Genomic DNA, 229,534 nt, shown 5'->3' with positions numbered 1-229,534 from the left:
CTGGTCACCAAGATGCTATCTAAGAGACTGGAGTCATGTCTTCCCCTGTTGGTCAACCCAGATCAGACTGGCTTCATAATTAATAGACTGTCCTCCAATAATCTCAGAAGGTTCTTTGATATAATTCACCTTGCTAACAAAAACAAAATACCTAGTGTCGCAGTCTCCCTCGACGCTGAAAAGGCCTTTGATAGGGTTGAATGGCCATACCTCTTTCGCGTCTTGGAAAAGTTTGGTTTAGGTACCGTTTTTGTAAATTTGATAAAATCACTCTACAAATCTCCTAAAGCTAGGATTGCTACCAATGGGATTACTTCCTCCTCTTTCCCTCTCTATAGGGGGAACAGACAAGGTTGCCCAATTAGCCCCCACCTCTTTGCCCTCGCCATCGAACCGTTGGCTGAGGCTATTAGATCGTGCCCTGACATACATGGCTTTGAGGTGGGCCCCCATACCCATAAACTATCACTCTTTGCGGACGACCTTATCTTATTTCTAACAACCCCAGAACACTCCCTCTCTCACTTGCAGATCCTACTACAGTGTTATAGCTCTTTCTCTGGATATAAGGTTAACTTCGATAAAAGCGAAATCTTACCGCTGTCTGTCTTTGACCATCATACCATCAAGCACAAGTTTCCTTTTCGATGGTCGCCTCTGGGCTTCACATATTTGGGCATAATGGTGGATGGTAACCTGAACAACCTCTATAAACTCAATCTGGCCGGCTTGTTGCAGAAGGTGGAGGGTGACCTGTGTAGGTGGATGGACTTGCCTCTCACCCTACTGGGTAGAATCAATGTGATTAAAATGAATATCCTGCCCAGATTTCTATATTTGTTTCAATCTCTCCCTATCCCTGTGCCCGCAGCATTCTTTTCCTCTCTTGACAAGCTGACCAGACGGTTTATCTGGCATGGCAAAACCCCGAGGGTTAGCCTGGACAAACTGACCCTGGATTATGGTCAAGGGGGCTTAAACCTCCCCAATTTTAGAATGTACTACTGGGCTGCTCAGTCTAGGTTTCTGGCTCAGAGGTTTGACAATGGTCCCTCCCCTCATGGTTGAACATTGAAAAGCTTGAGATGAATGATGACACGGGGGCAGAATTGTTTTACAAATGGGACAGAAAATCTATAAAAACCATCACAGACAACCCTTTAATCATACATTCTGTCCTGGCATGGTGTAAACTGCATGAGCTGTTCGGACGAGGGGGATTTCTCTCCCCTAAAACCCCTTTATGGAACAATAGATTGATCCCTATGTTTTTCCAGAATAGCAACTTTAGACCATGGTCTGATAAGGGGATCACTCTTCTGGAACACTGTTATGAGGAGGGAGTTCTTATGTCTTTTGAACAGCTGAAACAGAAATACCACTTGTCTAACAGGGACTTCTTTAGCTACCTACAACTACGAGACTTTATTAGGGTGACTCTCAAGGGACAATGGAACCTACCTAAGATGTCACCTATTGAACAATTCTGCCATGCAGACCAACCACTACTCAAGACCATTTCCCGTGTTTACGATGCTCTAATGTCAGTACTAACACTGCCTGAGCTACATAAACCCCGACTTAGATGGGAAAAAGATCTGGGTATTGATCTTGATGAGGGCCTTTGGAGTGACCTATGCAGGGATGGTGTTACATCCACATTGAACTCCAGATACAGATTGATCCAGTTTAATTTCCTCCATCAGCTCTATATCACCCCATCTAGACTGCACAAGTTCAATCCTGATATCTCCTCCCTATGTTTTAGATGTGGCTCAGATGAAGGAACATTCCTCCATTCCACTTGGCAGTGTTCAAAACTACATGGTTTCTGGCAGGGGGTATGCGATACCATATCCTCAATCCACGGGGTTGCATTCCCTTTAGACCCCGAGGTCTGCCTACTGGGTAACTATACTAACACCAATCTTAGGCAAAGTCATACTATAAAGCTAACAGAAATATTGCTAGCGATTGCCAAGAAATGTATTGCCTTGAAATGGAAATCGGATTCCCCCCTACCAGTGGCAATGTGGCTATCGGAAGTTAATAGTTGTATCCCACTGGAGAAAATCACTTACTGCTTGAGGAATAAGTTAAAGACATTTTACAGAATTTGGCAACCTTTTATTGACTATATGGAGAATCTCCCCCCACACCACATTGATTGAATCTCTATATAATTCTTATATAATGTTTCACACGTAATGTATAATATGTAGCTTACAGCAGGTGACCATATGAATCAATGTCTCATTATTATTATTAATATTTATTTTATTATGATTTATGTATCATGTATGTTTTTTATGTATTATGTATGCCCGTATATATAATTTTTATTTTTTATTACGCTCGTCTGTTACCGTCACTTTGTCCTTTGTTGTCTAACATATTTTCACTTTTGTTTTGAATGTTCTTAATTGGAAAATGCAAAAATAAAATATTCAAAAAAAAAAAAAAGCATAGACACAAAGATATCATTGTGATAAGGAACATTACCTATCCAAACAATGTGACACTATATAGGCTATCAGAGAATCATTACAGGATGTCAAACTAAGCTAGTTTTAGTGCACAGATCCAAAATATATTATATAAAATTCCAGAATGTTTTGTCAGTTTCTTGGAGCAACATTAAGCCTACTCCTGGACTAAAAAGCATGCTCAGTAGAAAATTGAAAGTGCTTTTCAGTCGAGTGCTAGACTTAGTCTGTGTCCGGAACATAGGCCCTTAGTTATGGAATATCAATAGCATTATATTTTTATGACCAATACATTTTTCAATATTGTTGAATTCTGTTTGGATTCCATGATTCTGTCCGCATCACAGAGTTTATAGGGCCCTAAAGTAGATTACAACTTGAGAAGTGAAGTTATTTTGCCATCTGCTGGTCTATACAGATGAGAGCAGCAGTGCATGGTTGTGTTCAAATTAGACAAGTCCAGGTGGTCCCCGTTTCAGTCCATATTCTTCCATTTCCTGCCTAAAGATCTAGATGTAATGTTAAAAAGCGACAAAAATTACATCTCACCACAGTCATCCTCATCCCTCGCGTCAGCACAGTCAGGCGAGTGGTCACATCTCCAGGAGTGAGGCATACACTGGCCGTCCCCACAACTGAACTCAGAGCTGGAGCAGGTGTGAGGGGCAGGGGGCTGGCCGGAGGGACATGGGTCAGCGCCCTCGTCCTGCCCGTCAGGGCAATCGGGCCGTCCGTCACACAACTTGGCCCTGGCAACGCAGCTCCCTGTCCTCTCACAGAGGAAGAAGTCGGCTGTACAGTTCTGACAGGAGGCTTCGTCACTGCCGTCACCACAGTCGTCAGTGCCATCACAGCGGAAGCGGAGGGATACACATCGGCTACTGCCGCAGGCAAACTCATCCTTCTTACATTGGCGTAAACCTGGGAAAGATGAGAGCCCATAGAGAGGAATTAGTGATCATGTACTTTGAATAATGGGGTATAATTCCTAAGCTTTTAAATGCAAAGTTTGCACCTATTATTACCTATTATTGTAGTAAACTAGGATAGAATTAACCTTAATGTCCTAAAGGGGGAAATTATCTAAGAAAAAGACTGTACATTACACACTCAACAACATAATGCATACATTGTACGTTACCCCGTGCCATACATATTCTACACGTCTTGTACAACCACATACATATTGCACACTGCCCTTACACATTCGGTCATTGGTGTACTAACACAGCTCAGCTTTACTTAATGCTGTTTCGGTCTTTTTATTTTGTAAACCTGGATTTGCTGGTTACTGTTATGCTTTAATCCCTCTGGAATTTAAAGGGGCAATCTGCAGTTGCTTCATCCATTGTTGGACTTCTGAATTAAAGAAATGTACCCATTGGTTATTGAAGAATATAACTTCAATTCCTCCTGAGCTTTGTTCAACTGTCGTACCACAAAATATAAGCTAGTTTCACTCCAATGTTTGTAAACAAAATAAATGTAAACAAACCATATATAACCGTCAAAACATGGTTAAAACAATATATTTTTAAATCACGGATGGCCAGTCCTTGCATCCATAGAATTTGAAAGTGGTTACATTTCTCCAGCCCTATCCCTCAACTTTTTACAGAAACGGGTGGGGAGTTAACTTTGTTATTGTTTCAACTGCTGATTGCCGCTTTAAGCAAAGTTTGCATTTGTGCAAAGGCTTAGTGGATGTGGCCCATTGTGTTTAAGATTATGAGAGGCTGTGAGGAAATCGGATGGATAAAGAAATGTGCACTTCACACACTGACGTTCAGAGCAATTTGTTCCATGTGTTACTTGAGCCCAACCCACATGGCAGGTGTCATCTTTCCCATAGCTCTTACCACAGGTGTCTTCAAACTCGTCAGAGCCGTCACGGCAGTCCGTGGTGCCGTCACAGAGAGCACTCTGGGCAACGCAGCCTCCATCTTTACACAGAAACCCTGGGCAGGTCTGCTCCCCTGAAACACAGCCAAAATGAAATGATCTTTTCACAAATGACAAAATTGTTATATGCAATTAATCCCTTATATCAATACATTTTATGTACATGTGATCTGGATCATATTCATAGCGCACTGTAGCAAAAACAGCATTTCTTATTGGACAAGTTCAAGCAGTCTCTCCCGGGTTGACAGTGTTCTTATATTTGGTGTCTAGTGAACACAACCCAGAGTACACAATGATAATACGGGTGTACATACCTACAGTATGCTCAAACAGATCCAATTTCACAACTGATATGGCCAACTATGGAAATCAGCAAACTCAAAGACTTTGGACTCTGACATCCCTGCTACTGGATACTCTCAAGTTAGTACAGGTACATCCCTCTGCAAAGGGGAATTCAGCCTCTCTATGATCCACTGGACTTTGACCAGGGAAAACCCCCTCCACTGTCACTCACTACAGCGGAGTTCATCACTGCCATCCTCACAGTCTCTGTCTCTGTCACACACCCAGAGGCTGGGAATGCACCTCCCGTTCCTGCACTTGAACTGGGACTGTTCACAGGTCGGCAGGGTGTTCCCTATAATGCCTACAAATGGAGAAATGCATTTGGAATTTTCTTATAAGCTACCCAAGCCCATTCATAGATGATACCTTAATCAATAATCGCTAAAGGTAGTTATCTTCTTTCTGGAGACTTTTGTTAAGAGCCCCGACACTTGCTCTAAATGTTACCATGCATCGCTTGCAATACGGTTTTGGAAACATAAGGGACGGATCTTTAATATCTGCAATAAATAATTCTCAAAAAACAAAAATGTTCAATTACTACACACCTTTATAGGGTTAGGATTAGTGTTCCCACACAGCCATATTACAGTGCTTGTTTACGGTAAACAGAAGCGACCACCTGTGCTAATTAGCGTGCTCCGAACCCCTATATTTAAGCATAGCTGGGGAGGAAGTGTAGTTCGCAGACTGGAGGCACACACTGCATTATGGATCTGTGCAAATCTGCTACATTACGTATAGCTTTTTTCTTTGAAATATTATTCCTCGCTGACATGAAAGATACGGGCCATGTTTTGAAAACAGTTTCGTATGCGATGATTATTGACGTTTCTAAACGTTAAAACATAGTGTCTTAAAAAAACGTCTTCAGGATTGGTGGGTCCCCTGCGGGACGGTTGAGCTAACATAGGCTAATGTGATTAGCAGGAGATTGTAAGTAACAAGAACATTTCCCAGGACATAGACATATCTGATATTGGCAAAAAGCTTAAATTCTTGTTAATCTAACCACACTGTCCAATTTACAGTAGCTATTACAGTGAAAGAATACCATACTTCTGTATGAGGAGAGTGCTCAGTTTTGAACATGAAAAGTTATTAATAAACAAATTAGGCACATTTGGGCAGTCTTGATACAACATTTTGAACAGAAATGCAATGGTTAATTGGATCAGATCTAAATTGCACCTGGGCTGGAATAATACATTATGGACTTTCTCTTGTATTTCAAAGATGATGGTACAAAAAAATACAAAAAAAACTGTAGTTTTTTTTCTTTCTATTATCTTTTACCAGATCTAATGTGTTATATTATCCTACATTCCTTTCACATTTCCACAAACGTCAGAATGTTTCCTTTCAAATGGTACCAAGAAAATGCTTATCCTTGCTTCAGGGCCTGAGCTACAGGCAGTTAGATTTGGCTATGTCATTTTAGACGAAAATTGAAAAAAAGGGGCCGATCCTTAAGCGTTTGTAGTTCACACGGAGCCAGCCTTGAGCGAAGCTAACGCTGAAAACCCTGCAAAGAGAAGGTTTTTCGAGAGATTTAGCTATACCCACTCTACAGCAAGAGAGATGTGAAAAGTGTCTACAGAAACGTTGAATGAATTACTTCGATTTGGGGAAGTTCCAAAGGTGCTGTAGCAAGTCAATAAACATTTGAAAGCAAGTATTTTCATAACATGCGCTATCAAGTGCAGATATGTAAGAAATGTGGACTACACGTCATAAAACAGCTGCGAATCAGGCGATGGAAATATTGTGCATCTCTTTACACAAGCCGAGGAAACGTTACACGCGCCCCCAACGCAAAATGACAAATACCAATAAAACACGTGTAAATATGTAACTGGCAAGTTTATCTTACCCCAAATATGATGTAAGGTTAGCAACTGAGTAAGAAGAAGACTTCTACTTAGATATCCCATGCTCTGTCCTTCGTTGTCTGCAGTCAGAGGCGCATGGGAATGACGTAATGTTGCGTTAGCTAATAAAACGAGCAGCGTTAAAAACGGTTGTGTTGCGATGTGTTCGAAATCTGAACTGACCACGTCTGTGAAGCTAAAGCCCTTTCTTGGTGCTGAGTCGCATGCAGTAACGTAAATAGCTTGCCACTGCCATGCATTGCCGAAAGTAGCCAGCCTAGATATAGTGGTCAGTGAAGGAGCTAGGACCTGCTTCAGGGGGAATAACGCAGTTTATGAAACTGTACTTGACATAAATCTGTGATTTTTCTCCCCAAATTATTTTTTGTTCTCCCACGTTATGTTCTCAGTTTCATTTTTCCTGGTTTTAAAATAGTTGTTAATAGAGAAACAACGAAATTTGAGGTTCTGAGTCCATGTCAATGCTTAAATCACATCAGAAGAAAAACATGTTTAGGTCTGGAAGAAAACGAACACATTTTGACTTGAGTATTATTCCCCTTTAATTGCGCATTTGCCACTTTAAATGCGCATCTAGTGAGTGAGGATGGTGCAGGTTATGTGCTGATCACTCAATCCGTTAGAATACGGCGTTACGAGCGTTTATTTCTGAGAGCGCTCCGTAAACCACGCCCCAGTGAGCAGAGTTGGGCATGTTGCACTGGGTGGGACACGTTTATTATGAAGACAAAGCCTCTCAATTTACCTTGAGGCCACCGTGGTTCTTTGTAGGCTAGTTATGCTCATATGTTTGAGGCTTGTGTATTGCAATTAATTTCGTCTTTGACTTAATAAGTAAAAATAAATAAATAATTGTCAGCAGGTTAACAACGAGTCCCAGGCAGTTGGCAATAGAACATACCAGAAGGGTGCATTTTTTACTAGGCTACCTAAATTATTGGGATCATGGTTACAACCCGTGTTTGGAATACATTGAGTTCGTTGACAAAACAGACCTGTCGTTCCTGTTTTGAGCCCCACCTGTTAAGCAACAAAAAAATATATGTATATACAGTACCAGTCAAACGTTTGGACACACCTACTCATTCTAGGGTTTTTCTTTATTTTTACTATTTTCTACATTGTAGAATAATAGTGAAGACATCAAAACTATGAAATAACACCTATGGAATCATGTAGTAACCAAAAAAGTGTTCAACAAATCAAAATATATTTAAGATTCTTCAAAGTAGCCACCCTTTGCCTTGATGACAGCTTTGCACACTCTTGGCATTCTCTCAACCAGCTTCACCTGGAATGCTTTTCCAACAGTCTTGAAGGAGTTCCCACATATTTTTCTGCATCACATGGTGCTCTTTACCTGATTTGTTAGGATTTTCGGTAACATTTAATTTAAAGGGGTCCTTATTACAGTGTAATTAAACTAACAAGTAGTTAGATGTAATAACTCAGTTACACTGTAATAACATGTAACTGGTGGTAATTGCAGTCTTATTAGAGGTGTAACAAATGGGCGTTAACCTCCTTGGGGTATGGATACCCTGAAAACAAGGTTCAGCGAGTAGACATAGCATATTTCAAATAAAATTTTATTTGTCACATTTCACCTTACAGTGAAATGCTTATTTACAAGTCCTTAACGAACAATGCTTGAAGAAGTTAAGAAAATAACAAAAAATAAGTGTTAAGTAAATAATAGCTAAGTAAATTTAAAAAAATAAAAGTAACAAATAATTAAACAGCAGCAGTAAAATAATAAGCGAGGCTATATACAGGGGGTACCGGTAAAGAGTCTATGTTCAGGGGCACCGGTTAGTTGAAGTAATTTAGGTCATATGTACATGTAGGTAGACTTAAAGTGACTATGCATAGATTATCAACAGAGAGTAGCAGCAGCGAGGGGTCCACTACGGCCTATTTATTGCCTTACCTCCCTAATCTTACTTCATATGCACACACTGTATATAGACTTTTCTATTGTGTTATTGACTGTACGTTTGTTTATTCCATGTGTAACTCTGTGTTGTTGTTTGTGTCGCACTGCTTTGCTTTATCTTGGCCAGGTCGCAGTTGTAAATAAGAACTTGTTCTCAACTGGCTTACCTGGTTAAATAAAGGTTAAATAAAAAAATAAATGATAGTTTGTTGGTGATGTGGACACCAAGGAACTTGAAGCTCTCCAACCTGTTCCACTACAGCCCCGTCGATGAGAATGGAGGCATGCTCGTGTAACCGATGTGAAATGGCTAGTTAGTTAGCGGTGGTGCGCGCTAATAGCGGATCAATCGGGTGACGTCACTCGCTCTGAGACCTGAAGTAGTTGTTCCCCTTACTCTATAAAATCAGTGGATTTTGTGGCGCGATGGGTAACGATGCTTCGAGGGTGACTCTTGTCAGTGTGCAGATGGTCCCTGGTTCAAGCCCAGGTTGGGGCGAGGAGAAGGACGGAAGCTACGGAAGCTTACACTCGGTCCTCCTTTTCCTATAGTCCACAATCATCTATTTTGTCTTGATCACGTTGAAGGAGAGGTTGTTGTCCTGGCACCACACGACCAGGTCTCTGACCTCCTCCCTATAGACTAGCTCATCATTTGCCAGCTTTAGGTAGCTAGCTAGCTAGTTAAGGTTAGACAAATAGCTAGCTAGCTAACTATTCCCCAAAAATTAATATTGCATGGAAAGCCTATTATGTAGATGGTAACTAGCTAGGTAGCTAGCCTAGTTGGTAGGCCCAACAAAAACACCAGCTAACGTTTGCTAGCTAGCTGCAGTTAGCTAGCTAACCAACACTAGGCTAGCTAACTACCTATGCTAAATCATCCAGCAGAATTCATGATTCCAAAAAAGAAAAACAATTGTATGTAAATCGTACTTTCTCTATCCTATGCTGACGTCTTTGACCTACAACACTTTGTTTCTTTCAAGGCAGTCTTTTATGGATTTTGCACGTCATCGTTATTTTGAGCATATTGTGTAGATGGGGAGATCTTGACATGATGCCTTAATTCCTTGGATAAATAAATAATTGCACCAAAGCATCCCATCTAAAAGTGAGAATGTTCCTCAACAGTGAAAGCCTTGCAAGGTTACATGATGGAAGAGTTTGTCTTATGACCATTTTAAGTGCATTTATCAACCATTATTCAACCAAGCTTAATAGGCTTACAATTTCAAAAGCACGAATGACTCTCATAATTTTGACCATAACTGCTTATTAATGTGTATAAACATGTTTCATTGATGGTTAAAGTAATTGACCCATTGTCAAATGCATTGTTAAATGATTGAACAATTTAAAGTATTTTTTTATGTGAATTGTGCCATTAGGCCTGGGCATCAGACTCCAGATATTTATTGCAGATGTGTCAATGAGGTGGTCGGTTTTCAATTGGCTAACACCTATTACGGGGTTTGTGCAGGCTGAAATATCGTGTGTTGTGATGCTGACACTAACTTGTAACAAGCATGGTAACACGTATTGGTTATTTGACTCAGAAAAGTAAGAAATATGCCTACAGTATCACAGCGAGGTCAAACAGGTGTGTGTGTGTTAGTCAGATTATCCAGTGTCCACAGCAACACTGTTGATTATTCTCTACCCCCAGTGAATGTGGTGTACTATGGTTAAGGCTTTCGCATGCTTCGGTTCGGATGGCGCCTGGTCGAACTCGGCTACGCGAACTGAACGAGTGTGCTTGCATACGACATTAAATGACATTGGCTTGAAAAAACAGAAATACTTTTACTCAAATTGGGTACTTTTTCCAACACTGGGATTGGTGGATACATGTAATTATTGTAATCTTATTTTGAATATTCGATCAGGGTTGTTGACGTCAACAGCTGTATTCAATGGAGAGAGATGCTATGCTACTAGCCTAAGGGTATGAATATGCATAGCCATCTCGGGACAACTCCGATACAAAAACTGTTTTCTCAAAGTTGCCGGGATGTCATGTGTCCTAATTATATCAGTACACTAGTGACAACTTAAGCATTACGAAACTTCTATTAAATCAAATAAACATCACATAGCAAATAAGTCATTTATTATTTTGTTGACCAAATTCGACACTCTCTCATTGACCTCCATACAAAAACGCCTTGCTTGGTGCGCGAAATAACAACAAAAAAACGCCACCTTCTGGGGGGAGACAGATATTCCAGCCGCGTTGGGCATCTTTTCTCTGTCTAAAGGGTCCGCATACTTCCAGCCTAAACAGTTTGACAGAGTTTGTCCATACATTTTATATTATGACATTATGTGGCGTTTTTTGTTCGTTTAAGACTCCGGTGAGGGGTTTTCCGGCTGGTCGGGCACACATTATGTTTTTGTGAGGCAAGCCGAAATTCGGAACCGAAGTCTATGCCCCTTCGTTGGTGATTGGTCGGTCAACAGTAGGGATTCTTCAAGGAAGTATTGGAACATCATATTTAGTATGTTTTTTGTTGTTGCCGTCCTTCAATGGAACACTAGAGGCTTAATAGCTAACAGGCAGGAGTTGAAGAAGTTTGTATATGACATGGATGTAGTGCCAGGTGTAGTGTGTGTCTAAGAGACATGGCTCAAACCTCAACTGGACTTGATTGCAGGTTTCAATTCTGTACGGTGTGATAGAATGGAGGGTTCGGGTGGGGATTGTGCTACGTTCGTTAAAGGGGGAATGGCGAACAGAGTATTGGAGATACAGGAATTGGAATGTGTGGGAATAGAAATATGTAGGAACAGGGGTAACATTGTATTAGTTCATTTCTATAACCCCTGCAAATCTTGATAGGATGTGTAGGGGTAAGAAGGTAATATGGTGTGGTGATTTTAATGCCCATAATGAAATCTGGGGAGGTACTGGGCCCTGACAATAAAATATGTGACGAGTGTTGTGTATTTTGACATTGAGAAAGCTTAACTATATCATATGGAGGGAAGGGTTGTTGATCAAGTTGAGTGCATTGGGCATTGGGGGATGTCTGTATATCTGGATCATGGACTTCTTGTTAGATCGAATAATAAGGGTGAGGTCAGAATTATCAAAGCAGTTTGAAGTGGACAATGCTACTCCTCAGGGAAGTGTGGTTAGTCCGTATTGTTCACCCTGATGATATGCAGTATTTAAGGAGGTGGGACAGGGAGTGTGTGTGGCCTTGTATGACGATGATGAGGCTGTATGGAAGAGAGGTGGGAATATGAAATGTGTGATGAAGATGCAAGAAGCTCTGGGAGTTGTGGAAGATTGGTCTCTAACATGGGGGTTTAGGATGTCTGTCCTGCTTCATGGTGTTTTCTAGGAGGAAGGTTAAAGATGTTAGGCTTCAAATACTGTCAGGATATAGGTAGTGAGTTTAAATATTTAGTGAGTTCATGAGTTGAAATATTATTATTTTGTATTTATTTTGTATTTTTATTAACCTTTATTTAAGTCAGTTAAGAACAAAAAAAGGTATGTGGTTTGATGAGAGGCTTATGTGGAAGAGACATGTTGAGTATATTGAAATTAAGTGTAGGAAGGTGCTGACCCTCATGAGGGCAGTGGCAAGATGTGATTGGGGGTCGGATAGACAAACGTTGTATACTGTATGTACCAGGCATTGATCAGGACATTTTTGGATTATGGGAGCTTTATATGTAGATCGGCAGCCAAAACTGCACTACAGTGCCTGAAGTGAATACAGTCAAGGGCCCTGAGATTGTGTGTGGGTGCCTTCAGGATGACACCTGTTGAGGCATTGCAGGTGGATAGAGTGGAACTGCCACTGAGGACAAGGCGGGACAAACTTGCAATAGCGTACTGGGCGAGGTTAAAAGGGAGTTCAGAAGGACCTCCTGTGGTCACGGCAACTGGGGGAGGCTGGGAGCGAGGAGGGGGTAAGCAAAGGGCGTATGGGTGGACAATCAAGCAGAAGGTGGTTGAATGCCACGTCGTGGATGACAGGGAGACATGAAACAGGTCTGTGTGATGAGTATTTAATGGAGGAAATGGTGGAGCATGTGTTGATATTTTGTGAACTGTATGGCGTAGATAGGGAGAGATTGTGTGAAAGGGTTAGAGAGGCTGGACGGGGTTGGGGTTTGGGTGGTGTAGTGGGGGAGGAAAAGGGAGGGAAGTGGTGTCTAGGGCTCTATTTCATATTCTTAGAGGAACAGGACTAATGAAGATAATTTATTGTAGTTAGGCCATGACTGGCCTCACACTCCAGTAAAGTAGGTAGAAGTGTATGCACCTTAAAAGTTGCGATCCACCAACCCAATCCGAGAGATGTCTAATTTTTATGCAATTTTTTTTATTGAGAAATGACAGATTTCTTGAGTTCTTACAATTAACAAAAATATAAATGCAACATGTAAACTGTTGGTCCCATGTTTCATGAGATTAAATAAAAGATCCCAGAAATGTTCCATATGCACAAAAAGCTTATTTCTGTCAAATGTTGTGCACACATTTGTTTACATCCCTGTTAGTGAGCATTTCTACTTTACCAAGATAATCCATCCACCTGACAGGTGTGGCATATCAAGAAACGTTGTTTTAGAGAATTTGGCAGTACGTTAAACCAGCCTCACAACCGTAGGCCAAGCGTAACCACGCCAGCCCGGGAACTCCACATCTGGCTTCTTCACCTGCGGGATCATCTGAGACCAGCCTCCCGGACAGCTGATGAAACTGAGGAGTATTTGTCTGTAATAAAGCCCTTTTGTGGGAAAATCCTCATTCTGATTGGCTGGGCCTGGCTCTCCAGTGGGTGGGTCTATGCCTTCTCAGGCCCACCCATGGCTGTGCCCCTTTGCAGTCATGTGAAATCCATAGATAAGGGCCTAACGAATTTCTTTAAATTGACTGATTTCCTTATATGAACCATAACTCAGTAAAAAAAAATGTTTTGTCTTCCCTGTTACGCACAGCGTTGAGATTGCCTGCAATGACAACAAGCTCAGTCCGATGATGCTGTGACACACTGCCCCAGACCATGACGGACCCTCCACCTCCAAATCGATCCCGCTCCAGAGTACAGGCCTCTGTGCAATGCTCATTCCTTCGACGATAAACGTGAATCCGACCATCACCCCTGGTGAGACAAAACCGTGACTCGTCAGTGAAGAGCACTTTTTGCCAGTCCTGTCTGGTCCAGCGACAGTGGGTTTGTGCCCATAGGCAACGTTGTTGCCGGTGATGTCTGGTGTGGACCTGCCTTACAACAGGCCTACAAGCACTCAGTCCAGCCTCTCTCAGCCTATTGCGGACAGTCTGAGCACTGATAGAGGGATTGTGAGTTCCTGGTGTAACTCAGGCAGTTGTTGTTGCCATCCTGTACCTGTCCCGCAGGTGTGATGTTCGGATGTACCGATCCTGTGCAGGTGTTGTTACACGTGGTCTGCCACTGCGAGGACGATCAGCTGTCCGTCCTGTCTCCCTGTAGCGCTTTCTTAAGCGTCTCACAGTACGGACATTGCAATTTATTGCCCTGGCCACATCTGCAGTCCTCATGCCTCCTTGCAGTGCGGCTTGGTTGATGAACTACTTTGGGGATATTAATCAGGTACCCAAAACTATGATTGACTGGCAAACAAAATATGCTAATAACATGAATAATTGGTAACCACAAAACATTTCTTCAAATATTAGATAATTTATTAACACTTAGATATTTTACAAGTTTTGGACAATAGGGAGAGCAACATTGTGCTCTGCTGTCAGGCCTAAAGTAAGTCAGGAGAAAAATGATTTGTTGATGTTGTTCAGAGGTATGGCTGATCTGTAGACAGCGTTAGCTCCCTGGGAACATTACCAGGTGTGACAGGACGCTTTGCTGGCACCTCCAGAGCTTGGCTGTAAGAAAATGAAAGCATAAGTTAATAACTATGTTGGTACATTATTTAGAAGATGGTAAAATAAATATCTTGCAGCCCTCACAAAACAAATACACGCCAAACCAGTTAAAAAAAATATATATATACAAATGCGTTAATTAGAAGCAACGCAATTAATTACAATTTTAAAAGCATTTATGAAAATTATATAAATCAGAGTTAAACAGCTGGACTGATCCTACAGCCCTCTTGGACTCAAACACCCTGAAGCAATTATCAGCAGACAACATTTTTTAAATAATAACAACACCCAAAAATAAATACCAAGACACTTAAAACATTCGCGTGGAGAAAGCACCAGGAATGGAAGGCTTTCCCATAGAATTCTATTTAACATTTTGGGACAAGGTAATGCCCCCATTTACACAAATGACAACAAATGTCACTCAATGCTTCCTAATTCCATGTATCAAAACAGTTATTTAAAAACCTGGAAAATCTGGAGTCCCCTGCTGATTACAGTCCAATATGTTGAATAAATTGGGACAAAATAATAGCTCATAAGCAATAGAATGGCAAAATTCTTACCAGACTTGATACATACAGTTTAATATATTTTTTAAGACACAAACAAATCCAAGAATGTTTCAGTTGAGTTAATAGAATACGCTAAAAACAAATATCAATAATGGCTGTTGATGCCGAAAAGATTTGACCGTCTTGAATGGACTTTTCTATTCAAAACTTTGGAAGCTTTCAACTTCCCAGCTGAAATAATATTTTTTTAATAAAAAATGATTATTTAAAAACGTCCTAAAGCAAAAATATACAAATACATCATCTGATGAAATTGCAAAAAAAATAAAAATTAAAAATAAATCTGAATACTATAATATAAAATGTATGTGGAAAACCCCTGAAATAATGGCAATAGGAAAAATAATGAATAAGTCATGATCTACAGCAATCCTTTAAGTGGACCACAAAATACTTAGGATGCTTAATAAGGGACAGCAAACAAATATATAAAGGATAACTTTATCCCATTAGGGAACAATATGAAAACAGATCTAATTAAATGGAACAATCTTACAGGTAGAATAAACCTCTTCAGAAATGGCATGGCTCCTAAAGTTATTATATTAATTCTCAGTAATACCAATTACCCCCACCAAATACATCCTTTAAAAATGTATACTCTGTCATAAGACATATGGGCAAATAAAACTCTGAATAAAAAGGAAAGTGTAACATCTTCCTAAGTCAGAGGGTGGTTTTAATCTTCCAGACTTGGAATTGTATCAACTCACTACCCAAGAAGTTTACTTGCTACATATAGTTAGTTAAATGTTGTAAAGAATAATGGGTACACATTTAAGATGTGCATGCTCATCCACAGAATCTTTTAACAAATCTATTTAAGGATAAAGCTAAGAGCATTAACTATAACATACAGAAGAAAATGAAATGTATTCTACAAGAACCAATATCACTCCTTAAAAATACAAACTTATGGAACAATCCTTGGATAGGATTTCAGAATTAATTTCATAAATTTGTCTACATGGAAAACTAAAGGCATAGAAACCGTAAATGTGGTAATAGGAAATACATTTCTATTACAGAATTAAAAAGCAATTTAGGGACTGACCAATGTAGATACAGTATTTTCAAATACATGCAACTTAAAAGTTCCATAACACATTTTTTTTTATTTGAAATCTTTTGGACATCAGAGTAATTTTGACTCAAATAGGGTTTCCTCAGAAAAGGATATTCATATGATAGGTAAGATGTACAAAACCATCCAGAGAGCCTATCCAACTGACAATCTCTTAAGAAAAAAATAGAAACTACTGGAATCAAGACTTAAAAATAACTGATTGACCCAAATGGAGGGATGGCAGAGTCATGTCCTAAGTGTAAAATGAACAATGACTCAATCTAGGGCTTTGGAGAGTGCTATAAAGTCCAAAAATTATGGGCGGGGTTAGAATGTTTGCTGTCAGAAGTATTACAATGTAAATGTACTTTTAATCCGTCTCTCTACTCCGCATATTTAAAGACATGACATATGAGGGTGCAGTGAGATACCTGATGGGATGGATGATACTTTTCTCGTCAATCATGTTAAAATCGTATACTTAACTGGAAATCAACCAATCCTCTGTCGTTAACGCAATGGGAAAGGTCAGATGCTTTATTATCTAAATGTCAAATCTGCGTTGGCGACGGAGAGAAACAAAATGGTGCAGTTTGACGCCATGTGGTGGAGAGTGATAGGAGCGCTGAAGATGTGGGTGTGGGCAGGTGGGTCTGGGCGTTTGTATGTATAAGTATTGTAAAAAAAAATTAAAACAAGTAAGAAAAGATGGTAAAATACAGTACAGAGTAAATTCTTTAGCTAAATCAAATGTACACCGATATTCTATTACACTATCAAAAATATTCACTATACTCCAAATATACACAGAGTGTACAAAACTATAGAACACCTGCTCTTTCCATGACAGACTGACCAGGTGAATCCAGATGACAGCTATGATCCCTTATTGAGGTCACGTGTTAAATCCACTTCAATCAATGTAGATGAAGGGGAGAAGACCGGTTAAAGAAGGATTTTTAAGCATAGAGACAATTCAGACATGGATTGTGTATGTGTGCCATTCAGAGGGTGAATGGTCAAGACAAGATTTTAGTGCCTTTCAACGGGGTATGGTAGTAGGTGGCACACGCACCATTTTGAGTCAAGAACTGCAACGCTGCTGGGTTTGTTCACGCTCAAGTTTCCCGTGTGCTAAAGGATATAGTAATGTTATTTCTGATTTCAGGTTTCTGGCAGGACCAGGCCTTAAATTTGGCAGAAGCAATCGGCACGGGTAGGGCTTGGGAAAAAAAAAAAATCATGCCCGTGCAGGGCTCTACACAAACTAAAACCGAAGTCAATATCAGCATGTGAAGTAGGCAGCTAGGTGTAAAATCCCTCAAACTGCACTATCAATTTCGGAGTTACACCAAGTTGAAGTTGGTAGAGATCGCATTTCTAGCTCAAAACTTTGAGTCAGTGTGGTTGCTATGGCAATGAGCCTGCGAGTCTGCTAGCAAGGCGACGAGAGGCGTTTGAAGGATCTGACTGTGTACTTTTAGAACATTTGGACAAAAATATGTACTTTGTCACGAATATATAGACGGATGTATGCCCATACCTTCTATTGGCTGATTTGATGATTTGGAGTGCAAGTCATTGGTTTAAAAGCGTTATGAAATGTGATAGGGTATAACACAATAGCTATGACGCGTTCCTACACGATGACCTGATTTCAGACGGACCACTTAAAAAAAGTCACCATGATTTAACTTCTATTTTACTCACAGATGGAACATAGGCTTTCACCAAATTGATGATTTCTATTTCTGGGGGTGGATTATCCCTTTAACAACTTGGACATGCTCACATTTCCAGATTTCCTTGTCCCAAATCTTTCATTCCGTCCATCCTCAACCCCAGGATGTAGGTGCTCACATTACAAGACGATTCCCTAGTTGATCCTGCCCTGCGTTTCTCTGTTGTCATAGGGGGAAGAAATGCTGACAATCAAACAGCGAGCTGCTTAATTAGTGTGCACATTATTTATGTGCAGAAACATCAAAAAAAGAGACGGACGGGCAGAATATGGACCTGCAAATTTGTTGGGCAGATGTGGACAATATTAACTTTCTATTCTACAGAGGGAATTGGAGGTAATATAAAACTTTGAATATTGAAAAGGCAACTGGGTTCTCTCCACTGCTCCACTAATGTGTCTACCATCACCTCGGTCCACATGGTGCTTGTTGTTGTTGCTGCTTTCCGCTTCGCCAATATTGTTTTGGTCTCACATGCTGAGTGCTCAATGACTATTGGCAGTAGTCCTTGCCCAATCGCGTCGTAGCACTGCTCATACTACAACATGCACAATCAAAATTTCACAAAATTATCAAGACATGCGACTTGATAACAGCCATCATCAGTGCGTCCTTGACCCGCTCAAACTACATAAGTCCCAATGTACTGATCCTAGCCCAAGTTCATAGGATTTCACCCCAAAAATATGTTTGTGACAGCAAAAACTTGGCGAATTCGTGGCAAAATCGTATTGTGTATGCCCGGCATTACTCAACATTTTAGCGTAACATTTTTTTGAGAAAAGTTTATTTTGTTGACACAACTAGAATGGCCAACTCTTGAAGTTTCAAGGAGTTGGTCTCATCTGCCTCCCCACTTGCTTGTGGGAACAATAGAGGAAAGGCCCCTTGTCATACCTGGACCACCTATTGAGATGTGCCTTTTGTTAAGTAAATCAAATGAAAAAGAGACTGGAGTGTGTCTAAGAACATGAACTGGCAGGAAGGTGTTGTTTTCAGGAAGGTGTACCCATGGCAATAGGAGGGACAGAAGGCAGACTAAGGGCAAGGGCAGCCACCTGAGGACAAACAGTAAAGCAGTCATATACACTCTCAACCTCCACCTAGAGGATGGAATCCCAAAACTTAACGCAGTGCCATAGCCTTTGTCCCACTCAGCCTTTAAGCCATAGACTGTCAGACTTTATGTCCCACTCACCCAGCAGCGAGGGCCTTCTGACTGGACATCACGACGGTGGCTGGTGCAGACTCTCTACGCCCATCTCTGCCATTATAGTAATTGAAGGCAAACTTGTGACTGGGACCAACTGGAAGTTTGGGGGGTGGTTGGGTCCTGCACAAAAGATTGAAACTAAGATTGTGTGGCATTTACAAAGTGTAGGCCTAATCCTTCTATATATAGAGTACAAACAGTACAGTGCAAACACCATCCGTACTTGTCATGCAAAACCTGCAGAAAACGTCCTGCCTAAATGGATTCTTAGTTAGCAAACATGAATGACTTGCCACTTACCTCTTTGCAATCTCACCGTAACGCAACTGGAGCTTTGCTTGCAGATCATGCTGTGTACATTTGATCAGGTGAATTAAAAGTAACAACTTGCTTTTCAAAGAGTCTTATATTGCTAACATGCAATGTTCGTTAGCCAAGCTAGATAACGTTAGCTGTTTCCTTAGCAAGTTCGACAGGCTTTAATAAACTCTTCAAACGTGTAACGTTAGGGACCTAGAAATAAGTTAGGTAACGTTACATTAATAACAAATTGCACCAAATACACAATGTGAAGATATATGGCTTACCCCGGATAAAAGATTTCTGAGCCTTTGGATAATTTTTGTAGCAGTCGCCATTGTTGTTGTCAAGGGCAGAATACTTATTTTCCTTTTCACGACAGGCAGTCCATGTTAGATTACTGACACCTACCGTTCTGGAGTGATACATCAAGTACCGGTTTGTGAAATCGGGACACTCTTTTCATGCCACAGATACAGATATTACCGGAAGTAATTTTCGTAGCAGGCTAGGGGAGCATTTCCGCTAACAATAAACCTCAGTCTCCTAACCTGCTAAGAAAAAGTAACTTCCGGTCGTAGCTGTGTGAAGTGGCATGAAAAGAGTGTTTCTCATGTGAAATCAGAATGTGCTACCATAGAGCTATACTGCTAACAAGTTACATACACATTGTATTATCTCTGTGTGCTACCGGTTACCTATTAAACAATATGTCATCTTATTAGATTAATTTGCATTAAAAGTTGGCTTGATAATGTCTGACAGGATGGTTATTGCTTGAAATACTATTCAAACACAAGCTCACCTTTATAGCTTGATCATGTTTGACAGAAAAATATACGCTGAAACGTAAAACTTTTTTTTTTTTTTTTTAAAGTCATCTGGACCTCTTCTGCTTAGTACAGTGTCACATGTTATGTAAATATATGTTTATTTTTTACATGAAAATCAATACATGAATATACAAGGCATAGACAGTTAGTGCAGACTTGAACGACGTTGGCATGAAGATTGAGAAGGTAGTTAGAGAGGGAGGGGAACTAAAACTCAACACAGTAAATGAGTGCAAATAAATGTGAGGTCTGCTTTTTTTTTGTATCATAGAAAACTAAATGCTGCAGACCTTGACTTAGAAATGTTGCAAATGCAGATTAGTATCGTATATAATAATGACATTTATGGAAAAATAACAATCTTATATTAACAATACAAATGAATAACGTATGCCATGATATAAATACATATATTTATGTAGACAGCGGCAGTATTCCAGTGGAGCTTTTTCAACGCTTATGTCCAGTAATGTTTGTTTTTCCATCTTGGTGGCCCATCACTCCGCAGCAGGCCATGTCTTTTGAGGACAAGTGGGGCTTCGAGACTTGTTTGTCCCCTGAAAGAAATATACCAAATGTTTTCAGAGTGATAGTAGTAAAAACAGGGCAAAAACTAAAATATACAGTAAAAATACATAGAGCTATAAAGAATATGCTCTAGGGGTCACTACTGCTACACATGCCAAGACAAGATCTTTCAACTAGGCCAACATACCACACCCAAACACTGGAGTGTAGCCGAGGTGCTAATATTACACACTTGAAATTGCGCATGATACGGATATGTTGTGAGTGTGACCTATACTGGATTCAAGGCCGAACTGGCTGTTTGTCATATAAAAACCAGGCAGGTCCCTCGGCCTCAAAACCAGCGTCTGGGGAACTCACAGCTGCCTGGGCTTTGGTGTAGTTCATGTGGGCGTAGAGCAGCACAGCTGTGTCATTGTGAGAGGCCTCCAGGGCGATGGAAAGAGCATTACTGCCGTCCTAGAGAGGGAGAAAGACAAAAGGGACAGCAGGCGTTTGCTATAAACCCTCTGAGGTGGGACACAGATAAGATTCCCGCCCATTCACAGCCTCATCACAGTTTAGAAAGAATAAGAAGCTACAATATAGAACTGTTTCTTTACTGTATACAGTCAAGGTGAGGCGTGGGCTATCTTACACTGCAAGGGCCGGTGTGGGTACAGGCTTTTCTTCCAGGCAGCCAAGCAACACACTAACTAATCGTAGTTTATCAACATTTTGATTGATTTAAAAATCGGGTAGATTAATTGGTTTTGTTCTGGGTTGGCTGAAATCAAACCCTGCACCCACAGTGGCCCTTAAGGTTGCCCACCCCTGGTCTAGGTATTCAAACCAGCAAAGGGTTAACCCACATCTCTGTCTGCCTCAGAGTCCTGAAGAATTAGCTGTATCCAATTGTCACAAGGCTGAAAAAAACATGTTCCTAAATACTTTCCCAGCCCCTCTCAGTCTAGCTGTATCTTACTGAAACTCAATCCATGTGCTGCATGCCTAACTAATTTTGCCCCAGATGTGCTCTCTTAGATATATCAGTCTGGACTGGAGGTTCAAACTAGTCTGAGAAAAATCCACTGTAAAAAGTCATACTGTAGAAAAACACTGGTGTACAGATTATAAAAAGATTGTCTTATTGCCAATTTTAAAATTAGCATTCATTAAAAAAAAGAAACAAACAAGGATTTATAAAATAAATGTAATATGTTTTTGTATTCACTTCTTGGCTGTGTCGCAATAATCTAGTGGCTTCCTCCCCTGCATCTGCAGCACTGATGTTAAGACAGGACATATAAAACAATATGGCAAAAGCCTATCAGTACTTGCTTTGACCTGCCCCGGGCACAGCCAGAAGAGGACTGGCCCCCCCTCATAGCCTGGTTCCTCTCTAGGTTTCTTCCTAGGTTCTGGCCTTTCTAGGGAGTTTTTCCTAGCCACCGTGCTTCTACACCTGCATTGCATGATGTTTGGGGTTTTAGGCTGGGTTTCTGTACAGCACTTTGAGATATCAACTGATGTAAGAAGGGCTTTATAAATACATTTGATTAGTTCTTTCAGTTCAGCGTGAAATGGAAAAGAGGTAGAAGATGAGGAAAGTGGACAGAAAGAGGAAGCCAGGTAAGCATGTAAAGACACACCGAGTGTACAGGGCAAACAGCCAGCCAAAGGAACTCACATTGTCCACGATGGAGATGTCACAGCCCGGCTGATCCAGGAGCAACGAGACAATCTCGGCGCGGCCGTGCTCACTGGCGCACATGAGCGCCGTGGAGCCCTCGTCATCCTTCACGTTCACTTCAGCCCCGCAGTCCAGTAGCGCCCGCACCATCTCCTGCCGTCCATGGCTAACGGCTAACATCAGCGCTGTCTGGCCAGCCTAAACACAACGTAGCCCAGTTAGCATAGTGTTAGCGAGCACACACAAGCAGCATTGACTGAGGGGGATAGACTGGATTTGAAGTGATTTGACAAGGACTTACCTGGCTGGCCTTGGCGTTGACGTTGCCCTGACTGAAGAGCTTCCTGACCACCACCATGTCATCCTCCTCCTTCACAGATGAGAGGGCCGCCAGCATGATAGCAGTGTAGCCTGCCTTGTTCTGCTTATCTACACAACACATGCCTGCACAGAGCACACCCACCCCATGGTGAAACCCCGGGGCATGGAAACTTCCTGACGATAAATAAATGGCATAACTAATGTGATTTTATGCCTGTAGTTAAACTATGAATACCAAACTTCTGAAGATTCATTATGATCATCAGAATCTCTTCACTAAGGTCATAAGCCCTGACCCTAACACAACTTTCCAGAGATAAGTGAACACTCCTCACGCCAACTAACCTGTGTCCAGCAGTAGCCCAACCACTGTGAAATTGGAGTGGGAGACGCTGTAGTGCAAGGCCGTGTTACCATTGCCATCGGTCATGTTGATGACGTGGGCCAGCAGGGCAGAGGAGACCTCAGTGAAGGCCATCAGGTAGTCTGAGACACGGGGCGGCTGGGCCATCTTTGCACTAGAGATGCGGAACCATTCCAGCTGCACAGTATGAGTGCTGGAGAGCTACAGTACAAGACAAGGGGCATGGAGGGAGGATGTGGGATAAGATCACTGATGGAATACAGCTACATAAAGGTTATCATACTAATATGATTATAAACACTTGGAACACCAGGAAGACATTTTATAACCATGCAGAGGTCTTGGTGATGTATTAAATGTTTATAATCGTTTTTAGTGTGGCATGAATTAGACTAAGGAGACTATGTCCGTGAAACCACTTCTTCAAGTTCTGGAACTTCAAAATACACTTGAGGGATTATGTGTGGATTGGAAAAAACAAACATGGTATTTGTTTCCAAAAATCAGGTATGAGCTAATTTTGAAAAGGAAATTCAAGATTTCCAGGATATAATAAAACAGAGGAATTAAAGAGGCATGCTGAAACATACCACTTCTTTACTCTTCAGTGTTTTGACATCATCATTCAGGTGGTTCTTCAGAATGAGAGAAGCCTCATGCATTTTTGCACTCAGCTCAAATCTAGGACAAGGGATTACTGCAATTAGACATGGAAGTTATCTATGGTAGTGACCGACTGGGATCTAACACTTGTGAGATGTAAGATGAGGCTCCTATATAACGTACTCAACTCATTTTTGTAAACATCTTGGCTATAATTCCATGTCAATAATATACACATGCATAGCTTCACAGATGATAATGTTGCAAAATAACTTTGGCTGTGGTAATTGAACGGTTTGATATGCTAATTAAGACCTGATTTGCTACCATTACACCCTTAGTATTTATGCTAACTTTAGCAAATTCAGGGCACCTAAAGGCTACAAACCAAAATAGAAGATTCAAATTTGACTACCAACAGACTTCTTTCAAGGAAAGCAAACTTTCAACAAATTCTGAAAACGTGTTATCTGCCAACAATGACAGTTCTATGAGCTGTAGTTGTAATCAAGCATACTTCTCTTTTACTGCATCTGGACTGTCCTCAGTGGCTCCAGTCCCTGCTGCTAAGGCCATATCATCACTATCGGTGTCATCCATATTAATGTTCCTCTCTTCATCGGAGGTCTCCTCCAGAGCTGCCTCTCCATCACTACTGTCCGAGCAATCATCCACTTCACTGCCGCCCGAGGAACTCCCCTCTTCCTCCTCTTCACTAGATGTCGACTCATACCTGAACAGAAGTACATGTCTAGCTAGTTAACATTGGTCATCCTTTTCTTCTAATATGCCCTGTGTATTATCAGTGTGATGGTAATATGTGCAGATTCTTGCTCATTCAATGATGACAAAGCACCGCTTACCCCCCGTTGAGAATGCCAACAAACTGCAAGCTCTTCTTGCCGCTGCAACGTGATTCACCGGAACTACTCCCATCCTTCTTCTTCATGATGGACTTCAGCATACCTGTGGCCACAACGGACTCTGTGAGTGACCCAACCAATATGCTACTACATTGAATTCAACAGTGCCTTTGGAAAGTATTCAGACCCCTTGACTTTTTCCACATTTTGTTAGGTTACAGCCTTATTCTAAAATATATAAAATTATAATTTACCCTCATCAATCTACACATAATAGCCCATAATGACAAAGCAAAAACAGTTTTTTTGCTCATTTATAAAAAAATGTAAACAGAAATTATACATTTACACAAGTATTCAGAGCCTTTACTCAGTACCCTTGGCAGCAATTACAGCCTCGAGTCTTCTTGGGTATTTTGCTACAAGCTTGGCACATCTATTTGGGGAGTTTCTCCCATTCTTCTCTGCAGATCCTCTCAAGCTCCGTCAGGTTGGATGGGGAGCGTTGCTGCACAGCTATTTTCAGGTCTCTCCAGAGATGTTCAATCGGGTTCAAGTCCGGGCTCTGGCTGGGCCACTCAAGGATATTCAGAGACTTGTCCCGTGTCATTTCGTATCTCATAGCAAAGGGTCTTAATACTTATGTAACATTTCAAAAAACCTGTTTTCACCTTGTCATTATGGGGTATTGTGTGTAGATTGCTGAGGATTTGTATTAATTTAAACACATTTTAGAATAAGGCTGTAACGCAACAAAATGTGGAAAAAGTCAAGGGGTCTAAAAACTTTCCGAAGGCACTGTATATTACTTTTACACCTGCTTTATTAGTGTAGGGGAATCATTCATCTTCAATAGGAAGAACTATTGTATAAGAATAAATACACTTGGCACTCACTTTCAACCATTGTTGGAGTTGTGGGTGTCCTGGGCGCCGTTTCCTCCTCTTCCTCTCCCTTTCCTTCAGCTAAACTGACCGTCTCCTCGCCAGGGGTGACCTTGTACTCCTCAATGGTCATCCGTCTCTTCTTCAGCGCAGTGACTGGAGCTTTCTGCTCTATAGTCTGATCCTCGTACAGATTTTCCCATTGACTTCCAGTGCTGACCAGTGCTACTGGGGTTGGTTCCTCTTCTGCAGGGCTCTCCACAGAGTCAGTCTGAGTGCTCTGGTCGTAATGTCCAGCTCTCAAATCCTCACCTACACAAGCGTCAACCACCTCAGGACAACAGGAGACTGCGACATGCTGTGAAGCTGGCGTGGATGTTGTAGAGGCTTCGGTCCCCACTTGGGCATGGGCTGAGTCTGGTTTGGCAAGGACCGCCTTCTCGGACGTTGCTTTGGATTTCCTCTCATCCTCCTGGGCTTTGAGCACCGCCAGGTCCTCGTCAGCCTGGCCGAGTCGCCCCTCCAGAGCCAAGATGGACTCCTGCTGGAACTTGATGGTGTCCTGTAGGGTGTCAATCTCCCTCTGGGCCTCACTGCTCAGCCCCAGCTGGGATTCCATCACCCAAACCGAGGCCTCCTCTGTCTCCACTCCAGCCTGCACCCACTCCTCGCGGAAGACCGGTGCCTCCGTGGCCACACCTTTCTCGCAGACGTCCACCTGAGGCGTGCCCTCCGAGGCATCCTTGGCACCTTGGCTGTAGTAGAAGACCCCGGCATCCAGCAACATGTCGTCCCCAACGGCCACAGACCTCTTCTCCACAACCTTCTCCAGAACCTTCTCAGAACGTGCTCCATCTTTCCCTGTCTTGCCTTCAAACTTCTCAGTCAGCTTTCTGAGGTCTCCTATTTTGCTTGGACTCTCGGGACTTCTGGGACTCTTGGGGGAAAAAGGAGGACGTTCCTGACTCTGTGTGCCTGCATCCACCGTTGTGGTGTTAGTACTGCTCACTGCTGTTGTAGCCTGTTGTTGGGCCGCCAAGGTCTTCTTCTCCTGCAGTGCCAGTAGGAGCATGTCTTTCTCAGCCCGTAGGTTGGCCACCTCCCTCTCCAGCACTGGGACGCCCTTCACTCTCTCCTCCATCTCCTTCAGTTGCCTCAGGGCAGTGGCCATCTGCTCTCTCACAGTCTGCAACTGGTTGGGAGGCAGAGTAGCCATTCCGGTGCTAGAGGCCGGGGTGCTCCTACCGGATGAGTGGGGACTGGGTCTGGTCAGGCTACTCTGAGATAGGCTGGGGGCGGCAGACAAGAGGTGCAAGGGCTGGTCATCTACTGTGGCTGCTGCACTAGCTGGGGTAACATGAGTAGTCACAGCCCTGGGGTTTTGCTTTGGTGGGTCAGAGAGCTGGAAACAGGTGCCATTTTGGTGCTGGTGGCTCTGCTCCTGCTGCAGTCGCAGGCTGGTCTCCAGGAGGGTCCTCTCTACCCTGGGGTTACGTAGCGGAGGTGGTGGTGGCACTTTGGCGCCAGCAGAGAGGGGGAGGCTAAGGACAGACAGCGGGGACAGGGGTTGCCCTTCACTGGGAGCGGAGCCGATGCGATTCCGTGGTGGTGGAGGGGGCACACGACCATCTTCGCTGGCGGGTGAGGAGAGGGACTCTGTTGAGGTCCAGCCGCTGGCTCTTCCCCCCACATTCGGGCTCCGCTGCGAGACTTTGACCCCCCGGGATGACCTGCGGGAGTTGACGGGTGCCCGGCGGACGTGGTGGCCGCTTTCTATCTCCTCCACATACTTGAGGAAGTCCAGGTCCAGCTGGAAGCCATACGGAGTTTGGACCGAATAAGAGCCCTGTTGATCCGCCTCTTCCTGACTGGAGAATAGAAACGGTGCGCCCAGATCTGCAGTCCACAGGAAACCATTACAACAACAGTTATCAAATCTCAAGTCCCAGACATTATCCATTGTTACCACATAATGACTTGATAAATACCAGCTGGAACTGAAATGCTTACCAGGCAACTTGGGGTTGACCTGCACAGACTGAGTCATGGTTGTGGACTGAGACCTTTCAGCAGAAGCCCCCAGAGAGTCTACTCACAACCTGATAAGAGAAGGGAAACACTGACTCAGATACCTGTGCACTGCATGTGTTTTACTGCGGCTACTGTACGCATGTATGCATTTTTCATGTGTTAGCCAGAGGTAAAGAGAGCATGACATTTGGTTAAGAAGTAAGGAGGCTTGTAGCCTAAAATTACATTATTCAGGACGTCGTAGCTTGACACTCTTCGCTTGATGGCGAAATTAACTGTAGCAAATCTTTCTCATTGAAGACAAAACCTTATAAACTACCCATAAAGCTCTTACTGTAAGGACACCTGAAGACCTTTATACGAGAGACTCTATTTAGCAATGTTCTTGAATCCACCCCTTGTTGAAGGGCAATTCCCTACATTGGTCTGGGGTGGGTTTTTCAAAGCCGTCACGGCTAAAGTAATATGTTAATTCTCACACGAGCCCAGAGTCACACCTCATTTTTTTACGAATGATGCTAATTCACATCCACAAGACAAACATCGATGTTATAACTGGTACTCTCTCATGGCTGTGCAGCTGGGTTGTGGAGAGAAATAATGTTGCGCTTTAGCTACGAATGCTTTGAGAAACCCACTCCCCAATGCTCCATTAGAGAGAAAGAGGCACTGTAGGTAACAAGGGGTTAATCCCAGGGTTTGTTTTTTTTCTTTGTCGGAGGTGTTGAAGTCAAGAAGGGGATTAACCATGACATCACCTATACCTCCAAGCAGTATGTCTGAAAGCCCTACACACGTTACAGATAAAAGCGAAGTTAAGTGGCCCAAAAACAAAAGCAACAGGAAACGATGAACAGAAGCCAATACAGACAAGCCAGATATTACATTAGGATCAGAAACCCAAACTATTGCTCGCAATCACAGAATTTGCCAACGGTTAAATTAACACGTTGTTCAAACAGGTTTTCTTAGTAATAAACTTTCATTACGTCAGCTGTCATGTTTTAAAACTGTTGTAATGTTGCTAGTGTAGTATTTCTGATCGACAAATGTGTTGTATTGAAGTTAAGTTACCTCGGGCATACAGTCTGTGGAAGAATCATAAAGGTGTCTTGACGCTGGGCCAGGGAGTTCACTTTGGGTTGGTCTTCCTGGCTGTCAATCCAGTTCTGGGTCACCGTTCCTTAGCTCCACTGACAGGGAGAGGGGATGGATAGACGTCAGGGTCAGAGCAGAAACACACACGCACGCAGAGGCACACACACATACACGTACAGAGTTCACAGTTGTGGGGACACATTTCCATACACTGCTCGACTAAGAAAGAGAGATCGACAAAGGGTCAGAGCACCACCCACCCACCCACACACCTGTTTCCATATAGCCTTAAGCACATTCCACCACACAATTCCCTCTCACATCCTGCTAGCATGGACCAGGCTGGGACATGTTCAGATACTTGAGGGCTACAAGGTAGTTGTAATTACGTAGGATAAATTTAAAAAAACATCTCCAAAAACAAGGATTTTCTGACATCACTCATTGCCATTCAAAGAGAAGCTATGCACAAAATGTTGATACTGTGACAGCAAAGCCCAGCGTAGTCTACATTATTATTCCACAAAGTAAGGCGTCGGATTAAAATGATTGCGGCGGATAGTCCCTCCAGCCCTCCGCCTCACCAAAGCAAGCTTATCACAAGAGAATGGCATCCACAGACGATGTCTCACGCTAATGGCCAGCAAGTGGAGATTGGTCTGAGGGACTCTGGTTCATTTTCAGCCAGTCGGACATGTCTGCTGTCACTGCTTCATTCCCCCAGCCAGAGGAGAGACCCTGTCCCTCCTACACAGGGTTCTAGGGCCATAGAGCAAAGAGATTTTCCTGACCAGGCACAACTCTGGGCTCTACTTATAGTCTATAACTTGACTACTGGTCTGGAAATAGTCCTAGGCCTAGCCATAGCTAGGGCTGGGCGCTATGGCCCAAAAAAAGCATATCACAGTATTTATAAAATTTATGACGGTATTTTATGTTTTTTTTAATAATAAAAGTTCTACATTTGCTTTATGATTGGTGCGTGATCCTAGGGTGGCATCACACACATCCTAAGTGATTTCATGGGTCTCTCTCCATTCTGTTTTATACTGTTCAATTAGACTTTTCTACATTTATGCATTTCCTGCACTCGTTTGAGATCATTTCCACACTGCCACGTAGGGCTGCACGATATGGGCAAAAAAATGTAGGCCTTACTTAACCAAATGTTGCAATTGTGATTTGACTTGCGATTTAGATCAAAACACTTGGATGAACTGCTGGAATCATAGAAATAGAATGATTATTCTAATTCTATAGTTATTAGATAATAGTGGGCAATTTGAATACAGTATTTTTTGACATGACAATGACTCGTGTCAAAATGAAAATGCCAGGGAGAAGTTATTGTGATAGGGTTGGAACCAAAGGGTTGGAACCAAAGGGTTGGAACCAAAGGGTTGGAACCAAAGGGTTGGAACCAAAGGGTTGGAACCAAAGGGTTGGTCTGTGTTTCCTTGGGGACCCTATAATCATTGGCTACATTAAATGTTCTCTTAGCTACTTCATGTAGCTAACATATTCAAGCTTCACCTATTCCTCTTTGATTTAGAAGATACTGTTGCACAAACAACATGCTCATTTAGGCTTACGCCATCACTGGTATCAGGCTGTATAGCTAGCTACGTTTGCTCTGACATTAGCCAGCTAACTAGCGATTAGCGGTTAATATGACTTAGCCACAACTTGCTAAGAAAATACAAACCAGCGGTTTGCAGTTGTAAGAAACACAAACTAATAGTGCAATTATAGAATGCTTGCCCTAGCACAATGGAGGGAACACAACATTCAGTCTAATTAGTCAAGGTGCATGCGCAGATTAGCTGAACACGAACATATCCCTACGGAATCTACGGCTGCACAGCCACTAGTTAAGAACAAGAAAATAATGAACAAGTGGTTATTAAGAGTACTTTAGTTATACTGAGTAAACTGGAAAACATTGATTTGTTTTGGAATATTTACTCAAAAATATCTGTTGTATAACTTCTTGTGGACAAGGTTTCCGTTCTAGGTTGCAGAAAGAATCTGTCTGTGCTTGGACTTCTGGAAATACAGTATCCCACTGGACGTGCCAAATTCCAAGTGCCTCAGATTTGCTCCAGATGCCAGCTCCTCAGATCAGAGGAGTGTAACATAAACACGTAGTCCCCATCCCACCCATTCCCTGCCTCACTACTCCTCACTTAGTGCCTCCAGCTCCCACTCAGCACAAATAGGCCAGTTCATTATGTTTTTTTCCAGGTCCTGATGACAGGCAACAAATTACAGGGCAACCCACACACTCACTCAGGGGGAGAAACCACATTCTGCTGCGCCCCCCATCCTCACCAGCAGTGAGCCACAGCCATGTCACACACACCGGCAGGAGTGAGCACACACAACAACAACAATTGCCAGTTACACACACACACACACAGTTCTGTGTTGTGGTAGCGATCTTATGTAGATCATGATCCCATAAACAACTGAAACTAATGTCTATGGCTGTAAGTCAAAACAAGGCAACAGTAAACATGTCCCATCCCCCCACCCCCTGGGACAAATGAGATATTGTCTGTGACTAACACGTTTCTGTTAATTACTACAGCTCCCACATTGGGCCAATCAGTGTCATTTTGTAAATGCCTTAAGGTAAGACACATCATCCACCCAAGTTGAATCAAAATCGTGCCAGTGCTGTCTGAGATATCACTTGTGATGAACGTACAGAGGGCGACAGATCCACAGTCCCCTCCCCGATTTCATTGTGAGGAACAACTAATAGCGGGCCTAGGTCTTAATTTTGTAAACCTGTCCCACTGTTAACGGACACACTGGATTACTCTACAAATTGAGGCCAAGTTACTATAAGCTAAGCAATGCAATTAACTGCACATATTTCAAATAGGTATTGAGGATTTCTGTAAAGATTTGTCTACCTTTTTATTATTATTATTATTATTATTATTATTATTTTTTACATAACGATTCTCTACTATTACAGTCATCAATGAGGCAGCCGTTTCCCCAGCATTCACCATAAATCTAACACTGAAGTCGACTTTTTCAGCACTGCTTTTCAACAGGAAATGTTCTGGTCGAGGGCTGCTGGCTACGTCGCATGAGCCATGTTTTGGAAAAGTAACCTCCTCCCTGCCACCACCTCCCTTTTCCCCTCAAAAGGAAGGGGAGGGTCTACAACAGGTCCAGCTGACAATAGAAAAAGCAAGGCATCTAGCTCAACAGATACATGATAGTCACTCCAGTTCAGCCCACACATATATTAACCCAGATTGGGTCTTCTTGGGCAAGGCCAAGACTATACCTTCATCCTTCCAGCCCGCCCCACCACAACCACAGGCTCATCTTTATCATCACACTGCTTAACATAAGAAAAGTCCCATTCAGAAAAGAGACACTCATAGGGTAGGGCCACACTCCCCCACTCCCTGTCTCTGTATGGCTCAGTTCAGCTGCTGGGATAAAATCTGCAGTTTCCTGAAGAGAATCAGGTCTGAGAACAGCCCCGGGGAGACCTATTGTCTCGCAGCAGGAACTCAGGGCCGCTCCGCTCCTGCCAGGAAGCCCATCGCTAAGGCCAAAAAGCTGCTTCCTGTGAGGCCAGAGGAAAAAGTCAGGTAGAAAACAAGTGAAAAGAGGAGCTGAACAAACACACTACGTCACTACCTCAGTGCGACACAATAACAAAAGACCAACACACAGGAACGCAAAACACATATCCACTACAGATCCTGTCCTTTTCCTGGCGTACAAGCATCCTATCCCATGACACCATGCAGAACATGCAATTAGAGCCAGGGATATACAACGTGTGTACACAGCATGAAGGCGAGAGCATGGGGAGTTTAAGGAAATAACCCCCTGATACCTGGAACTATACAGATGTTTACCTAGGCACTTTGGGCTGCACGCTTACCCGTAACTGTCTCGTAAATCGTGCATTGATGTCAATGAGGGGATTTCGAGATGCACATAAACACAATGCAGTCCCAAGTTAGATTAATATCTACTGTAAGAGCTGAAGCCTATCAATCTTGAATATGCATCTAGACTAGAACCCCATCTTTTAACTATCAACTTTGGTCTCAAACGTCACATGCATCCCATAAACCCCCCCCCCCCCCGATTCTCATCCAAACACAATCAGTCACATTCAAGCCCCACAATGAGGCATTATGCCACGTCGGTGGTGATGCTGTTTTCTGAGGTCTCCTTGTTCAACCTCCCATTCCCCCCCCCCCCCCTCACTCTCCCTTCCCACTGGGTTCAAAATGTCACAAAGTGAATAAAAAAAATAATAAAAATAATAAAAAACACCAGGCTTTGGGGAATTCTGTGGCTTTGGTTGGTGTTTGGGAGGCCAAATACAGTCTGACATGAACTATTTTACTTTTTCAAACTGTATATTTTCAAACTGTTATATTGTCAACAAGAAAACTGAGAACTTGGAATGGTCCAATAAATGATGCAATAAAAACATAAGACTAATGTCTCTAGAAATGATGATCTTCTTGACCCATTTGGCAAGCCAAGGAGCCGTCTCTTCCCATGCAGCATATCCTACATGCCCCAGCCCCATGAACAAACTGTCTTGCCCAGAAACAGTTCTTATGAATCTATTTTTCCCAATTATACAACTTTTCCATTGGTCACCATAGCAGTATGTTCCAGGTCTGATGCCTACAGCAGTCAGTCACATTGAATACCAGTAAATGGCTTTAGTGAGAACAGTGTTTCTCCTTGTTTTTTTTCTTAGATGGAGTGCAAGGCCCCGGAAGCCTTTCACTGTGATGAACGTAACTGAATGAAGCTAAGGACTTCAACGACAACAGCATAATGATACGCATTAAGTGTCTCCAAAAGTGGCTAAATTGTGTCTTCCTGTGAGAAGCAGCTGATTATACTTTGAGGAGGAATAAACTGCATCTCAAGGCACTGGATTCAATTAGTAAATAGCCTCTTTCCCTTAGACCTTGTTAGAGAATTAGGTATTTTTAGCACATTTTTCATTCAGCTTTTCTCTGTAGATAGTGTAGTAGGAACTCAATCTTATATCCAAGATGGATTCAATTGAATAGAGTTCCAGTGTAATGAAAGCCCATTAAGCAGTATGTTCCTACTCGTATCAATCAAATCTTCTCTCCAGGACAAGTCCTTTTTGAGATGCTGTGTCAATCTCCAAGTTGGCCAAGTGCAACTGGAGAAAGTGTACAAATGTTAGCCTGCATGTTTCTTCACAAACTTTAAATTTAACTTCTAACATTCTAAATCTTTCTTTAGAGGTACAAATGAAAAAACCCACTCCAATCAGAAAGAATGGCTGGATATTGAAAGTGGCAATTTCCATTTTCAAAGTAGGGGTACATGCTACTTATGGTTGAAGGCCTCTACTGTTAAGTGTGTAACCTAACACTTATAACGCTAATTGCTGACTTGAGAAACGCTAGAACTTTTTAAGAGAAATTAACCATTTACAGTTGAAGTCGGAAGTTTACATACACTTAGGTTGGAGTCATTAAAACTAGTTTTTCAACCACTCCACAACTTTCTTGTTAAAAAAAAAATAACTATAGTTTTGGCAAGTCGGTTAGGACATCTACTTTGTGCATGACACAAGTAATTTTTCCAACAATTGTTTAGAGAAAGATTATTTCACTATATCACAATTTCAGTGGGTCAGAAGTTTACATACACTAAGTTGACTGTGCCTTTAAACAGCTTGGAAAATTCCAGAAAATGATGCCATGGCATTAGAAGCTTCTGATAGGCTAATTGACATCATTTGAGTCAATTGGAGGTGTACCTGTGGATGTATTTCAAGGCTTACCTTCAAACTCAGTGACTCTTTGCTTGACATCATGGGAAAATCAAAAGAAATCAGCCAAGACCTCAGAAAATCAATTGTAGACATCCACAAGTCTGGTTCATCCTTGGGAGCAATTTCCAAACGCCTGAAGGTACCACATTCATCTGTACAAACAATAGTACGCAAGTATAAACACCATGATACCACGCAGTCGTCGTACTGTTTAGAAAGGAGACGCGTTCTGTCTCCTGGAGATGAACGTACTCTGGTGCGAAAAGTGCAATCCCAGATCAACAGCAAAGGACCTTGTGAAGATACTGGAGGAAACAGGTACAAAAGTATCTATATCCACAGTAAAACGAGTCCTATATCGACATAACCTGAAAGGCCGCTCAGCAAGGAAGAAGCCACTGCTACGAAACCGCCATAAAAAGCCAGACTACGGTTTGCAACTGCACATGGGGACAAAGATTTTACTTTTTGGAGAAATGTCCTCTGGTCTGATGAAACAAAAATTTAATTGTTTGGCCATAATGACCATCGTTACATTTGGAGGGAAAAGGGGGAGGCTTGCAAGCTGAAGAACACCATCCCAACCGTGAAGCATGGGGTGGCAGCATCATGTTGTGGGGGTGCTTTGCTGCAGGAGGGACTGGTGCACTTCACAAAATAGATGGCATCATGAGGATGGACAATTATGTGGATATATTGAAACAACATCTCAAGACATCAGTCAGGAAGTTAAAGCTTGGTCTCAAATGGGTCTTCCAAATGGACAATGACCCCAAGCATACTTCCAAAGTTGTGGCAAAATGGCTTAAGGACAACAAAGTCAAGGTATTGGAGTGGCCATCACAAAGCCCTGACCTCACTGCCATAGAAAATTTGTGGGCAGAACTGAAAAAGCATGTGCGAGCAAGGAGGCCTACATACCTGACTCAATTACACCAGCTCTGTCAGGAGGAATGGGCCAAAATTCTCCTAACTTATTGTGGGAAGCTTGTGGAAGGCTACCCAACATTTTTTTACCCGAGTTAAACAATTTAAAGGCAATGCTACCAAATACTAATTGAGTGTATGTAAACTTCTGGAATGTGATGAAAGAAATAAAAACTGAAATAAATATTTATATTATTCTGACATTTCACATTATTAAAATAAAGTGGTGATCCTAACTGACCTAAGACAGGGCATTTTTACTAGGATAAAATGTCAGGAATTGTGAAAAACTGAGTTTAAATGTATTTGGCTAAGGTGTATGTAAACTTCCCACTTCAACTGTAGATCACCAGGCTTTAGAGCCACGGTTGGTGACAGTGATTACAACCAAGAACTATGTTAGATACTTTGGCTGTGAACGAGACTGTTTTCTGACAGGGGAGAGCATGGGGCAGAAAGTAATTGCCAAGGTCATTCAGAAAGTGACATTTCTGTTCAGAATAGCCACATTTCTAGATAAAGGGACCTTGAAAACACTTTCAGCAGCGTTAGTGCTGCCCATGCATGCACTACCTCGTACAGTAGCTCCCCTAACTTCATCAAGAACAAGCTACAGACAGCTCAGAATAAAATGTCAAGGGTCATTCTGAATCTTAGCCCTGTTGGCCTTTCAACTCTGTGAAATACAGTGGCTATCAGTTGATAAAGAGTCATTCAGCTGCAGCTGGGATTGGCCCATAAAAGCATGTATGGTACAGTCCCTCAGTATCTAAAGAACTCTCTCATTCCTACGCCACAAGATTTTGTGCTGTCGGTACTGGCCAGAACACATTTACATATGGCAGTAGTAGAGTGGAACAAACTCGCAGCTGAGATAAAAACTATTTCTGCCAGTCTTACGTTCAAACACTCCAGCAAGGCTTGGTTAATGTTGAGATAGCCTCCTGGCCAAGTGTAAAGCTACTCTGCACTAGTGGAGTAATTTGCTAGATGTGTATATTTAGCTTATTTTTTTGTATACATCTAAATATGTGGACATTGTATGTATGACAGAGTGCCGATGTCACTTGTTTTGCCCTGCAGCCACTTGCCTACCAATAGAGGATATTAATGGTCTTTGACTTTGTCTATATAATCTTGTGCAATTTTGAAACAGATATTGGTTGCCTGGTGTGGTTTCTTTATGTATTTTAAAATTGTCAAATCAAGGGATTTTGGGAAAGCCTTTCCACCTACCAGCAGACGGTTATCATTAGCATTATCGCTAACGGCTACACAACGTATAGACGAGACATATGCCCCTGCACATTGACTCGGTACCGGTACCTCCAGTATATCACCTTGTATTGTTACTCTTAAATTATTATTTTTACTTCAGTTTATTTAGTAAATACTTTCTTAACACCTATTTTTTCTTAAACTGCATTAAGGGCTTGTAAGTAAGCATTTCACTGTAAGGTCTACACCTTTGGCACATGTGACAAATAACATTTGAGGCATTCCTGTGCCGTTTTAGAAAGTTGCAGGAAAATATGAATCACTGATCTATTTTGTTCATGTCTTATGATTAACGTGGACAAATGTAATTCATTTTCTAATAAGTTCAATACATTTTTGAATAATGTCCGAGAGATTTACATGGTTATCAAAACGTCACGCCAGGGTAAGCCTACACGAAACACAGCCCTTATTTTAAGTGTTTGTAAAATCCCCTATGGGAAAAATGTATGGTGAAAAAAAACGACTGGAACCATTTCCCTGTTTGACCACTAGGTTTTATGGGTATTATGACCTCTCCACTGAGGGGTTCTATATCAGACTCCATTCTATGCGGCACATGATCTGCAGGCTTGAACATGGTGAGACTGTAGACTCCTAAATTGATTTAGGCAATTTTACAGCAAACTAACTACTTCATATCCTGATATTGACTTTGGTATTATTGTGTGTAGCTATGTTTGCTAGCTAGCCAGCTCATAGAGAACGCATTGCATTGTGGGTTTTGTAGTAGACTTGAGCTGCAACAGATTTCCAACAGGATTTTCACATGTAGTTACCAACCTTTTTATAATGACAAAATTAAACATTTGTTCACAAAAAAATATTGTTCCCACATATTCGTGTTATTTAACACTGTAAATTATAAGAATTAGTGGTTTGGGGTGGATTTTTTTTTTTTACGGTTGGTGAAAAAGTGACTATGATTTTGTGTTGTACTTAGTCAACTGAAAATGTGCTTATAGTTTTGAAACAACTGATTTTTTGATTATCTGTTATGAGTTTTGTACTAGGAGTTATGAAAACGTACTACACACACACACACACACACACACACACTTGTAAAAATTCCACCAACGTGGTTTTTTTTTAAAAGAAAGCCTGACAGGTCTACCGATGAGTGCAGGTTGCCCTAACAGAGCAAATAAAAATCTGGGAGACTCAAATTAGTATGATAGGTAAAGTTTGGTATTTGTATTTTTAACCACTGCGACCTGGCCAAGAAAGCAAAGTAGTGCGACAAAAACAACACAGTTACACATGGGATAAATAAAAGTACAGTCAATAACACAATAGAAAAATCTGTATACAGTGTGTGCAAATGAAGTAAAGAGGTAAGGCAATAAATAGGCCAATAGTGGTAAAGTAATTACAATTTAGCAATTTACACTGGAGTGATATGTGCAGATGAGGATGTGCAAGTAGAAATACTGGTGTGCAAAAGAGCAGAAAAACAAAAACAAATATGGGGATGAGGTAGGTAGTTGGTTGGATGGGCTATTTACAAATGGGCTGGGTACAGCGATTGGTAAGCTGCTCTGACAGCTGACGCTTAAGTTAGTGAGGGAGATATAGGTCTCCAACTTCAGTTATTTTTGCAATTCGTTCCAGTCATTGGCAGCAAAGAACTAGAAGGAAAGGCGGCCAAAGCAGGTGTTGGCTTTGGGGATGACCAGTGAAATATACCTGCTGGAGCGGGTGCTACGGGTGAGTGGTGCTATGGTGACCAGTGAGGTGAGATAAGGCGGAGCGATACCTAGCAAAGACTTATAGATGACCTGTAGCCAGTGGGTTTGGCGACGAATATGTAGCGAGGACCAGCCAACGAGAGCATACAGGTCGCAGTGGTGGGTGGTATATGGGGCTTTGGTAACAAAACGTATGGCACTGTGATAGCAAATTGGATGCAGTCTGAGTAGAGTGTTGGAGGCTAGTTTGTAAATGACGTCGCCGAAGTCAAGGATCGGTAGGATAGTCAGTTTTACGAGGGTAAGTTTGGCAGCATGAGTGAAGGAGGCTTTGTTGCGAAATAGGAAGCTGATTCTAGATTTAGTTTTGGATTGGAGATGCTTAATATGAGTCTGGAAGGAGAGTTTACCAACCAGACACCTAGGTATTTATAGTTGTCCACATATTCTAAGTCAGAACCGTCCAGAGTAGTGATGCCAGTCCGGCGGGCAGGTAGCGATCGGTTGAAGAGCATGCATTTCGTTTTACTAGCATTTAAGAGCAGTTGGAGGCCACGGAAGGAGTGTTGTATGGCGTTGAAGCTCGTTTGGAGGTTTGTTAACACAGTGTCCAAAGAAGGGCCAGATGTATACAGAATGGTGTCGTCTGCGTAGAGGTGGATCAAAGAGAGTCACCCGCAGCAAGAGCGACATCATTGATATATACAGAGAAAAGAGTTGGCCCGAGAATTTAACCCTGTGGCACCCCCATAGAGACTGCCAGAGGTCCGGACAACAGGCCCTCCGATTGGTATGTATTAATATGTGGATGTCCATCATCCATGTCGTATGATATTTTTTACGAACTCCAATTTGTATGCTATGAATTGCAATTCGTACAATATATTACAAATTTGCAATACATATGATACAGATTCCAATTTGTTATTGCTAAACCTAGCTACGTGGCTAATGCTAACATTAGCTAGGTGGCTAACGTTAGATAGGTTAAAGCAACTGTTAGCTAACATGCTAAGTAGTTGAAAAGTTGCTAATTAACTAAAATGCTGAAGTTATCCATGAGATTCGAAAACACAACCTTTGGGTTGCTAGACATTCTGTCTTATGTAACCATACCAAAAGTGTAACATATACTAATTTGAGCGTCCCAGATTTTCATTTACTACGTTGCGTCTAGTCTGAGACCAGCCTGCATAGTGATAGTTCTCAACATGTGAACTCAAGATGAACTCATATGCAAGTTGCAAAACAATGATTCCGTGGCTGTCAAGTGAGATAGAATGGACTGGGGCATCCGACTGGCAATAAGCCAGCTTAAAGCATAGAATCACATGACAGACAACATGGGGATGGTTAGCAATCAAGTGGATGAATTACAGTCTGGACCAGCCATGTCTGGAGCACAACTCAATCCACTATACGAGAATCAATTGTTATCACAACAAGCCAATTCCACAAAGCTGTAGTCATATAAGCCCTGTTCATCCCTGGTGCTAACATGCGTACTTTGTTCTGATGTTGTCCACATCCTGATTGTGCCCACTTTTGTAGACAGGTGTAGATGATCAAAAGACACATCGTGATCTGATTGTGAGCAGATCTTCCTGACCGCCTACAGAGGTTGTCAGGCACGTATTGTGTCTGGATCAGCGGAGTCTCGTCCTCAGAGGAAGGGGAGGACCATAATCAGTGAATTTCATCAAAATAAAAATGGTAAACCATTTTAAAAGTTATCCTTTTTAGATAAAACTATACTAAATATAATCACATCACCAAATAATTGATTAAAACACTATTTTGCAAAGAAGGTCGACAGTAGACTCAACAGCACTCGGAGGACAGCTAGCGTCCGTCCTCCTCTGGGGACATTAACTTCAACACAAAACCTAGGAGGCTCATGGTTCTCCCCCCTTAAATAGACTTACACAGCAATTATGACAACTTCCGGAGGACTTCCTCCAACCTATCAAAGCTCTTGCAGCATGAACTGACATGTTGTCCACCCAATCAGAGGATCAAATAATTAATCTAGTACTGAAAGCATAAGCTACAGCTAGCTAGCTAGCATTGCAGCCTACTTAAACACCCTGCTCAAACAGAGGGATGCTATGTTAGCTAGCTGGCTATGACTATCCAACACAACACTGGAACTTCCAAGTCAAGGTAAACTTTTGGTTTTACAAATGAATTGCCACCGGGCCCGCCAGTGTAACTGCTTACTTACTGTACACTGTAACATTACTGTATGATTGTAGAGGGTTCACTAATGCGTTAGTTCTGTTAGCTATGCTGACTATGACGTTACTTTAGATAATATGGTGACAACGATGTAGGCTGTGTGTAGTTTTTCACCTGGTCACATACAGCTGATGTGTTGTGCATTGAAGTCCACAAGCGAAGGGATGAGGTGAGAGGAGGAGAGCGCACAGAAGGACTACAACGTGGCTGTGTGTTTATGCGTGATCAGGGCGGGAGATTAATTACGCCCGCTTCTGTTAAAAAACGTTTATTAACATGTAAGCAAACGGAACAAAACGGGGATAAACATACTTGAATTTGTCCAATAGAAACTCTCCTTTGCAACTGTTGGACTAATTATTACATACTATATCAGCTAGATGCAGGCAAGAGTGTGCAAGGAGGTATTGAGTGTCACTGTCTGTCCATGTTTCACTGTCTGTTACCTCAAATGTGTCTCTCGACCTGTGTGGACCTACGTTGTAAACTTTCATTCATAGGCTAGGTTGTAGCAACCTCATGATGGGTATAGGGAAAATTTGAGTATCATGTAGTAGCTTAAACCGATCGCTGTTACATTGAACTGGGTGAATGGAATATGAATGACAGTCATCTAATAAGCTGTAATAGAAATAAGGCCATGCTTATGAAAGAAAATCATCCTCCCTCATCTTAAACGGCACTGATCGCCACTGGTCTGGATATCTCACAAGTGTAGACGGAGTTGGGCTGTCAAACCATTTAAATCATCAGTATCCTGCCCTCTAAAGTCATTGACAGGTGGGCCATTGACCATAATCGTTTTAAAATGAATCGATTCATATTATTTTGAAACAAAATCTGTCAAATAGTTTGCATACAGAGGGACCACAACATCTGGTCACAATGCCAACACAGTTAAAGACACATTTTAATGCCAAGTTTAGTCATGACAAATCTTGATCCGATTGGATCATCTTAAATCGGATGGTGGCAACCACATGTTAGCATCAAGTATAAATAGGGCTTTAGTCATCCCCATACCATAATATGATTATGTGTGTTATTGAGGCAGAACACTACTTCCTTGTCCTCCAGAGTGAAGAAAAGCTACTGACAGCACCACAGACTTCTTAATGGGGTGATATGAACAGGGGTAAGGAGTATTCCACTGACAATGGGGTATTTTCATACCATGTCATGTCCTATTGTTTGATGATAACTATGTTTCGCTAACACTCCAAATATTTTTTCCTTGGGGGAAAAAAAAAGGATTTTGATATCCTGAGTGGATTCGAATCTCAAGTGTTTTTCCTTGTCTAAATCTAATGTCACTAATCAACAGACATCCACATAACACCTTCATAACTCCATGGTATGCATTCAGTAGCCTATAAATCGCAAAGGAATATCTAATTGAACAGTTATCTTGCATGGGTTGTCAATTCTTCTAATCTATGGACTAAACTAACTCAAACGATGTATAATTAATTTTAGTTCAATTTAAACAGCTGTTGTTGGACTAGCCCAGTTTTGTTCAACTGGGGCTATTGGTAGACATTATGATAGGCTACAGTCTTTATGCGCAAATATTATATAAATTATGGCTGTCCATGTGCTGTCTCTGAAGAGTGAGCAAAATAAATGCACCACGTTATGACGTACGCAAATACAACAGTATGAAGTTGATGTTTTAACTCTGACAGATATGGAACGCCGTTTGGGTCTTTGCGTGTCATATGGTTCGGCTACAGCTTTTTCAGAATACAGTTGGTTACAGAAACACTTGTCGCAGTGATATGATGAGCTTCGTATGGGTTGGGAACACCCAAAAGTGTATTTTCTGCTGACTAATTTAAAAACACTAAATCAAAGTTGTACACTATGTTACTACGTAATAGACGAGATCGAAATCAATCAAGGCATGGTTCAATACGGTTGACACAGCGGCAACTTTACCTGTAGGCTACCATTTGCTTTACGCAAAGTTGATCCCCTTGATAGACTATTATTCGAGTAATAAGTAGTGCATGTAAGTTATATGTATCAAGGAAATTAGTTTGTCTTACCTTTCAGATGTTCTATGGCTTTCTTTCAACGTTCAATCTAACTTCTGATGGCATTCCCGGGATAAGTTAATAAACTTAGGAAGACAGGAAAACATGCCACCCTTACGTTTTCTCACTCTTCAAAAGGGCTGGATCAATGATAGACAGGGGAATCATCCAATCGGTGCTAGGGGATGTGTGACCAATAAAAGTAGTAGGAGACAGAAAGGGTTGGAAGTGACTAGTGGCAGACTTCCTGCTTATCATACCCTCTCATGTCCATAGTCATAATATAAAGCCTTTTTGATCATGTTTCTTAATACAAAATAGAAATACACTTTGCATATCTTATAAACATATCTAAAAATACTTATTTAGAGTCAGAATTGAGCAACAACAACAACAAAAAATCACGTTAATCTATTGTCAGATGTAAATGTAGAAACATGTTATTATTTAGAAAAATAAGAACATAAACTATTGTTTTGCCAACAGATCTTCTTTATACTTTTTTCATAAACATTTTTGAAAGTTTCACTACCACTTGAATTAATAAATGTAACGTTAGTCTATGAAGTGTAAAATATACTTTATTTATTTGAAAAAAGAAGTGTTCATCATTTCCCTTCAAGCTATTTGATGCATAGTGGAATGTTTTGGTATTAAGTTAGCTTGTGGTAACGGTATGTAAAAAAATATGAATAATATACAGTTATCTGGTCAAATACCAATGTACTGTATATCAGAACAAATTGGACAGCCTGCATAGGAAAGGATATTGCTTTGATTTTCCATGAAAAGGATGTCCTGATGTCTTATATGTTCTGTTCAATAGCTATATCTATTTAGAACAATCATGCCTCCACAATAAAGAATAAATCACTGAACAGTAAGGTTTTGTTGCTATGAATTATTTTGCATGATATTTTTATTCCATGTGATTCAATAGCGTTAAATTCAAAGCGTTCATAGGACATCTGCTCTATTACAAGTCATTTCATGGTGACTGAAATAGGACATTGAATCTGAACCGGGAAACTCTACTGTCCTGCAAAAAACTTTACAATGAATTTATCTTGGTGTGTAAGCACAGAACAAAAACATCAATACAGACAGATATTAACATCAGTACAGAAATACAAAATAACACTGTAGAAACCACCATTCACACAATACATTCATTCTATACTATGTTTCCCAAGTTTGTACAGCACAGTACACTACAGTAGAGCACAGCAGAGTACAGTACATTACAGTGCAGTAAATACAAGTAGAGTACAGTGCAGTACAATACAGTAGAGAACACTAGAGTACAGTAAAGAAAAGTAAAGTATAGTGTACTGTATTGTACCCTACTTTACTCTAATGTACTCTACTGAATTAAACTCTGCTGTACTATACCTTACTGTACTGTAATGTACTCTACTGAATAAAACTCTACTATATCGTACCATACGTGATTTATTTTACTGTACTGAACTCTTCTGTGTCCTACTGTACTAAACTGTGCTATACTGTACTGTGACGTTCAAACTTGTGAAACATAGCCTAGAGATCTATGATTTGGATCTGGTCTGCACTGACCAACTTTGTACTTGTTTCGGGGCGGAGGTCATTATAATAATACCCATCATGCTTTGAAATGGTGTGTTTTTACATTTAAATGTTGGTCATTCAGCAGACACTCTTATCCAGAGTGACTTATAGTCAGTGCATTCAACTAAGGTAGATAAACAACTAAATGCAGTGACTTCAAAAAGTATTCACACCCATATTTACATATTTTGCTGTGTTACAACCTGAATTTAAAATGTATTACATTATTTTATTTTTTGACACAGGCCTACAATACCCTATAATGTCAAAGTGGAAAATGTTTAAGTGTTTACAAATTATTGAAAATGAAAAGCAGAAATGTTGTGATTTAATAAGTATTCAACCCTTTGCTATGGCAAGCCTAAATAAGTTCAGGAGTGAAAATGTACTTAACAAGTCAAATAATAAGTTGCATGGACTCACTCTGTGTGCAGTAATAGTGTTTAACATGATCTTTGAACGACTACCTAATTTCTGTACCCCACACATACAAATATCTATAAGGTCCCTCAGTCGAGCAGTGAATTTCAAACACAGATTCAACCACAAAGACCAGGGAGGTTTTCCAATGGCTCACTAAAAACGGCATATATTGGTAGATGGGTAAACATTTTAAAAGCAGACATTGAATATCCCTTTGAGCATGTTGAAGTTATTAATTACACTTTGGATGGTGTATCAATACACCATCTAATGTACTCTACTGAATTAAACTCTGCTGAGATATATGCGTCCTTCATAACTCAGTTGCCGGAGAGAAGGTTAGTATTGTGGAGTAACTACAATGTTGTTGATCCATCCTCAGTTTTCTCCTATCACAGCCATTGAACTCTGCAACTGTTTTAAAGTCACCATTGGCCTCACGGCATCCATTGGTAGATGGGGAAACATTTTAAACTTAGACATTAAATATCGCCTTGACCATGTTGAAGTTATTAATTACACTTTAGATGGTGTATCAATATACCCAGTCACTACAAAGATACATGCGTCCTTCATAACTCAGTTGCCGGAGAGGAAGGAAACCTAATTGACAGAGTGAAAAGAATGAAGCCTGTACAGAATAAAAATATTCTAAAACATGCATCTTGTTGGCACCAAGGCACTAAAGTAATACTGCAAAAAATGTGGCAAAGCAATTAAGTGTTATGTTTGGGGCAAATCCAATACAACACATTACTGAGTACCACTACCACACTAAAACACAAGGCCAGATCTACACAGGAGTTGCTTATCAAGAAGACAGTAAATGCACCTGAGTGGCTGACTTAAATCTGCTTGAAAATCTATGGCAAGACCTGAAAATGGTTGTCTATCAATGATCAACAACAAATTTGACAGAGGTTGAAGAATGTTGAAAATAATAATGTTGGAAAATCTGCATTTGGAAGGCTCTTAGAGACTTACCCAGAAAGACTGACAGCTGTAATCACTGCCAAAGATGATTCTAACATTTATTGATTCAGGGGGTTGAATACTTATCTAATCAAGATATATTAGTGTTTATTTAAAAAAAGACAATTCTTCCACTTTCACATTACAGAGTATTGTGTGTAGATCATTGACACAAAATGACAATTAAATCAATGTAATCCTGTAACACAACAAAATGCGGAAAAAGTCAAGGGGTGTAAATACTTTCTGAAGGAACTGTCTGAATCACAGTCATAGCAAGAAAATACAATTTCTTACTTACTTAACATTTTATTTGAGTTGAAGTGGTCTGTTGGTTTATACTGTATGTTGGACAACTTTGAACATCATCGCTGCCAGTTTTAAAGCTTTTGAAAAAGCTAACAAAAAAGCTAACATAAGTGGATGTGATAGATGGGAGCAATAATACATATTTTATTACAATCTTCAGCCGGCTCCTCTTTCCTATTAAGAGGCATGAGAAAGTGATATGTGATATGATGCTAACTTAATTGAGATTGTACAGTGCATTCGGAAAGTTTTCAGACCCCTTGACTTTTTCCACATTTTGTTACGTTATAGCTTCATTCTAAAATTTAGGAAATTGTTTTTTTCCCTCATCAATCTACACACAATACCCCATACTGACAAAGCAATAAAAGGTTCTTAGACATTTTTGCAAATGTATTACAAATAAAAAACGAAAATATCTCATTCACTTAAGTATTCAGACCCTTTAATCAGTACTTTGTTGAAACACCTTTGGCAGTGATTACAGCCTCAAGTCTTCTTGGGTATGATGCTAGAAGTTTGGCTCACCTATATTTGGGGAGTTTTTCCCATTCTTCTCTGCAGATCCTCTCAAGCTCTGTCAAGTTGGATGGGGAGTGTATCTGCACAGATATTTTCAGGTCTCTCCAGAGATGTTTGATCGGGTTCAAGTCCCAGCTCTGGGCGGGGTCACTCGAGGACATTCAGAGACTTGTCCCAAAGCCACTCCTGCGTTGTCTTGGCTGTGTTCTTAGAGTCATTGTCCTGTTGGAAGGTGAACCTTCACCCCAGTCTGAGATCCTGAGCGCTCTGGAGCAGGTTTTCATCAAGGATTTCTCTGTACTTTGCTCTGTTCATCTTTCCCTCAATCCTGACTAGTCTCCCAGTCCCTGCCGCTGAAAAACATCCCCACAGCATGATGCATCCACCACCATGCTTCACCGTAGGGAGGATGCCAGGTTTTCTCCAGATGTGACGCTTGTCATTCAGGCCAAAGAGTTCAATCTTAGTTTCTTCAGACCAGAGAATCTTGTGTCTCATGATCTGAGAGTCCTTTAGGTGCCTTTTGGCAAACTCCAAGCAGGCTGTCATGTGCCTTTTACTGAGGAGTGGTTTCCATTTGGCCACTCTACCATAAAGGCCTGATTGGTGGAGTGCTGCAGAGATAGTTGTCCTTCTGTGAGGTTCTCCCACCTCCACAGAGGAACTCTGGAGCTCTGTCAGAGTGACCATCGGGTTCTTGATCACCTCCCTGACCAAGGCCCTTCTCCCCCAATTGATCACTTTGGCCGGATGGCCAGCTCTAGGAAGAGTCTTGGTAGTTCCAAATGGAGGTCACTGTGTTCTTGAGAACCTTCAATGCTGCAGAAATGTTTTGGTACCCTTCCCCAGATCTGTGCCCCGACACAATCCTGTCTCGGAGCTCTACTGACGATTTCTTTGACCACATGGCTTGGTTTGTGCTCTGACGTGCACTGTCAACTGTGGGACCTTATATAGACAGGTGCGTGCCTTTCCAAATCATGTCCAATGAATTGAATTTACCACAGGTGGACTCCAATCAAGTTGTAGAAACATCTCAAGGATGATCAATGGAAACAGGATGCACCTGAGCACAATTTCGAGTATCATAGCAAAGGGTCTGAATACTTATGTAAATAAGGTATTTCTGTTTTTTATTTTTAAAACATTTGCAAACATTTCTAAGAACCTGCTTTCACTTTGTCATTATGGGGTATTGTGTGTAGATTGATGAGGAAAATGTTGTATTTAATCCATTTTAGAATAATGCTGTATCACATTTTCAACGTCCATAAAATACGTATATTTGACATCCGTATAACACGTCTTTTCATTGTCTGGAAAATACGTCTAAAAGATGTCTTTTCAGCATAATTTTGCTGGGGTGTGTGTATGTGTGTGTTTTATTTTTGTTTACAGCAGCAGCCAGCGGGATATGAGAAACAACAGCTTTTTTATGAGCATCCTTCTTGAGCTTGTAGCTGTTCCATTCTGCTGAATAGCAGTTTTTCAAAGAAGAACTACAGATGTTATGTTTTCCAGACAGCAGTTAGTCTTTTAAAAACTAATTGAGAACGGGGAATTTTCGGATAAAATTGCAGTCTGCCAGTATTTGTTCAAAGAAATGTACGCTAAACTATAATCTATAAAGAATGAACCAAGTCTAGGTTTCGCACAGTGGGAGGAGGGTAAACTTCAATTCCTTCACTCATCATGTCAACACAAGTCTTACAATATCCCCTGTTGACCTAGCTGCAACCATATTGCCTAACAGTGGAGGGCCCTATTTCATTACAGTTGTTGCATTTCTCAGTTAGATTTGACAACCGCACTACTGTCTGACCAGTAAAACCTCTTACCAGGGTAGAGTTAAGATAAATCTGGTCACTGATGAACATTTTCAATTTTACAAGAGCATGAAGGAGGGAACTCTACACATATAGCTGACCATAACTGCCACACATAGCTGAGCAACGTTTTGTAATGGCTTCCGTGGTCTGTCATGCACATTGATTGAAACCGGCTTTGCTTTGATGAATCAGCAGAATGTGTCTTTAAGTAAGAGAGACATTGACTGATCGACAAACAGTAGTTATTTTAGGATGCAAAGTGATTTGTCAATCTTAAACATGACCGCTATTATCTATCAGGGTTTTTACTGCGGAAATAATCTGAAGGGGCCAAAATATGCTTGCCCGCTTGGAGTTTGCCAAAAGGCACGCAAGGCTGAGGCCAAGGCTAAAAGTGGGAGAAAGGGGATACTAGGGTGAGCACACAGATAACACTCTTTCTCTGTGATTTATTGGGGATAAATAGAGTGAGTGGCACTTAAGGGAGATAGGTTAAATGCCCATCCTCGCTGTTGCCATTAAGTATGTTGAACATTATTGTTGAGTCATTATGTTGAGCCATATAGATTTTCCTCTAGTGCTGTGTCAACATGTTTGGGCATGCTGACCAGTGCACTGAATCTTTCAAAGTGTTCTAAGGGTTTTTCTTTTTCAGTTGAAAAACAGCATTGTTTTCTGTATGTGAGAAGTGACTGGGTGACCTGTAAAGTTAATCAGTGATGGTTCATTAGCCGTACTAAAAAGGACAGGAAGTGGGGCTGGGTCAAACAAATATTGATTCATATTGATATAACAAATGACGCTTATCTAAATCCCCCGGGGATGTCCTGTTGTGTCAACATCCTGAGGAGGAAGAGGAGAGAGAGATCTTTTTATTGTTCCAATTCTAGGTTAGTGTGTCCCTTCCTTGTTATGGGTCCAGGGGGTAACTGTCGAGCAGTTACCGCAATTCCTTGGCCCAACACAGACTGTCTATACACCCAGTATCAAATCAAATTCAAATCAAATCAAATGTATTTATATAGCCCTTCTTAGATCAGCTGATATCTCGAAGTTCTGTACAGAAACCCAGCCTAAAACCCCAAACAGCAAGCAATGCAGGTGTAGAAGCACGGTGGCTAAGAAGAACTCCATAGAAAGGCCAAAACCTAGGAAGAAACCTAGAGAGGAACCAGGCTATGAGGGGGGGCAAGTCCTCTTCTGGCTGTGCCGGGTGGAGATTATAACTGAACATGGCCAAGATGTTCAAATGTTCATAAATTACCAGCATGGTGAAATAATAATAATCACAGTAGTTGTTGAGGGTGCAACAGGTCAGCACCTCAGGAGTAAATGTCAGTTGGCTTTTCATAGCCGATCATTGAGAGTATCTCTACCGCTCCTGCTGTCTCTAGAGAGCTGAAAACAGCAGGTCTGGGACAGGTAGCACGTCCGGTGAACAGGTCAGGGTTCCATAGCTGCAGGCAGAACAGTTGAAACTGGAGCAGCAGCACGGCCAGGTGGACTGGGGACAGCAAGGAGTCATCATGCCAGATAATTCTGAGGCATGGTCCTAGGGCTCAGGTCCTCCGAGAGAGAGAAAGAAAGAAAGAGAGAATTAGAGAGAGCATACTTAAATTAACACAGGACACTGGATAAGACAGGAGAAATACTCCAGATATAACAGACTGACCCTAGCCCCCCGACACATAAACTACTGCAGCATAAATACTGGAGGCTGAGACAGGAGGGGTCAGGAGACACTGTGGCCCCATCCGAAGATACCCCCGGACAAGGCCAAACACGCCAGATATAACCCCACCCACTTTGCCAAAGCACAGCCCAGTACCATCAAAAATAAATTGGCAACATGACATTGACACAATGGCAGAGCATGAGGAGCTGTCAGAGAATGGCACGAGTGATAAATCACTTGTCAGCTACTATACCATCTACATTTTCCCTTATCTCATTTTAAAATGTCCCTTCCATGTTTATTCACATTTAGTTATGTCTGTCAATTGAGTAATAAAATTAATGTAGGTTAGGTGTCAAAGGCCACTCTGACTAGTGTCCCAGGGTTTTTTATTTCCAGGATTCCTTCTGTCAAGCAAATTGATTAGTTGCGCTTGAAAGTTACATTATGAGCGATAGATATTAGAAGTCCATAATTGTATATTCTTACATATGCACAGTATATCTATGTTCTGAGTGAAATACAAAATGTTTCCAGTGTAAAAATACTTACACAATACTTATCTCCCAGATCTTAGTTCATCAACCTCTGTGATGGAGTACTTTATCTTGGCAAGGTCGCAGTTGCAAATGAGAACATGTTCTCAACTAGCCTACCTGGTTAAATAAAGGTGAAATAAAAAATGGAGTGGAGGATGCCAGAAAACGAGGCCAGTATGAGTGTTTTGGCTTTTTCTCCAGATCAGAGGCTGACACACGGTTGAGATGACCATGGCGGATAGGGTGATTCCTCACAAAACTAGAACAAAAAAGGACCGTCATTTTTTGGATTGTCACAAAATATTATCCATAGAGTGTTCCTTTGGAGGAAGGATTGTTGATACAGAGTATACTGTTGACATTTGTATCTAAAAGAATATTTGAGAAATAATTCATCAGAGTTGGCATATTAATTACATGTTGGCCCTACTCAGGAGCATTGCAAGACATCATAACTCTTGATCTATATGTGGCACAAACTTCATCTTGATGACATTTGAATCCTCATCGTGTGCTCTCAAATGCATTTCATTATGCCAGATGTCAATGTAAATGTATTATATGATATTGGAAAGTATAAAAATAAATATCACAAATAGACCCCTTAATTTTTTTGTAATATTTTCTCATTTCGGCTCATTGAAAAGACATTGCAACGAGCAGCACAGCAGATATTGAGATGAGCGAGATGCAAGACTTCGCTCTCACACAGTCACACACAGTATCTGTTCCTGTGGTTTGGCAGGTAGCCTAGCGGTTAAGGGCGTTGGGCCAGTAACTTGAAACGTTGCTGGTTTGAATCCCTGAGCCGACTAAGTGAAAAATCTGTTGATGTGCCCTTGAGCAAGGTACTTAACCCTAATTGCTCTGGATAAGAGCATGTAATGTGCACGGGTTTGCTGCAAGCTATTCACAGTGTGGTAGCCAGGCCACCAAAACAGCAGAGAAGTTGAGCCTCGCGCTTCAATGCTCTTAGTTGTTGCTGAAATTGACCCACATTGACCCACATACCATAAACCCAGCGCCACCATGGGGCACTCTGTTTACAATGTTGACATCAGCAAACCGCTTGTCCACATGACGCCATACATGCTGTCTGCTATCTGCCCGGTACAGTTAAAACCAGGATTAATCTATGAAGAGCACACTTCTCCAGCGTGTCAGTGGCCATCGAAGGTGTGTCGGTTACGACGACGAACTGCAGTCAGGTCGAGACCCTGGTGAGGACGACGAGTATGGAGATGAGCTTACTGAAACAGTTTTTGACAGTTTGTGCAGAGATTCTTCGATTGTGCAAACCCACAGTTTCATCAGCTGTCCAGGTGGCTTGTCTCAGACAATCCCGCAGGTGAAGAAGACGGATGTGGAGGTCCTGGGCTGGTGTGGTTACACGTGGTCTGAGGTTGTGAGGCTGGTTGGACGTTTTGCCAAATTCTCTAAAATGACATTGGTAGATGCTTATGGTAGAGAAATGAGCAGGTGGATGGATTTTCTTGGCAAAGGAGAAATGCTCACTAACAGGGATGTGAACAAATTTGTGCACAACATTTTTGAGAAATAAGCTGTTTGTGCGTATGGAACATTTCTGGGATCTTTTATTTCAGCTCATGAAACATGGGACCAACACATTACATGTTGGTTTATATTTATGTTAATTTTAATTGGGGAAAAGATGAATGAAAAGTAAAATGACAGTTGCATACACATCGCCTGGTCAACCAGACAATGAGTATTGGGGAAGGACCATAAATCAATGAACTTTACCTAGAAAATAGATGTCTGGACTGTGCCGCTGTGAACTAAAGTTGAATGCATTGGAGGTAATTGGTGAATGGGTTAAAGTGACTGAAATAGAGCAGGAACTAGGAAAGTATTTGCATGTCATCCCACAGAAATCCAACAGTTTCAACATCATGGGAAAATGATCTATTTGATTAACTGAGCAAGACTTGAAAACATGTGTATAGCCAAGATGATTACAACATTTGTTCCAGCAGGCATTACTCTCATGATGCGCATCTTCTAGAAGTCTGACAATTCCAGTTGAATCCATTATTGAGGTATGAGGCATTTCTTATCACATCTACATTTTATTTGGGGTGTACATTGCCTTGTGGAAGTCCATGTATCTCATGGCTCATGACATTTGTGGGACATTTGGTCACGTCACAAAATGGATTCTACATTGAAAACACTAGAGTAGATCATCTACGATACAGTTCATATAAGGCCTATGGAAAGCAACAACAAAAAACGTGCAGAATACAGATGCTATACATTTGGAATCTGGGTAAAGGGTCAACATGATGGAGGTGAATGGACTTTTAGCCCCTGCATTGAAAATAACAGCTGTATGGTTCTAGCAGAAATCCCAATTCTCCCACAACACTCCATGAAGTAATCAAGTGTTAACATATGTTTCATGGAATGGTGTAAATATTTATAGTAATGGTATATCTACAGTCTTCTATTCTTCAGCTGCATAACAATTTGTGCAACTTTTTGTTTTTAAGATAGTGAATGATCCCTTAAAACCAAAACAAACAATATTAATGTACACTACCGTTCAAAAGTTTTGGGTCACTTAGAAATGACCTTGTTTTTGAAAAAAAAAAATGTGTCCATTAAAATAACATAAAATTGAACAGAAATACAGTGTAGACATTGTTAATGTTGCAAATGACTATTGTAGCTGAAAACGGCAGATTTTTTTTTAATGGAATATCTACATACTGTAGGCGTACAAATCAAATCAAAATCAAATCAAATGTATTTATATAGCCCTTCTTACATCAGCTGATATCACAAAGTGCTGTACAGAAACCCAGCCTAAAACCCCAAACAGCAAGCAATGCAGGTGTAGAAGCATGGTGTAGAAGAAACAAAGACACATTTGGTATTGAGAGTTCCTGGGGTGGAGTTTTGGTAGTGAGAGTTCCTGGGGTGGAGTTTTGGTAGTGAGAGTTCCTGGGGTGGAGTTTTGGTAGTGAGAGTTCCTGGGGTGGAGTTTTGGTAGTGAGAGTTCCTGGGGTGGAGTTTTGCTAACAGGGTGTGGCACAAAAATCCCAAATAAAACATTAAATCACTCCAAGACGCTAACAAGCCTGTTTCTGAAAATGTTCCGCTTGTTATTTTTTTTTCACTCTTCATCTTCTTTGCAGTCATTGTCCAGTTAAAAACTGACAGGTGACACATTTCTGCTCTCGGCATGGGGGCGGGGTCAGATGCAAATGGCGGAAGGTCGTGGGGCACAAAGTGTGTGTATGTGGAGGGGAATAGTGACATTGGGCAATGGGGGGAGGAGAGAGAGTGGAGAGGTGGGCTCTTTCCGTTCAACTGCAGCCCTCATCAGAGGTACTGCTGGAGGAAGTACAGCCGCATGATCTCATAGTGCTCTCCAGACTCTGGGCATCGGATGCTGTGTCTCTCGTTGGGGTAGATCTGAAGAGATGGAGACAAAGGATCAGATATGGAGGAAAGAGAAAGCCCCGGCAAGAAAGCACCGACCTTCCTCATTTCAAAGTTGATGTTTATATGCTATGAAAAGATTCCTTTGAAAAAGAAATGAGTCATACTCGTTTCTTCTTCGTAGTGTGTTTGTTTGTTTTCGCCAACATTTCAACTAAAGCCTGGGAAACGGTTTCACCGCACATACTCAATTCTCTTCTCATCGCTCTTCATTTTCTACCCTGAAGCCTCACACGCAAATAAACACTATAACGTGTGTTGTGTCCCATCTTACATGGAGTGGACATGTAAACAACTAAACCCAATACCCTCCTACCTGTAGCAGATAAGGCTTCCCAGCCCAACAACCAAAAGTGCACATTCTCGTCAAGGAATCCGTGTAAAATAAGTAACCGGTTAGGCCTGGGTAGGAAAACAAAATATTAAAGAAAAAGTATTTCCACTCGAATCGAAAATGAGCCTGATCCCTGATCTGTTTATGCTGTATAGCCAACTCCTATGGTTATTGTCATAAGAGTTGGCTATACAGCACAAACAAATCTAGGACTAGGCTAATTGAAATGCATTCCAAGCAAGTCTATCCCATCAGCACTATACCAACACAAGGAATGAACAGTGCTGCAGGACAGTGCTGCACAGCTGCACTTTGGAGAGTGCTTACTGCTGCTTTTACTTATTGCCTGTTAAGCACCCTGAGATTGACAGTAAATTGTAATGAACCGTGATGACTCACTCGCTGGGCAGCTTGTCTAAGTGCAGGGTCGACCGAGCCGGTCTCGTAGCCCTGCTGGTTGTTCTCAGGCAGGTCTATGTAGCGCTCTGTGTAACCCGTGTCGTAAGCCATCCACACAGTCACCTCTATGGCCACCTGGACCAAACAAGGACAGCTCAAATCAAGCAGGCTTAAATGACTTGAGATTGTGAGTCTACAATGTTAACTGGGTAAGAGTGAGGAGTAACCATAGCTACATCCAGTCAAGACCTTGTAGTGTTAAATTCAGGTTTAGAGTCAATATTTTGGGCTTGTTGATTTTACCAGGGCTGGGCTACATTACTACCCTTTCATGGTTCGAGGTCATAGAACTGCACGGCCTGCCATCACAATATTCTATTTTTTTACACAGAATGCATGTGATGTGAAATTGTGACCTAGTCCAAAGAATAGTCCCCTAAAGCTCTTCAGTGGAAACTTTGAACTTTCACCTCACCTTGAAGATGTTGGTCCTGTAAACGAGGCCCATGAGGGAGAGGAAGCCGCCGTAGGACCAGCCGTGGATGGCCACGCGACTTAGGTCAACAAACTTGTGCTTGTCGGTCACGTACTGCGGCCCCTCCACCTGGCCCTGAGACCCACAGAAAGTGGGAAAGGAATGTCAAGACTCGCATGGACTGTGTCTTGTTCAGAAGGCACGAAATAGGAGAAAACTTTGCTGAAATGGGAACGTACTATCTGGGCTTGTCCAATAAGAACGTCCTTTTTGATGTTGCTCCATTGTGCCTTCCTGAACACAACCCTGCTAATACAGATTGATAAACTGGCAATACAGAAATCACATATTTTGTCAATACCTACAACAATGATGTAGGGTTAGCAGAGATGTAAAGTTGTGCTACCATTTTGTTTTTCAGAGCCCCTCGAACTTGAGGCCTCACCCATCGATGACAACAACAGAGTAGCCTAGTGACGCTAGGGTGTTCAGCCTCAAGTACTTCACTCTTTTGTGCGAGTTATTTACTAACTGCACCTGGAGCACAAACAAAAACACCCACTCAACATTAAAAATATACATAAGAAAACCTTTAACATGATCTTTATTTGTATACATTTTTGGGTTCCCGAGTGGCACAGCGGTCTAAGGCACTGCATCTCAGTGCTAGAGGCGACACTACTACAGACCCTGGTTCGATTTACTTTGATTTGTCTTGCCGTCCATGTTACCCAATTGGTCATTTTGTAAATATATATTATTTTCTAGAACCATTACATGTACCCATCTCATTGTTATTTAATTATTAGAGATATACAAATATTTTTAGCACCCACTGTCACGTTCTGACCAGTAAAAGGGGTTATTTGTTGTTGTAGTTTGGTCAGGACGTGGCAGGGGTGTGTTTGTTTTGTGTTGTTGGGGTTTTTGGGGGTATTGTTCTATGTTCGTATTTCTAGTATTTGTATTTCTATGTTAGTTTTGGGAACGACCTCCAATTAAAAGCAGCTGGTTGTCGTTGCTTCTAATTGGAGGCCATATTTAAATGGGTTTATTTTCTCTTGTGTTTGTGGGTGATTGTTCCAGGTATAGTCAAGGTTACCATACAGGACTGGCGTGCGTGGTCTTGGTTTGTTTCAGTGTTCACGTATGAATAAAAATATAAGTATGGACACTTACCATGCTGCGTATTGGTCTGATATTTCTTACTCTTCATCAGAAGACGAAACGTATGACAGAATCACTCACCAAACGAGGACCAAGCAGCGGAGGAGGGAGCAGCAGGAGGTGTATATGGAGTCATGGACTTGGGAGGAGATACTGGCTGGAGAAGGACCATGGAGGAAGACTGGAGAGGATCAAGAACGTTATTTGGGAACACGGCTGGCAAGGAAGCCTGAGAGGCAGCCCCCCCAAAAAATTTCCCAGGACTGGGACCTGAGCCAACTTCCCGTGCTTAATATGGGGAGCGTCGGACCAAGAAAACACCACGCTATGCGGAGATACGCACTGTATCACCAGTGCGCACCTATAGGCCGGTGCGGTCGATACCAGCACTCCGCCCGTGCTGGGCTACGGTAACTATCCAGCCAGAACGGGTTATGCAGGCTGTGTCCTTCAGACATCCAGTGCGTAGTCAAGGCCCTGTGTATCCAGTTCCTGCTCCTCGCACTAGCCTTGAGGTGCGTGTCCCTAGTCTGGCGCCTCCAAAGCCAGCCCCACGCACCAGGCCTGTAGTGCGTCAGTCCAGTACGTCCTGTTCCTGCTCCTCGCACTAGCCTTGAGGTGCATGTCCCTAGTCTGGCGCCTCCTAAGCCAGCCCCACGCACCAGGCCTGTAGTGTGTCTGTCCAGTCCAGTACGTCCTGTTCCTGCTCCTTGCACTAGCCCTATGGTGCATGTCCCTAGTCTGGAGCCTCCTAAGCCAGCCCCACACATCAGGCCGCCAGTGCGCATTCCCTGTCGGGGACTTCCGGCGACAGCGCACCGTCCAGAGTGTCCGGCGACAGCGTCCCATCCAGTCCGGCGACAGCGTCCCCTCCAGTCCGGCGCGCCCAGAGTCGCCCTCCAGTCCGGCGCGCCCAGAGTCGCCCTCCAGTCCGGCGCGCCCAGAGTCGCCCTCCAGTCCGGCGCGCCCAGAGTCGCCCTCCAGTCCGGCGCGCCCAGAGTCGCCCTCCAGTCCGGCGCGCCCAGAGTCGCCCTCCAGTCCGGCGCGCCCAGAGTCGCCCTCCAGTCCGGCGCGCCCAGAGTCGCCCTCCAGTCCGGCGCGCCCAGAGTCGCCCTCCAGTCCGGCGCGCCCAGAGTCGCCCTCCAGCGGGGGTGGACAGGTTAGGTTGGGGACTATGGAGGAGGATTTTGGGGGGGGGGTGTAGCACGGGAGCCGTCGGTGACGGTAGTCACCCTCCCTTCCCTCCCTTTAGTTTAGGATTTATTTTTGTTTTGGGGTTTATTTTTTTGTGTCTATTTTTTGTGTGTGAAGTGCATCCGGGGTCTGCACCTTTGGGGGGGGTACTGTCACGTTCTGACCAGTAAAAGGGGTTATTTGTTGTTGTAGTTTGGTCAGGACGTGGCAGGGGTGTGTTTGTTTTGTGTTGGGGTTTTTTGGGTATTGTTCTATGTTCGTATTTCTAGTATTTGTATTTCTATGTTAGTTTTGGGAACGACCTCCAATTAAAAGCAGCTGGTTGTCGTTGCTTCTAATTGGAGGCCATATTTATATGGGTTTATTTTCTCTTGTGTTTGTGGGTGATTGTTCCAGGTATAGTCAAGGTTACCATACAGGACTGTCGTGCGTTTTCTTGTTTTGTTTCAGTGTTCACGTATGAATAAAAATATAAGTATGGACACTTACCACGCTGCGTATTGGTCCGATATTTCTTACTCTTCATCAGAAGATGAAACGTATGACAGCCACCATGCGTCATGTCCACAATGGTTATGTGAGGTGAAATGTGTATATTTTGGGATGTGAACACTCAGTGTGTTTGACCTGACGAAGATCCGTTTCGGATGAAAACGTTGTCAATAAAGCGGTGAACTGGGAGCTTTAACAGTGTGCGGGCCTTCTTGTTCTATACTCAATTCCAGGCTGTATCACAACCGGCAGTGATTGGGAGTCCCATAGAGCGGCGCACAATTGTCCCAGCGTCGTCCGAGTTAGGGTTTGGCCGGGGTAGGCCGTCATTGTAAATAAGAATTTGTTCTTAACTGGCTTGCCTAATTATATAAAATCAAACAGACTACATTACAGGATAATAACATTTTAATAGAACAAACCTGGGGGCCTCAATACAGAGGATGGTGGGGTGCTTTCTGCCAGGTACAAAGTTGTGTGGTTTGTGCAACATGCCGTATAGCTGGAACCCTGACTTCCCTGGGAAATGAAAGATCTCTGGTAGAATGTAATCTCCTTGGCACCCTGAGAAAGAAACAACATCAAATGCATATCACTGTTCATGGTGCTGCTCTTGGGGCAGTTACTAGTGCAGAAGGGGCAGATAGTATTTATGTTGTTGCTCTTAGGCAGTTAGTATAGTAAGGGCAGATACTATTGATGTTTGCCCTTAAGGCACTATAGCAATAGCAGATACTATTGTTATATATGTTGCTGCCCTTGGGGGAGTGGCTCATTCAAAAACGATGAAGAAGCAACATTGAATTTACAGTGCCATTCCGTTGTCTCAATTTGTGAGGTAAGTGTGTGCTTATTTATGTTAACATATTGTGCATTGATACATTCATGTTTTTGTAGTGAGGGTGAAAAGCCAGTAGAAAAGTGAACACCCCACTGATTAACGCCACCTCCTCCTTAATCGGGCACTTAAAGTCATCTGTAGGGAACAACGGTAGATGAAATGAGTTGACCTACCCATTATCAAATAGATTTTGGGTCGCAGCCGGCCGCGACCGGGAGGCCCATGGGGCGGCGCACAATTGGCCCAGCGTTGTCCAGGTTCGGGAGGGTTTGGCCCGGCAGGGATATCCTTGTCTCATCGCGCACTAGCGACTCCTGTAGCGGGCCGGGCGCAGTACACGCTGACTCTCGCCTCTCCCGAATCCGTACGGAAGTTGCAGCGATGAGACAAGACTGTAACTACTACCAATTGGATGCCACGAAATTGGGGAGAATAAAAGGGTGAATTAATTTTTTTATAAAAATAAAGATTTTGGAAGGTGCATCCTTATTCACATCTTTACCATTAGGCCATAAATAGATTCCAGAAAGAAAATTGTATTTTTATTTGATTTATTTTACCTTTATTTAACTAGTCAGTTAAGAACAAATTCTTATTTTCAATGACGGCCTAGGAACAGTGGGTTAACTGCCTTGTTCTGAGTGTAGTCTCTGGCCCACTGGTTGCAGCCCTGTTGTAACAGTGTGGTGACCTTGTACAAATGGCAGAAGCCAGTTTTGGACTCATTCGCCCCGAGGAAGGGGATCTCCTCATCGCTTGTTTGAAAAAGAAGATAAAAGATGTCATGGACCTGAAACAAAGAAAGAACCGACATAATATGAGCCCTTCGTTGGTTTCAAAGTTCAAGACAACAAAAGCGTTTCATTTCACCATGTATAATTGGAAGAGAGGTAGGTAACTTAACATTCATGTGACAAACTAACCAACAAAAAACTACAAGTAACAGCCATTTCCAATACAGGCAAGTAACTACACCTTTGTGCTAATCAGGGCACTGGAAGCAATCAGGATGATTTTTTTTTACATACTGAGTTCCATGCTCAGATCTCAAGTCAGAATCTAGGCCTTGGAGCCAAAGCCAGAGTTACTTTAACTCACATTGATCCAGATGTCAGTGATCTCCTCATAGATGATGAAGGGGTGGACCCCCTCAAGCACAGCCTCCACACTCTCCTCCCTCTGGGCCTGGTCCTGAGTTACAGGGATGAACAGGCCCGGGGGCAGCAGGACCAGCTGGAGCCTCTGCTGACTCCTGTACAGCACTGCCCATGCACTGGACAGAGGAGCAGTGAGATATGTTACACTTATAAGTCAGTATCAAATAATTAGCTGGCTAACATTTCTAAATATCCTCAAACAAATCCATATTTCCTAGTTCGTAGAGAAAGATTGTCTTGAAATTGAAAGAGTTACTTTATATCCATTTTTCTTTATCAAAGTAAGTCGGCTTAGCTTATTGATCATGCTCCGTGACATAGGCTACCCTTCTGGAGAGAAGAAATGGGTGCGGTTCAACAGATAACCCACCCACACATGGTGGAATAAAACATGTAGAGGAGAGGATCTTGATTGGCTGTTGGTTTCTGGTTGCGGTGTCATTTGCCTTGGCACAGACCTCAAGACAACTGTCACCCACCAGGAGTGGGCAACTTGCCATTTCAGCCCTGCGGGTAGCACAATCGTGTGAGGACTAGTCCAGATTGCTGGTGAGTGTGGGATGGAATGGAACTCCAGGTGGTGCTGGCCTAAGTCACATGATCAGGCTATCATTGTAAATATGCATTTCTTCTTAACTCACATGGTTAAATAAAGCTACAATAAATAAACAAAATTCTAGCAGATGAAACCACAAGGCTTGGCGCCTTTTTAATCTTTACAAGCACTTTACTCAATGGTTTATATATAGGAATAATTACACCTTTACATTACAGATACAATCCATTCCATGGCATAGATAGGTTTGGTTAGTTGTGTCTGTTCCAGTCTTTAGAATTAACTATTTGCCGTCTTGTCCAGCCGGCGCGGGCAATGTACTCGAACCCGGGGAACAGGGTAGTGAACGGCAGGACCAGCTCCTTGTCCTGGGTGCTCACAATCTGATGAATGAAAATACACAGGCAGATAGGCATTGAGGGACATACAGAATACATAGACCAAAAATATAGAAACAGAAAGCGACATACAGAATACACAGGTAGACATACAGAATATGAATAGACAGACATACGAACACAGTTCAAAACCATGACAAGTTATGAAGATGCATTTACTCTGCCAAGATGGTTGGTTTGGATTTCTGCCAGTTTGAGGGTAATTTGAGGGTAATTTGAGGATTCTTACTCCCTGAGGAGGAAAATTGAGAGCAGGGCGACACAAGGTACCCATCTTAGATACCATATCTTATGTGAGATTACTGTCCAATAGCTCAAGTTACTCAAATGTATATTGACGTATAAAATACAACTCTGCCTAGCCACAATATCCCCCACATGAAAATGTAGATAGTAGCTAATACAGTTCAAGAAAAAGTTATGAATCAGTACCAAAAAACAAGGCCATTTGGGGTGGGGGTGAAAGAGCGGACTTGTGCGGGGGTATCTGTAAACGTCAGCCTTGCGCTCCTCCAGGGCTGGGGAGGGAACGTGAATTAACTCCCCCTCTGACTCATCCACCTCCTCGTACAGTAACTGGAGGGTCTTTCCCCCCCATCTGGGTCTGAAAGAGAACGAGACGAACCTACTGAGTTGTTTTATTCAACAGTAAATATGTGCCGAAAGCCAATGTGCTTTGTGTTACAGTGGATTGTAGAATTGCCTAACCTAGTGGACTTGGTCTTCAATAATAAAGATCCTGTTCAGTCAAAAGATATATCTCTGGTAGAGGGTAACAAAGCAGAATAAGGACAAGCATCCCAGAAACATAAAGATAGTCACCTTCAGGAGCAGCTGGCAACCACCAGTAGCCCGTGAAGCAGTCAAAGTCCTCCTGGATCACAAGGGTGGCACCTGCAGACTTAGGGCTGAATCATGTGAAGGGGGACCCTAAGAAAGGTAGAGAAGTATGCACTGTCAGATGACTGCCCTCTGCTGTCCACTTTATTGTTAAAAAATGATGCTGCCCTTTCATTTGACCGTTCAAGAACCACCTTGATTTAAAAAAATAAAAAATAAAAATATGGTCATAAACACTACATCATACTTTTAAAAGAACACTCTTGTTAGTATATTCACACAGCATTATCTGCTGAAAATGTAATGCAAACGAAATGCAGGCCTGTGTGTATCCTCGGTATTAACCCAAAAGTGCACCCTTTCAGATAAGTTGAAGACATTTCATTTAACAGAAATCAATCAAATTGATAAATAACAAAACTTCTGAAAGTGAATTAGCATCAGTCTCAAAATTGTTTCTTGTGTTAGTACCGTGCCAGTGTAACCGGTGTGAAATGGCTAGCTAGTTAGTGGGGTGCGCCCTAATAACGTTTCAATCGGTGACGTCACTCGCTCTGAGACCTTGAAGTAGTTGTTTTCCTTGGTCTGCAAAAGCCGCAGCATTTGTGGAGCAATAGGTAACGATGCTTCATGGGAGGCAGTTGTTGATGTGTGCAGAGGGTCCCTGGTTCGATCACAGATAGGGGCGAGGAGAGGGATGGAAGCAATAATGTTACACAAACCTTTATGGCAGTAGGTGAGTCTCCTCTCCTCCCCGGTCTCAATGCTGACCACTCACAGGTCATTGTTGTTGATAAAGGCCAAGAAGGTGGGGGTCCCTGGGGAGATCTTGGGGTCCATGCGTGTGCCTGACCATTGTGTCTTAATCTCTACAGGTTTCATGGAGGACACCTGCTAAACACAACACAGACTTTCAGGGATTAAGACTTACAATGCTACAGTTAGGTTTGTTAGCAGAGTGCCTACCAGTATTTTCTAGCACAAGCACTTATTGGTGAGCACTTAGTACACTTCTTCACTTTAGCAATGTACGGAGCACTTTGCACAGTTCTTTCCTTTAACAATGCACAAAGTGCTCTGTACACTTCTTCATTTTCACAATGTACAAGTTCCGAACACCTAAAATGGAGACATTGGATTGCTTTGATAAAGTCCTGATAAACCAAGTACATCATCTCAAGGCATATCAAAGAGTGACCTTCTAAAGTGAAACAAAAGCAAAAACCCTACCATGACAGACATTTAAAAAAACATTGAAGCCCAAAAAAAAAATCTATAGCCTAGACCAGGTATTCCCAAACTGGGGGTACGCGCAATGCCGTCGGGGGTACGCCTAATAAAAATGGTATTCACATTTAAACAAATATATATATATATATATATATATATATATATATATATATGTGTATTTCTTTTAGATGTCTTAACATTTTCAAATGTTAGCCAACGAGGCTATATATTTGGGTGAGTTTTTTTCTCTCGCCTGAGTAGCCTTGTTTCACTGCCAAAAATAAAATTAAACAATCCAGTGTTCAGTGAAATAACAACACAATGTCAAATACAGGTAGCCTAGTCAAATAATTAACGTCAAATCACATTAACCATTATTTTCTTGCGGGAATTCCACTAACGGTCCATATGTAGCCAAACGTAGCTGCTGCTCATTCCGTTTGCTCGAAAATTGATAAATGGTTAAAAAAAAGTAAGGCCCGCGTCTATAGAGACACATACCAGCTCTACTGGGAGTACTGCTACTACCAGCAGTACTACACCTGCACCTGTCGACGACACAAGTTGTTCTGCTTCCACGAGCACATCCAATGCTAGCATCAGTAATTCTACATTTGTTGTTAGCCCAGCTAGCATGGACACTGACAGTTGTGAATCTGATGCAGCCGAAGAGCTACTGCCTCCTTACCCCTGAAAGCACTGAATAACAGACAGGGACGTTGGACCATCGAAGAGGCGCAAATATGATGAAAACTACATTGATTTGGGGTTCACTTATATTGGGAGTAGTGCCTTTCCTCAGCCACAGTGTGTTATATGTGCAAAAGTACTATCTCACAACTCAATGAAACTTTCACTCTTGCGCAGACATTTAGAAACAAAACCTGCCAATTTGAAAAATAAGCCACCGGAGTTTTTTGAGCGAGAATTAATATGACTTTCGAGTAGTAAGACATGTATAAAAGCAACAGATACCATTAATAAGAAGGGGCTAGAAGCGTCTTATATGGTGAGCTACCGAGTGGCTAAGACAGGCAAGCCCCATACTATTGTGGAGGGCTTCATTCTTCCTGCTGCCGCAGATATGCCTTCATCAAACAACACTGTTTCACGACGCATCAGTGACATGTCAGGAGATGTTTTAAAACAATTACTGCTTTGCATACAAGCCAGTGAATTCTATGCGTTACAGCTGGATGAGTCAACAGACTTGGCGGGCCTGGCACAGCTCCTGGTATATGTCCGTTTACGTTTATGGGGGGTCAATTAAAGAAGACATCCTCTTCTGCAAACCACTGGAAATCAGGACAACAGGAGAGGATATTTTTAAAGTACATGACAGCTTTGTGACATCAAATGGACTTTGGTGGTCAAGATGTGTTGGTATCTGTACTGATGGCGCAAAAGCCATGACAGGGAGACATAGCGGAGAAGTAACGTGCATGCAAGCAGTTGCTCCCGACGCCACTTGAGTGCACTGCAACATCCACCGAGAGGCTCTTGCTGCCAAGGGAATGCCTGACAGCTTGAAAGACGTTTTGGACAGTACAGTAAAAATGGTTAACTTTGTTTTAAAGCAAGGCCCCTCAACTCTCGTGTATTTTCTGCTGCTTATTCATGGGGAAAAGTATTGACACTTTTTTTAAATTGAGAGACGAGCTTAAAGTTTTCTTTACTGACCATACTTTTCACTTGTCTGACTGCTTGCATGATGACGAGTTTCTCACACGACTGGCCTGTCTGGGTGATGTTTTATCTCACCTGAATGATCTGAATCTAGGATTACAGGGACAAAATTGAGGCTATGATTAATTAAGAAGTTGGAGCTCTTCTCTGTCTGCGTTAGGACAACACACAGGTCTTTCCATCATTGTATGATTTTTGTGTGCAAATTAACTCAAGCTTACGAACAATGTCAAATGTGATATAGCGAAGCACCTGAGTGAGTTGGGTGCGCAATTACGCAGGTACTTTCCCAAAACGGACGACACAAACAACTGGATTCGTTATCCCTTTCACGCCGTGCCTCCAGTCCACTTATCGATATCTGAACAAGAGAGCCTCATCGAAATTGCAACAAGCGGTTCTGTGAAAATTGAATTGAATCAGAATCCACTGCCAGATTTCTGGAATGGGCTGCGCTCAGATTATCCTGCCTTGGCGAATCGCGCTGTTAAGACACTGATGCCCTTTGCAACCACGTACCTATGTGAGAGTGGATTCTCTGCCCTCACTAGCATGAAAACTAAATACAGGCACAGGCTGTGTTTGGGAAATTATTTAAGACTCAGACTCTCTCCAATACAACCCAACATTGCAGAGTTATGTGCATCCTTTCAAGCACACCCTTCTTATTAACCTGTGGTAAGTTATTCACAATTTTCGATGAACAAGTAAAGTTTTATATGTAAGATCGCTAAATAAAGAGCAAAATTATTGATTATTATTATAGTATTATTTGTGTCCTGGTTCTATAAGAGCTCTTTGTCACTTCCCACGAGCCGGGTTGTGACAAAAACTCACACTCATTCTTATGCTTAATAAATGTATCATATAGTGTGTGTCTGACAGGCTTACAAAGAAGGCAAAAAACAACATTTGAGAGTGCGCTGACCCTGGTGCTAGAGGGGGTATGCAGCTGGAGGTTGAATGTTTGAAGGGGTACGTGACTATAAAAAGTTTGGGAACCACTGGCCTAGACTATGATACCAGTACATTTCCTGCATGAAAGACGGTGATAGTACAAGGACAACTGTCCATGATGTGGACAGTATGTTTTACTACATTATACAAGCTGACGTTTTGACCACATCGAATTGGGGGGAATTACACGTCTGTCACGGTTGTCGTAGGAAGGAGCGGACCAAACTGCAGCGTGATTATCGTTCCACATTTTTATTGAACTGTGAAACTATGCAATACATATAAATAAACTGAAAAACAACACAACAAACCGCGACGCAGAGGTGAAAAAAACACTAACTCAAAGACAATCTCCCACAAACCCAGGTGGAAAAAACACCTACTTAAGTATGATCACCAATTAGAGACAACGATGACCAGCTGCCTCTAATTGGAGATCCTCCCCCCCAAAAAAACAACATAGAAATACAAACTAGAACATGACAACATAGAAAAACTAAACTTGAACACCCCCGTCACGCCCTGACCTACTCTACCATAGAAAATAACAGCTTTCTATGGTTAGGACGTGACAACGTCCTTTTTCCCTCAGATTGGTGATGTTAGTATAAAAGTTTATCGTCAAAAAGGTGACAAGATTAATTGCTTAAAACAAATCAAGATCTTTGGTTTTGTAATGTTGATTTTGTCATAGTATTGTAATGACCTGGCTAGATCGTAAAGGAACAATTGTCCAGACAGTTGATTGAGTTTACGAATTCACGGTTTATTAACCCAACTCCACACAGGCTACTGTTCGGCCGTAGCCCACGCCAAATAAATTAAAGATACCCGTATAAAACAACCGTGACCTTCTCTTGTGAAAACCAGATGTAAGAGAGAGAACAATGGCTTAACATGGTCTTAACTTGCAATGCTCCATCCCCCTGCCAACCCCTCCACATGCCACTCCACCAACCACCAGGATGCCCGGCATCAGAACATTCCAGGCATTCCCGTGATTGGCAGATAGCAGATTGATTAGCATGTCAGACCCCACGAACACTGAGTACTGGTAAGTACAACACAACCAACTAATAACATAAAACATAACACACAGCTGTCTGTGCGGGTCGCTACACAGCCCCCCCACCACAAAGTCCCTCGTCCCCGAGGGAACAAACAAAGTCTCTGAAGCGACCCGGAGGTCTCCTTTGCCTGCGTGGCCGTGATGGTCGCAGAGTGTCCAGATGTGAAACAGGGGGCTCAGTCTGTGGCAGGGGGCTGCCCCTCTGGGTCCCAGGGGATGAAGGCAGGGATATGGGGGACAATGATACGGGAAAAGGGAATACAGTCCGTTGCTCCAGGGAACCACGCGGTGACACAGGGAGGGAGACTGGGGAGTGGGCTGTCTAGAGCCTTGTCTGCGGCGCCTGGGGGTGGGTGCCTGGGGAATGTCATTGCCAGAGAGAGGAATTGTGGGGGTCCCTGGGGTTTGGGGAGAAGAGGCCCCTCTGCATGGGGCTAACCTATCCCGGTGCAGTGCCACCTTTCTTCCCCTGGGAGAAAGCTGCACCCGGTAAACAACCTCCCCTACCCTCTCCAGGACGCTGCAGGGCCCCACCCAGTGGCTGTTCAACTTGGGTAATCTGTCTTTCTTTCTAAGGGGGCTGTAGACCCAGACCAGCTCCCCAGCCACAAAGAGCCTTCCCCGGGTGTGCACGTCATACAGTGAGGGGAAAAATGTATTTGATCCCCTGCTGATTTTGTACGTTTGCCCAGAAATGATCAGTCTATAATTTTAATGGTAGGTTTATTTGAACAGTGACAGACAGAATGACAACAAAAAAATCCAGAAAAACGCATGTCAAAAACGTTATAAATTGATTTGCATTTTAATGAGGGAAATAAGTATTTGACCCCCTCTCAATCAGAAAGATTTCTGCCTCCCAGGTGTCTTTTATACAGGTAACGGGCTGAGATCAAATCAAATCAAATGTATTTATATAGCCCTTCTTACATCAGCTGATATCTCAAAGTGCTGTACAGAAACCCAGCCTAAAACCCCAAACAGCAAGCAATGCAGGTGTAGAAGCACGGTGGCTAGGAAAAACTCCCTAGAAAGGCCAAAACCTAGGAAGAAACCTAGAGAGGAACCAGGCTATAAGGGGTGGCCAGTCCTCTTCTGACTGTGCCGGGTGGAGATTATAACAGCACATGGCCTAGATGTTCAAATGTTCATAAATGACCAGCATTGTCAAATAATAATAATCATAATAGTTGTCGAGGGTGCAACAAGTCAGTAACACAAGAGTAAGTGTCAGTTGGCTTTTTCATAGCCGATCTTTGAGAGTATCTCTACCGCTCCTGCTGTCTCTAGAGAGTTGAAAACAGCAGGTCTGGGACAGGTAGCACGTCCGGTGAATAGGTCAGGGTTCCAGCAGGTCTGGGACAACAGGTCTGGGACAGGTAGCACGTCCGGTGAACAGGTCAGGGTTCCATAGCTGCAGGCAGAACAGTTGGAACTGGAGCAGCAGCACGGCCAGGTGAACTGGGGACAGCAAGGAGTCATCAAACCAGGTAGTCCTGAGGCATGGTCCTAGGGCTCAGGTCCTCCGAGAGAGAGAAAGAAAGAAAGAGAAAGAGAGAATTAGAGAGAGCATATTTAAATTCACACAGGACACCAGAAAAGACAAGAGAAATACTCCAGATTTGACAGACTGACCCTAGCCCCCCGACACATAAACTACTGCAGCATAAATACTGGAGGCTGAGACAGGAGGGGTCAGGAGACACTGTGGCCCCAAACCCCCGGACAGGGCCAAACAGGTAGGATATAACCCCACCCACTTTGCCAAAGCACAGCCTCCACACCACTGGAGGGATATCTCCAACCACCAACATACCATCCCGGGACAAGGCCGAGTATAGCCCACAAAGATCTCCGCCACGGCACAGCCCAAGGGGGGGCGCCAACCCAGACAGGAAGACCACGTCAGTGACTCAACCCACTCAAGTGACGCACCCCTCCCAGAGACGGCATGGAAGAACACCAGTAAGCCAGTGACTCAGCCCCCGTAATAGGGGTAGAGGCAGAGAATCCCAGTGAAAAGAGGGGAAACCGGCCAGGCAGAGACAGCAAGGGCGGTTCGTTGCTCCAGCCTTTCCGTTCACCTTCACACCCCTGGGCCAGACTACACTTAATCATGTCTTCAGTAAAGACTTAAAGGTTGAGACTGAGTCTGCGTCTCTCATATGGGTAGGCAGACTATTCCATAAAAATGGAGCTCTATAGGAGAAAGCCCTGCCTCCAGCTGTTTGCTTAGAAATTCTAGGAACAATTAGGAGGCCCGCGTCTTGTGACCGTAACATACGTGTAGGTATGTACGGCAGGACCAAATCGGAAAGATAGGTAGGAGCAAGCCCATGTAATGCTTTGTAGGTTAGCAGTAAAACCTTGAAATCAGCCCTTTCCTTAACAGGAAGCCAGTGTAGGGAGGCTAGCACTGGAGTAATATGATCAATTTTTTTGGTTCTAGTCAGGATTCTAGCAGCCGTATTTAGCACTAACTGAAGTTTATTTAGTGCTTTATCCGGGTAGCCGTACCTAGAAGTAGTCCAACCTAGAAGTAACAAAGGCATGGATTCATTTTTCTGCGTCATTTTTGGACAGAAAGTTTCTGATTTTTGCAATGTTACGTAGATGGAAAAAAGCTGTCCTTGAAACAGTCTTGATATGTTCTTCAAAAGAGAGATCAGGGTCCAGAGTAACGCCGAGGTCCTTCACAGTTTTATTTGAGACGACTGTACAACCATCCAGATGAATTGTCAGATTCAACAGAAGATCTCTTTGTTTCTTGGGACCTAGGTCAAGATTCTCTGTTTTGTCCGAGTTTAAGAGTAGAAAGTTTGCAGCCATCCACTTCCTTATGTCTGAGACAAAGGCTTCTAGCGAGGGCAATTTTGTGGATTCACCATGTTTCATTGAAATGTACAGCTGTGTGTCATCCGCATAGCAGTGAAATTTAACATTATGTTTTCGAATGACATCCCCAAGAGGTAAAATATATAGTGAAAACAATAGTGGTCCTAAAACGGAACCTTGAGGAACACCGAAATGTACAGTTGATTTGTCAGAGGACAAACCATTCACAGAGACAAACTGATATCTTTCCGACAGATAAGACCTAAACCAGGCCAGAACTTGTCCATGTAGACCAATTTGGGTTTCCAATCTCTCCAAAAGAATGTGGTGATCGATGGTATCAAAAGCAGCACTAAGATCTATGAGCATGAGGACAGACGCAGAACCTCGGTCTGACATCATTAAAAGGTCATTTACCACCTTCACAAGTGCAGTCTCAGTGCTATGATGGGGTCTAAAACCAGACTGAAGCGTTTCGTGTACATTGTTTGTCTTCAGGAAGGCAGTGAGTTGCTGCGCAACAGCTTTTTCAAAAATGTTTGAGAGGAATGGAAGATTCAATATAGGCCGATAGTTTTTTATAATTTCTGGGTCAAGATTTGGCTTTTTCAAGAGAAGCTTTATTACTGCCACTTTTAGTGAGTTTGGTACACATCCAGTGGATAGAGAGCCGTTTATTATGTTCAACATAGGAGGGCCAAGCACAGAAAGCAGCTCTTTCAGTAGTTTAGTTGGAATAGGGTCCAGTATGCAGCTTGAAGGTTTAGAGGCCATGATTATTTTCATCATTGTGTCAAGAGGTATAGTACTAAAACACTTTAGTGTCTCCCTTGATCCTAGGTCCTGGCAGGGTTGTGCAGACTCAGGACAACGGAGCTTTGGAGGAATACGCAGATTTAAAGAGGAGTCCGTAATTTGCTTTCTAATGATCATGATCTTTTCCTCAAAGAAGTTCATGAATTCATCACTGCTGAAGTGAGAGCCATCCTCTCTTGGGGAATGCTGCTTTTTAGTTAACTTTGCGACAGTATCAAAAATAAATTTCGGATTGTTCTTATTTTCCTCAATTAAGTTGGAAAAATAGGATGATCGAGCAGCAGTGAGGGCTCTTCGATAGTGCACGGTACTGTCTTTCCAAGCTAGTCGGAAGACTTTCAGTTTGGTGTGGCGCCATTTCCGTTCCAATTTTCTGGAAGCATGCTTCAGAGCTCGTGTATTTTCTGTATACCAGGGAGCTAGTTTCTTATGACAAATGTTTTTTGTTTTTAGGGGTGCAACTGCATCTAGGGTATTGCGCAAGGTTAAATTGAGTTCCTCGGTTAGGTGGTTAACTGATTTTTGTCCTTTGACGTCCTTGGGTAGGCAGAGGGAGTCTGGAAGGGCATCAAGGAATCTTTGGGTTGTCTGAGAATTTATAGCACGACTTTTAATGCTTCTTGGTTGGGGTCTGAGCAGATTATTTGTTGCGATTGCGAACGTAATAAAATGGTGGTCCGATAGTCCAGGATTATGAGGAAAAACATTAACATCCACAACATTTATTCCATGGGACAAAACTAGGTCCAGAGTATGACTGTGGCAGTGAGTAGGTCCAGAGACATGTTGGACAAAACCCACTGAGTCGATGATGGCTCCGAAAGCCTTTTGGAGTGGGTCTGTGGACTTTTCCATGTGAATATTAAAGTCACCAAAAATTTGAATATTATCTGCGATGACTACAAGGTCCGATAGGAATTCAGGGAACTCAGTGAGGAACGCTGCATATGGCCCAGGAGGCCTGTAAACAGTAGCTATAAAAAGTGATTGAGTAGGCTGCATATATTTCATGACTAGAAGCTTAAAAGACGAAAACGTCGTTGTTGTTTTTTTTGTTGGTAAATTTAAATTTGCTATCATAAATGTTAGCAACACCTCCGCCTTTGCGGGATGCGCGGGGGATATGGTCACTAGTGTAACCAGGGGGTGAGGCCTCATTTAACACAGTAAATTCATCAGGCTTAAGCCATGTTTCAGTCAGGCCAATCACATCAAGATTATGATCAGTGATTAGTTCATTGACTATAACTGCCTTTGAAGTGAGGGATCTAACATTGAGTAGTCCTATTTTGAGATGTGAGGTATCACAATCTCTTTCAATAATGGCAGGGATGGAGGAGGTCTTTATACTAGTGAGATTGCTAAAGCGAACACCGCCATCTTTAATTTTGCCCAACCTAGATCGAGGCACAGACACGGTCTCAATAGGGATAGCTGAGCTGACCACACTGACTGTGCTAGTGGCAGACTCCACTAAGCTGGCAGGCTGGCTAACAGTGGAGCTGTTAACTGTTTCATTGTGGAGCTAGAGGAGTTAGAGCCCTGTCTATGTTCGTAGATAAGATGAGAGCACCCCTCCAGCTAGGATGGAGTCCGTCACTCCTCAACAGGCCAGGCTTGGTCCTGTTTGTGGGTGAGTCCCAGAAAGAGGGCCAATTATCTACAAATTCTATCTTTTGGGAGGGGCAGAAAACAGTTTTCAACCAGCGATTGAGTTGTGAGACTCTGCTGTAGAGCTCATCACTCCCCTTAACTGGGAGGGGGCCAGAGACAATTAATCGATGCCGACACATCTTTCTAGCTGATTTACACGCTGAAGCTATGTTGCGCTTGGTGACCTCTGACTGTTTCATCCTAACATCGTTGGTGCCGACGTGGATAACAATATCTCTATACTCTCTACACTCGCCAGTTTTAGCTTTAGCCAGCACCGTCTTTAGATTAGCCTTAACGTCGGAAGCCCTGCCCCCTGGTAAACAGTGTATGATCGCTGGATGATTCGTTTTTAGTCTAATACTGCGGGTAATGGAGTCGCCAATGACTTCGGCGTCTCAGACCCCACAATGGGAGGAGCAGAGACCAGAGAAGTTTCGGCCTCCGACTCCGACTCGCTTAATGGGGAGAACCGGTTGAAAGTTTCTGTCGGCTGAATAAGCGACACCGGTTGAGCATTCCTACAGCGTTTCCCTCCAGAAGCCATGAGAAAGTTGTCCGGCTGTGGGGACTGTGCGAGGGGGTTTATACTAACGTTACTATCTGTACTTACTGGTGGCACAGACACTGTTTCATCCTTTCCTACACTGAAATTGCCCTTGCCTAACGATTGCGTCTGAAGCTGGGCTTGCAGCACAGCTATCCTCGCCGTAAGGCGATCGTTCTCCTGTATATTATAAGTACAACGACTGCAATTAGAAGGCATCGTGTTAATGTTACTTAGCTTCGGCTGTTTGGAGTCCTGACGAACCATGTCCAGATAAAACCTCCGGGGTGAAAAAGTTGAACGAAAAAAGTTGAGTGAGGGAAAAACTAAAAATATACGGTAATGAAAAAGTAAAAACCGTGAAGTAGTCAGGTAGCAAAGTAAGATCGGCAACAAAACGCACAGCAGCACGTAAACAAGTCTGCAAGTTGTGACCGGAAACAGGAAGTCGGAAACTAAACTTAAAAAAGGATTAGGAGCACACTCTTAAAGGGAGTGCTCCTAATCTCAGCTTGTTACCTATATAAAAGACACCTGTCCACAGAAGCAATCAATCAATCAGATTCCAAACTCTCCACCATGGCCAAGACCTAAGAGCTCTCCAAGGATGTCAGGGACAAGATTGTAGACCTACATAAGGCTGGAATGGGCTACAAGACCATCGCCAAGCAGCTTGGTGAGAAGGTGACAACAGTTGGTGCGATTATTCGCAAATGGAAGAAACACAAAAGAACTGTCAATCTCCCTCGGCCTGGGGCTCCATGCAAGATCTCACCTTGTGGAGTTGCAATGATCATGAGAACGGTGAGGAATCAGCCCAGAACTACACGGGAGTATCTTGTCAATGATCTCAAGGCAGCTGGGAAACAATTGGTAACACACTACGCCGTGAAGGACTGAAATGTGCTCAAGAAAGCACATATACATGCCCGTCTGAAGTTTGCCAATGAACATCTGAATGATTCAGAGGACAACTGGGTGAAAGTGTTCTGGTCAGATGAGACCAAAATGGAGCTCTTTGGCATCAACTCAACTCGCCGTGTATGGAGGAGGAGGAATGCTGCCTATGACCCCAAGAACACCATCCCCACCGTCAAACATGGAGGTGGAAACATTATGCTTTGGGGGTGTTTTTCTGCTAAGGGGACAGGACAACTTCACCGCAACAAAGGGACGATGGACGGGGCCATGTACCGTCAAATCTTGGGTGAGAACCTCCTTCCCTCAACCAGGCCATTGAAAATGGGTCGTGGATGGGTATTCCAGCATGACAATGACCCAAAACACACGGCCAAGGCAACAAAGGAGTGGCTCAAGAAGAAGCACATTAAGGTCCTGGAGTGGCCTAGCCAGTCTCCAGACCTTAATCCCATAGAAAATCTGTGGAGGGAGCTGAAGGTTCGAGTTGCCAAACGTCAGCCTCGAAACCTTAATGACTTGGAGAAGATCTGCAAAGAGGAGTGGGACAAAATAAGTATTTGACCCCTCTGCAAAACATGACTTAGTACTTGGTGGCAAAACCCTTGTTGGCAATCACAGAGGTCAGACGTTTCTTGTAGTTGGCCACCAGGTTTGCACACATCTCAGGAGGGATTTTGTCCCACTCCTCTTTGCAGATCTTCTCCAAGTCATTAAGGTCATTAATCACACCAACTGTTGTCACCTTCTCACCAAGCTGCTTGGCTATGGTCTTGTAGCCCATTCCAGCCTTGTGTATGTCTACAATCTTGTCCCTGACATCCTTGGAGAGCTCTTTGGTCTTGGCCATGGTGGAGAGTTTGGAATCTGATTGATTGATTGCTTCTATGGACAGGTGTCTTTTATATAGGTAACAAACTGAGATTATGAGCACTCCCTTTAACAGTGTGCTCCCAATCTCAGCTCGTTAGCTGTATAAAAGACACCTGGGAGCCAGAAATCTTTCTGATTGAGAGGGGGTCAAATACTTATTTCCCTCATTAAAATGCAAATCAATTTATAACATTTTTGACATGCGTTTTTCAGGATTTTTTTGTTGTTATTTTGTCTGTCACTGTTCAAATAAACCTACCATTAAAATTATAGACTGATCCTTTCTTTGTCAGTGGGCAAACGTACAAATTCAGCATGGGATCAAATACTTTTTTCCCTCACTGTAATGTCCACAACTAAAGAATAATTGTGGAATCTGAAAAGTCACGTATCCCAAAAGCATGATGGTGTACTTACGTACACATGCTAAACGAGAGGAACGAGGTGTGTAGATAACTAAGTGTGTCATTGTAGCAAAGTATTTATAAACAAAAAATCTTCTCTTAAACGTTTCGTTCATTTTTGTTATAATATCTATGCAATAGGCCATAATTGATTTTGGCCCAATAGGCCTGGCATATATCCACGTTCAAGGAGCTTTCTGTTTTGATTGGGTTATTTTGCCTAAAAACCTTTAGGCCTTCCTATAAAAAAATAAAACTCTGCATCTCTGCCCAGTCTGGCTGCAAGAGCGGAGAGGATATTCACCGCTGGTCTGCTCTCCAGGCATCTCCACATGAGCCTGAATCCACAGATTGGCCAAACTCATGTTTCTAAAAATGAATTCAAAAGGCTCTAATAAGTAATGTTTTGTTTAATTTGTATTTAATTCTAAGTAAGTCACAGCCTATATGCAAAATTTATAGACTATTTATAGACTATCATGATTTAATACAACCTCATAAATGTAGATTCCCGCCTGTGCCCCCGTACATTGGCTCTGCACCGGTACCCCCACCGGTACCCCCTGTATATAGCCTTGCTACAGTTATTTTGCTGCTGCTCTTTAATTATTTGTTATTTTAATTTTTTACTTATGAATTTTTATACTTAACACTTATTTTTCTTAACTGCATTGTTGCTTAAGGGCTTGTAAGTAAGCATTTCGCTGTAAGGTCTACACCTGTTGTATTCGACCAATGTGACACATAACATTTGATTTGAATTGAAATAGACATACCCAAAGGTAAACTGCTATTTATGTGTAATTACATGATTCTGACATGCAAAAACTTGGTATATTTGGAAAGAGGACATCTGGGATATTATGAGGAAATTATCAGAAGATAGGAGTTACATAGTTCAGAATACACAAGATCAAGCACACACAAAATAACCGTTATTTTGTTTATTTATTTGGAAAGTAATATTTTATTGACAAGCAATAAGTGAATTATTGATGACCAGAGCTGGAAACACATCAGATGGCTTCTGTAACATGTGAACAATATCAGAAAAAAATGGGATTCATAGACCTAACAACTAGAAATGAGCAGATGTTTTAGTAACTGGTGTCAGGTGTGGTCACTGGACGTTTCCAAGTGTCCATAAACCTCTCCAAAGTGGCATATTTCTGTAAATTAGATAATTCCAGCACTATTACATATTTGCAATCCCTAAATGCTATTTGTTTAATATAAAAACACAATTTCTACCATATCAATCTCACTCAAACATTGTGGTGGTGTTATTTAGCCTAGGCATATCCAATGTATTGGTCCCACATACAAATTAACTGTTTACAGAAACAATATAAAAGCAACAGATATACAGTACCAGTCAAAAGTTTGGACACATCTACTCATTCCAGGGCTGATTTTTTTTCTTATTTTATTACATTGTAGAATGTGAAGACACCAAAACTATGAAATAACACATATGGAATCATGTAGTAAAAGAAAAGTGTTAAACAAATATTTTATATTTGAGATTCTTCAAAGTAGCCACCCTTTGCTTGATAACATCTTTGCACACTCTTGGCATTCTCTCAACCAGCTTCACCTGGAATACTTTTCCAACAGTCTTGAAGGAGTTCCCACATATGCTGAGCACTTGTTGGCTGCTTTTCCTTCACTCTGTGGTCCAACTCATCCTAAACCATCTCAATTGAGTTGAGGTCTGGTGATTGTGGAGGCCAGGTCATCTGATGCAGCACTCCATCAATCTCCTTGGTCAAATAGCCCTTACACAGCCTGGAGGTGTGTTGAGTCATTGTCCTGTTGAACAACAAATTATAGTCCCACTAAGCGCATAACAGATGTGATGGCGTATCGCTGCAGAATGCTGTGGTAGCCATGCTGGTTATGCGTGCCTTGAATTCTAAATAAATCACAGACAGTGTCACCAGCAAAGCACCCCACACCATCACACCTCCTCCTCCGTGCTTCACCGTGGGAACCACTGACACTTCTCTTTGCTTATTTGAGCTGTTCTTGCCATAATGTGGACTTGCTCTTTTACCAAATAGGGCTATCTTCTGTATACCACCCCTACCTTGTCACAACACAACTGATTGACTCAAACGCATTAAGAAGGAAAGAAATTAAATTTGTGTTATTTCATAGATTTGATGTCTTCACTATTATTCTACAATCTAGAAAATAGTAAAAATAAAGAATAACCCTGGAATGAGTAGGTGTGTCCAAACTTTTGACTGGTACTGTATATATTTTTTTTAATGATCGTGGTAACTAGTGAGAACCTGAACCAAGAGGCCAGGGTAATGGTCGACAGCGCTGTTTCGACTGCGCTTACAGTTTTGCTTCAGCACTGCAATTTAACTGACTCCCAGCCCAGAAAGACAATTTCCATAGACGGCCAGATAGAGAAGTCAGATTTTAACATTTCTAATAAGACACTTAAGTCATCTCTTTTGTGCACCAAACATCCATCAAATTATTTAAATAATTGTAGCTGCGGACGATTTTTATCGCCATAATTCACAGCTGAAGACATTAACATTTTTATATTCATCCAATGTCTGACATGTTTTTGGATGACATGGAGACATCGTCGCTGCTCGTGATGCTCCCTGTGAGTGCTAGCACAGTTAGAACAATAAGCCAGATGTTTCAGCGGATGTATAAATCTGAAACATCTAGTTGGCATTTCCACTCACCAGCAAATATGGTGATAAGAGGAAGCACAGTGGCCAGCAGTGGGAGAAGATGGAATGAGATACATTTTGGCTAACAGTTAAAATGGCCAGCTTCAGTCAACTGATTCTAGCCATCCCTTCTGGTTAGTTCTAGTCGGGCAGCTTAGTCTCCCATTCAGAGGACCCCCACTTTTGTTAGTGTCTTATTGGTCAAGGTCACGCCAAATACTTATCACCAGATCTTGCACAGCCTATCAGTGGCCTTGATTCCCAGTTTCAGTTAGTCTATTACCCCAGCATGCTGTGTGGTCAGAAATGTGCTTTCCCCATCCTGATGAGCACTTCCACAGTTTTCCCTCCTGCTGAACCTTTCCTCCTGTGGACAGAATCCCTGTATATCTGATGTTTAATTGTGCGTGCATCTAAACGACCACATAGTTAATGTCAGTTATCACTGGAAATTATTCTCATTTATCTGAACCATCAGTGGTCAGATGTGTGTGTGATGTGAGTGTGGACATCTTCCATTAAACTCCCCTTAACCACCTCTGTCACGTCCTGACCAGTAAAAGGGGATATTTGTCATTGTAGTTTGGTCAGGGCGTGGCAGGGGGTGTTTGTTTTGTGTGTTTCGGTGTTTTTGGTTTAGGTTCTATGTTTTCTATTTATATGTTTAAATCTAGTTTTAATTTTCTATGTTGGGTTTTTGGTAGGACCTCCAATTAGAGTAAGCTGGTTGTCGTTGCCTCTTATTGGAGGCCATATTTAGTTGAGGTTTGTTTCACTAGTGTTTTGTGGGTGGTTATTTTCTGTATAGCCTGGATGCCTTATGGAACTGTTTTTCTTCATTTGTTTATTTTGTTTAAGTGTTTTCATCGAATAAATTAAGTATGAGCATTTTACCCGCTGCGCCTTGGTCCAATCCTTACGATGCATATGACAGCCTCATCCTTGTTCTGACCGGACATTCTGTAGTGGTTGCTACTGGCCTTAAGCCAGCACCTAAGGTTTCTTATATTCATGGTCCTTCGATTCTCTACAACCCTACCCCTATTTTTTTACTAACATTCTGCTAATTTTCTCATCAATTAAACATTTTCTCTCAATACAATTTTTGTTCCCAAAACTAGAATCTGTTACAGAGTGGACTAAGTTTTGTAGACTTTAGCCTATGCCAAAGTAAAAACAAAAAAAGTGTTTAGGAGTGCCAAGGCAAATTGAGTTATTGCACACTCGCACTTCACAGAGTAGGCGTTCCCTAACAGAAATATGCAAATACATGCTAGAACGCGCCATTAGGATCTCGCTAGCTCGTGCTTGGCTATACCCACCTCTTTGCTTGTTCTGCCCGCTATGATTAATTTGCTTAAACAACAGGCTGTGGTCTAACTTGGGTTAGTTATAAAAATCTTTGGTGCTAGTGCGCATGTGATGTTGAATATGATGTTGGTCCTGGATGCAACCCGGATATACACTGAGTATACAAAACATTAAGAACACCTGCTCTTTCCATGATATAGACTGACCATGTGAATCGAGGTGAAAGCTATGATCCCTTATTGATGTCACTTTTTAAATCCATTTCAATCAGTATAGATGAGGCTGTACTCAATATTAGGAAGGTGTTCCTAATGTTTGGTATTCTCAGTGTAGATGGTCCATGAATCTGTGTATGCGAACGGGAGTAGATCATCTTGAAAACAACTGTCAGACATCTTGGACGCGGTCTTATAACTCAGTGGCTGGAACTGGAGCATTCTTGGCCTTGGTGTGGAAGAGCATTAAGGCCAAGTGAAGAGAAAAATTAAACAGTGATGGGTGGTGGTACTTGGATTTTTTGTTGTTGCACTCAAAATACTTCAAGAATAAAGTGGACATTTTGAGAATAAAGTTTGAATGAACACAGAGGGGTGCTGTTTCGCTTGTTAGTTTCAGCAGTGAGGAAGATATGGAGTCAGACACCTGCCAAAAGCTTGAACGTACGTGTCGTTAGGATCGTAAGAAAACCCATATGTAAATTGTTAGGATCGTAAGAAAAGCCATGCGTGAAACATGAACGTAAATGGGAAATATCTGTGAACATACAAACACCATGTTACGATTACGGACTAACATTTTAGGCTTGAACAAATCTTGTGTTGCAATTCTGACATGCAATATATCTTTCAGAGTTTTGGCAGTTTCATCTCATGAACAAAAAAAAAGTTCACTAAACGACCTGTGAGGAGTGCTACCCGAACAAGCTTAACACAGTATAAAAAAAAACAGATGTCAGGGAAACCGGAAAGGGGTATCCTGCACGTTTTCAAGATAAGATACCAGGCATAATGAAACTATCAGGAATCAAGGTAAGACCCTAAGTGCAGACTGTGTGAAGAAGCAATGTTTATTGTAACCACAGGGGCAGGCAAACGACAGGTCAAGGCAGGCAGGGGTCGATAATCCAGAGTAGGAGCAAAGGTACAGGACGGCAGGCAGGGACGGGCAGAGTGGTCAGGCGGGTGGGTACAGGGTCAGGACAAGCAAGGGTCAAAAACCAGGAGGATGCGAAAACGAGAGACTGGGGAAAAGCATGCGCTGAGACACAAAACGCTGGTAGGCTTGCACAAACAAGACAAACTGGCAACAGACAGACAGAAAACACAGGTATAAATACACAAGGGATAATGGGGAAGGTGGGGGACACCTGGAGGGGGGTGGAGACAATCACAAAGACAGGTGAAACAGATCAGGGCGTGACAGAAACATAGAATAATAATAGCTGTTTGGTGAATATATTAATTATGTATGACCACTGGAATCTTTGCCACACAAAATATGTGTTGTACACTAGCAGAACACATGAGAAGACTGTTAACCATACCCGTATGCCCAAGATTTTTTGTCCAATAGGTGAATTACAGAAGAAGGTGATTCACTCAATCTATCCAGGAGACTGGGTGTGGATCCAGTCCCTGAGGAGAAAAGACTGGAAGCAGCCCCGTTGGGAAGGCCCATACCAGGTTCTGTTAACCACCGCCTTTGCCATTATAATAGCGGAGAGAGCCACTTGGGTCCACGTTACCCACTGCAAAAAGGTAGGAACACATACAATCACTGCTGATCACACACAGAGTTAGCAGAAGAACCGAGTACCAACAGGGTTCGGGGGTTACCTCCTTAACGAAGATCCCCTATCCCGACCTTTCATCACTGTGTGTGCTCCTAGAAGTGTGAGTATGGGGTGGTACCTAGCAGACAGACTAAGGGCAGGAGAGGGTTGGCGGTTTTGGGGAATTTTAGGGACTCTGAGCTGCATCATAGTCTTGGTAATGTTTCGGATACATCCAGATCCACCACCTTCCGGTACTAATTATACGACGCCGTTGTCATTGATAAGAAGAAAAAGACAAACCATATAACACACTGACCATCAAGGACGAGTGACTTACAGAATAGGAGTCAAAGAAGGTCAAGATGTAGGATTTAAGGTAAACATTAAACAATTCCCTAGGAAAGCAGAACTGTACAGGGATTGGGTTGGCCAGATTGAAGTACTCGGCCAACCCACCTCGGTTCACTTTAACTCCTGGTGAGTACCAGTGTTATAGACACAAGAATGGCACCAAGAACTTAGGTGATTTTAATGGCTGTAAGGCGGTAGTTAATGTGACTGACTCAGGTTTGGAAGCACAGGACAAAATTCTTAACCTCACAGCACCTATAACTGATGTATGGTGGGCTTGGACCAGCAAAGGACGCATACGACAGACACTACCAAAAGGGTGGTTAGGTACTTGCACCCGGGTGTTATTGGTCCAACCAGTTAGAATTAGTCATCAAAGGCCAGTTATAGGAGGCCAAAGTAGGCACAGGAGGAGTTTTGACCAGGATGGGAGTAGCCCTGTCTAGATGGATGCTATTGGCATCCCCAGGGGAGTTGCAGATGAATACAAAGCTATGAATCAAATAGGTGAAGGTTTTACCACTACGTTCTTTTGGTGGTTGACAATAAATAAAAATGTGGATTGGATTAATTAAATCTATTATAATCAACAGAGATTCATGAATAAAACTGGGGATGCAGTAAAAGGGATCTCTGACCAATTATCCACCATCTCCCTCATGACCTGGCAAAATAGGCTGGCTCTCGATATGTTATTGGCAGAAAAGGGCAGGGTATGTAGAATGATAGGGGTTCATTGCTGCACGTTTATTCCTAGTAATACATCACCAGATGGGACAGTTACAAGAGCTCTAGCAGGGTTAACGGCTCTAAGTGAAGAATGGGCTGAGAACTCAGAGGTTAATACATCTGTGACAGAGTGGTTCGATGAAATGTTTGGTAAATGGAAAACTATAGTAGCTACCATTTTGGGGGCTGCTATTGTTTGTATGGGTATGCTCGTATTATGTGGTTGTTGTTTTATTCCTTGTGTCTGAGGGTTGGTGAGCAAGGTGTTGGAGAATGCAGTGACTCAGCAGATGGTGAGGTACGGACCTATTCCAGACCCCGGCCAATGGGATGAGGCCTGGTGGACACTGATGATCCCTTCGACGCCGATAATTTACGATTAGATACAATTTTCTTAGTTCTAACATGTGAAGGTTATAGTGAAAATCTCAAAAGGAAGAGTTATAACTGGAAGTAGAAAATAGAACTATACCCAGGTGAGGTGAAATAGACGTTGTACATACATTTATGGGTGTGATGATGTGATTTTTTTAATAAACAAATGTTGTATCAATATGTAATATTTAGTCAAAGGGTGGATTGATAAAATAATTTGTATGTTTAAGATAATGACTAAAGTATTCCACCCTGAAACCATATAATTGTATGAAATATGTTAAGAGTCATAATTCAATAATGTGTGTGTAACTAGGCCATTGTGTTACTATTTCACAATATGAGCTGGATATAGTTGAGACACTCAAGGCCAACTGAACTGTCGACTTGTGAGAACTCTGAAACCAATAACAGGAAAGAGGCCTCCCCAACCTAGGTAGGGGAGTAACTGTTAGAAATGGCTAGGCTTGCAGAAGATAATGAGAAACTATGTGTTAGTATTGTGGAAAAATACAGCCCACCTAAAGAGAGGTGGAGATTCTACTGGTGTGTGTGTGTGTGTGTGTGTGTGTGTGTGTGTGTGTGTGTGTGTGTGTGTGTGTGTGTGTGTGTGTGTGTGTGTGTGTGTGTGTGTGTGTGTGTGTGTGTGTGTGTGTGTGTGTGTGTGTGTGTGTGTGTTTTTTAATAAAAGGATTGTGTTCTCATTTTGAAGTCAGAGTACTCTCTGAATAAAGTATTGATCTATTGCAGAATCTGAGACTTTGTCGAATTCTTTATTAAACCGGAGATTTACGACCTCTGGGGAAATAGGCAAAGCTTGAGTGATAGTTGAGTTCAACCATTGGGATAAAAATTCTCGTGACAGCCTAAAGCCGACAAATAAAAATAGGATAATTTTATTTTGTTTTTTGGGGGATAAACAGCCCCACCTGCCCTGAATGACGGGTCGCCGGTGAGAGAGATTAACGGATTGAAAGAACCTGAATGTTCATCAGATATTTTCTACTGTTTTTATTTGTCAGCTTTAGGCCTAAGTATTTTATTTAGTTGATGATGGAAGTTATAGCCTATTGGCCAATGCAGCAGTAGGGCTATCTCTGAGTTTCTAGTGCTCATTTCTTTAGCTGCCAATGGATCACCTTGTATCAATGGAAAGTCTGGTGCTCTTGCATTAGTTGAATTTAAACTTTTCGATTTCTATCATTTTAATTCTGATTTTTATAATTAACCATGTGACAATAATTTTGAGGAAAGAAACCCTTCTTATTGAAAGGAAACTGTTTCACAAAAATGTGTATATAAAAAATATCATAACTGGCATGCAAATAGGTAGAAATGGTAGGATAAATTGTAAGATTCCCCAAACTTGAAAGTCACAAGCTGCCTACAGTCTTTATTATAAAAATATTAACCGAATTCGTGCATGAGTTTGAAGTAAACGGGCCCCCCTATAGAAATGAAATGCCTGTCCAACTGATTCGTTCTGGTGCTGGCCCTGTCCCTCAGTCAAGCAGTGAATTTCAAACACCAGGGAAAGTTTCCAATGCCTCTTCAAAGAAGGACACCTATTGTTAAATGGGTAAAAAAAGCAGACATTGAATATTCCTTTGAGCATGGTGAAGTTATACATTTCACTTTGGATGGTGTATCAATACACACAATCACTACAAAGATACAGGCGTCCTTCCTGACAGTTGACAGAGAGGATGAAAAAAACAGTTACGGAGTTTAATGGCTGTAAGAGGAGAAAACTGAGGATGGATCAACAACATTGTAGTTACTCCACACTACTAACGTAATTGACAGAGTGAAAAGAAGGAAGGCTGTTCAGAATACAAATATTCCAAAACGTGCATCCTGTTTGCAACAAGGCACTAAAGTAATATGGAAAAAAATGTGGCAAAGCAATTAACTTTCTGTGCTGAATACAAAGTGTTATGTTTGGTGCAAATCCTATACAACACATTACTGAGTACTACTGAGTACCATCATATTTTCAAGCATAGTGGTGGCTGCACATTATATTGGAATGCTTTTAATCATTAAGGACTGGGGAGTTTTTCAGGATAAAAAAGAAACAGAATGTAGCAAAGCACTGGAAAAATCTGAGGGGAAAACCTGGTTCAGTTTGCCTTCCACCAGACACTGGGAGATGAATTCACCTTTCAGCCGGACATCAATGGCAAAACAATGGCAAAACTACACTGGAGTTGCTTACCAATAATGCGCTACCCAATTGGCAAGTGTCTTCACTGACATTTTTAATCTGTCATTGACTGATTCTGTAATACCAACATGTTTCAAGCAGACCACCATAGTCCCTGTGCCCAAGAACACTAAGGTAACCTTCCTAAACGACTACCGATTCGTAGCATTCACGTCTGTAGCCATGAAGTACTTTGAAAGGCTGGTCATGGCTCACATCAACACCATTATCCCAGAAACCCTAGACCCACTCCAATTTGCATACTGCCCCAACAGATCCACAGATGATGCAATCTCTATTGCACTCAACACCGCCCTTTCCCACCTGGGCAAAAGGAACACCTATGTGAGAATGTTATTCATTGACTACAGCTCAGCGTTCAACACCATAGTGCCCTGAAAGCTCATCAATAAGCTAAGGACCCTGGGACAGTCGTGAAGAGGGCACGACAAAGCCTATTCCCCCTCAGGAGACTTTAAAAGATTTGGCATGGGTCCTCAGATCCTCAAAAGGTTCTACAGCTACACCATCGAGAGCATCCTGACTGGTTGCATCACTGCCTGGTATGACAACTGCTCTGCCTCCGACAGCAAGGCACTACAGAGGGTAGTGCGTATGGCCCAGTACATCACTGGGGCCAAGCTTCCTGCCATCCAGGACCTCTATATCAGGCGATGTCAGAAGAAGGCCCAAAAAATTGTCAAAGACTCCAGCCACCCTAGTCATAGACTGTTCTCTCTGCTAGCGCATGGCAAGCGGTACTGGAGCGCCAAGTCGAGGTCCAAAAGGCTTCATAACAGCTTCTACCCCCAAGCCATAAAACTCCTGAACAGCTAATCAAAGGGCTACACCGACCCCTCTTTTACGCTGCTGCTACTCTCTGTTTATAATCTATGCATAGTCACTTTAACTCTACCTACATGTACATATTACCTCAATTACCTCGACGAACCGGTGCCCCCGCACATTGACTCTGTACTGGTACCCCCTGTATATAGCCTCGCTTGTTATTTTACTGCTGCTGTTTAATAATTTGTTACTTTTATTTTCTATTTTAAATGTTTTACTTATCTATTTTTACTTAACACTTATTTTTATTTATTTCTTAACTTCTTAAAGCATTGTTGGTTAAGGGCTTGTGAGTAAGCATTTCACTGTAAGGTCTACACCTGTTGTATTCTGCGCATGTGACAAATACAATTTCATTTGATTTGAATGTTCCTGAGTGGCCGAGTTACAGTTTTGACTTAAATCTGCTTGAAAATCTATAGCAAGACCTTAAAATGGTTGTCTAGCGATGATCAACAACCAATTTGACAGAGCTTGAAGAATTATAGGAACAATATTGCACAATTGGCCAAATATTGCACAATTGGCCAAATATTGCACAATCCAGGTGTGGAAAACCTTTAGAGATTTACCCAGAAAGACTCACCGCTGTAATCGCTGCCTGAAGTGATTCTAATATGTATTTACTCAAGGGGTTGAATACTTATCTAATCAAGATATATTAGTGTTTTAATTTTCATTGGCATTTTTACATTACCATATTATTATAATTAGCTTGTTTGGACCTGGAAGAAGTTGTGCCACAGATTGGGTCTTTTCAGAAGGAGGATCCAAACAAAGGTATTCCATCCCGGGGCAAAACGAACAAATGGCCATCAATCTAATGATCTAATACACTCGATCAAACAGGGGTCACTGCACACGCACACGCATACGCACACAGGCAACTTCAGACTATATAGACCATTCTAACGGTCATGGTGCGTTATGAGCACCAACAAAAAACTATTATTGACTGCAAAGAGATCTGAGATTGAGTCCCTGTCAGTCTGCCCTCCATATTCGTTACAACAGATGTCAGTTCAATGTCTAGTTTGGATTTACACATGAAATCAACGTGAAATCAACCAAACATGTCACCCTGTCATTGGGTTTAGGTTAAAAGTAGGGTGAAAAAAATACGAAATGCCCTTACTTGTGTTGAAACAACGATAATTCAACCAGTTTTTGCCAAGTGGGAACGTTCTTCGTAGCCTAGTAGTCGAACACTTTCCATAATCTACATACAGTAGTTTAGAGAGTCTAACAGCTAGGCCTATGACGAAAGGGAAGTTCAGAATGGGGGGAACCAAAATTAATGTCAACTATTAACGACCTTATCCATTATGTTTTACTAATAGTAGTATTTCCCCCATATAGCAACTCTCCTTACGACTACGGGGCAGTCTAGAAGGCTATGTGAGCACACCCAATGAAACGAATGATCTTGGGATCCTGGAGACCGGGGGCTATGCGTATGTGTCCATGTCGAGCTGCTCTCCAAATTCGCTACAACACCGCTATTTTGCAGCCCATTATAAACCTATAGCGGCCCACTAGATCGAGTACCCTAACCTGTAGGCTAATAGTACATTAAAGTGGGCAAGTGGAAGTAAATTATAGGCTTATCCAACGGCTGCGGGTGGAATGAAACAGGGATTTTACACAAACATGTCTATGGGAGGAGAGGCAACTCAATGACCACTCCTGCATGTGCAAAGCAGCTAATTGAGGCGCCGTATCAATAGATTAAAGGAGGGATTCTCCATTTCTTGAAATAATATTTAATAATAATCTAAATATAGGCCTGGATCAATAATGATCAATAATAGTAGCCTATATATATAAATAAATAATCACTGATCTGACATTACTTATTTGGTATGGTAGCCTAGCCTAAAATCTGTCATCTATCGGGGATGTCTTCAAGGATGGGAGTAATGGATGCGTAAATTATCCCAAAACAGGGGCATCGTCTCCGTTATAGATTACATTACATTACATTTAAGTCATTTAGCAGATATAGGTTATATCCGTTATAGGCTATGCATGTGTCTCAGATATACCGCTAATTTAGGCTACCTAATTTAGGCTACCATTAATTCACTTTATAGAGGCTACTGACTAGACCTGTTAGGTTATAATAATTAACCGTAAAATGTCTGTCTCGGACGGGGCTTTACCCAACCCCCTGCCCCGTGGCTATGCAAGGTCCATGGCAGGGGTTTGGGGGCAGCCCTTGAGCCCGACAGGGACGAGCATCCTCCACGTAATATGTCACTTGTATTCACAAAACAAGCATAGGCCTATGCTACTTCATTGGAAGTGTACATAAAACACCGTGCCATTACGCACAGATTTGTAAATGAACCTTAAATTTCGATATAGTAACAGCTAGGCCAGCAGCCTCTAAATGTATACAAGGTGTCGAGGATAACATTGTAGCGGATTCGAAGGGCACTATGACAGGGACTACCTGTCACACACATCATCCAAATCCTTCTGAAAAGACCAAATCTGTGCCACAACCTTTTCCAGGTCCTAATACTTATATTATGGTTATGTCGCTAAGAGTAACGATTTCCTTTTTACTAAAACCAATTCTAAAGTATAGTTTCACCAGGTCATCCAACTCGAGCATTTTAAGTTGCACAGCAGAGAGCCAGGGAGGCATGCAATTAACCGAACCCTTGAATCTTGAAATATAACAGCGACTTTGTTCTCGAAATCTGGACGTTTAATTTTAACTTTATTCTCGATATAACGGTACTTAAGAGAAAATTCACGTAAAAGTTCTGTGCACTGAGGCAAAATAATATTTAATGATGGCTATTCCGTGGTTTTACCATGTGAGACCAACTGGGTTTGAAAATGTAATCTGCACAATGCATAATTTGTTAGCTTGCTGAGCTAAAGCCTATATAGACATTACATAGGGGAGATTAAAAACATAAATCAGGGGTATTACACTTTCAATCTACTTGGTCCAGAGCCAGCTGGTTTTCGGATGTACCGGATTAAATGCACCTACCTGGTGTCCCAGTTCTAAATCAGTACCCGATTAGAGGCGAACGGGGAGAAGAAAAAAAATGCCGTGGAAGTCCAGAGTTGAGTTTGAGGGGCCTATGTGTATGCAAATATATCTTACTTTCTTTAGAGGGCCCAACCCGTTTGGGTTTGACATATTCAGGTTTATGTTGCTATTGAGGGAACCTGGTCCATGATTATGGTCATTCTACTTAACCCTTCAAAATGACCATGGGTGTTTTTCCCCCCAGTAGACTGTCCTCCCCCCAAGAAACAACACAGCCCCTACCCCTTGATGATTCATGTAATGCCCCCCCCAAAAAAAAATTGTGTAAAGGGATCCTAAACAGAATATACACCAAGTATATAAAACATTAGGAACACCTTCCTAATATTGACAGCAACAAGAGGCAGGATAACTTTAAAACATTTATTTGAAATAAATTCCTTTCTTTTTGCATAAGTGCAAAATGCACTCAAAAAACAGCCACCTGAGGGAAGTCTACATCTTTAAATAAAAATACAAGCAAAGTGTACATTTTTCGTACAAAATTCTCTTTAAAAAAATTGCAGTTTGTGTATAATATATATTCATATTTTCCAAACTTTAAAATAAAGACTCAGAAAATAAACACAATCCACCAAATTAAAAACATTTTCCCTAGAATTTAAAGCTGAGAACTTTAGACCCTGTTTTCATTTCTGTACCCGGCATAAATATACATATGTCTCTCTCTCTCTCTATATACACACATATATATTATATAAATATATAATATATATTTATTATCTGTGCTAGTGTTTGACCAGACAATCAAAACCTATTGCAAAGTAGTAAAGTCCTACTTTAAAACATGTGGGGAGAAACAAAGTTCCTTTCATTTCAACATTTGAAAGCAAGGTTATGCAAAAGTCTTACATCATGTGACATTGTAACAGAAGTAATTGGAATCCCTGGTTTTATGAGAGTTCACTTTTTTCCCAAATTGTGTCAATTTGTGTTCCAAAAAACAAATACAGAAATCCAGTTTTGCTCATGACCAGAACACATTTCCCTGACTTTAGAACTGAGCGCTGTGGCGGTCGGAGACGCTCAGCGCCGGTATGGATGGAAGCCCGTTACGTTGTGATTCTGTCCTCGAGCAAAAGCGGCTGCTGTAGGCTGGGGTCCAGCTGCCGGTTGTGCTGTTGGTGCCCCATATGAAGCGGTCTGCTGGCTGGGATCTGCGAAAGTATGGCCAAACCCACTCAGGTCCTGACCATAACCTGTGAGGGTGGGTGGAGAACAGGGAAGAGGGGTTCATTATCACAATCATAAATGGTGCTCATAAACAAACAGATTCCAACCAGCTAGGTGAAAGTCCCTTATTTTACTCAAAATAAATACAGCATTGATCATGGTTTCAGGGCTTTTTAATGTTCATGTTAAATATGGTCTTCCTTCCTTCATGAGCCTCCATAAACCAAAATTCAGAGTTTGGTTAGCCAGTTAAGAATGAGTGCTTCCAGTGTAAATCAATTGGTCTATTATTTTGAGTATTCAAAAGATGTAATCTGAACTGTCATGAGAGGAATCAAAAGGAAAACAGTATAAATGCTTAACAGTTTTTAAATAGACAGTGGATGGCTCCATCTCCCTGCAATCCACTGTAGTCGGAAAAGCAGAGAACTGCATAGGCATTCAGTCCAGATCAGGCTGAACAGTTCCAACTCATGTCGGACAGTACAGAGTAACAAAAAAGAAATGTAACAGAAAATGGTAGAAGAACACAAGCAAACTTTCCCACAAGGTGCTCAAAGCGCTACAAGGCTGGAAGAAACACTTGGAAGAGCAGACCTAATAAGACCAGAGAAATCAACTAGACATCGGACATTCATTCACCAGCCACAAGTGTTTGCTTCTTCATACAATCTTTCCTCTGATTATCATCTTTTATCTGTCAAAAGGAGACGGCATATGGGAAAAAACAACAAGTTAATTGACTGCTAACACTTTCAACAGAGAGCAAAATAAAAACATTCATTATAGTATACCATGAACACATTTTGCCAATTAAATCTTTTTTTACCAGAAAAGTAAGGAAGAGTGAGAGAGGACAAACAAATCTGAGGACACAGGTGTTGTCGGTATAATAAACTACAGCCACGATAGGAAATGAGACGTATTAACATTCAACAGGCATGGAACCCTGTTAATTGATTTATTAATGAGATATGGTCACGCAATAAGATCTCAAATCATTGAATACCGTAGCTGTATTTTAGTATTAACTAGAAGTATGTACTTTGTATGCACAAACATACAAAAGCACATACAGGGGAAAGGGACGCATAGGAACGTAGCAGCTATACGACTTTATGCTGAACTGTATTTTTGGTGGTTGGAAAAGACAATGCTCACACCTACCTGCACTACTTCCTCCCTGCACATCCTGACCATTACTGTGAGAAGGACGCGTTGGTCCGTAGGAAGAGGGCTCCTGAGGGTAGATACTCAGGCCTATCAGGGAGACGAGGAGACTAGGTTGACGTAACCAAGATAGTCTACTTTACTTTAACATTGTCCCCTTCTTCGACCTGCCACTAGGGCTTGGCTTAACACTTAATTACTACACTCCTGCTGACTGCCTGCTCTTAAGACTCCTACCATCACTGCACACATCCATCTGGAATTACAAACACATAGGGTGAATGGGCGGGGGGGGGGGCTACTTGCTAATGCCCTTTGCTGCCTATGGTTACCTAACTAAACGATTCTAAAGTAGGCAGCTAATGCTAACGGTAAAGAGCAGGATGGGTAGGCAAAGCACAAGCATGAAACACTGAACAAGATGGGAATCTCAACTGACAGTCACAGGGATGTATACAACTGATGCAGTGCATTCGGAAAGTATTCAGACATCTTGACTTTTTCCACATTGTTATGTTACAGCTTTATTTTAAATCCCCCCCCCCCCATCTACACACCCATACCCCATAATGACAAAGCAAAAGCTAGTTCAGAAATGTTTGCATTCAGTACTTTGTTTAAGCACCTTTGGCAGCGATTACAGTCTTGAGTCTTCTTGGGTATGACGCTACAAGCTTGTCACACCTGTATTTGGGCAGTTTCTCCCATTTTTCTCTGCAGATCCTCTCAAGCTCGCTGCACAGCTATTTTCAGGTCTCTCCAGAGATGTTAGATCGGGTTCAAGTCCGGGCTCTGGCTGGGCCACTCAAGGACAATGAGAGTTGGCCTGAAGTCTTGGCTGTGTGCCTAGGGTCCTGTTGGAAGGTAAACCTTCGCCCCAGTCTGAGGTCTTGAGTGCTCTGGAACAGGTTTTCATCAAGGATCTATGTACTTTGCTCTGTTCAGCTTTCCTTCGATCCCGAGTCTCCCAGTCCCTGCCACTGAAAAATATCCCCACAGCATGATGCTGCTACCATGCTTCACCATAGGGATGTTGCCAGGTTTCCTCCAGACATGACGCTTGGCATTCAGGCCAAATAGTTCAATCTTGGTTTCATCAGACCAGAGAATCTTGTTTCTCATGGTCTGAGAGTCCTTTAGGTGTCTTTCGGCAAACTCCAAGCGGTCTGTTATGTGCCTTTTACTGAGCAGTGGCTTTGTCTGGCCACTACCATAAAGGCCTGATTGGTGGAGTGCTGCAAAGATGGTTGTCCTTCTGGAAAGTTCTCCCATCTCCACAGAGGAACTCTGGAGCTCTTTAAGTGACCAACGGGTTCTTGGTCACCTCCCTGACCAAGGCCCTTCTCCCCCAATTGTTCAGTTTGGTCAGGCAGCCAGCTCTAGGAAGAGTCTTGGTGGTTCCAAACTTCTTCCATTTAAGAATGATGGAGGCCACTGTGTTCTTGGTGACCTTCAATGCTGCAGAAATGTTTTGGTATAATTCCCCAGATCTGTGTTGAGACACAATCCTGTCTCAATTTCGAGTCTCATAGCAAAGGGTCTGAATACTTATGTAAATAAGGTATTTGTTCTTTATTTCTAATACATTTGCTCAAATTTCCAAAACCTGTTTTGGGTATGTAGATTGAATAGGAAAAACCTTTAATCCACAAAATGTGGACAAAGTCAATGGGTTTGAATACTTTCCAAATGCACTGTACTATTTTGAGGAGCTATACACTTATAAGAGCTATTAACAAAATATATCTAGGTCTGTCTCTCCCCACAGTTTTTTGTTCACTCTGACAAATGCCAGTGGGGACGAGGAGGGGGCAGACAGAATTAACTAAGCAACATACATTAACCTTTCAAAAAGCAAGGATTTACCAAGGCATTTTGTTTACTAAGGAGGAAGAGACCTTATGCAAGAGCCCCTCAGTTGATGATAATGCTGGATTTGTACCCAACAAGGTACAATAAGTATAATTGGAGGAGTTGGAGAAAAAAATCCTATTACATTCCCTTAAGTCTTCTCATAAGAGCGTTCATATGTGTTTGTGGGGAAAGATTGGTCCGAAACCTATTACACCATGGAGCTCATGCCAGGAGAGAAAAGCCAGCCAAGTCAATACCAAAAAGCGAACAGTTGGTCAAACTGCCTGTTACCTTTGCCAGTAAAATAAATTATCTTCCTTGGTCTATCTGCAGTTTGGTGGACATTCCAACTCCTCTCAAAAACAAGATTTCTAGGCAGGATGATCTAATTCAAACCTATCATTGATTACCCATCCGCATCATTACACAGCAATAACTGGAATATTCTAAAGAAAGGTGACACTGAAGAGTCCTGAGTACGGAGGGACTTCTATAGTATCTTCGTGGCCAAGCCGCGGGGGGGGGGTGTATGCAAGCGTGCATATGCATGTGATGTCGTTAAAGCTGCAGGGTACCAAAGGGGCGAGCTCCTGCTTGTTTTAGGGTTGTAGTAATAAGCTTAGGCTGGGGAGGAGGGGTTGTTTGTCCCAATAAAGCATCCAACAAAATGGATCTATCCAGTATAAGCCATAATAACAGCAATGCTGAGGGTGGGGCTAGGGACTGCATGGAGGCTCTACTTACCATACTGGCTGTAAGGGAAGTCTGGCTGTCCCGTGGGTGCTTTGCTGATGTCCTGAGAAGGTGTTGTAGCTGGAACAAACCCTAGCGGCCCTGTTACCGGAGTCGTGGGCGGGGGCGGCACTCCTTGTGGGGCATACTGCTCACCTTGAGGTGTGCCAAAACTGTACCCTAAACCAGTGCCAGATGGAAGAGTGGTTATGTTGTACATTCTGAACTATGAAAGATCACCTGTATGATAGATTTCCATTTTACTATAATCAAAATAATCATACAACCTTTGTCAGCCTAGGCAGTAGGGTTGGACGATATTAGAACGAAATCATATACGGGTGGTATTATAAAATGATAGATTGTGAAGACGATATTAACGTTCTTGTGAAGATAAAAATGGAGAACTCTAAACGTGTTACTGTTGGTGTTACATTATTGTTAGTGCTGCAGACCAGCTATTCATTTCTTCAAGACAAAGCTGGTGTTGAAATTATTTCCCTCCGTTTTACCTGACTTAACGATGCCCGCATTTGAGTTTTTTGTGGAGGAATTTGTACATATGTGCAAACACTCATCATAAAGCAATGATTTTTATTTTTTTTACAAAACACACAGTTTTTGGGGACATAACAATATTGTTTATTGCAATATTGGCAATATGAAAACAAAAACATTTACATAAATAGAAACATGCTTATCTTATGACAACAATACATTGCAGATACTGACCGAACTGAGGTGGTGTGCTGTATCCCTGTTGCGCGTAGGCCTGAGGTGCACCAAACCCCCCCGGTGGGGTCGTTGTGACGAGGAATGCGTTGAACGGTGAGGGGGGTTGGACGGGAGCCCCACGGCCCACAGATAAAGGGGGCCCGTACCCACCTGAGTCAGAGAGAACACAACAGTTACTGAATACGTGATGACAGGTGTCTATTGGTACATTTTCAGTCTTGGATATATCCTAGTTGAAACCCACTATCAGTAGAGACTGCATATTAGATATCATACCACCCCAGCGGTGAAAATGTTATAAGACTTAAGCAAGGGTGACGAGTGTTAAGAATAATTTCCCCTCTAGAGGCAGATAATGGACTTGGAGTGCCCTCAGGTATCCCAGCTGTCACCGTGATAACACTGGTGCTTAACTGACATTACCCAATTGGTCAATATGGAAAATATAAAGTGCAAGGCAATTGTCTATGACACAATACTTTCTTGATAAGTTAAACATCACAAGACAATAGCTAACTATTTTTTTTTAAATCTAGTTAGTGCGAGATATCCAAAACAGTCAAGTGATTCAAGGACAAAACGTACCAATGGGCTGGCCTGTAGACACCCAAACTCCTTCAAAAGAGAAAATAGTTTAGTATATTTATGCTGGCACAAAAACTATTCCTCAATATGTAATTTGTAACTACAGTACGTTGATCATTCCTCAAAGTAAAGTTTTAATGTGGACCTAGAAATATAATGTTAATATTTTTTAAAAGCAGTCAGGCATTTTAACAGTTTCCAATACTATATTTCTCCTAGGTATAATAGAATGTCATGTTCCTGGTCTGACAGAACGAGCCGCGTTCTCTGGCTCTGGCTGGTCTCCCACTCACCCGGAGGCCCATAACTCTGCTGCCAGCCCTGGGCAGGCTGTGCCGACCAACCATTGGCTGCACTCAGGATGCCTCTGGGTCCCCATTGGTTAGGTTCAAGCTGGCCAGGAGCTTTGCTGTCCCGAGGTTCAGCCTTTTTCACTTCCACCTGGACAAAGGACAACGAGGGCACAATTTGCAAGACCAGTAGTTTATCACCAAAATACCTTCCTTACCTGATCTCACCCATTACTAATATTTCTCTTCAACATATCAGCTTGAGAGGGTTTCAGTTTTACATCTTATCTGGGCCATTACACTTGTGCCTAACGCAGATCAATACTAAGGGGAGTTGCGTAACAATATGTTTCTCAGGTACTTCAGTTACAATAAGATATTGTTAATTGTTGGTTAAATCATTTTGAATAGAGCATAAAAAAGCAATTGATTTAAAATGGTGCAAAACTGTCATACATTTTACAAAATTGGTCTGAGAAACATATTCATATTTCCTGTTTTTGTGCCCTTTAACTTTGATAAAAACATCTATCGGGTGGTAAAGACTTACCTTTTCCCAGCTAATGTTTAAAGAATCTCAATTATATTTAACTTGTAGTAGAATTTCAGAGGGAGATGGATGTAGAAAGAAATGTATCATATATATCAGAAGAGGTAAAACATGCAGACAATAGAAATGGACAGTCATAAGTCAATTTAAAAATGAATCTTCATACCGTGTCAGATAATGGAGAAAATTGGTGCTCAATTGACTAATACCCATCTGATTTGCTTATCTCACACAGAATAGAAGCACTTGGTATTGGACTGGACTAATGTCCAATGAGGTTGAAAAGCCAAATCATTTTGTATCACACCAGATGGTTTGTGAGGCTACCAGCCCTTATCTGCCCTATAAAATAGTAGCGTCACTTGTTGTAGCCAGCCAGAGATACCAGCAGTTTACCAGAGCGACAAATGGGTTTAAAAACTACATGGTGGGGAAGAGGGGGGGACTAGACAGAAATAAACTAGGCTCTATAGAGGTTGAGTTATCGGGGTCACCTTGCAAAATGAATCTCAATTTTCCCCCTGCTTTAAGGCGGTGCTACTTTCTTTGCCTCGCCTCTCTTCTCTGTCGACCTAATTACAAGCACATTTCCACGAGTGGCCCTCCGTCTATAGCACAGCTACCTAGGTCTTCTCCCGCAGGCGTTGTGGCTGGGAGTGATGGATACCATGACTTCAATACACTACCCAACAGCAGAACTGGGATTTTGTCCCAGTTTGATGTGCTCCACTTTCTAATTTTGTAACTTATATCCCCTGCCTCCCTCAAGTCTAAGCCCAAGGTAATGTCAACTCAAGATCAAGTCAAGCCCCGATTCCTGCTGGAAATCAGGACAGTCAAGGAGTCGGTAAGAGGATAGCATAATGTAGGTAGGGTCCCATACATCAATTATGAACAGACATGGGTTGAGTTCATCATTTTTATGAGGTCAAAAAATGTTAAACTATGAAAAATGGGTACATATGTCATTGTCCATTTAAATGTTCTCTTTCAATCAAAGACAAACAACGTGTCCTCATATGGGGGGGGTTGTAATCACACTATTGAATGCAAATTTTCCAAATTGTTTCAAATTAATTTTGTCAAGACAGTGAATGCTATAGGAGAGGATGTCTCAGAAGTAGTTATGCTAATTGGTTATGATAAAACTACAAATCATTAATGACTGAATAGAAAAAATTAAATAAAAAACTACTGGTATCACAGAACTGTGGCTTCAGGCATCCAATTAGCTAAGAACTTGCCGCTGGAAGGAAGTAGTGAATGATAGGGGCAAGCAAAATCAACTGTAATTCAAAGACGGTGTGAATAGATAGCCCTAGAAAAAGACCCACCCATTTTGGTTCTCAGATGTGATCGACACAGTATGGAGATTCTTAAACTGAGGTCACTTAATTTAGGTTCTTTAGGAAATATATCAAATAACTCAAAGTAAGTGACCTGCCAACAAAATAATCAAAAAAGAAAAAAGAACTGAACAAGACCAATCCTTTAGGTGATTTCTCTGTGGTAAAATAAAGCATTTTAGGCTAAACTCTTATCTCCCATTATATGCTTCAAAACTGGCCACTCCCTTGAATTTCCAAAGCCAGGGCAAGTATTGTTTGAAATAAGATATCGAATACATTTTACAACCTAAAGGAGAGGTCAAAATAAACAAAGCCTTGGGCGACTACAGAAGTTGTCACTAATATTTCAGGAGGGGTGACCAAGTATTCTTTGCAACAAGTACAAGGTCAACCAGGCCATTGAAATGTTACATGATCCAGAAAACAATTATGACCTGATCTTTTAGGAAAATCTTTGGATTACCGCATAGTGATCTTCAGCCATGTCATTAAATGATGACGTTTATAAGAGGCCTTCAACCTCATTGGTGGCCCCTGAAAATAAGAGCTGTAACTCAAAGTTAACAGCAGCAAACAATGCATCCCGTCGCCCAAGCCTCAGTTTGAACTTGAAGGTAAAATAAAACTACAACTACACACTTTTTTGCCCATGATGTCGTGAAAATGCATGTTGACAGCCTGGTCCACTGATTGTTCGGCCTCGAAAGTAATAAATCCAAAACCTAGCCAACGACCAAGAGTGAATCAAGGTAGCAGGGTGTTGTGACAACACAAGATGAAGAACAGTATTGGGCTCAGCAAGACAAGGATCCATCAAGACTGAGCTGGAGGCTCCTGGGGTTCAGATGATGTCACTGACTTGCAGCAATACACAAGCTGAAGTTTGAGGGCTGAGGCACTTGTATCATCCAAGATAAACTTTGCACCAATACTTTCCATGATCAACTAACTAAGGTTTCAGTAGTTTTTTTTTTTTTTTTTACTTCTAACATAGCAAAGTCTCCTTGTTCTGTATTATATAGGGGTTTGAAAATGTGATGTAATATATAAAATTGTAATATATTTATATCCAGTACAGTCAGTGGAACTGCTGAGGAATATAAAAACTATATAGATTTCATGACACACTTAAGTGGTTTCAGAGCATTCATGTACGCATTGGGTGCCAATTGGCCCAGCGGTATTGATGTTACTTCATTTCATCCAAACCCCAACTTGATCTGCCCCTTGGTATATTGCTGTGCAGCACAAACTGGCAGCATCCATTGTTAATGCATAACAAAAATAAATAAAAATGGAGAAACAGAATCTGTACAATGTCTAAAGCTGTTTCAAGTTTTCCCAAATGTGGTTTTATGTTTAGAGTCAGCCAGGATAAGCCTAAATGGAAAATTACAATATTGCTTAGAACAGCAACACAAAGATATAGGCCATTTTGTCTTCCGAAATGTGTAAGTAATAACTAATGATGCTGTCAAGAGTTTGCATGGGGGATAAACAAAGTTCCCATCAAACATGGTGAAAAACCCAATGGTGTAAGTATTCAACACTTACTGTACAAAATAAAAACCCTGAAATGAAGGCTTTAATAAGGGATTGACTGTGAAGCCTCTCATAGCTTTCCATTGAACTGCATAGAGCCTGTGCTATTCTAAGAAATAAAATCTAAACTTTTATTGATGGCGTACACAGTTTTGCAGATGTTATCGCAGGTGCAGCGAAATGCTTGTTTCTAGCACCAACATCAAGCAAAAACACCATTCATCAAAATGACTACAGTCCCTGAATGATATTAAAAGTTACTCTAGCTGAACCTATGAATATACAGCAGTGTAATTGAATCCTTCATTTAATTGTACATTTAGAAGCCCAACATTGGCAAATGTCCTGGTTCTGACAAAGTCTTGTGATTTTGTTGTGGTGATAAAGACTTTCCACAGTACTTCAGTTTTGCAGCAGCAATAACCCACTACAGTGAACCAGTTTCATTTTGAGAAACTCATACCAGTGGCAGAATTGGGTTGAGAGAAAATCTCTACTCTGGGACCTAACCTGATTCCAATTAAATGTCCTTTGAGACAACCGAGATTTTGAAACCGCTAATATTATTTCAAGCTGTCCCAAGCCGCCTGATCTACAACTATAAATATCATCCATCGCTGACCTGTCTGTCCTTAATCTAGATGCAAAACTTAGTTTAAGCATTTGCAAGCAAACATTCCTAAACAATCTCTTAAAAAAAGGGGTCAAAAACCCAATGTCGTGCTCAGCGCAAAAAAACTCAAGTTCATAACCATGATGAATCTAAACTTTGTATACACCCCAAATTGACAGCCCTCACATTCCATTTGGGGATTTTACATCTGGCCTGTACCTCTGTGATACCACTCAGTACACAATAACCTAAAGGAGAAAAGACAAATCTTAAGAGACACCGTTAATCACATTCAAACCATTCACAAGGAGAAGGACAGGAAAATTATAATAGGAAAGGCTTATACTTACAAAAATACTTAACTTTCTACATACGGGAAAACACTTAATATATATATATATATATTTTTTCAAATCAGAAGTCTAAATTAACAAAAGAAAACTTAGCTTAATACTTACTGAAGGTTTAAAAGTATTTTAGTAAAAGTCTGGATATTATGCTTGATTATGTTAATGTCATTGCTGTGTATCATCGTGTAAATTCGGATGACAAACTATTCTGCTCGTCTCCCCAAAGAGATCAATGGGTACTGAAGTAGAAGAGAGGTGATAAATGACAGGAGTCATTGACTGCTGCATCATTGCTACGTGGGACAAGTGCAGAAGAAACAGCTCTGAGCAAACTACCCAACCTACATCTAGGCTAAACAGTTCTGAGCTAACTGACCAGACTAATCTACATCCACCCATGCTTGTCTTGTCATTCTAGGGGTGCATTTACAGCCCATTTCTGATAAAAAATGTTTACTAATTGGTCTTTTGACCAATCAGATCAGCTCTGAAAATGAGCCGATGTGATTGGTTAAAAGACTGATTAGTGGAAAGAATATCAGAACTGGGCTGCCGTGTGTAAACGCAGCCTAACTATCAACTCATTTAACAGATGAAACTCCTTACTCTGTTCTTCTTAAAAACAATTTCAAATGTCAACCGACTCTGGAAAAATGAAAAACAGTGAACTGCATCTGCATAATTTAGGGCCATAGGAATACCTTTCCCCAGTTTCCCCCTCACAAAACCGCACTAAAAGAAAAAAACTCAACTGGATGTTCTAAGTCCACAACAATGGTTAAACCACATCAGGAGACCACTTTTGAGTTGTGGGAAAAATTTGAGAAATGTCTTACCCTTTAATTCCAGTGAGCACCTAGTAAGAGGCTGTTTAGTGATGTTTTTGTAGCACACGTGACAGTAGAGTTTGCAAAACAAATATCCACTGGATTGATGCAAATAATCATGATATCATTATGCCAGGTAAGCATAGGCTACTATGTAGTTTACATTTAATTGAGAAGGTTTTTGGGAAAGCCTTTCCATCTATCAGAAGATTTTTCATTAGCATCATTGCTAACGGTGACACAAAAAATGGTAGCTGCGCGCATCGCACACACAGATGGGGAATTCTCGTTGACTCTTCAGAATGTTGCAGGAAATACAAATCACTGATGCATTATTTTCATGTCTTATGATAAACTTGGGCTAATTAACACATTTTCAATACATTTAGTTGGTTCCCTACCAAACAAAGTTATATTGTTGAATTCCAATTTATTGTCTGGATTGAGTCCATGTTTTCTGTATTGCAGATTTTATAGGGCCCTAATCAAAAAAAGATTAATCTAGCACTACGCTGGTGAAGTTCTGCCATTTTAGCATTTAACTAAAAGTACTCCAAAAAGACAAAAGTTAACACTTTTGTCAAATGGTCAAAGTTTTAAATTAGACAATCTATTTCATGCAGCCTGAATAATACCACAAAAAAATATAAAGATACTGTACTCAAGTATAGTCGTCATGATGAAGCCAATTTATTTCAAACTACATGTAATACTATAGTGTGTTAGAATGTCCCTTAATAAAACATCTAAATGCATCAAAAGCTGATCCGGTCACACAAAGTCAAGATGTTTCAAATTCATGCAAATGTCATCTCAACTTTCTCACCATGTAAATAGGACTGCACGGGGAAAGCTTTCAGTATTTAAGGGTGGCATCCATTACAATGCCTGTGAATGAATGACAAACAAGATGTTCCACCAGAAGAGACAGGTGGGTCTAGCTATAATTGAGCGTGGGGGGGGGGGATTGAATGCGGCTTATTCTCTTTGGGTCAGAATAGTTTGTCATGAGATTTAGAGATGGGAGGTACGGAAGAGAAAAACGGGATCAGCTTTTACCTCGGGGCCTCTGTTTCTCCGCGTCATAGATCATTACCACCTCTGTGACCTTGGATTCAACAAAGGAGAACATGGGCTGCATTAGGATACAGAAGAAAAAAAACTAGTATTGCCATTGCATGCATCTCTCAGTTAGAAAACTAACATTCTATCAATATCCTCTCCTCATATTGATGGCATTTTAACAGAAAATACTACTTTTCCTGTAGTCTTCCAATAGGCAGTTCCTAAATTGGATCCTGTGCAACACATTTAAAACTGTTTTAGGTCATTTTATATAAAAGCTATACAATACAGTATACACCATTTTAACAGGACTCACCACTCCAAATCTATTGAAATAGTCCCGGAGTTCAGGTTCACCGCAGTTATGGGGGATGCCGCCGACAAATATCTTCTTTGATTTATTGCTGTCAGCTTTGCTGCCCTTCTGAAACAAAGAATGGGATCTCAAAGCAAGATCAAGAATCTGTACAGGTGCATCAAATCCAGGACCGAAAGACTGAAAAAACAGCTTCCATCTCCAGGCCATCAGACTGTTGAACAGCTATCACACCATCCCCTGTAGTAAGAGAGGAGTACTCATGTAGTAAGTAAAAGACAAAAGATAGACTCGCTCGCTCGCACACACACTCACAGCCAACGCTGCTATCCCATGTATATGAAGACAAACACTGGACTGTTTCTTTCACACCGTGTATTCATAGTGTATTATTCACATAGCTCATTCTAATATATCAACTAGTGTACGTTGCATTTTTGTTAAACTGTTTATACACTCAAATCTTGACACAGCTCACTAATATCTTCTGTTTTACATATTATTCTCAGTATATATTTTAGGTGGCATTTGGATTACTGATAGTGTTATCTGGGTTATCTGGATTAGTTCTAACATTTGTGATTTGTTTTTTAGTTTTTCATTGTTATTTGTGTACTTGTTAAGACATTTTTTCCTGCATTTTAGGCGCTAGTAACAAGCATTTCACTGCACCCTCTACAACACCTGCTTAACTGTGTACACAGCCAATAAACTTGTATTTGAATCACACTGAAGACAATTCACCTTCATCTAGTCAGACAGTGGAGAAGAAATTAGGTTCTCTCATTCTGCCCTGGGGTATAATTCTTCACGTCACTTCGATGCAAACACTAGTCCCAAAAGATCAGGGCACACTAGTGCCTTCACTTCAGAGCTACTGAGACAAACCATTTCAGGATCTCTGCATATTTTTTTTTACTAAATCACTTAAGTCTAACAATTACATTTTAGGCTCATTAGTAGAAGTCATGTTCACAGCAATAAGCCTGTGTGACAAATGAGATTTATTGAGGGAGATAGGACCCCAGTTTATCAAAGGACCAAAAGGATACAGTATAATCCATTCTACTGAGGCTTGGTGCCCTATTTCTGTAGAGGACACATGTAGCCCCAACATATTAAAATACGCCCCTTACCCAGCCGTCCTTCGTTCGCACTTTTTCAGGTTGCATTCCTCTGGGAGTACATGGCTTGGGATCAATCTGAAGGCAAGGAATGAAATTGTACATATCACCCTTCAGTGAAAAATCACTTTCAAATGTTCCCTCCAATTTATCTGGTGAATTAGGCCACTCAATAAGGCCACATAGAAATAAAATAAATTACATGTTATACAATTCACATTATGATAAGTCAAAGTTTAACTGCAAGAGAATGGCCTTCACTATAGCAAAATTTACCTGTTCATATTGCTGCATAGAGCAACTTGTAGCAAAGCAAGCATGTCATGTCCAGCCCACTGCAGTTACATGTTAGTTCAACTAATAGGCATCTGAACAGGCAACACTTGTTTGGCAAACAGCCTGCTTTCATGTCCATGGATGTCCTTCAGAGCCAGCCTTACATTTACTGAAGATACCAATGCCAGTTATGAATTCACTACTACTTGCTCTTGCACAGAGTATCATCTACATGTAATACTTCAGTTAAAAAGTTCATTCCCATGCAGTGCTTAATTATTCTAATAGTTAAAAAAGGCATAATTGATAAGACACACATATTTTACTTTCCTTATTCAAGCTGCAAAGTGCATACTCACATTTCTGCCATCAAGATTATGGGGCTTGGTCTCCAGTACAGTCCGGACACAGTTGGGGTCTTTGAATTTGACAAAACCAAAGCCCCGCGACTGATTTGTGGTTTTGTCCTTCATGATGACACAATCAACTACTTCCCCATACTGCGAGAAATAGTTTCTCAAAGTTTCTGATAGAAAAGAGGACATTGACATGAGTGGGACGATCCGTTACAGGATCCTTTAGGGATACATACATAGCCTAGTGTCCTGACATTATGGGTAATGTGTTTCAAAGTTCACTGAATGCAAAGTATTTAGTATTTCATTAAGATCCCCATTAGCTGTTGCCAAGGAAGCAGCTTCTCTCCCTGGGGTCCAAACAGATAAAACATTACATCAAACAAAACATTGTGCATTCAAAAGCATGACACGCATGCATCTTTGGAGGCAGGGCATGGAGGTTTCAACAAATAACTGTCATAACAATCACATCGAATTCTTATAATTGCTTTTCTTGTCATTGAAAGCCCCAAGGAAATACCAAGGAAGGATGCACAAAAATACACTGTCAGAGTGAAGAGCGTGGTGCAAAGACACACACTGCCCAATCAAGCATGATACAGAGAAGGGCTCTGAATGCCCGTAGCTACAGACAAACTCACTTAAGACTAGATCTGAGCAACTATGAGAAAAGCCTGCATGTGTACTTTAATTACAATACACACCAACATGCCACCCTTTGGTACTCCAGACCAACAATTTTATGCACACCTTCAAGCACAACAGTATGTGTACTGCAATACGCCTAATATTGACTGGTTGGTAAGTAGACAGCTGACTCACCCTGTGTTGTACTCCAGTCCAAGCCACCCACAAACAGTTTCCTATAAAACGAGAGAGAGAAAAAGCATTCCTTTGACTTTAAGCAAAACCTGAGATGATCCATCATTCCTTGGACACAAGAACACATGCTCAAATGGTTCTGATGCTTAACATGTTAAAACTGACTGTGCCACATATTATTGTAATCTAACCTCACAATAGATGGAGTTATTTTAATGCGGGTATATTTCTATAAGCTGCTGATGATGCATATCAACAAACCTTGCTTTCTATTCAAATACTGGAATAAGGGTGACTTGTTTAGCACCGACAACACCTCAGGTCTTGTTTTGAAACCTTATGCCACGTATACAGGCTAACATAAGCAAGGCAAGCGAAGATATTAACTTTAGCTAGTTAAATTAGCTAGCTAACGTCTGCTAGTTAACAAACACATTAATTATCCATGAAACTTGAATTAGCGTTAGCTAACGTTACAAATTTGACTTTAGTTAATCTTACAAACCAACGCTAGCTATATGCCGCAAGTAAAAAAAAAAATAGGTAAGATACCATTGCCTCAACTATAATTTGATATGGATAATGTTGACGGATCAAACCAATATTATTACAATGCTCTCAATCTTATGCCCTGTAGTCAGTGCTCTATCAAGTTCAAGAGCGCAATATTAGCTATCACCAGCAAATAGCCACCATTGAAAAAGTTAACTAGTTTCTGGTATTTTTTTAAGCCTGTAGTGTTAACCAACGTTATATTCTGTCGACTTCAATCAAACTTGAAATTGGCTACTTTACAAAACGAAGATAGCCAAGTGTCGACTCCTGATGGTAACGTTACCGTGCCGTATCTGTACTTCACCACTTTGCTAGCTAGTTAGCTGCTAACGCTAGAGAGCCAACACGTTTCGGTTTATATTGATCTCGTTAACTAACTAGCTGAATAGTTGAGTATTTCAATTAACTATTCAATGACACCATGTAAACATTACTTTTGACTAGCTATCTAGTTACCTAAACCAATGTCATGCATGTTTCCAAAGTATTCTTAGCTAGCTAGGCTAAAGTCAACTAACGTTCGCAAACTAGCTAATTAGCGTTAGTTACCAGTAGTTATACTTGTAAAAACGCCAACTAGCTAGCTAACGTTTGCTAGCTGAGTAAAAGTGGTGATGCAGGTGATATCTATCACAGTAATTCATTGATTGAAGTTAAAATGCAAAGGAGTATATAACTCATTCTCATTAATTAGGTGGAGATCACATCTTACCCAACTTCATCTCCGGCTAAATTGCTGTTCATTTCTATGGCTAGTGCAGGGAACGGGTGTGCTGTCACTAGTTTATTGCTTCAGTACTGCTCCTCTCGAGGAAGGTCACTCCGCTTTTGGTTCAAACTGAATCTGCGCAATGACGACGTTTGCCACACGGGGTCACCTGCCAGGGGTGAAAAAATGTAATAATATACAGACAGTTGTGGGATATGTAGTTGAAATTCAAGATGTAGTCTCTCAAGATGTAGTCTCGTCTCTTTACAAATTAGATAAGAAAAGAAAATAATACTGCCACACTGCATTGCTTGTGGATGTACTATATAGTGCTGAGTGATTAGTGCTTTTTGAGGTTGGTTCGGTTTCGGTTCGATTATTACAAAACAAATGTAGACATTAAATGTCTACATTATGTGAGTTGAATACAGTAACAACACAGAACATACAAATTATTGTAAAAAAACAATTACCGGTAGTGACTGAACATTACTACTTATCACTTACCACAATTTATTCACATTACTTTACTTTAATAAAATATTCGTTTTATAAAGATGACTTTATTATTTAATTCCAAGTCATCATCTCATCTCTATAGAGCTGCTGCCTATGCAGTCTGACGAAATCAATATTTTAGTAGTTGTTCAAAGTAAATAAGGCATATTTTTATGACTGAATTACAACTATCAATCACTTAGATCATATATTTTCAGGTAGAGAAACCTCGTGAAACATCTGCTTTCTATCCCTGTCGAATGCGCGTTGGTTGGTTGTTTTCCTGTTATCTAGAGCGTTAATGACCGTAACTGTGTTGCTGACAACAATTTAATTACATCAGTTATTCTGCGCTCTGGCACACTAAAACGAGAGTGCTCTGAAATCATAGTAGATAGCCAGAGTGAATTTACAAACGCACCCTCAGTCTCCATGTCTGCTCCAAATGTTCATATTATAGTTCAGTGCACCACACAGAATAGACAAGTAGGCATACGCGCAATGGATTATGGCCATTGTAGTCACGTACCAAGTTTTATGCACTAAAATTGGCCTGTTGGAAAATACAACTCCCTACTACATCGCTTGATCTATTTTTGTGTTGCTTGATCTGATTTATAGCTACAGAAACTGTGCATTGACCTCACAGCAAAAAAAACAACGAAATAAAGTTCAAATAAGTTAACAAACGTCCGTCAATTAAAAACAGCAGACATTTCAGTTAATCGCTCAGCACTAATGTACAGACAGGCTAGTTAAGGATCATATCATCTCCACCTTACCCAACACCCTAGATCCACTACAATTTGCATACCGCCCCAACATATCCACGGATGACACAATCGCCATCGCACTGTACACTACCCTATCCCATCTGGGCAAGAGGAATACCTACAGTTGAAGTCAGAAGTTTACATACACCTTAGCCAAATACATATAAACTCAGTTTTTCACAATTCCTGACATTTTATCCTAGTAAAAATTCCCTGTCTTAGGTCAGTTAGGATCACCACTTTATTTTAAGAATGTGAAATGTCAGAATAATAGTTGAGAGAATGATTTATTTCAGCTTTTATTTATTTCATCACATTCCCAGTGGGTCAGAAGTTTACATACACTCAATTAGTATTTGGTAGCATTGCCTTTAAATTGTTTAACTTGGGTCAAATATTTTGGGTAGCCTTCCACAAGCTTCCCACAATAAATTGAGTGAATTTTGGCCCATTCCTCCTGACAGAGCTGGTGTAACTGAGTCAGATTTGTAGGCCTTGCTCACACATGCTTCTTCAGTTCTGGCCACAAATTGTCTATGGGATTGGGGTCAGGGCTTTGTGATGGCCACTCCAATACCTTGATTTTGTTGTCCTTAAGCCATTTTGCCACAACTTTGGAAGTATGCTTGGTGTCATTGCACATTTGGAAGACCCATTTGCGACCAAGCTTTAACTTCCTGACTGATGTTGCTTCAATATATCCAGATAATTGTCCTTCCTCATGAAGCCATCTATTTTGTGAAGTGCCCCAGTCCCTCCTGCAGCAAAGCACCCCCACAACATGATGCTGCCACCCCCGTGCTTCACGGTTGGGATGGTGTTCTTCGGCTTGCAAGCCTCCCCCTATTTCCTCCAAACATAATGATGGTCAGTATGGCCAAACAGTTCTATTTTTGTTTCATCAGACGAGAGGATATTTCTCCAAAAAGTACGATCTTTGTCCCCATTTGCAGTTGCAAACCGTAGTCTGGCTTTTTTATGGCGGTTTTGGAGCAGTGGCTTCTTCCTTACTGAGAGGCCTTTCAGGTTATGTCGATGTAGGACTGGTTTTACTGTGGATATAGATACTTTTGTACCTGTTTCCTCCAGCATCTTCACAAGGTCCTTTGCTGGGATTGATTTGCACTTTTCACACCAAAGTACGTTCATCTCTAGGAGACAGAATGCGTCTCCTTCCTGAGCGGTAAGACGGCTACGTGGTCCCATGGTGTTTATACTTGCATACTATTGTTTGTACAGATGAGCGTGGTACCTTCAGGCGTTTGGAAATTGCTCCCAAGGATGAACTAGACTTGTGGAGTTCTACAATTTTTTTCAGAGATCTTGGCTGATTTATTTTCATTTTCCCATGATGTCAAGCAAAGAGGCACTGCGTTTGAAGGTAGGCCTTGAAATACATCCACAGGTACACCTCCAATTGACTCAAATGATGTCAATTAGCCTATCAGAAGCATCTAAAGCCATGACATCATTTTCTGGAATTTTCCAAGCTGTTTAAAAGTACAGTCAACTTAGTGTATGTAAACTTCTGACCCACTGGAATTGCGATACAGTGAACTTTAAGTGAAATAATCTGTCCGTAAAGAATTGTTGGAAAAATTACATGTCATGCACAAAGTAGATGTCCTAACCAACTTGCTAAAACTAGTTTGTTAACAAGAAATGTGTGGAGTGTTTGAAAAACTAGTTTTAATGACTCCAACCTAAGTGAATGTAAACTTCTGACTTCAACTGTACATATGATATGAGTAATGCAAGATATGTAAACATTATTAAAAGTGGCACTATTAAGTGTATGTAAGACCGCTGTTCATCGACTACAGCTCAGCTTTCAACACCATAGTGCCCTTCAAGCTCATCACTAAGCTCAGTGCCCAGTCTGAACCCCACCCTGTGCAACTGGGTCCTGTATTTCCTGACCATCCCCAGAAGGTAGGCAACAAAACCTCTGCTACGCTGATCCTCAACACTAGGGCCCCACAAGGGTGCGTGTTCAGCCCCCTCCTGTACTCCCTGTTCACCCATGACTGTGTGGCCACACACGTCTCCAAGTAAATCATCAAATTTGGAGATGACACAACAGTAGTAGACCTGATTAGCAACAACGATGAGACAGCCTTCATGGAGGAGGTGAGGGCCCTGATGGAGTGGTGCCAGGAAAATAACCTCTCCCTCAACAAAACAAAGGAGCTGATCATGGACTTCAGGAGACAGCAGAGGGAGCACGCCCCCATCCACATCGATGGGGTCACAGTGGAGAGGATGAAAAGCTTCAAGTTTATCGGTATGCACATCACTGACAACTTAAAATGGTCCATCCACACAGACAGTGTAGTGAAAAAGGTGCAACATTTTACATTTACATTTTAGTCATTTAGTAGACGCTCTTATCCAGAGCTACTTACAGTTAGTGCTTTCATCTTAAGATAGCTAGGTGGGACAATCACATGTCACAGTCATAGTAAATACATTTTTCCTCAATAAATTAGCTATCAGTAAAGTCAGAGCTATTAAGGGTGGGGAGTAATCAAGTGCGATTGTTAGTTCACAAAAGGCAATTTTTTATCATTTTCTATTTGGGGGTTGGGGTGAGGAGGTGGTGCGAGGGGGGAGCTGTGGGATTATTTAAGATACTCTTTGAAGACGTAGGGTTTCAGATGTTTTCTGAAGAAGGGAAGGGACTCTGCTGTCCTAGTTTAAGGGGGAAGCTGGTTCCACCATTGGGGTGCCAGGACAGAGAAGAGTTTGGACTGCGCTGAGTGGAAGGGACAAGAGACCAGAGGTGGCAGAACGGAGGGCTCTGGTTGGGGTGTAGGGTTTGAGTATAGCCTGAAGGTAGGGAAGGGCAGTTCATCTTGCTGCTCCGTAGGGAAGTAACATGGTCTTGTAGTGGATGCGAGCTTCAACTGGAAGCCAGTGGAGTGTGCAGAGGAGCGGGATGACATGGGAAAACTTGGGAAGGTTGAACACCAAGCAGGCTGCAGCGTTCTGGATAAGTTGCAGGGGTTTAATGGCACAAGCGGGGAGCCCAGCCAACAGCGAATCGCAGTAGTCCAGACGGGATATGACATGTACCTGAAATAGGACCTGCGCTGCTTCCGGTGTGAGGTAGGGTCCTACTCTATGGATGTTGTAGAGCATGAACCTGCAGGAGCGAGTTACTGCTTTGATGTTTGCAGAGAATGACAGGGTGTTGTCCAGGGTTATGCCGAGGTTCTTTGCACTCTGGGAGGGGGACACCATGGAGTTTCAACCTGTGATGGAGATGTCTTGGATTAGGCAGGCCTTCCCCGGGAGGAAGGGCAGCTCCGTCTTGTCGAGGTTGAGCTTGGCGTCAGCGGAGGCTGCTGAGGGGAGGACGGCTCATTATAATGCTGGAATAGAGTGTAATGGCTGGAATGGAGTGATTCACTCTATTCCGGACATTATTATGAGCCATCCTCCCCTCAGCAGCCTCCACTGCTTGAGGTGGTGAGCCGTCATCCAAGCTGAGATATCTGCTAGGCATGCAGAGATGTGTGTCGCCACCTGGGTGTCAGAAGTGGGGAAAGGGAAAAGTAGTTGTCATCCTCATAGCAATGATAGGAGAGACCATGTGAGGATATGACGGAGCCGAGTGACTTGGTATATAGAGAGAAGTAGAGAGGGCCTAGAACTGTGCCCTGGGGGACACCAGTAGTGCGAGTACGTGGTGCAGACACAGATCTTCTCCGTGTCACCTGGTAGGAGCGGCCTGCCAGGTTGGATGCAATCCAAGAGTGTGCAGAGGCTGAGACGTCCAGCCCTGAGAGGGTGGAGAGGAGGATCTGATGGTTCACTGTTTCGAAGGCAGCAAATAGATATAGGAGGATAAGAACAGCGCATCTTCAACCTTAGGAGGCTGAATAAATTTGGCTTGGCCCCTGAAATCCTCACAAACTTCTAAGCACCTAAGGTTTCTTCTGGACAGCTCCTAAATATACTGTCCTAATAAGCACATGACCTAGAGCAGCGTTTCCCAAACCAGGGGTTGGGAAGGACCTCATGTGGTGTTGCCTGATTTGAAAATGGGGTTGCGAGAGAAACAAACAAAAACAAAAATTGCGCTTGTTATTTTAGTAACATCTGGTAGCCGCTAGATGCGGTTGTAATAAACAGAGTGGTTTCTGTTTTCTTCCTACAGATCTGGCTCTATCTTTTGAACATTTAAGCTACAAAATATTATGACCCCATCACTGAAGGAGAAGCCTCTCAGGAAAATGTATGTTTCCCTCGACAATGCCCACAAGCTTCGCAAGACTCATTAGAAAAGGCGTCCAATCAGACTGGTTGGAAAAGAACATCATCAATGATGATGTTCTATTCTCAGAAGACCAGACAAAATTATTGCCTGATGATTTTCTGAACTTCCCAATACCTTTCTGCATTTCAGTCACTCTAAACCATACTTCCTTCAGATTTAAATACTGTCAAAAGTACTATCAGACTGATTTTTAATAGACTCTCATAGTCTCAATTAAAAAAGTAAACATTGGCCATTGATTCCATCAATTTCTCCACATGGTGGGGTGGCGAAAATGTATTGATATCAAAATGGGGTCACAGGCCAAAAGGTTTGGGAAGCTCTGCCCTTGAGATATCCCTTATTGGGACAGTGGTTAGAGTGTGCGTCATTGGTGCTGGTGGTCTAGGTTTGAGACCCGCTAAGGGAGTCACCCTACTTTCACGTTCTTGCAATATATGTTAATGTCATTATTTTTGATAGATCACAACCGGCAGTGATCGGAAGTCCCATAGGGCGGCGCACAATTGGCCCAGCGTCGTCCGGGTTAGGGGAGGGTTTGGCCGGGGTCGGCTGTCATTGTAAATAAGAATTTGTTCTTAACTGACTTGCCTCGTTACATAAAGGTTAAATTCAAAATTCAAAAAATACCCAGAATGTGGTTGCCATATTCTCAGAATCTCAGAAATGTGTATATTAGAAGAGTTTCGTTACAAAAAGCTATACATTTCTAATAAAAAAAGCCTTTAATGCAGCATAGCAAAGTTTAAAAACAGCCAGATTTGTGAAATTGCTTTATTCAACATTTTGCGGTTGTGTGAGGCTTGGTGATCACAGAATCAGTAGGATATTAAACAAACACTCAAATAGGCAACAGAAGCAGGAACAGAAGCCTGGCTTCTGCTTTCATTCAAAATAAGTTATATTATAATGCAGGGTTAAAGACACATTCTTTCAGATTGTCTTTAGCATACAGTCTCTCTCCTCTCGCTACAGCTAATTTAGTTTGAATTATTATGTGTATTATAATAAATGAATATATTTGTAGGGGGTTGATGCATTTTTCGTTAAGGCAAATCTGGTCTGTGATTTTGAGCTAGAAATGTAAAACTTTAGAGTACTTAAGCCTCGAATATATTGCAAGTTAGACCTTTTTTGGTCATCAGGCTACACTTTACAATAGGACTCAACTCTGACTGACTGCAGCATCTATCGGTAGTCTGAACTGTGGAACAAAATGGGGGGGTTTTCACACCTAGCCAAGCTATTAGAGTAACCTTTTGTAAATTAATGGAGGTGTGAATGTTTGTCAGTCTCTCTCCTATCGCCCTAGAGTCCTGCATCAGACAAAAAAATCTGCTGGAGGGTGGTCCTGGAGTTGAGAGAGAACTTGGGTAAATACAATGGGGCAATTACACTTGACATGTGGACTGACGATTTTCAAAAAATAGGATACTTGTTTACAAACATTGGAGTAAAACATGCTCATATTTCAGGTTATGATGGGGTATGACAGTTAAACTAAGCTCATGAGTCATTTATATGTTATATTCTTCAAGAATCAATGGGTACATATTCCTTAAATGATATGTCCAAAAATCGATGTAGTAACTGCAGATTGCCCATTTAACATCAGATAAAAGCATCAACATCACAGGAAAATATGGACAACATTATTTTTTGCTAAATGTTTACAAATTAATTGAAAACGAAAAGCTAAAATGTCTTGAGTGAATAAGTATCCAACCCCTTTGTTATGGCAAGCCTAAATAAGTTCAGGAGTAAAAATGTGCTTAACAAGTCACATAATAAGTTGCATGGACTTACTCTGTGTGCAATAATAGCGTATAACATGATTTTTTAAATGACTACCTCATCTCTGTACCCCACACATCCCTTTGAATATCCCTTTGAGTGTGGTTAAGTTATTAATTGCACTTTGGATGGTGTATCAATACACCTAGTCACTACAAAGATACAGGTGTCCTTCCTAACTCAGTTGCCGGGGAGAAAAGAAACCACTTAGGGATTAATGGAGGTGTGAATGTTTCAGTCAGTCTCTCTCCCATCCCCCTAGAGTCCTGCATCAGGCAGTTTCATCAGCTGTCCAGGTGGCTGGTCTCAGATGATCCGGCAGGTGAAGAAGCCAGATATGGAGGTCCTGGGCTGGCGTGGTTACACATGGTCTGCAGATGTGAGGCCGGTTAGACCTACTGCCAAATTCTCTAAAACGACATTGGAGGCGGCTTATGGTAGAGACATGAACATTAAATTCTCTGGCAACAATTCTGATGGACATTCCTGCAGTCAGCATGCCAATTGCACGCTCCATCAAAACTTGTGACATCTGTGGCATTATGTTGTGTGACAAAACTGCATATTTCAAAGTGGCTTTTTATTGCCCCCAGCACAAGGTGCACCTGTGTAATGATCATGCTGTTTAATCAGCTTCTTGATATACCACACCTGTCAAGTGGATGGATTATCTTGGCAAAGTAGAAATCGTCACTAACAGAAATGCTCACTAACAGGGATTTAATATTTTTGGAAAATATTTTATTTCAGAACATGAAACATGGGACCAACACTTAACATGTTACATTTATATTTTTGTTCTGTATAGTTATAGACGATCCAATGGGATATTTTTCATAAGGGTAGCTAGCGCTGAGGTATAAAATAACGGTATCTAGCAAGGCTAACGTTACTTTTCCTTTGCTAGCTAGCTAACACACATTCACATCAAGCAGCTGAAATGACAGCAAACTATTTACGTTTTCATTTTTTTAAACCTTCATTTCTATTGCCAATTCTTTGGATATTGCCATTATAATGACCCTGATGAATTAATTTTCCTGGATCAGAAAAGCTGTCAATCTTGCCACGTTCGCATGGCATGGTGGAGATCGCAAAACAATACAAAAAATACAACATGTTGCACGGGTGGGATAGGCACACAAGGCTTGAGCAAAAACAAATGTCCAATGATTTTTGTCATTTTCCTGTTGAAAGTGATATCCCAAGTATAAATACAGTAAAGTACACACACTAAAGGGTAATACAGTTTGTTCTGAGCAAAATAGTGATTTTTAGACAACTACAAACTTCAAGGAGTAGGTCATTCAAGGAGTTGGTTTGATGGGAAGTCGTGATGTCATCGGCCTCCTCCCTTGCTCAAGGAGCAATAAAAAACAAAAAGGAAACCCCTCCCACTTGTGCTATGTCATGATTTACCTGGACCACCTATTGAGATGTGCCTTTTGTTAAGTAAACCAGGTGTTAAATTAGGTGAAAAGCAGACTGGAGTGCCACTTGAACCCCAGCTGTATTAAACCAAATGCTAGGCAAGAAGCATGGGGAAATAATGTCTAGACGCTTTTTTCCAGGGGAGATTACGTTTAAGTAGACTAATAGGGCACACTGCAATGTTGTAAAACAGACTACAATATGCCATGATTATGAAAATACAATCAGTGTATCATGTTTTCTCTCAGCTTTCGACACTTAGGACTTCATTGACCCGGCTACTCCTTGGAATGCCACTTACTGACCAACAGTAGTAAGCCTAATGTCTATGCCCACGCCTCGTTGACGTCTTGCATAGTCAGCACTTCTGACCCATATAAATCCCCACCGCAACAAAATCTGTCCTTCCTCTGCCACGACGTGGAGACAGCAACTCCGTCCACCCCCATCTAATAAAGAAAGCCAACCACCAAAATGACTACGGCACAACCCATATTTTCCAAGGGAGAAGACTGCAAAGCTGGCTGGCACGACGCTGGTGCTGGTTACAATGAGACCGACACTCATCTCGAGATTTTGGGCAAGCCCGTTATGGAACGTTGGGAGACTCCGTACATGCACTCGCTGGCAATTGTAGCCTCCTCAAAAGGTACAACACACAATGTGCAAGCTAGTGGGCCATATGAACGCACAGGACGACTAGACAGTGTGGATTTTGGTACTCTATGATATAGTTCCATAATAACATTTTACCTGACTGTAATTCATGTTCCTTACAAATGTGTAAAACAAATAGACCAATCAGCAGACGTTAGGAAAAGTTCATGAAACCAATGCGTTTACAGTTTATATGCGACGTTCCTCTCAATGCACGTTATGTTTAAAAGCATGGCAGAGTTGGATATAATGGCTTGTGGTTGCAGCAGGTGTTACTCTACCAATTGAACCGTGCCAAATGCGCACTTGCAGGGGAGTGTCAATAATTTATCACCGCATACCATTCAAGAAGTTTCATGATGATCACTGATACTTAAAATAAATATACATTAGGCTACGTTAAAGTTGCGTAAACGTTTAGAGTTGTTTGCGCACTCACGTCACCATAGCGCCCATGTTGCTGCATGGAGGAATGTGGCCCAATGAGAACCGTTTGGTTCTAAATACAATATGACCAGTTCTAGTAAATAGTGTATGTTTGTCTTTATATAGCTTTGGCAATGTCTATTGGAAAATACACATCTTTGGTGGCAAATTGCCAGTTGATAAGAGTAGTAGCCTAAAGGGTGAGGCAAAACAAAATGGTATTTTTCTAATCTATTTTTACACATTACTGAAAGACTACTCTGTGGAACTCCAAGTGGCCACAGGCCATCTATCACGTGCCGTTTTCCCCAAACATTCATTTGAGAATCCTTAAATAACAAACAAAAATTGTGCATTATTAGTTTTGTGAAAGGTGCCACAGCACTGGGATAAAGGTAGAACATTTGAAAACACTTCAATACGGGTAGATACTTAATCACAAATTGAGATGCTTGTTCTGCTTTGTCCCACAGGTGGACGGGTTCTGGAGATTGGGTTTGGCATGGCCATCGCCGCAACTAAAGTCGAGTCCTTCCCCATCGAGGAGCACTGGATCATTGAGTGCAATGATGGCGTGTTCACGAGATTGCAGGAGTGGGCCAAGGCTCAGCCACATAAAGTGAGACAAATCTTCAACTTCACATTAGGTTCTATTCAGACTTTCCCTCCTTTTTAATGTGACTGAAATTAACCTAAATTCTTCTCCACTCACAGATTGTGCCCCTCAAAGGCCTGTGGGAGGATGTAGTGGGCGGCCTTCCTGACAACCACTTTGATGGTAAGTTTCAAAATGCATTCTATTGGCATATCCATTATTGAATATTTTATATTCTTCAGTGAGTAAATTGCTTCAGATATGCATGTAGTTGTAATTATGCCTCTTCTATCAAAGGCATTCTGTACGACACATACCCTCTGTCTGAAGACACATGGCACACTCACCAGTTTGATTTCATCAAGGTAAGTACTTCGATGACCAAGGCTGCACATTACGAACATATCAGCAAAAGCACAGGAACCAACAGAGGAGTTGGTAATAAAGACTATAATACAGACAAATGTTTGGCATCATATATGATATCATAGCTGTATCCAACGCAAACATATGGCAGACGTTTACAGACATGAATCCAAATAGAATAAGACATTTCTTAATGGAATCTGATCCCTATCACTTGAAACAAACATTGCCTATCGTTCCACAATGACGAGCTAACGTTTCCATTAATAGTGCAATTGTTGAATTGTGTCTCATTAGGGCCATGCCCACAGGCTGCTGAAGCCAGGTGGCGTTCTCACCTACTGTAACCTGACCTCCTGGGGTGAACTTCTCAAGACCAAATATGACAACATCGACAACATGTTCCAGGTGAGGCGCCTTTCAGCCAGTCAATGATCAACACCTCATCTCTCTCTGAGGTGCATGGGTAGGCTACACGTGTTCCTTCTCGGGCTCGACACATTTCATTGCTTTTGCACACATTCTGCCCTTCTGCCAGATAGTACTTACAGGTATATCACTGATAGTTACTGTGGTATTACATGTAATTTCACGTGTGGCCCTCAATATTGTTTGGTTTGATGTTCATTCAACCATTAACCCATTAGTTTCATGTACAGTGACGTTATCTCTGTTGCACTCTGCTTATTTGGTATGTCTGTAGCTACAGTACTAACTAATTTTCCTGCTGCATTTTTAAATTTTAATTTTTATTTTACAGTACATCAAAGTGTACACTTGATCACAAATGTTCTATAATTTTATTTCAAAACTATGAAAATCAAATTCACAACCTGATTGATTCCACTCCTGTGTGGGGTGACGTGATTACTTAGACAAACTAAACCAATTACTGTATATCTACTAATACCATTTTTATTGCACTTGGTCCTGGCACTGTTAGAAAATCTGTCCTCAATTACCTTTCTTGGCTAAACAAAGGTTAATGATAAATTGTACCTGAACTGCAACTGCGTAACCCTTTAAACTCACTGCATAACCCTTTAAACTCACAGCCCCTATCATCCCGTATACTGGTTGAAAATTGCAGATTTGGTCACTGATAAGTGCCTAAATTGGAACTCAGTGGCTGTACAGTAACCTACTGTACCATATATGACGTCAGAGTTCAGGCTCTTCAATTTACAGCGCTTTATGGGATTCAACTGACAGCCGTTCTAAGCGTGTGTACCACACAAAAAAAAGATGCCCACATTTGTTTTCTGAGTGAGGGGAATGCTGTAAATCGAAAGATGAGATGTTGAGGACTATAATAAATACCGCTTTGATGTCATACAAGCAAACCACACACCAACATTATGTCCAAATGTGCACTTCACATTTCCATGTTTGAAAACTCACGGCATTTTAAAGTAGCAACATTTATGATCGATATGTTTGATGTACAGTTGCAAAGATGTGTCATACCCTGGATTGTCCTGGACAGAATGTCATATTGTGAAGAAAATTTGCAGGGAACATGCACTCATGACTCCATTCTACGCGCACCAAATGTATTATGTTTGTCTTAAGTGCCTTGTGAAAGCCTAACACTGTAAGATCGTATTTTATAACTTCGCTAGTCATGTTGGCAATTGAATAAGCTTTCAAATGATGCTCACCTGACCCAGATTGCGATTTATAATGAAATGTTTCTGGATTGTGTAAACAGTAATTGTGTGATTTTGGGGACGCAGGGCTGTGTTCAAAACAAAACTACAAGTATTCCAGCTTCAGTTCCTCAATGGCAAAGCTAGGAGAGCTCAAACAAGCATCTTATAGTTGAAGGCTCTTTCCACGAGTCATAAAAGTGCATTGAAATTACTTAGGAACTGTGCAGTTTGGACAAGTGTCCACTTGTAGACACCAGTTAGACCTCTCACTCACACTTGTAAGAATTTTGTTATGTTGCAGCTACCCCAAAATTGCCATGAATATTCTTATGTTACTGATTTGTATCCAGAGTATTTTCAGATTTCGTTGACAAATGCTGTGAAAAGTACAGTAAATGCAAATAAAATCAAGTTTGTTTGGATTCAGTCGTGTCAGGTGAACCGTTGTGTCCTCACCTTTGGGCTGATCATTTCCCCATAATCCCCAGTGTTCTTTCAATTGCTACCATGGTCATGCAAATGCTTTTTATGTTTCTTCTGACTGAAATGTTTCAATTTGGCACTATTCACATAACCCTTTACACTTGTGGAAAATTGGCCTAAATGGCCCCATAATGTGTGATGCAGGTCCACAATACAGACCAGATCTTTGTGTTAATGATTTTCAGGAGACCCAGATGCCTCAACTGCTCGAGGCTGGCTTCAAGAAGGAGATGATTAGTACCACAACCATGGATATTGTCCCCCCAAGCGAATGCAAATACTATGCCTTCCGCAAGATGATTACTCCCACCATTCTGAAAGAGTGAAATGGCTTGGTGCCACTGCAATGTCTTTATTCCTTAAGTGCCTGTATTTTAAAAAGCCACATTAGTTTACTGTCAAATCCATAAGCACTCAGGGATGTCCATCTTTCAATAAACCAATTTAAATCACATCAACTCTATTTTCTTCTGTCAAAATGAATTTGTTTGGGTATCACCTCTAACAGTTGTGCACCTCTTGCAATTTGTCACAGAATGCATTACATTTGAACTGTATTGCAACGTTAACAAGCATTTTACAAACCACACAGGCAGCCCAATTCTGATCTTTTCTCCAATTATTAGTGCTGCGCGATTAACCAAACTTCAGTTATTTAAACAACTAATTGACCGATTTATTTGAATTCCATTTAGTTTTGGGGTTTTCCTGTGAGCTCGATGCGCAGTTTCTCTAGAGCTAAATCAGATCAAACCTGAACTGTGCGATGTAGTTGGGAGTTTTTAGTTCGTTTCTCCCCACAAAAGGGCTTAATTATGGACAGAAATACTCAATACCCCCCTCAGACGATGGCGCATGTGAAGAAGCCAGATGTGGAGGTCCTGGACTGGTGTGGAAGTGGCCTTTTTATTGTCCCGAGCACAAGGTGCACCTGTGTCATGCTGTTTAATCCGCTTCTTGATATTCCACACCTGTCAGGTGGATGGATTATTTTGGAAAAGGAGAAATGCTCACTACCTGGGGTGTAAACAAATTTGTGCACATTTATTTGAGAGAAGCTTTTTGTACGTATGGAACATTTCTGGGATCTTTTATTTCAGCTCATGAAACATGGGACTGAGTTACTTCGGTTGCCCGACCGCCTACTTGTCTGGTCTGTGTTGAGCAGACACGGAGAGAACACAGTTGCTGCTCAAGGCACAGTATCTCACCCTGAAAATACATGATTGATAGTTGGTGATTAGCAGTCAAAAGTATGCCTTGTTTACTTTGAACTACTAAAATTGTGATTGTCAGACAGCAGCTCTACAGAGATGACTTGGAACTAAATAATCAAATAAAACTAATGTAATATACACAAGTGAAATATTTTAAAGGATAGTTAATAAATGATAAGCAGTAATGGGCAGTCACTACCATCAAGGGACTTAATTGTTTTATTCTGTGTTACAAGTGGCGCAGCGGTTTAAGGCACTGCATCTTAGTGCAAGAGGCGTCACTACAGTTCCTGGTTCGAATCCAGGCTGTATCACATCCGGCCATGATTGGGAGTCCCATAAGGCGGCACACAATTTGCCCAGTGTCATCCGGGTTTGGCTGTCATTGTAAATAAGAATTTGTTCTTAACTTACTTGCCTAGTTAAATAAAGGTTCACATTTTTTTTTACAGCATTCAGAAAAATGTACGAAAATCGCCAAACCTTCATTTTAATTATTATTATTTTTTTTTAATATATAATCGAACAGACCACAAAAAGCAATTATTGATATTTTGGCAAATCAGACCAGTTCTTTTGCCAAATAATTGGGCAAAAGATCAGAATTGGGCTGCCTGTTTAAAAAGCTTTCGATTTGCCATTTGACTGAATATAAATCAAAATTGCATTCTCTTTTGACAAAATAATTATTTCCTGAGGGGCTGGGACAAGCTGCAGAATAAGTCCCTTAAGTAAAGAGATGGAAAAAGTAACTATCTAGAGAAGTTGTTAATCATTAATGGATAAGTAGTCGTGGCACATTGCCTCACTTATTGTCCCTGGTTATAGATAAGTGTTATTTGTAGCTTACACCCCAGTCATGAAGTGTTTTTTTAAGTAGAGGTCCTCTGGATATTGGACAACCTTCAGATCTCACAATAATTCAACTGAATCCATAAATATTTACCATGGGGTCACAAATCCTTGAGCCTGGTAAATATGAGTTACTGAAAATGAGATTTATCAAATATCAACTTATATTTATGGAGCCTGCATTTCTTGCAGAATAAGCACAAGAGGGCAACAATTCAACATTTTATGTAGATTGGATGTAATTTATCGTGCCAAATTACACAAGGGGAGCTTTTTTGTGCAAACATGTTAAATGGTTTAGACCTATCAACTTTCCCATAAAATATTAATAGCTCCACCCTGCTTCCTGATAGGCTAGATGGAATTGTATCCATATTGCTAACTACCAATCGTCTAAGATGTACACAAGTGCATACAGGGTTAATTTGGGATTGGGTGTTGCTGAGTAGAACCAAAGACAGGCCCTGTGACAATAATTTGAGGTTGTATCCAACCTCATTTCCTTGAAGTAAACACTGATCTGACATGACAATTGGTGAAAGCAATACCAAGGAAAGCTTGCTTACACCAATTCAATGTCAGATCAGTGATTACTTCAAGGAAGAAAGGAAACATTGAGTATTCGAACAGGAACTATTTGGTAGAACCAGAGACAAAGGAAGAAAATATCTAAACTCTGTAGAACAATTGTGTGCCAAGTGCACCATCTACTGACTGAAGTACAAATAGTCTTCAGATAAAGTACACATTACAAAAGAATAGACCACAAAAGACAGTAAAAGACCTGATGTGACTTCTAAATAGTGATGACCATAGAAATATTGTTTAAAATGTTCAGTTAAAATTATTATATTGCTGAGAGAAAATTGGAAATTGATGAATGTCATACCTGCCAGTATCATAATCTGTGCAGGGCCAAGAACAACAGTTAAACTAATGACAAGAAATTAATTTTATTGTTTATACAGAGAAGAGGAGCCAGAGAACACCCAGAGTGACTCCTGAGGATATTGCCTACCGGTTTACTGGGTGGCCAGACCACCCATAAATACAACATTTACAGACAGCAAGAGAGAGAATTTCACTTGCGATACCAAATCCTCATTTTCTTCTCTCTCTTTATTTTCTTCTGCAACTGGAGCGTCCCGTAGAGAAGGGCCTCTGCTGTGGGAGGGCAGCCTACAGGAGGACAATTAAACAATCAACTTGAGTCAAATGTTTCCTATAAACGCAAATAAAATAAACAACAAAAAAAAGAGCTATTGTTGCGATTTGTTTCTTTTCCACATTGCTGTACATATATCCGGGACAGAACAAAATATTTGTTTCATAATAATTATAAAGAACAAAAACAGAATGAGATACCTGGAACGTATATGTCCACTGGTACGATGCGGTCACACCCTCTGACCACTGCGTAAGAGTAGTGGTAGTAGCCGCCCCCATTGGCGCAGCTGAAGGACAGAGTAATAAGATACAATGTGGCTCAACTAACAGTTAAATATGAAATGCAAGATGAAAATGTCAACCAACACTGTAAAAGCACTGTGTGTAATGGTAAAACTTGGTGTGGAGAAATAAATCACAAATCGGTAGAAGCAGTTAACTTTAAGGAGGTTGTGTTAAACAATCAGGTGTTTTTAAATGAAAAAGTTAAGGCGATCATGAGATCCATTTCAAACAAGATAACCACTAAAATGTTTCTGTTTAAACCTAATCATATTACGACAGTACTTTACCTTCCCATGGAAATGACATATCTTGGCTCAGGCATCTGGTCATAAACCTAGGGGAAATAATGAACATCATGGTGAATTCATACACTCAATAAAAGCAAATACAGAACTCCTTTCTCCAAAGAAAGAAGTCCTTCAGTCAAATACCTTGCGCAAAGCGGGGGCCATCTTGTTGGTCAGAGTGCCTGCCACAATCATGACGTCGGCCTGTCTGGGGCTGGCTCTGAACACCACTCCGAACCGGTCCATGTCATAACGAGGAGCCGCCATGTGCATCATCTCCACCGCACAGCACGCCAGTCCAAACGTCATGGGCCAAAGGGAGCTCTAATGTAGAAACACACAAAGACAGATAGGTCGACAAAGCAATCTGAACAAAGATCACCTAGTCAGTCAATGTTTTTCCCTTATTCATCTCTGGTGAAAAGAAAAGCGAGCTATGGCTGGGGGGCCCCACCACCTCTTGAGCAAAACATTTTAGCGGCCCCCCTCTTGATGGCAATGAAGAAAAAAAATTGTAAGTTGTTTCAAAGCTAATTTCCTGCAATTCTACACATTTTGCCATGAATTATGCCATGTTAACGTGATATCTGAGTGAGAGTGACTAACAAAATCAAATAAAATACAATTTTATTGGTCACATACACATGGTTAGCAGATGTTATTGCGAGTTTAGCGAAATGCTTGTGCTTCTAGTTCCGACAGTGCAGCAATATCCGAGTCTGAGTCACTGGCTTACTGGTGCTCTTCCATGCCGTCCCTAGGAGGGGTGCGTCACTTGAGCGGGTTGAATCTCTGACGTGATCTTGATGTCCGGGTTGGCGCCCCCCTCGGGTTCGTACCGTTGGGGAGATCTTCGTGGGCTATACTCGGCCTTGTCTCAGGGTAGTAAGTTGGTTGTTGAAGACATCCCTCTAGTGGTGTGGGGGCTGTGCTTTGGCAAAGTGGGTGGGGTTAAATCCTGCCTGGTTGGCCCTGTCCGGGTGTATAGTCGGACGGGGCCACAGTGTCTCCCGACCCCTCCTGTCTCAGCCTCCAGTAATTATGCTGCAATAGTTTCAGTTGGGGGGCTAGGGTCAGTCTGTTATATCTGGAGTATTTCTCCTGTCTTATCCGGTGTCCTGTGGGAATTTAAATATGCTACCTCTGATTCTCTCTCGCTCCCTCTCTCGGAGGACCTGAGCCCTAGGACCATGCCTGGCCTGATGACTCCTTGCTGTCCCCAGTCCACCTTGTCGTGCTGCTGCTCCAGTTTCAACTGTTCTGCCTGCGGACCTGCTGTTTTCAACTCCCTCTACCACACCTGCTGTCGACATCTGAATGATCGGCTATGAAAAGCCAACTGACATTTACTCTTGAGGTGCTGACCTGTTGCACCCTCTACAACCACTGTGATTATTATTATTTGACCCTGCTGGTTATCTATGAACGTTTGAACATTTTGGCCATGTAATGGTATAATCTCCATCCCGCTCAGCCAGAAGCGGACTGGCCACCCCTCAGAGCCTGGTTCCTCTCTAGGTTTGTTCCTAGGTTCCTGCCTTTGTAGAGTTTTTTCCCCCTAGCCACCATGCTTCTACATATGCGTTGCTTGCTGTTTGGGGTTTTAGGCTGGGTTTCTGTATAGCACTTTGTGACATTGGCTGATGTAAAAAGGGCTTTATAAATACATTTGATAGATTACATGTTAGAACAATCAAACAGTTCCACAACTACATAATACACACAAATCTAAGTAAAGGAATGGAATATATACATATAAATATATGAATGAGCAATGACAGAGCTGCATAGGCAAGATGCAATAGATGGTATAAAATATAGTATATACACCTTAGCCAAATACATTTAAACTCAGTTTCACAATTCCTGACATTTAATCCTAGTAAAAATTCCCTGTCTTAGGTCAGTTAGGATCACCACGTTATTTTAAGAATGTGAGATGTCAGAGTAATAGTAGAGAGAACGATTCATTTCAGCTTTCATTTCTTTCATCACATTCCCAGTGGGTCAGAAGTTTACATACACTCAATTAGTATTTGGTAGCATTGCCTTTAGATTGTTTAACTTGGGTTAAATGTTGGTTTTTGGTAGCCTTCCATAAGCTTCCCACAATAAGTTGGGTGACTTTTGGCCCATTCCTCCTGACAGAGCTGGTGTAATTGAGTCAGGTTTGTAGGCCTCTTTGCTCGCACAAGCTTTTTCAGTTCTGCCAAGAAATGTCCTATAGGATTGAGGTCAGGTCTTTGTGATGGCCACTCCAATACCTTGACTTTGTTGTCCTTAAGCCATTTTCCACAACTTTGGAAGTATGCTTGGGGTCATTGTCCATTTGGAAGACATTTGCGACCAAGCTTTAACTTCCTGACTGATGTCTTGAGATGTTGCTTCAATATATCCACATATTTATCCTCCCTCATGATGCCATCTATTTTGTGAAGTGCACTTGTCCCTCCTGCAGCAAAGCACCCCCACAACATGATGCAAGCCTCACCCTTTTTCCTCCAAACATCAGAATGGTCATTATGGCCAAACAGTCTATTTTTGTTTCATCAGACCAAAGGACATTTCTCCAAAATGTACCATCTTTGTCCCCATGCGCAGTTGAAAACTGTAGTCTGGCTTTTTTTAATGCCGGTTTTGGAGCAGTGGCTTCTGCCTCGCTGAGCTGCCTTTCAGGTTATGTCGATATAAGACTCGTTTTGCTGTGGATATAGATACTTTTGTACCCGTTTCCTCCAGCATCTTCACAAGGTCCTTTGCTGTTGTTCTGGGATTGATTTTCACCTTTCGCACCAAAGTACGTTCATCTCTAGGAGACAGAACGCGCCTCTTTCCTGAGCGGTATGACAGCTCTGTGGTCCAATGGTGTTTATACTTGCGCACTATTGTTTGAACAGATGAACGTGGTACCTTCAGGCATTTGGAAATACACCTCCAATTGACTCAAATGATGTCAATTCGCCTATCAGAAGCTTTTAAAGCCATGTCATCATTTTCTGGAATTTTCCAAGCTGTTTAAAAGGCACAGTCAACTTAGTGTATGTAAACTTCTGACTTACTGGAATTGTGACACAGTGAATAACTGAAATAATCTGTCTGTAAACAATTGTTGGAAAAATTACGTGTCATGCACAAAGCAGATGTCCTAACTGACTTGCCAAAACTATAGATTGTTAACAAGAAATTTGTGGAGTGGTTGAAAAACTAGTTTTAATGATTCCAACCTAAGTGTATGTAAACTTCCGACTTCAACTGTACATATGAGATGAGTAATGCAAGATATGTAAACATTATTAAAAAGTGGCACTATTAAAGTGACTAGTGATCCATTTATTAAAGTGGCCAATTATTTCAAGTCTGTATTCAGGCAGCAGCCTCTGTGTAAGTGATGGCTGTTTAACAGTCTGATGGCCTTGAGATAGAAGCTGTTTTTCAGTCTCTCGGTCCCAGCTTTGATGCACCTGTACTGACCTCGCCTTCTGGATGGTAGAGGGAAGAACAGGCAGTGGCACGGGTGGTTGTTGTCCTTGATGATCTTTTTGGCCTTCCTGTGACATCGGGTGGTGTAGGTGTCTTGGAGGGCAGGTAGTTTGCCCCCGGTGATTCGTTGTGCAGACCGCACCACCCTCTGGAGAGCCATGCGGTGTGGGCGGTGCAGTTGCTGTACTAGGCGGTTATGCAGCCCGACAGGATGCTCTCAATTGTGCATCTGTAAAAGTTTGTGATGGTTTTAGGTGACAAGACAAATTTCTTCAGCCTCCTGAGGTTGAAGAGGCGCTTTTGCCCCTTCTTCACCACACTGTCTGTGGGTGGATTATCCTCAAAGCGGGCAAGAAGGTGTTTTGTTTGTCTGGAAGCAAGATGGTGTCCGTGACGTGGCTGGTTTTCTTTTTGTAGTCTGATTGTCTGTAGACCCTGCCATATACGTCTTGTGTCTGAGCCGTTGAATTGCGACTCCACATTGTCTCTATACTGACATTTCGCTTGATTGCCTTGCGGAGGGAAAAACTACACTGTTTGTATTCGGCCATAATCCCTGTCACCTTTCCATGGTTAAATAAGTATGTTCATGCTTTCAGTTGTGTGTGAATACCGCCATCTATCCACGTTTTCTGGTTATGGTAGGTTTTAATAGTCACGGTAGGTACAACATCTCCTATGCACTTCCTTATAAACTCACTCACTGAATCAGCGTATACGTCAATATTATTATCTGAGGCTACCTGTAAAATGTCCCAGTCTGCATGATCAAAACCGTCTTGAAGCATGAATTCCGAATGGTCAGACCAGCGTTGAATAGTTCTTAACACAGGTACATCCTGTTTGAGTTTCTGCCTATAGGAAGGGAGGAGCAAAATGGAGTCGTGGTCAGATTTGCCAAAAGGAGGGCGAGGGAGGGCCTTGTATACATCGCGGAAGTTTGAGTAACAGTGGTCCAGTGTTTTTCCAGTGCGAGTGCTACAGTCGATATGTTGATAGAATTTAGGTAGCCTTGATCTCAAATTTGCTTTGTTAAAATCCCTAGCTAAAATAAATGGAGTCTCAGGATATATAGTTTCTTGAGGGCCATCGTGGTGTCGGCTGGAGGGGTATACACAGCTGTGACAATAACCGAGGAGAATTGTCTTGGGAGATAACACGGTGGGCATTTGATTGTGAGAAATTCTAGGTCAGGTAAATAAAAAGACTTGAGTTCCTGTATGTTGTTACAATTACACCATGAGTCATTAATCATGAAACATACACCCCCACCCTTCTTCCCGGAGAGATGTTCATTCCTGTCGGCGCGACGTACAAAGAATCCAGGTGACTGTATTGACTCCAACAGCATATCCCGATTGAGTCATGTTTCCGTGAAACAGAGCATGTTTACAATCCCTGTCTCTGTGGAAAGCAACCCTTGCCCTAATTTCGTTTCTACATTGTTATCTAGAGACTGGACATTGGGGAATAATATACTCAGAAGCGTTGAGTGGAGTGCGCGCCTTCGAAGTCTGACCAGAAGACAGCTCCGTCTACCTCTTCTCTGGCGGTGTTGTTTTGGGTCAGCCCCTAGAATCAGCTCAAATGCCTTGGGTAGTTCGGACAAAGGATCCGCTTCGGGAAAGTCGTATTCCAGGTAAGTTCACGTCGCTCTGATATCTAATAGTTCTTCCCGGCTGTATGTAATAACACCCAGATTTTCTGGCCTAACAAATACATAAAAGAACAAAATACTGCAAAGTTTCCTAAGGACTAGAAGCGAGGCTGCCCTCTCTGTTAGCACCATTTTGTACAATGTGGGTCAGGGCCCGTGGGCATGTGCCCGGTCGGTATTCTTACCAATCCAAAAATTCTTAGCTGACATGGCTAATTGAGTGACTGTCAGTGATTAACAAAACTAAAACTTCCCATGTACAACCAAGCGTAGAAATTGCACCTTGTGTATTCTACTTTTCTGACTCAACAGTATGTTGAGACCCGACTGAGTTCCAAAAAAAAAAAAAAGCTTAAGGCTTGTTTAGAGGAATGCCTGTGATCATACGGTGCTGCCCTCTGTAGTTAGTTTAATCATTTTGACAGTTGTTTGACTGGCAGCCAGTCAGCCACAGAATAGAGAATGTCACAAGAGTTTTAGATGGAGGGGTGCACTTCTTGATTTTCTTATTGAAAAATTGACACAAACATTCAAAATGGACCATATGCCACTGAAGAACATAGAGTACTTGCGGTGTGGCATTGACTTACCCTGCGTGCCCAATTCACCAGATCATCCAGCTTAGTGATAACATACTCTCCCTTGCTGCTCGTTACTGCAGCGGGCTTGGCAGCAGCCACCGCTGTGCTTTTCTCTCTGACTGAAACCACACTGGAAGAAAAGGAGGTAATATGAAGCACTCAAACAAACATTTTGACAAATGTAGATGTTTACAGGACCTCCCTTACCATGTAGCATTGCCACTTTTAGCAATGTGGTGTAGTGACGAGCTCGGTTGTATTGCAAATACTGAAATGGATCTGTGTGGTAGAAAAAGATTAGGTAATACGACTTCACAATATAAGACTGACCAAGACAAACTAAATGGCATTAACTACACTACTTTAAGGATTTAATAAATAGAGCAAACATTTCATAAGGTAACTGGTGATTTCAAAACAGAAAGAACCTGTTACTAACTATAGTAAATCCTAGGCCTGTCTTAGTTTAATCACCTTATCTGCGTAATTTGCCTAACGTTATGCTTACCTTGATGAAAAGGTACCAAACGCGGCGAGGCGAGCAACTGCACAGGAAAGAAAAAAAGCACAGATGTCAACAAATGTATCTATAGGTTGTATTTAGATAATGTAACAGTTACTTGCGAGCCACATAGAAATATTGGCTATAGACAAGGCAGTGCGCTTTCTTGGGTGATATAACAAGCTGATTGACGTTTGTGATAGAAATATGAATAGCGACAGTAGCTACCATCCATGTTTTACTTAACTAGGCAAGCCAGTTAAGAACAAATTCTTATTTACAATGGCGGCCTACACCGGCCAAACCCGGACGACGCTGGGCCAATTGTGCGACGCCTTATGGGACTCCCAATCACGGCCGGTTGTGATACAGCCTGGATTTGAACCAGGGTGTCTGTGGTGACACCTCTAGCACTGAGATGCAGTGCCTTATACGGAACCCAAACCGGCGGCGCGCGTGCGTGCGCAATCGTGCATACATTTATTTTGTCCCCCTACACCAAACGCAATCACAACACGCAGGTTAAAATATCAAAACAAACTCTGAACCAATGACATTAATTTGGGGACAGGTCGAAAAGCATTAAACATGTATGGCAATTTAGCTAGTTAGCTTGCACTTGTTAGCTAATTTGTCCTATTTAGCTAGCTTGCTGTTGCTAGCTAATTTGTCCTGGGATATAAACATTGAGTTGCTTTTTTACCTGAAATGCACAAGCTCCTCTACTCCGCCAATTAATCCACACATAAAACAGCCAACCAAATAGTTTCTAGTCATCTCTCCTCCTTCCAGGCTTTTTCATCTTTGAACGTACATGGTGATTGGCATCTAAACTTTCATAATATTACCACGACTACCGGAAAAACAGTTCATCTTTCAATCACCCACGTGGGTATAACCAATGAGGAGATGGGAGAGGCAGGACTTTCAGCGCGATCTGCGTCAGAAATAGAAATGAGTTCTATTTTAGCACTTGGCATCGCAGACGCTCGTTGGCGCAATAATTGAATAACATGGATTTCTACATTTATTTTGCGACGCTTGCGCACGCGATGTGTCCGGTCTGGTCAGCATGTTAGACCGCTGCGCCTCTCCGGAGCCCCTAAATCACGTTACTTAACACTATGAGCCATTGCTCTTATGTAAAACAGGGACATGTATTGGTCTTTACTAGATTACCATTGAGACGTTAATAACCATGCACAATGTGTGAGAAACTTCACGCGTGCTAGTTTTATAGCTAGCTAACTACACAAACAAACAGCATTTGCGCCTTAGCTAACTAGCATAGACAAGAGTTGTTTCTGATCAAGCCAGGGGTTCTGTAGTGCTAGCAGCTAACTAGCTTGCAAGGTCAGGGATTACAAACCGTTGTGATAGCAAAAAATTTCACGGCAACCAATATAATACATTAATCGGAAACCATACAAAAGTGTAATATTTGTGAGATAAATTAGTTCGATATTTTTCAGAATGATATGTTCCAGTAACTAGCTTTACGTTTTAGCCAAAACATCACTCACCGACCAACGCCGCCATCATAAGCAAATATAATAGCTAGGACTTCCGGTGACTATGCTTACATGCTAGAACCATTTGGGGCGCTCTCTTCCATATTTCTTTATTGACAGGACTACAAAAATGTATGTATATTAGTAAAACGTAGGCCTATTGGTTGGTCTGAACTTTCGAAGTGAATTGCTCACAGTAAAAAACAAAGGTGTAGAAAATAATGTCACATTAGCCAGTGGATCCATGGGGTAAGAAGTAGATCAGAACAGATCCAGGATCAGTTTACACAACCCAAATCATAGCCCATTACAACGCAAAACTGACTTCAAAATGCAATAATTGGGCGCCAGTCTGTGGCGGGAATATTTATTGATCATGCGCATGTAGGCCTGTTCAAATGTCAAACAACAACCGTTATACACTTGTCAAAATCAGTTAGTCATGTTGGAGGCATGAGAGTTCGCAAAATGAAAGTGTTGTTTCCTTAAGACCAAAAATAAATCAGCTGAACAGTTAAAAAAAGAAGCCAGTATGAGTTACATTAGTACATTAGTTGCTCTTTGTGTATGGTGTATGTGTGCACAATTTATGCAGAGGTCATCTACAACAACAGTTGGGCTCTATATTTAAGTGGGACCTTTGAGCAAATCAACAAGATTGCAAAGAAACATGGTTTCCATATCTTGGGAAAGGTAAAACAATTATGTTAATGTTAGTTCACTGTTTATTTATGCAATATAATGATTTGTATTTTTTATAGGTAGATCTTTTGGCATAATATGACTAGCTAGTAGTAGCTCATTTCTTCTGGCATATTATATTTGTAGATATTTCCAGATGGCAACTATTACCATATGGAGCAACGAGGGGGTGGCAAAACATTTGTTGCAGGCACACTATTTGCATAATCTTAGACTGAAAATGGACCCTAAGGTGAAAAGCCAATAGATCTGTAAAACACTTTCTAAAATTGGCTGTGATAACCAGTCCCAGTATTGCTCTTATTGTGATGAGTGTAATGATCTGTTTCTCAGGTGCTTTGGTTTGCACAGCAATCTGGAAGGAGTAAAAATAGAAGACACACTTTCACAGCACCCACTGATCCATTTTTCAATCAGCTGTGGTACCTGGTCCATGTCAACATTATTCTTTCATTTTTGTTTGAAGTTTATTTCCATAATAACAAGCTCTTTAGATTTGTATTCTGCTGTTTGAGGGTTTTCTGCCTTGAGTGAAAACATATGGTAATCCCTGTTTTGAAAAAAATTAATTGTAACTGTAGGCCTCTGCTTTTCCAGAGTGAGGCCTTTAATCAGAATGTGGTGGCCGCCTGGGCTCGGGGCTACACAGGCAAAGGGGTAGTGGTGTCCATCTTAGACGATGGCCTAGAGACAAGCCACCCAGACCTTGCTGAAAATTATGTGAGCTATCGAGATGATTATTGTTGAAGGGGCAAATGATTGCATTTTGTTAATCATGAAGACAAATGGAAAATGATCCATCAGTAGAAAAAAAACTAACATTGCATTGTACCTGTAGGATCCACTTAATGAGTATTAAAAAGCAACTTCAATACCTTACAGGGCCGAGGTGGCTTGGGTTCCATTTACGTCTGGGCTTCAGGCAATGGGGGTGCCAGCTTTGACAACTGCAACTGCGATGGTTACACCAACAGCATTTACACATTGTCTGTTGGTAGTACCACCGAGAAGGGAACTCTGCTCTTCTACAGTGAACCCTGCTCGGCCATTCTAACAACTACCTACACTGGTGGAAGCTTTCAACACCACAGAATTGTAAGTGTCTTTTTCCCAACTCATACCATGTTATTGTTTTCAACATTCATATATACACTGAACAAAAATATAAACGCTACATGCAACAATTTCAAAATGTTACTGAGTTACAGTTCATATAAGGATTTTTAATTTTTTTTAAACTAGGCAAGTTAGTTAAGAACAAATTCTTATTTACAATGACGGCCTACCCCGGCCAAACCCGGACGACGCTGGGCCAGTTGTGCGCCACCCTATGAGACTCCCATTCACGTCCAGTTGTGATCAGCCTGGAATCAAACCAGGGTCTGTAGGGACGCCTCCAGCACTGTGATGCAGTGCCTTAGACCACTGTGCCACTCGGGAGCATGGATTTCACATGACTGGATACAGATTTGCATCTGTTGATCACAGATACCTTAAAAGGGTAGGGGTGTGGATAAAAAAATCTGTCAGTATCTGGTGTGACCACCATTTGCCTCATGCAGAGCTACTTTGCATACAAGTTGACCAGGCTGTTGATTGTGCACCTTTGGCAGTGATTAAAGCATCAAGTCTTCTTGGGTATGACGCTACAAGCTTGGCACACCTGTATTTGGGGAGTTTCTCCCATTTTTCTCTGCAGATCCTCTCAAGCTCTGTCAGGTTGGATGGGGAGCGTTGCTGTACAGCTATTTTCAGGTCTCTCCAGAGATGTTCGATCGGGTTCAAGTCCGGGCTCTAGCTGGGCCACTCAAGGACATTCAGAGACTTATCCTGAAGCCACTCCTGTGTTGTATTGACTGTGTGCTTAGGGTCGTTGTCCTGTTGGAAGGTGAACCTTTGCCCTAGTCCGAGGTCCTGAGCACTCTGGAGCATGTTTTCATCAAGGATCTCTCTGTACTCAGCTCTGCTCATCTTTGCCTCAATCCTGACTAGTCTCCCCGTCCCTGCCACTGAAAAACATCCCCACAGCATGATGCTGCCACCACCATGCTTCACCGTAAGGATGGTGCCAGATTTCAGCCAGACGTGACGCTTGGCATTCAGGCCAAAAAGTTCAATCTTGGTTTCATCAGACCAGAGCATCTTGTTTCTCGTTGTCTGATTTTTTTAGTTTTAGTTTTTTAGTTCTTTAGGTGACTTTTGGAAAACTCCAAGCGGGCTGTCATGTGCCTTTTACTGAGGAGTGGCTTCCATCTGGCCACTCAACCATAAAGGCCTGATTGGTGGAGTGCTGCAGAGATTGTTGTCCTTCTGGAAGGTTCTCCCATCTCCACAGAGGAACTCTAGAGCTCTGTCAGAATGACCATCAGGTTCTTTGTCACCTCCCTGACCAAGGCCCTTCTCCCCTGTTGCTCAGTTTGGCTGGGCGGCCAGCTCAAGGAAGAGTCTTGGTTGTTCCAAACTTTTTCCATTTAAGAATGATGGAGGCCACTGTGTTCTTGGGGACCTTCGATGCTGCCAAAATTTTGTTGTACCCTTCCTTAGATCTGTGCCTCGACACAATCCTGTCTCGGAGTGCTACGGACAATTATTTTGACCTCATGACCTGGCTTTTGCTCTGACATGCACTGTCAACTGTGGGACCTTATATAGACAGGTGTGTGTGCCTTTCCAAATCCTGTCCAATCAATTGAATTTACCACAGGTGGACTCCAAGTTATAAAAACATCTCAAGGATGATCAATAGAAACAGGATGCACCTGAGCTCAATTTTGAGTCTCAGCAAAGGGTCTGAATACTTGTTTTTTATTAATACTTACAGTTGAGGTCGGAAGTTTACATACACCTTAGCCAAATACACTTAAACTCAGTTTCACAATTCCTGACATTTAATCGTAGTAAAAATTCCCTTTCTTAGGTCAGTTAGGATCACCACTTTATTTTAAGAATGTGAAATGTCAGAATAATAGTTGAGAGAATGATTTATTTCAGCTTTTATTTATTTCATCACATTCCCATTGGGTCAGAAGTTTACATACACTCAATTAGTATTTGGTAGCATTGCCTTTAAATTGTTTAACTTGGGTCAAACGTTTCGGGTAGCCTTCCACAAGCTTCCCACAATAAGTTGGGTGAATTTTGGCTCATTCCACCTGACAGAGCTGGTGTAATTGAGTCAGGTTTGTAGGCCTCTTTGCTCGCACAAGCTTTTTCAGTTCTACCCACAAATGTTCTATAGGATTGAGGTCGGGGCTTTGTGATGGCCACCCCAATACCTTGACTTTGTTGTCCTTAAGCCATTTTGCCACAATTTTGGAAGTATGCTTGGGGTCATTGTCCATTTGGAAGACCCATTTGTGAACAAGCTTTAACTTCCTGACTGATGTCTTGAGATGTTGCTTCAACATATCCACATAATTGTCCTCCCTCATGATGCCATCTATTTTGTGAAGTGCACCAGTCCCTCCTGCAGCAAAGCACCCCCACAAAATGATGTTGCCACCCCTGTGCTTCACGGTTGGGATGGTGTTCTTCGGCTTGCAAGCCTCCCCCTTTTTCCTCCAAACATAACGATGGTCATTATAGCCAAACAGTTCTATTTTTGTTTCATCAGACCAGCGGACATTTCTCCAAAAAGTACGATCTTTGTCCCCATGTGCAGTTGCAAACTGTAGTCTGGCTTTTTTATGGCGGTTTTGGAGCAGTGGCTTCTTCCTTGCTGAGCGGCCTTTCAGGTTATGTCCATATAGGACTCGTTTTACTGTGGATATAGATACTTTCATACCTGTTTCCTCCAGCATCTTCACAAGGTCCTTTGCTATTGTTCTGGGATTGATTTGCACTTTTCGCACCAAAGTAAGTTAATCTCTAGGAGACCGAACGCATCTCCTTCCTGAGCGATATGATGGCTGCGTGGTCCAATGGTGTTTATACTTGCGTACTATTGTTTGTACAGATGAACATGGTACCTTCAGGCGTTTGGAAATTGCTCCCAAGGATGAGCCAGACTTGTGGAGGTCTACAACTTTTTTTTTAGGTCTTGGCTGATTTCTTTTGATTTTCCCATGATGTCAAGCAAAGAGGCACTGAGTTTGAAGGTAGGCCTTGAAATACATCCATAGGTACACCTCCAATTGACTCAAATGATGTCAATTAGCCTATCAGAAGCTTTTAAAACCATGACATTTTCTGGAATTTTCCAAGCTGTTTAAAGGCACAGTCAACTTAGTGTATGTAAACTTCTGACCCATTGGAATTGTGATGCAGTGAATTATAAGTGAAATAATCTGTCTGTAAACAATTGTTGGAAAAATTACTTGTGTCATGCACAAAGCAGATGTCCTAACCGACTTGCCAAAATTATAGTTTGTTAACAAGAAATTTGTGGAGTGGTAGAAAAACGAGTTTTAATGACTCCAACCTAAGTGAATGTAAACTTCCGACCTCAACTGTATGTAAATTTGCTAAAATTTCTAAAAACCTGTTTTCACTTTGTCATTATAGGGTATTGTGTGTAGATTGAGGAATTATTTTTATTTAACCAATTGTAGACTAAGGCTGTAACGTAACAAAATGTGGAAAAAGTAAACGGGTCTGAATACTTTCTGAAGGCACTGTACAAATATGCATTTAGAATGACAAAGCATTCTGATATATCTTTGACTAGTTTAGCTTTAGAATAATCATGCTTAAAAAGTAGTCACATGAATGCAAGAGGTTGCTGAAGATGTGTGGAACCTGAAAGAGGTCAATATTTATCTCACATTCACCACCTACAGCAACAGTAAGCAGAGCCTCAACAAAATACCTGGATGTTGTTTCCCCTCTAGGTCACCACTGACCTGCATCAGTCCTGCACCTCTGACCATACTGGGACCTCTGCCTCTGCCCCTCTGGCTGCTGGGATCATTGCACTGGCTCTGGAGGCAAAGTAACCACTCCCTTGTCTCTGTGCACCTGTAACCCAATAACGTATTTGTTGTAAGGCTTTGAGTCATCGAGAAAGATGATAAAATCCCAACTTCTCCCACAGCCCAAGACTTACCTGGCGTGATGTGCAACACCTCGTGGTGCGAGCATCAAGACTGGCAGATCTTCGAGCGCATGATTGGCGGCCCAATGGTGTTGGTAGACCTGGTGAGACATAAAGCACTACCTTCTATTGTTAGGTAGTTTACCATTTAGGGAAACTGAGATGTGATTTGCTAGACTGTAGGGCATGTAATTGAGTAAAAAAAAAGAGTGAACTGGAATCTGATTTGCTTTATTATAGTCAGCCATTACTACGGATATGGTCTCTTGGATGCAGGAAGACTGGTGGACTTGGCCAGTAAATGGAAAACAGTCAAAACTCAAAAGAAGTGCACCATTGACCTCATTACCAGATCCTTGTAAGAAAAACACCCTTCTACTTTCATCTCACTTATGGATAGTAAGTAGGAATACAGCTACCTATCAGTGTGTTCTACAGCTGTTTACAGTACACATAAATATGATCTTCAGATTTTATTGCGCATGATCATTGAACCAAATGGATAGAAAACAACGGAGATTCAACCAACAGAGGTACACGGACTTCAGCAGTCATTTTCAAACTGACAAAAACAAAGTTGTTGGAATTTAAGGTGTCAACTTCAATAACACAGCGAGTCTCTTAAAACACATCTCTGGTATCTCAATTCAATTAGTTAATGGCAGAAAGAAATAGTATACATTACATCTAACACATTACATCTAATGTGAACTAGAAAAATGTATTGTCATCCTTAACCAGGATTAAAAATCGAAAGCACTCGGTGCTGCAGCTGATGTGACAGCAGCTGGCTCTCTGTTTGGCACTGGCTTTCATCTGTTATAGTCCATCTATTCAAACTCACTCCTTCACATCTCATCAAAAGATACTACTTAATGTATTCATGTCATAACATGAAAATTATTTGTTTTTGTTCCCTGGTTTCCCACAGTTACTATTTATTTATTTGTGCGCTATACATTATGCATTATGAGCAATTTCTACAATGTACTCAGCCACCAACTAGTTTCTTTTTTCTTGGTTCATAGGATTCCTGTTGAAATTTCAACTGGAGTTGCATGGGACAGCTAAACGCATGATAGGCCGTCGCATGGAGAAGGCAGTGGTGCAGCAGTGTGCAGTGAGGAACTCTGATGGCGGCTGTGAAGGCAGGCTGCTACATTATTCATACCCTGAATTTAGTTTACAATGAAACAGTTGCACACACACTGTCATTTCACGTTCTGGAAGACATCTAGAAAATGTTACTAACCAAGCAAGTATCCTCTGTTTTTAGAGTGCATCTACTCACTGTACACATTTGAGAACATCTGCCTGATGTCATGTCCACCTCACTACTACGTGTCAAATGGAAACAGCACCCGCTCCTATCAGAGGTGCTTACCCTTCCATCGCAACTGCCACACTTGTTTCGGCAATCAGGACACAAACTGTCTGGACTTCGCTCCGTATTCCACCTTGGATTCTCGTCGCAGTACCTGTAGTCCCCCCGTCTACCCCTGGGACCACAAAGGTAAAGTAACAAATGGCATGGATCGGACGGCAGCGGTTCTGGGTATTCTGATGGGAGGGCCGCTGGTGATTTTGTTTGTCATGTGGGCGATTGCATGGATGGTAAGCAGGTCGTTTGTACCACGTGGTGCTGCCAGGAACCAGGTGGACATCAGCACCAGTCATAGCAGTGATGAGTCCAGGGATGTGGAGATGGTGGTATTCAGTATTACAGAAAGCCAGGCAGAGAACAGCGAGAGTACATCTACATTCACCAACATTCCCAATACTTCAAGAGAAACATGACTCACTTCAGTCAGCATAGAAATCATTATTGGCTAATTTCATGTTGACTAACAAACTGAAGTAAACATTTTACAAATAGCTTTTGTTACTTCAGTATCATTCACAAACTTTTGGATGGATAAAATAAATATATCTCAGCACATATCAAAGCTGCAGGCTAGAGTTAAATCTAGGCTTGGTTTCCTCTATCGTAATCGCTCCTCTTCACCTCAGCTGCCAAACTAACTATGATCAGATGACCATCCTACCCATGCTAGATTAGAGATGTAATTTATAGATCGGCAGTTAAGGGTGCTCTCCAGCAGCTAGATGTTCTTTACCATTTGGCCATCAGATTTGCCACCTCCTTATAGGACACATCACTGCACTCTATACTCCTCTCTGTACACCTGTCACAAGACCCACTGGTTGATACTTATTTATAAAACCCTCTTAGGCCCCACTCCCCCCCATCTGAGATATCTACTGCAGCCCTCAATCAACACCAATTTATTTTTTAAATATAACCTTTATTTAACTAGGCAAGTCAGTTAAGAACAAATTCTTATTTACAATTGCGGCCTACACTGGCCAAACCCGGATGACGCTGGACCAATTGTGCGCCGCCCTATGGGACTCCCAATCACGGCCGGTTGTAATACAGCCTGGATTCAAACCAGGGTGTCTGTATTGACGCCTCTAGCACTGAGATGCAGTGCCTTAGACCGCTGAGCCACTCGGGAGCCCGAGTGTTCTGTTCTACCAATCACATTCTGTTAAAGGTCCCCAAAGCACACACGTCCCTGGGTCGCTCGTCTTTTCAGTTCGCTGCAGCTAGCGACTGGAACGAGCTGCAACAAACACTCAAACTGGACAATTTTATCTCAATCTCTTCATTCAAATATTCATTCATGGACACTCTTGCTGTCAGTTGTGGCTGCTTTGCGTGATGTATTGTTGTCTCTACCTTCTTGCCCTTTGTGTTGTCTGTACCATGTTTTGTGCTGCTACCATGTTACGTTGTTGTATTAGGTCTCTCTTTATGTAGTGTTGTCTCGCTTGTCGTGATGTGTGTTTTGTCCTATATTTTTAATCCCAACCCCGTCCCCACAGGACGCCTTTTGGTAGGCCGTCATTGTAAATAAGAATTTGTTCTTAGTTAAATAACAAATGTTATTTGCATTATGAACAATGCCAGTCTGCATTATGAACATCTGGGCCGTTTTTCCAAAATTATCTGAATTTTGCCTATTGGCTAGGATTAAAAGCATACAAATAGAATGAATAGAACGAACTAATCATTGACTTGAATTTTTGAAAATAGGCCCAGCGGATTACATTTGGAATAGGCCTCTATGACATGCAATAAACCAAACAAGTCACGAGTAGGGTACATTAGCCAAACAAAATACAGATTTACTACGTAAACTACTATAACATTTGTGCAGATTTTGAAAAGTGGGTAAACAGATTGAGGCATTGAATTGAACTCATACAGAACTGGTATGTAGAAGAAATCCCGTGTGGCTCAGTTGGTAGAGCATGGTGTTTCCAACACCAGGGTTGTGGGTTCGATTCCCACGGGGGACCAGTACAGAGAAAAAAATGTTAAGGAAATGTATGCATTCACTACTGTAAGTCGCTCTGGATAAGAGCGTCTGCTAAATGACTAAAATATAAAAAAATTGCATTTGCCGTTCATTTGCATATGAATTGATGCCAATTGCAATCATTAGGTGACTAGTGATTTTCTTTGTTGTCAAGGATACTTGATTGAAGTGGTAGTCTATTGATCAATAGAACAAATCTAATATTCCCATTTCAAATTACAAGAGGAGCAATATACAAGATAGCCGCATTTGTCTGATTGTACCACTACAATGTTTAGTTTATAAATAGTACAGTGAGCCATATGACCAGGCAATCCAAATATCCATACAACAGTGTACAGCGAATATGCCGCCCACACGTATTATGTTCTACTAAATTATGTTCTACTGAATTACTGTTTAAATGTATTTGCAACATTTCTTCCAACTTTGTTTTTTTTTCCCTTCCCCCAACTTTTGTCTTTTAGCACAATTAACTTCTCAATCAAATTTCAAGGTTCACCCCCTGCCCACCATAGGCTTTCATAGGATCGCGATGCCGCCAATACACTTTTCTCCATACCATGTCACACAGACCATATGGAGCAAATAAATCAAAAGCGGAGCCTATACACCAGGGGTTGAGACTATCCTACTTCAATCTTAATAGAAAGTCACCAGCAGGTGATCAATCAAATAAAAACATTCTGTAATGCACACCGGTCCACCCAGATTTAAAAACAACTCAGTTACTTAAACTTTATTTTTATTTGCAAGCTCTTCACATGTAGGTTTCCAAAGGCATTCTGAAATTAACCTACCCAGACCTTTGTGTCGACTGAAAGGTGACCATGTGCCAACCCCTGAGTGACCGATTTGTGAAGTAAGTTGAAACTTAAGGTAAGAGAATAGGGAAACCAACCATAGCCGTCTTTGGGTTCTAACTGCATGTGGGAGGAAACGGGGTGTAGAATTTCACAGTAGCTTTGGCGAGACCGTCTGTTTAAAGGAGGGATGGGGATATGTTCAAGTTTGACAAGTTCTGAAAATTAATTCTTCCAGGTCAATACATTGTCAGAATTCCATATACATTTCACAGATGAGTACAAAAAAAACTATCAAATAGGCTAACCATGAACGTCATAGCTTGGGAGTAGGCTACACATTCGTGACATTTCTGCAGTGCAGGTCTACTAAAAAGGCACGCATAAAGGGAGATGATATGCGCCTAAAAATTCCCAGAATTATCCAAACAGAAGACTAAATCATGACATTTCTCAAATAAAAGCTGAAAAATACCATTATAGTTCTGTTAGTTACAGAAATTGCTCTGGCTTTTGTTGAGGTGATACATACAGTCACTAAAATAATCAAACAATATGTACATCACTTTTAAAAAGCTATTTTCTGTCAATAAATTAGCATGATTAAGTAAACATTTAAAGTTGTTATTTTAACTATTAGGAATGTTTTGCTCTGCAGAGCGATATTGTGTGGAAACATCCCAACTGTACATGTTTGAAATGAACACACTACATCAGTAACCTACTGGTCATTCAGGGATCATACAGAAGGGCTAGGATAGTACACAAAGATCCAGTTCATGTTCACAATTAAACACATTACAGGATAAGGATGATCAGAAGCCTTTTCTCAATCCTCAGAGAGCAATCTGTGAAAGTGGTCAGTCCTCCTCTTCAGTAGTTCCCGGAAATCATCCTACAGAAAGATTGTGATTTCAAATTAGTAAACCAACTATTTCTTTGGTAGGTCAATTGCTAGAAATGTTTCTTGTGGAATACAAGTGGTGGCCCAGTCTTGAACGACATTTCCAAACATAAGACAAGTTTGACTTGTGGTATTTAGTAGAATACTGGCTAAGTGTTTGAGATTGACTCAAGGTTAGTTCTTCTGCTTTCTCTACACCCAAGGGAACATGTTTTTCACAAAGATCCCATTTTATACCCACTTCCCGAATTAGATCTCTGTAGCATGTGACGTTTGTTTTGTGAAACTGGATTTAATCCAAGAAGACAAGTATACTGAACATAAATAAATGCAACATGAAACGATTTCAACAATCCTGAGTTTATCCATAGAAATCATTCAATTGAAATATATTCATTAGGCCCTAATCTATGGATTTTACATGACTGGGCAGGGGTGCAGTCATGGGTGGGCCTGGGAGGGCATTGGCTCAGCCAATCAGAATGAGTTTTCCCCCACAAAAAGGGCTTTATTACAGACAGAAATATTCCTAATTTTCATCAACTGTCCAGGTGGCTGGTCTCAGACAATCGCACAGCTGAAGACAGATGGAGGTCCTGGGCTGGCCTGGTTACACGTGGTGTGCGGTTGTGAAGCCGGTTGGACTTAATACCATATTCTCTCAAACTACGTTGGAGACGGCTTATGGTAGAGCAATTAACATTAAATTATATGGCAACAGCTCTGGTGGACATTCATGCAGTCAGCATGCCAATTGCACGCTCCTTCAAAACTTGAGACATCTGTGGCATTGTGTTATGTGACAAAATTGCACATTTTAGAGTGGCCTTTCATTGTCCCCCAGCACAAGGTGCACCTGTGTAATGATCATGCTGTTTAATCAGCTTCTTGATATGCCACACCTGTCCGGTAGATGGATTATCCTATCAAAAGGAGAAATGCTCACTAACAGGGATGTAAACAAACTTGTGCACAACATTTGAGAGAAATAATCTTTTTGTTCGTATGGAAAATGTATTATTTCAGCTCATGAAACCAACACTTTACATGTTGGGTTGACATTGTTGTTCAGTATAGGTAGCAAATTATGGAAATGTCAAGATTTCTTTAAAAAAGACAATACCTAAAATAAAAATACTTTTATGCCCTGTGAGTTGGGATACCAAATCATTGTCAACTTACTGCTCCTGACAGTCTCTCAAGACACGGGATGAGCTTCTGAAGTTCTTTGTCATTGTCATTTCCAGACCAGCTCTTGATGGGAAGCACATTCATCAGCTGCAGAAATAAAGTAGGAAGTTAAGTTTATTAAACCCACTCTGCATCCAAAAAAAACAACAAAGCATTTTATAATTAAGTGAATAACATCACAGCAAATGTACATGGTAGGGGTACGTGTGTGGAGCGTTGTCCAAAACCACTGTCTTAGCAAGGTCCCTCTCAAGTACACCCAAGTCCTTGACATAGTGCCCCAGAACACAGGCACAGTCCTGTTGATACAAACGGTGTCTATAAAAGGAAATTCAAAAAAAGAGTTATGCACAATTAAAGTACATCCAAATATCAACTGAAATATGGTCCTCAAATCATTCAAATTAGATAGTCAGCCTGTCTCTGGTAAACAAAACTCTGCAGCTGCAATATCGCTAAAACAATACAGCAAAACAAGTATGGCTAAAATAACAGACAGCAACACAAGTTACAATGTTAACTTCTCATACCGAAAAAGCCTTCTCTTCGGGTCCAAAATGTCCAGTATTTTCTCAGCATATTCTTTCTTCGCAGATGTATAAACAAACATCTGTGAAAAAACATTTAATTAACTGTCCTTAACCCCCTTGAGTTGGTCCATGCCCCTGCAGAAATCAATTAGCAAAAAAAAAATCCCTATACAAATCCATCAGTTTAAGCCAGATGTTTTTGTTACATTGAATGCATCTCAATCCAACACATCTGTGGTGAAAGAGCTACAGTGGTGTTTGCCAGACCATGAGACATCCCGAAAATCGGTCTTCTCACAAAATTGTAGCGTCCAAACGGTTTGGCCTACAAACTATTATGACCCCTTTATGTAAAGACGACTCTCACAAACACGATGGTGTTCGGAAAGTATTCAGATGCCTTGACTTTTTCCACATTCTAAAATTGATTATATTGTCCCTTATCAATCTACACACAATACCCAATAATGACAAAGCAAAAACAGGTTTTCCATTTTTATATATATACAAAAAAAATGATATCACATTTACATAAGTACTCAGACCCTTTACTCAGTACTTTGTTGAAGACTTTGGCAGCGATTACAGTCTTGAGTATGACGCTACAAGCTTGGCACACCTGTATTTGGGGAGTTTCTCCCATTTTTTTCTGCAGATCCTCTCAAGCGCTGTCAGGTTGGACGGGGAGCGTCACTGCACAGCTATTTTCAAGTCTCTCCAGAGATGTTCAATCTGGGCCACTCAGGACATTGAGACTTTTCCCGAAGCCACTCCTGCGTTGTATTGGATGTGTGCTTAGGGTCATTTTCCTGTTGGACGGTGAACCTTTGCCAAAGTATGACTTCCTGAGCACTCTGGAGCAGGCTCTCTCTGTACATTGCTCTGTTCAGCTTTTCCTTGAAGACTAGTCAGGATCCAGTCCCTGCTGCTGAAAAACATCCCCACAGCATGATGCTGCCAACACCATTCTTCACCGAAGGGATGGTGCCAGGTTTCCTCCAGACATGACGCTTGGCATTCAGGCCAAAGAGTTAAATCTTTTTTCTCATGGTCTGAATCCTTTAGGTGCCTTTTGGCAAAGTCCAAGCGGGCTGTCATGTGCCATTTACTGAGGAGTGGCGTCCATCTGGCCACTCTACCATAAAGGCCTGATTGGTTGTCCTTCTGGAAGATTCTCCCATCTCCACAGAGGAACTCTTGAGCTCTGTTAGAGTGACCATCGGGTTCTTGGAACTACCAAAACGTATTTTCATTTCAGAATGGAGGCTGTGACCTTAAATGCTGCGGAATTGTATCTTGTCTCGGAGCTCTACTGACAATTCCTTCAACCGCGTGGCTTGGTTTTTGCTCTGACATGCACTTTCAACTGTGGGACTTTATAGACAGGTGTGTGCCTTTCCAAATAATTTCCAATCAATTGAATTTACCACAGGTGGACTCCAATCACATTGTATTTACATCTTAAGGATGATCAATTGAAACAGGATGCACCTGAGTTAAATTTCATATCTCATACCAAATGGTTTGAATACTTATTTACATAAGGTATGTTTTTTTAAACATTTGCCAAAAAATTCTAAAAACCTAACAAAATTTGTAAAACATCAAGGGGTCTGAATACTTTCCGAATGCACCGTAGCTTAGTAGAACCCCCACAATGGGGGACAAGTTGAGTATGTTTCAACAACAACAAAAAATATGGGTACAGCACAAGAACTTAGCAATCAAGCCTAGAAGCATACCTCAAAATGTTTTGTCATGGCTTCCAGAAATTCTTTCACATATGGTCGTAGAATCACGTAGACCTATTGAGTTAAGAGAAGATATTACAATATTTTCTGTTACTGTCATTATAAAAAAACAGGCATTCATTCTACTTAAAAAATAAACTCAACACCAGTCATTACAAGTCTAGAAGGAACTGGTTGATTCACTCACCTTGTACGGATTGTCCTGGAAGCATGTGCGGAAGGTGTACTCTGCATCCTCAATCACATTCAGAGAGCTGTACATGAGCGTTTCATCCTAGAACACAGAAATAATTCCATACAATTGGTACCACAGTGTTTGATTTAATACATCAAATAAATATTAATATAAATCAGGTAAATGCTTTGCTTAGTCACTGAATTCAAAAAGTTAAACCCAACACTCACCAGATCTAAAACTAGCGTGGCTTGGGGAGTACTCCTTGTCTTAGGTGGGATGTCTCTTATGCAGGGTTTGGATTGCTGGCACTTGGATGGAATGTTCTTGATGAAAGAGAAGCTAAAGAAGACAATGAAACGGATTCAAATTACTTTCAGGACAAGGGAGTGAGTCCTCCAGAACCACGGACAATGGGAAAGCGATTCTGGGCAGTGGATTATTTCAGCAGAGGTGCATCACAAAGCAGGAACTATTAAGTTGGTCAAGGTGGCCAGCTAACTTAAGTTATTTGATACCTTTTCGGAGGTTTGTTGGTAACTCTTTGAGCCTGCATTTTAATAACCCCATTAGGTGATCCAACTCAATAAGTAGACATTGGATTTAATAATATATGTTATGGCGTGCAGAAGGGATGCAACATATGACATTTTTGGCAGATTCCGATATTTTTCCCCCCCGATACTGATAACCGATATTTTAAATTTTAGCGGCCTTTTAAGCACTCTAGTACAGTTAAATAGTTAACACACACATGGACGCAGGGGTCTAAGGCACTGCATCTCAGTGCAAGAGGCGTCACTACAGTCCCTGGTTCGAATCCAGGCTTTATCACATCCGGCCGTGATTGGGAGTCCCATAGGGCGGCGCACAATTGGCCCAGCGTCGTCCAGGTTTGGCCCGGGAAGGCCGTCATTGTAAATAAGAATTTGTTCTTGACCGACTTGCCTAGTTAAAATAAAGATCACACACACTAAAAAGTTATTTTATTGCCATTTACAAAATGTACCCCATTACAAGTGAAACAATCAAAACCGATTTCTTTCACTTACTTGCTGTGCTGTTTTGTTGTTCATTTTTTCAGTAATTTCATTCTCAACCAGGATTTCATCATACATGTCAAGCAGTGAAGTTTCAGCTGTGTCTGTCTGTGGCTTCTCTTCCTCGGTGCGCACTGTCACTGTGTCCATTTCCATCTTGTCCAGTTGTGTATGTAACATTTCACGTAAACTCTGCTTCTTGTCTGCGTCAAAGTAGCGGTCCTTGTACCTAGCATCAAGCATGGTGGCAACACAGTAAAAAGGCTCAGAGAGAATACCACCGAATCGCTTGTTCACAGCCTTCAGTACTTTTAACCCCACGGTCTGTGTCGGCAGTTTTGTTGAGCAGGCGTTTCAATGCCATGACAGAGGGTATCACGTCTGCTACAGACGCAGTTGATTAGCTTATTTCTCGAGTCAGTTGTTCGATTGGCAATAGGAGTGTGTTCATGTTTCCAAGTTTCAAACATTGAAATGGCAGCAGCGGTATGAGAACCAGCACATTCTTGAGCATGCAATATGGCTTTCCTCAGTACGAAATCCTCGTCGACCCACTGTGCTGTCAGACTCAGCATGCTCATGGGGCTGACATCGCTGATCCAAATGACAGTCGTGACGCCCATAGCAAGTAGCATAATGAAATCCATTATCTTGGCGTTAATGGATTTTGCCTGAGCTGTCTCGCTGAAATGTTCTTACTCTTTCAAATGACTGCTCAACCTGAACTTGTTAAGTTGTTGGAAGTGTGGACCTAGTATTTTTCTGCTTTTGTTCTGTGTAGTGCTGTATTCTTCATGGCGTCATCTACCTACGTTATTCACGTCAGCTTTGACATCGGTTTTGCACATCAGCAAACTAGACATTATTTTTTAGCTAATATCAGCCGATTCCGATATGCTCACCGATATATTGTGCATCCCTAGAGTGCAGCCCTATAATTGTATTCCACAGCACCAAGAACACAATATAAAAATGGCATAACTCACGGGCTGAAAGTTTCATTGTGGTCCTCATCTCCAGCGAGAAGGCTAATGGAACCATAGCCAAACACACACTGCTCTGGGCTCATCACATCACCACTGCTGGGGGTTCTCACATCTGAATAGGAAAATATTGCCTCGATTAAAATGAATAGGACTCATTCACCCTGGTATATCACTGGACCAATTAAGATGTTACTGTGCTGACCTCATCCACTCGTGCCTCAAGAATCACAGAATGGCATGCATGTTTGATAAACAATGCAAGTCCTTGCTAGCCTATACAGTAGTTTGTTTATTTGAAACTGACAAATGACAGTTTCTCTGTAAACAAAAAGGCCTACCCAATGGATCCAGGAAAGTGCCAAATCATGATGGCCTATTCTCCAAGATGAAGAAAGTCAGAAATGTTCTGTGTAACACAGAACACTATCTGAACGCTGTGAAAAACTGCACACCCATGAATTAGCCTCTGGTCTTTCAGGCAGACTATCCCACCTGCATACAAAAGCTAACACACACACTCGTATGCTTACGAAATAATCAAGTCTAATTTTGTCACATGCACTGAATACTGTAAAATGCTTACTTACAAGCCCTTATTAACCAAGAATGCAGTTCAAGAAATCGAGTTAAGAAAATATTTACTAAATAGTGATATTTTTTTATCCAAAAGTAACAAGAAAATGACATAACAATAACGAGGCTATATACAGGGGGTACCGGTACTGAGTCAATGTGCGGGGGTACAGGTTAGTCAAGGTATTTTGTAAAGTGACTATGCATAGATAATAAACAGCGAGTAGCAGCAGTATGGCCATTTGATTAATTGTTCAGCAGTCTTATGGCTTGGGGGTAGAAGCCTTTTGGTCCTGGACTTGGCGCGCCGGTACCGCTTGTGTGGAAGTATGCAATTTTGAACATAGTATTGGATATAAAACCTTTACCTATACTTACTTTCCTTGGTAGGAGTAAGGAAACGGACAACGGGGGAGTAGATATTTCGCACAGTGGAATTGAGGGGAGAGGTGGGGTTTAGCTCCGACAGCACCCGGTGATGGCGCACATTAACTGGGGTCTTGAAGCCCAGATCTAGAAATGTATACAGAATGATTCAGTCAGTATTGAGTTGCCATTTTTAAATAAATATCAATAGAGCAATTGCATTCACCAAAATAAACAGGTACCTTCTCTTTCTTCATAGTCTGGGGCTGCCACCCTTTTCCTCCCACGCCCGTGTACAAGAGGGCGCTTTGTAGCGATGGGGATATCATCAGAGTAGAGCGACTGGTCGTCTGGCTGTTGTACCTCTTCATCCTACACACAGAAAATATAATTGTGACAACAGTATGAAAAAGTAGCCAAAAGTTCTCATCAAAAGGATCAGAATGCCCCCTACACCTAAATGACGGAGAGAGAGCGGAGACTTACCAATTGATGGCCGAGTTAGCTACCAAAGCCTGCTAATTTTAGCCCTACTAACCTGCATAACGTTAGCCCTACCAACCTGCGTGAGTCAGCCAGTTGCTATCAACACCTAGCTTACAGCTACATTAAACTAAACCAAAGTATTGAAAATACATAAACTCCATCTAACCAGTTAGCCGCCCAGCCTAGCCAGCCACCTACCTAGCCTAGCTAGAGAACAACCACAGACACAATTAGTTATAAATCTATTTGGAAAAACCAGTCTAGCACAGGCAGGAACCCACAGAACACAAAAAAATGCCAGCCGATAAAAGTAGAGAAATCGACTTACCGATTGATTTAGCTACCAAAGTCAAAGAAGAGCCCAGGAGAAGCAGCTAGCTAACCAATAGGATATAGTAATATAGGTTACAGGCTTCACATTCACGCTCAGCACAGAACCTGGTTTCTGTCAGAATATCATTCCCCAACCCTGCCTTCCACTGGTTATACTAAGCCATCAAAGTCCTCCGGGGTGAAACGAGCACCACATACAGTAGACGTGAGCACGGTCCCCATACTGCTAGCTTCAACCGGACAAACCGTTCCAACTTCAGTTTGCTTCACATTTTTGGGCCACAAATGAGTCGTAACCTCATCCTTGTGGTTAGTACTGCACTGTGGGTATTACAGCACTAGCTAGCTTACCAGCGCCAACACTTGGTTTGGAATGTAATTACATGATAGCATGGTTAGTAGCTAACATTACCAAACTGGAACTAGCGAGGTAGGAAAAGTTCTCCATATGACGTTGAGAAATAGTGCATTGTGGGTAGTTCCGAAGATATCCGAAAATAAGTTAATATTTACTTAACGCTAAAACTGAACGGTTTGTAGTTATAGGTAACCAGATCGTGACTACAACTACGTTACTATGTCTTTGGTGAGTAAAAACTAAATGTAACCTACCCTTTAGCCTCTCTAGGGTAGGGGGCAGTATTTGCACGGCCGGATAAAAAACGTACCCGATTTAATCTGGTTATTACTACTGCCCAGAAACTAGAATATGCATATAATTCTTTGATTTGGATAGAAAACACCCTAAAGTTTCTAAAACTGTTTGAATGGTGTCTGTGAGTATAACAGAACTCATATGGCAGGCAAAAACCTGAGAAGATTCTGTACAGGAAGTGCCCTCTCTGACCATTTCTTGGCCTTCTACACTCTCTTTATTGAAAACTGAGGATCTCTGCTGTAACGTGACACTTCCTACAGCTCCCATAGGCTCTCAGAAGGCGGCAGAACGTTGAATGATGACTTTGCAGCCCATGGCTGAAAAACAGTAGCGCATTTGGTAAGTGGTCGATCTGAGAACAATGAGACGGGGGTGCACGTGAAGAGTCCATTTTAGATTTTGAGTCTTTGAACGAAAACAGGGTTTCCCGGTCGGAATATTATCGCTTTTTTACGAGAAAAATCGCATAAAAATTGATTTTAAACAGCGTTTGACATGCTTCGAAGTACGGTAATGGAATATTTAGAATTTTTTTGTCACGATACGCGCCGGGCGTGTCACTCTTCGGATAGTGTCTTGAACGCACGAACAAAACAGAGGATATTTGAACATAACTATGGATTATTTTGAACCAAACCAACATTTGTTATTGAAGTAGAAGTCCTGGGAGTGCATTCTGACGAAGAACAGCAAAGGTAATCCAATTTTTCTTATAGTAAATCTGAGTTTGGTGAGTGCCAAACTTGGTGGGTGTCAAAATAGCTAGCCCGTGATGGCGAGCTATCTACTCAGAATATTGCAAAATGTGCTTTTGCCGAAAAGCTATTTTAAAATCGGACATAGCGATTGCATAAAGGAGTTCTGTATCTATAATTCTTAAAATAATTATGTTTTTTGTGAACGTTTATCGTGAGTAATTTAGTAAATTCACCGGAAGTTTGCGGTGGGTATGCTAGTTCTGAACGTCACATGCTAATGTAAAAAGCTGGTTTTTGATATAAATATGAACTTGATTGAACAAAACATGCATGTATTGTATAACATAATGTCCTAGGATGAAGATCAAAGGTTAGTGCTGCATTTAGCTGTGGTTTGGGTTTATGTGACATTATATGCTAGCTTGAAAAATGGGTGTCTGATTATTTCTGGCTGGGTACTCTGCTGACATAATCTAATGTTTTGCTTTCGTTGTAAAGCCTTTTTGAAATCGGACAGTGTGGTTAGATTAACAAGAGTCTCGTCTTCAAAATGGTCATATGTTTGAGAAATTGAAGTAATAGCATTTCTAAGGTATTTGAATATCGCGCCACGGGATTCCACTGGCTAGAGATTAAACGGAAGAAAACGGTGAAGGGACCTACCTGAATTTGTCCATTGGAAACTCGTTTTGCTCCGTTTGCCCCTGCAATGAGTGGTACATTGTAATGCCGCGTTCAAAACAACTGGGAACTTGGAAATCTCCGACTTCCGAGCGTTCTAGACAACTAGGAAAAACGTTTAATGGTCATCCAACTCGAAATTCCAAGTCGGAAACTCGGGCATCTTTCTAGAGCTCCGTCTTTCCGATTTGAAAATCACTGACGTCATGATTTGACCTATTTTTCCGAGTTCCCAGTTGTTGTGAAAGCGCCATAAGTCGATTAGCCACATGTACGCAAGCGCGTAATTGTTTTACTTTTCGAATTGTACAAACATGTCCAGTCGGCTAGCTAGGGGTCGTCACAAGTTACCACAACCACAAAGTCATAAAACTAAACCCACCTATTTCTACAATCATCTGACTATAAACCTTAACCACACTGCCAACCTTATGAATAACCCTAACCTTAAATGAAGTCCAAAAATGTGTTTTCATAAATCTTTACGATATAACCAATTGACAACCATTAGTTAGCTAACGTTAAACCAGTTAGCTACTGTAGTTTGTTCGCCAACGATAGTGCGTAATACGCATTCGAAGTTTTCACATTAAACCAAGCAATTCTGGAAAAACAGGTTTCTCGATTTACCTTTTCAGTTACGTTCCGCGCCTCTCTCTTTGAGTTCCACCGACTGTTAAACCGTGCCGATGAAGGGTCAGCAATACTTCGAGACCGAAGTCTCATCTTCACAAACTGAAATGTGTTGTGTAGTTACACAAACATTACTCGTTATACAGCTCGTGAAAATAATATTGGGCCTACTCAAAATGTCGAGAGAAAAAAACCCAGTTCCTGTTTATGATTGTCTGTCGTTTCCCATTCGTTCTTGTGCCGTCTAGTTTTTTAAATCTACCGGAAACGGTCACACAAAGACAGTACAGTATGCAGATAGGCAGAAACTGCTTCTCCGATATAAATCCCCGATCACGTTTGTAGGCGATGTTGGTTAGCTAAACTCATGCGCAGAATACGTCATCGGGTCCAACGGTCGTCTCGCGCCGAACTGTGCATGTAAAGGCCAGAAAATCAAAGGCACTCTGTCGATATAAAGTTATTTTTGACGAAATTGAGATTGGAGTATTAACATGTTCAACTACTTAAGACATTGGCTCGAATCTAGGTTGTGCCTTTAGATTTCTAGAAAATGAACAACTAAGGAAGAATTGTTCACTTCTCAATCCCCAAACCCAGATTGTTCTGCTTGTTCTGTTTTACAAGCGTTCCCGGAAGTCTTGCGATGTTGAGCCTCTGTGTTTACTGCTGCTGTGGGATACCCTCTTTTCATGCCACTTCGATACAAAGTGATTTTCGCTAACCCAAACCCCCTTCTTGACATTAACCTCAGTCTCCTAACCTGCTACGAAAAAGTCACTTCGGTATCGAAAAGGTATGAAAAGAGTGTTTCCCCTATGGAAAGAGAGCCTATGACACAACTTTCGCTTTTGGATGTTAATCAGGTGACACTCAGAGATAATAGAGAACACATCATGGATATAAGCCTTTTTAGCATGGGCATGGCCATTGGACTTCCACCATGCTTCTGCCATTTTAAAGTAGTCAACTAGGTGGGGATTCCAATGGGTTGTAGCCTCAATGGTGCTGCCCATGCCGTCACAGACACTATAATGGCACCGATATAAAGATTAATACTTATGGCGACACTCCTACTTATGGCGACACTCCTAATGTAGCAAGCATAAAAGAAATGCCTGAAACTAGTTCTATTTCGCTTGAGGATCTATGCTAGTCACTCAATGGGATATCCTTCCGCCTGGCGGCAGGATGAGTCGAGATATTGATATCAGAGTAATTCCATGCCAAGGGTATGATGCGCATGCCCCCACCCTCTATAAATACCTGGGCGTGTAGCATCATTTCCTCTTTTCATCCCTCAGCTACGCAGGTGAGCGAGAAGTGGATGTGAAGACTCCATAGGTGAGTTTTTCGTTGAATGTGTAGAGTATACTCCATTTTGGGCGATGCTTGCTCTTCGCCAAATAGTGAGTCCCATAGGGCGGTGCACAATTGGCCCAGTGTTGTCCGGGTTAGTGGAGGGTTTGGCCGGTGGGGCTTTCCTTGGCTCATCGCGGTCTAGCGACTACTTGTGGCGGGCCAGGCACCTGCAAGCTGTCTTCAGTCATCAGTTGAACAGAGCTTCCTCCGACACATTGGTGCGGCTGGCTTCCGGGTTACGCAAGCAGGTGTTAAGATGCAGAGCGGCTTGGTGGGTCATGTTTCAGAGGATGTATGACTCGACCTTCGCCTCTCACGAGCCCGTTGGGGAGTTGCAGCGATGAGACAAGATCGTAACAACCAATTGGATATCACGAAATTGGGTGAGGAATAAGGGGATAAAAATAAAGACAATAGAGAGAGGAACACACAGTGCCCCCTCTGGTTCTCGATATTCACCGTGAAGCATGGAGGAAGTGTGTGGAGGAAGTGTGATGGTGTAGGGGTGCTTTGCTGGTAACACTGTCGGTGGTTTATTTAGCATTCAAGGCACACTTAACCAGCATGGCTGACCACAGCATTCTGCAGTGATACACCATCCCATCTGGTTTGTGCTTAGTGGGACTATCATTTGTTTTTCAACAGGACAATGACCCAACACACCTCCAGGCTGTGTAAGGGCTATTAGACCAAGGAGATTGATGGAGTGCTGCATCAGTATACCTGGCCTCCACAATCACCCAACCTCAACCCAATTGAGATGGTTTGGGATGAGTTGGACCGCAGAGTGAAGGAAAAGCAGCCAACAAGTGCTCAGCACATGTGGGAACTCCTTCGAGACTGTTGGAAAAGCATTCCAGGTGAAGCTGGATGAGAGAATACCAAGAGTGTGCAAAGCTGTCATCAAGGCAATGGGTGGCTACTTTGAAGAATCTCAAATATAAAATATTTTGATTTGTTTAACACTTTTTTTGGTTACTACATGATCCATATGTGTTATTTCATAGTTTTGATGTCTTCACTATTATTATCCAATGTAGAAAATAGTAAACCTAAAAACCCTTGAATGAGTAGGTGTCTAAACTTTTGACTGGTACAGTATATTTCTGTTGACAAGAACAGCACGTAACACCTCAGCTGACATTCTAGGAAAAAGTGATATTTATTAAAATCCCAAATAAAACATTCACACAAACACATATTGATTAAATATGTAAGAATAGTTCATCACCCCTCAGAAAATGGTTAAAAGCATTAGAGGTCACACATTCTAAAAAGCATGTTGATGATCTATTATTTGGGCACTACACCATACTAATAACTGGTTATTAGAGAGGCACAACATGCCACACCTCAACTTCACTTGTTTCCTCATATTTTGGGAAGCATCCCATTCAGTGGAAAGGTTCATCATAGAAAATAATGAGAGAGAAAAAATTGCACACGTGTACAGAACAGATAAAAAATACTTTTGTGCCTGTATCTATAAGAAGTAGTTGAAAGCTGAAAAACCAACTAGAACACCAATGAAGAGTGCGACCCCTTGTGCACCCACTAACTTTAGCCCTAGCAGGGATACATCTGTAAAACTGGAGGTAGAAGTATATTCCTGAGAAGTAAAAGACAAAAAGCCTCATTTATACTCTGAATTTCCAAGTACTGTACATGAAAACAAAATAGTTAACAAAACCAAGGCCGGTATGTCAACCTAGTGCTTCCACAAATCTCACAATACTATTATCGTCATTAATATTATGACTGTTATTATTAATATGATACATGTCATCATGTAATCTCTGTGCTAGGTTTCTATATCATATTTTTTAAAGAAAGAACTTAAACGTGAAAACAAAGTAAGTCATATCTACAGCCATCCAAAGCCTTTTCAGAAGTGTTATCTACACAGGTTAATTCATAGAAGAATTGTCACAGCATAAGGCATCTTGCAATTACAGCAGATATTTTATCATAACATTTCATTTGATTTAATCTCCACATATGTTTTGGTTGTCCCTGTGATATAGTATCTACCAAACAAATAGTTAAAGCAAGTGGTAAATCTCATATCAAGGCTGAAAATTCATGGAATGATTCTGATTAGAAATAAGTAGGTCTCTTAACTTTGGTTGAGATGAAGAAATGGGGGGGGGGCAAGCAATCAAATATCCATAGGTCAAAAGCAAGTCATTTTTTTCAAGAGAATACTTTTGTACGCTAGCTATAGGGGCCCCAAAAAACAACCATATCCATCCCTGAAACGTATGATTGTGCGCTGTAACAAAGATATCCACCCGGGGACAGCATCCCAGAGCAATAAAATAAGTATTCCTGACTAAGGCTTCCCTGGTCTCCATTGCATGTTGCCAAAACAATCCAAAGTAATTATCATCAGCTATGATAGAGGAAAGATTAAAGGTTTAATATGATTGTCTGCAATAATCTATCCTTCCAACCATTATTTATCAAAAGCTGAATTCCCTGACCACAATCATAACTACAATCTCTTATCTCTGTCAATGCATTGTACAGTATAAACCCAAGTCATGAAGCGCAGCATAATATATCACACTTTAAGATATAACCGCAATATACTACTTCATTAAGGTACTATGTAATGATCTTACAACAGACATAGTCTAATCATAGTCTTTGAGGTAGAGGGGCTTCATTGTGGAAAAATAGAACACACGAGGTATACAATGTTGTAACATCTCCTGATTGTCACTACAATGAATTCAAAAATCCACCCTCGCTGAGGATTCTGAATTCGAAAAAAAAGTACTGGAGTGTGAATCCATGCAGTTTCTTGAAGATGCAGAAACAACCTTCGTAGTAGCTGTGGTACCTTAGCAGTTAAAATGCAAATATTTCTGAGCGCTGCAAATCAATGGATATCTGATAAAAATTGATATTTTCCTGATGACCAGATGGTCAGATGTTGCCTTGGGGACAAGGAGGTCAAAAGGTGAATTTGAAGAGCAGTGCTGACCCAAAGACAGGAATTGATTGGCTGTTTCCACCCCAATCCTTTACATAAGCAGCGCTACATAATGCAAGCATGTAGCTAAATTCATAAACGCTTTGTTGTTATGAAGATGTCATATCAATGTGTAGGTGCTTTTAAGACATGATTTCAAGCCCCCAAGTAAAGCTACTTCAACCCCAAACCTCTGTTTTAAAGCCGCACTATTGCAGAGCTAAGAATTCCTACACCCATCAATCCCCTACTAAAAGCTAAGTAAAGACATCCAAAAGAGCAGCTAACTTCAGAGTGAAGATGATCCCTCTACTTATAAAAGTACAGAGGACCCTGGGTAATTGATGAGACAACCGGATAGAAAACTAAATTCTAAAACTAAAAACAAATGGTTTAAACGGGTCATGAAAGAAACAAAACACTCAAACCAGCAAATACAGTTGTATAGTTTGTAACTATGACAGAAACATAGAGCAGTGAAATACAAAGTGATTGTTTTACAGCAAGCTGGCGGACACCTGAGAAAAACCAACATGTCTGCACATATAAGTCCCAATGAGCATTAACAATTCCTGTTGACTTCCACCGGGGGAAAAAAAGGTATCTTGCATCGTGACCACAGAGACTTATGAACCTGTGTCTGAGGTACAATTAATAGAACATCTCAGCAAAGATTGATTTGTGTGCAACTGCATTATGCAAATGTAGAGGTTTTCTATAACATGAGGTCACAATGTTACTTTGTTATGCCCTGAAGAAATAAAATCTTTAAAGCTTTTCTACTTAAAATAGAAGATATTTAAAATGTTCTGCTTTATAGAATCCAAATATATATTTTTTGCAATGACTATATTGTTAGATGATAATAATAATAATAATAATAATAATAATGAGAATAATAATGTTAAAAATAAAATAAGTTTAATTGTGAGTCAGTAGCTGTGTTAAATGTGTAAACAGCGCATTACCATTCCAACCTATTATTTTTATTTTGTTCTTGGATAATCACTGCATTTATGTAGAAATAAATTATTCACAGGCTGTGCATATATCGTAATCATATACTGGCTCTTCGTTGGGTTATTGAAACTTATTTTGGCTAAAGAACAGAAGAGGGGAGAAGATATGAGAGAACCTGAGATAGACCACTTGAAGTACACTGAGTTTTAGTTTGTGTTTTGCTGTATATGTTTTTTTGGCATAGGCTATTTAGAAAATGTTTTTGTTTTTTTGGCTTTAGTTTTGGCATCAAAAAGGGAAGGGTCCAGAGTTGTTAAGATGATGGGTTGATTGAGGTAGGTGTGTAGGGGAGCGGCTGGGATCCACTGCGCCCACCAGGGGCTTTGTTGTTACTTGATGATCCAGAGGGGCCTGACGAGGCTGACCCTGCTGCCTGAGCAAAAAGCACACCTGCATGAAAAAAAAACAGACTTACAGTAACATTTATGTCATTGCAAAAAGATAGCAAGTTGAAAGTTCAACTTGTGTTTTCCTGACCTACAAAGGTCCAATGTTGTGAGTTGCAGCAAGTCAGGAATGACAGTTGTAGTAACACAAGAGTGTTGTAGACTGACTGGTGACTCACCGGTGTACATGACTCCATTGAGCTCCACTGACATACTGATGCTGCTCATGCCATTTGTGGTGAGATTGAGAGCGGAGTCCTGCCGGCCATCTGAGAAAACACACACAGCATGTAACGTACACAGCATTCATAGGTGACGTTTAAAGCTGCAATCAGCAGTTGAAACAACAAAGCGTTTTCCCTGCGCCTGTTTCCGTAAAAAGCTGAGGGATGGGGGTGGAGAAACATAACCACTCTCAAATTCATAGACACCGATATGGATGCAAGGACAGACCATCCATATCAAAATTATAGTTTAGCCATGTTTTGAGGCTATATAGTGTTTGTTTACATTCATTTTGTTTACAAATCTGCTGGAGGGTGGCCCTGGAGTTGAGAGAACTTGGACAAATACAATGGCGCAATTACACTTGATATGTGGACTGACGATTTTCGAAAAATAGGATACTTGTTTACAAACATTGGAGTAAAACATGCTTATATTTCAGGTTGATTGGGTATGACAGTTAAACTAAGCTCATGATGCATTTATATGTTATATTCTTCAAGAATCAATGGGTAAATATCCTTAAATTATATGTATAATTATATGTGGTGAAGTTATTAATTGCACTTTGGATGGTGTATCAATACACCCAGTCACTACAAAGATACAGGTGTCCTTCCTAACTCAGTTGCTGGAGAGGAAGGAAACCACTCAGGGATTTCACCATGACTTTAAAACAGTTACAGAATTGAATGGCTGTGATACAGGAAAACTGAGGATGGATCAACAACATTGTAGTTACTCCACACTACAAACTTAATTAACAGAGTAAAAAGAAGGAAGCCGGTAAAGAAAACAAATACTACAAAACATGCATCCTGTTTGCAACAAGTCACTAAAGTAATACTGAAAATTATGTGTCAAAGCAATTAAAGTTATGTTTGGGGCAAATCCCAATACAACAGATTACTGAGTATCATTCTCCATATGTTCAAGCATAGTGGTGTCTGCATCATGTTATGGATATGCTTGTAATCGTTAAGGACTGGGCAGTTTTTCAAGATAAAAAATAAACAGAATGGAGCTAAGCACAGGCAAAATCCTAGAGAACCTGGTTCAGTCTGCTTTCCACCAGACAGAACCTGGTTCAGTCTGCTTTCCACCAGACACTGGGAGATGAATTCACCTTTCAGCAGGACAATAACCTAAAACACAAGGCCAAATCTACACTGGAGTTGCTTACTAAGACAGTGAATTTTCCTGAGGGGCCAAGTTACAGTTTTGACTTCAAATCTACTTGAAAATCTATGGCAAGACCTGAAAATGGTTGTCTAGCAATGATCAAAAACAGATTTGACAGAGCTTGAAGAATTTTGAATGGAACAATGGAAAAATGTTGCACAATCCAGGTGTGGGAAGCTCTTAGAAAGTTACCCAGAAAGACTCACAGCTGTAATTGCTGCCAAAGGTGGTTCTACAAAGTATTTACTCAGAGATGTGAATAGTTATGTAAATTAGATACTGTATTTTGTTTTCCAAAAATGTACTAACATTTCTAAAAACAGGTTTTCACTTTGTCATTTTGGGGTATTGTGTGTAGATGGGTGAGAAAAATCTATTTAATACATTTTGAATTCAGGATGTAACAACAATTTGGAATAAGTCAAGGGGCAGGAATACTTTCTGAAGGCACTGTAAACTAATTAACTAACTGCACAACCTAATTTATAAACAAACAAATTCATTAAACAATCTAACACATACAAATGGATATCTGAATAAACTAACTACGTGAACAACCCTAACAAACGGAACAACCTAATATATTAAACAAAGTCACTGAACAACCTAACTGTACAACCTATTATGTAAACTGCCTTGCTGAACTATACATACAAACAGCCTGAACAACCAAACGTCTGAACAACCATGAAAACACAACCCTACTACTGAAGCACACACACACACACACACACACACACACACACACACACACACACACACACAACCTCATACATTTCTGTGTAGACTTGCAAACTACTGTTAAATAGACAGAAAACACATAAGAGGAGAGTTGAGGGGGGAAAAGCTACATAGCTTTAGGGCATTTCCATGAAATAGTACTCATTCCTTTGAACAAAAACAACAAAATGTCAAGTAAAATTCCCCAGCATTCTGTACTTTTACTAGACACTGATAAGAGGATAAGAAAGTTCTGCTGTTGAATCCTCTACGTATAGTGTCTGTATGCTGCTGGGGCACATTGTATGTGCAAAATGGGTCAAAATACGCAATTGTTTGACATGGCCAGTTCAAGATCGACAATTTTGCTTCAGAACAGGAGGCCTGATCTACATGACATAAATCCCCTTTTAGGACTGTACTGTAGACCAGTGTTTTCTCAGATGATGTGTTGAGAACCACTAATGGGTTGTGTGGCCAGTCCCTGGGTTGTAGCTAAAGACTGGGTTGTGGCTTAGAGATACGGTTTTGTCTAATGTGGTGGTTGTCAAGGAGAAATTGAAAGGCCTTCATTAGCTAGGTCACAATGTAAAAAAGTTTAGGAACCAATGCTCTATTTGTATTTACTATGGATCCCCATTAGCTGCTGTCAAAGCAGCAGCACCTCTTCCTGGGGTCCAGCAAAATTAAGGCAATTTATACAATTTGAAAACATTACAATACATTCACAGATTTCACAACACACTGTGTGCCCTCAGGCCTCTACGCTGTGAGTGACATACTTTGGTTATTAACCATACTAAGACATATGTTATTTTACTGATGGGCTGCAATGGTGGCCCAATATTGGTACCTTCAAATCAAACTTTATTTAAAGTGCATCTAAAATTGCAACATTCTTTACCTTGGTTGTTGATGCGGATGTTCATGGGCATCTGGGCAGTCATGGCCAGCAGGTTGTGCTGCAGCGCTCTCTGCAGCAGTCGCTGGTGCTCCTCGGCAGGCAGAGCCATCTTCTTCTCCGGGGGCTCGCCCGTCTCCAGTCTGTCCCTCAGCTGCTCCAGAGCCGCTACCTGGGCCGCCATGGCTGCCTGGGCCGCTGCCGCCTGCACCACTGCCACCGAGTGACCCGCCAGAGGATGCCCAGACATGCGGCTCATGCCGGACAGGGGCTGACCGCCCTCCTCTTCTGCAGGGCAAACGTAGAAGTTTAGAACAGGATAGTGTTGGATGTGGTGGCATTTCAAATAAAATGTGTGATGCTATGGGTTACTGTTCACATCAACTGTTCTGTGGTAATCTGTATGAACCCACCCAACACTTTGTGGTTGTGTTCGTGTTATGGTTTACTGTTCACTTCAATCTGAATGACATGAATGAACCCAGAGAAGAATTTAAATTAAATTAAACAAACTTCCTAATTTCAATGCAGCATAATTGTCCTCTAAAGATATCTGAGCAAAACCTGTTGCTCTCCAACAACACCTTTCTTGATTTTCTGGATGGGAGTGAGAGATGCTCCGTTGGTGGCCACGTTCATCCCCATGTTCTGCATGGACATCTTGGGGGAGGACAGCATGGTGGGGGTCCCATTGGGGGAGTAGGTGAAGAGGGAGCTGCCGAAGCTCTGCCGGCGGCCCTCCCGCCGGTTACTGTCGATAGCTGCCTGGAGCTCATTGGGGTTGCTGAGGCTCCTCTTGTCACATTCATATGGGTACAGGTACTTCATGTATCTGTGAAAACATCATTTCAGTTGGTATTAGGAACATTATGAAATCATGTGAAAAACACTATTACAATGGATAAGTATACCCTGAAACAAGTTTACAAATTGTGTGTGTGTGTATTCACCAGGGGTTGGAACTGGTTCAGGGAACGGAACAGAAAACCAGAAAATAATCAATTTAGAGGAACAGAACCGGGAACGAAAGTGAATTACACTGTTCCAGAACAGAACGGTTATTTTAAAAGCATGGGAACCGGTTAATAACATTATTTTACATTAAAGCATTTTTTTTCAGTCCCACAAAAAAACGCAACAAAGCCGATGCAAAGCACTCACTTATTCCAGTGTCTACCTGAACATCTTAGCCAGTGAGTGTTCGTGTAGGCTACCTCCCCCTCCAACGTATAGTCTACTGTAGCCTACTGACGTACAAGTGGGGTTCAGAAATTAGAGAGATTATTTATTAGAGAATAATGGATTAACCTTTCAATGCTAGTTAAGGATACTGTAGTTATGACGTTTCACATTGGATTTGTTAACTACAAAAAGGTAAGACGTGTTTATTTTTTTTAAATTCTGGTGCCGCTCTGGTCCAACGTTAAGCCAACTCTCTGAAGTTCAAAAACATTCAAAGTTCCTTCATGAAAGCCGCTCCTCCGTAGGTATAATTCTGTGGGACTAATTCAGATAATGCATGTCACAACAAGATGCCCAGCGCTTCAAGCCAAGCCTCCTCCTCCGCCAGCTCCGACCACCTGCAAAATGTCAATCGCATCGCGCATCCTACACTTGTCTATCCAATGCATGTAAATAGCTTGCCCGCTCCATAGCAAGCTGCTCTATCCACACAGATTGGTGAAGTCATTTAATGTTGCGCTAAATGTTTTAAAAAAAGTTGATTTCAGAGGTTTAAAAAGGATCAGAAAGGAACGATATAAACAGTTACTTTGTTTTGGGGTCGAACCAGTTCAGAACTTTATTTTGCTGGTCCAAACAGTGGAACGGAACAAAATTATGTTTCTGTTCAGAACAAATTATTGGAAAATTCTTTTTGTTCCAACCCCTGGTACTCACTGTGTCCTGAGAGTAAAGGCAGCACTGGTAATTGAGGTAGGCAGGTTGAGTCCTTTAGTGATCTCTCTCCACAGCTTCTTGTTGATGACCTCCACCAGGCCTCCCTTCTCTGTCACCAGCTGGTACAGCATGTACAGGTCCAGGACCTGCTTGGCCATGATGGGGATCCTGTTCACAGGGGTTCCTGGAGACAGGGAAAAGACAACTCACTGCCTGTGCTTGCACCATACTCTTTTGCTAGGTTTCTCTTTTGATATGTTACTATGGAACTGAGTGTGAACTGAGAAAGCCTTCTAGTAGTTTGAAACGGTTTGAACGCTTCAGGAGTACAAGACTACATTCAATGGGTGTGGCTTTGGTGACAGAAATGTCATGGTCTAATAGGGAGAGGGTATTGTTTTCCTACAGTGTCACACCTTTTCTGAGCACACAATACTTTAATACATAATACATTTTAGTCATTTAGCAGACGCTCTTATCCAGAGCGACTTACAGTAGTGAATGCATACATTTCATTAAAAAAAAATTCCCCCGTACTGGTCCCCCGTGGGAATCAAACCCACAACACTGGCGTTGCAAACACCATGCTCTACCAACTGAGCCACACGGGACTGTTGTCAATGCCATGTCTGTTTTACTCTTGTCATGGTATTGGGTCTTATTATCCTTTCAAATATGTGACATCTTTAACAATTAAGAAAGCTTTTAAAAAAAGAAATGTTTCTCCTTTGTCTTTTGTCAATTCCCTATATTGTCCCTAGAGGGCAGTGTCCAATTATTAGAGAAACTATGCACGCAGACCCGCCCATACATTTGTTTGACAGCAAACATACTGTAAACATTCAATACTGGATTTTCCACACTGACTATCTTGACGTTTATTTATATTTATTGTTATTACATTCAACATGTTGGCCTTATATTTCCAAAGTAGAACTAATTTGTGTATCAACATTATACAATGTACTGTGCTGTTTGAAATGCATGAATAAAAACACTACATCAACCCACAATGTGACTGCTGACTACTCTCCATGTTGTTTCTCTGCATCGTTTTGTAGATACAGTATGACTATGTTTAATAAAATAAGCTTGTGTGGAATTGCCATGTTTTGAGGCAGCAATTCACACTTGGAATGCTGAACCAAACTAAACACCATAACTGAACGGAGCAACATACAAAAACTCTGGAGCCTAAACATATGCATAAATACATTCCTAACTCAATACATACACTCTTGTGTACGCTCTACTTTTAGACGCGCTGGGAACAGTGAGGGATTGGCAATCATCTCCAAATGAATAATGATCCACCCGTGGAGGTGAAAGCTGAGAGTGGTGTTTCGTATGTCAATGAAGGGGGAAGGGACAGTTAGAGCAGTGGTTCCCAACTCCGGTCCTCAAGTACACCCAACAGTACACATTTTGATTGTTGCCCGGGACAAACACACCCGATTCAACTAATCATCAAACCCTTTGAGTTGAATCAGGTGTGCGCTTGTCTGGGGCTACGATCAAAATGTGTACTGTTGGGGGTACTTGAGGACTGGAGTTGGGAACCACTGGGCCAGAGAACAGAACACTGCCTCCCAGTACTAATCCACCAAGGCAAACAGTACAGCCTTCCAGTCTCCGTCGAGTCATGGCAGTTATTGGCATTGATGTGGCTCTGCTAGATCGAGGGACAGAAAGGTACAGTACTCTCTGACACATACGACACTCCCTCACCTCTCTTTTGCATGAAGCTGAATAGATCATCCAGAAACTCTTTTCTCTTGGGGTCGCCATCTAGTTCATAGAGCTGTTGAGGAGATGAGAAGAGGGGAGGGGGAAGAGATGAAACAGGTTACAGCTGGGAGCAGATTACCAACGGGGGTTGAGAGCCATTATTGCCCCAAAATGGAGGATGGAGCCTCAGCCTCAGAATGCCATCAAGTCGAGAGAGGAGGCCCAGTCTGATGAAAACCTGATGTGGCCCTGCTGCTATAGCTGAGAGCTCAGTGAAAGTTAACAGTAAAAGTGGATCACATGCTCAGGGGAATACAGTGGGCTATTGAGGCAACTTCAATTGCGGTATGAAGATTGTTCACTACAGTCTGATTCACACTTGCTGGTGTGAAAAGTATCTTTTGACTGGCTAGAATGTCAAACAAACGTGCAGCTTACAAACCAAATGTATACCTGAGGTGAAATATATATATATGTATACCTGCTACACAAGGTTCTTCATCATTACAACAGCTCGACCAGAGCACAAAATGTAAAACTCTACTCTGGTTTGGGAGTGCTTTTTTCAGGCTCTTGTTGTGTAACCACAAACAGGCCATTCTCTTTGTGGCATTTAGCGCTCATTAGTGACGCCAAGCTGCCGTAAGATCTTATTATCAGAGGGATGGGGGGCTGGATGATTAGGCGGGGAGAGCGGTAATGTAGGGCTGGAGGCAAGGCAAGTCTTAATTACAGGATGCCTGCATTTCGAGGAGTGCCATGCCATAAATCTTCAAAATGGCTCCCCTCAGTCTCTCTCGCTCTTTCTCCCTCTCTCACAAGTTTGTAATAGATCTCCCCCCCATGCCTCCCTCCACCTCTTCCTCCTCCACAGCGCAACCGCCGTGTTCTTCCTTTTCCTTCTATCCAATCCACAGCCGGTCTGCTCTGCCAGCATTCCTACTGTAGGCTCCTGAGATAGGCCTAACCTGCCTGGGAAAAGATCATCGCCTTGACAATAGAACTGTCTGGACAAAATGAGATCACATAAGTTACAGCAAACATAAACAAGAGGGCATATCTGTTTGCCACAGAGTATCTACAGTTGAAGGCGGAAGATTACATACACTTAGGTTGGAGTCATTAAAACTTGTTTTTCAACCACTCCACACATTTCTTGTTAAAACTATAGTTTTGACAAGTCGGTTAGGACATCTGCTTTGTGCATGACATAAGTCATTTTTCCAACATTTGGTTAGACAGATTATTTCATTTATAATTCACTGTATCACAATTCCAGTGGGTCAGAAGTTTACATACACTAAGTTGACTGTCCCTTTAAACAGATTGGAAAATTCCAGAAAATGATGTCATGGCTAATTGATAGGCTAATTGACATAATTTGAGTCAATTGGAGGTGTAACTGTGGATGTATTTCAAGGCCTACCTTCAAACGCACTGCCTCTTTGCTTGACATCATGGGAAAATCAAAAGAAATCAGCCAAGACCTCAGAAGAAATTGTATACCTCCGCAAGTCTGGTTCATCCTTGGGAGCAATTTCCAAACGCCTGAACGTACCACGTTCTTCTGTACAAACAATAGTACGCAAGTATAAACACCATTGGACCACGCAGCCGTCATACCGCTCAGGAAGGAGACGTGTTCTGTCTCCTACATATGAACATACTTTGGTGCGAAAAGTGCAAATCAATCCCAGAACAACAGCAAAGGACCTTGTGAAGATGCTGGAGGAAATGGGTACAAAAGTATCTATATCCACAGTAAAACGAGTCCTATATGGACATAACCTGAAAGGCAGCTCAGCAAGGAAGAAGCCACTGCTCCAAAACCACCATAAAAAAAGCCAGACTACAGTTTGCAACTGCACATGGGGACAAAGATTGAACTTTTTGGAGAAATGTCCTCTGGTCTGATGAAACAAAAATAGAACTGTTTGGCCTTATTAATGACCATTTATGTTTGGAGGAGAAAGGGGGATGGGGGGGGGGGGGTGCTTTGCTGCAGGAGGAACTGGTGCACTTCACAAAATAGATGGCATCATGAGGGAGGACAATTATGTGAATATATTGAAGCAACATCTCAAGACATCAGTCAGGAAGTTAAACCTTGGTCGCAAATGGGTCTTCCAAATGGACAATGACCCCAAGTATATTTCCAAATTTGTGGAAAATGGCTTAAGAACAACAAAGTCAAGGTATTGGAGTGGCCATCACAAAGCCCTGACCTCATCCTATAGAAAATATGTGGGCAGAACTGAAAAAGCGTGTGCAAGCAAGGAGGTCTACAAACCTGACTCAATTACACCAGCTCTGTCAGGAGGAATGGGCCAAAATTCACCCAACTTATTGTGGGAAGCTTGTGGAAGGCTACCTGAAACGCTTGACCCAAGTTAAACTTTTTAAAGGCAATGCTACCAAATACTAATTGAGTGTATGTAAACTTCTGACCCACTGGGAATGTGATGAAAGAAATAAAAGCTGAAATAAATCATTCTCTCTACAATTATTCTGACATTTGACATTCTTAAAATGAAGTGGTGATCCTAACTGACCTAAGACAGGGAATTTTTACTAGGATTAAATGTCAGGAATTGTGAAACTGAGTTTAAATGTATTTGGCTATGGTGTATGTAAACTTCCGACTTCAACTGTGTGTAGTCAATAGGGAGATTTGTGTGCTCTCTTCATCTGGTATAGGATACCCTTTTGGCTTCATAGCTTAACCAGGGGTCTGAGACATGATATCTGGGGGCCCAATTGTATCCAGCCATCTAATCTAATGTGAACCTCAATGAATTCAGTCAATTCTGGTTAGGCAATGTGATAATTGCTATACTGTGAGCCTGTACTGTATATTGAAAATAAGATTTTCTTATAAAAACAATGGGCCATTCGCTAAAATTACTTTGGAGTCCCCTGGTTTAGACTGAAGATTAGCATGAGATTCATCTCAAAGAAAAGTCATTAGCTGGGCCAAGCCATAGCAAAAGGTTTGGAGTACCAGTGGCGGGTGAACAAGACAGTTGGAGAGGTTGAGGGACCGCAGCAACCACTCTGAACAAGATTACTGACACCATCCCTGACAAGCAGAATCAATTTACTTAGGCAAAGCCATGGAGCATGCTCCTCTTTCTTTAAACAGTTAACTTTCCTGACACAAGTTACTAGAGAAACCCACCAATCAGGTTCCCTTCCCCACCCCCTCTCTCTATCAACCACCACTCCCTTTAGTTGGGCCCCTCTCTCTCTCGTATTACTGGATACAGCTGCATCCTTTTCCCAGGAAACTCTTAGAGACCCCCCACACAGACACCCATCTAATCCCCCCTCCAAACCAGACCCCCCACCCCTCCCCCACATACCTCTAGTAGAACACATCTGTTTATCTGGGCTGGGTGGGGTTTGGGGGCTACAGGTTGTCACATCAACCTAAATCTATAGTATACACACTGATAGGGCGTTGACCGTCTCCTTGTGTGCGATTGTGTCGCAAAGAGCTGTGTCAATGACATTGGTGGTGAGCATTACAGTACATTACTTTTATGTGTGCCCCAGTGATACTGCGGCAAAGTAGGCAGGCGTTTTAGATGTAACTTTTAGTAGCAGGGAGTTTTAACGTGAGCAGTTTTCCTGCCAAACCAGATTTCCTTCGATCCACCCAGAATGTTACAATGTGAATAGGCAAACAGATAGTCAGAGACCACTTCAATGCATTGTCTGTGCAAACTACATAAAATGGTTGAGCGCACCATGTTTATTTGGCTGTTTCCAATGTTTCTTCATTAGTAACTCTTGGATCATTGGACACAAGATAAGCAACATGTTCATTTCTGAATGCTCTAACTACTGTGTGCAGGTCAAGCTTGTCGTGTGCCTGTTGGGTTAAACACAAACACACAAAAAAAAACTGTTTCATGTCAAATACCATGAATAATTCCAGCGCAGGTAGCTGGAATTGGTACTCAAATCAGTTAAGATAAACAACAGCAACCGGAGTCCCATGCAAATCATCATGGCACCGGGTGAGAAGTGTCACGTAGCACATAATTGGGCCTAGCGATTGAACCCTATCCCCACATGGACATTGAGAGGGAACTGCATTGAGCTGATGTGTCACACAAACACTTACCCATCCTTTCACACCTGACAATCACCTCCGGGCAGGGCTGACACACACACACACACACACACACACACACACACACACACACACACACACACACACACACACACACACACACACACACACACACACACACACACACACACACACACACACACACACACACACACACACACACACGAGTGGGGGATGGGAGGGAAAGGTCAGGAGGGGGAGGGAGCAAACATGCAGCTCGACTTCACCAGTGTGAGAAGGTTCTGGATATGGTTTGTGAACATCGGTACATGATCGCTCTTATTCAAATAGTGCATTGTTCCTAGCTGTATCCCTCCTATGCTAGCTTTCGGCGTTTTCACATGGCTGTCAAGTGAACAAGGACAGTTCAACACCACACTGTGGTGCTGGCTGTTCCCTTTTACTCATTATCACACTCATACACACTCAACTCAAAGAGATATAAAACCACAGTTCCAAATAAGAAATCACATTAATGGTAATGCATCACAGTGAGGTAAGGAAGCTAAAGAGCTAACACTACGCTAGCTGAGTTTGCTAGCATTGAATTAAAAGAACCAACCGTTCTGAATTTATCAATTTGAGTTGGCGTGTAGAAACAGATAAATCATTGGGTTGAGTATAATACACTTATTTTATGCTATGGCCTACTATATTATGTTACACAACTAAGAGCTTACCTTTTTTTTCCCTAAGAAAAAATGTATCATCATAATTGTGTATATTTTGTGCCTTCTAGAGAATATTTCCACTCAAGAGGAAAATTAGTTGTACAAATCAAGTCAAAGTTTTACTGGGCTGCAGGAACAGGAAATTAAGACTCCATGGTAGCCTGGCGGATAGGAGCGTAAACGAAAGGTCACTGGATCAAATCCCCGAGCCGACATGGTACAAATCTGTCGTTCTGCCACTGAGCAAGGCAGTTAACCCCCAAATACAACTGCTCCCCGGGCGCCGATGACGTGGATGTCGATTTAAGGCAGCCCCCCCGCACCACTCTGCATCAGAGGGGTTAAATGCGGAAGACACATTTCAGTTGAATGCATTCAGTTGTACAAGTGGTATCCCCCTTTCCCATAATCTAAGCTCAAGAAGAAGGAACCAGCAAAGCATACTGTAGTTTGTTTTTGAAGTGAAAATAAGGAGCTAATACCTACAGGGTAAAGTGACTTGCAGAATATACCAAAGTAGTACGTAAATAAAGATTGACGTCTTCCAAAATCATCCCCAGTCTGTACCTCTTTCTAGTGTAGTGTGAAGACATAATTAACACAGTAAGAAAGAATTCACACTTGCGGATGGTCAATGAATGAATAGCAAAAGAAGTTCCACTATGTATTTGAATGAGTCCGAAACTAGGCCATTTATGACTTTCCAGTCTGTCTCTCTCCTCTTTCTACACCCAAACAAATACAGAAACCTATGCATGAGCAGACATTTACTCATTTTTAAACCTGAGAACAAATTCAGCCTTTCTGAGCACTATACCTACAGAGACAGAACACACTGCCAAACACGCTCCAACACATCTTAATCCTGACTGAATTCCCGATCTTTAAATCCGAGATTCACCTTATGAACAGAGGGTTGGGGCACAATCAAAGGACTAAGACGCAGGGAAGTATGTATTTCGTTGAACGGTGTATACCATGTGTATCCTGCACATAATAGAACTTAAAACTGAAACTGAAATACTCAGAAGCAAAAACAAAAGCTGTTTCTCGTAGTGAGTATTGCTGCATTTTCTAAGAACTGAAGAGAGTTGAGAGGACAGTCAAAATAATTTAAAGGAATTGATTTGTGTGGATTAAGAATAATGGTGATAGCACATGTAATATGTTTGAATTCTGCCAATTAATGTAGTCAATAAAATAACTACATTTAAATGATTAAAGTAATCCTATATAGGGCCTATGGCAAAGTAATAATCATGTATTTCGTTGTATATATTTACATTTTAAGTGAAAAGAGAGTGAACACCACTTGACGATACATGACATGGAAATAGAATGAACAATATTCAAATGATACATGTATCCCATTCCCACTAACCCCAGCTGTTCTTACATACAGCCAGTACAGACTTTGATGATGAATGTAGAATAGTTGGTAGCTTGTGAGAGCCTCTACATGGCTAACTGCATGGATGATGTATTAAAGGCCTATCCTTACTACACTTAAATGATAATGCCATAGAAGCCAATGTTTGGAGGATATATTGGCATGGGTGTCGTTAGGCTCGAGACGAAGTTGAGGCCTGGCAAACCGTGCCAATATATCCTCCAAACAACAGCTTACTAACCTATTCAAATAATGACTGACATATTTTCATGAAAACCCCTATTTAGATGAATTTATTCATACCATTTCATCATTCCACGAGATATATTCCTGATACAAATCTGAGGTTGCTACCCAAGCCATCTGGTCGTTCATCCTGTCGGTTTGGTTGCCAGAGACGCGACCCAGTTGTGACGTCTTTTTGTTCTGCATTGTCTTGTTTTGCACGCTCTGTACAAAATAATAAAATGCAGTACTACAGGATCTTTCTTAACGTAGCTCTTTATTAGCTAGCTACAACTTGCATGTTCACCTATCTCCAACCATGATCAACTGACCATGACCTAACCATCTGGGTGGTCTTAACCAATTATAGCACAGTAGGATACGGCGGTAAAATGCATCCAATTATAATTCAGTATGTTCACACGTATGAATATTACATCCCCCTTCTTTTAAAACAAAAGAAAAATGTTTTACATATTCTAAGCGTTTCTTTTGAATACATGCTCTGCAGTTTGAACTCAATGTAAGTAACCATTGATATTGCATACTACACCAACTGAATCAACATAGACTCTGAAACAATGATCCAACATACTGTTACGTTTCGAACAAGGGATTCTCAGCAACTCAGCTTTCACTGTAGAAATGACATCTTAACATTTCAAACAAATACAATACCAAAGCATTTCAAGTGAACTTTCAATAACAAGTTTACAGTCTGGAACTCTTTTATGGCAGCGATCCACCTACACCCTTTGACATTTCACAGGTCTAGGACAATTCTGGGCTTGACCCCTCTTCCTGACCTTGTGCGATATGATGCAGAGCATGCTTCTGTGTCAGTCAACAGTTCTTGTGGTGTTGCAGGTAAGTACGGTGTATGTTGTGCTGTGTGTGTATTTAGTCCATCACGTTCTCTTTCAGGGGAACAGTTCATCTCATCAGTGTGTTGTTCTTTTGTGTTCAGTAGGTGACGACGATTGCGGCGGTACACCGCTCCTTCTGCGGTGCGGACGTGATTTGAACGTTCAGTGTCAGCTGGCTGGATGACGACTGCTGGTTTCCAGAGGCCATACTCCTGGATTCTAACTGACTCTCCGTCGATCAGTGGTGGCAGTGGTCTAGCTGACCTGTCGTAGTATCGCTTTTGTTATTGTTGTCTCTGTGCATGTTTTTGTCCTTGTAGCTGACGACCTCAGGTTGCAGCTGCTGGTTGGTGCTGGGAAGGATTGAGCGAAGTCTGCGGCTCATCAACAGCTGGGCTGGTGATTTGAAGTTGTCAACTGGAGTGTTGCGGTAATCAAGGAGACTGAGGTAGGGGTCTCTCTTGTCTACTTTTGCTTTGTCCATGAGTGATTTAGCAATCTGCACAGATTTTTCAGCAAGGCCATTACTTTGAGGGTAATGTGGGCTTGTGGTGACATGTGTGAACTCCCATGCTTTTGTGAAGGATTCAAACTCATTTGATTTGTAACAGGACCCATTGTCAGATATTAAAGTCTCTACAATGCCATGCCTGGCAAAGGCTGCTTTCAGCTTGTGTATCACAGCTGCAGATGTGGTGCTGTGAAGCTTGTCGAGTTCGAAGTATCTGCTGTAGTAGTCCACTGTTACGATGTAGTCCTCGTTGTTCCAGGTGAACAGATCGGTTGCCACGACCTGCCAGGGTCGGTCTGGGATACAGTGAGGTAACATTGGCTCTTTGGTGTTTGAGGGGCGTCGTTCAAGACAGATGGTGCATCTACCAACAATGTCCTCTATTTGTTTGCACATTCCGGGCCAAAACAAAATGTCCCGTGCTCTCTGTTTGCACTTTTCCATGACCATGTGTCCAGCATGGATCTTTGTCAAAATCTCTTCTCTGAGACTGGTAGGAATAATGATTTTCTCTCCTTTGAAAATGATTCCGTTGATCTGTGATAGTTCATCACGATGGTTCCAGAACTCTGAGACGCTCTGAGGGCATTTTCTCCTCTCCTCAGGCCACCCATCCTGTATGACTTTCCTCAGCTGTGTGAGTTGAGAGTCCTTTTATGTTTCTGCTTGGATCTCCTTCAGTTTTGTGTCACTAACTGGTAAGTTGCTGTACACAGTGTGCACTTGCATGTCCACGTATCTCCAACCATGATCCACTGACCATGACCTAACCATCTGGGTGGTCTTAACCAATCATAGCACAGTATGATACGGCGGTAAAATGCATCCAATTATAATTCAGTATGTTTACACATATGAATATTACATGCATCTATGGATGCGACCCAATTGTTTGTTCTAAATGTCATACCGGCTGGCAATGTTCTTATCCCTTGCTTGCTAGCTAGGCAACTACGGCTAACGTACAGTCACGTCAAAAAGTGCAGCCAGAATAACAGCAAAATAGCTGCATTTGCATTTGTTAAAGCTGTTTTCTAGTGACATTTATTTGGATACATTCATAAGAACAAGCTAATGATGCGCGATTTCACCTGGCATAGAAAATGCACTCTCTCATCAGAACACAGTTGTTCAGAGGAGCTATCCAACAACACAGCTAACACAATCACTTCAAACTGAAACTGGAAAGACAGCTGCATTTCGTTTCATTTGACCTGTTTTCTATTGACATTTCGTTGTTTATATCAATACAAATTAAGCTGATTCATGATTTCGACTGGCTGAGAAACGCTGCCTGCCTGCCTGTCTGTCTCGACTCCCGACCCCTACACGTACATTACTATGGGACAGCTGGAGATCTAATTTCATTACTGAAACAATGTTGCAAATGTCAGAGAGACAGACAGCAAGGTTTAAACAAATCTCCGCTATTGAAAACCAATTTCTAGTCTAAAAAAAAGGGAGATAATGTCTAGATGCTTTTTAAGTGGAGATAAAGTTTATAAAATTGTCTGGCTGGGCTGATGAGACAGTGGATTGCGCAGTGAGATGGAACAGAGTAAAAAGGCATTTCAACGTCAGTTTTAGCCAGTGGTAACTTCTGGAATAGACACCGGCTGGAATGCCATTTTTAACCAATCAGCGTCCAAGATTAGACCCACCCATTGTATAATGTCTAATGAATAGTATCATGTTTATAAATGACAAAGAAGGTAGGGCAGAACTGTGAGCAAGCTGCAGATTCACATGGCAGCAATGTGAGTGGGTGGGGAAATGTTTTATTGGCACGAACAAGAACAGGTTCTAAGAACAACAACATCACCTAACAAAACAAAGAGGTCCTTTATATAGATTGGAACCTTTCCACACTACATTACCACGTTAGAGACTGATAAGCGTAATTAACCCCAAAAAAGGCCCAAAACTTCTGCTTAGCAACGAGATAAACATCTAATGACTATTCATGCTCAAGCTGGAAGCATTTATTCAGCGCCAGTGGAGATGAAGTGATAATGTTGTCTCTAAACGTTGGAGAGATGGAGACAGAGATAGGAGCGAAACTCAGGGTTCAAGCCAGTGTCACGAAACAAACCAAAACCTGCGTCACCTAACAGGACCAGCAGACAATCTGGAGGGAACAGAAGACGTTATGTCTGGAGAGAAAGGCTCCAGTTGTTTGTGCAGCAGAGGGCTGGGGTAAGGCGCCTCAAGTGTCAATCAGAATGATTGATGGCTTGGGCAATGAAGGTAATGGTTGACGACAGCCCAGGTCCTGCCCCCTCAGCAGCCCTTTCCATAGGGCTCTTTAGGGAAGGAGATGTCCTGGTCGCGTGACCAGACCATCCAGATCAATAGGTTGTATGGGTGAACGTTTAACCTCTGCTGACCCTTGATTTGTCCTCTCCTTGTCAGCTGTCCTCCCCCATGTTGTGGAGATTGAGTTAAAGGACAAAGAGAGGAACCATGGAGGTGGTAGGAGGTGTGCTACTCAGCCTGGACTTGGCAAGCCCACCTCCTACCAAGACAAAACAGCTGACAAAGACCCACCATTGTCATATGAAGATCAGGGGGAGTCATGACACTGTCCACTGTTTTGACTTGAATCCTAAACATCTTCCAGATGTAAATGGGATCCAAACAAGGTGTGGCTTGTTAATCTCACACATCATGCTTTGTATGAATGTCACGCTCATAATGGGTCTTTACGGATTAAATTGTAAGTTCATATTTTACCCTAGTGACATTTTCCTATCACACCAATCTATTTCAAATAAGGTGGATTCAAAAATGCGAGGCAGTGTGAAACACTAATACATAGCTTTGTATTATTGCACAAGGTCACATTCTAGGCTTTCATACAGTAAGAAGGTGGGGAGTACCAAATGGAGACAGAGTTTAAGCCTTGTATAGAAATGTATAGATTAGACACTACAAAAGACACAAGGCATCCACAAAGACAGATGTATGGCTTGAGAAGTCCAGCAATGTCAACCCTTTTAGTTTTTTAATTGCTTTAAGCCAATAAAGGAAATGCAAGTTGTATAATCTCAGTCCACTCCCTGATAATGTATTAGCAGACAACTCACAGTTATTCCTAAATCAAATCAAGTTATGAAGAAATACAAGGCTAGACTTTTCAGATAACTAAAAACACTGTATAGGTGCCTTCTCTGATTCAGAGGGGTTGGGTTAAATAAGGAAGACACATTTCAGTTGAAAACATTTAGTTGGACAACTGACTAGGTTTCCCTTTCAAACCAAATACAAAAAGGTTCAAGCACCAAAATGGGAACACGCAAAAAAGTGCTGGCCTTTATGCAATCTTTGTTTACATTCCTGCTACTAGCTACCCCCCTTCAACTCCATATTGTGCGCCTGCCAATTCCCAGAATCCCCTTGGTTGCACAGTTCTGACATCAGCTGCACAGCAACTAGAAGCTGGACACTTTCCAACACTCTACTTCATAGCCAAAGGCCAGTATTCACTACACTTGTACTGCTTGGCTGTTGTTCAAACTGTAACTCCTCCCTGCTCTCTCCCTCCCAGACCCTTTAGTTACATCCCTTAATTTCTCCTTGATTCAACAGGAAGACTTTAATAGGGCTTCCCATGTCGCTGTTTTTTTTGTTTTCATTCCATTGTTTTTTCGTGGGATGCCAAGTTCCATTAACCCTGTTCTTTCTTTGTGTTAAATGGAGCACACCCAAAGGTTTCCCAGGGCACTTTAAGGCAGATCTGTAGAAAAATTCAGTTGTCAAACTGTCTTCAGCATATGCTCCTCCAATGGTCTGTTGTGCACTATATAAAATGGTTGGGTCACAAGTAAATGCTGTGCGAACTGGACGCAATACTTCACTGACCTTGCTCCAAGTTTTGATTTCATTTATTTATAATCAGGCCAATGGACTACATTTGTATGAGCAAACCTTTATAGGCTAAATGGTTTCAGAGAGACAAACTGTTTTACAGTGGTTACACCAAAGGCAAAAGGCTTAAGTCACATTTGAGCAAAACTGTGTGGGTTACAAGGATGTTTCACTAATAGTCATTGGCTGATCAATATCATGTTTTTAGGATTTAGGCCTAAATGTAGAAATATAGAAATTATATTAAAAGCTAAATCTCAGGATATAGTGAAATTGTTTTTTTAGACAGTTCATATTTTTTTCGAATGAAAAACTGCAATTGTTACAATACATAGACAGCAGCTGGTAAACACCAAGTCATACAAAATAAATAAAGGTTTGAAAAATACTGAGATAAGCTAAAATGCAAAACTGCAAGGCAGTTGCTTTGACACTAACAAGTAGGCTGGCCTAGCTATAGGCTACACATATTTTGTCATTTGAGCGCTGACTAAACAGTCAGGAAGAAACTGTTAACACATTTCAGAGGCGAACATTAAGGAATGCCATCGGTATAGGAGTTGTATCAGCAGAATTGTGCTGGCGAGCAATCCCAATAAGTGGCACTCTGTATTGGCTCCAATTCGCCCTTCATTTCCTGTGGTCACTGCCCTTCCCCCATTCCATGTGTGTGCGTGCAAATCAATATTTAATGCCAACTCCCTGATAATAGGGAGTGCAATGAATTTTTAAAGAGATACCCTCTTTACTGTCCATCTGTGTTCCATCTTCCCTGCTGTGTGTATTTAAAAATACAGAAGAAGAGAGGCAAGAGTGGGTACAAAGGTTTTTTTTTGCTTCTGGAGTTTTCTAGCCTGAGAATGGTAGTGTAATGGGAGAAGGTTTAGGCAATGGACAGTCGGCAGGTCAACACAATTATTTCTGAAGCACTCTCCGCCTTGTTGTGGACAAGCAGCAGATTCCCCTTCAACACAATGACTGTTGTGATTAGTCAACTTTAAGGAACGTGGTAATTGTTATCCTAAAAGGCCCAAAAATACAAAAATCCCAGATAGTGGTTTCGTCTGGAAATCGTTAAGTTAAACACTAATAATTTTACTTAAATATTTCTCTCTATTTAAAAAGTGCTTGCAATGATCTTTGAATTGGACATGTTTGTTATAGAGGTCTGAATACACTGCATGCTGTCATCATAATTCAAACATGTTTCAAGGTGTTTGAACAAATAGAAGAGGTGAATATGTATGTCTACACACTAGCTGCAGGGTTAATGAGTCAGTTCTGAACAGGGAGGTAAAACATGGAGTTTACCCTCTCATGGTTCTACAGTGCATCCATTTTATGCTAAATATTTTGCTGTGCGACCTAGACTTAATTTAAGAGCAAAAGTGCGCCTAGAAAAAAGATTCTAGCTTTAATATTTTAGAATATTTTTCATTGTGCTCCTAAATTCCTTTGAGTGCGCCTTCATTTTCCAACTTAGGCGCACACGTGTTCCTTGTAAAAAAAGGTCAGTGTAGAGCCCTGCCTCTGGTGAATGAGCACCAAGGCTGCTTCTGAAATGGCATCCTATTCCCTACATAGTGCACTACTTCCTGGACAAAAGTAGTACAGTGAACAGGGTGCCATTTTGGACATAACACAGGTACATTTTCACTGTGGACGTAGTCCCAAAAGCACCAGGTTCTCATCTCATGTGATTGTGTTAATGGATGGTTATGATGAGCTATGCCTTATCAGATGTCAAATAGTAACAGATATTAACAGATAGGCCTACAGGTTGGTAGAGGAAAAAAAAGGTACAAGATTCTCCCTCGTGTTTGAGGGAGTAAACAACTCCGAATGGAAAAAGAGGGCCGGGTAGTAGTAAAACAAGTGCTGTCATATAAAAATATCTGTGGATAGGTGTATGTACAGGTACCAGGGGGTGGGTCTCACTAAAATAACACAGCTCAAATGGCACTATACCAGGGGCAAATCAGTTTAACTGGCAAACATTATCCACTGCTGGTATAATTTGATATCCACCCAATGAATCATTTTTTTAGTTCAGCTGCCTCTGGCAGATATATTCTATCAGGGGCTACTGGCAACCTGCCTAGAAATGTTGATTAATTTATGACCACATATTTTATCAGACGTCCGCCCAGACCACACTGAGGCTGATTTAGTCAGACCTTTCTTCAGCCAAGAGGATAGACACTCCTATGTTTCATGATCAGGTTAGACTAAAGGCAAGCTGGCTGTCATGTAACATGGACACCCATAATACGCTCACCTGAATGTCTAGTTTGTATGTAGGGCCCACATATCAGATTGGAATGGTTCCAACTGGCACAGACTGATAGAGACATGCAACATTCTGAGAGGGTCTGGGTCCAGAATGGCCAGATTATCACTCTCCCTCAGGCACATTCCAACTGCCTCCACCCACCTACCCAAAATAAACTCTACAGTCTTAACCCCTTCCTCCCCAGGGAGAGGCACAGACCATCACAAAACTTCTACTCAGCTATTATCGTAAGAAAAACATATTTAACTTGGGGGGTGGGGGGGGGGGGGGGGGTAGGCAAAGAAGAAAAACATACTGGCACTCTTAATTATTAACTGTCAACAATATTCATCCTTTCTGAGGTGACCGTGATATAACTCGGATCATTTCAGCAACACTAACCATGATTCCATCCACAGTTTTTATGCGAAAAAAGTCATACCGTATAAAATAAAATCCCGACAGCTGTGATGGAAACAGGAAGTTTCCAATTTTATAAATTTTATAAATTGCGACAGATCATTTGTTTGTTTGACATGGTGGGATTTTTTTGTGTCTGTAAAATGTATTATGCGAGAAATGGCGGTGGAAATGCCTTTATGTGCAAATATTAATATAATAACCATCGTATCAAAGTAAACTTGGAGTCACTCGATGATATGGTGTGTGGTCCTCCCACTTCGACTCGGTAAACCATGCAGTTTGTCAGGCTAAAGATGAAATAAGATGAACTTCACAGGGTGGTGAAAGTGCACAGAGCTCCTTTCCAATAAATATCGAGGGTCTTATTCTGGTGACATGACGATCGATGCTTGACAGCCGTTTGACAAATAAAAATATTCTCTCTTATCCATAATAGTCTCACCATGTAGACTGTATCCGCAAGCTGTCGGCTAGAGCGCACGTGCCGAGACCAGAGTAGGCACATTTGCTATTTGTGAGAAAACTGTAGAGTTGAAAATGCGATGGAAACATATTGAACTTTAGATTTTTTTTATTCGGTACATGAAAACTTAAGGGAAAAGGTACATTTTTCAGGACTACGTCATCACGCGCTGATTTTTATCTGCAACAAGACAATTTGGTGGAAATCCACCACTGGAGGAAAAACGTGAATATTCACAGGGTAATCCGTCGCCAATTGGATGGAAACCTAGCTACTGACATTTCCTGATAACATGTACTACAACATGACAAATGCAACACATTTTGCAGTGGGTCTTATAACACAGTCAAACATTTGTTGAAAGCAACAATTTAAGTAACTCACATTAAAAGGCACATATCCTTTTAGATAAACTCTTAAGACGTATAATTATGGTTAAAAGAAATCTAGTTAGACTGTAATATGACCAAATACACAAACTCCCCTATACATTACCACCCTTTTTGTGTCATTATTGCATAACTTCCGAAGTCTGATCAAATAATGACAATCTGTGTTGCAAACCTTGCATTTCCCAATTTTTCTAAAATACGCTGTGGCAGCGTTTACAGCCGTTGGCTTATGTAGAAGTGCATATTTCTGACAGCTAGGCATGTTAGTGCAAACAATCATGTTTTATGGTTGATAATACTTTGTTTTCACACCAGATAATATCATTTAGGTTTAAATAATGCAATTGAATTCACAGGTTTAACCTATTATTTTTACACAACTAAGCTTTAGCATTAGCTAACCTATGCATTAGCATTAGCTACAATGGAAACATATGCATAAACAATGTGGATGCTGGGCTGCCCTGTGTCCTGCACATGTTCTTTTGCCATTGTTTTACGCTAGGAGTATAAATGCAATGTCCCAGCTTTAAATGTATGTACCAAATGGTTAATGTTTGTTCTTGAGAGCAACTAAATGTACTACTGCGCTCAACTACAGCTGCTCATAACCAAAATCCTTTACAGTAAACGCGAGACTGCTAAGGAAGGTTAACGGTAGACTCAGCAATATGACATCTTCATACACAACCTGGCGTCTTTCTGCTTACATCAACAGAATTTAAATTTGCCAAGACTCTTTCCAATGTGAGCATACCTCAACGAAGGGAGGGTGCAAATGGGAGAGCCCCGCTGTATATGATGATATCATACTACTACTGAGTGTACTATAACATTTACATTTTTGTCATTTAGCAGACTCTCTATCCAGAGTATACAGGAGCAATATGGGTTAAGTGACGTGCTACAGGGCTCATGACAGATTTTTCACTTAGTCGTCTGGTTGATTCGAACCAGCAACCTTTCGGTTACTGGCCCAACGTTCTTAACCGCTAGGCTACCCCCGAGTCCTACCTGTCTGAACTGCTCTTCGTAGGTCCAGTCCCCATGGTCCAGGCCACCCAGCTGGCTCTGGGATCCGTGTGGGGGGAGGATGGCCGTTCGGGGCTCCTGGTCTGGGTCGGTGCTGGGCCGGGCCGGCTTCAGCAGCTGGGAGTGGGGGTGCAGCTGGCGGTGAGGCAGCAGCAGGATGCCCTTCCCCGGGGCCACCGCCTCCCGGCCTGTAGGCAGGCCCTCGTTGACTAGCTCGTCCTCGTAGTCCTCCTCCATGTCCCCCTCAAAGTCCTCCTCATCCCACTTCTGCTTTCTGCAGCCGAGAGAAAAGCCACGCCACCCGCATATTACAACACCGTACACAAAATGGCATATACCTGAAATATACCTGTATACTGGTGAACTTGTGTAACCAGTAAGGGCAATGATCACATTCGATGGAAAGCTAGCTAACACACTATTGAAACCTTAAAAAGGTGTTGCATTATATAGGCTAAATGGTAAAGATTGAGGAAATGTGTATGAAACGCTCACCCATTACAAGTGAACAAAGACCAGAGCAAAGCACCCAGACAGACATTCAAGGTGAAATGAAGACAACAGGGTAGAAGAATGAGGCAGTCCTACTCACATCTGCTCCTCTTCCACAGAGTCCATCATATCCTTGTACTGCTCCTCTCCTTCCTCATCCTCATCATCTTCCTCCTCTCCCTTAATGCTGCGCTCTGAAGTGGGGCTGTCTGAGGCCCTCTGCAGCCCTGCCGCCACTGCTCTCATGGCTGCCAGCGCCGCCATCTGGGCGTGCTCCGCCTCGGGGGCGGGGCTTCCCATCAGGTCGTCCCCAATGCGGGCGGAGGTACATCCGTGACCCTGCAGAGCGCCACCCTGCTGCAGCTGCTGCTGCTGCTCCAGTTCCATCAGCAACTTGGCCCTCTGCTGCCTGTGAAGGTTCTCCATCACGGCTTGAAGCTTCATCTCAAGGGAAAGTGATGCACCAGTCAGTGGTCTCCTTCCCCTCCCCCCTGAACAGCTCCAGTCACAGGGGCCGGTGGGGGCTGCCACCTCTCTAAGCCCTGATGCTGAGGGGCTGGATAGAAGGCCTGACCAACTAACTCAGCGGCTGCAGAGCTCTTTTGACGGGTAGGTTCTTGAAGAGTGGGAAGGGTCCTTAGAGCGATGAGACATGCACTCGGACACTGTCCACAGCTCCCGAGCCGGAAGACTCTTGTGCCGTTTCTCAGTGCAGGGAAGGTCAATGAAGTCTCACCACTTAGCAGAGTCCATGTGAGTGCTGTACTTAAGAGCTAGTGGCTGAAGATCTCTCTATGTGGACATCACCGGAAGGGATTTACCAGGGCCTGTGGGAAAGAGACAAACACATGTGAGACAAAGCACCAGCCACTGCTTCAACATTTAGACACACCTACTCATTCAAGGGTTGTTCTTTATTTTTACTATTTTCTACATTGTAGAATAATAGTGAAGACATCAACACTATGAAATAACAAATATGGAATCATGTCGTAACCAAAATAAAGTGTTAAACAAATCAAAATATATTTTCTATTTGAGATTCTTCAAAGTAGCCACCCTTTGCCATGATGACAGCTTTGCACACACTTGGCATTCTCTCAACCAGCTTCATGAGGTAGTCACCTGGAATGCATTTCAATTAACAGGTGTGCTTTGTTAAAAGGTTCATTTGTGGAATTTCTTTCCTTCTTAATGCATTTGAGCCAATCAGTTGTGTTGTGACAAGGTAGGTGTGGTATACAGAAGATAGCCCTATTTGGTAAAAGACCAAATCCATATTATGGCAAGAACAGCTCAAATAAGCAAAGAGAAATGACAATCTATCATTACTTTAAGACATGAAGGCCAGTCAATTCGGAAAATGTCTATGCAAGCCAACCATGTGATCTCAATCAGTTTCATGGGAAGATGCATTTAGATCTTGAGTTATGTAAGCTACAGCAGGGTTTCCCCAAAGTCGGTCCTGGGGCCCCCCTGGGTACATGTTTTGCATTACACAGGTGATTCAAATTACCAACTCATCATCAAGCTTTGATTGGTTGAATCAGTTGCATAGTGCCAAGGCAAAAAACAAGACATGCACCGGGGGGGGCATAACCAAGTTTATTTTGCCTAGTGGTGCACGCTGTTGAGTATTGGCCACCATTCTAACAATCAATATAAAAATCGTATAATTAAAGAGGTGGTATTTTTGTCTTAAAGTAACGTTATACTATGCTATTATATTCCGTTCTGTTGTGTAGAATACTGTCATTATGTGATCTTTCAGACATTGATTCAGCGTTCTTAAATGAGCACCATTCGCCAGAGTAGTCTGTTCTCTGGGTAGCCGAGTGAGTAGAAACGGTGTGCAAAGTAAAGAATCCTGCACATGCGCAGAAGCTTCTGACCTTTAGCTGTCGGGAAGAGGGGTCTAGAGAAGTTGGATCCGCAGCCACTCAGTTTCATTTAAACGACAGGGTGGATTGTAACCGGGTTGACATTTAAGTCATTTGACCATTTTCTCTTAAATCACCCATAACTCTCCTTGTGACAGGGAGAATGGAAGTTTGTTGTGTGCAACAGGGAGGGGCAATTGAATACAAGCTTAACTAAAAATGTAAACCAGCCTATTTTTCTATGGATAACAGGGTCGACGTGTTACGCTCATCAGCTTTTACACTATGATTTCACTAATAGATGTTCAATGTTTCTTAATTATAATATCTAAGGAATAGTTTTAACATATTAAAACGAGAGTTCAGCTCACAGGAGAGGGTCGACCTTCAACCTGAGGGACAAATGTAAATGAATCACATTAGAAAAGTAAAAATCTTCAGAAATTCCTTTCCCAAAGTTATAAAATAACTAGGGCTTTACAGTGATGGTAAAAAAAATGCGAAAATCTTGGGGTTAAGTGGGTTAAAATATTCCTAGAAGTTGGTCAAACATTACGTGAGACAAACCAAAACTGGGATTTTCTGAGAAAACAGAGAACATACTTTAATGACAACACACTGCTATTAGAATGGTTTTGATTCATTTAGTTAGATAGATGTATGTGATCCAACTGTTAAATTGAGTGTTTTACCAACATTTACACACATAATGGCCGAAGGACATAAAAGGCACCCTATTCATGGTAGGACATATTTTTTGTCAGAAATTCAAATATAAGGGGGAAATCCATGACACAGCCCCGATTTGCATGACCAGTATGCAATTTGTCCAATAAAACATTACTCAGAGTATTTTCTAGGATGACTAAGATCTATTTGTACTGTACTCAAATGACTCACATAGACAGCAATTCATAGGGAGACATGCCAGATTTGGCACCTACAGTGCCTTCAGAAAGTATTCATACCCCTTGACTTATTCCACATTTTGTTGTGTTACAGCCTGAATTCAAAATGGATTCAATATTTTTTTTTCTCGCCCATCTACAACCAATACCCCATAATGACAAAGTGAAAATATATTTTTTATAAATTGCTTTACATTTATTGAAAATGAAATACAGAAATGTCTCATTTACATAAGTATTCACACCCCTGAGTCAATCAATACATGTTAGAATCCCCTTTGGCAGCGATTACAGCTGTCTTTCTGCGTAAGAGCTTTCCACACCTGGATTGTGAAACATTTGCCCATCATTTTTTTCAAAATTCTTCTGTTAAATTGGTTATTAATCATTGCTAGACAACCATTTTCAGGTCTTTCCATAGATTTTCAAGTAGATTTAAGTCAAAACTGTAACTCAATCATATTCACTGTCTTCCTGGTAATCTTCAAATGTGGAAAAAGTCAAGGGGGTGTGAATACTTTCTGAAGGCACAGTAGTTGCTTCTATGGTCTCCATTTTGATTGAACACGGCCTAGGTCACATCTAGGTCAGAACGAAGACAAGCTTTACACATGTTGCTCTGGAAACAATAGCACACACTGACAGGGATATGAAGACAGATTCTCCAAGCAGGTGTTGAACAGACTAGGTTGCCTCTGGAATGACACCCTGGCCAATACCCCGTACTGCACTGCTTTTGACCATAGGCCTATGACTCCAGTCATGATAGTGTTCACAATGAATGTGCTTCTCTACTCATTTAAAAATATACTGCTTTCACATAGGATTCACTGTATTTTGCCTGTAAAAAATAAAATAATAATTGGCCAATGCTTATATGACCCCCTTACAAACAGGCCCATTTTTACCACATTCTTGCCTGCATACTCCTTCTATACATTTACATTTAAGTCATTTAGCAGACGCTCTTATCCAGAGCGACTTACAAATTGGTGCATTCACCTTATGATATCCAGTTGAACAACCACTTTACAATAGTGCATCTAAATCTTTTTTTTGGGGGGGGTTAGAAGGATTACTTTATCCTATCCCAGGTATTCCTTAAAGAGGTGGGGGTTTATACCTCCCATGAGCATGCTGTGATGCCGGGGAGGAGTGGTAGTAGTGGTGTGCAGATGTGGGTGGGCGTCTATTTTAATAAATCCATTGAATATACACCATCAAAACGAAATCCATTATTAATTAATTTAGGCCGGTCCTAAGAAACATAAGACTAATAAAATGCATTTTCAAAACAATAAAATGGCATGTTTTGAGTTGAATTATTCTACACCCAAATTAATTAAATCAATTGTTCATTATTTTGTTCATTAAAACAGACAAGACACACCTACCACGATCACAGTCAACACATTGTAGTAAGAACATAATGGAATATAACAGAATAAAATACAAATAATATTTTTCCCAACTGAAAATAATAGCAATCCTATTTTCAAAAGCTGTCTTGTGTACATATTTCACAACCTCCGTTGGCTTTTGGAGTTGCCTATACGCGATCGGGCAAAATAATAGGCCTACATTTGATTTGGGCTACATTATTGCATGCTAACAGTTTCTGATCAGTGATAGATCAGCAAACGAATAAATGAGCTATACCACCTCCACCTTTTTACCGAAATGATTACTAGGTCGTTAAGCGGAAATAAAAAAGGTTTGGCTTTGATACCGGCAATACCTTTCAGATATAAGGAAAAAGCGGAAAAAAGTTGGCGGTACGGTAAAGTTGTCAGAAAAACATCTTAGTATGAATGGGATAATACAGTAACTAAAACAGCACTGGGAAACCTCTTTGTCCCTTCTATGGGCTTGTGTGTCAGGAGACAAAAAATAAAACACCAGAGATGAACAGTTGTATTAGCAGAGGTGAGAGACATTCAATATTGATTCACACAACATTATTTTCTGGCCCAGAGGGCAACTGTGTCACTGCAGTTGTTGGATCCAAAATAGTAGCAATAGAACATCATACAATACATGGCCAAAAGTATGTAGACATGCTCGTCGAACATCTCATGCCAAACTCATGGGCATTAATATGGAGTTGGTCCTCCCTTTGCTACTATAACAGGCGCCACTCTTCCGCGAAGGCTTTTCACTAGATGTTGGAACATTGCTGCGGGGACTTGCTTCCATTCAGCCACGAGCATTAGTGAGGTCAGGTGCTAATGTTGGGGGATTAGGCCTGGCTCGCAGTCAGCGTTCCAATTTATCCCAAAGGTGTTTGATGGGGTTGAGGTCAGGGCTCTGTGCAGGCCAGTCAAGTTCTTCTACAACGATCTCGACAAACCGTTAAGATTTCCCTTCACTGGAACTAAGGGACCTATCCCAAACCATTATTCCTCCTCCACCAAACTTTACAGTTGGCACTAAGCATTGGGGCAGGTAGTGTTCTCCTGCATCTGACAAACCCAGATTAGTCCGTCGGACTGCCAGATGGTGAAGCGTGATTCATCACTCTAGAGAACGCGTTTCCACTGCTCCAGAGTCCAATGGTGGCGACCTTTACACCACTCCAACCGACGCATGGCATTGCGCATGGTGATCTTAGGCTTGTGTGCGACTGCTCGGCCATACTTTTGGCCATATAGCATATCATATTGTATCAACTTCTATAGCACTATGGTAACAAGTATCTTGTCTGTTTATTGCAACCATAAAACTAGACTAGGGGTTACAGACCAAAACTGTGGTGTTGCTATTACATTCTAAACATACATGTTGAATCATTGACCATAATTATTTATCTTACACCAATTTGCAGCCCCCAATGTTTCACAATACAGTTTCATAAGCCAGTGGTTAAGCCCAATTCAAAACTGACTGTTTCAAGACTGAGTGGTTTTCTAAACTTTTGCACAAAATGTGCTTCCCTATATTTGGAAATAATCCATTACAGAGACACACCATAGCAGAACAGCAAACTGCTTTCAAGGTCTTTGCTGTTCCTGATTAAAATACATTGAATTGTGGGAGGTGCTAGTGGTTTCTCTGCTTCAAATGCCCTTTTTTGGTGGCCAACGTCTTTGATTTCCCACAGACATGGCAAGATAGAGTGAGGACTGTATGTGTTAGATCATACATTTATCATTCTGATTGTCAATAGGGAACATTGAAGCGCTGCATCACATTAATCACCATTATATAAACAACTATGGGACTATATCAATGATTCATGTGATTGCATAATAATGCCATTATCATTCATCTTTGTTATTCAAAACTGATGTAGGTGTGGTCAGCCTTCTGGTGCAAACAAGTTATTTTGCGTCATAGGTGGTGAATGGCTAGGGCAAACTGAGTAACTTCAGTATACTGCTCTACACTACACACAATGTGAACCACAACCTTGAGTCAATCACTGTATCATTGCAACCTATTTAAATGTATTTTGGCTTCAAACTACAGCAATGGACACCATAAGTGATCTGACCATAGGGTTATTGTTGGAGGCTAGATGAAACTGGATGAGGGGGGGGGGGAACTGCCACGAAGCCAACCGGGTGGACAGCCGGTTTAAAAGAAGGATAAGGGACGAATGATGAGAGCTATTGGGTTAATCCTCTGGTTACCTACTGGCAAAGAGACTGAGGGAGGGGTGAGGGTGGAAGATTGTGAGGTCTGAACAAACAGGACAAAGAGATAAGGAAAGCGCTAAGGGTCTAATTCCAAAGTGATAAAGGGTCTCTGCCGCCTCACATAAAGGGTGCTCTAATATTCAACTATAGTCTCCTAAAGAACGCATGAGACAGTACAGAGCACTAAAATTGTGCATTGGAAACGTTTGTAATTTGCAGTGTATATTTAAAATCGGCAAGCTGGTATTGGACAGAAAAGCGCTAGTTGAGTTTGGAAGTGTGTAGGGATCTCTCCAACATATTCTGGGACTACGGACCACATCTTGACATCTCCTTTTTGCTTAGAATAGAGGTGGAGGCCTTTTGCAGACCACCACCATAATACATAAGGTCCTTTTCTAAAACCTGGTCAATAGTGCTGGTCTTGATTACTGGTATGTGGTCTTCTGTCACATTCCTCCAAGTATTACCTCTGGAGAGAATAACACTGCTTCTATTGAGCCCATTACACTAACAACAAGATCATTCAGGAAGTGTCACCCACACTTTCCACCAACCTCTTCCACAACACATTCAGAATGGGGCTCAAATCTCAAATCTGATTAGCAAAGCCAGCCATTAAATTACGTTGGTCAAATTTCAGAATAATCGTAATCCAATGATCTCCTTATTATAATAGTTTAGAGGAATTTTGGGGAGTTTTCAATCAAACACACAAATTCAGCCATTTTGAAAATGCTGACACAGGTAGTAACCTACTGACTACTCACTTCAATATAGTCCTGATGGAATGAAACCAGTTTTTTTTTCATTTTTCAGAGCAAAAGCACGGTCAATCAATGGGACTGAAAATACATGAAGGATGGATGGATTGACTATGGCCTGTGCTCATCTCTGAATGATAGGCTAACACTAGGCTAGCAACAAGGCTAGCAACAACCCTGCTATCAAGAGCAGCATTGTACTCTCCATTGAGCCATGGGAGGGAAATAGTGTGATGTGGAAGTCAACCTACGATTGGCGCAGTCAGGATTTCAGTTGAAACTAGGGCTGTGGCGATCACAAAATTTCACCAGCCAGTGATTGTCAAACAAATAACTGTCGGTCTCACGGTAATTTACACATTTAGCATCTCCTGGATTCCACACAGATGCAGACCTTTGGGAACATCTACATTTTAAAAAGTCAAATAAATCCATGCAATATAGCCTACACCTTCATAAAAAATCCATGATTTACTTTAGACAGGTCTAAAGAAGCATGATATGAAGAAAATGTAGTCTATTTCAGAAGAAAAGAAAAGCATAGTCTGTGTTGTCCTTATGTTAGGTTCTGATGTGGCTATGCCAAATGGCTATGGGCTACACTAGTTAATTTAGCAGACAAGATTTGCTTAGAATTCCGTGGCATTATTTTATATTGTTATATAGTATGAAGAATACAATTGAACAAAGCTGAATAAAATATAAAATATATTTTCTCCAAAACGAGTGCGCACATGCAGCTATTTTGTGTTGAGTGGTTAACAAAGAAATAGGTATTCCTATATGCTTAATTTAGAGTTATGTAACTTTAGTTCTACAAACGTAGGGCTATAGATTTAGATTTTTAATACAGTGTAAGGCTGCATGATGTGACTCCAATGATGATTTGAAAAAAGTTGCTAGAAAGGCATGAGCTCAGCTTTGTTTTTTTGCCAGGCTGTACACACTTTATTAGTCTCTCATTCACAATTTGACAAGCACTTGATAATGCCTCGAATTTCACGGCGGCATCCCCTTTGTGTGGCTGTAATGCACCCTAAAAAAAATCCATGCCTTTTGAAAGCCAATGGCCGTTGTGCTGGAGTGCTGCCCGCTCTCAATCCCGTGATTGGGTATTTCTCACAGGCTACAAGTGAAGACAGACACATCAGGGATGCAACTGCACCTGTCCTTATCTAATTCTGAGGTGCATATTGAAGATATTGGAAGAATTGTCCACATTTAGTTTTCATCAGCCAACAAAATGAGAAGGCCTAACAAACAGCAAAAGCACTAGCCTATGTTAATCTACTATCACCATAGTACAAAAGTTGACCTATTCTGTGCTAGAAATAAATATTCCAAACATAGTCTAGGACAGTTGTGGGATGTGATAGATCCCACTAGCATACAACCACTAGCATCAAAAATACATTTTTACTCAAAGTGGCTGACGCAACAGATCAGAACGTTTAGTTTTAAATGTCAAATAAAAAAAAGTATTAGTCACATGCGCCAAATACAACAACAGTTGTAGACCTTAGTGAAATGCTTACTTACGAGCCCCTAAACAACAATGCAGTTTAAAAAAATACAGATAAGAATAAGAAATAAAAGTAACAAGTAATTAAAGAGCAGCAGTAAAATAACAACAGCGACACTATATACAGGGGGGTACCGGTACAGAGTCAATGTGCAGGGCACCAGTTATTTGAGGTAATAAACTCAGCAAAAAAAGAAACGTCCTCTCACTGTCACCTGCGTTTATTTTCAGTAAACTTAACATGTAAATATTTGTATGAACATAACAAGACTCAAAAACTGAGACATAAACTGAACAAGTTCCACAGACATGTGACTAACAGAAATTGAATAATGTGTCTGTGAACAAAGGCGGGGGTCAAAATCAAAAGTAACAGTCAGTATCTGGTGTGGCCACCAGCTGCATTAAGTACTGCAGTGCATCTCCTCCTCATGGACTGCACCAGATTTGCCAGTTCTTGCTGTGAGATGTTACCCCACTCTTCCACCAAGGCACCTGCAAGTTCCCGGACATTTCTGTGGGGAATGGCCCTAGCACTCACCCTCCAATCCAACAGGTCCCAGACGTGCTCGATGGGATTGAGATCCGGGCTCGTCTCTGGCCATAGCAGAACACTGACATTCCTGTCTTGCAGGAAATCACGCACAGAACGAGCAGTATGGCTGGTGGAATTGTCATGCTGGAGGGTCATGTCAGGATGAGCCTGCAGGAAGGGTACCACATGAGGAAGGAGTATGTCTTCACCTGTAACGCACAGCGTTGAGATTGCCTGCAATGACAACAAGCTCAGTCCGATGATGCTGTGACACACCGCCTCAGACAATGACGGACCCTCCACCTCCAAATCGATAGCGCTCCAGAGTACAGGTCTCGGTGTAACGCTCATTCCGTCGACGATAAACGCGAATCCGACCATCACAACTGGTGAGACAAAACCGCGACTCGTCAGCGAAGAGCACTTTTTGCCAGTCCTGTCTGGTCCAGCGATGGTGGGTTTGTGCCCATAGGCAACGTTGTTGCCAGTGTTGTCTGGTGAGAACCTGCCTTACAACAGGCCTACAAGCCCTCAGTCCAGCCTCTCTCAGCCTATTGCGGACAGTCTGAGCACTGATGGAGGGATTGTGCATTCCTGGTGTAACTCGGGCAGTTGTTGTTGCCATCCTGTACCTGTCCCGCAGGTGTGATGTTCGGCTGTACCGATCCTGTGCAGGTGTTGTTACACATGGTCTGTCACTGCGAGGATGATCAGCTGTCCGTCCGGTCTCCCTGTTGCGCCATCTTAGGCGTCTCACAGTACGGACATTGCAATTTATTGCCCTGGCCACATCTGCAGTGCTCATGCCTCCTTGCCTAAGGCACGTTCATGCAGATGAGCAGGGACCGTGGGCATCTTTCTATTGGTGTTTTTCAGAGTCAGTAGAAAGGCCTCTTTAGTGTCCTAAGTTTTCATAACCGGGACCTTAATTGCCTACCGTCTGTAAGCTGTTAGTGTCTTAACGACAGTTCCACAGGTGCATGCTAATTAATTCTTTATGGTTCATTGAACAAGCATGGGAAACCATGTTTAACCTCTTGACGTTCGCCTAGGATAGCGGGCGCCACAGCGCATTTTGAAAATAATTCGTGCCCATTTTAAACGGCCTACTACTCAAACTCAGAAGCTAGGATATGCATATAATTAATACTTGTGGATAGAAAACACCCTAAAGTTTCTAAAACTGTTTGAATGGTGTCTGTGAGTATAACAGAACTCATATGGCAGTCAAAACCCCGAGACAGATCGAAACAGGAAGTGGAATTCTGAATTGCGAACTCAACTTCATGACGTTGCCTATTAATCACACCGTGAGCTATGGTTCATTGAGCACTTCCTATTGCTTCCACTAGATGTTCCCAGTCTTTACAAAGTGGTTTGAGTCTCCTACTGTGAAAACTGAATGAATGAGACGCTGTTGAAATTGGTCACATGAGGAGGGCCATCACCATTATGACGCCGGCGGCCCTGGCTTCCCTCCCCTTTCGAAACATTTTGAAAGACAATGCAATCATCCTCCTTGAATCTTATTGGCTCTCTTGTTGAAAAACGCCCTGAAGATTTATGTTATACAACGTTTGACATGTTTGAACGAACCTAAATGGAAAAAAAATGCATTTTCTCGAAATGGCTGTCCCGCGGCCGCCGGAGCATTTGGATCAGCCTTCAGACGCACTAACAAGAACAAGCTCTTGGAACATAAAGGTGTAATTGTTTCGAACGAAAATACATTTGTTGTGGACCTGGGATTCCTGGAAGTGCTTTCTGATGAAGACAACCAAAGGTAAGGGATTATTGACAATAGTATACAAGACTAGATGTGATATGCGATTGTTCCAAGATGGCGCTGACCTGTAACTTTAGCCTATTTTTCAGAGTATCGCATCCCCTTTCATCGCAAAGTATGATTACCCAGTAAAGTTATTTTTAAATCTGGCATTACAGGTGCTTTCAAGAGATATTCATCTATAAATCTTAGAATGACAATATTACATTTAAAAAATGTTTTCGAATAGTAATTTAGTAAATTGTAGCTCTGTTTCATCGGATGCATTTGAGGGAAAATAGTCAACGTTACGCACCGATGTAAAATGCTGTTTTTATATATAAATATGAACTTTATCGAACAAAAGAATGCATGTATTGTGTAACATGATGTCCTAGGTGTGTCATCTGATGAAGATTGTCAAAGGTTATTGCTGCATTTAGCTGTTTTTTGGTTATTTGTGATGCATGTGGTTGGTCGGAAAATGGCTATGTGGCTACTTTTACGATATACTCCTCTAACATAATCTAATGTTTTGCTTTTGCTGCAAAGCCTTTTTGAAATCGGACAACGTGGTTCGATTCAGGAGAGGTGTATCTATAAAACGATATAAATTTAAAAAAATTGGTAAAAAAAATATTTATTAAATTTTGTTATGCAAATGGCAATATGATTTTTCGCTGGATGAGGCCGCACAGGGGTTAAACCCTTTACAATGAAGATGTGTGAAGTTATTTGGATGTTACGAATTATCTTTGAAAGACAGGGTCCTGAAAAAGGAATGTTTTTGTTGTTGTTGTTGAGTTCATGTACATGAAGGTAGAGATATTAAAGTGACTATGCATAGATGATAACAAGAGAGTAGCAGCGGTCAGTGGTGTAAGAGAGGTGGGGCAATGCAAATAGTCTGGGTAGCCATTTGACTAGGTGTTCAGGAGTCTTATGGCTTGTCTTGGCGCTCTGGTACCGCTTGCTGTGCGGAAGCAGAGAGAACAGTCTATGACTAGGGTGGCTGGAGTCTGACAATTTTTGGCCCTTCCTCTGACACTGCCTGGTATAGAGGTCCTGGATGGCAGGAAGCTTGGCCCCAGTGATGTACTGGGCTGTTCGCACTACCCTCTGTAGTGCCTTGCGGTCGGAGACCAAGCAGTTGCCATACCAGGCAATGATGCAACCAGTCAGGATGCTCTTGATGGTGCAGCTGTAAAACCTTTTGAGGATCTGAGGACCCATGCCAAATCTTTTCAGTGTCCTGAGGGGGAATAGGTTTTGTCGTGCCTTCTTCTTGGTGTGCATGGACCATGTTAGTTTGTTGGTGATGTGGACACCAAGAAACTTGAAGCTCTCCACCTGCTCCACTGCAGCCCCGTCGATGAGAATGGGGGCGTGCTCGGTCCTCTTTTTCCTGTAGTCCACAATCATCTCCTTTGTCTTGATCATGTTGAGGGAGAGGTTGTTGATAAACTATTACGTTATTTCTCCACATTATAAACGCAGCAATGTGCACATGGCAGTAGGCTATAAGCACGAATGTTCCATTAGCGGGAGAACACCATTATCAAAAGTGACCGCAAATGCGGTTATGCATGTAATGCTTTTATTAAAAAGGTGCATTTTTATGTTAAAATGATCTTCCCCAAACTTGAAACTCACGCGCTGCTTATGTATGCCAGTTAGTCTCTACACCCCTTGAAAAGCGGCATAATGTGCTTAATTTTATGAAGTTATTTGGCCACTTTAGTTGTGATCCAAACCTTATCAAAAAATATAGGCCTAAGGGCTAGGCTACATGAGGTGTGCGACTACGATTCGAAAAAGTTGCAACAAAAATAAGGCAGTTTCTTATGCTGGGCATTATTCACAAGTGATATTATTAAATTCACAAGTGATAGGCTAATAGTCCCTCATCAGACTATTCTTGATTTAATCTTGTCTTTACATATACTAAATAATATGTGTGCGATTCATTTTCAAGCCAGCCGGTGTGGCGGTAATACGGGCATCGCAACAGCCCTAACTGAGACTATACGTTCCAGATTGACCATGTTGAACATGCAGAAGAGTAAACCAGCCAAGTACTTCCAATAAGAAAGCTAAAATCACAGAATAAGGTTGCTGTAATTGGACAGTCATCAACAACTATAAAGGAGATGCAACTAATTCAGTTTGATAGGTTCTCTCTACTGCAGCACCGGCAACGGCCATTGCAGTTTTGCTAGTGCTCAGTTGTCTAGGTTCTGACAACAGCACTCTGGCTTCTGAGTCAATGGTGATCTTAGTATATCAGATCTCCCGCGTAACAAACAACTAAACCTTGCACAGCTGTTGCAACTGTAAGACTACTCTTGTATAGGATGAATGAAACACACATAGATGTTATATGACCTCTGAAATGAAATTCTGCCTGTCGATACAGTTAGCTCTCTCTTGTGGATATTGGCCTTTCATTGCCCATTATCATTGTTCCCTGTTTGCACATAACATTGATAATGTCTGATGCTACTAATTCCTTTAAAAAGCACCATTATTTATATAATTTCCCGGAGATTTCAGAAACAGCCCTAGAAATGCATTTCCTAGATAAGATGCAGTGAGACTCACTTCCATGTTCACTCTTTATGTGACACAGGAAAATAATTCTCCCTAAGGACTGAGCTGAAGAGGCGGTACTTAATGTGCGTATGAAGTGTATCTACATTGAAACACAAATGCCCCAAACTGGATTAATTTGTCGATTCATAAAATTGCAGGGAGGCCATAGTCACCACTAGCCGGCTTCTGCCCAACACCCTGTCTTGAACTTAGTCATCGTTACTAGCCGGCTACCACCCAGTACTCTACCCTGCACCTTACAGACTGCTGCCCGATGTACTGTACATAGTCATTTAACACTGGTACCTTTAATCATGTTTACATACTGTTTTACCCACTTCATATGCATGTACTCTATTCTAGTCATCCTATATAACTGCTGTACATACCTTTCCTATTCAGTATATATATTTATATTCACACACACACACACGACTCTGACATTGCTTGTTCTGATATTTCTTTGTATTTTTGGGATTTGTGTATATTGTTAGGTATACTGCACTGTTCGAGCTAGAAACATAAGCATTTCGCTGCACCTGCGATAACAGTACACAATGTGTACACGGCCAATAAAATTGGATTTAATTTAATCTTGTACAATCCAGCCATTGTCTGGGTAAGTGAGGAGCGATAGGCAGGAAACAGCTCTTTGGCATGGATTCCTAATCTAGTCTGGTGAAATAATTTACACGTACACGTGGGCTACATGACACATGCTGTGTTCCTGTGTATGCAAAACATGCAACCGACTCGGGAGCCCAGTCGGGAAAATATAGTTATCCAGTCGCTCCGTCGTGATTTCATTCTGGGGGCAAGTTGCCAACTTGCTCATTCAGCACACATTCATGCCAAGGGGTGTAAATATGAAGTGCATATAAACTCCTAGATGGACACGTGTGAAGCTCTGTGTTGGTCTCAAGGCAGACGCATGTAAGGATAGTCCTGGATGACTAGGACTCTGATTTTCAATATAATTGCACTGGCAGTTGTCCACGCAAAATGTATATCAATGTTATTGGTGGACAAATAACATGGCTCTTCCCACAGAAGTATCCTTACCCAAGCTTCATTCCACCTACATTACGTCACTATCAGTCTTCCGGGATTCCCCCATGGCTTGAACCCAAAGAGTGAAGTAGTGATTTCCTTTTCCTTTTTTTGGCAGGAGAAACACAGAAACTGCTTGTGTGCCAGAAGGACACTTTGATATGTGGGTTTTGGCAACGGAACAGCTGAAAACGAGCCAACTCACTACACTCCCCCTTAAATGGCAGGAAAACTACAGTAGTGGAGTAAAGAGGCAGGCAGTTGGGGACCAGTCACACACACACACACACACACACACACACACACACACACACACACACACACTTTGGGTTTGTGTGGTCACTGAGCAGCAGTAATAGAAAACGACATACGATATTACAATTCTAGAAGACAACAGATGTCAATTTACATTTTATAGTAACAAATATATCTGAGCAACAACAAGACGATGACAGTACAAAAGCACGATCACTCCAAATAAAGCACTCAGTTCAAGCATACAGTATTTGACAGCTGAAGATTTATCCTCCTTTAAAAACAAATACTCAATTCATTGGCCTTGTGGTTACTGTTCATTGATACTATAGACTTATTCAAATTGCTTACTTGTCTGTTATGAATATGACTCGCAAATATCACAAGATGTATGTAATACGGCAAAACTAAATGTGTATTTAGAGGACGGTCATCCTTCGTGATATGTAGTCACTTGAAACCAATTACACTGTAGATGTAAGATTGGATAGTAACAATATTTTACCCATGTCATTTCTATCGTAACTCTAGCTAAAACTGATATAAACTGAGCTACATTGAGATATAAACGTGTCTAAAAAAACGTACATTTCAACAGCAAACATAGGCCACATTTTTCTTCTTCATATTTTGCCAGTGTGTTCATAAACAACTAAGCTGTTAGGTGAGTCTGTATTTTCACTGCACCTGGGAAAAGGAGACATTCACACAAGGCCATAGCAGAAAACTATTGGATGGATGTTAAGCTAATAGCTTAGAAACATGATAGCTCAGTTCAAATTGGTTTTAGCTATTGTGATGTATCGACAAGGAGGAAGATGCTGTCACGGTTCTACAAATGTTTGACTACTTTGTTTGTTGTTGTTTTAAATAAAATGATTGCTGATTGAATTCCAGATGCAACAACAGGATTAGTGTCGTGTTAGTGGAAATAGTGAATAATTCTGTTATAACACTGAATTTATATTGAGCGTTCAAGACACAATGTGCAGAATCTCGTTTTTTTATATATAATTCCTGACATATTCTGTAAAACATAACTAAGTATCATTCCATTAAACAAGAGTATGAAGATCTGCAATAGTTTTTTTCACACACACAACAAAAAAAATCAAGATATAAAAAAGGGAGGGACCAGGAATATTTTCCACAAAAGGAAAAATCAGCTGACTCCCCGGCTTCCTAGAAAAATTACATTATCTCTCGACTACACCATGTACAAATCATATGATAGATGGTACATGTCCAACCAAAAGTACTTGTTTGTTTTCCGGCTCACTGCTTCAGTTACAGTTTTCACTTTGACGGAACTACAAAAGTGCTTCCTTAGTGAGCCCAGTTTGGGCTCTGAACACATTCTAAACAATATCTTGGACACAACATGTGGCCAGCTGTGACATAAATTCTGCCTTAACAAGGCATGTTATTCATTAGACTGCCTTCATTATGCAAAGACATTGGGCCTTTAAGATCTGAGCTTGATCGCCTACCATACGTTTCTAATCCAAAGGAGGTCCAATCACTGAGCAAATCCCCCTTTTCTTAACGAGGACTCATTGCAGGCTAATATGGAGAATGACCCGCCATTGGAAAAGGAATATGTATGGGATGCTGAGTTACAGTAGGCTATAAATACGGACAGACACAAAGTGAGCAACTTTGGTTTCATAATTTGGCATGCTGTCCACACAGATTTCAAGTAGAGATACTACCTTGGCTGGGTATGATAGTGAGATGAAATACTGTTTTGATTGTTATTTGTCAGGCTAACATGAATACAATAAATCAAACAAAAACATTGCATGTGTGTTTTTCCACTTTTTTCCTAGAGTATATTGTAAGTCAGCCTCTGTATACACACAATGATTGAAAGTCTTAGCAAGTTCTTCCAGAGTCTAACCGTGGTTAGTCATCTCCAATGAAATCACAAATGCCATGCTTACAGCTCACCCAAGGGACATTTTTGTCACACACTTAAAAGAGATTTGTGATGAGGCTTTCGCAAAACCTTTACGGGCCAGAATCAATATATTACCAAATTGGAACCATAGACACAGGAACCTTATGTCATGATGTAGTAATAGTCAAAGAGATGACATTTGATTGTTTCAGATGTCATTTCCTTCCATACTGCTAGGCCAAAACACCCTTTTTTGGGCACTTACGTAAGACACTTCCTATCCCCTTGCTTTGCTCTACTTATTCAAATTTGGGCTGTCTAAACAAATGTAGACATATACATGAATATACCACACATATATACACATTATGCACTATAGTTGATACACATGTAGGCATTCATTAGCAATTTACGAAGCAAGGATGGCTTGTGCAAATTAATATTGGGGTAACACTGCTTGTGGTAGTACACGCTTAGAAAAAGCAGTTCCAAAAGGGGTTTTCAGCTGTCCCCACCTGGTTCCAGGTAGAACCCTTTTTGTTCCAGGTAGAACACTTTGGGTTTCATGTAGAACCTTCTGTGGAAAGGGTTCTACATGGAACTGAAATGGGTTCTTTCTACCTGGAACCAAAAGAGTTCTACCTGGAACCACAAATTGTTATTCAAAGGGTTCTCCTATGGGGACAGCTGAAGAAACCTTGCAGCCTTCCCTGTGGCTTAGTTGGTAGAGCATGGTGTGTGCAACGCCAGGGTTGTGGGTTCGATTCCCACGGGGGGCCAGTACAAAAAATAAAAATGAAATGAAATGTATGCATTCACTACTGTAAGTCGCTCTGGATAAGAGCGTCTGCTAAATGACTAAAATGTAAATGTAGGTTCTAAATAGCACATTTTTTCCTAAGAGTGTAGTGTTTCCCCCTCACCATTCATCTAAATGTAAATGCTGCAACTTTTATGTATCTACAAAAATTCAATTCAAAAACAGACCAACAGTGCTGAAAAGGCCCAATTGATTCCATGCAATATCATGTAATTTACCTGATAAATATAATAGGCCCATTGGTTTTTATATTCATAACTTGCATGAAAGTTTTTTGTTTTCTATTTAACTTGGCTTCAGGCCAGTTGTAAATACAGCTACCATATCTGTTTGCAACTTCCCCATTCCCCAAACTAATGTGACCATCACATTAGTGAGTGGCGCAGCGGTCTAAGGCACTGCATTGCAGTGCTAGAGGCGTCACTACATACCCGGGGTCAATCCCAGACTGTACATAGGGCAGCACACAATTGGTCCAGCGTTGTCTGGGTTAGGGGAAGGTTTGGCCGGTGTAGGCCATCATTGTAAATAAGAATTTGTTCTTAACTGACTTGCCTAGTTAAATAATGGTTAAAAAATAAACACAGCCCAGTTTTTTATATTAGAAAGTCTATTAAATAATTATTTGCAAATGCAAAATTAACCCAAACTCTGGATAACTGCAGTTGAAAAGGCTTCACAGAAACATATTGGTCACAGTTGGGTTTCATAATAATAACTGAAGCTTTTATATCATAACGATCATTTAACTACTTGGCACGTCGCCACATATCGAAAAGGGCATGTACTGCACACATGGCAGCATACGTATACGAATACATTAGACTGTATCCGATTAGTCAAGTTAAATCATACATTATATATATATTTTTTAAACATTAGGCAGAATAAGCCTGGCGCTTATTTGTATAAATCAAAATCAAAATCGAATATGTGAGTCACAATAAGAGGGAGAAAAAAAAACAACTTACCAAATCAGCTTCCGTTTTGTTTTTGCACTCGGAACAAACATTCCTGATTTCCCTTGAATCTACGGCGTTCTGGTGGTTATTGATTGTACATTTCATATATAGTAGTAAACTGATATCAATTGATTGTGATATTTCTATTCCGTTGTATACATCTTATTCGATTTCAACGTATGGCTTGATTCAGAGGTTACATTGTATCTTTGCCTAATCCAAGGCGTGCTCACGGTCGTAGAGTCAAATCATTGGTTGACAAACAGCAATCGGATGCAAATTCCTAACCTCTGAATCAGAGGGGGCCAACCTACCCCAATACAAAGGGAATGTCGGCAAGTGTAATATATATATATATATATATATGTGCTGTCAATGTGGGGGGAAATAATTGCATTATAAACCGACTTTATACGTTTCATGTTGTTGAAATAACTAAGAGATGTTGAAACGTGTGCGCGTTCTATAATTCGAGGAATGCGTTAACAATGTTCTGCCTAAGCACACCTCGTGGTTGGATACTTGGCAGATTGTCCCTTGAAATTATAATGAAGACTACCTAACCGATGTAGAGCTTTTGGCGACGTTCCCTTAGGTGGTGATCATTTTAACCCTACAGCGGGTGGGTGGTTTCTACTGTATGCTTAATATATAGCACAAGAAGTAAGCAGACCGAATGAAGTGTTAAGTCCACGCCTCCTAATTATCGCTTATACATTTAACTTATTCCTTACCAAACTTACCATGTGCATTTTCTTGGGAAATAAACGTCAAATATTTCATTATTATAATATTAATAATTATTATATTAACTATCATTAATGCATAACAATTAATAACAGAAATCTTGCCTTTCTACAGAGTTAGACTACTTGTCCTATAAAGGGGTTATGCATTTCAATCACCCAGCAAAGGTTAGCTACAATACAGCTACAGTATTTGTAATTATAAATACCAATTACTAAACCGAAGATAACTGCATGAGCTCTAATACATTAATTAATGATACAATCATTTAAATGTATGTATCAAATTACTACTACTCTCCTTTAATTAATTAAAGAGTCAATACAGTAGAATAATGGTCAAACTACTGACCATAACAAGAATTAGTTGAGGTTGCCTATTCTTGCCCAGACTGCAATCCGGATAAGATTTGGCTACTCATTTAAACAAATGTGATACTTGAGCAGAATTGCATTTCTGGTTTAAGCAGCATAATGTGTTGATATCATTTATACTTTTAATCAGGTTAGGTTCCATATATGTTTTTTCTTGCCATTGAAGGTGATATAATGAAGAATGTAGACCTTTGGCACAAATTGTAAACATTTATAAAACTCTTTGGTTTGCAGGTCTGTTTCACTAGTGTAGGCCTACTATATTTTATAGTCAAATATAGTCAAATGTCAGTTTTAACAATGCCGAAGTGAGACAAAGGGGGCAATCTGCAGTTGCTACATCCATTTGTTTTACTTATATATTAATTATGTACCCATTAATTCTTGAAGAATATAGTTCAACTTTCGTACCCCATCAGAACCCAAAATAAAGCTTGTTTTACTCCATGTTTGTAAACAAAGTAAATGTAAACAAACCCCATATAGCCTCAAAACATGGTTAAAATGATATATTTGATATAATGGATGGTCATTCCATGAATCCATGGCTCGGTCTATGAATTTGAGAGTGGTTCCATTTCTGCAGCCTCATCCCTCAACATTTAACTGAAACAGGGGCGGGGTATACGCTTTGTTATTGTTCTAACTGCTGATTGCCGTTTTAAGTCAACTTTCAGCACAAGTATTTGAATTGAAGCCTAATTTTATTCTTATCAGTATCAACAATTTACCTATAAGACATTTTGTCAGTTAACAATAAACTAAAATCATTAGTTGAAGTTTACTGGGGAAAACTTAAGTTTATTCTAACACATGAAAGATTGTTTAAAATAAAAATTCTAACACATTAAAAGTGAACTATGCAGAAATCTCCACCGTTTCCTGGTTACAAAAATTCGAATAGTTTGCCTAGTTTCAGTTTATGTGACAAAACAAGCAAGTACAGTGTAGAGAAACATTGTACTATCTAAACTGCTGTGAAATATCTTTTCCATAACCAAAAATATTGTATTTTCAGCTCTTTGAAGCTGGTGTACAAAACCAAAAAGATGCACAAACGAAACTTTAAAACAGCAAGCATAGAAATAGCACACAAAAAACAGATATATCCCCTCTTTGACTTGCTTTCAATGAGAATGTCAGATTTATAACTCACATTTCTATGTGAATTTTGTCGGCTTGCCCAAAAAGTGACATATTTACAGCTTTACCAACATCATGCATTACTAACATCATGCTGCCATCTAGTGGATAGATTCATGAATCATGGCAACTCTCAAAATAGAACACACTGTCTTGTAAGCAATTTACTGTAGCAGAACTCTTGACAGCGTTGCAAAACAACTGAAATGATCACTAACATAAAACATTGTGTCATTTACCATGCACATATATGCCTACGCCGAATGTGTGATTTATTTCCACACTGCTAACAGGAGGAAATACTGCCAGCAATTGCCCAACTGTAACGGGCGTGACTGTGCACCAGGCATATGCACTGACAGGAGTCAACCTGTGCCGAGCACATATCCCTTTGCCCTCCGACTTGCAAAATGCCCTTTTGGGTGACGGTAAAATAAGAAATTTTTGGAGGTAAAATAAGACATGATTAAATAAATCACCTAATTTAAGAGTCATTGAACACTTGAATGAACATTTATTACAATTGTCTATTCAGACATGGCTATCAGCACTCTTTTCCAGTAAGGATTACACAACCAATTGCTTAGAAATAGGAGAAAAGTTTACATTTACAAGCTACACCACTATATTACGAATGTTGATTATTTTCCTAAACATGTACTGACTTTACTTAAGATACACTACTGTTCAAAAGTTTGGGGTCACTTAGAAATGTCCTTGTTTTTGAAAGAAAAGCACATTTTTTTGTCCATTAAAAATAACATTAAATTGATCAGAAATACAGTGTAGACATTGTTAATGTTGTAAATGATTATTGTAGCTGGAAACAGCAGATTTTTAATGGAATATCTACATAGGCATACAGAGGCCCTTTATCAGCAACCATCACTCCTGTGTTCCAATGGTACGTTGTGTTAGCTAATCCAAGTTTATCATTTTAAAAGACTAATTGATCATTAGAAAACCCTTTTGCAATTGTTTTCAGCTGTGCTAACAATTGCAAAAGGGTTTTCTAATGATCAATTAGCCTTTTAAAATGATTAACTTGGATTAGCTAATACAACGTGCCATTGGAGCACAGGAGTGATGGTTGCTGATAATGGACCTCTGTACATATTCCATTAAATCTGCCGTTTCCAGCTACAATAGTCATTTACAACATGAACAATGTCTACACTGTATTTCTGATCAATTTGATGTTATTTTAAATGGACAAAATTTGCTTTGCTTTCAAAAACAAGGACATTTCTAAGTGACCCCACACTTTTGAATGGTGGCGTATATAGTACCAATCAAAAGTTTGGACACCTGCTCATTACTGGGTTTCTTTATTTTTACTATTTTCTACATTGTAGAATAATAGTGAAGACAAACTATGAAATAACACATGTAATCATGTAGTAACCAAAAAAGTGTTAAACAAATCAAAATATATTTTATATTTGAGATTCTTTAAAGTAGCCACCCTTTGCCTTGACAGCTTTGCACACTCTTGGTATACTCTCAACCAGCTTCATGAGATAATTGAAATCCATTCCAGATGACTAACAGGTGTGCCTTGTTAAAAGTTAATTTGTGGAATTTATTTCCTTCTTAATGCGTTTGAGCCAATCAGTTGTGTTGTGACAAGTGTAACCGATGTGAAATGGCTAGTTAGTTAGCGGTGGTGCGCGCTAATAGCGTTTCAATCGGTGACGTCACTCGCTCTGAGACTTGAAGTAGGGTTGCCCCTTGTGTTGCAAGGGCCGCGGCTTTTGTGGCGCGATGGGTAACGATGCTTCGTGGGGTGTCAGTTGTTGATGTGTGCAAGGGTCCCTGGTTCGAGCCCAGGTTGGGGCGAAGAGAGGGACGGAACCTACACTGTTACACAAGGTAGGGGTGGTATACAGAAGATAGCCATATTTGGTAAAAGACCAAGTCCATTTTATGACAAGAACAGCTCAAATAAGCAAAGAGAAACGACATTCCATCATTACTCTAAGACACGAAGGTCAGCAGTAGCCTCTCAAAGCTAAATGAATAATTAATAACATCCTTCCATCTCATTTGTCTGGAAATTAGTTAATTGGGTCAGCATTTCCCACAGTATTTATGCAAGTCCAGTCTTTCGCCAAGATGGACGTCTACATTTTCACCTCGGAAAATCTTCAGAGGGAAAAAGTACCTGCTTCCAAGGTTGGTGGTGTAAACAGAGTGAGGTTGAGCACCAAAGAAACTAAGAATGTTCTCTTCAAGTACCTCAAGTGTCCCCTAAACCAATGTGAGAGAGGGAAGTAAGTGTCTATGGTTAGGTTTCCATCCAATTGGTGACAAATTTTCATGTGAACCTTCTAAAATCTGTATTAAAAACAATACAGGGATTTTCTCACGAGAGGTATGTTTCCATCAAACTGACTTGTTGAAGATAAAAGGCTGCGCTGATGACGTAGTGCACATAAACTGGGCCGGATTACTGAACGGTCACACAGGGCCCTGGAGTTAGATGCCCCGGCGCCCCAAATACGGTAGTCCGGCAAAAACGGTTGCGATAAATAGAAAACTTGCCCATTCTGGTTTTGGCGCATGCTCTCTAGACAAGAGTTTGCTGTTAAAGTGGACAGGTTAGGCTTATTTGATGACATATGGATAAGAGCAAGATCATTTTATTTAATAATTGGCAGCCAAGCACTGATCATCATGTCACCAGCATTCAATAGCCTATACTCGATACTTAGCCTATTGTAAATTTGCGTTATCACCGTGCACTTAACTACCATGTGAAGTTCATAATTGTCACGCCCTGATCTGTTTCACTTGTGCTTGTCTCCACCCCCTCCAGGTGTTGCCCATCTTCCCCACTTATCCTCTGTGTATTTATACCCGTGTTCTCCGTCTGTTGCCAGTTTGTCTTGTTTGTCAAGCTTACCAACATTTGTCCTGTCAGCTCCTATCTTTTCCCAGCCTCTTTTTCTCGTCCTCCTGGTTTTTGACCCCTGCCTGACCCTGACTGCCATTCTGTACCTTTGCTCCACTTCTGGATTACTGAACTCTGACTGACGCTGAGCCTGCTTGCTGTCCTGTACCTTTGCTCCTACTCTGGATTATCGACCCTTGCCTGCCTTGACCTGTCATTTGCCTGCCCCTGTTGTTACAATAAACATTGTTACTTCACACAGTCTGCACTTGGGTCTTATCTTGATACCTGATAATAATAACTTATTTCATCAGCCTATAAACTTTTCATGCTTTTCCACGTTGTGGTGGTAGGCCTACAACGTAACATAGCCTATCATCGCATGACTTTACGTTTACATCGATATGATGATTATTATATCAATATTTGCTCATCAAAGCATTTCCACCACCATTTCTTGATTCATTTTATGGACACCATGTCCATGTCGAATGAACAGTGTGTCAACATTTATGAATTTGAATCGACATTTCCTGTTTCCATCAGCCTTGTCATTTTTTTTTTATGAGTCAGGTAATTCATCTGCATGAAATGGTTGAATGGAAACCTGGTTAGTATGTGTCGATGATGACACGTGTCACTAGCATGATGTTTGGTAAAACCATGGTGTGGTTAACAAGCATGTCTCAAAATGACATTAATGATTAATTGTGACTCTTACAATGGGAATTTTTTGAGCGTAGCACGCAGCCTCCGATCAATCCTCTGGAAGTAGTCTTGAGCATTGAAGTCTGGATTTACTGCAGAGTAGAACATTGATCAGTTCATGTCAACTTCATGTGTCCCAAAATGAGCATGTTTCAACATATGAAACATTGTTTACTAACATGTAGTGATAAAACACAGGCTTGGTAATTAACTTTCTTTAAAAAGTTAATTTCGTGATATCCAATTGGTAGTTACGATCTTGTCTCGTCGTTGCAACTCCCCAACAGACTCGGGATAGGCGAAGGTCAAGAGCCATGCGTCTTCCGAAACATGACCCGCCAAGCAGCACTGCTTCTTGGCACACTGCTCGGTTAACCCGGAAGCCAGCCGCACCAATGTGTCAGAGGAAACGGACAACCGGAGTTAGCTTGCCGGCGCCTGGCCCACCACAAGGTGTCGCTAGAGCACGACGAGCCAAGGAAATCGCCCCGGCCAAACCCTCCCCTAACCCGGACAACGCTAGGCCAAATTGTGCGCCGCACCATGGGGCTCCCGGTCACGGCCGGCTGTGACACAGGTAATGAACTTTCAACAGCTTAACACTACAAGCTTGGTAGGGGAGTGTATGTTGTGGTGTGGCAGGCATTGACCCTGGGCTCTCACCCTCTCTCTGGTCCTTGAGGAGCTTGTTGCAGTTGTTCCTCTTGGCCTCCTCTTCCAAAAGGGCTTGCAGCTTCTCCTGCTCCTCTCCAGAGCTGTTCATGAAGTCATTCCATTGCTGGGAGAGAGACAACGAGACAATGAGCTACATCTTACCCTTTCAAGTTAGGGGCATTTCGGGAAAAATAATGTAGTTAGGGGTAGTAGTGGTAAAACATTCACTTGCAACAAGCAAGGCTTTTGAAAGATGTGGGACCAGTAGAAGCCTACCTCCATGTAGTTGCCATTGGTGCAGACCATAGTGAAGATTGAAGGGAGGGCAGTCGCTGCATACCGCTGCCTCATCTTTGGAGCACTCATTTCTTTCAAGAAGATTGGCAAGGTAGCAACCTTTTATTTTTGGACAGAGGAAAAGAATAGGCAGCATCGTTAAATTATGTTGATAAAATGCTGTGTGGCTAATGGCTATGACTAATGGATGTGTTCAGACATGCTGCAATCAAGCTAGTGGGTATTGATAATATGTGCTGAACAAGCATCTTCTATCTGTAGCAACCCAACATCTGCAGCAGAGTGAGAAGTTACTGTTCTCCTGCCACCTTTGGTTCTTCTTGCCTTTGGCTCTGGGTGTGAAGTCAGGGTTGCATATGGCCTGTTTGATGAAGAACTGTTTCTTCTTGGTCGGAGACACACATTTGGCTGGGGAGTTGGGCAGAGAGGTGCATTTGCGCTCCTCTATCAAGTTGGGAAAAATAGAGAGCATTAATTTTGAGGACAGATGCATTTGGAGGTGACCTCTTCACAAAATATTGATTTGTTCCTGTGTAGCTAGCTACTTCTAAATGGCCTTACTATAGAATAAAGTAGTATACCATCTTGCTATAACTATACTGAGCACAGAATAGGTTACAAAATGACACACCACTATAAAAAGGGGGTCAGTGAGTTTACATTTCTCGAGCTCTGATTGGTCGTTTTCCACTGTTGCCACTTTTAGACCAGATGACAACATTGTAGTTGAGAGAAGGTGCACAAACACACATTGCTCATGCAAATGAGGTTTCTGATGATCTGTCATGATGAGAAACAAAAAATTGTTGGCTGGCTACATCGTAAAAGTACGTAGGTGTATGTAGAAGAGGTATCGTCAGAGAATATAACGACTGGCTATAAAAAAAAGGCTGCCAGATATCTTGCATGAGCAGAGGGGTAAAGGACTCAAGCAATAAACTGCTAACCAGTTTAGCAACTTGCTTACTTACTAGGGTCAGCCACTTGAAATGGCTTCAATGTCAATGTAACATCTGCCCCACACAGTATCTGTGCGTTAACGATGTTGATGAGTATGACGTGTCTCGTCTCTGATGCCCAGGAAGCTACGATTCAAACTTCCATTAGACAACTCTGCAAACGTTATAATGTCAACGTATGTTAGTTACTCAAAGAATATGGAGTTTCTCTGAGCAACGATCTTCATTTACTCCCGTTAATACCAGTATGTACTTCCAAAAAAGGTCTTAATAAAAATGTACAAGGATCCAGGGTCACACTCCAACACTCAGACATCATTTAAAAACAAAGCATTTGTGTTAAGTGAGTCCGCCAGATCAGAGGCAGTAGGGATGACCAGGGATGTTCTCTTAATAAGTGTGCGAATTGGACCATTTTCTGTCCTGCTAAGCATTCAAAATGTAACGAGTACTTTTGGGTGTCAGGGAAAATGTATTGAGTAAAAAGGACATCATTTTCTTTAGGAATGTAGTGAAATAAAAGTAAAAGTTGATATAAATAGTAAACTACAGATACCCCAAAAACCGATTTAAGTAGTACTTTAAAGTGATTTTACTGAAGTACTTTACACCGCTGATATTTAGTAACTAACATATTTCGACATTATAACCAGTGGTGATTTTAACATGTAAATCTTGGTGGGGCAAACTAAAATTATTTTTTTGATGCATGCCAGCAAAGCCACAACACAACACTAAACAATACATTTATTGCACTATAACGGTGACAAACGGTGCCCACAAACTGTTAGGGCCTACATAAAGCTGTCCCAACAGCAGAGTTCCAACAGCAGTCCCAAAACCTTACCACTGCTACACATGGCTATCAGCGGAGCCTTGTCTGGCAGCGAAACAGTTAATTCAGCCTCATTTACTGCCTTTAAAAAAAAAAACATAGCTGAAATGGCTGACTTGTTTAAACAAATGTGGTTTCTATTGATGTACAAACTATGGCAAAAGGGGAAGACGAGCGGATAAGAGGCAATACGTAATTTCGATTAAGACATTAATGAGCGAGCTAGGATATACACGTAGCCAATATAACTATTTGTTCAGCACCTTTGAAATGTACAACGACGGAATTCAGAACATGGGCCGTTCTTACAGTATTCTCCCTATACACCAAGTCAGAACTGTAGGATAAATAAAGGGGGATATAAGCAGACAATGAAAGCTCTTACAATATTCAATGATTACATTTCTATAAAACATGCTATAGGCTACATGTGCGCCACCAAGTCAGAACAGTAGGCAAAATTAAGAGGGAGAAAGGGACCAAATTATTAGGGTGAGGCACATGGGCTACTAACAGCTTACTACACAACATACACTTAGCATTTACTTTCTTAGCTACAGTATACATATCTCCCAGGCATATTACATAATTCATGCAGCAGCATACAATACATCTTTGGACTCACCTTGTTGTGCTGTGCCCACTTGAACAGGAAGGTGGTCATTAAACTTTGTCATCAAAGTCTGGCATTCTATGGATTTATGGTGCTTTCATGACAACTGGGAACTCGGAAAAACACAAGGTTGAATCATGATGATATCAGTGATCTTCAGGTCGGAGCTCTAGAAAGAGGCCAGAGTTCCCGACTTGCAATTCCGAATTGGACGACCATTCAAAACGTATTTTCCCAGTCGGAGCTTGTTTTTTTCTGAGTTCCCAGTTGTCTTGAATTCACTGAAGTTAGATTTCCCAGTCCTGAGTTTCTAGTTGTTTTGAGCACGGCAGAAGTCATGTTGGATTGACAGCATGGCCAATGTTGAATGTTTATCCATTTAAGCTTGGAAAAGAGGCCTTTAAATAAAGACTTGGGACCACACATCTGAATCTGACCACACAACTGAATAGCAGGCTAGTGACTGCTTTGCAACGCTTGCAGTTAGCCACTGATTCCTTCCAAACCACTCATTGTTGAATTTGCGATTTCCAACTTGTTGTGTAATGTTTATGTTCAATGGCCGATGAGCACCGATACGTTTTATCTATAATTTCTATTCATTATTTCTCCTCATATGACAAGGATTAAAAAGGATTTGCCAGTAGATTGTCGACTTGATTCATGATGATGACTGCTAGCTTGCTAGCTAAGATTTGGAAAGTATGATGTTGACAGTCCAATTAAAGCTACTGTAGATATAACGTGATTTGAAGTCATTTTATCTGTGGCCAATGACCTTGAGCCTTCTTGGATGGCACTTCTAATGTAACTCTGTGGCAGCACCCAAGGGGCTTGAATTTTCAAACTCTCACCATAGATTTTGCGGTGACGTAGAGTCCCTATGAGTGAGAAAACTGAGCCAATTAAGGCACAACTAGAGAACATTACCAACCCCTACGCTCCGCATTATTTGCTGGCTGCCCCACCACCCAGAAAGCACTGAGCTAGGGTGAAACACCTGGATTTTGGAGCTGCCTTACTCAAGAAAGCAAATAAAAACCATGTTTGCATGCGGCTTTATTAACTTAATGATTATAAAAATGTTTTTTACATTATTTGCAAACTGATATGTGACTCGTATCAAGAAACTAGGCCTATTTCGCGCGTCATTACTTCACAGGAACGCCATTTGAACGTAAACCTTTTTTTAAAATCCAAATGCGTTTTTTGGCAGAAATACCTTCTGAAACGTGAACTTTCATGTGTCATAATAACAAACTTGTATGACATCTGTAAATACGAATACAATTGTTAATTTATGAGCCTAGTTGGCTTAGCCACGGAAAAAGACAGGAACCTTCCCGCTAGTCATGATTGGCTGAAATAATGAGTGTGCTGGACATGCCGAGAGAGGAGTTCGGATTGGTCTACAATGTAACACGCTTCTGTCTAGAATATGAGCTGGTCAGTATGTGTAGCTGACCAGCTCATATACTGCTCATATACATATAAGCTTCTCACACAGCTTTTTTAGAAAAATATCACATAGTAGGACTGCAAAAGTGTTGCGCTCCACTTTCTGGAGGACCAAGTTTTGAAATCAGTGGAATTAGAGTATGATAGCTAAGGAGATGGAGAACATTATTCCGTTTCATTACAGAAATGCAGACGGAGTCGAAAAGAGAACACATAGAAGGCTGTATAAAACACCTGTCTCCGGATTACATCTTCAAACTAAGGGCAACCATGACATCTGTGACAGAGAGGGAGAAGTGTCCATCCATGTATACGGGTAAGAGTCTAGCTAGCAACATTTTCAGATATTACAAGTTTCACATTTTGTGAGAAAGACGTTTTCATTTCAAGTTAAAGTGTACTGTTAGCTAGCTAGCTAATGTTAGCTGGCTGGCTAGCTAGCTAACGTTACGTGTATGATCTGTGTAGAGATATTATTTGTATCTCAGAGCCATTTGCATTGCTAGTTATAGCCTAAAGTCAGCTAGCTAACATTGAACCTGGTTGGTTAGCTACCTGCAGATTCATGCCGGGTAGTAATGTTATGAGTTGGGATTATGGTTAATTGTTTAGCTAGCTAACGTTACATGTCTAAACAAAAGACTCCACTATGCAAGTACCCATTTCAGTAGAATGTGTATAATGTCACTGCGACAACTGTCGATAGCCACAGTGAATTTACCAGCTACGTCTATCTACTCCGATTTCAGAGCACTGTCGTCTGAGTGTGCCAGACCGCAGAATAACTGACACATTTATGAACGCTCCACACTCGTTGAATATAGCCGGTGTCAGTAAACATTGACAAAAATGAGTAAATACAATTGTTTCCATCAGCACCGTTGCAGTCACCAAAGCTCTGGATAACACAAAAACAGCTTAACCAGTAAAATGGTCAGAGTGAGCTGTTCTCTCCTTTACAGTTGAAGTCGGAAGTTTACATAGACTTATGTTGGAGTCATTAAACTTGTTTTTCAACCACTCCACAAATTTCTTGTTAACTAGAGTTTTGACAAATCGGTTAGGACATCAACTTTGTGCAAGTAATTTTTCCAACAATTGTTTACAGACAGATTATTTCACTGTGTCACAATTCCAGTGGGTCAGAAGTTGTATACAGTAAGCTGACTGTGCCTTTAAACAGCTTGGAAAATTCCAGAAAATTATGTCATGGCTTTAGAAGATTCTGATAGGCTAATTGACATAATTTGAGTCAATTGGATGAAGACAGCTTGCCTGTGGAAATGTTGGACATTACATTTTTGCATCTGAGCTCTTAAGAGTGTGCAGCTCTCCTTTATTTTCAAGTCAATTGGAGATGTACCTGTGGATATATTTCAAGGCCTACCTTCAAACTCAGTGCCTCTTTGCTTGACATCATGGGAAAATCAACAACAAAAAAATCAGCCAAGATCTCAGAAAAAAAATTGTAGGCCTCTACACATCTGGCTCATCCTTGGGAGCAATTTCCAAATGCCTGAAGGTACCACATTCATCTGTACAAACAATAGTACGCAAGTATAAACACCATGGGACCACGCAGCAGTCATAGCATTCAGGAAGGAGACACGTTCTGTCTCCTAGAGATGAACGTACTTTGGTGCAAAAAGTGAAAATCAATCCCAGAACAACAGCAAAGGACCTTGTGAAGATACTGGAGGAAACAGGTACAAAAGTATCTACATCCACAGTTAAACGAGTCCTATAATGACATAACCTGAAAGACCACTCAGCAAGGAAGAAGCCACTGCTCCAAAACTGCCATAAAAAAGCCAGACTACGGTTTGCAACTACACATGGGGACAAAGATCGTACATTTTGGAGAAATGTCCTCTGGTCTGATGAAACAAAAACAGAACTGTTTGGCCATAATGACCATTCTTATGTTTGGAGGAAAAAGGGGGAGGCTTGCAAGCCGAAGAACACCATCCCAACCGTGAAGCACGGGGGTGGCAGCATCATGTTGTGGGGGTGCTTTGCTACAGGAGGGACTGGTGCACTTCACAAAATAGATGGCATCATGAGGTAGGATAATTATGTGGATATATTGAAGCAACATCTCAAAACATCAGTCAGGAAGTTAAAGCTTGGTCGCAAATGGGTCTTCCAAATGGACAATGACCCCAAGCATACTTCCAAAGTTGTGGCAAAATGGGTTAAGGACAACAAAATCAAGGTATTGGAGTGGCCATCACAAAGCCCTGCCCTCATCCTATAGAAAATATGTGGGCAGAACTGAAAAAGCATGTGTGAGCAAGGAGGCCTACAAACCTGACTCAGTTACACCAGCTCTGTCAGGAGGAATGGGCCAAAATCCCCCTAACTTATTGTGGGAAGCTTGTGGAAGGCTACCTGAAACATTTGACCCAAGTTAAAGAATTTAAAGGCAATGCTACAAAATACTAATTGAGTGTATATAAACTTCTGACCCACTGGGAATGTGATGAATGAAATAAAAGCTGAAATAAATCAATCATTCTCTCTACTATTATTCTGAAATTTCACATTCTTAAAATAAAGTGGTGACCCTAACTGACCCAAGACAGGGAGTTGTGACTAGGATTAAATGTTTGGAATTGTGAAAAACTGAGTTTAAATGTATTTGGCTAAGGTGTATGTAAACTTCCGACTTCAACTGTATGTCTGGAAGTAGCTAGCAAGCTAGCCAGTTAGCTTGGGTGCTGTTAGGTCAGAATGCTTGGATCGACCCTAGTTCTCAGCCAGAGCGTCCAGTGTGCGCTCTGAACACTCCGAGAGCGAAACACTCTGAATTTACGAACGGCCAGAGCACACTCTGGCGCTCCAGATTAAATTTACGAACACACCCGTTGTATAAGCCAGCCTTTAGTCTTGAAATCTTGGTTGTTTAGTACATGGCCTCACATGTGAATCCTTGAAGAGATGGCTGGGGCTAAAGCTTAAGAGGGTGTGAAGGATACAGAATGGGTGTGGACAAAGAAGAGCTCTCAAGTAGGTACCAAAACATTCAAGGGCCATTTTCTCAAAAGTGAGGTTACAAATGTATCAACTTTCAAAGAATAACTTTCCCATTGTTCCTCAACTGTAGTGTATGATATACACATTTCTAGCTTGGAGTCTCTACTTTTATCCAATGCAAAAAACACAATTAAAAATGTTGCTACATAAGACCCAATATAGCCGGTCGGTCACATATGTGACACGTATTAATGCCAAAATAACATGCAAAACAGGCTAAACAGGTGGGCCTCTGACCAAACTGCCCTGAATGACGGGTCACTACTGAATTATCTATGATTTCATTTCCCCCCCCCGTTTTTGTGAGAGATGTGGCCAATTTAGTTTGTTTCCCGGCGCTTCAACTGAAGGGTATTGCGCTACTCTGTTCAACTTGGCTTTCCATACAAATCCCTCCATTAAAAAAGAAACCTGTTTTTTGGTCGCTTTCTCATTATAAAAACCGCCATGGTGAGATGAATCCTACCACTATGTACGGCTTTTATGTGTGCCTGCGTCAGCCACATAGCCTAGAAAAACCGCCATGCATGCATCCAATTTATTTTGTCAGGCAAGTCCACATTATTCTCACATATTTTAGAATGTAATAATAATTTGAATATCAAGCCATTGGCAAGGCCCAAAGTATTCATTATTCTTAAAGTGGTAATAGCCTACTTTGACACTTTTCTACAATCACCAGAAAGAACTCAAAGATAGTAAATCCGTGTTTTCTATCGAGTGAGATGTGTGTAGATCTTTGTTTTGGTAGCACTGTGTGATGCACTATCATCTACTTCTACACATGGACACAGCTGTATCGCAGAGAAATGACTAGTTCTGGCAAAGATGCTGGAAAATTCTAGATGTGCGGCAGCTTGCGCGGTACAAAATGATTTACTATCTTTGAGTTTTCTCTGGTGTTTGTAGAACCACCTGCAACTGGATACTAACATTTATAAGATTTGTTTTCCAGAATTGATAACGAAGAGAGTATCACCAATACCAGTTTAGTTGAAGAATCTATGGCTGTATTTGTCTAGGCAAACCTGTAATACTGACGAATGAGTTTAGAAATCAAGCTCTGGTTATCTTATTACAGGGCACATTGGATACATTTTGCCCAGCTGTTTTTAGAGAAGATTGTATTGCAATGTATGCTATGTGTGTTGGATATGCTGTGTTGGCTAATATGCATTCTAGTATACATGACACACACACACTTGCATCTACATGCTTTTATGTGGGTTTCTATGCAAAGTATATGTTTGAATGCTTCTTTAAGCCCACAGCTAGTTACTTGAAATGAGACATATCAAGATTCAAAAATGTTATTCACTGACAAAGATGGCTAATGAAGCATTAGCCCCTCCTGAGCAGCCAAATTTACATTTACAGTAGCTGGCTAGGCTAGTAAAACTTACATTGGCTAGCTTTCAATAAATTGGCTAGGTGTAGGTAGTAGGTGTAGTTATCGCCATAGGCTACTTTGGGCCATTTGGTAGTTTCGTCTCCCCAGCTGCTCTCCAGCAAGTTGAAAGGACATATAGGCAAGCCGACAAGAATCAACTTTTTTAAATACCTAGACCGTTCGAGGGCAGCAAAGACTGGAAGTAGTTATACGACATATCTAAAACAAGCGAATTCGATAGAGAAACTTCTCTAGCTAGCCAGCCAACTACTGTCAGTGTTAGCAGGTCGGGTAACAAATTAGTGCGTAGAATAACTTTGTGACAGCCAAGTATATTAATAACGGCACGTGAGGCTGCAGAAAGTTTATTGAAACGGCAAAAAAGGGTCAGTAAGTTGCTTAGAATGCCGCCAAAGTTTGGCTAATTACATGGGAGTAAAGGCTGTACCCTACTCGGGGGCATGGCCACATTAATACTTTAATCCAGCTGAAGCAATCTGATTATATAGTGTGAGTTCTACAGTAGACCTAGCTACATAAACTGTATGTGTGTAAGCATCTCTCTGACAATGTGAACTTTTTGTTTACAACAACAAAAAGTTGGGGGGGTTATCAGCATTGCTGGCTTCATTAAAAACTGTCAATCTGATGTTTCCACTTCCCAATAACAGCACTTACAGTTGACTGACGAACTGATTACAAACTCAAAGACACCAGCAATAGTGCTGAGGAAAGCGGATGCCCCACACTCCTATGTGGTTGACCCAGGCTCAGCTGAGGTACGGAAGAACAAAACACACGTCAGAGCTCTATCAGATCTACCAGCCATACAGGCTGAGGAGGCCACAGACAACGCACAAAAAGAGGGGGAAGGAGAGAGAATGTTCACAGAGCCACAAGCTCGCCCAAAAAGGGATATGAAGCCACCAGAGTGGCTGAAAGACGATATTATTTGAATAGAATACATACTGTTGGGGACTGAAAAACATCCCCACAGCATGATGTTGCCATCACCTTGCTTCACCGTAGGGATGGTGCCAGGTTTCCTCCAGACGTGACGCTGGGCATTCTGGCCAAAGAGTTCAATCTTGGTTTCATCAGACCAGAGAATCTTGTTTCTCATGGTCTGAGAGTCATTTAGGTGCTTTTTGGCAAACTCCAAGCGGGCTGTTATGTGCCTTTTACTGAGGAGTGGCTTCTGTCTGGCCACTCTACCATAAATAAAGGCCTGATTGGTGTAGTGCTGCAGCGATGGTTGTCCTTCTGGAAGGTTCTCTCATCTCCCCAGAGGAACCCTGTCAGAGTGACCATCAGTTTCTTGGTCACCTCCCTGACCAAGGCCCTCCCCCAATTTTTTTTCTCAGTTTGGCCGGGCGGCCAGCTCTAGGAAGAGTCTTTGTGGTTCCAAACTTCTTACATTTAAAAATGATGAAGGCCACTGTGTTCTTGGGGACCTTCAATGCTGCAGACATTTTTTGGTACCCTACCACAGATCTGTGCCTCGACACAATCCTGTCTCTGAGCTCAACGGAAAATTCCTTCAGCCCCATGGCTTGGTTTATGTTCTGACATGCACTGTCAACTGTGGGACCTTATATAGACAGGTGTGTGCCTTTCCAAATCATGTCCAATTAATTGAATTTATCACAGGTGGACTCCAATCAAGTTGTAGAAACATCTCAAGGATGATCAATGGAAACAGGATGCATCTGAGCTCAATTTCGAGTCTCAAAGCAAAAGGTCTGAATACTTAGGTAAATAAGCTATTTCAGTTTTTTTGTTTGTTTATACATTCGTCAACATTTCAAAAAAAACGTTTTTGCTTTGTCATTATGTGGTATTGTGTATTAGATTGATGCGGGAGAAAAAAAATATTTGATCAATTTTAGAATAAGGTTGTAACATAACAAAATGTGGGAAAAGTGAAGCCGTCTGAGTACTTCCCGAATGCACTGTATATTTGTTAGCTGAGAGATTGTCCTGAGACATGCAAAACATGTCAACATGGTGAACTATTGCCCAGTTCCTGTGCTATATTTGGATGTGTGTAATAATCACTTTCCTTTCAACACAGAGGGATTGGCCTAGTCCCAGAAATGTCAGTCAGAGCATTGTAATGTGGGAGGCAACCAGTTTGCCTAGGAGGACAAGGATTGGCTTGAAACCAGAGTCTAAACACTCTCACTGACGTGAACCATGGACTCAAATGCAAACACTAAGATTAACCTGAAATACATACAATATGACTGTGTGATTGAACCACTGCATGACAAAGGTCCTTAATAAGCAAGATGAAGACGAAGAGCCTAATAGGTTGGGGAAAGTGTGCATGGCACCCAGCATCACTCTTACCTAGCTAATCAGCTTATGTGATTGGCTGGAAATTTCAGAGGGGGGAGGGAGCGTTTAACCTGTGTGTTACAGCAGAGGTGGTAGGCAGCTTACACTGGAGCAGCACTGTCAACACAAGAGAAGACTGAATGATGAGCACTCACATTGGCTCGGTTTGTAGGGAGGATGAGAGCGACGCACTGAGATGAGGATGAGGAACAGGAACAGGGGATCTGGAGTAAGGGAAAGGGAAGACATCATCATGATACACATAGTGGCTAGTATAGCCTAATGGCCATAAAGGCTTCATTCATTCATTAGGCTACAGCATGGATATCAATTTCATTCATGATAAAAGGGGATATGTTCAGTAGAAACGTTAGAATCAGAAATAGAATACATATAAAGAGAAATGTTGGTTCTTTATATCCAAGTTGTCTGTTAATGTGATGTAGGGCCAACTACTGCTACACCACAAAACCTGTTTTGTTCAATTCTCAACTTGTTCCTTCTGCAGTAAGTGATGTTCTTCCAGAGTAGGAGCAATAGCAGAGTCCCAATCCCCATGTTGCGCTACAAGGTGCTACCAACCCATTGTGCAGCACTATAGGAACAAAACATGAGGGAGAGCAGAGTTACTTACCTGTGTTCTGACCCAAAAAAAATTCTGACCAGAGATAATGAACTACACAACAGCAGTGCTAGCACCTCCACTTGGAAATGTCAAACAGGCAGAAAAATAGGGATATTTGTTATTTCAACTGATATCTTATTTCCACTTAATGCCAAAGTATATGGATAATTCAGGTGCAGATGGGAGCATGCTGTCCTATAAGTCCTACTTCCCTACAGGCAGCAGAAAATAAACAGGCTCTTTTAATACACCTGTGATGGAACATTTTAACTGGTGAAGAGACAGCCTTGAAAATGTTCATCTTGTCTTAGTGCCATAAATAATCCTTGGTTCCTGCCTGTGCTTGGTAAAGATATGAGGGGGCGGCGACATGACCTCCTCCTCAGGACCACCTGGCAGAACACCCAGAATATGTTCCATAAGTTAACTTCTTTGGGATCTGCGGGCAGTATTGAGTAGCTTGGATGAATAAGGTGCCCAGAGTAAACTGCCTGCTACTCAGGCCCAGAAGCTAGGATATGCATATTATTAGTAGATTTGGATAGAAAACACTCTGAAGTTTCTAAAACTGTTTGAATGATGTCTGTGAGTATAACAGAACTCATATGGCAGGCAAAAACCTGAGAAAAATCCAACCAGGAAGTGGGAAATCTGAGGTTTGTAGTTTTTCAAGTGATTGCCTATCCAATATACAGTGTCTGTGGGGTCATATTGCACTTCCTAGGCTTCCACAATATGTCAACAGTCTTTAGAACCTTGTTTCATGCTTCTACTGTGAATGGGGAGAGAATAAGAACTATTGGAATCAGGTGTCTGGAAAAATGCCATGAGCTCAGTCACGTGCACAGCCGTAAGAGCGAGCTGAGTTCCTTTACATTTCTAAAGACAAAGGAATTGTCCGGTTGGAATATTATTGAAGATTTATGATAAAAACATCCTAAAGATTGATTCTATACATCGTTTGACATGTTTCTACAAACTGTAATGCAACTTTTTTTACTTTTTGTCTGGACTTAGTGCATGCGCCTACAGCATTTGGAATAGTGAAGTGAACGCGCGAACAAAAAGGAGGTATTTGGACATAAATATAGACTTTATCAAAACAAAACAAACATTTATTGTGGAACTGGATTCCTGGGAGTGCATTCCGATGAAGATCATCAAAGGTGAGTGAATATTTATAATGCTATTTCTGACTTTTGTTGACTCCAACATGGCGGGTATCTGTATGGCTTGTTTTGGTGTCTGAGCGCTGTACTCAGATTATCGCATGGTGTGCTTTTGCTGTAAAGCTTTTTTGAAATCTGACACAGCGGTTGCATTAAGGAGAGGTGTATCTTTAATTCTATGTAAAACACTTGTATCTTATATCAACGTTTATGATGAGTATTTCTGTAAATTGATGTGGCTCCCTGCAAAATCACTGGATGTTTTGGAGGCAAAACATTACTCAACATAACGCGCCAATGTAAACTGAGATTTTTTTATATAAATATGAACTTTATTGAACAAAACATACATGTATTGTGTAACATGAAGTCCTATGAGTGCCATCTGATGAAGATCATCAAAGGTTAGTGATGAATTTTATCTCTATTTCTGCTTTTTGTGAATGCTCTCTTTGGCTGGAAAATGGCTGTATGTTTTTTGTGACTAGGTCACTGACCTAACATAATCATATGGTATGCTTTCACCGTAAAGCCTTTTTGAAATCAGACACTGTGGCTGGATTAACAAGAAGTTAAGCTTTAAAATGGTGTATAATACTTGTATGTTTGAGGAATTTTAATTATGAGATTTCTGTTGTTTTGAATTTGGCGCCCTGCAATTTCACTGGCTGTTGTTGAGGTGGGATGCGTCCCACATATCCCAGAGAGGTTAAGATAGGAGACTATGCCAGAGACATGCCGGAACCAACCCTATGAACTATGCCTATGTAACGTGTCTGTAACCAGTATATAAGAGATCTAACGGGACTGACCCGAGAGAGCTCCTGACAGATGTGCACTATGTTGCATCCAGTTTGTTGGAAGCTCTCCAGTTAACTGCTAATAAACAATTATTAATTTAAGATTGACTTCGAGTGACCCTGTGTAGAATTTCCATGACACACCTTTGTATATTACAAATGGGTTTAGTATTGCTACAGTTGGAAAACTTTGAGAGTAAGGTTATCTAATATGGGAGAGGAGAAATATGAACAAAACACACAATCGCATGAATGACAAAGCATGAAGGCGACGGTCCTATGCCATCCTGTCACGGAGGAGAGGACATTCATTTGCTCAGGACTCCCCCATGTTGATCCTGCAATCCTCATTATCCCAATTAGCTTACGTGATTATGATATTTCTATATTAACTTTTACCCAACAAATCCTTACACAACCTATCATTTGTTTATAAACAGCATTGTTTTCACCTAAATTAATTCATTGGTGAACACACAACTGATTTCACTTGCAAATTCAATGTAAGAAATTGCATAGCCCATCCCTAGTGCCAAGCCATGGTCTGTGTATTCATCTTTGTTCAACTAGCTATACACTTTATCCCCAGTAAATCTTTATAACATGCTCATTACCATAATGTGCAAATAATTTAATAATACATCACAATATACAATAATTAAATTCTCTAAATCTCTCTTCACAACAATCAGCTCAAAATGGTGAGTCAGCCACTGAAATGACTGTATTGAACACAATTCAGTTGAGAGCCCAGATGGGGCCTTGATGAATGTCGTGGGAGGAAGACAAATAGGTCTACTCAAGCCCTAACTGGTCTCCCCACATTGAGCATATCAACTGACCTGGGCTAAAATAAAATATTAATAGTGCACCATAAAATAAATAAAAGGGGCATTACGATATTTCATGACAATAAGTATGACCACATATTTTGAGAGTAGTGTCAACATTTCACACAATTTGGGGTAAAACCCTGAGAAAGATGGTCCAGTGTGGCTCAATTGGTAGAATATGGCGCTTGCAACGCCAGGGTTGTGGGTTCAAATCCCATGGGGAACCAGTATGAAAAAAAAGTACCAAAATGTATTCACTCACTACTGTAAGTCACTCTGGAGGGCATGTTATTTTCTTACTTTCTCTTTTAGATTTTTACGTTTTAGTCATTTCTAAAACGTAAAAATCTAAAAGAGAAAGTAAGAAAATAACATGTCATACGAGGAAACGCTATACAGCGATCACTCAAGAAACGCAAACCTAACACTTTCATTAATTATTAATAAAATGAAGGTATTCATTAATCAAATTAGAACTAGATTACATTTAAAAATCATAATACCAGTGTTCAAACAAGTCAGCAAAATTGTTACACAAGCCATACAACTATGGAGCTCAATTTAATATGGTTAATATGGTTATACAATAAAACTTGTGAAAATAAATAATTCATATGATACATTAGAATACATGACATGACATAGCTATACAAATTGATACAATTGAACATGCACCTACACAGTCCTCTCGGCCCAAAGTGATGCTAACGTGTGTGAGATAAAACAGACTACGCAGTATTACAGATTAAATTAGCTAATGTAGCCGAGAGGCATGCTGGACTAAAAAGTAATATGCTCACCTTTTGAATCAATGACAATATTCCTATTTATCAGTGAAGCTGTCCCAAATAAGTCATTTCAGTAACTCGTTGATTTAAACTCTCCATTTCAAGTGTTTGTAATTGGAAATTAAAACATCAGCCCACTGGTCGATGTTGATTGGCTAAAAGATTATGACGGGGGTCACAGAAACCCATTTCTTATCTGATTGGTTGCAACACTGTCAATTCTACCTCTATTTTGGTACACAAATGAAGCCTATTGGCCAGGAGTATGAGAGTTAGGGTTAAACAAGGTTGACAAATATTGCTACAAAATAACAGAAAAAGTACCGAGGTTATAATATATTCTTAGGTGTAGAATAAAACAATATAACAAGTAACTCCACATTTCTTCGTTTTTTTGTAGACGCCTTCCTTTAAAAAATATAAAACATTCTGCATGACATGCACACAACATTCAAAAGGAATTGTGTTCACAAAAGAATAAGTGGCACTGCAGTATACAACTGATTTCAATAGTGGAGAGATTAAATAAATATTCATCAAGATCATTTTATTCCGTTGCACAACGTTTCGAAACATTTGCATTTACGTCATTTAGCAGACGCTCTTATCCAGAGCGACTTACAAATTGGTGCATTCACCTTATGATTTGCTATTGTGTGCCCTTAATACATGACCCTGGTACTCACCTGTGGTGGCTAATGTGGCCGGGCCATATCCACATCACAGAAATTATGTAGGGCGCTAGATGCCATTGCCACCCTGTCACTGTAGGGTCAGGCCTAAAACTCGTAAAGAATAAGTTCCATACATTGTAGAGAATGACCCACCATGAGCATTCTAAGACATCAATATTGTCACAGGGTTATATTGTACATTTTTTGGTGTACATTTTTTCCATTATTGGATCAAATATTAAAGTTTGGAGGTAGAACACGGACATAACATATCACACAATACCATCAGAACAGCAGCATACAATACAGGGTTTAGTCACACACCCTCAGTTCATAATCAATTAAATTGAAAAACAAATGCCAATTGTTTGGGATATATCATTTAATAAACATACAAAACTGCAGTCATTAAAAATATATATAAGTGTACAAAACATTAAGAGCACCTTCCTAATATTGAGTTGCAGCACATTTTGCCCTCAGAACAGCCTTAATTTGTCAGGCATGGACTCTACAAGGTGTCAAATTGGCTGGACATCCTTTTGTGGTGGACCATTCTTGATACCCATGGAAAAGCTGTTGAGCGTTTCCCTGTTCAAAAGCCCCTTAAATCTTTTGTCTTGCCCATTCACCCTCTGAATGGCACACATACACAATCCATGTCTCAATAGTCTCAAGGCTTAAAATCCTTATTTAACCTGTTTCCTCCCCTTCATCTTTCTACACTGATTGAAATGGATTTAACAAGTGACATCAATGAGGGATCATAGCTTTCACCTGGACTCATCTGGTAAGCCTATGTCATGTAAAGAGCAGGTGTCCTTAAGATTTTGTACACTCAGTGTATATCTCTAACACTAAAAGGCAGTTACCTTTGATTCTGAAAATACAGAACTAAGTTCTGAATTCTTCCAGGCATGGAAATGGGAACAATAGGGAATGGCATGCACAACGTAAAAATCTTTCAGCATATTAATAGTACACTGTTCGGAGATACATAATAACAATGTAACACTGACGAAGTAGTCGCTTGTTGATGTGCATGTTACTCAATGGCATTGTCTAGAGGTGGGAAGCACGTAATGACGAGAGATATGGACCAGCTATCTTAAATTAGGCTCCTCTCCACGAATTCAAGTTCCACTGAGCTGAGGCACATCGGCAACTAAAGAATGGCAGTGGAAGTAATTCATTGCAGGTACTCATGCTTTTCCTGTTCAGAAAGATAATTAGTATAGTAGTAAGATAACTGAGATCGTCAATAGGAAAAGTGAGGTTATCTGCTTTAACATCTCAAATATAAACAGAGATTTATTAACAATTCTACCTTTGAAAACATTTGCTGTATCATCCTGATATTCCAATATACATTATCAAATATTCTGTTCAGGTGGATAACCCCATTATGTTCAGTGGTGTATCAATAGCCAGGTGATACAGTCCATTTGCATAGTCCAATTTGAGGCTGCGTGTGTGCATGTGTATAGCTTCAAAATGGTATTCTTCCTTGTTGGCTTCTGAGAGCACCAGCAGCATTCTCTCCTCCGTTCTCTCAGAGAAATACTGGCGTTTCTTGTCCCGTTAAAAGGCGATATGTAGAGGCTGGCATGGTCTTCAAGTGAATCTGTTCAGAATGCCGAACACAGCTATGAATGACAATATTTCTTTGACCAATTAATTTACTTATTGAGTAATGTTCTGTCAACACAGTAGGATTCATGAAATAGGATTCATGAAAGTAGGATTCATGAAATGAAAGTCAGTGTGAAATCTAGTGCTTCTGATCTGAGTTGGTGTTGAATTCCTGTCTCACCTCCCCGACTGCGTTAGTCAAAATGTGGATGATCTTCTCGTGAGGAGTGGCTACCACACTCTGCCCATTGATTTCAATGATGCGGTGTCCGACCCGGATGCCCCCTCTCTCTGCGATCCCTCCACGCATCAAACTGCAGATCTGCCCAAGGCAACAATAGGATGAGAAAGATATAAAAATACAGATTAAAAGTGAGAGTTTTGAGGTGAGTGAAAGTGGACAATTTTAGCTTGACTACTATAGAGTTCCAAAAATGGATGCCGTACACCTACTATTCAGTCTAAAATGCTGTTTCCGACCACATCAATTTAAAATTCACTTTTATCTTTATTCCAGACCATGTTCACTGTGATAAACGAAAAGAAACTCAAATGAATACTACTCACTAGTGACTGGACTGGGCCTTAGCAAAAAAAATCTAAATAATAAAAACAAATAAAACATGAATGTTGGATCCTGTTTGGGGATTCTGTCTGGCAGTTGTATCCATACAAGTTTGCAGAGTAAAATAATAAAGCAACTGTCACTTACAATCCCGTCCTCTACACTGAAGCCCAACTGAAATTTTGGGTCCGGTCGCTTGACAATTGCCATGGTGACAGGAGGGCAGTGAACGATACTGAGCTTCACCTCTGCTTGGTTTTTAAAATCCTTTTACAAAAACAAAAGTGGAAAATACATAATACAAATACTAGAAAGATGTCTGCAAAGATAAATGTCTCTGTCACCTTAAAGTATCTGTTCACTAACTGCATTCTGTGCTTCTTAGATAATGAAAGACATTCACAGAATGAGAGGAGTATTGTGTGTGTGTGTGTGTGTCCGTGCATGTGCATGGAATACATTTAACAAAACAACATTAGGAGACAAAATGCAACAACCTGCCATCAGGTCCAATCTCATGCCGAAATAATACCTGGAAAGCAAACATTTCCACCAATTCTTCTCCCTCTTTACATATCACACCCATCAGTCTCTATGACTTCAGCAATACAACACCATCTAGTGTACATTCTAGGAACTATACAATAGACACAGCCAAGACAGCTCACAGGAAAGAATGTAACAGGGACAGACACAGTCCCCCTCTTACCCGGATTATACTCTGGCAGGTGGCTATGGGGAGGCCCACCAGGCTAGTGCCATTGACTGACATGATGCGGTCTCCTATGCTGAGGGCCCCACAGCGTTCTGCAGGACCACCGTGGAGCAGGTTGGCCACCACCACCGTGGGCAGGATGGAGCCCCAGCCCGACTCCACCACAGCCATCCCCACTATCTCCCCGGGAGCCTTGGAGATGGACACCTGGACACAGACAGTAGGGAGATGGTTTAAGAGAAAGGGAGGATTTCATAGGTGATGTTCAGTAGGGAAACGCAGTAGCAAAACGTTTTGCAATTGAAAACAAAAAACGATGTTCTTATTGGAAAAGTTCAGGTATTACCTCACTCCATTTCAAAATGTTTTTTTCCCCCAACTGAACACAACATTGATGTACATTCCACTTAAGACACATCATGAAATGTATGGATCTGTTTCAATACTGTCTTGAGCAAGATAGGAAGTGCTTGTTGCATAGTGTACAACCAGCAAATATCTATTTGGTTTATGAAGGCCAACATTTAACTCCATGCACAACCAAATGTTAACATAAAACAGATTTCATAGGCTCCTGGTTAAATTGCCACTGACTGCTTCCGATACGCGAACATGAGTCAATTAGAGTAAAAACAGATGCTTATCTAGGCTAAAGGTAGGAGGAATACTGCGTTTGTAGGCCTACACTCAAAAGGAAACCCTGGCTGGTAATAACAACATGATGCTGAAATACTGAGGGGTTTCTGTACCTCTCTGATGTTATCTGAATCCGAGAAGTGTACCAGGTCTCCGTTGTAGTGCTCCTGGGTCCCCAGGTAGTCACTGTACTCGCTGGGCCTTAGCTCACTGGCCTTGATGCCGTTGGCATGCAGGAACTGCTGGTAGGCCACACCGAAGGCCTGGCCAATCGCCTGAGCGATCACCTGGGCCTGCACGCAGGAGAGACACAGTGAGTCAGTGGGCATGTTCAAACGTGTCCCAGCCTGGCAGGTAAGAGTACGATAATCCTTGTCATATAACAATATGGCAATCCTGTTCCTCCTCACAATCTTACAGAGCATTTCAAGTTGTCAAAATAGGCTGTGGCTAACCATCAAGATATGGCCCATTAGTTTACCTCAATCCTAATATTAAACCTAACCATAATCGTTCCCAAACTCTAACCTAACCATAACAGTAATGAACTGCTAATTTCCTCTTGTTTAACAACTCCCTGGCATGGAAAAGTAACCTGGGTGCCAGGCTGTTTGTTTTTGTGTTCAACAAAGCTCCGCTACCTATTTGCTTGGCAAGTACTGATGGCTCAAGTACTGTAGAAAAAGACTGGCACTGGGAATAAAAAAAAATATATATATATATTTTTTAAACAGTTCAACCTAATCTGATTATTTTCAACAACAAAAAACCCCCACAGAAAACCAATTGGACATAATGCTGTACGGTTTCTGCTTGAATGACTCACCTCGTCAGAGTTGAACACATGGCAGATCATGCAGCACTTTTTCTGTGGCCCGGGGGAGTTGACCCCAGCAAGGTTCCCCTCCTGGCCCTTACGGCCCCCGGCCGGCTTCCTGCGGGCCATCAGGACCACGATGCTGCCGATGTCTGCGATGTAGGAGATCATCTGGAGAGGATGGTCCATCATGGCCTCCTGTAGGTGGAACAGAAGGGATGAATGTGTGGAGGAAACATGCACTAACTGTTTACTAACACTTTCACGTAAATTAACTAACACGTTAATGTTACCGAGACAATGATTTTTGGTAAAAGAATGAAAAAAATCCATGATGGACCCATTCCCACTAGGTCAAACAACAAAGAGGGCTAGGTTAGTCTAAGGCTGCATTTACACAGGCAGCCCAATTCTGATATTTTTTTCACTAATTGGTATTTGGTCCAATCAGATCAGCTCTGAAAAAGATCTGATATGAAAATATCTGATGTAATTGGTCAAAATACCAATTAGTAGAAAAAAATACTAGAATTGGGCTGCCTCTGAACACAGTCTAACAGCACCCACTATATATCTAGACGCAGCCAGCCATTCAGAAGGGAGCAAGCTGACAAACTGACCCACTTTGATTCTCTTCACTATTCAACTGTACAGGACGAGTTTGACTCAAATTAGAGACACTGCTATTCAAGGAATGACCATCAACTACTTTGTCATCCATTCAAACCACGTCATGCTCGGCTGATTGTGTCAACAGCAGCAGTTGCCTACCTGTGTGTCTGCGCTGAGGACTTTGATGCGCTGAGTGGAGATGAAGAGATCCACCTCGGTCATAGGCTGAGACTCTCCGTCTGGGGCCTGGAGGAAGACAAGAGCAAACCTTTTGATGATCCTTTTTAAAGCAGATCACCCATTCTTAGCAGAATGGTCTGAGCCATTCTGCCACCTCTGGTCTATTGGCCCTCCCATCCTTATGAGAGGCCAGTTTTGCACTTATCCCAGTCAAAGCTCTTCTCTGTCCTGACACCCTAAGGAAGGAACAAGCTTCCCCCTAATGTCAGTACACTCCCAGTCCATCTTCCGTAACGTCTGAAAACCTACCTGTTCAAATAGAATCTTAAATAATCCCACAGCCCCCCCCCCCGAAGAAGAACAAACACCTTACCATTGCACTTGCCTTTCCTGCACTAACACTTGCATTTATCTTTTCATACTAGCATAGACTTTGCTTTACTTTATTGAGGAAAATGTTTACTTACTATGATCGTAGCAACACCCCATAGCAAGAAATATAACCCGCAAATGGTTCTGTCACAGCGTACTCTTACCCCAGCGGTCCGCAAACAACTGTGATATGGGATTTTTCTTACCAAGCGACCTTAAGATTAATGCACTTACTGTAAGTCGCTCTGGATAACAGCGTCTGCTAAATGACTACAATGTAAATGAAAACTCACTTTTATCCTGTCCACAGCCTCCTGGGACTGTTTCATTCGAGCGTTGGTGGAGGGGTTCTTGTCAGACTTGAGCTGGGTGGAGCCCAGGTACTTGGCCCCAAATATGACCCCATCCAGGAGGTCATTTGGGTCACAGGGGCCAGGCACTGACAGAAACGCAATACTATTATTATTTAGAGTCCAATGAGAGAAGCATAGAAGTTTTACATACAGCCTAAATTGAGATTACCGTCTTTATAGGGTGGGCGGTCCTCTGCGCCCTGTACATGAAGAGGTCAGTGATTATTGAACAAAGTGAAAGACACAGCTCATTTGAACCAATCATCAGCAAAGTAATATACACTAATAACACCAGCATTCATCATTGATAACCATATTTTAGCATGTCAAACTTACCCGATTACTGTTCTCTGCAGAGTCTACCTCCTCCGGAGCCTCCTCCCCTAACTTCATCCATACGGGCTCTGGGACCTCGTCCTCCGGGAAAGATTCCATGGAGTCATCCCTGTGGCGCAGCCGCCAGCTGTTCCCAAAGTGTTCCCAGAACCTTTCGCCATCCTCCTGGTTGTAGGAGACCGACACCACCGCGTCCATCTCCCCTCTCCGGGCCATGTAAGGAGGAACCTTGATGTCAGAGGAACTGGGCTGGGAAGCCCCTATCTCTGTACACTCCAACAGCCCTAAAAGGTCTCTCTGGTGACTCTCTGAGAAAAGCATCTCCGAGGCCTGTTTCGGGTTCTGCTCTGGGTCTGGTAGCAATGGGCTGATGTCCATCAACAGAGATGGGCCTGGAGGCTCAAATTCAGAGGGCTCAGAGAATGCTGATGGTGTAGGGTCAGAGGTTGAGTCCCTGGGGAGAGGGCTTCCTCCAATGACCTGAAGTCGGTTTAGCAGGTGGTGGATCTGAGTGTGGTCTTTGTCACCTGTTCTCCTGATCTCAACCTTCTCCTCCATCTCATCCCCCACCTCTCCTCCCTCTTTGCTAGGATCCAGAACCTGTTTGGTTGTCGTGTTATCCTCAGGAGCATAGTCAATTAGCTCCTCCTGGCTAACTACCAGAGAAGAAGCTGCAGTGTCACTGGTGTACAAGGGAGGTAGGGACTCACTTAATCCGTCCTCTAAACTGTCCACAGGGACCGAGGAGGGAGGGAAGCTAGGGTCGTCCATCTCTTCCACTGAACCTGCTTCACTAGAGTCGTCTGACCTCCAGTCCAGAGGAGGGGGCTCTATTAGGTTAAAGGAGTCCAGGTCTTCCGATTCAGGGTAAGAAGCCTTGGAAGCAGCTCTAGAGAACTGGCTTTGGCTTTCTGGCTCACCTACAGCAGGTCCACCACAAGCAGTGTTCTCCTGTTGAGCTGAAGGTGAGGAAACTGTTTGTTTCTCCTCGTTTCCAGCAGGGCAATTACCTGTCTCCATTTTGTGGATAAGAGCACGGATCATAGGCAGCACATCACCAGGTTGAAATGATGGAGACTTCACATACAAGCCCCTTTCAATGCCTAGTAGTGTGTTTCTGCAATTTATAGGGGTAACGGTCGGAAGTTGGTATTTTTTCACTGTGAAAGTAGACCGTTTTTGCATTCACCATTTCTTGTGCAGGGGAATAATAAGAGCGACCACTCTTTTTTAGTCACTTCATTGACCTATGTCCATCAAGATTACAGTGCTATTGCCTCAGGCTCAAAGTACATGCCATTGTCATGCGTGTCACCAATATAGAAAGTGCCCTTTGTGCATTTAGCCTATGACAATATGGTATGGTTTATTTGTATTAGGCTATTATGTGTATAATAACATTTGATCCATCTGTAACAAAATGACCAGTAAGAGCTGTAACCAATATAAAAATAGCATCATCAAAACATTGCATAAGTGATTATGATCATGGTGAGCTACTCGCTTACAAATAAATACAAGACTCCAATCTTCTGAAAATAGTTACAGAGAAAACATGTTATATGCTGGCAGTGCTGCTAGAGAAATTACAGTAGCTTGATTGTCATTGCAGTTTGGATCACCCGAGCTAATTTGCTAGCTATCTAATTTAGCTACCTATGGCAACTCAGCTATTTAAAGTCAAGAAGCATCACTAAATAAACTATCTTCCTGCTGGTTTGCCAACTACGAGACATTGAGGACAATATTGGCATTACCAACATAAATCTGACATGATCCAGATGCTCACCCGGTTCAATTCTGGATCCGATGACTGACAACTGCTTGAATTTAACTGTCACGGATGAAGTTTACTTGTTTGGGAACTCAGCAACAAAATATAGAAGTCAGCAATGTAAGTCAGCTAATAGTAATAGCTACAAATGTAACCGCATTTTGACAAGTACATTTGCAGGACGCTCATATCGTGTTTATGATACATAAAACGATGTCGTTGTTTCACTGCCGTCAAGCCGACACTCGCAAAACGCGGTCGACTCAACTCATCCGCTCTTCAGTTTCCGCCTGAATTTTGTTGCGCGAATACACCCCACTTTACGGTACCGCGTGTTTTCTGGTAGGGTGAACAGTGTCGGAAGCACTGTCATGCAGAGACAGAGACGAAATCATTGAAAGCAAACAGTTTGAAGCTACACTTATTCAGTCTTCCGTATTCAAAATTATACCAAACATTTTATTTCATTTTCGCGACTTACTAAAAATTACTTTGATATCACGGGTAAAATGAGGCTGCAATAGCCTAACGGTGGTGCTGTTCATGACATGTTAAATTGTCAAAGCACACACACACCTTCACAGCAAGATCGAAGTAAACTTGATATGTTTTTTTAGTAGAGAATTCATCCAGTGTGATGACCATTTCAAACCATACGATGCCAGCTTAAAATATGGGTTAATATAATTGGTTATTCTATATTACAGGGAACTTTTAAGTAAGATAATAAAACATTTTGTTGGTGCGGTTTCCGTTTCTCAAATTGCACCCTGTGTGGCTGGAGTAAAACATTTTTATAAATGAGTGGCAACTTTATCTGGTAGACCTCCAATTCCATGAAATAGACTGACCTGGTGAAAGCTAGGATAATTATTGCGTGGCAGTTTGATGTTGTAGGGTGTTTTAGTTTCAGACATAATGCCCATTGATACTGGTAGATAAATGTTTGAATGCCACATGATATCTGAACGTCATTGCCA

At 41.4% G+C, this 229,534-nt stretch overlaps 9 protein-coding genes, 1 long non-coding RNA gene and 1 pseudogene across 18 annotated transcripts in view; 2 read left to right on the top strand and 9 right to left on the bottom strand.

Moving 5' to 3' along the window:
- The window catches only part of LOC106613653 (low-density lipoprotein receptor-related protein 8), a 31,405-nt gene extending 24,507 nt beyond the window's left edge, over nt 1–6,898 (bottom strand). For both annotated transcript variants that reach the window (XM_014216141.2, XM_014216140.2), the window contains exons 1-3: nt 6,613–6,898; nt 4,346–4,462; nt 3,036–3,407 (exon numbers count right to left, since the gene is read on the bottom strand). In XM_014216141.2, coding sequence (XP_014071616.1) covers nt 3,036–3,407; nt 4,346–4,462; nt 6,613–6,673 — 550 coding nt within the window. In that variant the 5' untranslated portion in view covers nt 6,674–6,898. The remainder of the gene's footprint in view (nt 1–3,035; nt 3,408–4,345; nt 4,463–6,612) is intronic.
- Nucleotides 6,899–14,234: 7,336 nt separating this feature from the next.
- On the bottom strand, nt 14,235–19,879 carry ndufa7 (NADH:ubiquinone oxidoreductase subunit A7). The gene is made up of 4 exons (XM_014216139.2): nt 19,641–19,879; nt 19,354–19,403; nt 19,039–19,173; nt 14,235–14,454 (listed from the first exon to the last, which is right to left on the bottom strand). The coding sequence occupies exons 1-4, from the start codon at nt 19,689–19,691 to the stop codon at nt 14,364–14,366; spliced, it is 327 nt and encodes a 108-aa protein (XP_014071614.1). The 5' UTR covers nt 19,692–19,879; the 3' UTR covers nt 14,235–14,363.
- Nucleotides 19,880–20,267: 388 nt separating this feature from the next.
- LOC106613650 (KN motif and ankyrin repeat domain-containing protein 2) lies at nt 20,268–42,716 on the bottom strand. The gene is made up of 12 exons (XM_014216138.2): nt 42,551–42,716; nt 28,527–28,645; nt 27,432–27,520; nt 25,434–27,317; nt 24,538–24,640; nt 24,192–24,407; nt 23,662–23,752; nt 23,053–23,272; nt 22,688–22,830; nt 22,384–22,584; nt 21,075–21,173; nt 20,268–20,743 (listed from the first exon to the last, which is right to left on the bottom strand). The coding sequence occupies exons 3-12, from the start codon at nt 27,466–27,468 to the stop codon at nt 20,684–20,686; spliced, it is 3,054 nt and encodes a 1,017-aa protein (XP_014071613.2). The 5' UTR covers nt 27,469–27,520; nt 28,527–28,645; nt 42,551–42,716; the 3' UTR covers nt 20,268–20,683.
- A 9,750-nt stretch (nt 42,717–52,466) lies between these two features.
- LOC106613468 (dipeptidyl peptidase 9-like) lies at nt 52,467–62,555 on the bottom strand (annotated as a pseudogene).
- Nucleotides 62,556–88,422: 25,867 nt separating this feature from the next.
- On the bottom strand, nt 88,423–106,008 carry LOC106613649 (DAZ-associated protein 1). 3 transcript variants are annotated; one of them, XM_014216136.2, is made up of 14 exons: nt 105,989–106,008; nt 105,073–105,238; nt 103,806–103,846; nt 102,984–103,150; nt 102,361–102,426; nt 101,225–101,329; nt 100,903–100,951; nt 97,151–97,233; nt 94,616–94,763; nt 94,323–94,352; nt 93,735–93,887; nt 93,015–93,182; nt 90,414–90,506; nt 88,423–89,272 (listed from the first exon to the last, which is right to left on the bottom strand). In XM_014216136.2, the coding sequence occupies exons 2-14, from the start codon at nt 105,102–105,104 to the stop codon at nt 89,100–89,102; spliced, it is 1,308 nt and encodes a 435-aa protein (XP_014071611.1). In that variant the 5' UTR covers nt 105,105–105,238; nt 105,989–106,008; the 3' UTR covers nt 88,423–89,099. The 3 variants fall into 3 exon arrangements, with proteins under 3 accessions (XP_014071611.1, XP_014071610.1, XP_045543380.1); XM_014216135.2 differs by having other exon boundaries at nt 101,225–101,332; nt 105,989–106,004; XM_045687424.1 differs by lacking the exons at nt 90,414–90,506; nt 105,989–106,008 and having other exon boundaries at nt 101,225–101,332.
- An 8,242-nt stretch (nt 106,009–114,250) lies between these two features.
- On the top strand, nt 114,251–118,479 carry LOC100196494 (guanidinoacetate N-methyltransferase). The gene is given in 6 exon segments (NM_001141523.1): nt 114,251–114,496; nt 115,404–115,549; nt 115,645–115,708; nt 115,823–115,890; nt 116,189–116,299; nt 118,212–118,479. Coding segments are annotated over 6 exon segments (705 nt in total). The 5' UTR covers nt 114,251–114,321; the 3' UTR covers nt 118,353–118,479.
- A 2,553-nt stretch (nt 118,480–121,032) lies between these two features.
- On the bottom strand, nt 121,033–129,686 carry LOC100194687 (NADH:ubiquinone oxidoreductase core subunit S7). Its single transcript, XM_014216134.2, has 8 exons — nt 129,578–129,686; nt 128,061–128,097; nt 127,760–127,831; nt 127,562–127,682; nt 121,979–122,158; nt 121,835–121,881; nt 121,461–121,549; nt 121,033–121,274 (listed from the first exon to the last, which is right to left on the bottom strand). The coding sequence occupies exons 1-8, from the start codon at nt 129,594–129,596 to the stop codon at nt 121,177–121,179; spliced, it is 663 nt and encodes a 220-aa protein (XP_014071609.1). The 5' UTR covers nt 129,597–129,686; the 3' UTR covers nt 121,033–121,176.
- Nucleotides 129,687–131,155: 1,469 nt separating this feature from the next.
- On the top strand, nt 131,156–135,397 carry LOC106613995 (uncharacterized). The gene is made up of 3 exons (XR_006757142.1): nt 131,156–131,362; nt 135,097–135,197; nt 135,300–135,397. It is a non-coding gene; the product is annotated as an uncharacterized lncRNA (long non-coding RNA).
- Nucleotides 135,398–139,413: 4,016 nt separating this feature from the next.
- On the bottom strand, nt 139,414–150,853 carry LOC106613648 (CTD small phosphatase-like protein 2). Its single transcript, XM_014216133.2, has 11 exons — nt 150,491–150,853; nt 147,247–147,376; nt 147,017–147,151; nt 146,066–146,177; nt 144,270–144,381; nt 144,052–144,138; nt 143,856–143,918; nt 142,114–142,193; nt 141,775–141,901; nt 141,575–141,670; nt 139,414–140,383 (listed from the first exon to the last, which is right to left on the bottom strand). The coding sequence occupies exons 1-11, from the start codon at nt 150,584–150,586 to the stop codon at nt 140,318–140,320; spliced, it is 1,104 nt and encodes a 367-aa protein (XP_014071608.1). The 5' UTR covers nt 150,587–150,853; the 3' UTR covers nt 139,414–140,317.
- Nucleotides 150,854–152,993: 2,140 nt separating this feature from the next.
- Nucleotides 152,994–219,998, bottom strand: LOC106613647 (AT-rich interactive domain-containing protein 3A). Of its 2 annotated transcripts, XM_045687422.1 has the most exons (12): nt 219,901–219,998; nt 215,829–215,897; nt 205,022–205,141; nt 204,755–204,869; nt 179,736–180,462; nt 179,126–179,417; nt 162,894–162,966; nt 161,166–161,349; nt 159,851–160,098; nt 159,270–159,554; nt 156,418–156,507; nt 152,994–156,242 (listed from the first exon to the last, which is right to left on the bottom strand). In XM_045687422.1, exons 5-12 carry the CDS (start codon nt 180,077–180,079, stop codon nt 156,106–156,108), a joined length of 1,653 nt encoding a protein of 550 aa, XP_045543378.1. In that variant the 5' UTR covers nt 180,080–180,462; nt 204,755–204,869; nt 205,022–205,141; nt 215,829–215,897; nt 219,901–219,998; the 3' UTR covers nt 152,994–156,105. The 2 variants fall into 2 exon arrangements, with proteins under 2 accessions (XP_045543378.1, XP_014071606.1); XM_014216131.2 differs by lacking the exons at nt 204,755–204,869; nt 205,022–205,141; nt 215,829–215,897; nt 219,901–219,998 and adding an exon at nt 198,236–198,837.
- A 416-nt stretch (nt 219,999–220,414) lies between these two features.
- LOC106613646 (amyloid-beta A4 precursor protein-binding family A member 3) lies at nt 220,415–228,860 on the bottom strand. Of its 5 annotated transcripts, XM_014216129.2 has the most exons (12): nt 228,570–228,854; nt 228,289–228,312; nt 226,781–228,190; nt 226,614–226,644; nt 226,385–226,530; nt 225,699–225,785; nt 224,937–225,125; nt 224,224–224,403; nt 223,469–223,681; nt 222,907–223,026; nt 222,376–222,516; nt 220,415–222,186 (listed from the first exon to the last, which is right to left on the bottom strand). In XM_014216129.2, the coding sequence occupies exons 3-12, from the start codon at nt 227,963–227,965 to the stop codon at nt 222,115–222,117; spliced, it is 2,364 nt and encodes a 787-aa protein (XP_014071604.1). In that variant the 5' UTR covers nt 227,966–228,190; nt 228,289–228,312; nt 228,570–228,854; the 3' UTR covers nt 220,415–222,114. The 5 variants fall into 5 exon arrangements, 4 of the variants coding, with proteins under 4 accessions (XP_014071604.1, XP_014071603.1, XP_045543377.1 ...); XR_006756903.1 differs by adding an exon at nt 222,762–222,793 and having other exon boundaries at nt 226,781–228,860; XM_014216128.2 differs by lacking the exon at nt 228,289–228,312.
- Nucleotides 228,861–229,534: the final 674 nt, after the last annotated feature.

Source organism: Salmo salar, chromosome ssa10 (assembly GCF_905237065.1).
Source record: "Salmo salar chromosome ssa10, Ssal_v3.1, whole genome shotgun sequence".
Taxonomy (NCBI): domain Eukaryota; kingdom Metazoa; phylum Chordata; class Actinopteri; order Salmoniformes; family Salmonidae; genus Salmo; species Salmo salar.
This window is presented reverse-complemented; position numbering and strand designations above follow the sequence as displayed.

Excerpts from the sequence above, each read along its gene's own strand:
- LOC106613646 (XM_045687419.1), bottom strand. The coding sequence starts at position 227,965 with ATGCAAAAACGGTCTACTTTCACAGTGAAAAAATACCAACTTCCGACC. Across the intron at positions 226,531-226,613 it reads CCGCCCACCCTATAAAGACG|TGCCTGGCCCCTGTGACCCA; the intron begins GTAATCTCAATT and ends CGTTTCTGTCAG. Across the intron at positions 223,682-224,223 it reads ATTCAGATAACATCAGAGAG|GTGTCCATCTCCAAGGCTCC; the intron begins GTACAGAAACCC and ends GTCTGTGTCCAG.
- LOC106613648 (XM_014216133.2), bottom strand. The coding sequence starts at position 150,586 with ATGAGACTTCGGTCTCGAAGTATTGCTGACCCTTCATCGGCACGGTTT. Across the intron at positions 144,382-146,065 it reads CACAATGAAACTTTCAGCCC|CTTCTCTTTCATCAAGAACA; the intron begins GTGAGTTATGCC and ends TGTCTTCTTTAG. Across the intron at positions 143,919-144,051 it reads TCCAGGACAATCCGTACAAG|GTCTACGTGATTCTACGACC; the intron begins GTGAGTGAATCA and ends TTAACTCAATAG.
- LOC106613647 (XM_045687422.1), bottom strand. The coding sequence starts at position 180,079 with ATGAAGCTTCAAGCCGTGATGGAGAACCTTCACAGGCAGCAGAGGGCC. Across the intron at positions 161,350-162,893 it reads CAGCTTCATGCAAAAGAGAG|GAACCCCTGTGAACAGGATC; the intron begins GTGAGGGAGTGT and ends CCCTGTCTCCAG. Across the intron at positions 159,555-159,850 it reads CATCCAGAAAATCAAGAAAG|AAGAGGAGGGCGGTCAGCCC; the intron begins GTGTTGTTGGAG and ends TTTGCCCTGCAG.
- LOC106613650 (XM_014216138.2), bottom strand. The coding sequence starts at position 27,468 with ATGACTCAGTCTGTGCAGGTCAACCCCAAGTTGCCTG. Across the intron at positions 24,641-25,433 it reads AACTCCAACAATGGTTGAAA|GTATGCTGAAGTCCATCATG; the intron begins GTGAGTGCCAAG and ends TTGTGGCCACAG. Across the intron at positions 22,831-23,052 it reads TGGGCTACTGCTGGACACAG|GCATGTGTTGTGTAGATAAG; the intron begins GTTAGTTGGCGT and ends TGCTCTGTGCAG.
- ndufa7 (XM_014216139.2), bottom strand. The coding sequence starts at position 19,691 with ATGGCGACTGCTACAAAAATTATCCAAAGGCTCAGAAATCTTTTATCC. Across the intron at positions 19,404-19,640 it reads TCAGAAATCTTTTATCCGGG|CATGATCTGCAAGCAAAGCT; the intron begins GTAAGCCATATA and ends AAATGTACACAG. Across the intron at positions 19,174-19,353 it reads TACGGTGAGATTGCAAAGAG|GACCCAACCACCCCCCAAAC; the intron begins GTAAGTGGCAAG and ends TCTTTTGTGCAG.
- LOC100194687 (XM_014216134.2), bottom strand. Across the intron at positions 127,683-127,759 it reads AAAAGTGGCAATGCTACATG|TGTGGTTTCAGTCAGAGAGA; the intron begins GTAAGGGAGGTC and ends CTTTTCTTCCAG. Across the intron at positions 121,550-121,834 it reads TATGTCATTTCCATGGGAAG|CTGCGCCAATGGGGGCGGCT; the intron begins GTAAAGTACTGT and ends TCTGTCCTTCAG.
- LOC106613649 (XM_014216135.2), bottom strand. The coding sequence starts at position 105,104 with ATGAACAGCAATTTAGCCGGAGATGAAGTTGG. Across the intron at positions 103,847-105,072 it reads TTAGCCGGAGATGAAGTTGG|GAAACTGTTTGTGGGTGGCT; the intron begins GTAAGATGTGAT and ends CTCGTTTTATAG. Across the intron at positions 93,183-93,734 it reads CAGCACACCACCTCAGTTCG|GGTACAGTTTTGGCACACCT; the intron begins GTCAGTATCTGC and ends GCACTGGTTTAG.